The 256874-nt window shown below is 47.7% G+C and overlaps 1 protein-coding gene across 4 annotated transcripts; it reads left to right on the top strand.

The window, feature by feature from the left end:
- Positions 1-13623: 13623 nt before the first annotated feature.
- Positions 13624-226891, top strand: LOC137327143 (E3 ubiquitin-protein ligase Midline-1). Of its 4 annotated transcripts, none has more exons than XR_010964374.1 (11): positions 13624-13896; positions 66391-67106; positions 140944-141039; positions 156702-156809; positions 174200-174348; positions 180013-180140; positions 181792-181935; positions 193903-194064; positions 213547-213754; positions 222070-223267; positions 225823-226891. XR_010964374.1 is itself a non-coding variant. In XM_067992639.1 (10 exons), the coding sequence occupies exons 2-10, from the start codon at positions 66447-66449 to the stop codon at positions 222416-222418; spliced, it is 2004 nt and encodes a 667-aa protein (XP_067848740.1). In that variant the 5' UTR covers positions 13624-13896; positions 66391-66446; the 3' UTR covers positions 222419-226891. The 4 variants fall into 4 exon arrangements, 2 of the variants coding, with proteins under 2 accessions (XP_067848740.1, XP_067848741.1); XR_010964373.1 differs by having other exon boundaries at positions 222070-223324; XM_067992639.1 differs by having other exon boundaries at positions 222070-226891.
- Positions 226892-256874: the final 29983 nt, after the last annotated feature.

The following is a 256874-nucleotide window of genomic DNA, read 5'->3' as shown; positions in this document are numbered from 1 at the left end:
TAGTTCCTCTCCTCAGTGTGAGGGGTGTGATTTAGTTCCTCTCCTCAGTGTGAGGGGTGTGATTTAGTTCCTCTCCTCAGTGTGAGGGGTGTGATTTAGTTCCTCTCCACAGTGTGAGGGGTGTGATTTAGTTCCTCTCCACAGTGTGAGGGGTGTGATTTAGTTCCTCTCCACAGTGAGGGGTGTGATTTAGTTCCTCTCCACAGTGTGAGGGGTGTGATTTAGTTCCTCTCCACAGTGTGAGGGGTGTGATTTAGTTCCTCTCCACAGTGTGAGGGGTGTGATTTAGTTCCTCTCCTCAGTGTGAGGGGTGTGATTTAGTTCCTCCCCACAGTGTGAGGGGTGTGATTTAGTTCCTCTCCACAGTGTGAGGGGTGTGATTTAGTTCCTCTCCTCAGTGTGAGGGGTGTGATTTAGTTCCTCTCCTCAGTGTGAGGGGTGTGATTTAGTTCCTCTCCTCAGTGTGAGGGGTGTGATTTAGTTCCTCCCCACAGTGTGAGGGTTGTGATTTAGTTCCTCTCCACAGTGTGAGGGGTGTGATTTAGTTCCTCTCCTCAGTGTGAGGGGTGTGATTTAGTTCCTCTCAGTGTGAGGGGTGTGATTTAGTTCCTCTCCTCAGTGTGAGGGGTGTGATTTAGTTCCTCCCCACAGTGTGAGGGGTGTGATTTAGTTCCTCTCCTCAGTGTGAGGGATGTGATTTAGTTCCTCTCCACAGTGAGGGGTGTGATTTAGTTCCTCTCCTCAGTGTGAGGGGTGTGATTTAGTTCCTCTCCACAGTGAGGGGTGTGATTTAGTTCCTCTCCTCAGTGTGAGGGGTGTGATTTAGTTCCTCTCCACAGTGAGGGGTGTGATTTAGTTCCTCTCCTCAGTGTGAGGGGTGTGATTTAGTTCCTCTCCACAGTGAGGGGTGTGATTTAGTTCCTCCCACAGTGTGAGGGGTGTGATTTAGTTCCTCTCCACAGTGTGAGGGGTGTGATTTAGTTCCTCCCCACAGTGTGAGGGGTGTGATTTAGTTCCTCTCCACAGTGTGAGGGGTGTGATTTAGTTCCTCCCCACAGTGTGAGGGGTGTGATTTAGTTCCTCTCCACAGTGTGAGGGGTGTGATTTAGTTCCTCTCCTCAGTGTGAGGGGTGTGATTTAGTTCCTCTCCTCAGTGTGAGGGGTGTGATTTAGTTCCTCTCCACAGTGTGAGGGGTGTGATTTAGTTCCTCCCCACAGTGTGAGGGGTGTGATTTAGTTCCTCTCCTCAGTGTGAGGGGTGTGATTTAGTTCCTCCCCACAGTGTGAGGGGTGTGATTTAGTTCCTCTCCACAGTGTGAGGGGTGTGATTTAGTTCCTCTCCACAGTGTGAGGGGTGTGATTTAGTTCCTCTCCTCAGTGTGAGGGGTGTGATTTAGTTCCTCTCCTCAGTGTGAGGGGTGTGATTTAGTTCCTCTCCTCAGTGTGAGGGGTGTGATTTAGTTCCTCTCCACAGTGTGAGGGGTGTGATTTAGTTCCTCTCCTCAGTGTGAGGGGTGTGATTTAGTTCCTCTCCTCAGTGTGAGGGGTGTGATTTAGTTCCTCTCCTCAGTGTGAGGGGTGTGATTTAGTTCCTCTCCACAGTGTGAGGGGTGTGATTTAGTTCCTCTCCACAGTGTGAGGGGTGTGATTTAGTTCCTCCCCACAGTGTGAGGGGTGTGATTTAGTTCCTCTCCTCAGTGTGAGGGGTGGGATTTAGTTCCTCCTCACAGTGTGAGGGGTGTGATTTAGTTCCTCTCCTCAGTGTGAGGGGTGTGATTTAGTTCCTCCCCACAGTGTGAGGGGTGTGATTTAGTTCCTCTCCTCAGTGTGAGGGGTGTGATTTAGTTCCTCTCCACAGTGAGGGGTGTGATTTAGTTCCTCTCCACAGTGTGAGGGGTGTGATTTAGTTCCTCTCCACAGTGTGAGGGGTGTGATTTAGTTCCTCTCCTCAGTGTGAGGGGTGTGATTTAGTTCCTCTCCTCAGTGTGAGGGGTGTGATTTAGTTCCTCTCCTCAGTGTGAGGGGTGTGATTTAGTTCCTCTCCTCAGTGTGAGGGGTGTGATTTAGTTCCTCTCCTCAGTGTGAGGGGTGTGATTTAGTTCCTCTCCACAGTGTGAGGGGTGTGATTTAGTTCCTCTCAGTGTGAGGGGTGTGATTTAGTTCCTCTCCTCAGTGTGAGGGGTGTGATTTAGTTCCTCTCCACAGTGTGAGGGGTGTGATTTAGTTCCTCTCCTCAGTGTGAGGGGTGTGATTTAGTTCCTCTCCACAGTGTGAGGGGTGTGATTTAGTTCCTCTCCACAGTGTGAGGGGTGTGATTTAGTTCCTCTCCACAGTGAGGGGTGTGATTTAGTTCCTCTCCTCAGTGTGAGGGGTGTGATTTAGTTCCTCTCCACAGTGAGGGGTGTGATTTAGTTCCTCCCCACAGTGTGAGGGGTGTGATTTAGTTCCTCTCCTCAGTGTGAGGGGTGTGATTTAGTTCCTCTCCTCAGTGTGAGGGGTGTGATTTAGTTCCTCTCCACAGTGTGAGGGGTGTGATTTAGTTCCTCTCCTCAGTGTGAGGGGTGTGATTTAGTTCCTCTCCTCAGTGTGAGGGGTGTGATTTAGTTCCTCTCCACAGTGTGAGGGGTGTGATTTAGTTCCTCTCCTCAGTGTGAGGGATGTGATTTAGTTCCTCTCCACAGTGTGAGGGGTGTGATTTAGTTCCTCTCCTCAGTGTGAGGGGTGTGATTTAGTTCCTCTCCACAGTGTGAGGGGTGTGATTTAGTTCCTCTCCTCAGTGTGAGGGATGTGATTTAGTTCCTCTCCTCAGTGTGAGGGGTGTGATTTAGTTCCTCTCCACAGTGTGAGGGGTGTGATTTAGTTCCTCTCCTCAGTGTGAGGGGTGTGATTTAGTTCCTCTCCTCAGTGTGAGGGGTGTGATTTAGTTCCTCTCCACAGTGTGAGGGGTGTGATTTAGTTCCTCTCCTCAGTGTGAGGGATGTGATTTAGTTCCTCTCCACAGTGTGAGGGGTGTGATTTAGTTCCTCTCCACAGTGTGAGGGGTGTGATTTAGTTCCTCTCCTCAGTGTGAGGGGTGTGATTTAGTTCCTCTCCACAGTGAGGGGTGTGATTTAGTTCCTCTCCTCAGTGTGAGGGGTGTGATTTAGTTCCTCTCCACAGTGTGAGGGGTGTGATTTAGTTCCTCTCCACAGTGTGAGGGGATGTGATTTAGTTCCTCTCCACAGTGTGAGGGGTGTGATTTAGTTCCTCTCCACAGTGTGAGGGGTGTGATTTAGTTCCTCTCCACAGTGTGAGGGGTGTGATTTAGTTCCTCTCCACAGTGAGGGGTGTGATTTAGTTCCTCTCCACAGTGTGAGGGATGTGATTTAGTTCCTCTCCACAGTGTGAGGGGTGTGATTTAGTTCCTCTCCACAGTGTGAGGGGTGTGATTTAGTTCCTCTCCACAGTGAGGGGTGTGATTTAGTTCCTCTCCACAGTGTGAGGGGTGTGATTTAGTTCCTCTCCTCAGTGTGAGGGATGTGATTTAGTTCCTCTCCACAGTGTGAGGGGTGTGATTTAGTTCCTCTCCACAGTGTGAGGGGTGTGATTTAGTTCCTCTCCACAGTGAGGGGTGTGATTTAGTTCCTCTCCACAGTGTGAGGGGTGTGATTTAGTTCCTCTCCACAGTGAGGGGTGTGATTTAGTTCCTCTCCACAGTGTGAGGGGTGTGATTTAGTTCCTCTCCACAGTGTGAGGGATGTGATTTAGTTCCTCTCCACAGTGTGAGGGATGTGATTTAGTTCCTCCCCTCAGTGTGAGGGGTGTGATTTAGTTCCTCTCCACAGTGTGAGGGGTGTGATTTAGTTCCTCTCCTCAGTGTGAGGGGTGTGATTTAGTTCCTCTCCACAGTGTGAGGGGTGTGATTTAGTTCCTCTCCTCAGTGTGAGGGATGTGATTTAGTTCCTCTCCACAGTGTGAGGGGTGTGATTTAGTTCCTCTCAGTGTGAGGGGTGTGATTTAGTTCCTCTCCTCAGTGTGAGGGGTGTGATTTAGTTCCTCTCCTCAGTGTGAGGGGTGTGATTTAGTTCCTCTCCTCAGTGTGAGGGGTGTGATTTAGTTCCTCTCAGTGTGAGGGGTGTGATTTAGTTCCTCTCCTCAGTGTGAGGGGTGTGATTTAGTTCCTCTCCACAGTGTGAGGGGTGTGATTTAGTTCCTCTCCACAGTGTGAGGGGTGTGATTTAGTTCCTCTCCTCAGTGTGAGGGGTGTGATTTAGTTCCTCTCCTCAGTGTGAGGGGTGTGATTTAGTTCCTCTCCACAGTGAGGGGTGTGATTTAGTTCCTCTCCTCAGTGTGAGGGGTGTGATTTAGTTCCTCTCCACAGTGTGAGGGGTGTGATTTAGTTCCTCTCCTCAGTGTGAGGGGTGTGATTTAGTTCCTCTCCTCAGTGTGAGGGGTGTGATTTAGTTCCTCTCCTCAGTGTGAGGGGTGTGATTTAGTTCCTCCCCACAGTGTGAGGGGTGTGATTTAGTTCCTCTCCACAGTGTGAGGGGTGTGATTTAGTTCCTCTCCACAGTGAGGGGTGTGATTTAGTTCCTCTCCACAGTGTGAGGGGTGTGATTTAGTTCCTCTCCTCAGTGTGAGGGGTGTGATTTAGTTCCTCTCCTCAGTGTGAGGGGTTTGATTTAGTTCCTCCCCACAGTGTGAGGGGTGTGATTTAGTTCCTCTCCACAGTGAGGGGTGTGATTTAGTTCCTCCCCACAGTGTGAGGGGTGTGATTTAGTTCCTCTCCACAGTGTGAGGGGTGTGATTTAGTTCCTCTCCTCAGTGTGAGGGGTGTGATTTAGTTCCTCTCCTCAGTGTGAGGGGTGTGATTTAGTTCCTCTCCTCAGTGTGAGGGGTGTGATTTAGTTCCTCTCCACAGTGTGAGGGGTGTGATTTAGTTCCTCTCCACAGTGAGGGGTGTGATTTAGTTCCTCTCCACAGTGTGAGGGGTGTGATTTAGTTCCTCTCCACAGTGAGGGGTGTGATTTAGTTCCTCTCCACAGTGAGGGGTGTGATTTAGTTCCTCTCCACAGTGAGGGGTGTGATTTAGTTCCTCTCCTCAGTGTGAGGGGTGTGATTTAGTTCCTCTCCTCAGTGTGAGGGGTGTGATTTAGTTCCTCTCCTCAGTGTGAGGGGTGTGATTTAGTTCCTCTCCTCAGTGTGAGGGGTGTGATTTAGTTCCTCTCCTCAGTGTGAGGGGTGTGATTTAGTTCCTCTCCTCAGTGTGAGGGGTGTGATTTAGTTCCTCTCCTCAGTGTGAGGGGTGTGATTTAGTTCCTCTCCTCAGTGTGAGGGATGTGATTTAGTTCCTCTCCTCAGTGTGAGGGGTGTGATTTAGTTCCTCTCCTCAGTGTGAGGGGTGTGATTTAGTTCCTCTCCTCAGTGTGAGGGGTGTGATTTAGTTCCTCTCCTCAGTGTGAGGGGTGTGATTTAGTTCCTCTCCTCAGTGTGAGGGGTGTGATTTAGTTCCTCCCCACAGTGTGAGGGGTGTGATTTAGTTCCTCTCCACAGTGTGAGGGGTGTGATTTAGTTCCTCTCCACAGTGTGAGGGGTGTGATTTAGTTCCTCCCCACAGTGTGAGGGGTGTGATTTAGTTCCTCTCCACAGTGTGAGGGGTGTGATTTAGTTCCTCTCCTCAGTGTGAGGGGTGTGATTTAGTTCCTCTCCTCAGTGTGAGGGGTGTGATTTAGTTCCTCTCCTCAGTGTGAGGGGTGTGATTTAGTTCCTCTCCTCAGTGTGAGGGGTGTGATTTAGTTCCTCTCCTCAGTGTGAGGGGTGTGATTTAGTTCCTCTCCACAGTGTGAGGGGTGTGATTTAGTTCCTCTCCTCAGTGTGAGGGGTGTGATTTAGTTCCTCTCCTCAGTGTGAGGGGTGTGATTTAGTTCCTCTCCTCAGTGTGAGGGGTGTGATTTCGTTCCTCTCCACAGTGTGAGGGGTGTGATTTAGTTCCTCTCCACAGTGTGAGGGGTGTGATTTAGTTCCTCTCCTCAGTGTGAGGGGTGTGATTTAGTTCCTCTCAGTGTGAGGGGTGTGATTTCGTTCCTCTCCACAGTGTGAGGGGTGTGATTTAGTTCCTCTCCTCAGTGTGAGGGGTGTGATTTAGTTCCTCTCCACAGTGTGAGGGGTGTGATTTAGTTCCTCTCCTCAGTGTGAGGGGTGTGATTTAGTTCCTCTCCTCAGTGTGAGGGGTGTGATTTAGTTCCTCTCCACAGTGTGAGGGGTGTGATTTAGTTCCTCTCCACAGTGTGAGGGATGTGATTTAGTTCCTCTCCACAGTGTGAGGGGTGTGATTTAGTTCCTCTCCTCAGTGTGAGGGGTGTGATTTAGTTCCTCCCCACAGTGTGAGGGGTGTGATTTAGTTCCTCCCCACAGTGTGAGGGGTGTGATTTAGTTCCTCTCCACAGTGTGAGGGGTGTGATTTAGTTCCTCTCCACAGTGAGGGGTGTGATTTAGTTCCTCTCCACAGTGTGAGGGGTGTGATTTAGTTCCTCTCCACAGTGAGGGGTGTGATTTAGTTCCTCCCCACAGTGTGAGGGGTGTGATTTAGTTCCTCTCCACAGTGTGAGGGGTGTGATTTAGTTCCTCTCCTCAGTGTGAGGGGTGTGATTTAGTTCCTCTCCTCAGTGTGAGGGGTGTGATTTAGTTCCTCTCCTCAGTGTGAGGGGTGTGATTTAGTTCCTCTCCACAGTGTGAGGGGTGTGATTTAGTTCCTCTCCACAGTGAGGGGTGTGATTTAGTTCCTCTCCACAGTGTGAGGGGTGTGATTTAGTTCCTCTCCACAGTGAGGGGTGTGATTTAGTTCCTCTCCACAGTGAGGGGTGTGATTTAGTTCCTCTCCTCAGTGTGAGGGGTGTGATTTAGTTCCTCTCCTCAGTGTGAGGGGTGTGATTTAGTTCCTCTCCTCAGTGTGAGGGGTGTGATTTAGTTCCTCTCCTCAGTGTGAGGGGTGTGATTTAGTTCCTCTCCTCAGTGTGAGGGGTGTGATTTAGTTCCTCTCCTCAGTGTGAGGGGTGTGATTTAGTTCCTCTCCTCAGTGTGAGGGGTGTGATTTAGTTCCTCTCCTCAGTGTGAGGGATGTGATTTAGTTCCTCTCCTCAGTGTGAGGGGTGTGATTTAGTTCCTCTCCTCAGTGTGAGGGGTGTGATTTAGTTCCTCTCCTCAGTGTGAGGGGTGTGATTTAGTTCCTCTCCTCAGTGTGAGGGGTGTGATTTAGTTCCTCTCCTCAGTGTGAGGGGTGTGATTTAGTTCCTCCCCACAGTGTGAGGGGTGTGATTTAGTTCCTCTCCACAGTGTGAGGGGTGTGATTTAGTTCCTCTCCACAGTGTGAGGGGTGTGATTTAGTTCCTCTCCACAGTGTGAGGGGTGTGATTTAGTTCCTCTCCTCAGTGTGAGGGGTGTGATTTAGTTCCTCTCCTCAGTGTGAGGGGTGTGATTTAGTTCCTCTCCTCAGTGTGAGGGGTGTGATTTAGTTCCTCTCCTCAGTGTGAGGGGTGTGATTTAGTTCCTCTCCACAGTGTGAGGGGTGTGATTTAGTTCCTCTCCTCAGTGTGAGGGGTGTGATTTAGTTCCTCTCCACAGTGTGAGGGGTGTGATTTAGTTCCTCTCCTCAGTGTGAGGGGTGTGATTTAGTTCCTCTCCTCAGTGTGAGGGGTGTGATTTAGTTCCTCTCCACAGTGTGAGGGGTGTGATTTAGTTCCTCTCCTCAGTGTGAGGGGTGTGATTTAGTTCCTCTCCTCAGTGTGAGGGGTGTGATTTAGTTCCTCTCCTCAGTGTGAGGGGTGTGATTTAGTTCCTCCCCACAGTGTGAGGGGTGTGATTTAGTTCCTCCCCACAGTGTGAGGGGTGTGATTTAGTTCCTCTCCACAGTGTGAGGGGTGTGATTTAGTTCCTCTCCTCAGTGTGAGGGGTGTGATTTAGTTCCTCTCCTCAGTGTGAGGGGTGTGATTTAGTTCCTCCCCACAGTGTGAGGGGTGTGATTTAGTTCCTCTCCACAGTGTGAGGGGTGTGATTTAGTTCCTCTCCACAGTGTGAGGGGTGTGATTTAGTTCCTCTCCACAGTGTGAGGGGTGTGATTTAGTTCCTCTCCTCAGTGTGAGGGGTGTGATTTAGTTCCTCTCCTCAGTGTGAGGGGTGTGATTTAGTTCCTCTCCACAGTGTGAGGGGTGTGATTTAGTTCCTCTCCTCAGTGTGAGGGGTGTGATTTAGTTCCTCTCAGTGTGAGGGGTGTGATTTCGTTCCTCTCCACAGTGTGAGGGGTGTGATTTAGTTCCTCTCCACAGTGTGAGGGGTGTGATTTAGTTCCTCTCCTCAGTGTGAGGGGTGTGATTTAGTTCCTCTCCTCAGTGTGAGGGGTGTGATTTAGTTCCTCTCCACAGTGTGAGGGGTGTGATTTAGTTCCTCTCCACAGTGTGAGGGATGTGATTTAGTTCCTCTCCACAGTGTGAGGGGTGTGATTTAGTTCCTCTCCTCAGTGTGAGGGGTGTGATTTAGTTCCTCCCCACAGTGTGAGGGGTGTGATTTAGTTCCTCCCCACAGTGTGAGGGGTGTGATTTAGTTCCTCTCCACAGTGTGAGGGATGTGATTTAGTTCCTCTCCACAGTGTGAGGGGTGTGATTTAGTTCCTCTCCTCAGTGTGAGGGATGTGATTTAGTTCCTCCCCACAGTGTGAGGGGTGTGATTTAGTTCCTCTCCACAGTGTGAGGGGTGTGATTTAGTTCCTCTCAGTGTGAGGGGTGTGATTTAGTTCCTCTCCTCAGTGTGAGGGATGTGATTTAGTTCCTCTCAGTGTGAGGGGTGTGATTTAGTTCCTCTCCACAGTGTGAGGGATGTGATTTAGTTCCTCTCCACAGTGAGGGATGTGATTTAGTTCCTCTCCACAGTGTGAGGGGTGTGATTTAGTTCCTCTCCACAGTGTGAGGGATGTGATTTAGTTCCTCTCCACAGTGTGAGGGGTGTGATTTAGTTCCTCTCCACAGTGTGAGGGATGTGATTTAGTTCCTCCCCACAGTGTGAGGGGTGTGATTTAGTTCCTCTCCTCAGTGTGAGGGGTGTGATTTAGTTCCTCTCCACAGTGTGAGGGATGTGATTTAGTTCCTCTCCACAGTGTGAGGGGTGTGATTTAGTTCCTCTCCACAGTGTGAGGGGTGTGATTTAGTTCCTCTCCACAGTGTGAGGGGTGTGATTTAGTTCCTCTCCACAGTGTGAGGGGTGTGATTTAGTTCCTCTCCACAGTGTGAGGGGTGTGATTTAGTTCCTCTCCTCAGTGTGAGGGGTGTGATTTAGTTCCTCTCCTCAGTGTGAGGGGTGTGATTTAGTTCCTCTCCTCAGTGTGAGGGGTGTGATTTAGTTCCTCTCCTCAGTGTGAGGGGTGTGATTTAGTTCCTCTCCACAGTGAGGGGTGTGATTTAGTTCCTCTCCACAGTGTGAGGGGTGTGATTTAGTTCCTCTCCTCAGTGTGAGGGGTGTGATTTAGTTCCTCTCCACAGTGTGAGGGGTGTGATTTAGTTCCTCTCCTCAGTGTGAGGGGTGTGATTTAGTTCCTCCCCTCAGTGTGAGGGGTGTGATTTAGTTCCTCTCCACAGTGTGAGGGGTGTGATTTAGTTCCTCCCCACAGTGTGAGGGGTGTGATTTAGTTCCTCTCCTCAGTGTGAGGGGTGTGATTTAGTTCCTCCCCACAGTGTGAGGGGTGTGATTTAGTTCCTCTCCACAGTGTGAGGGGTGTGATTTAGTTCCTCTCCACAGTGTGAGGGGTGTGATTTAGTTCCTCTCCACAGTGTGAGGGGTGTGATTTAGTTCCTCTCCACAGTGTGAGGGGTGTGATTTAGTTCCTCTCCACAGTGTGAGGGGTGTGATTTAGTTCCTCTCCACAGTGTGAGGGGTGTGATTTAGTTCCTCTCCTCAGTGTGAGGGGTGTGATTTCGTTCCTCTCCACAGTGAGGGGTGTGATTTAGTTCCTCTCCACAGTGTGAGGGGTGTGATTTAGTTCCTCTCCTCAGTGTGAGGGGTGTGATTTAGTTCCTCTCCTCAGTGTGAGGGGTGTGATTTAGTTCCTCTCCTCAGTGTGAGGGGTGTGATTTAGTTCCTCTCCACAGTGTGAGGGGTGTGATTTAGTTCCTCCCCACAGTGTGAGGGATGTGATTTAGTTCCTCTCCTCAGTGTGAGGGGTGTGATTTAGTTCCTCTCCACAGTGTGAGGGGTGTGATTTAGTTCCTCTCCTCAGTGTGAGGGGTGTGATTTAGTTCCTCTCCACAGTGTGAGGGGTGTGATTTAGTTCCTCTCCACAGTGTGAGGGGTGTGATTTAGTTCCTCTCCACAGTGTGAGGGGTGTGATTTAGTTCCTCTCCACAGTGTGAGGGGTGTGATTTAGTTCCTCTCCTCAGTGTGAGGGGTGTGATTTAGTTCCTCTCCTCAGTGTGAGGGGTGTGATTTAGTTCCTCTCCTCAGTGTGAGGGATGTGATTTAGTTCCTCTCCACAGTGAGGGATGTGATTTAGTTCCTCTCCTCAGTGTGAGGGGTGTGATTTAGTTCCTCTCCTCAGTGTGAGGGGTGTGATTTAGTTCCTCTCCTCAGTGTGAGGGGTGTGATTTAGTTCCTCTCCTCAGTGTGAGGGGTGTGATTTAGTTCCTCTCCACAGTGTGAGGGGTGTGATTTAGTTCCTCTCCTCAGTGTGAGGGGTGTGATTTAGTTCCTCTCCTCAGTGTGAGGGGTGTGATTTAGTTCCTCTCCACAGTGTGAGGGGTGTGATTTAGTTCCTCTCCTCAGTGTGAGGGGTGTGATTTAGTTCCTCTCCTCAGTGTGAGGGGTGTGATTTAGTTCCTCTCCTCAGTGTGAGGGGTGTGATTTAGTTCCTCTCAGTGTGAGGGGTGTGATTTAGTTCCTCTCCACAGTGTGAGGGGTGTGATTTAGTTCCTCTCCACAGTGTGAGGGGTGTGATTTAGTTCCTCTCCACAGTGTGAGGGATGTGATTTAGTTCCTCTCCACAGTGTGAGGGATGTGATTTAGTTCCTCTCCACAGTGTGAGGGGTGTGATTTAGTTCCTCCCCACAGTGTGAGGGATGTGATTTAGTTCCTCTCCTCAGTGTGAGGGGTGTGATTTAGTTCCTCTCCTCAGTGTGAGGGGTGTGATTTAGTTCCTCTCCACAGTGTGAGGGGTGTGATTTAGTTCCTCTCCACAGTGTGAGGGGTGTGATTTAGTTCCTCTCCTCAGTGTGAGGGGTGTGATTTAGTTCCTCCCCACAGTGTGAGGGGTGTGATTTAGTTCCTCTCCACAGTGTGAGGGGTGTGATTTAGTTCCTCCCCACAGTGTGAGGGATGTGATTTAGTTCCTCTCCTCAGTGTGAGGGGTGTGATTTAGTTCCTCTCCTCAGTGTGAGGGGTGTGATTTAGTTCCTCTCCACAGTGAGGGGTGTGATTTAGTTCCTCTCCACAGTGTGAGGGGTGTGATTTAGTTCCTCTCCACAGTGTGAGGGGTGTGATTTAGTTCCTCTCCTCAGTGTGAGGGGTGTGATTTAGTTCCTCTCCACAGTGTGAGGGGTGTGATTTAGTTCCTCTCCACAGTGTGAGGGGTGTGATTTAGTTCCTCTCCTCAGTGTGAGGGGTGTGATTTAGTTCCTCCCCACAGTGTGAGGGGTGTGATTTAGTTCCTCTCCACAGTGAGGGGTGTGATTTAGTTCCTCTACACAGTGTGAGGGGTGTGATTTAGTTCCTCTCCTCAGTGTGAGGGGTGTGATTTAGTTCCTCTCCTCAGTGTGAGGGGTGTGATTTAGTTCCTCCCCACAGTGTGAGGGGTGTGATTTAGTTCCTCTCCACAGTGAGGGGTGTGATTTAGTTCCTCTACACAGTGTGAGGGGTGTGATTTAGTTCCTCTCCTCAGTGAGGGGTGTGATTTAGTTCCTCTCCACAGTGTGAGGGGTGTGATTTAGTTCCTCTACACAGTGTGAGGGGTGTGATTTAGTTCCTCTCCACAGTGTGAGGGGTGTGATTTAGTTCCTCTCCTCAGTGTGAGGGGTGTGATTTAGTTCCTCTCCTCAGTGTGAGGGGTGTGATTTAGTTCCTCTCCACAGTGTGAGGGGTGTGATTTAGTTCCTCTCCTCAGTGTGAGGGGTGTGATTTAGTTCCTCCCCTCAGTGTGAGGGGTGTGATTTAGTTCCTCTCCACAGTGTGAGGGGTGTGATTTAGTTCCTCTCCTCAGTGTGAGGGGTGTGATTTAGTTCCTCTCCACAGTGTGAGGGGTGTGATTTAGTTCCTCTCCTCAGTGTGAGGGGTGTGATTTAGTTCCTCTCCTCAGTGTGAGGGGTGTGATTTAGTTCCTCCCCTCAGTGTGAGGGGTGTGATTTAGTTCCTCTCCACAGTGTGAGGGGTGTGATTTAGTTCCTCTCCTCAGTGTGAGGGGTGTGATTTAGTTCCTCTCCTCAGTGTGAGGGATGTGATTTAGTTCCTCTCCACAGTGTGAGGGGTGTGATTTAGTTCCTCTCCACAGTGTGAGGGGTGTGATTTAGTTCCTCTCCTCAGTGTGAGGGGTGTGATTTAGTTCCTCTCCACAGTGTGAGGGGTGTGATTTAGTTCCTCTCCTCAGTGTGAGGGGTGTGATTTAGTTCTTCCCCACAGTGTGAGGGGTGTGATTTAGTTCCTCTCCACAGTGTGAGGGGTGTGATTTAGTTCCTCTCCTCAGTGTGAGGGGTGTGATTTAGTTCCTCTCCACAGTGAGGGGTGTGATTTAGTTCCTCTCCACAGTGTGAGGGGTGTGATTTAGTTCCTCTCCACAGTGTGAGGGGTGTGATTTAGTTCCTCTCCTCAGTGTGAGGGGTGTGATTTAGTTCCTCTCCACAGTGTGAGGGGTGTGATTTAGTTCCTCTCCACAGTGTGAGGGGTGTGATTTAGTTCCTCTCCTCAGTGTGAGGGGTGTGATTTAGTTCCTCTCCTCAGTGTGAGGGGTGTGATTTAGTTCCTCTCCTCAGTGTGAGGAGTGTGATTTAGTTCCTCCCCACAGTGTGAGGGGTGTGATTTAGTTCCTCTCCTCAGTGTGAGGGGTGTGATTTAGTTCCTCTCCTCAGTGTGAGGGGTGTGATTTAGTTCCTCTCCACAGTGTGAGGGGTGTGATTTAGTTCCTCTCCACAGTGTGAGGGGTGTGATTTAGTTCCTCTCCACAGTGTGAGGGGTGTGATTTAGTTCCTCTCCACAGTGCAACCACCTGCTCTTGCTTTTTACTTGCTGAATTTAATCTCGGAAGATGGAAGCAATGTTGCAACAAAAGGAAGGAAAGGCCCTTGCATCATTCCCGACAGGCCTTTAGACATTTCAGTCCATGTTTATCATTTGATCCACAACCACAGAGACTTTCAAAGTTTTTGCCACAGGCCAGTCTGGTTTGTATTCATTTTGGAGATGGTTTTGAAATACAGCCCAACTAAAGAAAGGGATACAGCAATTTACCATATCCCCTCCCCTTTTGCTGGTTTGTGCCTTTGATCTCAGTTGCTCTTTATCTTGAAATACCTATAAAACCTTCCCTAATCCCCAGTGTAGACATGTTAGCCTCCTCCCCCTGCCGCCTGATTGGCGAGGCTCGATCGCAGCCTCCTTCAGCTCGCTGCAGCTGATGAGAGCTTGGGTTTCAAACGAGCGAGGCAGCCAGTTATGTCTCCCTCTTCCTGACTGCTTCTCACAGACCAGAAGGAAAGACTGCGGTATCGTGTGGGCAATTACCATGGAGCAGTTTCCCAGCGGAAAGTTTAAACAAACAATGTGAGAACCTGGTAGACCATCTGTGTGGAGGGAAGCGAATGGATTCATCCCTCCCTCTTGAGCCAAGTTTTTTTTTTGTTGTAACTGCAGACTTCTCACTCTGTGGATAATGGGATTCTGAAGATGAAGCAGGTACGAGTATTCTAACGGACTGCTATCGTGTACCCAGCTCTCTGGGTTGTTTTAAAGCTTTATCATTTGATTTTGTATCCCCCCCCTGTCTTGCCACTGAAGCACTTTGCAGCGTACTGGACATTGCTGTTAACTGCAGCAAGTGAATAGATTTACTGGCTTAAGTCTCTGTCAGTTAATTAGTGGCCAGCCAGTAGGAAGTCTGGCAAGTTTTTTTTTTGGTGTTGTCTGGAGCCCTTTGATCACTTGTGTGGCAAATAGACCTGCAGTGTCTCCATGGCAACCTATGCTTGTAGGTTGGTGGGAACAGAAAGGATTCTTCAGCATGAACAAAGAGCAGTTTGTTAGCATACTTGATTTTAAACAGCGGTACGGAGCCGTGCAGTAGGTGAATCACTTTACAGTACTTAAAGTAAAGGTGCGATGTTTTAAGGGTTCTGGCTGAGAGTTTATTTTGCAAGGTCCCACTGTTTCTACAGGAGCTGGAGTGGAGGATGGGTCGGAGCATTGAATTTTAATTTTAAATGTATAAATTGTAAGTCTCTGTGCAGCTACAATTGTACAGTGAATAGTTACAGTGCAAACGATCCTTTACATGCTGTCCTCAAATTCCTGTACTCTTGCTCAAGTGGACAGCTAGTGACTGATCCAGTATTGCTGTCCTGATTAAGTTTATTCCAGTTATTTGAGGTCCCACTGGTTACATCCTGTGCCGATTTAATGACACTTATACCGATAGCAATGATTCATTACCAAGCACGCTCCTTTAGACTAATATGAGTGCGATCTGCACTCATTCCACTTAAAATACCTTAACCTGCTTAGAAAGTTAATCATAATTTATTTTAGTTTCTTTAATCAAAGATAAAAGTATGGGTGTCAAATCCAGCCCATCACAGTTTTCACAAGTCTAGGTGAAATTATTCTGGAAAATAACTTTCCGATGCTTGGATATTTTGGATATAGCTGCATGTGCTTGGATTTGATTTTTTTTTCAAATTGATGGGGGGTTAGAGGAATTGAAATTCCCCCCAATGGATCTTTTCATACAGTTGTTTCAAACTAGTGTTATTCCAACTTGGCTTGCAGTTTTTTTTATTTCTGTGTGACTGTGCAAATTCTTGTGTTTGGGCTTCAAGCTCCAGCGCTCTCGAGTCTTGTGCACTCTTGTGTGTGATTCTCTTGGTAACCTGCAGAGGTCAGGCGGTGGATAAAGCAGCAGTGTGAGTTAGCTCCCTCCGATCTCTCCCCCCTTCCCCCAAACACACACATCACACGTAAGCTGTTTGGTGCTTATCTCTGTTGTTTGAGTTTACTCTCAGAGGCAACGAGTAGAAAAAGAACACACAGAGCAACGACTTAGGGTTAAGAGAGGCACATGCAATACACAAAATTCTCTATATATTACCTCAGAATATATTTGGATAGATATCCCCACCAATAGGCTTTTTTGCTGCTGTTCTTTCTGGGAGGGAGAGATGTATTTCTGGTTTATCCAAATATTAATATCCATTGAATCCAAAACAATATGTTTGGGACTCGAGTGTCAGCTGTGACTCAGTTTGTAGCACTCTCGCCTCTGAGTCAGAAGGTCTCGGGTTTGAGTCCCACTCTAGAGACTTGAGCAGTACCGAGGGAGTGCTGCACTGTAGGAGGTGCTATCCTTTGGATGAGAAGTTAAACCGAGGCCCCGTCTGCCCTCTCAGGTGGACATAAAAGATCCTATGGTATTATTTCGAGGAAGAGTTCTTCCTGGTGTCCTGGCCAATATTTATCCCTTAACCAACATCACTTTAAAAAAAAGATTATCTGGTCATTATCACATTGCTGTTTGTGGGACGTTGGTGTATGTAAGTTGGTGGCCTCGCTTTACACCCAAATTACTTAATTGGGTGCAAAACCCATTGGGACGTGTTGAGTTTGTGAAAGATGCTGTTTAAATGCAAGTTCTTTATATATCCAAACTCCTAACGAACCCCACGTATTCAGATAACCAGTGTTTTTAACGGGGGAGGGGAGGATAGGCAAATGTGTAGAATGAAATACACTAGATAACTGACAGTCTGAGTTACTTTCTAGTCTTCACACGCCCACTTTGGAAGCAACTGGCCGGGATTGCACAGCTTCATCCTGTGTCACCTACCCCTCCGTTCTTTTCTGGGTGATTCTGCGGGCTCTTTGTCCACCTACACTGCCTCCGTTTCTACAATGCGGGCATACACTCTCCTTTTTGGGCTGTCCCCTGTTGCCAATAATAGGTTTTGTCTCCAATGAAATGTTCTTTCAGGCCGAACCCATTCCAAAAAAAACTTTTACTTGCAGAGCGATGAACAACTTACAATAACTTTGCCTTGAGGTTTTCTTTTGCGTTGGAGTGGAGATTTCCTGCAAGCTTCCATTCATGGGCACACAGTGGGAGAAATCTCAAATCTGACACATTCTCAATGCTCCAGCCCGTTGAGAGCCTCTGCACAAGTCAGCAACTGTCTTGGTTTTCCCCCTTTTGAGTGAAGGCTGTGGCGTATTCAGTGCAGACTTAGCAGGACAATAGCTGCAAACGGAGATGGCCAGCCACAGACATTGTAAAGAAATCTACACACAGCCTTTGCAGGCTTTAATCTCACCCATATCTCCATGTAGACCCAACCCCCATAGCTTCTCCTTAACCCCTGCTCCCTTCCTCAGACAAACTGCACTTTTTTGTTTCTGAGGTTTTTGTTTTAATTAGTCCGCTTGAAGTTAAAATGGAACCATTTTCCAATGTGGTCTTTATTTTTTTCCATGTAATCTAATTTTGTTTCCATCACATGAGCTATCCTACAGAAAATCCATAGCTTAAAAATTCAGGATGTACTGGAAAGCTCCAATTATTGTTTTTGGACGGTTGCCTACATAAAATCATATGCCACACTCTGTCAAACAGTCAGTTAATGCATTTTCCACGCATTTCCCTCTGTTTCAGAAAATGAACGATTCTCCATAAACAATGTGGATTTGTTCATTGGAGTTTGAACCGAAAACTGACACCTTTTGTTTTCAGAGTCATCAGGGCTGCGGATTGGGAGATTCATATCAGGCTGATGTGACTATCTGGCTGATTGCTGCTGGAACTCAAACGCAGGTCATTTAATATCTCACGATGCACAAATTAAAATGGGGCAGCCCTAGCTTTAATCTCTGGGGGATCTCAGTCGGTTTCACTTAAAGTTACAGGTAACCAGTGTTTTAAGGAAAATGTTTTAAAAGTGCCCCATTCCAGAGACTTTGTCACATCATCTAGGCTGGCACTTCAGTGCAAATATTTATCTCTCAACCAACATCATTAAAACAGATGATATGGTGCTGTCCTTCGAATGAGACGTTAAACCGAGGCCCTGTCTGCCCTCTCAGGTGGACGTAAAAGATACCGTGGCACTATTTCGAAGAGGAGTCCTGGAGGAATATTCTATCCCTCAACCAACATTACTAAAGCAAATTGTGGGACCTTGCTGTGCACAAATTGGCTGCCGTGTTTCCTACATTATAACAGTGACTAAACTTCAAAAGTACTTCATTGGCTGTAAAGCGCTTTGGGGCTTTCTGAGGTTGTGAAAAGTGCGATTATAAATGCAAGTCATTCTTTCTATCCCTAAAGTTTAAAAACGTCACTGGCATGCAAAGCCTGAGGATTCCTTTGAAAACCTTTTATTATTTGATCACAGATACAAACACAACCAAAATGATAAAAGTCTGTCAGAATTAATAACAAAAAACTAAAACACAACAGAGATGTAAGAGTGGTTCAATTCTCCATAAGCATGTGCCAGTCAATGTAGCTGTACGATTTACGGATGGTGTGTGTTCACATCATATGAAAGCTGTTCTAAACATTGCTTTATTGTCTAGCAGCTTCAAAGATAAAACACCACAATCGGTTACATTAATTTAAAAAAATTCATTCTCGGGATGTGGGTGTCGTTGACCAGGCCGGCATTTATTGCCCCATCCTGAGAAGGTGGTGATGGTGGGCCACCTTCTTGAACCCCTAGTGGCTTGCTAACCTTTCCCAAAAAAATTCCCCCAACCTCTCCTCTCGTCCTTTTTAGCGATGATCTCAAATTCATGCCGGAATCAGTTTGCGCTCCAAGAAAGGATTAGACGTTTTGTGCCACGAGATTTGCATTAGTCAATTGTCTTATCCTGCAGTGAACTTCCATCTTGGCAGCTGGACTAAATAACTCCGCCCCATGTTAACAGGCCGATGACTGCGATTCGGTTTCAAACTCACGTCAAACGTGAATTTGTACCACCAGTGTAACGTGACACAAGGTTCAAAGTGACATTCATCAGGAGTCCGAAAAGCTGCAAGGCCTGGCCAATATAGTGGTCCTCACACAGCTCATTGGCTGATATGTTCAAAGAAGGGAACTGCTACCATCATCGTTAAAAAATGCTATCATTAATTTATCCATTATAAATTGCCAGCACTGACAGACACACTGCCTTGAAACCATGAGCAGATGGAGACATCAATTGGAAATTAAGCCAAAATAAACGACTGGCTTCTCCAGGGAGATATCTGTCCCTTTTCACACATTTGTGAAAAGGTTTCTGATACCCCGACTGTTAATGTACAGAGTAAATAACGCTCATATAACCAAGGTCTCCATAAGTATATTGTCCTTCAAATTTTGAGGCCTTTCGCAGCTTGCTTGCAGTCTGAAATGAATACAATTTAATTTAGACATTAATAAACTTTTTTTATGCGTTCCATATGTTACGCTCATGATCCATCACAATATTAAGCAATAAATCTGCAGGGAATATTAAGATACATATGAGGAGACCAACTTGCACCAGAGACAAAATGGCATTTGGCCAGAGGGCAGACTACAGTTGAAATTTATTAATCCATTTCTGGGCTTGAGAAAGTCAGATTTTATTGGATGTAAAAAGTGACTGATGGAACATAAAGTATAATTTATGAAACTGCATTCAGCTCCAGCAAGTCTGTAAGCTGGCAGTGATACGGTTGGCTCTTCGATGAGTTGGCTGTAGGGTTGAGTGCCAGGGCTGCCTGTTGGCCGTTCGTACCTGACATAGTTGGCACGAGAAAGAAGAAGGAGCCACTAAGCCACGGCTGACACCTCCCTCTATCTTTCTCTCCATTGCCTCATTCATGCAGCTCACCCGTTAACTGTGGGTGAGAGGACGCGAGGCTGATCCTCAGGCCTTTAGACGTGCTTCTCTGAGATTGCTGCTAGGAAGTGCGCAAGATCGGCCCCTCTCCCTGTGTGGGGTGGGGGGAGCGGAGTACATGACCTTCTCGCCTGGTGGAAGCACAACCTAGTTCAGGAGCTAAGTGGATGAGGTATTTACGAGCATGTACCCAGCTCCAAACAATCCTTGGCAACATGTACTGGTGCCCCAACAACTGCACTACAGCATTCATGTGAATCTGTGACAGGCAGAATTAGCCATTTGATGAAAGGGAGCAGAGAATTACAGAGAACTCGCATTGAACTAGGAGCTCATTAATTTGTAGTTCATTAGTACAGATGTTGGGAATTTAAGTCAAAGGCTTTACTGCTATGGGAAAGGATGCTGAAGGTGATCTTAACTGAAGACATTAAAGGGACAATACCTGCTCCTTAAAGGGACTTGCTCAGCCTTGGGAAAAAAACTTACATTTTTTTGCCGGATTTGTTAACTGAGATGCAAAATGTCATTATTAATGTTGCAATGTTGTCACATGTCTCCAATAGGAGCTAGACACGGGTGGAATATTCGGTGTATCCCTTTCTCCCTTTGAAAAAAATGTTAGTCCATTCATTTTTAGTGATCTGTGGAAACCATGTATTCAACAAATCTCTCGTCATTGGTCCCAGTAATCCATTATTGGTCGCTGTTCCCTGGTAACATCTTCTGATTCCCCTCTGCTAACTCTGCTCCTGTTGTACAATGGCCATATTTGATTCCACGTTGAGCAACAGCTGTTCCTGGTCTGAATCAAGGTCCAGCCTCCTCTTTCCCAGCCCGGCTATCGGACCAAAGCCCAGCCCAGCCCAGCCAGATCTCAACCCAGGATTCGGCCTCAGCCAAGGTCTACACTGGATTCGTCACTTCCACACCCAATCTAGGCCCTGACCTCTTCCTCGGCTCTATACCTCCCCCCCCACCCCCAACTGACCCAACACCCCGCTATGGTCCTAACCCCAGCCTCTGGCCAAAATGTCAGCTAGTTATATAGAAGTTGTCTAGAGTCTAGTTTGTCTCTTTTGAAACAGTACAGTGTAAGTTATGTAGATTTTTTAAATTCTTAGTGTAGACAGTCATTACTAACAAATAACTTAAATTACTTGCATAGTTTGTACACGACAAGTTGTATCCTAACTTGCTCCAAGTCCCGTTCACCCTGTGATTGCTGACCTACATTGGCTCTCGGTCCGGGAACTCCTCGATTTTTAAAATTCTCATTCTTGTTTTCAAATCCCTCCATGGCTTTGCCCCTCCCTATCTCTGTAACCTTCTTCAGCCCTGCAACCCTGGCAGATCTCTGCGCTCCTCCAATTCTTGCCTCTTGCCATTCTCGATGTTAATCGCTCCACCATTGGCAGCTGTGCCTTCAGCTGCCTGGGCCCTAAGCTCTGGAATTCCCTACCTCTCTCTCCTCCTTTAAGACGCTCCTTAAAACCTACCTATCTGTCCTAATATCTCCTTACGTGGCTCAGAATCAAATTTTGTTTGATAATGTTCCTGTTAAGCACCTTAGGACGTTTTATTACATTAAAGGCACTATATAAATGCAAGTTGTTGTTTAAATAAACCTTACGAGTGTAACTGCATTAATCTCTATATGCTCATTATAAATAAATTACTGAACCAATAATGTATATGATCATACTTAAATATAGTTCCAAGGACAGTGGCGTGAGTAGTTTTTTAAGTACATGCTAATAGTTTAATAATTACATGGTTATTAAAGAAAATTAAATGCAACTTGATTTTGGTTATTAACCACTCTTCCTTAAGAAGGATCTTTGGGTGGACTGGGTGACTATGAAGGAAGGGTGCTCTCAGCTGTTGTTGTTTTGTTTAGTTGAGTCGTTGCCAAGTATTTGTAACCCATAATCAACTGTCTGACAACAGACCACGAAACCCAGGCAACGTCACTGCCACCTCACCATGGAGTAGGCAAGCTGCATTGGTGTCTCACTACTCTCCTTCACTACCGCATAAGGTCACCAACTCTGGCTGGACATTACCCTGGAGGTTTCATCACATCACCACCTGCCTCCAACCGCCCCGCCCCCCCAGGCTCCCTTCATTGGTCGTCCGCCGCGTTCATCCTCGCGACACTCTGCCTCCCCACGCCGACTGGAAAGCGAATAGATTCTTTGTTATGCGATTTGAACGATTCTTGGCTGTCAGTCAAACAGCCCTCCCCACACATCTCCAATATTTTTATAACCAATAAACAAAAGTGTCCAAAGAAAATGAGAAATAAACAGATAACTTTTTTTACGCCCCTATGATTTTTTTTCTCCTGGGTTTGCTCACAGCAGTGTCCTGGAGATTAATCTTCAATTCCTGGAGACTCCAAGACAATCCTGGAGGGTTGGCAACCCCACTGTCTCTTTAAAATGGACGTTGACGCAGCTCCACAGGCAGCCGTGTGAATACAATGGATGAGGGAATCTATAGGGGGGAGGGGGATAAAAACCAATCACCTATCATTGATTTTGGAATAAGTGCACTTATGGAGGTGCTGGTATCGAACATTACAGGTGTTATACCAAGCCCTGCCGAGGCGCTAAATGAATGGAAGAGGATGCAGAGGGACTGCTGTCAATAGATATACAGTCCATCCGTTCTTTGTGTTGTGCCCTATGACAGGTCCTAACTTAAGTTTCTCACTTGAGATTCTTGAGCCGTTTACTGGGGAAGAGGAGCTGAGGTGGTTTCCTGTTGCCTTCCTCAGTTTTTATCTTTGGAGTACCTTCTCCTAGTTGGGCTGCAGCCAAGGCTAAAGAGCCCCAACTATCCTTTATGATGGGGAGGGCTACCCACATCCATTGAACATAAGTACCCCCACTGGATGTCAACCCAGTAAGATATAAGGGTAGAGTTTCAGCTAGATTGCACTGGATATTTTCAGTGCAATCCGGCCGAATCAGGACAAAACATCGTGGAATTTCGATTTACTCTGATTGTAAATTACGTCCAGTGTAATTTGAGTTTCCACGATATTTTGCTCTGGTTCAAAAATTATCTCACTGAAGCTGGCCCCACCCACAAAACTGGCCACGCCCTGCTGATCGAAATAACGAGGATTGCGCCCGCTTGCGACCGTTCGAGGAGCTCGTTTTCTTAGGCGCACAGGTGCTCGTAGGCAAGTTTTAATCATTTGTAAATATTTAATTTACTGAGAAACTGTCTAGTGTACACCAATGAAAATAGTAAAGGGTTCAGTATGGTTTTTTTAAGTCATTTTCAGTGATTTTAAAATCAGGTTGGACTAGACACTTATTAAAAATGCTTATTCTTTTGCGATAAACCAATTTTCAGCTGTATAAATAAAACTGCACCAGGTTGCCACTCTCAAATACATCTTAAATAGATCAATGAATATTTTTTATTGCAAAGAAAAAAAATAAATGATTACGCTATGTTAAGCTGTCGGATTGCACTGATCCTTGGAAGATTTTACCTTTGTGATTACGCTAATGCAATTTTCAGGTGCAATTTTTGCCCAATAGCCGATTGCGCCCAAAATGGAAACTTTACTCCATACAGTATAATAAACTCCATTATTGTTGTGTTGTGCCACCAGCGCATAATCTAGGCTGACACTCAAGTGCAGTACTGAAGGAGTGTTTGCACTGTCAGAGATGCTGTCTCTCGGATGAGAAGTTAAACCGAGGTCCCGTCTGCCCTCTCAGGTGGATGTAAAAGATCCCATGGCACTATTCGAAGAGCAGGGGTGTTCTCTCCTGTGTCCTGGCCAATATCTATCCCTCACCCAACACCACTACAACAGATTTTCTGCTCACCATCACATTGCTGTAAATTGGCTGCTGCATTTCCTATATTGCAATCGTGTCTACACTTCAAAAAGTACTTATTTGGCTGTAAAGCATTTTGGGACATCCTGAGGTCATGAAAGGCTGATGTAAATGCAAGTTCATTCTTTACCAAGGTGATAGGGGGCGAACTAGATGGACCTTGGTCTTTTATCGTCTATGTTCCTAGTGATTCTGTGCACATTGCAGTGTTACCTGAAAGTGTCCTCTCTGGTTATTTGGCAGAAGCCCCTTTTTTAAAATTCTGTTTCATTCTCAAATCCGATAGGGCAAGTGGCCTGATTATAAGAAGAACCTGACCATTCTCCTGACCACTGTCTCTTTTCAATATTAGGAATGAACATATGCGTTCATTCTGGAAATGGAAGTGTTTGATATGTCTATAAAGCAAAGAGAATTCATGAATTTTGCCAAACAACAATTTAAAATTGTTAATGAAAATATGCAAGGCTGAAATATCATTTTTAGAACATGCTTCTTTCACAGAATTGTGTGTATAATTAGTTGCCCCCCAGGCTTGTTTTAGTGTTTTTATACCAACACACTATGGGAAGAATTGTGCTTAACCCAATAGTCCATATCCCACACACAATGTCCCATCAGTCACCACAGCCCTCCCCCAGAGTGTTTAATTGATGGAGTGATTAGCGACAGTGTGGGTACTTCTGGTTTTCGGTCAACTCAATGACATCATCCTGCTGTGTATGCGCGGTGTTGGCTCCTCTACTGTAAGCACTGCACGTTACCGCCTCCAAAATTAGCACTTAAAGAGTTTTAGCACTGTTTGAATTCTCAGTGTTAGCACTGTGCATTGTCTGAACTCGGGAGTGTTAGTGCTGTGCATTGTCTGAACTCGGGAGTGTTAGCACTGTGCATTGTCTGAACTCGGGAGTGTTAGCACTGTGCATTGTCTGAACTCGGGAGTGTTAGCACTGTGCATTGTCTGAACTCGGGAGTGTTAGCGCTGAGCGTTCTCTGAACTCGGGAGTGTTAGCGCTGTGCATTGTCTGAACTCGGGAGTGTTTGCTCTGTGCATTGTCTGAACTCGGGAGTGTTAGTGCTGTGCATTGTCTGAACTCGGGAGTGTTAGCACTGTGCATTGTCTGAACTCGGGAGTGTTAGCGCTGTGCATTGTCTGAACTCGGGAGTGTTAGCGCTGTGCGTTGTCTGAACTCGGGAGTTTTTGCTCTGAGCGTTCTCTGAACTCGGGAGTGTTAGTGCTGTGCATTGTCTGAACTCGGGAGTGTTAGTGCTGTGCGTTGTCTGAACTCGGGAGTGTTAGCGCTGAACGTTCTCTGAACTCGGGAGTGTTTGCGCTGCGCGTTCTCTGAACTCGGGAGTGTTAGCGCTGTGCGTTGTCTGAACTCGGGAGTGTTAGCGCTGTGCGTTGTCTGAACTCGGGAGTGTTAGCGCTGAGCGTTCTCTGAACTCGGGAGTGTTTGCGCTGCGCGTTCTCTGAACTCGGGAGTGTTAGCGCTGCGCGTTCTCTGAACTCGGGAGTGTTAGCGCTGCGCGTTCTCTGAACTCGGGAGTGTTAGCGCTGCGCGTTCTCTGAACTCGGGAGTGTTAGCGCTGCGCGTTCTCTGAACTCGGGAGTGTTAGCGCTGCGCGTTCTCTGAACTCGGGAGTGTTAGCGCTGCGCGTTCTCTGAACTCGGGAGTGTTTGCGCTGCGCGTTCTCTGAACTCGGGAGTGTTAGCGCTGTGCGTTGTCTGAACTCGGGAGTGTTTGCTCTGAGCGTTCTCTGAACTCGGGAGTGTTAGCACTGTGCATTGTCTGAACTCGGGAGTGTTAGTGCTGTGCATTGTCTGAACTCGGGAGTGTTAGTGCTGTGCATTGTCTGAACTCGGGAGTGTTTGCTCTGAGCGTTCTCTGAACTCGGGAGTGTTAGCTGTGAGCGTTCTCTGAACTCGGGAGTGTTAGTGCTGTGCATTGTCTGAACTCGGGAGTGTTAGCGCTGAGCGTTCTCTGAACTCGGGAGTGTTAGCACTGTGCATTGTCTGAACTCGGGAGTGTTAGCGCTGTGCATTGTCTGAACTCGGGAGTGTTTGCTCTGAGCGTTCTCTGAACTCGGGAGTGTTAGCACTGCGCGTTCTCTGAACTCGGGAGTGTTAGTGCTGCGCGTTCTCTGAACTTGGGAGTGTTAGTGCTGTGCATTGTCTGAACTCGGGAGTGTTAGCGCTGTGCGTTGTCTGAACTCGGGAGTGTTTGCGCTGCACGTTCTCTGAACTCGGGAGTGTTAGCACTGTGCATTGTCTGAACTCGGGAGTGTTAGCGCTGTGCATTGTCTGAACTCGGGAGTGTTTGCTCTGAGCGTTCTCTGAACTCGGGAGTGTTAGTGCTGCGCGTTCTCTGAACTTGGGAGTGTTAGTGCTGTGCATTGTCTGAACTCGGGAGTGTTAGCGCTGTGCGTTGTCTGAACTCGGGAGTGTTTGCGCTGCACGTTCTCTGAACTCGGGAGTGTTAGCGCTGTGCGTTGTCTGAACTCGGGAGTGTTTGCTCTGAGCGTTCTCTGAACTCGGGAGTGTTAGCGCTGCGCGTTCTCTGAACTCGGGAGTGTTAGCACTGTGCGTTCTCTGAACTCGGGAGTGTTAGCGCTGTGCGTTGTCTGAACTCGGGAGTGTTTGCTCTGAGCGTTCTCTGAACTCGGGAGTGTTAGCACTGTGCATTGTCTGAACTCGGGAGTGTTAGTGCTGTGCATTGTCTGAACTCGGGAGTGTTTGCTCTGAGCGTTCTCTGAACTCGGGAGTGTTAGCTGTGAGCGTTCTCTGAACTCGGGAGTGTTAGTGCTGTGCATTGTCTGAACTCGGGAGTGTTAGTGCTGCGCGTTCTCTGAACTTGGGAGTGTTAGTGCTGTGCATTGTCTGAACTCGGGAGTGTTAGCGCTGTGCGTTGTCTGAACTCGGGAGTGTTTGCTCTGAGCGTTCTCTGAACTCGGGAGTGTTAGCGCTGCGCGTTCTCTGAACTCGGGAGTGTTAGCACTGTGCGTTCTCTGAACTCGGGAGTGTTAGCACTGTGCATTGTCTGAACTCGGGAGTGTTAGCACTGTGCGTTGTCTGAACTCGGGAGTGTTAGCGCTGTGCGTTCTCTGAACTCGGGAGTGTTTGCTGTGAGCGTTCTCTGAACTCGGGAGTGTTAGCACTGCGCGTTCTCTGAACTCGGGAGTGTTAGCACTGCGCGTTCTCTGAACTCGGGAGTGTTTGCTGTGAGCGTTCTCTGAACTCGGGAGTTTTAGCACTGCGCGTTCTCTGAACTCGGGAGTGTTAGCACTGTGCATTCTCTGAACTCGGGAGTGTTAGCACTGTGCGTTCTCTGAACTCGGGAGTGTTAGCGCTGAGCGTTGTCTGAACTCGGGAGTGTTAGCGCTGTGCGTTGTCTGAACTCGGGAGTGTTAGCGCTGTGCGTTCTCTGAACTCGGGAGTGTTTGCTGTGAGCGTTCTCTGAACTCGGGAGTGTTAGCGCTGTGCGTTCTCTGAACTCGGGAGTGTTAGCGCTGCATTGTCTGAACTCGGGAGTGTTAGCGCTGTGCGTTCTCTGAACTCGGGAGTGTTAGCGCTGCATTGTCTGAACTCGGGAGTGTTAGCGCTGTGCGTTCTCTGAACTCGGGAGTGTTAGCGCTGTGCGTTCTCTGAACTCGGGAGTGTTAGCGCTGTGCGTTCTCTGAACTCGGGAGTGTTAGCGCTGTGCGTTCTCTGAACTCGGGAGTGTTAGCGCTGCATTGTCTGAACTCGGGAGTGTTAGCGCTGTGCGTTCTCTGAACACGGGAGTGTTAGCGCTGTGCGTTCTCTGAACACGGGAGTGTTAGCGCTGTGCGTTGTCTGAACTCGGGAGTGTTAGCGCTGTGCGTTGTCTGAACTCGGGAGTGTTAGCGCTGTGCGTTGTCTGAACTCGGGAGTGTTAGCGCTGTGCGTTGTCTGAACTCGGGAGTGTTAGCGCTGTGCGTTGTCTGAACTCGGGAGTGTTAGCGCTGTGCGTTCTCTGAACTCGGGAGTGTTAGCGCTGTGCGTTCTCTGAACTCGGGAGTGTTAGCGCTGTGCGTTCTCTGAACTCGGGAGTGTTAGCGCTGCATTGTCTGAACTCGGGAGTGTTAGCGCTGTGCGTTCTCTGAACACGGGAGTGTTAGCGCTGTGCGTTCTCTGAACACGGGAGTGTTAGCGCTGTGCGTTGTCTGAACTCGGGAGTGTTAGCGCTGTGCGTTGTCTGAACTCGGGAGTGTTAGCGCTGTGCGTTGTCTGAACTCGGGAGTGTTAGCGCTGTGCGTTGTCTGAACTCGGGAGTGTTAGCGCTGTGCGTTGTCTGAACTCGGGAGTGTTAGCGCTGTGCGTTGTCTGAACTCGGGAGTGTTAGCGCTGTGCGTTGTCTGAACTCGGGAGTGTTAGCGCTGTGCGTTGTCTGAACTCGGGAGTGTTAGCGCTGTGCGTTGTCTGAACTCGGGAGTGTTAGCGCTGTGCGTTGTCTGAACTCGGGAGTGTTAGCGCTGTGCGTTCTCTGAACTCGGGAGTGTTAGCGCTGTGCGTTCTCTGAACTCGGGAGTGTTAGCGCTGCATTGTCTGAACTCGGGAGTGTTAGCGCTGCATTGTCTGAACTCGGGAGTGTTAGCGCTGTGCGTTCTCTGAACTCGGGAGTGTTAGCGCTGCGCGTTCTCTGAACTCGGGAGTGTTAGCGCTGCGCGTTGTCTGAACTCGGGAGTGTTAGCACTGTGCATTGTCTGAACTCGGGAGTGTTAGCGCTGTGCGTTGTCTGAACTCGGGAGTGTTAGCGCTGTGCGTTGTCTGAACTCGGGAGTGTTAGCGCTGCATTGTCTGAACTCGGGAGTGTTAGCGCTGCATTGTCTGAACTCGGGAGTGTTAGCGCTGTGCGTTCTCTGAACTCGGGAGTGTTAGCGCTGCGCGTTCTCTGAACTCGGGAGTGTTAGCGCTGCGCGTTGTCTGAACTCGGGAGTGTTAGCACTGTGCATTGTCTGAACTCGGGAGTGTTAGCGCTGTGCGTTGTCTGAACTCGGGAGTGTTAGCGCTGTGCGTTGTCTGAACTCGGGAGTGTTAGCGCTGTGCGTTGTCTGAACTCGGGAGTGTTAGCACTGTGCGTTGTCTGAACTCGGGAGTGTTAGCACTGTGCGTTGTCTGAACTCGGGAGTGTTAGCACTGTGCGTTGTCTGAACTCGGGAGTGTTAGCGCTGCATTGTCTGAACTCGGGAGTGTTAGCGCTGTGCGTTGTCTGAACTCGGGAGTGTTAGCGCTGTGCGTTCTCTGAACGTGGGAGTGTTAGCACTGTGCATTGTCTGAACTCGGGAGTGTTTGCGCTGCATTGTCTGAACGTGGGAGTGTTAGCGCTGCATTGTCTGAACGTGGGAGTGTTAGCGCTGTGCATTGTCTGAACTCGGGAGTGTTAGCGCTGCGCGTTGTCTGAACTCGGGAGTGTTAGCGCTGCGCGTTGTCTGAACTCGGGAGTGTTAGCGCTGCGCGTTGTCTGAACTCGGGAGTGTTAGCGCTGCGCGTTGTCTGAACTCGGGAGTGTTAGCGCTGCGCGTTGTCTGAACTCGGGAGTGTTAGCGCTGCGCGTTGTCTGAACTCGGGAGTGTTAGCGCTGCGCGTTCTCTGAACTCGGGAGTGTTAGCGCTGCGCGTTCTCTGAACTCGGGAGTGTTAGCGCTGCGCGTTCTCTGAACTCGGGAGTGTTAGCGCTGCGCGTTCTCTGAACTCGGGAGTGTTAGCGCTGCGCGTTCTCTGAACTCGGGAGTGTTAGCACTGTGCATTGTCTGAACGTGGGAGTGTTAGCACTTTTCTTTGTCTGAACTCTGTATGTAGCCTGCCTGACAATGACTGAATCAAATTACACATTGAACCTACCCATGTAGAGAACTTCAATAAAGTGCTGTGAGTGTACAGCTTGACTGGATCAAATTACACATTCCAGGCAAAGTGTTGGGTGATTATTGTCCTGCCACTACCAGGCGGTGCCAATACAAAATCTTGTTAATTAATTCGGGCGGTGTGACTAAACGCAACCTATAGGTAAAATATTGTGTCAATACGTTTCTTGTGTGTTACTCTTAATTCATCATGTCAAATTCCTCCCAGCACTACCACTGCCAATGACAGATGTGTACATCAGCAGTACTTTACCCAGTGTTAGCTAGCTCAAAACACTCTGCAGACATAGCCCATAGGGGTACGGTGAGTCTTTGAGAGTCAGAGAGGAGTTTGCCAGAATTATTTGTGAATTAATCACAGGTTTCTTTTCCCTCTTTCTTTGCCTCTCCCAAGAGACAACAATGCTGGCATGTCACATTTATGTATCGACATGCACACCAGCTGAACATATTGGGAAATCATGACATTTCCATCCATTAATTAAAAAAAACTATAACTATCTGTTAGGAACAAGATTGAAAGTATAAGGAATAGGTTTGACAGAAGGTGATTTTATTTATTTATTTTTCTTGGGATGTGGGCGTCACTGGCAAGAGCAGCATTTATTGCTCATCCCTAGTTGCCCTGAGAAGGTGGTGGTTGGCCTCCTTTTTATATTACTCTGAGACCCGAGCCCGTGGTACAGGCTTCCGATGTACCAGCCTTGTGCAGCCAGCTGCAACCCAAAGGTGAAGTAGTTGGGTTTCACCAAGACCAGTGGTTGGAAGAGCCCATTTCTCCCTGGCCACTGGCAAGTTTACTTTCTGGTTGTATGAGTCCTGTGCATTTGGGAATCGGTGGCACTCGCGCAGAGTCCCACATGATATGAAGATTTAATAGGACACATCTGTAGAAACCAACTGGTGCCCTGGGGAAATATTATGGTTTGGAAGGTTAAGTTAATAGTTTGGAGTTTGCCACAATTGTCTTCACAAGTCAGGGAGGAGCTTTGGAGAATTCTTTTTTTTAGGACCTTAAATTTGTTTGTGTGTTTGTGCTTGAGATGTGAGCAACATTGCTAAGGCAGTATTTACTGCCCATCCCTAGTTGCCTTAAGGCATTAGGAATCAACCACATAATTTTCTGGTACTAGCCTACAAATGTCCAGATTTATTAAATTCAACTTCATAACTTGCCATTGTGGGATTTGAACTCACAACCCCAGGTTTTCTAGTCCAGTACCAGAACTACAAGGCTACCATAACCATTAATACATGGATTGAGTCCTTGAAGGAATCTGCTTAAAGACTCAAATGATCCTTTCTCATTCTATTGGTAGCAGCACACTTCGTATTGTGCTGTTGTAGTAGGAGGGTTCTATATAAAAACAATGGCCCAGACTTTGCTGTCAAAATAACGGTGAGGCTAATGGGGCTCGCCGTTATTTATGCATAAATGCTAAAGCAACTTCAGGTGAGGGGCAGATGCGCGGTTAAACTCAAAAATGCAAAAGTTGCTGTCCGAGATGCGCCGTTCCATCGTTAGCTTCGCAAAAATGGGATCTCACTGTCTGCCTCACCATTGAAATGCATTGAACCGTGTGAAGTTGCTGAATTTGCTTGGTCGATACAAACTCGCCACAGAAAGTCAAGTCAAGTCATTTCAAGTTTAAGTACCCTTTTAATAACGTGATAAGTTTTAATTACTGCCATTCAACCTCACTGGCACTGTAAATTAACTATTACAAGTGTGGAGTCTCCTTCCTTCAGGTTTTAATTGTTGGAGAATTTAAAAATGCCTTTTAAATTTTTAAAAAACTTTTTTCCTTTCTGTCTTTATTTTTCTCTCTCTTAATCCAATCTTTCTTTCCCTCTCTTTATTTCTCTTTCTGTACCTGATTTAACATTGAATTCACCCACTGTAATTTACACTCCCTTCTCATCCCTTGTGCTGTTAATTTCACAATCGTTCAATCTGATTGGTTAAGGAGATACCCCTGTTGCTTGCCCTGTTCACTCAGGTCCCAGATGCCCTCTTTCCCTCACTGTGACATTATCAGCTCGCACTTCCAGCAACTTGCTGCCCAAAAAATTTTAAAACCTAAACGTGCAAAGGCAAGTCTAACTAACAGCAGACACCATTAGATGCCCTACCACAGCAAAATCTGGGCCATTGGGTTATTCCACGTACATGCTTAGCAGGACCAACAAATCCACCATTCCATCGATTGGAAAGTTTTCATTTGTTAATGAAACATCTAATTATTAGCATCAGTATATGGAATGGAGCTCCATTGTGACCTACAGAATGCTGAGAGAGGCGCAGAAACAATAAAGGACCTTGGTGAAGACTAATCACTAGCTCTCGCTCTAACCTACTCTTTGCAACCTTGATGGTGTCCTCCACATTGGATCTTGACCTAGGCTTCTCAGTTGAAATAAAAATCAATTATTTATAACACTGATCTTTCTTGCAACTCAATCACATGTAACTAGAGTGGAATGAGTGATCAAGGTCAGAACAGACTGTAGCATTCAAGACACATTCCATCTTATACCAAATAGATGGGTATGAGTCATCTGAGCAATGAGAGTCTGTTCCCTGTCAGGAATTGCAGTCGCTGGACATTTTTCAGGCACTAGTAAGATGGCACTTATGCTCAACTTCTGTTCAAACTGGGGCTTTTAGCACAGAATGACCAGGCCTAGGCTCAGATACCTGTCAGTCTGAAGTAACCTCAACAGTGAAGTCATTCAGTGGTGCAATTTTAATATCCTGCCAGTTTCCCAAAGAAAAATTCTCCTAAGCTCCTCCCTGACTCCTGAAGGCCATTGAGGCAAACTCCAAACTATTAACTTAACCTTCCAACCCATAATATTTCCTCAGGCCACCAGTTGGTTTCTATACATGGTTCCAGCTACATCCTATTAAATCTTCATGTGTTTTTATATCCTGCAGGACTACAGCACGAGTGCCACCAGCGCCTTTAAATGATCTCAGGACGTTCCAAAGTGTTTTAAAGCCAATGAAGAACTTTTGAAGTGTAGTCACTGTTGTAATGTAGGAAACATGGCAGCCAATTTGTGCAAAGCAAGGTCCCACAAACAGATAATGACCAAATCATCTGTTTTAGTGATGTTGGTTAAGGGAGATATATTGACCAGGACACCAAGAAGAACTCCCCTGCTCTTCTTCAGTTAGTGCCATGGGATCTCATACACTCACCATGAGCGGGCAGATGGGACCTCAGTTTAATTTCCCATCCGAAAGATGGCACCTCTGACAGTGCAGCATTCCCTCAGTACTACACTAAAGTATCAGCCTAGATTTTGTGCTCCAGTCCCTTGAGTGGGACTTGAACCCATGACCTTTATTGACTCAGAGGCGAGACCTCTGACCAATGAGCCAAAGCTGATACCTTCAATTTGTCAGATCCAAGTAGTAAATAACAATGTCTGTCGCCTGCTTTTTTACTAGAGCAACAGAGTTTTTGAATTGCCTGTTGACAATTTCAACCAGCAATTACAGGCTTTAATATTATGTGTTGAAGCAATAATTTAAAACAAAACAAGCATTGTAGGCCATTAAAACTGTCAAGTAGCAATTGAACTGAAAACTCTGTCTGGGCCAATGGAGTAAAAAAAACACATCTGACAGCCATAGTGATAAAATAACTTGCATTTAACTCAGTCTGGTAGTTTTCAGTTAAAAAAAGAGTGAATCCTGCAGCATGCAAATTTTATTCTATATATCTCTTAGATAAACTTTTAGAAAGAACATTTAAAATTCAAGGAATTCTGCGCCAGCCATGAGATTTTGTGGGGGTGTACGGGACTGGGAATACCAGGTGTTAGTGCCATTCATGACATCCCAAAGCAACTTGCAGCCAATGAATTACTGTTGGAGGCATATTTGCACAGCAAGGTCCCAGAAACAGCATCACGATGAATAACCAGTTTTCAGTTGGGGGACAAATGTTGGTCAGGGTTCCAACATGCCCTTCTAAGCACCGCAGGACTTATTACCTCCACCTGAGAGGGCAGGTTGGGCCTCGGTTTAACATCTCATCCAAAAGACAGCACCTCCGACAGTGCCGCACTCCCTCAGTACTTCACTGAAGTATCAGCCTGGATTAAGTGCACAAGTGTCTGGAGTGGGGATCATACCCACAACCTTCTCACCCTGTTGGCAAGAGTGCTACCACTGAGCTAAGGCTGACATTGCCAGGTTATGCTGTCTACGACATGACTGTCTTCATGGGCTGTATAGGTGCCTCCCATGGAGCCTCGGGGCCACATACAAAATCATAAAGAAAGAACTTGCATTTGTGGAGCATCTTTCATGAGCTCAGGATGTCTCAAAGCACTTCACAGCCAATGCAGTATTTTGGAAGTGTAGTCACTGTTGTAATGTAGGAAACACGGCAGCCAATTTGCACACAGCAAGGTCCCACAAACAACAATGAGATAAGTAACCAGCTTAACTGTTTGTCATGTTGGTTGAGGGATAAATATTGGCCAGGACACCAGGGAGAACTCCCCTGCTCTTCCTTAAGTAGTGCCGTGGGATCTTTTACGTCCACCTGAGAGGACAGACAGGACCTTGGTTTAATATCTCCTCTCTCAGTACTGCACGAAAGCATCAGCCTAAGTTATTTGTTCAAATCTCTGGAGTGGGGCTTGATCCCGTGACCTTCTGATTCAGAAGCATGAGTGAGCCGAGGCTGACACCAGCTCACTTTCCCCTCCTTCTCAAGTTGCTGATATTAATAAACCTTGGTGTTCCGATTTAGGTTTAATCCATCAATGAGGCAACAGCATTTAGATCAGCTCTGTCCAAACATCTAGGTCTACCAAATTCAAACAGGACAAACCGGTGAATAAGAAATATAAGCACAAGTAAGGCTGAGCTGCTTTAACTCTGATGGCCAGATGTTCAAGAGTCTCATTTTGGACAAGTCCCAAGTGTTTACAGCAAGAAAAATGTTATGAGTGAAAACGTGTCTGAATGTGTTATCTTTCTGTGTAAATGGGCCTATTCAACTGCACACACCAGCTTTGATGCTCCATTAAGCTGCACCCTCAAGTGCTGACCTATTGACAAAGTGATATTTCTAGCCGATGCACAGCCGATGAAATTTCTGCTTTAGTTCGGCCGACTGGCTCCTTTGCCCTTGACGATCAAAGAGTGCCGTTTGTTTGTTTACAGTGCAGGACCTGAACAAAACAGTGGGGCTATTTCTTCACACGGAGAAAGCATGCTTCGATGCTATTGGGGGCTGCCGTGTGAAATTCTGATTTCAAGGGTTTGTTGGTGCCTCTGAGAAGGTTTTGTGTGGTGATGGGGGTGAGTTTTACACGCTCAGCCAGGGAGCTGCAGTATAGCTTGACAGTGAATGAAGTGACTGACGGGAGCACAGGAAACTTTCTGCCATTTGCCAGTACATAACAATGTCCATTTAAAAATGGGAACACTCGGACTGTCACTGGGCCTGCGACTTTTTTTGATTTTTGTTGGCAATTATTGAAAAGAAAACTCCTTCCAGGCTAGGCTGGTTTAATAGTCAAATCTGTTAAAGAGGCATTCTCCATGAAAAGTGTTTATTAATACTTATCCCTCAAAAGAGAACATTATTAATATTTATCCCTCAATACATCGCTTAAAAACGGATTATCTGGTCATTTATCTCATTGCTGTTTGTGGGACCTTGCTATGTGCAAATTGGTTATCGTGTTTCCTACATTACAACAGTGACTACACTTCAAAAGTACTTAATTGGCTGTAAAGTGCTTTGGGACATCCTGTGACTATGAAAGGTGCTATATAAATGCAAGTTTGTTCTTCAGTCACAAACAGTGATGATGTAAATCATCTAAAAGTAACCTCCTCGGGTTATTGGCGCAGGGCATCACTGTGACCCAAATGGCTGGCCCTTCTTTATTCAGAAGCGGAAGGAGGACATTTGTGGAATATTGCCCTGCTTGCCTCACTTCATGACTTTACAATAACTCACTGGGGGAAATTGTAACCGTCACTGGGAATGAAGATCGGGCGGGTTCTATAACAGGCGGACGATTCGCTCTGCCAGTTTACTGCCCAAGCGGTGAAGGGGAAACTGATGTCGACTGACTTCATTGCAGGCACTGATATCACACACTGCATTGCTAAATTCTCCATGACCAAGACTACCCAATAATCTGAAATACTGCTGTAGTCACTGTTTAAAATTACACAGTGGAAGCCCTCAGCTGGTAAGGATATCTTCTGACTCCTGCTTGATGTCCAGATCAGTCCTCAGTCTGGTGTACAAGGTTCCCTATGTTGTATTTCCTTGATGTGATTGACAGCAGTGCTCGAGCAGATCAGGAGAAGATCCAAAATGGTGTATCTCCACAATGCTGAATTGCAAAGGGTACCAGGTACAGGATTCTAACACTATTTTGCACAGTCATCTCGAGACTGGGAGTATTTTATGTCGAAAGTACTACTTCCCCTCTGCTTTCTTTCTCCTTTTTTGTTTAGCTGCTTCCAATTTCTTTCTCCCTTCCCTTGACGTTTACCATTCTACAGGCACCCCCTGCCCTTGGTACCTCACACAAGTCGCCAGTCTCCCTGTGCGAGCCCAGCACTGCAGGTTGTTGAATCATGGGAGGCTGGGGCAGCGCTGACAAACCAATCCTAAATTCATCCGACTTGCCAGCAGGAATTTCAGGTAGCAATGGGGAGTGGAAAACCCGTCTGATTATAGTTTTCTTTCTTTCTGTATCCTGGGAAGTAACGCCAGTTATGCTGACCTAAATGAGACAAACTAACTCAGCACAGACCAGAGATTGACCCTCAAACACAACATGATGCTTGGTTTGACGACAGAGATAGGAACAATGGGACAGAAATTGCTCCCTAAATAATGAGTGAGCTCACCGTTGTTAGTGGCGAAATGGAGGAACAAGTTCCGGTGTTCACATTTGCGCAGTGAAACATGGAAATCCGGGACTTGCTCCTACTGGTTCACCAGCGATATGACAGCTTCAAATTAAAGGTTCATCGCCGGCTGCAATCAGTGAAATCATTGAAAAAGCACCAACTTGCTCATCTGCTCAACTGGAAAGTAAATACTATCGCCACAAAACAGGTACTCTTAAAAAATACCAGGTCTAAACTAAGTTTCAACAGCGTGGTAAGTCTTAATGACTGTCAAACAACTAAAAATTAACTTTTAAAAATGTGGAGTCTCATTACTTCTTATTTTAATAGGCTTTGGTCATTTAAAAAAAATTTTTTTTACTTTTCCCTTCTGTCTTTTATTTAATTATTTCTTACCTTTTTTGCTGTCTATAACTGTTTTTACATTGATTTTAATGTAGTACCTTTTACTTCCTGGTTTAACGTTGCAAGCCTGCAGAGGCAGCTGTTAAAAATGCTGTCATCTGATTAATCGAGGGGAGAGATCGATCCTCTTGCTTCTCCCAGGGTCCTAGCTTCGCTTATCATAGAATTATAGAAAGTTACAGCACAGAAGGAGGCCATTTGGCCCATCGTGTCCATGCCGGCTGAAAAAGAGCTTTCCAGCTTAATCCCACTTTCCAGCACTTGGTCCGTTACAGCAATTCAAGTATACATCCAAGTACTTTTTAAATGAGTTGAGGGTTTCTGCCTCTACCATACTTTAAGGCAGTGAGTTCCAGACCCCCACCACCCTCTGGATAAAAAAATTTCTCCTCTGCTCCCCTCTAATCCTTCTACCAATTACTTTAAATCTATGCCCCCTGGTCACTGACCCCTCTGCTAAGCAAAATAGATCCTCCCTATTCACTCTATCTAGTCCTGTCATAATTTTGTACACCTCAATTAAATTTCCCCTCAGCCTCCTTTGTTCCAAAGAAAACAACCCCAGCCTATCCAATCTTTTCTCATAGCTAAAATTCTCCAGCCCTGGCAACATCCTCATAAATCTCCTCTGTACCCTCTCTCGTGCAATCACATCTTTCCTGTAATGTGGTGACCAGAACTGTACGCAGTACTCAAGCTGTGGCCTAACCGATGTTTTATACAGTTCCAGCATAACCTCCCTGCTTTTATATTCTATGCCTCGGCTAATAAAGGAAAGTATCCAGTATGCCTTCTTAACCACCTTATTCACCTGTCCTGCTACCTTCAAGGATCTGTGGACATACACTCCAAGGTCCCTTTGTTCCTCTACACCTCTCAGTATCCTCCCATTTATTGTGTAAACTTAAAATTGTGTAAGCTTGAACTTACGTTGGTCTCTTCTCCGCTTCCTATTAGAGGAAGTGGCGGATGAAAAGATCGCGGTGGGTTAGTATAAATCTATGGAGTGGCGAGCAGCGTTGGTTCGCTGCTCCGAGCAATTTCTGCCCCATAGGAATTGCTAGATGAAAAAAGACCAAGATCCATCTAGTTCACCTTCTACCATCCTGGTAGTTACATGACACAACTATAATGGAGCTGTTGACTAATAACAATCAATCTCTTAGTCTACAACAGACCCAGATATGAGGTGAGGTAACCCCCAGTGGTGGAGAGCTTTGGGAACCTTAGGTCCAAAGTCACCTGTTCCTCCCAAGCATGTTACACTTACCACATGTCATGTTTCAAATTACTCATATACTGTGTCGCAAAATTATATTTTCTGAATGGTCTTTTCTCATCTAGCAATTCCTATATTCCTATCTCCATCACCAAACCAAACATCATATTGAATTTGTATGAATCAATATTCATTTCTTCCACCATCTCCCCAGAGAGCCTGTTCCATAGATTGACCACTCGCTATATGAAATATTGTTTCTGCAGATTAGTTTTGAATTTACCTCCCTTCAAGCGCAGGCCGTGTCCAGTACATTGTCAGCAAGGACAGGTGATGGTTTCCAGGCGGAGGGAAAAAAAGCTGTTATATTTATATAACACTTCTCATTATCTCAGGATATCCCAGTAGTCGCGCTCTGGAATCCCAGCCACAGAGGGTTGAGCGTGAGGCCCTGGCCATTTTAACTGCTGGTCCTGATTTAAATTTGTCTGTATTGTCTCCCACCCAAAGCCAACGGGATTGACATCAGAGGCGGCAAGTGGGAGTGGCAAATCGGGATCGAGGCCTACACCACCAGGGATCCAAGGGAATGATCCCCGGTATAAGGTTAGTTCTGGGAGGTGGGGGGAGGGAGCGAGGTTTTCCAAAGAGCTGCCGGTGGTGGGAGGGAGAGAAAAGGTCTGAGCTGGGGAGGCCCAAGAATTCCTTGCTGGGCCCGGAGGGGCACAGTTAATCCTCACGGAAATTAAAGAAAAAATACTTACCGTGACCTGTTCTGGCCACTCTGCTGCCTCCTGCCGGGTTTCGTGGGCAGGCCCCCGCCCTCCTGAAATGTCCCTGCTAAAATGGCAAGAATGTGGCGTACTCCCCTCAACCGTCATTTTCGCCCGCCCGCCTGCCACCGTTCCTACAATGCGGGCTGGGTTAAAATTGGGGTCAAAGTGCGTCACAACCAATGAATTACATCGTAGTTTTGTAGGCAAACATAGCAGCCAAAAAGTAAACGGAACGTGTGGCCTCACACTCCCGTCATTGGTCGCCCGACACATCCATCCTCGCGGTGCTCCGCCTTCCCACATCAATTGGATGATTCTTGACTGTCAGTCAAACAGACTTTTTCCCCATATCCAACATCTTTATAACTAATAAACAAAAGTGTTCAGAGAAAATTTTTAAAAACTCCATTTTTCTTTTAATGCCGCTATGATTTTTCGCCCGGGTTTGCTTGCAGCAGTGTTCAGGAGATAAACCTTTAATTCCTGGAGATTTTGGTGACCCTAATTTGCACTCCCTGATGTGTGTCGGGAAGGAAAAAATGCGTGCAAAATCTGGCCTGAGAATTTTGTGTTTTAAAGATGGAATTTTTCTTCCCCCAGAAAAAGTAGATTGGGATTTATTTCTGTAATAGGCTGCGCTGGCAAGATATGCAATTGTTGTGACAGATTTTCGAATGTGGACGAAACGCAGAGCTCTGAAGAATCTGCGAAACCATCTGGAGAATTCGTACATGGTCCTCATTGGTGGAGAAGTTCGACCTCAGTGAGGGCGGCGATTAAAGCAATGCGACTTGACTTTCCCATTAACCATCCGGTTGTGGAACTGATATGTAACTCCGGTCACCTTAGCTAAGGTGAACTTGATCAAGGAGGCGTGGGCGTAACATTAGCTCTCCGGGAAAGCCATGACCGTGACTGCTTCCTAAAATAACAAATCCATATCTTGTTACAAATAGCCCTTCCTAATCGCCTGCAGTCACTGGGGCAACTTTGTGACAATGCTTATTAACTACTAGTGTTGAATAAAACAGGCACCGCACGTAACCCACAGTTAATGTGCAATTTGCTTTAGTGCCTGTAAATTTCTGTACATATGATACCGATGCATACATGCACTTTGGATTTATGCCCAGTTTACAACGTAAAAGGGTTAAGAAAAGAAAGAATTTGCATTTATATAGCATCTTTCACAACCTCAGGATGTCCCAAAGTGCTTTACAGCCAATTAAGTACTTTTTGAAGTGTAGTCACTGTTGTAATATAGGAAAAGCGGCAACCAATTTGTGCACAGTAAGGTCCCACAAACAGCAATGAAATAAATGACCAGATTACTTGTTGGTTGCAGGATAAATGTTGGCCAGGACACTGGGAGAACTCCCCTGCTCTTTGGAATAATGCCATGGGATCTTTTACATTCACCTGAGAGGACAGACAGGGCCTCAGTTTAACATCTCATCTGAAAGACAGCACCTCCAATTTTTCAGCACTCCCTCAGTGATGCGCTGAAGTGTTAGCCTGGATTATGGGCTCAAGTCTCTGGTGAGACTTGAACCCATGACCTTCTGACATAGAGTCAAGAGTGCTACCACTGAGTCACAGCTGACACTTCAAGAAAGACTTTGCTTTTATACAGCACCTTAAAATGAGAGGAGCGAATTGTTTAGGAAGGCAAACAGAACCAAGACTTCTAGAACAAAAAGTGGAACTGGCCCAGTTGCAAAAGTATGGAATGAACATAATTTAAAAATGGTCATCTCTCTCTCAAAGGACTCCACGTGTTTATGAACTGCGATGATTGTTGCTAGCTAGGCAAACGTAGCAAAGTTCTGTAAAGAGCAATCAGGCAACAGACAATCTACCTGTTCTTGGTGATGTTGGTTAAGGGAGGAATTGTGGCCATGAAACCAGGGAGGAGTCCTTGCTCGTCTTCGAATAGTGCTTCACTGATATCCAACTGAGCCAGTGACTATCTCCGTGTAATATCTCATCTGAAGAGTGGCGCCTCCAACAATGCATCAGTACTGCACTGGAGCCTCAGCCTAGGTTATGTGCTCTGTTTTAGAAGCGGAGGGTTGAACTACATGACCTCCTGATTCAGAGGCGAGGTCATATGTGAACGATTGTGCTAACTTCATTATAAACTATATTGTGATAAAAATGAACAGCAGTGCACGAATAATGAAGTACAAGTAATATTTTAATGAGACGAGAGCACTTTGGAGACACCTGGTTGCAATTACAAGGCAATAATCTAATCAAGGAGCTCAGTTTATACCATAAACAGTAAGAGAGAAGCTCGAAAGGTTTATAATAATCTGAATACGTGAGATTAGACTACAGTTTTAAATCATTCCATTGTAATTTTTTCAATACCTACAGTTTGATTTTTATGTGAGTTTCATTGAATTTTGGATCTATTTTTTGTGCAGGGAGTAAGGGGTTAATTTTCCATAGGGATTCTCACAATTGTCTGCCGTAACTTTGGCGGAGGATCAATGGAAATCCCAGAGAAACGACATAAGCTGACCCCACAATAATTTTTTAAAAATCATTAAACTTACCTGTCTGCTTGCTAGGCCATATCCACACCTGAAACAGCTGAGCAGGCCCGACTCCTGCTCCATTCAGGGCAGCCCAACTACCCTGAGGAGTCCTAAAACAGGCGTTAGGCCCCTTATTAGCATATGGAAGGGGCCTAACGCCAGTTTTAGGTGGCCGCCATTGATGTGTGAAAAATGTCCCGACCCAATTTCGGGTCTGACGTCTTTCGGGCGTCCTTGGGGCGTGGCGCGTTGGCCCTTGAAATTGGGCCTTGTTAACTCCCAGAAAACAGGCGCGATGAGACTCCCAATTTCTACCCCAATGACTCTGTAATGCGCCCTTAAAATGGGGCCGTCATTAGAGGGTTTCTGTGGGCCTTTATTGCTTCAGCAGGCACTTACAGATGCTAGTAAATTTGATTTAGAAGTCTTTTTTTGGAAGGAGATAGTTTCTATATTAAGTGAGTTATGGAGACAATAACTGACAGACTTTATTTGCAATCTATGTTAATCCGTCCATTGCCAATCCTTTCCTGCCACTATTTCTACTTTTTCTGTTCCATCTGAACATTTGTAACCTCCTGCAGCTTTTTCTAACTATATTGATCAGCCCCTCGTCTATACCAAGTTTCTGTTCCTTTTTTGTTAGATTAAATTCCTCCAGTTAAAGTGCAAGTAATAATTTTTTGATATGACCAAGCAAAAAAAAAATACAATCTTAGCTGTCAGAGGGTGAGCCACCTTGTGGGGGAGACCAAAAGTAGGGGTCATAAATACATGATAGTCACTAATAAATCCATTTTATTGGGAATTCAGGAGAAACTTCTTTACTCAGAATGGTGAGAATGTGGAACTTGCTACCACATGGAGTGTTTGAGGCGAATAGCATAGATGCATTTAAGGGGAAGCTAGATAAGTACATGAGGGAGAAAGGAATAGAAGGATATGCTGACCAGGTGGGATGAGGCTCGTGTGGAGTATAAACACCGGCATAGACCAGTTGAGCCTAATGGCCTGTTTCTGTATTGTTAATTCCATGTAATTTTAAGACATTTTTTTCAGCGTTTCCAGAACAGGCATTTTATGCATTGAAAGCTTATCTTTAAAAGTTTTTCACCCAAACAGTGTTTGAGGTACCCTCGGTTTCAAAGATCTGTTTACATTCTTCCAGAGGATACCAGGTTCCTGGCCCGCACGATTTATTTATACAAGAGATAGTGGTCTCTGCACTTCTTGGCAATCAGAGACAGGAGGAATCTGGGCAGACAGTGGCTCAGTTTCACGGCCCCTGCTACCGCAGAGGGCTTAACAGCTTATATTACGAGGCCGGATTCTATAAAATGTTTCATTTTTTTGGAGCACTTTTGTTTATTAATTATAAAAACAATGGAGATGGGGGAGTGGGTTGTGGTGGGGGAGGCTGTTTGATTTGGTGGGGGAGGTTGGAGGCAGGAGGTCATGTGATGAAACCTCCAGGAATACGTCCGACCAGAGTTAGCAACCCTATAGCCCCTCCTGTACTCAGCAATGTACAAATGCCACAGGTCTCGATTCAGGCTGCTTCAATCCTTGTACAATCTCAAAGTGATGTTGAGACTGACTGAAGGAGTCATGGGCTGTGACAGACTACGATGGGGTGAAATTCCTGTCTTTAATTCAACACAGGTATGGCGTAATGGAAACAGTTTTATATTCAAGAATACCATTTCTGCTAAAATTAGTAAAGAATCTTAACCCCAGGATCTTTTTTGAGAACTGTGTGGCAGAGTGTCTTTCACCTGTACGACACAAGAGCTAATCCAGACCTGACAACGGGGGAAAAGGCCTCCTCTGTCTGATACTTTGTTCTGCAAATTTACATCTGTTGCTTATTTGCTGCATAATTACTGCAGTTGCCATAGTGTAAGTGGTAAGGAGTTAATTATTCTGATTGGAGGCAACATAATAGTTGAGGAAGTTGGGAAAGCAAGAGGTGGATCTTGCACTGGTGGAATGGGAGTTCATGTCTGCCCTAGCTCTCACTTCTGAACTCTCGATTTCTGCTATGGCCAGCAAAGGAAGTGAGGTCAAATCAACCTGGAAGTGAGGTGAAATCAAACAGGATATTCTTGTGCGGCTCCTGGTGACCCATGAGCTGGTTGCACGCCTGCCCCGTAGGCCACAGTTAGCTCATGACCCAGAGAGACTAGGGTTGGGACGTTTTACTATGTTAACGGTGCTACATAAATGCAAGTTGTTATTGATTGTGCATCAGACCAGGAGGAGAAACCAAGAAGGGGAGGAATATCTGATTGAATCAGATATTGCTAAGGAGTAGGGAGATCTCACCAGTTCAGCTAAATCACCTCAACTGTATCTTTTTAGCAGAATATTCCAAATTAAATTAAAATTCAACAGCCATTTCATGCAGTGAGGCGATAATTTAAGACTCCTGCCGTCTTTTCTGACTCGGGACAAGCCGAGGGGGACATAGGTTCAATTCCAATCACACTGGATTGAGATGAATGTGTTCCCAAGGGTGAATCTAAACAAGGTTTCAATGGAATGCAGTTTGCTAGTTACATGCCTCATATTATACTGAGGCCTAATGCTGTAATTCAGTTTCGGTATATGGGAAACCCTGAGGGCAGTTTATCAGCTTGTGCTGAGATTCATTGCTGTGATTAGGCCTTTGTATATGGGAGTATTGCTCCAGTTATACTGGATGCTCTGAGTGTGTGTTTGAATGAGTGGCTGAGTTGGGTCTAGTTTACTCAACTCATTTACCATTTGTTAGTCCAGGTGAGCTACACTCACTGCCTGTTGGAGATTGTTTTTTGGCCAGTTTTACATTCGATCCATCCAGTTAATGCTTAGTCTATCCAGGCCAAAAGTCCACAGCTCAAACCTACCCCTTATACAGCGAGCAGAGGTGGTGAACCTGTGGAATTCTCTACCACAGAAGGCAGCGGAGGCCAAGTCATTAGATGTATTCAAGAAGGAGATCGATATATTTCTTAATACTAAAGGGATCAAGGGATATGGGGAAAAAGCAGGTACAGGGTATTGAGTTAGACGATCAGCCATGATCATTTTGAATGGCGGAGTAGGCCCGAAGGCCGAATGGCCTACTCTTGCTCCTATTTTCTATGTTTCTATTTTACCTCAGTATAATTTCTAAAGATAAACTCATACAAAAATAACAGAGGGCCTTTTTCTTTTAGATGTCAGCTGTGGCTCAGTGGTAGCACTCTTGCCTCTGAATCAGAAGGTCATGGGTTCAAAATCAAACTCCAGAGACTTGAGTACATGATCCAGCCTGACACTCCAGTGCAGTACTGAGGGAGTGATGTGCTGCCTTTTGGATGAGATGCTAAACTGATGCATTGTGGATGTAAGAGATCCTATGGCACTATTTGAAGAAGAGCAGGGGAGTTCTCCCTGGTGTCCTGGGCATTATTTATCCCTCAACCAACCTCTCGAAATAAATGACCAGATCATCTGTTTTTATTACTGTTTGTGGGACCTTGCTGTGCGCAAATTGGTTGCTGCATTTCCTAACATTACAACAGTGACTACACTTCAAAAGTGCTTCATTGGCTGTAAAGCATTTTGGAATGCCCTGAGTTTGTGAAAGGCGTGATATAAACACAATTCTTTCTTTCTTTCTTTCTTGCCATATAATCTCATCCAGATTTTTTTTTAAATACGTAAGGCTCATTGCTCCTTTTAAGTGATAGTTTTCCAAGAATAAACCAAAAAGAAAAGAAACAACTCAATTTTGTTTCATTCTGGAGAAAGCCCCGGAAGATTAATCCTGTTGCAATTTTAATGAGGATGGGAAGGATTCAGATTGATGAAGCCGAGGTTGCTTGTCAGATAGATAAACAGTTTGCAGCACCAGGAAGGAACTGCTCCACCTTAAAATTAAGCAAACGTGATATTAAGAGTCGCTTCACATCACATCGCAGATGATTCATCAGTTTTAATTCACTGCATCCGTAATTGAACCTAGCAGTCTGCCTACCCACATTCACAGCTCTGCATGGTTGAGATGCCAGGAAAGCAGCAACATCCTGCTCGTGATATAACCCTGAGGAATATGGGTCAAAGGAACAAAGGAGAAGGCAAGAGGGAAATCCATACTCCACTGTGACCCCCTCCCTGGGTATTAAAAGGCCACAAAGCTGAACAGAACGGGAGCAGATGCTGTTCTGAGAGACTCCCCAGGCTGACGGCTGCCATTGATTGAGAAGGTGTTGGGGTTAAGTCGCAGCCCCCTAGTTCAGTCACGGATTCCCCATGCGCTCAAGAGCGATCGCCCTGGCGGCATGTTGAAAATTTGTTTTCCTCCATTTTGGCAAGGAACAGCTGCAATTTGCCACCTGTGGTCTGAGTGACGGGAGGGGCCTCGTCGTAACAGGGCAATGTGTACAGTCGCTTCTCACCTTGCCACGTGTTTAATAACTACGATTTTAAAATTCTCATCCTTATGTTCAAATCCCTCCATGGCCTCGCCTCTCTCTATCTCTGTAACCTCCTCCAGCCCTACAACCCTCTGAGATCTCTGCATCCTTCCAATTCTGGCCTCTTGCGCGTCCCCGATTTTCATCGCTCCACCATTGGTGGCCCTGCCTTCAGCTGCCTCAGCCCTAAGCTCTGGAATTCCCTCCCATAACCTCTCCACCTCTCCTCCTTTTAAGACGCTCCTTAAAACCTACCTCTTTGACCAAGTTTACCTGTTCTAATATCTCCTTATGTAGCTCCATGTCAAATTTTATTTGCTTATGCTCCTGTGAAGCATCTTGGGATATTTTACTATGTTAAAGGTGCTATATAAATGCAAGTTGTTGTTGTTGTTGATGATTAAAAGCAATTGAGCGTGAGTTTGTGGGCCTGGTAATCTAGGTCGTACACTTGCTCTGCCTTTGATGGGGGATCAGCAAATGAATCTTCCATGTTGGAGGTTCTCTGACTATTCAAATCAGCCAACACGATCTGGGAGTGCTTGACGATGACGCTGGGTACAAAACAATTGGAAAAGCATTCAATTTCCTGCACTGACCTCTTTTATCACAACAAACATAAACAACGTGTCACATGCATGTTAAGATGTGCAGACTACGCATGGCTGAGAGCTTGTTGCATGCAGGCCAATGCGTGGTTGGGAGTATGTTATACACGGTTTAACTTAGTTAGGAGCATGTGTGCAAGTTAACACATGCCTGAGACGGTATCATGCCCAGATACTGTAGTGTAGTGCTGTGTTACTGGACTAATAATCCAGAGACTCTGAGTTCAAATTCCACCATGGTAATTTGAGAATTTGAATTCAGCTTTTAAAAAAATATATATAATCTGGAAATAAAAAGCTGGTATCAGTAAAAGTGACCGTGCAGCCATTGGATTGTCGTAAAAACCCAGCTGGTTGACTAATGTCCTTTAGGGAAGGGAACCTGGTGTCCTTACCCAGTCTGGCCAACACATGACTCTTAACTGCTCTCTGAAGTGGCCTAGCAAGCCACTCAGTTATTTCACACAGAAGAAGACCCACCACCACCTTCTCAGGGCAACTAGGAATGGGCAATAAATGCCAACCTTGCCAGCGACGCCCACATCTCGAGAATGAATTATGAGAAACATGCAGGTTATCGTGTGGCTGAGGGCGTGTTATAGTCAGGTTAACACTGAGAAGTATATTATGTGCAGGTTGATACGTGGCTGGGTGTGAGTTACATGCTGGTTAAAACACAGTTGGAACCTGATCCGTGCAGGTTATACAACTATAGACCAGTTAGCTTAACGTCTGTGGTAGGAAAGATGATCGAATCATTACTCAAAAATGTAATAGAAAAACATCTAGAGAAAGAAAATATAATAAAGAATAGTCAGCATGGATTTCAAAAGGGAAGGTCATGCTTGACCAACCTTATTGAATTCTTTGAAGAAGTAACAGAAAGCGCAGACAAGGGTAATGCAGTAAATGTAATATATTTGGATTTTTAAAAGGCCTTTGATAAGGTACCACATTGTAGACACATGACCAAGGTCAGAGCTTGTGGAGTCAGGGGACAGGTAGCAGAATGGATAGCAAGCTGGCTACAAAACAGAAAAGAGATTGTAGGGGTTAAGGGTAGCTACTCAGACTGGCAGAAGGTGGGAAGTGGTGTTCCATAGGGATCGATGCTGGGACCACTGTTTTTCACAATTTACATTAACAATTTGGGTTTGTGAATCGGAAGTACAATTTCAAAATTTGCAGATGACACCAAATTGGGGTGTGTGGTTAATACAAAGGAGGAATGCGCAAAGTGTGAGAGGACATTAATAGACTTGCAGAATGGGCATGTAGTTGGCAAATGAATTTCAATGTAGATAAGTGTGAGGTGACGCATTTTGGTAGGAAGAATAAGGAGGCTACATATTGCTTGGATAATAAGAGTCTAAATGGGATAGAGGAGCAAAGGGATCTAGGGATACAGGTTAACAAATCATTAAAGGTATGCAAAGCAGGTTAATAAGACCATAAAAAAGGCAAATCAAGCACACTGGTTCATTTCTAGAGGGATAGAATTGAAAAGCAGAGAAGTTATGTTAAACTTGTATAGAACCTTGGTTAGACCACACTTGGAGTATTGTGCACAGTTCTGGTCTCCATATTATAAAAAGGATATAGAGGCATTGGAAAGGGTGCAAAAAAGATTCCCAAGGATGATACCAGAACTGAGAGGATATACTTATCAGAAAAGCCTGAACAGGCTGGGGCTCTTTTCTCTGGATAAGAGATGGCTGAGGGGTAACCTGATAGAGGTCTTTAAGCTAATGAAAGGATTTGATAGGGCAGACGGAGAGGAAATGTTTCCACTGGTGGGATAGTCCAAAACTAGAGGTCATAAATATAAAATAGTCACTAATAAATCCAATAGGGAATTCAGGAGAAACTTCTTTACCCAAAGAATGGTAAGAATGTGGAAAGCGCTACCACAAGGAGTAGTTGAGGTAAATAGCATAGATGCATTTAAGGGGAAGCTAGATAAGCACATGAGGGAGAAAGGAATAGAAGGATATGCTGATACAGTTAGATGAAGTAGGGAGGGAGGAGGCTCATGTGGAGCATAAACGTCAGCATAGACCAGTTGGGCCGAATGGCCTGTTTCTCTGCTGTAGTTTTGATGTAACTCGATGGCTAGGTGTGAGTTACATTCAAGGGGTGCACAAAGTACAAGAGCAAAGATCAGGAATTCTAAGTATTCCAATTTGTTGCAGTTTAGCACTGAGTGTCATAGTATCACTGAGAACCTGAGAGGTTTATTTTGGATGTACAGTACATGATTAATATCCACACTAAAGAATTAGCAATTGTGAGGTAGCTAGTGAAGATTTATCAAGTGATAAACAGTTGATTAGCCAATAATAACATCAGAATACATTATGACGCTGTAATACATTCAAGGGCTTCATAATAAGCCCCTACCTTATTCAAGGGTTTCATTATGGGCTGTAACTAGGGTTGCCAGCTCTCGAGGATTGTCCTGGAGTATTAAAGATTAACCTCCTGAACACTGCTGTGAGCAAACCAGGAGAAAAATCATAGGGGCGTTAAAAAAAAATGTTTTATTAAAATTTTCTTTGTGCACTTTTATCAGTTATAAAAATATTGGCGATGGGAAGAAAGTCTGACTGACAGTCAAAATCATCCCATTGGGTAACAAAGAGTCTGTTCGTTTTCCAATTGGCGCAGGAAAGCGGTGCGTCGTGAGGATGGAAGTGCCGTGTGACCAATGGCGGGAGCCTGGGGGCGGAGCGGTTGGAGACAGGAGGTTATGTGATGAAACCTCCAGGAACATGACCAACCTGACTATAAAGCACCCAAGGGTTTCATTATGGTCTGTTCCACACTATAGGGTTTCATTATGGTCTGTTCCACACTATAGGGTTTCATTATGGTCTGTTCCACACTATAGGGTTTCATTATGGTCTGTTCCACACTATAGGGTTTCATTATGGTCTGTTCCACACTATAGGGTTTCATTATGGTCTGTTCCACACTATAGGGTTTCATTATGGCCTGTTCCACACTATAGGGTTTCATTATGGCCTGTTCCACACTATAGGGTTTCATTATGGTCTGTTCCACACTATAGGGTTTCATTATGGTCTGTTCCACACTATAGGGTTTCATTATGGTCTGTTCCACACTATAGGGCTTCATTATGGTCTGTTCCACACTATAGGGTTTCATTATGGTCTGTTCCACACTATAGGGCTTCATTATGGTCTGTTCCACACTATAGGGTTTCATTATGGCCTGTTCCACACTATAGGGTTTCATTATGGTCTGTTCCACACTATAGGGTTTCATTATGGTCTGTTCCACACTATAGGGCTTCATTATGGTCTGTTCCACACTATAGGGTTTCATTATGGTCTGTTCCACACTATAGGGCTTCATTATGGCCTGTTCCACACTATAGGGTTTCATTATGGTCTGTTCCACACTATAGGGTTTCATTATGGTCTGTTCCACACTATAGGGCTTCATTATGGTCTGTTCCACACTATAGGGCTTCATTATGGTCTGTTCCACACTATAGGGTTTCATTATGGCCTGTTCCACACTATAGGGTTTCATTATGGTCTGTTCCACACTATAGGGCTTCATTATGGTCTGTTCCACACTATAGGGCTTCATTATGGTCTGTTCCACACTATAGGGTTTCATTATGGTCTGTTCCACACTATAGGGTTTCATTATGGCCTGTTCCACACTATAGGGTTTCATTATGGTCTGTTCCACACTATAGGGCTTCATTATGGTCTGTTCCACACTATAGGGCTTCATTATGGTCTGTTCCACACTATAGGGTTTCATTATGGTCTGTTCCACACTATAGGGTTTCATTATGGTCTGTTCCACACTATAGGGCTTCATTATGGTCTGTTCCACACTATAGGGCTTCATTATGGCCTGTTCCACACTATAGGGTTTCATTATGGTCTGTTCCACACTATAGGGTTTCATTATGGTCTGTTCCACACTATAGGGTTTCATTATGGCCTGTTCCACACTATAGGGTTTCATTATGGTCTGTTCCACACTATAGGGTTTCATTATGGTCTGTTCCACACTATAGGGTTTCATTATGGCCTGTTCCACACTATAGGGCTTCATTATGGTCTGTTCCACACTATAGGGTTTCATTATGGCCTGTTCCACACTATAGGGCTTCATTATGGCCTGTTCCACACTATAGGGTTTCATTATGGTCTGTTCCACTATAGGGTTTCGTTATGGACTCTTTCACACTATAGGGTTTCGTTATGGTCTGTTCCACACTTTGGGGGTTATAATGGATAACCCCCAAATCCAGGCGCGGGGGTCACGGTGCACGATTAACCCATACCCAATCGTTGAGATGCAAGCAGCACGTGACATTCGTGCTGCCTGGTGATTTCTATGATTGCTGTGTGCAGCCAGCGCTACCTGCACTGTTGAATGGCTGCTCAGCAGTAGGGGGCCCCTATATTGCGAGTGGCTAGCACCACTTAAAGGCAGCCTGCACCTCTTAAAGGGAAGGTGCACTGTGGCTTCAGGAAGTGGTGGAAGTCAATTGGGAAGTGAATCAGTGCTGCAATATAGTGCAGCATGGTGATGATGGGACCTCTAGAATTTTTAATGAGCAACAACTGGGCTGTTCAACGTTTGCAGGACTCTGATATTTGCAAAATATAAGATATGGGTCTGCACTGAGCCTGAATGGAGATCAGACAATGCACACGTAAAACGCAGATGCAGGTCCCGTCCTTATGTTTACAAACTGTTGAGTTATTTTAAAACATTGAATAAAGGTTGCGCACTACTAAACCCCACATCCTCCAATCTGCAGGCTAGACCTCACCAATCTGCCGATCTGAGTTTGTACCGGGTCTGAGAGAAAGCATGCACCAATGTTCTCTGATGATGCACTGGAGGCCTTGGTGCAAGAGGTGGACAGAAGGAGGGGCATCCTATATCCACGGTGGGGGCGGGTGGGGCAAGAGGCCGTCCAGACATGCGCTGTCGAGGCAGTAGGGGGCGAAGTCAATGCCAGGCCCATAGCACCACGAACATGGATGCAGTGCAGGAAGAAGTTCAATGCTTTGACACGAGTGGTCAAGATGAGTGAGGTCAACTGTCAATTGGTGTCCCCTACCAACTGCACCACTAGCCGCATCCACTGCTCCACACACTACAACCCCATCACCCAACTACCAACAAACTCTTTCAATCAGTAGTCAACTCTTCCAATCAGATGCTTCCTCTCACTCTCACACTTTACCACTGTTGCAAGCCGCACACCCACAACTCACAGGTCAAATGAACTGGCAGCTATTCGACCATGACAGCCACATATCCCAAACATCTTGGAGGACACTCACCGACACACTTCCCGCTTTCTTGCAGGAGAAGGTGGCGCATAAACGGAGGCAGCAAGAGGCAGTGGCTCCATGGAACATGAACCTGTTGTCCTCTCTCAGGATGACAGCATTCCTGTCCCACTCCGCCAGTGCCCTTGCTGTCGCTTGTCAGCTAGCGAGCCCACTCCCTGTAGAATATTGAAACTTTATTATAGGAAGATAGGAACAAGAGTAGGCTATTTAACCCCTCAAGCCTGTTCCACCATTCATTGAGATCATGGTTGATCTGTGACCTAATTCCATAAACCCACCTTAGCCCCATATCCCTTAATATCTTTGGTTAACAAAAATCTACCAATCTAAGATTTAAAATTAACAATTGAGCTAGCATCAACTGCTTTTGCGGAAGAGAGTTCCAAATTTCTACCACCCTTTGCATGTGGAAGCGTTCCCTAACTTCATTCCTGCAAGTCCTGGCTCTAATTTTTATGCTCTGTCCCCTAGTCCTAGTATTCAAGTATAGGAGACCTCCAAAGACAGGTACAAATGCATCAGTAGCCAGAAGCAATAATCCAGCAGCGAACCTGTAACTCCTGCATGATCCCTTTAAATAGCGCTGGTGGGTGGTCCTCCAGATGTTTAAGACCTGTTCAGCTGTGCGAGGTTGGCTGGAGCGTGGAGTTCCAAAATCGCATCTGTCCCTTTAAATCAGCATTGCACACTGATCTACTTTACATGCTGCCGGCGTTTGCTATCTGCGCGTGTGCGAACGCCTTTACCCATGTGGCATGCGGCGCACGTCATGCTAGAAGTGTGCGTGTGCATTCCAGACACAATTTTGGGTCCTTAGGAGTCCGCATAGCGCCTACATAATGGGCGCTACGCGGTCCAATTTAGAGCCCTATAGGTTTTCATTTATGGCCTGTTCCATGCTGTAGGGTTTCATTATGGCCTGTTCCACGCTGTAGGGTTTCATTATGGCCTGCTCCACACTGTGGGGTTTCATTATGGCCTGTTCCTCACTGTAGGGTTTCATTATGGCCTGTTCCACACTGTGGGGTTTCATTATGGCCTGTTCCACACTATAGGGCTTCATTATGGCCTGTTCCACACTATAGGGCTTCATTATGGTCTGTTCCACACTATAGGGCTTCATTATTATGGCCTGCTCCACACTATAGGGCTTCATTATGGCCTGTTCCACACTATAGGGCTTCATTATGGTCTGCTCCACACTATAGGGCTTCATTATTATGGCCTGCTCCACACTATAGGGCTTCATTATGGCCTGTTCCACACTATAGGGCTTCATTATGGTCTGCTCCACACTATAGGGCTTCATTATTATGGCCTGCTCCACACTATAGGGCTTCATTATGGCCTGTTCCACACTATAGGGCTTCATTATGGCCTGCTCCACACTATAGGGTTTCATTATGGCCTGTTCCACACTATAGGGCTTCATTATGGTCTGCTCCACACTATAGGGCTTCATTATGGACTGCTCCACACTATAGGGCTTCATTATGGCCTGTTCCACACTATAGGGCTTCATTATGGTCTGTTCCACACTATAGGGCTTCATTATGGCCTGTTCCACACTATAGGGTTTTGGGTGATGTCACAGTTGTGCTCAGTAAATTTATGTTTGTTCGTGGGAAAGAAACTGCCTCCCGTTAGGAGCTTGGGAATCACAGGCCCCCAGTATTCTGCCGAGGATTTAATTACGTTACGGTTTACGCCATTTCTCCCTGTCTTGTCTGAAAGTGAAAACTCCAAAGTTCTGATGACAAGAAGTTATTGTTAGGGGGACGTTCCTGAGCAGAACCTGATCCTCCTTGTTTATTCAGTCGACTCGAGCTGAAACAGGAGACAGAAAGTGGAGACTTAGCTGGAGGGCCACTGGCAGACCGGCTGATGACTGGAGGTCCCGCCCTCCCCCCCCCTCGTGCCACACTTTGACGGAGGTGGTTTTAGGTGGAGCTGGTTTTCCTGTCATTGTAGGACGCTGTAAATCAGATTTTCCTGTTGTGTTTCAGACGTGCCTATTAGTTTGGTAGAGAATGGGCTCTGGACTACTCGGGCTAAAGGCAGCTGGACAACTGGCTGCTAAAACCTCCAGTTTGATAGTGTTGTGATGGTGACCTTTCTCCCAGCTATGTCCAGGCAATCAAAGCCGGGTTGGAATCCACTGGTGGGTATCAGATGGCTCCTTATTTACTGCTGACGGCTGTGGGACTGGATGAGTGGGGGAAGGTTCTACCTTGTCAAACACTAGTAGCCAGACTTGTTTTTTTTACTAAATTGCATTGTCTGAATATATTCAGGAAAAAAGTTAATATTAGTAAAAACAATTCATCCAAAGTAAAGACTAGCAAAGTGTTGGAATGCGTGTGTTTTTTGTGTGGTGCTGCTCGACGTACAATGCAATTCGCTGCCACTATTGGCGAGGATTTTTTTTCTTTTCCACGTATCCTACAGTGGCAAGCTGCATTGGAAATCGTACCTCAAACAGTTTTGCTTGGATGGGTCTCCCCTTGTCTTTGGGAAGTGTCCAGTGATTCATGGTTACAGCAGCTTGCTAGTAAACGCCTTGCTTATTTTATTTGTGATGCCCCAGATTTTGGTCAGTAAAGTTGGCTGTAATTGGCTCAAAGTGGTTGCTGGCTAAAACTTAGACTACTTGTTTCATTTATTATTTTGGGATGTTTATGGATGCTTGTGGTAAGGAATATTTGTGTCGGCAAACAGCATTGCGAGATGATTGCATTATATATGGGCTGGGCTGTTTGATGGTAATAACTTAACATAGGAACATAGGAACAGGAGTAGGCCATTCAGCCCCTCGTGCCTGCTCCGCCATTTGGTAAGATCATGGCTGATCTGTGATCTAACTCCATATACCTGCCTTTGGCCCATATCCCTTAATACCTTTGGATGCCAAAAAGCTATCTATCTCACATTTAAATTTAGCAATTGAGCTAGTATCAATTGTCGTTTGCGGAAGAGAGTTCCAAACTTCTACCACCCTTTGTGTAGAAATGTTTTCTAATCTCACTCCTGAAAGGTCTGGCTCTAATTTTTAGACTGTGCCCCCTACTCCTAGAATCCCCAACCAGCGGAAATAGTTTCTCTCTATCCACCCTATCCGTTCCTCTTAATATCTTATAAACTTCGATCAGATCACCCCTTAACCTTCTAAACTCTAGAGAATACAACCCCAATTTGTGTAATCTCTCCTCGTAACTTAACCCTTGAAGTCCGGGTATCATTCTAGTAAACCTACATTGCACTCCCTCCAAGGCCAATATGTCCCTCCGAAGGTGCGGTGCCCAGAACTGCTCACAGTACTCCAGGTGATAATAGTGCAATGATAACATTAGAAGTTTTAATCCTTGCATTTGGATTGTTTCACTGATTAACCATGCAGACAACTGGATGTTAATGTCAGAGGTGGTAGCAAAAACTGATACTCAGATTAACCCTCCGAGCCATCTAGTTAGATCATGGTCATGGAATACGGTCATGGAATAATTCCCAGATATTCACTATTCTCCATGTAGTCTCGATTAAAAAGAAACAGCTTCCATTTATTCATACATTGCTTTTCACATCCTCAGGATGTCCTAAAGCGCCTTACAAACAATGAAGTACTTTTTTGAAGTGTAGTCACTGTTGTAATGTGGGAAACACGGCAGCCAATTTGGTCACAGCAAGGTCCCACAAACAGCAATGACTTGAAAATCTGTTTTGGTGATATTAGTTGAGGGACAGATGTTGGCCGGGATACCCCTACTCTTCTTCGAATAGTGCCTTAGGATCTTTTACATCCACCTGAGAGGGCAGACGGGGTCTCAGTTTAATATCTCATCCAAAGACGGCACTTCCGACTGTGCAGCTCTCCCTCAGTGCTGCACTGAGGTGTCAGCCTGGATTATGTGCTCAAGTCTCTGGAGTGGGGCTTGAACCCACAGCCTTCTGACTCAGAGGTGAGAACGATACCACTGATCCAAGATATATCATTTAAGAAGCATCTGTTTGTCCAGCTGTCACCTCTGTACCTCTGGCCCCTTACCTGAACCAACATACCGCTGTTACACAATGCACGACCCAGCTTAGTTTTAGAGGCCACGACTTTGCACTGTTACAGCATAACCCCAAAAGGCTGTGGATGCTGGGGGCGATCTGGAGGTTTCAAGACTGAGATCGATAGATTTTTGTTGGGTTAGGGTATCAAGGGCTATGGATCAGCCGTGGTCTAATTGAAGGCCAGCAGCAGCCTTCAGGAGTGTTGTGGAGGTAGGTGGAACATTCCCGCTCCCCCGCCCCGCCCCTGCCCCGGATCCACTTAAAGGTAGGTTTTAAAAATATGTACTTGCCTTGAAGCTGCATTCGGAACCAAAAAGCTGAGCAGAGCGTGTTCAAGGAGCCTTATGCCTGTTTAAGGAGGCTGCCCGGTGCCTGAATATTGTCTGAGGCCAGTATTTCAGGCGTACTTGTGCCACAGGCTGTAGCCCTGTGAAATCGGTCCTCTTTGCCCCTGTTTTACACCCGGAAACAAGGAACAATTTCTACCCCACTGTGTCATTGGGGAGCTCTTCTCTTTTCTTTTTTCTTTGAGTTTAGGGCTCATGCTTACAAGTTACGTAAGGGCAGATCTTGGTTAGATGTCAGGAGGTGGTTCTTTTCCTAGAGAATAGTGGACCTCTGGAACAGGCTGCCGGCTCGTGTGGTGAACACTGATTTGCTGAATTCCTTTGAGCGAGAGCTGGGACCTGTTTCTGGCTGGGGCGGAGATCACCTCGTACAAGAGATAGGTGCCCTGTAATATAAGTCAGGGTCAATGTGATCTCCTGGAATGGTTTTGATCGCCTAAAGGGGACAGAGAGGAATTTTCCAGGATATTTTTCTCTAATTGGCCTGGGTTTTTACCTTTTCTTCCCCCTTCTCCCAGGAGATCAGATAGGTCTGGGTGGAGCGGAGAGACTCTTCAGCTGATTTATAAGGCATCACAACTGTATGGGACAGGCTAGATGGACCAGCTGGTCTTTTCCTATCTGTCATTTTTGTATGTTTATATGTATACTTTTTGGGTGAATTGATTTATCTTTGCCAAGGTGGGGAATGTGTTGGGAAATGAGAATTGCTCAGTGTCAGCATCCTGCACTTGTGAGGTCAGATTATACACAGTCACGTTCCCTTTACTTTGGAGCTGAGGTACATTGTTGGGGCAACCTCAGAAGGGGTGCCCCGTTGCGCACGTACAACATTTCAGTATGATTTCAGCGAGTGAGACTGCCAATTAGTGTGTTGAATTGTGTGCAGTCTTAGGCTGTGAGTTAGTGCTCCATAGGAAGCAGTCTGAAATGGCCGAAAACTCATATCACTTACAACTAGGGTTGCCAACTCTGGTTGAACACATTCCTGGAGGTTCCATCATATGACCTCCCACCGCTAACTGCCCCACCCAGTCATACAGCCTTTCTTTCCCCCTCGTCTCCAACATTTTTATAACCAATAAGCAAAAATGCTGAAAGAAAATGAAAAAAAACAATACACAATTCTTTTTACTGCCACTTTGATTTTTCTCCCGGGTTTGCTCACAGCAGTGTCCAGGAGATTAATCTCTAATTCTTGGAGACTTCAGGACAATCCTGGACGTTTGATGACTTACAATTAGCAGAGAGAGTCTTTCCCCACCAGTCTGGGCTGGATTGGAACTCTGGTCCCAGGGGTGAAAGACAAGTCAGTCCACTTAACCACTGCCTCACTCAGTTCCCCCTGGCTCTGTTTAATTGACACCATCCTTCTCGGAGAGAATAAAAACAATTGCCGGTACTGCTCTTGGATCATTGCCATCTTAAAATATCAGAAGGTGACTCGAGCGAATCTGTACAGTCCCGCCCACCCGAAGCGTAACACCGTTTCCCAGGCAACACGTGGTGTAAAGGTCAACGTGTCATGTTTGACGTTCGTGTCTGTAACTTGACCTGATCTCGACGTAGCACTGAGGCAAACAGGTCTGACCACTCGCTATGTAGGACGATTTGAAAATTAGTCATTGCAAACAAAAGCCACGAGAATAAATCAATGTATTTTTTAAATTAAAAATCGAGCATAATGTATTGTGCAGTGGGACACTTATTTTAAACCCATCACCATAATTGACTGCCCGCAAATCAAACTACTGGAAAGTCTACACAAGCAGAATTTCTGTTTGAAATAGAATGTACCCTTTGTCCCCATTGAGATATACATCTACATACTTAAATCCAGACAACCTGCGCCAACAGCTAAGGTTTTGGGACTTCCTAATGTGAATTATAGGTATGGCTGGAGTTTAACCAGTTAAAATCGTGCCAGTTATCAGTATATGACCCTCCCATTGTACCCCAGCCAGAATCAGAAAGAAAGAACTTGCATTTATATAGCACCTTTCAGGAGCTCAGGACATGGCCAAGCGTTTTACAGCCAATGAAGTAATTTTGAAGTGTAGTCACTGTTGTAATATAGGAAATGTGGCAGCCAATTTTCAAACAGCAATGTGATAAATGACCAGATAATCTGTTTTTAGTGATGTTCATTGAGCAATAAATGTTAGCCAGGACATCCCTGCTCTTCTTTGAAATAGTGCCATAGGCTTTTTTACATTCAGCTGAGAAGGCAATCAGGGCCTTAGTTTAACATCTCATCTAAAGGACAGCACCTCTGACAGTGCAGTACTCCGTTACAGTCCCAGCTCAAGTCCCTATAGTAAGACTTGAACCCACAACCTTCTGACTCAGAGGCGAGAGTGCTAACACTGAGCCACAGCTGATACTTATTCCACTAGCATCAATTTCTACTTGCCTCTTTCCCCCCCTCCCCCCCCCAGCCATTCATTAATTGTCTGTCTCCGAAATATTTTTTATTGGGAAGACCGAAGCCATTGTCTTTGGTCCCCACTGCAAACTCCATTCCCTCGCCACCGACTCCACCCCTCTCCCTGGCCACTGTCTGAGGCTGAACCAGACCGTTTGCAACCTTGGCGTCCTAATTGACTCTGAGATGAGCTTCCAACCACATATGTGCTCCATCACCAAAACTGCCTACTTCCACCTCTGTAACATCACCCGTCTCCACCTCTGCCTCAGCTCATCTGCTGCTGAAACCCTCATCCATGCCTTTGTTACCTCCAGACCGAACTATTCCAATGCTCTCCTGGCTGGCCTCTTATCTTCCACCCTTCATAAACTTGAATTCATCCAAAACTCTGCTGCCCATATCATAACTCGCATCAAGTTTCGTTCTCCCATCACCCCTGTGCTCGCTGACCTAGATTGGCTCCCGGTCCGGCAACGCCTAGATTTTAAAATTCTCATCCTTATTTTCAAATCCCTCCATGGCCTCGCCCCTCCCTATCTCTGTAATCTCCTCCAGCCCTACAACCCTCCGAGATCTCTGCGCCCCTCCAATTCTTGCCTCTTTCTCGTTCCCGATTTTGATTGTTCCACCACTGGCGGCCATGCTTTCAGCTGCTTAGATCCTAAGCTCTGGCATTCCATCCCTAAACCCCTCCACCTCTCTACCTCTCTCTCTCCTCCTTTTAAGAAGCTCCTTAAAACCTACCTCTTTGACCAAGCTTTTGGTCATCTGTCCTAATATCTCCTTATGTGGCTCGGTGTCACATTTTATTTGATAATCTTGCTGTGAAGTGCCTTAGGAAGTTTTACTACGTTAGACGTGCTGTATAAATGCTAGTTGTTGATTTGATTTATCTCATTATGCCTCCTATTGTCTCCTGATCATTTTTGCCATTTAACCACCTCCTGTTCTCCACTTAAGCATTTTGCAGGTCATTCTATTTCGTGATTGTGTGTGTGCGTGTGTGTGCGTGTGTGTGCGTGTGTGCGCGTGTGTGCGCGTGCGTGCGTGTGCGCGTGTGTGCGTGTGCGTTCGTGTGTGCATTTGTGAGATTGAGTGTGTTTGTGTTATTTCTCCCCTTCCCCTTTCCTCTGTTCTTGCTGTTCCTCTGTAATATCCTCCAGTTCTGACGCTGGGTCCACACTCAAAACTTTAACTCCTCTGTTCCCTCCACAGACACTGACTGACCGGCTGAGTGTTTCCAACATTTTCTGTCTTGTTTTAAAGGATTTCAGACTGATCACGCAGTCTATACTAAGCTGCTCAGGATCTGAGATGGTCTTTGATTTTACCTAATTTAGCGAATTCTAATATCACCCATCGCAAATTCTTTTTTTAATTCTCGGGATATGGGCATCGCTGGCAAGGCTGGCATTTATTGCCTATCTCTAGTTGCCCTGTGAAGTGATGGTGGGCTGTCTTCTTGAACCGCTGGTAGTGAAGGCTTGCCAACTCTGGATGTATTCCTGGAGGTTTCATCACATGACCTCCTGCCTCCAACCACCCCACCCAGTCAAACTGCCTTTTTTCTCATCTCCAAAATTTTTATGACTAATAAACAAAAGTGTTCAAAGATTTTTTAAAAAACACATTTTTAAAATTTCCTTTTTTTTCCCCTGGGTTTGCTCGCAGCAGTGCCCAGGAGATTAATTTTTAATTCCTGGAGACTCCAGGACAATCTTGGAGGATTGGCAAACCTATAGTAGTGGTTTCAATACAACTGAGTGGTTTGCTCGACCACTTCAGAGCGCAGCTGTGAGTCAACCACGTTGGTGTTTGTTTATTGATATAGTGCAGGATTTTTTAAAAATCAAAATGTTGTCGTCCTGGAATTTGTGCTGCCTCAGAAAATGTAAAAAATCATGCAGTACATCTCCCCGAACAAGGATCTACCAAACGTCCACAAAGTTTAACCCAGTCAGTCATTTGCTTCAGTTTGTGAAAAGGGGCAGTTAATGGCTTGTGTCAGTTTTAATAAGGCTCACAGCAGCCAACAGCAAGATGGCAGAAATGCCATTGCCTTAAACATAACGGATCTGTGCAGGGGTAATTTGTTGTGTCTTTATTCGAACTGATGGTATATGAACACATAGAGCATGTTCAATAACAAGAGAATGGGTCAGGAAATCCTCCCACGAGGGACCAACTTGTGAGTGACTCACACAGGTCTCACAAGTGAATTAATTCTGTAGTCTCGAAAGTTTGCTATTGAATATTCATAAGTTTTTTTAATATTAAAAATATCTTTTTTATTGTGACATCAATGAGATTTTGATTTGGGCAGAGGGCACTTTAATCCCAACAACAACAACTTGCATTTATATAGCGTCTTTAATGTAGTGAAACGTCCCAAGGCGTTACACAGGAGCGTTATCAAACAAAATTTGACACTGAGCCACATAAGGAGATATTAGGACAGGTGACCAAAAGCTTGGTGAAAGAGGTATGTTTTAAGGAGCGTCTTAAAGGAGGAGAGAGAGGCGGAGAGGTTTAGGGAGGGAATTCCAGAGCTTAGGGCCTAGGCAGCTGAAGGCATGGCCGCCAATGGTGGAGCGATGAAAACCAGATGCGCAAGAGGCCAGAATTAGAGGAATGCAGAGATCTCGGAGGGTTGTAGGGCTGGAGGAGGTTACAGAGATAGGGAGGGGCGAGGCAATGGAGGGATTTGAACACAAGGATGAGAATTTTAAAATCGAGGAGTTGTCGGACTGGGGGACAATGTAGGTCAGAGAGCATAGGGGTTAAATCGAGTTACATCGAAACTACAGCATCGAAACAGGCCATTCGGCCCAACTGGTCTATGCTGCTGTTTATGCTCCACACGAACCTCTTCCCTCCCTACTTCATCTAAACCTAACAGATACCCTTCCATTCCTTTCTCCCACATGTGTTTATCAAGCTTTCCCTTAAATATATGCTATTTGCCTCAACTACTCCTTGTGGTAGCGCATTCTACATTTTTACACTCTTTGGTAAAGAAGTTTCTCCTGAATTCCCTATTGGATTAATTAATGACAATTTTATATTTATGACCTCCAGTTTTGGATAGCCCCACAATTGGAAACATTTTCTCTATGTTTACCCTATCAGGTCACCCTCCAGCCTTCCCCTTTCTAGAAAAAAGTGCCCCAGCCTGTTCAGCCTTTCCTGATAAGGATATTCTCTCAGTTCTGGTATCATCCTTGTGAATCTCCAATGCCTCTATATCCTTTTAACATGGAGACCAGAACTGTTCACAGTACTCCAAGTGTGGTCAAACCAAGGTTCTGTACAAGTTTAACATAACTTCTTTGCTTTTCAATTCTATCTCTCTAGATATGAACCCTAGTGCTTGATTTGCCTTTTTGATGGCCTTATTAACCTGGATCAATACTTAGTGATTTGTGTGTCTGTATCCCTAGATCCCTTTGCTCCTCTATCCTGTTTAGACTCTTATTATCCAAGCAGTATGTGGCCTCCTTATTCTTCCTACCAAAATGCATCACCTCACATTATCTATATTGAAATTCATTTGCCAACTACATGCCCATTCTGCAAGTCTATTAATGTCCTCTCGCACTTTGTGCATTCCTCCTTTGTATTAACCACACACCCCAATTTGGTGTCAACTGCAAATTTTGAAATTGTACTTCCGATTCAAGAACCCAAATTGTTAATGTAAATTGTGAAAAACAGTGGTCCCAGCATCGATCCCTATGGAACACCACTTCCCACCTTCTGCCAGTCTGAGTAGCTACCCTTAACCCCTACAATCTCTTTTCTGTTTTGTAGCCAGCTTGCTATCCAATCTGCTACCTGTCCCCTAACTCCACAAGCTCTGACCTTAGCCATGTGCCTACAATGTGCTACCTTTTCGAAGGCCTTTTGAAAATCCTAATATATTACATCTACTGCATTTTCCTTGCCTACTCTTTCTGTTACTTCTTCAAAGAATTCAGCAAGGTTGGTCAAGCATGTCTTTCCCTCCTGAAATCTGTTCTGACAACTCTTTATTAAATTTTCGTTCTCTAAATGTCGTTCTGTTACATCTTTGAGTATAGATTCCATTAATTTTCCTACCGTCCGGGTGATGGGTGAATGGGAATTGGTGCAAGTTGGGATACGGGCTGCAGAGTTTTGGATGAATCCCATCCATACCTTGAGGCAGTTATGACTTTCACTTCTCTCTGGGGATTAAGTCAGTATGTTGACAGAACATTAATAATTCCACATGTTCCCAAACGTTAGTAACTTGTGGAGACTTTTGTTTTCTGAAATCAGGAAGCACTCTTTCACAAAAAATGTAGTAAAAATCTGGAACTTTCTTCCCCCAAAAGGCCGTGGGTGCTGGTGTACAATTGGAGCTTTCAAGACTGAGATTGATAGATTTTTGTTGGGTAAGGGTATCAAGGGATATGGAGTAACTCGGATAAATGGAGTTGGGGTACAGATCATCCATGATCTGATTGACTGCCAGAGCAGACTCGAGGGGCTGAAATGCCCACTTTGTTCCTATGTTCCTAAGAGATACGGGTTGATTATCCAAGTAGCTGTTGCTGGTGGAGAGGAATCAAGAAACCCAGTGTTCGCCATTATTGAAGCTATGCAACCAGAGCATGAAGCTCTCCTGCCAGAGGTGGCAAATTCATAAAATTACCCCTGATGTGTCTTCACTGGGAAGTGTTTGGCAAAGTTGTGCTTTGTTTGGGGAAGGAAAAAGAAGCAGGTATCACGATGAGGCAGCACTCTCACCACTCAGTCAGAAGTTTAAGGGTTCAAGCCCCACTCCAGAGACTTCAGCACATAATCCAGGCTGGCACTGCAGTGCAGTACTGAGGGAGTGCTGTGCTGTCTGAGGTGCCGTGATTTCGAATGGGACGTCAAACTGAGGCCCCATCTGCTCCCTCAGGTGAACGGAAAAGATCCAATGGCACTATTTGAGGAAGAACAGGGGCGTTCTCCCCAGTGTCCTGGCCAATATTTACCTCTCAACCAAAAACACAAAAACACATTATCTGGTCCTTATCTCATTTCCGTTTGTGGGACCTTACTGTGCGCAAATTGGCTGCTGCATTTCCTACATTACAATAGTGACTACACTTCAAAGGTACTTCATTGGCTGTGAAGTGCTTTGAGACGTACTGAGGGTTTGAAAGGCGCTATATTACATAGAGCGTACAGCACAGAGACAGGCCTTTCGGGCCAACAGGTCCATGCTAGTGTTTATGCTCCACAGGAGTCTCTTCCCTCTCTACTTCATCTAACCCTATCAGCATATCCTTCTATTCCTTTCTCCTTCATGTGTTCAGCTTCCCCTTAAATGCATCTGTGCTAGTCGCCTCAACAACTCCTTGTGGTGTGAGTTCCACATTCTAACCACTCTCTGGGTAAAGAAGTTTCTCCTGAATTTCCCTATTGGATTTATTAGTGACTATCTTGTTTATGGCCCCTAGTTCTGGTCTCCCCCGCAAGTGGAAACATCTTCTCTACGTCTACCCTATCAAATCCTTTCATAATCTTAAAGATCTCTATCAGGTCACTCCTCAGACTTCTCTTTTCTGGAGAAAAGAGCCCTAGCCTGTTCAGTCTTTTCTGATAGGTATAACCTCTCAGGCCTAGTATAACCTCTCAGTTCTGGTATCATCCTAGCAAATCTTTTTTGCACCTTCTCCAGAGCCTTTATATTCTTTCTATAATACGGAGACCAGAACTGTGCACAATACTCCAAGTGTGGTCTAACCAAGGTTCTATATAAGCTTGATGTGGAGATGCCGGTGATGGACTGGGGTTGACAATTGTAAACAATTTTACAACACCAAGTTATAGTCCAGCAATTTTATTTTAAATTCACAAGCTTTCGGAGGCTTCCTCCTTCGTCAGGTGAACGATGTGAAAATGAAATCCTCGAAAAATGTGAAAATGAAATCGAGGCTTTCATTTTCACATCGTTCACCTGACGAAGGAGGAAGCCTCCGAAAGCTTGTGAATTTAAAATAAAATTGCTGGACTATAACTTGGTGTTGTAAAATTGTTTACAACTATATAAGCTTAACATAGCTTCTCTGCTTTTCAATTCTATCCCTCTAGAAATGAACCTCAGTGCTTGGTTTGCCTTTTTATGGCCTTATTAACCTGCGTCGCTTCTTTTAGTGATTTGTGTATCTGTACCCCCAGATCCCTCTGCTCATCTACCCCATTTAGACTCTTATTATCCAAGCAGTGTGTGGCCCCTTTATTCTTTCCACCAAAATATAATACTTCATACTTGTCGAGATTGAAATTAATTTGCCAATGACATGCCCATTCTGCAAATTCATTAATGCCTTCCTGTATTTTGTTGCAGTCCTCCTCAATATTAACTACACCCCCCAATTTGGTGTTGAGACAAATTTTGAAATTGTACTTCTGATTCCCGAGCCCAAATCGTTTAATTTAAATGGTGAACAACAGTGGTCCCAACATCAATCCTTGTGGAACACCACTTCCCACCATTTGCCAGTCTGGGTAAATACCTTTAACCCCTCCTCTCTGTTTACTGTTTCGTAGCCAGTTTGCTATCCATTCTGCTACCTGTCCTCTGATTCCACATGCTCTGACCTTGGTGACTATGCGGTACCTTATCAAAGGTGTTTTGAAAATCCAAATATATTACATCTATTGAATTACTCTTATCTACGCTTTCTGTTACTTCTTCAAATAATTCAATAAGGTTGTCCAAGCATGACCTTTCCTTTTGAAATCCATGCTGACTATTCTTGTATTTTCTTTCTCTAGATGTTTTTTTATTACATCTTTGAGTAAGGATTCCATTATCTTTCCTATCACTGACATTAAGCTAATTTGTCTATAGTTCCCTGGACTATGACATATGAATGCGGGTTCGTTCTTTCCTTTGCCAAATCCGACTTTGTGTAGATGATGCCCCTTTAAAATTCCATAACCATCACACCTTGGCACTTTAATTATTTGAACAACTGAAATAAATGTCATTAGTGTTTGCTGTGCAGACTTGTCACTACCCACCAGCTATAGGGAATAGTGACAACTTTCTCTACCTCCCCTAGACTGCCATTCGAAAATGAATTTCTGTTTAGAGTTTCAGTAAATTAAGGAGGAATTTGTGGGAGCTCATTACAGAATAATCAAAGGTTATTTTTGGAGCATTAATTGAGGTTCTAGGAGGTGAGGGAAGTGCAGGAAAGTAATCATAGCGCCCACACCGTTTAATGCAACAGAGAGACTTGAGCACATAATGCAGGCTGACACTCCAGTACAGTACTGAGGGAGTGCTGCACTGTCGGAGGTGTTGTCTTCCCGATGAGACGTTAAACCTAGGCCCTGTCTGCCCTCTCGGGTGGATGACACAAGTTGTTAACGTCTAAAACCCATCTCCAGTAACAGTTCAACCATCACTTCAAGTTAGAAAGTGATGTTGATTAGTGGGAGCCCCGAGTGAGGCCTGTTGCTATGCCGATGATGTCATAAGTCAGGCCGTGTCAAAGCGATGGGCCCGGCTGACTTTGTGAAGCTGAAAATTCAGATTCAAAACCTTCATTCCAGTGTTCTGCTTTCGCCCCCCCTCCCCCGACACTCTCTTATAATGAGGACCGTGACCTTTTAAACCCATAAGCTGCTTTCATACCTTCATACAATGCGTGCAATGATCACTGTGTCGACCGTGTTTGTTGGGAAAGGAAAGTTTTGTTGAGCATTTTTTCACGAAGGTGGTGCCTCTTTAAGGTGTCATGTTTCCCCTCAATAAAGTCTTGCTAATCCAGCTTCTAACGCTAAAGTAAGTCAGTTGTAATTAATGGTACCCAGAGCTAGTTGGATGTACTTGATTCGATTTTTAAAAAAATGTTTCCAACCGTCTCCAGCTCGCTAATGAGTGTATAAACCCCACTAACGAACCAGTGTTTGTTCCCGGAGAGGTTAGGAGGTCCCACGGCTAAACGGGACTTCGGTACACAAAGCGCGTGCAGCTGCACCCTCTGAAGCCGCCTCTGGTGACTGGGCAACAGAGCCTCGCAGCATCAGATGGTGGAGAAATGGAGCAGTTTGTGAGGCACGGCCTCTTGCTTCCGCTTCACTGGCCTGTCTGCTCGCGGCAGATGATGGCCTTCGAGTGGAGCACGGAGCAGGGGTTGCTGTGCGGCCGACTTTTGGACGATGCAGGCTGTGTCTTTCCAATTAAGATCGCCGTTCGGGTGGGCTAGATCATTCCACAGCGCCAGTAACGTTTGGATTCTCAGATGCTTCAGAGATCTGTGTGGTTACTGGACTCAGTTATAGTTTTAAAGCCATGTCAGAGCGTGTTCGAGGGGCGTTCAGGAGGCGTTAGTGTGAAATGGGCACTACCGTGAGTAATGGGTCGCTGTTTCAGCGTAAGTCGGCAACCTCCCTAAGCTGAGCCCCCGCCCCCGCACACTGTTGTCTAATCGAATCCTGTGTTGCCTTTCCAGATAGCTCACCAGCTTCCCTGGATTTTGCTGACGACACAGGATTGCTTTGCCTGAAGATGGAAACACTGGAGTCGGAACTGACCTGCCCTATCTGTCTGGAGCTCTTCGAAGACCCACTGCTTCTGCCGTGCGCCCACAGCCTCTGCTTCAGCTGCGCCCACCGCATCCTGGTGTCCCATTGTGCATCGAACGAGAGTGTGGAATCGATTGCCGCCTTCCAGTGCCCGACGTGCCGCTATGTCATCGCCCTCAACCACCGCGGTCTAGAGGGGCTCAAGCGCAACGTCACCTTACAGAACATCATCGACCGCTTTCAGAAGGCCTCGGTCAGCGGGCCCAACTCACCGGGCGAGAGTCGCCGGGAGCGTGCCTTTGACAGCGGCGCCATGACCACGGCCGAGCGTGTCCCGTGCCAGTTCTGCGAGCAGGACCCGCCGCGGGCGGCCGTGAAGACTTGCGTGACCTGCGAGGTCTCGTACTGCGACGGGTGCCTGAAGGCCACCCACCCCAACAAGAAGCCCTTCACCGGGCACCGGCTGATCGAGCCCGTTCCCGACTCGCACCTCCGGGGCCTGATGTGCCTGGAGCACGAGAGCGAGAAGGTGAACATGTACTGCGTGACAGACGAGCAGCTGATCTGCGCCCTGTGCAAGCTAGTGGGGCGGCATCGAGACCACCAAGTGGCGGCTCTGGGCGACCGGTTTGACAAGATAAAGGTACGTGGCAGAGACCTTTCCACCATTCATTCCACCCTGCGTCTGTCTCGGGGGGAGAGGGAGCATCCTTAGAAAGTGCGACGTACAGTCAGAACCCTGTACGGCCGACAGGATTTACACATCAAATGTTGACACGTAATAAGAGGTTCTGACCGACGAAAAGATGCTTCCCTTTCGTAACCCGGGACGTGAAGGGAAAACTGGGAGTGAGACTGACTTAAACGTCCTCCACTTGGTAAAGCGATCAACACATTAATATTGACCAGAAGCAGGAAACATAGATTGAATCCAATTATCCCCATAGAGATGTCCTTTGGCTTACAGTGGGATTAGCAACAAAAATCATCACTGTGCAGTACCTTATATTTTAAAATAGGTTATGTTTCCATAAATGTAACTTTTTTTGAAAATGGTTTATTTATAAATTGATTGGTCAATGATAATTTATGCACTTATTTCTGTCTTTTAATTTTTTTGTGTGTGATTAATTGTACAATTTGCCACGGATTCATTTCCCATCTTGTCCATCTCCAAATTAAAGTCATCCCCTTCCCCTTCGCAATCGTGTCACGACAACCTCAGCCTCTGGGTGCAGACGTGCTCTGTTCCCATGGTGACTGGATTGCACACTGCATAGTCTCCGGGAGGTTTTAACCGCACGTCTCCAGAAGGCGCTCAAAATTACATATTACATGGAATGTACAGCACAGAAACAGGCCATTCGGCCCAACTGGTCCATGCTGGTGTTTATGCTGCACGTGAGCCTCCTCCCACCTCTCTTGTACGGTTTTCAACCCTCCTGGTTTCGGCTGGAGTCTCCTGAAATCAACGGTTCCTCTCCTGAGCGCTGCGGCTGGCAACTTGGGAGTAAAATTTGTTGTATCACCAGTTCGCGCCTGCGCGTCGGGGCTGAAGTCTGTCCCTGTGCAGAATGGACCCCAGAATGGGCCCTGGGACACCATGTTAATTGTATCCGTATGATTAATTGCATTCAGGTGGTGCTTATCAATTGGGGACTCTTGTATCCATTTATATGAGGGCTTATCGAGGGTGTGGAATAGGTAATGTGGATCTCTGTGAATAAAGGCTTGGAAGCAACTGAAGACTAAGCTCTAGTATTCTATCCTTCACCACCTGGCTATCTAGTTTATAACTCACCGCTGTACCTCACCTCAGGTGCCCGTAGCACAAGGCTGGTGACGTCACCCCCCAACTGCCACAGAGAGCCGGGTAAGGAACTATCAAGGATCAGGGGGGCCTTGGGAGTCGACAATCAGGGAGAGAAGGGGAATGGGGGCTCAGAGAGAGAGAGAGAGAGAGAGAGAGTCTGGAGGTTCGGGCAGTGTGGGGGGAGAGATGGAGACTGGGGAACAGGGGCTCGGGGAGATAGAGGGGGGATGGGTGCTTGGGCTGACGGGGAGTCTGGGTGCTGGGGGGAAGAGATGGAGAATGGCGGCTTAGTTGGGGGGGGGGGGGGGTGGTGGGGAGTCTGGGGGCTCAGGGAGAGACCTGGAGAACGGGCGCTCAGGGAGAGAGAAGGGATGGGGGCTCGGAGAGAGAGAGAGATTGGAGAATGGGGGCGTGGGGAGAGAGGGGGGACTGGGGAATGGGAGCTGAGAGAGAGAGGGAGAGGGAATGGGGGCTTTGGGAGTCTGAGGGCTGGGGAGGAGAGATGGACTCTGGGGAATGGGGGCTCGGGGGGAGAGATGAGGATGGGGAGAGATGACCACTGGGAAATGGGGGCTATGGGGGAAAGATGGAGATCGGGGCTGGGGGGGAGAGATGGGAACATGGGCTCGGGGAGAGAGGCGGAGTGGGGGCTGGGGAGAGAGGCGGAATGGGAGCTCAGAGGCTGGGGGGATAAATGGGGAACGGGGGCTCATGATCAGGCTTCATATGATCAGATGTCACATGGTCAGAACACAGAACATCACGTGATTGAATCTCCAGAAATGCCTCCAACCAGAGTTGGCAACCCTACCCTCTTCATCTAACCCTATCCTTCTATTCCTTTCTCGCTCATGTGTTTATCTAGCTTCCCCTTAAATGCTTCTATGCTATTTGCCTCAATACTCCTTGTGGAAGCGAGTTCCACATTTTTACCACTCTCTGGGTAAAGAAGTTTCGACGGAATTCCCTATTGGATTTATTGGTGACTGTCTGTCTTATATTTATGCCCCCTAGTTTTGCTTGTAGTCCAGGACTCCCGGGCCTGAGGGTTTTCAGAGTTGGTGAAAACCCTCTTGAGATAACTGGGAGTCTGGCCTGCAGAAGGCCCAGTGCGAAAAGTGGCCAGAGAGATGCAAATCAGACCTCTCTAATCATCTGTCACTGGGGACTCCTTACTGAGAATTTTTTTTTTAATAGTACAGGGTTTTAGATAGCAAGGTACAGATTAAATATCCTTGGCAAGGAGCTGAGAAATCATTTTATGTTAAAGATATCATAATGTCTGGACATATAATTGGATAAATTATCAGGCATTAACTGTATTGAGAGTGGAGCGTGTGTACTTTCTATTCATAATCTGACCCCTGATGCTGGATTGACTGAGGTGGTCAACGTTACGCAGTGAACCTTTCTTGTGAAGAATGTTTTTTTTGAGGGTGTCTTGCTCTTGCTGCTCAGGCAGGCTGTGAACAGAACTCCCATGTCACAAAACCAACATGATGTTGGGGTGAGGAATTGCTCTTGGGCGGCAGTGCCAAATGATCAATAGTGAATCGGCTGCCCGGTTTATACCTCGCCCGATTTTCTTTTCGGCCTTATCCGGTCTGGCCAATCTGTGGCTCCCATCCCCACCAACAGGGTTGATTCTTAACTGCTGTCTGTAGTGGCCTTAGCAAGCCACTCTGTTGTACCAAACCACTACAAAGAACACACCACACGGACTGTAGCTGTTCAAGAAGGAGGCCCATCACCACTTCAAGGGCAACTAGTGAGGAGCAATAAAATGCCGACTTTCCCAGCGATGCCCACATCCTGAGAACGAATAAAAAAATGTCTTTCTCTTTATGCCCAGTTGTTTTTCTACTCATCCCCAGTCTCTCTTTCTTTATCCTGGTCTCTCTCTTCTCCCTCCCGATCTTTCTTTGTCTGCCCCCTCTTTATCTCATTGCCCCGTTTTTTTCTAATTCTGCTCTCCATCCTAATTATTTCTCTTTTGTACACTCTTACACTCTGTTACTTTCCCTCTGACACCTCTTCCTATTGTCTTTCTCTCATGTTCCCTCCTGCTTTCTTCCCCCCCCCCCCCCCATCCTTTTTCACATCCTCGATGTTTATCTCTCTGTCTCTCCCTCTAGCCTCTTCTGCCAATTTCTCTCATTCATTCACTTCTTCTTCCAGTCTTTTCCAAGTTTTTGTCTCTAACCCCTTCCCTCAATTTCTTTCTAATAATACATTTCTATAGCTCCTCTCACGACCTCAGCATGTGCCAAAGCGCATGATAGCCAATTAGTTACTTTTTTGAAGTGTAGTAGCTTGAAGTGTAGGGGAAACGGGAGTCAATTGCACAGCAAGCTCCCACAAACAGCAATGAAATAAAATACCAGATCACCTATTGTAGTGATGTTGGCTGAGGGCTAAATATTGGGCAGTACACCTCCCTGTTTTTCTTTAAATAGTGCTGTGGGATCTTTTACATCCACCTGAGAGGGTCGACAAGGTCTTGGTTTAACATCTCATCCAAAAAACGGCACCTCTAACAATGCAGCTCTCCCTCAGTACTGCACTGCACTGAAATGCCAACCTAGATGTGCTCAAGTCTCTGGAGTGGGGCTTAAACCCACAACCTTCTGCCTTAAAGGCAAGAGTACTACCAGTGAGCCACAGCTGTTGCCTTAATTACTGCAAGGCTACTGTATATTTGTCGTATTCTTTCATGTTTCAATGCACCAAATTATATTGGGAGTTGAAAATAACCAGCAAAAATTTGTTATGAAATGGAAATAACACAAAATTACAGAGTACGTTAGTAATAGGAGCAGAATAGAATTTTTATAAATATGAGTAGACTGAGGGCCATTGTCCAAGTTAGAGACACTAAAAGCTTTTCAAGAAGCTGAGGTACATTTTTATATAAGTGAAGACACTTTCACATGTTAATTCATTATTGAAGTATTTTCAGTTGTGACTAACAGCATTCTTGAAAAATTTAATGTCCCTTGGGGGCCTGACCGGAGCTCATAATTTTTACGAGGAGATAAAGCACATTTTCTCAACCATCCTCAATGGGACAAGCCGTTGGCTCGGTGGTAGCATTCCTACCTCTGAGTCAGGAGATGTAGGGTTTGAACTCCACTTTAGACAGCCCCGGCGAGTGGAGACTGGAGCTCCAGCTCTGAGTTCTGGGTTGCAATCCAGTGGGATACATTTGCCATGTGGGTGTGGGTGGTCCCCCTCCCTTGTCGTACGGGTCGTGGGAGCCCATAAATTCCTCCCGCTGTGAACACTGGTATAAAGATGGTTACGGCCTATGGGAAGGAGTGTTCATGTCGTGGTCTGTCAGACTGTGAATCAGCCTGTGAATCCTTCCATTACTTTACAATGTTCTCCAAGGGAAGGTACAACTTAAAAATAAAAACAGTTCACAACAATCCTGAACAGCAACTTCTTATTGGAAGATTATTCCCACCTAAAAGGAAGGAGGCAGTGAAGGGTCTTGTGGCTTTAGCACTGCGTGCAAGCAGTGCATCTGACTGAAGTGACCTGAACTATCCTTGTCATGACCGTGACAGTGGCCGATTGTTTCCAATGTGGGCTCCCACTCAAGCATTATTAATCACTGGCACTCACCACACACACAAAGTAGTCCCAATTACAAGAACAAGCTGTGTTTTCTTTCCTCTATCCTACCACCCCCCACCCCCCCCCCCCCACTTCATCTGCACGATAAAACCGTCTGTTCTCGGGCCACCGAGAGTGAAGCTTTGATGGACTGGAAACGTGCTGAGTTCATGACCCTCCCTCCTACCGTCTCAGCACGTGGGCACAGTTTGGAACCCACGGGGCAATGTGGAAAGACTTCTTTAATAAATAAAGCTGCCTGTGCTTTGATCACTGAGGCGTGAAATGTTTGAAGAGATTTTCCATGCAAGGGTGAAAACAGAAACTTGTAATCTCACCCATCGTTATCTCAAAACAATTTCATAGAATCTTACAGCACAGAAGGAGGCCATTCGGCCCATCGTGCCTGTGCTGGCTCTTTGAACGAGCTATCCAATTAGTCCCACTCCCCTGCTTTTTCCCCATAACCATACAGCATTTTCCTTTTCAAGTATTTATCCAATTCCCTTTTGAAAGTTACTATTGAATCAGGCTGTACATTCCAGATCAGAACAATTCGCTGCATCAAAAACAAATTCTCCTCATCTCCCCTCTGGTTCTTTTGCCGATCATCTTAAATCTCCGGTTACCGACCCTCCTGCTGGTGGAAACAGTTTCTCCTTACTTTATCAAAACTGATCATAATTTTGAACACCTGTATTAAATCTCCCCTTGACTTTCTCCTGCTTCAGCCACTCCTCACTCCCCTTTCTCCCTCCATCCCCCACTTCCTTCTCCCATTCCACCCTTTCCCTTCCCGTCACTTAAACCCCCATGACTCCCGTATTCCCCAACCAACCAAAAGATGAGTTCCCAGTAGTTTGGTTTTTAAAGCAGTTATTGCAGTAACCCCAACACGCTCTACGTCCTGCCCTGTCCCCTCCTCTCCCTCACCCTTAAACACTCTCCTCCCCTCCCTTACCCTGACCCTTTTCTCATCACCCACTGCCCCTCTTCTCCTCCTTACCCCCCATCTCTTCATCACCAGCCTGTGCAATAAATACTTCAATTTAAAAAAAATCTATGACATAGAATTCTACAGCACAGAAACAGGCCATTCAGCCCAACAGGTCTTTGCCGGTGTTTATACTGTGCATGAGCCTCCTCCCACCTTACCTCATCTCACCCTATCTAAATATATGAATTGTAAACAATTTTACAACACCAAGTTATAGTCCAGCAATTTTATTTTAAATTCACAAGCTTTCGGAGGCTTCCTCCTTCGTCAGGTGAATGATGTGAAGGAGGAAGCCTCCGAAAGCTTGTGAATTTAAAATAAAATTGCTGGACTATAACTTGGTGTTGTAAAATTGTTTACAATTGTCAACCCCAGTCCATCACCGGCATCTCCACATCATAAATATATGAAAGTTACATATCAGATATGTGGCCAGTAGAGGTTGAAGAGGTGGGCGAACTGGAGGTGGCAGCAATGCCACCTAGTGGGAGGATGACTGCCATTACAATGAGACAGGCAGACGTTGACATCAGGTTTTTCCATTATAAATTTTGACATGAAAGTGTTGCTCAAAAGTTGTGACACAGAATGTAAGGATAATGTGGACAGGAAACGCAAGACTTTTTAATATTGTAAGACAGGCGTTGAAGCAAAATTGAGAATTGAATTATTCTATGAGTAAATTGGTAATGCATTGGGGAGCTGTGCCACACAGACCAGGGAAGTCATGGGTTTAATTGCTAGTCTGTACTGAGTTATTTGATCTCGGCTGGGCTGGCAGAGCAAGTATTTAATTTTACCTTTAGTGCCCCAGGTCCAGGGGGAAAGAAAATCAGCAAGTATTCCCACTCCTGATCATTATCCAGTGACTTTCACTAGAAATGTGCGTTTGATGAGATTTGGCTTAGGCCCAGTAGCCCTCACTACCAAGAAGCCTGCTGATGTTTTTGATATGGCTTGGCAGCCAGTGAGATACCTCACCATGGTTACAGACACGGAAAATCTACCCTCCCGTGTGCAGCGAATATTGGGAATTGTCAAGATTTATCAAATGTCAGCGAGTTATTATGATCTGGAATATGCTCCTGAAAGGATGGTGGAAGCAGATCCAATAGTAACTTTCAAAAGGGAATTGGATAAATACTTGAATAGGAAAACTTTTTAGGGCTATGGGGAAAGAGCAGGGGGAGTGGGAATAATTGGATAGCTCTTTCAAAGAGCCGGCATAGGCACGATGGGTCGAATGGCCTCCTTCTGTGCTGTAAGAGTCTATGATTCTATCTACAATCATAAACATTTTTTAAATCAACAGATATTAATATTCATGTAGAATGGTGAAACTACAGTAAAATTGTGACATTTTCATTTAATCTACTCCTAGCTGAAGTACTATCATAACAATGCGTACTGGGGCCGTCCAAATTCTCGAGCAGAGTGGCTTTTTAAGTGAATCGCCCGCTACACTTATCAAAAAGAAAAACGAGAGCTTTTAAACTTAGAAATGATATACCCTTGCATTGCCTTTCAATGTAACCTCTGAATCCTGTGAGGGTCTATCAGAGAACGGCTTGGGCCTCAGCCAACAGCCGAACAAAGCAAACACTTAGTGCTCCTACATGTCAGGGTTAATGCTAGTTCCAAAACTGATCTCGGTAAAATTTCCACATATGTTTTGAACAGATTGGCTCAAGAAGAGAGGACTAACTGAGAACTGGTATCTAACCTAGTACGATCCAGAGGAAAGGGGACAGCTTTGTGATGTGTTTCCTTTTCTTAAAAAAAGAGGAAATGCTTTGGGCGGCAGTTAGGGGTTAATCTTCCAACGCGAAGATGACCCTTGCATTCAGGCAGTGTCAACTTCATGCTTTTTAGACGGTGCCTCGGGCAGCGAGCACAGCAGGCCGTCTCTGCTGTGTAAACTGCAGCGACAGGGCTATCAACATCAAAACACGAGGAAGGGAGATTGGAGGAATTATTCAAACATGCCACAGCAGTTGCTTTTGGAGAAGAGGAAGTTTGGGACATGACGAACACACTGTGATGGCCAACTAGGTTCTTTTTCTGTTTTAAAAAAAGCAGTGTGATTTTGTACAGTGTTCTAGTGGTCTTATTTCCTTCCTGTTTTCCTCCTTGCCATGTGTGCTACTATCTTTTGTGGAAAGGGTGGAGACTTCCACTGACAAAGTTAACAGCTCTTCATTGATTGTCAAAGCTTCCAAGTAATATGCAGGAGCAGTGTGTGAAAGAACTCAATGGCCAACCAGTTCCTATTCCCCCTGCACAAGCAACCCGGTGAGGTGGCAAAATTAAGTGAAAGTGGTAGGCCAGGCCTGGGGTTTGAATTAGGGTTTCAATGTCCCTGTCAGTGTTGAGCTATTAGTGTGAAAGGTTGCTGCAGGAGATGGTGCCCATCAATATTAAGATGTCCTCTCAGAACTACAAGGTGAGCTGGCACCGTATGACATTTGGAAGACCCTTGCATTCAGGATCAAATAGGCCCACCCCAAAGAACATGAGGAGGTGAGGGGGTGAAATTCATCCTGGGTGGGAGTGATAGTGAATCGGCAGCCCGGTTTACACTTCGCTCCATTGTGGAAAAGAAAATCGGGCCATTCACTAGCGCCCGTTTTGCGCTAGGGCCCAAGATGAGTTTCACCCCCATTGATTTGAATGAGCTCTGTGTGAGTATTTGCAGATAATATATGGACATTAATTCATGTATTTCTCCAGGTAAACGCTTCAGTTAACCAAGCCCCATTATTTCCCTACATCAGAGTGAGATAAATAGGAGTGTCGTTTACATGCTAAATGATGAAAAATTCATCAAGTGCGCTGTAGCATGTACTGAAGTACAGTTAATTTTTCCTAACACTTGACAGCATTTCTATTTATATCCTGTGACTACACATCAGTCAGATAAGTTAAGATTAAAGTGTCTCAATATGTTGCGCTGTGTTGTAAAATTCCTCAAGAGAATGGTGAGACCTTTGATGGGAGTTAAAAAGAAAGACTTGCATTTATATAGCGCCTTTCATGACCTCAGGATGTCCCAAAGTGCTTCACAACCAATGAAGTCCTATTAAAGTGTAGTCACTGTTTAATGTAGGAAATGCGGTAGCTATTTTGGGTACAGCAAGGTCCCACAAACAGCAATGTGATAATGACCAGATAAGCTGATCATTGTGATGTTGGTTGAGGGATAAATATTGGCCAGGACATGAGGGAGAACTTCTCTGTTCTTCGAAATAGTGCCATGGGATCTTTTACTTCAACCTGAGAGGACAGAAGGGGCTTTAATTTAACGTCTCATCTGAAAGACAGATGTTAGTTGAGTGTCCCGAGAGAAGGGAGTCGAGGGCACTCTCAACCCAAGTTCCAGCGGACGTGCATTAACTGCAAAAAGTGACCTGAAAGCATGGGAACCGACTGTTCAGGTGCTTGAATCTCACTCAGCAGCCATTTTGAGCGTGTTATCCTGGAGGATTCCTGTGCTTCATGATAGTTTCCAGTTCGAATGTGATACTAACCTGGCATACCTCAAATGTCGTCTTAGCAGTAAAGATAAAGGTAAATCAGTAGCAGATTTGGCAGAATAGTAGTCAGTGCTGAATTGGGATTTCTAAACCAGAGGAGGGTTGCGGTCCTTTCAGTTGTAAAGTAGACCGTCTGCTTTTTAAGTGGGTTGTCTCGAAACATCTAGAGAATAAAATGGATCTCGGTCATTTCTTTCTAAAATAAAGGACCTTTACCTGTGTACTTTTCTATAATGGCAAGAAGGCGTTAGATATTGAGGTTATCAATTATTTTTCATTAGCAGCAAGGATGATTTTTCCTCTTGTCCCATCCATCCTGCAGATTCCTTTTAAAGGGCCTCCATCTTCATGCTATGCAAACAGACAACACAATAGCATAAATCCAGTCACTTGTAAATGAGGTCGATACATGTTGGCTGTTCTAGCTCTCGAAACAAAAAATGGGGGTTTAGCCCACACAGCAACAACTTGCATTTATATAGCTCCTTTAATGTAGGAAAATGTTCCCAAATTGTAGTGAAATATGTCATGTTTTGAATATTTTATTTTGTTGGATTTTTATTTTGGGCAACGGAAATTTCAGTTACTGAAAAAAAAATCATCAGGAAGCATTTTGATTTGTCTGGAAAAGGTAGATATGAGTACCCTGTAGGACGCTCACTAAAATACTGGGTGTTGTGTGACACCTCCAACATTGGACGTCCTGTCACTGTACTATCTACTAGCATCACAAAAATGTGGTCACTGTTAAATTGAGATTTACCATAAGAGCTGGTTTACATAGGAGTTTTCAATGGAATGCGTGCCCCAAGTGCGGAATTTAATATATTACAGATATTTTCAGATAAATTTTGAGTATTAAGAAACTATTGAAAAGATAACAATAATGTTTGAATCAAAGGTTTCGCAAATTATAATTGGTGTTTATAGATGTATGTTTTTGCACTCATTTTTGTAGTGAATTGGAACTAGCCTTCTGGGTCTGCTGAAGATATGGGTTTTATTACATTGTTAAGTATTATAATTTATGTTCATCACTGTGAAAGACATTAAGCTTGGGGAAAAGAATCCCTCTCCACTTTTTGCTCCCCACTGTCGTCATCCCAGCTAAGTTGGCTGGTTGTAGTATAATGATGCATCTACTCAACAATGATTCAACAACGGACCATCACTCCCAACTCTGTGGACCATTCTCTACAGCAGCAGTGTGGATTTTTCCATTTCCTTCATCGTTCTCCACCTTGAGTGAGATAACCAGTTCAGTGCAAATTACTCGCAGCCTTCGGCCACTAGGGATTGGGTTGAAGCCCTAAAACTTGTTTTATTTGGGTCTCTTTCAGCAGGCAGTCCGAGGAGACCTTCATTCCCCTCAGTCTGGGCGGGATTCCCACTGAGGTCACTGAGTGTTCTAACCCAACATACCAGCCGGTCTGCTCGACACTAACTACTTTAATTCTATGTCCCAGTTTGTTCTTTGTCTATGTATTTTTTTTATAAAGAAAGAAAGAATTTGCATTTATATAGCGCCTTTCACGACCTCGGGATGTCCCAAAGCATTTTACAATGAAGTACTTTTGAAGTGTAGTTACTTTTGTAATGTAGGCAACAGGGCAGTAAATTTCCACATGAGCAAGATCCCACTAACAGCAATAAGATAATGACCAGATAATCTATTGTGATGCTGGTTGAGGGATAAATATTGACCAGGACACTAGGGAGAACTCCCCTGCTCTTCTTAAAAATAGTGCCATGAGATCTTTTACATCCACCTGAGAGGGCAGATCGGAACTTGATTTAATATCTCATCTGGAAGGTGACACCCCCAACAGCGTCAACCTAGATTTTTATGCTCAAGTCTCTAGAGTGGGACTTGAACCTACAACCTTCATGACTCAGAGGTAAGAGTGGTACCACTGAGCCAAGGGCTATAGCATTGTGAGCCTTGTTGTATCTGGGGATAGGACTGCCAGTTGCGGATGATTTGGTTTGTGTGTTACTGTTGACATAGGATCAGGCCCTCCACTTATCAACCACATGCTGAGGCTTTTGAGCAGACTGTTTGGAAGGACTGCCCAACAGGTTTGTTCAGGTTACCAATCCCTTCCTGGAAAGGGTTGTCAATGTTGACATTTTTGTTGCAGGCAGATAAAATTACACATCAGATCTGTGGGAAAGTTTCAGCTCAGTTTTGAAAGAGTACGAGCTTCCTCTTAAAGGGACAGTGAGATTAAAGTAAAGTGTTTGGCAAACCAATGTTTATCAAGCCTACCCGCATACCTACTTTCAGATGGGAGCCTCACACAAGAGGTCATGACCTCCCGCTTCCTGCATCAGGCTTGCGATCTCACGCTTGCATGTTTACGTGTCCTCAGAATGTCTCAAGGCGCTTAGCAGCCAAGAGTTACTTCTGAAGTGCAATCATTTCTGTTGTGTAGGCAAACACAAGCAGTCAGTTGGTGCACAACAAGGTCCCACAAACAGCAGCTGCGTTGAATGACCAGTTGATCTAGGAACAAGAAGGAGTAGGCCATTCAACCCCTCGAGCCTGCAATTAGATCATGGCTGACCTGTACCTCAACTCCATCTTTTTATTCGTGCTGTTGATTGAGGGAGTGGCGTTAGCGAGGAGACCAGTAGACCCCGCCCCCCAACCTCTCCCCCCTCCCTTCAGTCTTCTTCCAATAGAATGACACTTGGCTGTGCCCTGCCCCCAATATCATGGAAGCAAATAAGCACTATTAAAAGATATATAGCGTGTGAGGATCTGCCCAACTTTTTACAGCACTCCTTAAATAACCAAATGAAGCAGTCGGAGGTGCAATGAAACACTCATTAATTGTTTTTAATTAATGAAAAGTCCTGAAGTGCAAATCCCCTCTGCAGGTAAAATGGGGGATGAATCATGACATTTCTGAAGCATGATGTGGAGATGCCGGTGATGGACTGGGGTTGACAATTGTAAACAATTTTACAACACCAAGTTATAGTCCAGCAATTTTATTTTAAATTCACAAGCTTTCGGAGATTTTCTCCTTCCTCAGGCAAATGTTTCAAGAGCTCCTTGAAGCCTGAAGCAAGCTGTCCTATGAACTGAGTCACCCCTGACAGCTCCCCACATTGAGGTGAGAATGGCCCTTTAAATTTTCACGGCCCGAGTATTGTCCATGTAGCTGTAAACATGCTTGGGCACGCATTTCCTCGTGAGCGGGACAGGTCCATCCAGAAGGTCATGAAAATATCCGAATGGGGAAGCTACGAGACTTATTTCTATTGAATTCCTGAACCTCCAGGGTGGGAGTTGTCTCTTTCCTGGGGAAAAAAAGTGTCCTTTTGAGAATGTCTATTGTAGGATCTTGTAATTTAATAACATCCTTTCAGACCGTCATGCCTAACATGGGCGAATTTCGACACCAGATTGACTTATTGTTGGGTGCTGCTGTTACAAGTCAGTCTTGATGCTGCTACAAAGACAGCTGTTTGTGCTGCCTTTCCAATTTATGCTAATCAACTTATGCAGTAAACGGAACAGTTAATTGTTTAAATTAAAGGTTAAACGTTCCAACCCAAATGAGCAGGATTCGCTGTCTGTCATGTCCTGACAGGCTGACACCCTTGTTTTACTTTCGAAGGTACAACACAGATTTTGGAGAAGACAATTCAGGCCTATGTTTAGCCATTATTGGCATAGTTTAGTCCTGAATGACTATTGACGGGTTTTAGACACACTCCAGTCGAGGTGTGCTGTTTGCACTTAATCTCTCGAGGTCAGTTAATTAGTGTAGCTACAGATGCAGATTGGGATATGCGTCAGAGCACACTGGTGGTGGGAACAGACGATTTCATGTAAATGATATTTAAAAGGGTGGTGACAATTAAAGAGCAGTGTCACATTAAGGGGACAAAAATGCTGTAAGCCTTTGGACAGCCTACGAACCCCATTGTCATCCTTGACCAAGGATGAAGGAGCAAGGCACTAAGAATAGACTGTATCTAAGGGATAGCCGAGGACCCAATGCCTTGTCGATGGAGTTGAGGTGACGGTGCATGAGGTGGTTGTATCAATGGTAGTGGATGCCAGGAAGGAAGTGGAATGAAGTTCCAGGCCTCTCTATCTCTCTCTCCTCGAAGATGCTCCCTAAACCCTACCTCTTTAACCAAGCTTTTGGTCACCTGTCCTAATATCTCCTTATGTGACTTGGTATCAAATTTTGTTTGATGGCGCTCCTGGGAGGGAGGGGGACGCGGGGGCTGGGAGGGAGGGGGACGCGGGGGCTGGGAGGGAGGGGGACGCGGGGGCTGGGAGTCCCAGGCTCAAAAAGTGAGATGCAGGCAGAATAAGACAAACCGGCATTAAAGCAGGAGGCGTTGGAAAGACAATATGAACAGGAGCTGTGGAGAGAGAGAGAGACTGGCCTCCGCTAAGATTGATTTGTTGCCATTTCTTTCACTGCTGTGAGAAAAATGTTATTCATTAATATTCCGATTTCCCCAGGCAATAAAAAGATGAAGCAATATTTTGATCAGTGTGTGTTCGGTTGCTACCACACAGTCTGCCACCACAGACATTTGCGGCCATGCCTTCAGCTGCCTAGGCCCTAAGCTCTGGAATTCCCTCCCTAAACCTCTCCACCTCTCTATATCTCTGTCTCCTCCTTTTAAGACGCTCCTTAAAACCTACCTCTATGACCAAACTTATGGTTACCTGCCTTAGTATCTCTTTATGTGCTTGGTGTCAATTTGTGACTATAATCGCTCCTGTGAAACGCTGTGGGACGTTTTTAACGATGTTAAAGGCACTATATAAATACAAATTGTTTGTTGTTGTTGTTGCATGGTTGCCACGGCCACGGAGTGCAAGGCTCTGCATCTGGATGTTTGGTGACCCACAGCCCAGTGAAGGTGACTCCCCATGGCTGTTGCCAGGTCGGGAATGCCAGGGCCTGCAGAGCTGGTTGGTGGCGTCTTGGCAAAGGTGGCCACACAAGCTCCTTCAGCTGTTGGTCACCCCGCCTTGCCGCCTTCCACGCGGTGCCACTTAAATCCTGCCACACGGTGATTGGTATGCTTCTGAGGAAGCATCCAAAAATAAGGTTGGTCAGGCTTTCCCATATCTTAACGGTGCCATCAGATCTGTTATCCCAGATTCCTTTGGGAAAGGGAGCATCCGTCTGCATTAACCCCTGTGCTCTCTCAATGGTGTTTATTAAGGTGGGTGTTTTATACAGTAGACGGTCACAATCAAACTGTGCAATATCAGAGCTTATGGCATAACAGGGCAGAGACAGTCTTTTGTAATACGTCCTAACCTAGTAAGCCTGCTTTAGCATTGTAACAGTAATCTCCTTGTAATATATAGAGCAAGTCTTCTTTGTCAATAATCCACTAATTAGATTCCAACAGTATTGCTGCTACAAGTTTATTTGTTTTTTTAAAATTCATTCTCGGGATGTGGGCGTCGCTGGCAAGGCCGGCATTTATTGTCCATCTCTAAGTGCCCTTGAGAAGGTGGTGGTGAGCTGCCTTCTTGAACCATTGCAGTCTGTGTGCTGTTAGGTAGGGAGTTCCAGGATTTTGACCCAGCGACGATGATGGAATGGCGATATATTTCCAAGTCGGGATGGTGTGTAACTTGGAGGGGAACTTGAAGCTGACTGTGTTCCCATGCACCTGCTGCCCTTGTCGTTCTAAGTGGTGAAGGTTGTGGGTTTGGGAGGTGCTGTCGAAGAAGCCTTGGTGAGTTGCTGCAGTGCATCCTGTAGATAGGACACACGGCAGCCACAGAACGTGGTGGTGGAGGGAGTGGATCAAAATCTACTTTTAATGCCACATCTAACATATAAATGTTAACGCTGTATATGATCTGTTAGCAAAACCACTTTCTTCCAGCTCCACCACATTGCTGCTCTGCTCCAGTCTCCCCTCTACTGCTAGTGAAACCCTCATTCAATTCCTTAATCACTGCAAGGCTTGTCTGCTACAACACCCTTCTTGGGGTCTCTACATAACCTCTAACTCACCCCAATCACTGCAGATCGTCCTTACCCACACCAAAGCCCAGAATTTAACTCGGGGCGGGAATCGGAGGGGAACAGGTGACAAACTATCCTGAACTCAACAGTTTTAACTCCCAGTCCTTAGTTGCATTGGCCCCATGAGTCTCCCGCCCAAAACCAACAGGAAGCTGCAGTGCTGGGCAGTAGGAGGCTGTAGGTGGTATTCGAAGTGATAGCACGCCACACTCAGTAAAGTCGCGGGAATGAGGTTTCAGGAGATATCGCGATCGGGAAGATGGTGGGGGGGCCCGGGGTAGGGGAGGCCTAAACTTTCCTTGTGGGGCCCGGAGGAGCACCGCCTGTCCTCCTAACCCCACACAAGAAAGAGAAACCTCTCAGGTAGATGTTAAAGATCCCATAGCATGATTCGATGAGGATAAGGAGAGTCCTCCCTGTTGTCTTGGCCAATATTTATCCCTCAAACAACATCACTAAAAACAGATTATCTACTCATTATCTCATTGCTGTTTGTGGGACCTTGCTGTGCACAAATTGGCTGCTGCATTTCCTACATTACATCAGTGACTACACTTCAAAAAGTACTATGTTGGTTGTGAAGTGTTTGGGACATCCTGATGTCGCGATAGGCGCTATATAAATGCAAGTTCTTTCTGACATATGAACTAAATCCCACAGTCAATGCCTTGCATATTGACGAAGCTCTCCCTCTTGAATCGTAATCAGTGTGACACGGAGACCTCTGACCCACAATTGGCAATATAGTGGGGAATATCTTGACTGAAGGAGTCAGTTGTTAGTCAGAAAGGCTTGCTATAAAAACTCGGGGCCTTTTTTGGTTCAGTTCATTTTAAAATGTGTCGTTATCGGCAAATTCACCATAAATCTGTATTTTAAACAAAGTCGTGTCATCATGGTACTTTACAGCAAAGATGTACCAGCCACTGGAGATTTAATGTTTTTAAATGTTAGCTTCAATAAAATAATTAAGATTAACAATACAGAAACCACATCGTAAAACTGCAACGGTAAATAGAGCAGCTGCTACGACTCCCACTTCTCTGGTGGTCCAATGTATGGCAACATCAGAACTTTGAACTGATCATAAGCTCTCTTTTGAGACTCATTTCTTCCTTTCCAAGTTCTTGTGCTCAACAAGGTGTGAGTGTTGGAGAAAGGAACTCTCTCAAGTCGGGTGCTGAAGGGTAATTTTGCGAGTTGAGGCTCCCGTCGTGGAGCCTCGCAAGACGGGGTCGTGAGTCGGAGATAGATGTAAAATGAATGATTCTGCGGGCCGTGCTCCTGTTTAGCAGGGGAGCCTCATAAAAGTAAGCCTCAAGCGTCAGAATGAAGCACTTTGAGATAATTTTTATTAAATGATAATGATAAATGCGGAGTAAATCTCCCTTGACTCTGTCCTATAAACAGAGTTGAAACTCTGGATGTAAGATATCCTTCTGATGGTAGAATGGTGTGCTCTATGGGTTAGCGTGTTGGTCCTTTGGGACAAAGATCACTAGTTTCCGACTCCTTGCCTCAACTTTTCATACCCATCTTCAGTAAAACCTTTACCCTTTCGGATGAGATGCTAAACTGATGACCCGTCTGTCCTCTCAGGTAGATGTAAAAGATTCCACGGCACTATTTAAAGAAGAGTAGTGGAGAACTCCCCTAGTGTCCGGACCAGTGTTCATCCCTCAAGCATCATTAAAAATAACAGATTATCTGGTCATTATCGCATTGCTGTTTGTGGGACTACACTTCAAAAGTACTTTGTTGGCTGTAAAGCACTTTGGGACTTCTTGAGATTGTGAAAGGCGCTATATAAATGCAAGTTCATTCTTTCTTCTTTCTTATTCCCTCCCATCCTGGTCGTTCCCCCCCCCAGTATGGTTCCAATCTTTGCTCCGTGATGTCCGAGGGACGTAAATTGAGCATATCTGGTGCACATCTGCTATAGCCATCCATCGCCACATCTGGCTGGATCACATCAAGTACTATCAGGACTCGAGCACCTCTGCCACAACCACTCACTACTCCAGGATAATCAGGACAATGTGTCCCAAATTGAACTTTCATTTTACAGTCGGGGTAATGGAGGATTGTAGGTAAGCTTTAGTAAAATGCTTTCTGCGGGTTTTCCTACAATTCCTTCTTTGATGTGACCCTGAGGTGAGCTTCCAACCACACATCCACTCCATCATCAAGACCGCCTGCTTCCACCTCTGTGTTAAATTGCCCGTCTCCACCCCTGCCTCAGCTCATCTGCTGCTGAAACTCTCATCCATGCCTTTGTTACCTCTAGACTTGACTATTCCAATGCTCTCCTGGCTGACCTCCCATCTTCTGCTTTCCATAAACTTGAGCTCATCCAAAACTCTGTTGCCCTTATCCTAACTCGCACTAAATCCCGTTCACCCATCACCCCTGTGCCCTCTGACCTATATTGGCTCCGGGAACGCCTCGATTTTAAAATTCTCATCCTTGTTTTCAAATCCCTCCATGGCCTCGCCCCTCCCTATCTCTGTAACCTCCTTTAGCACTACAACACTCCGAGATCTCTGCATTCCTCCAATTCTTGCCTCTTACGCATCCCCGATTTGAATCGCTTCGCCATTGGCGGCCATGCCATCAGCTGCCTGTGCCCTAAACTCTGGAATTCCCTCCCCAATCCTCTCTCTACCTCTCTCCTCCTTTATGACGCTCCTTAAAACCTACCTCTTTGACCAAGCACCTGACCTAATATCTCCTTATGTGGCTCGGTGTCAAATTTTGTTTCATAACGGTCCTATGAAGGGCCTTGGGATGTTTTACTATGTTAAAGGCGCTATATAAATGCAAGTTGTTGTCCCTACTATAGGGCACAAAATGCAAAATAATGCAGATACTAGAAATCTGAAATAAAAACAGGAAATGCCGGAAACACTCAGCAGGTCCTGGCGACATCTGAGGAGAGAGGAAGGAGGGGTCAATGTTCTCTGGTCGATGACCTTTCATCAGAACAGGGCACAAACTGGAACAATCCCTCAGTTCAAATTCCTGTTCAGTAACTATTTGTGTTAAGTGAACGCCATTATGCAGCAATCTGTTAATAGGAACTAACTCAAACAATACAGCAAATCACTAAGGGGAATAAATTCATAGCACAAGAACATGCAAGCAGTACACTGAAGTCTTGCTGTTTCCAAGTAATACCAATTGTTCTCTGATATTTCCTTTGTCATTGTGCATTCTCCCCCAGATCTATCAATGACACATCTTTTCCATATAGTACAGTGTAGAAACTCCACTAGAGCATAGCTTGGCCCCAATGAATCTACTCCAACTTCACTTGAAAGCATTCTCTTGGTAATTGTCCTCTTAAAATGTTATACACCATTACTTTATAAAAAGAGAAGCAGATTGATTTTTGTACTAGTGGAAAAGCTTAGCAAGGTATTAACAACAACTTGTGTTTAAATAGTGCCTTTAATGTATGAAAACGTCCCAATGTGCTTCACAAAAGTGTAATCAGACAAAAATTGACACCGAGCCGAAGAAGGAGATATTAGGAGGGGTGACTAAAATCTTGGTCAAAGAGGTAGGTTTTAATGAAGGTCTTAAAGGAGGAGAGAGAGGTGGTGGGTGAAGGAAGTGGGGGATGCACAAAAGGCCAGAGTTGGAGGAACGCAGAGTTCAAGAAGGATTGTAGGACAGGAGGAGGTTATAGAGATAGGGAGGGGCAAGGCCATGGAGGGATTGGAAGACAAAGATGAAAATTTTGAATTTGTGTTGAAGGGGACCAGGAGCTAATGTAGGTCAGCGAGCACAGGAGCAATGTGCGGATGGGACTTGGTGCGGCGGAGTTTTGGAGGAGCTCAAGTTAATGGATGTTGGAGGATAGTTGGGAGGGGATTGGAATAGTCGAGTCTGGAACTATTATCATCTCTTCAAGTGCAATTTCTCTTACAAAATAAAACAATGTGTTGCTTCTTTCCCTGACTTCCTGCTAGACTTACATAGTTTGTGAGGGGGTGGGGGGACCTCTTTCACCGGAGGTTTGCTAGCATTTGTCCATCACAGTGGCTACTAATCTGCTCAGGTCCTAGTTGACAAATTTTCCATTGAGCCTTTTTTTGCACAAATATTCACCGCTACATCAATAAGCCTTTCAGCATTTCGAGAAATGTTAGAGCATAATTGTTGTAGGTCAGGATTGGCTGCCTCTGTTTATTCTTGCCAACCAAAATCATGTTTCCAGGAATTGTCCACTTTTCAATCTTAGGTTCCTGCGATTTTTTTTTAATGGGTTTTAATTTTTTTTAGTTGCCATTTTGGTGGCCGTGGCTCAGTCGGTAGCACTCTCACCCCTGAGTCAATAGATCATGAGTTCAAGCCCCATTCCAGAGTCTTGAGCACATAATCTAGGCTACCACTCCAGTGCAGTACTGAGGGAGTTCTGCACTGTCTGAGGTGCCGTCTTTTGGATAAAACGTTAAACAGGTGGATGTAAAAGATCCATGGGACTATTCGAAGAAGAGCTGGGGGGTTCTCCTGATTTCCTGGCCAACATTGGTCCCTCAACCAACACCACCAAAAAAAAAACCTGCTCATCTGTCTCACTTAAGCTTGTGGGACCTTGCTGTGTTCAAATTGGTGTCAAGAAAGCATGGAAACAGAATGCTTTCCTCATCAATAGTTCTTGTTTGTAGTAGGCATTAAGTACCTAAATTTTGTGGATACAGGTATTGAAAATATCAGGACTAGCTAGTTCTAGTTTTCCCCTAAAACATAAAACTTGGCAAAAAAACATCAAGTACACGTGACTGAGTTAGAGTAATAAGGAACATTTTGCAAGGTAAGGCTCCAAGCACAAAGCTTCACTCAGTGGGAGCACAGATTGGAGATTTGTTGTTCCCTTGAATTTTAATGACTGGAAAATCAGTCACAGCCATGCCAACATTTGCAACCAATTCTCTCATCAGGGGAACATCTAGGCAAAGCAATCATAACATAATAAGGTTTAAAATAGTGATTGAGAAAGACATAAGTAAGACAACGACCAAAGTTAAAGATTGGAATAAAGCTAATTTTGAGGGGATGAGACTGGAACTAGGGAAGGTAAACTGGAAGAAAATTGACAAAGAGCTGGACCAGCAGTGGGAAATATTTAAAACGGTGATCAATAGAATTCAGGAGAAATATATTCCTCTTAAAAAAAAAAACAAGAACAAACTATCCAATAATGAAACACCATGGATGAATAAAGAGATAAGGGTAAAATTGAAACTAAAGAAAAAGTCATACTCTAGTTATAATAGACAATAAAGGAGAGGATGACAAAAGGGAATACGAAGAGATTAGGAAAGATGTCAAAAAAAACAATTAGGAAAGCAAAACACAACAATGAAATTAAATTATCAAGGAATATAAAAAGAAGTAGTAAAGTATTCTACAGACACATAAATGACAAAAGAAAAATCAAGATCGGGATAGGGCCATTAAGGGATGTACAAGATAAACTCACAGGTAATGACAGTGAAATGGCAGAAATATTGAATAGTTACTTTGCCTCAGTATTTAGGGAGACTAACATGGTGGGCATGACATTAGAAGAGGAGATCAAGAAAGATATAAAGACATTTAAAATAGAAAGGAGGGAGATAATTGATAAACTAATCAAACTTAGAGAGGATAAAACCCTTGGTCCGGATGGATTGCATCCGCGCATATTAAAAAGTCAAGGAAGAGATAGCAGAGGCACTATTTTATATATATATATATATATAATATAAAAATTCACTAGAAAAGGGAATAGTGCCAGAGGACTGGCGGACAGATAATGTTATTCCTATATTTAAAAAGGGAGATAGAACAAGTCCAATTAGCTTAATGTCGGTGGTAGGAAAGATACTGAAATCTTTACTCAAAGATGTAATAGAAAAAAACCTAGAAAATGAAAATGTAATAAAGAATAGTCAGCACGGATTTCAGAAGGGAAGGTCATGCTTGACCAACCTTATTGAATTCTTTGAAGAAGTAGCAGAAAGAGTAGACACGGGTATTGTAGTAGATGTAATATATTTGGATTTTCAAAAGGCCTTCGATAAGGTACCACATTGCAGACTCATGACTAAGATCAGGGCATGTGGAGTCAGGGAACAGGTAGCAGAATGGATAGCAAGCTGGCTATAAAACAGAAAACAGAGAGTAGAGTTAAGGGTAGCTACACAGGCTGGCAAAAGATGAGAAGTGGTGTTCCACAAGGATCAGTGCTGGGACCACTGTTGTTCAAAATTTATATCAACAATTTGGATTTGGGAATCGGAAATACAATTTTAAAATTTGCGGATGACACTAAATTGGGGAGTGTAGTTAATACAAAGGAAGAATGATTTAAAATGCAAGATAACATTAATAAACTTGCAGACTGGGTGTGTAATTTCATAATTTCTGTAATTATAGAGCTCAGTCTGTGAGGTTGAACCTTCTATAAGTGTCCCTGGGGAGGCCTGAACTAGGTAAATGTCACTGACTTCCATTAGGACATTGCAACATTTTCTCTTTCTTGTGCTATTCAAGAAAACAGACACCGTTCTATCACGCTTTCTCAAGTGGATTAATTCTATGTCTGGATAACAAGCGGCTGGGATGATAGTGGAATCCAGCTATCCAAAATCATACCTTAGTCCTCCTGTATGTTAGTTTGTTATTTTGTTAACAATGTTTTCATTACGACCCATTAATAAATGCTGCTGTACTTCATAAATCTGATACAAAAGAATTATCCTTTTTTAGAATCAGTGTCACAATTCAGTTCAGGTCAGTCAGTCAAATGAACCATGGAATTTTTTGTTTCAGTTTTGGCTGTTTTTCAGCACTGGCAGTCAGTGTGAGTGCAGAGGCTTGAGTGTGAGTGCAGAGGCTTGAGTGTGAGTGCGTTGTATGTTGTTGATGCTCAATGATGCTCACAACAAATGACCAACAACAGTGAAATCATGGAACATAGGAACAGGAAGAAGCCATTCAGCCCTTTGCGCCTGTTCTGCCATTCAGTCAGATCATGGCTGATCAGTACCTGCACACGGGCCGGGAGGGAGGGGGACGCTTGGGCCGGGAGGGAGGAGGACGTGTGGGCTGGGGAGGGAGAGACACGCCCGCTGGGGGCTAATCTTTCCAATCTTCTTCCCGTCCCACTCACCCCTCCCAGCGTTGACCCTGGGGACTCTGCCAGCGGATCAGTTATCACCGCCACTCTCTGCATCTCCCTCCAGAATGTCCATTCACTTATGAACACGGCCCTTGCCATCCATGAGCTTATTGTGGATGATTGCATCGACATCATGGCCTTGTTGGAAATTGGTCGATGGGTGACAGCCGCGGTGGTGGTGTGGTCTTTATCACCAAATCACACCCTGGTCTGTCCCCCTATTCCTCTGGCACCTTCTCCTCCCTTGAGCATTTCACCTTGTTCCGCCCCTCTCACCTCTCCTTTAAAATCCTTGTTCTCTTCCGCCCACCCAAGTACCGTGCCAAGTTTCTCACTGAAATATCTTCACTGCTTTCCTCCCTCAGCCTCTGCACCAAGTGACATCTCACCATCGATGATTTCAACCTCCATCGCAACTCATCATACGCTCTCTCCTCTGAGTTCACTGCTGTCCTATCCTCCCTTAATCTCTCCCTCCAAATAAATTCCCCTACCCATATTCACGGCCTCCCCCTCGACCTTGCCACCTCACATGGCCTCTCTACTCCCATCGTGTCAATCACGGATAAGGCCATCTCTGATCACTTCCTTGTATCCCTCTCCATCCACATCCCCCTCCCCCCTCCCAAACCCACTTCCTTCTGTGTCCGCCTCTGGAAAAAAACTCTCCTCCGAGTCACTTACTTTGTGACTTGCCTTTGGCCCTCCATTCACCACGACATTTCTGCAGCTACCGATCTGCTCAATTACACCCTCACCTCCACCTTTGATGCCCTTGTGTTCATTAAAACCATTACTTTCTCTCATCCTGGTCATTCCCCCCGGTACGGCCCTCATCTCTGCTCGCTTAAGTCCAAGGAACGCAGATTTGAACGATTATGGCGGACACCTGGTTTAGCCATTCATCGCCGGATCTGGCTGGACCACATAAAGCACTATGGGGTCCAGCTCTCCTCCGCCAAAACTGCTCACGATTCCAGGGTCATCCATTATCACCTCCAATAAGTGTGAGGAGCTCATGGACTTCTTTGTCGCTAATATTGAGACCATCTATCCAGCTACTTCTGCCGCTTCCCTCCCTTCCCATAGCCCACCAAGCCAAACTTCCCCTATGGTTCCCCCCCTGCCCTAGCCCTGAACTCGATCTTTCTCTCCTATCTCCCCTCATGCCCTCTTCGAGCTTAACTTCCCTTCTTGGCCCTCCATGTTAGCTGGTATTGTTAACGGTTCCCTCTCCTCAGGTACTGTCCCCTTCCCCTTCAAAACTGCCGTCATCACATCCCTCCTCAAAAACCCCACCCTTGACCCCTCTGACCTTGCAAACTACAGCCCCATCTCCAACCTCCCTTTCCTCTCAAGTCCTTGAACGTGTTGTCACCTCCCAAATCCGTGCCCGTTTTTCCCGCAACTCCACCTTTGAATCCCTCCAACCAGGTTTTCGCACAGCACTGAAACGGCCCTTATCAAATTCACTAATGACATCCTATGTGACTGTGACGATGGTAAACTATCCTTCCTCATCCTTCTCGATCTGTCTGCAGCCTTTGACACGTCTGACCACACCATCCTTCTCCAATGTCTCTCCTCCCTTGTCCAGCTGGGTGGGCTGCGCTCGCCTGGTTCCATTCCTATCTATCCAGTCATAGCCAGAGAATCACCTGCAATGGCTTCTCTTCCCGCTCCCGCACCGTTACCTGTGGAGTCCTCCGAGGATCTATCCTTGGCCCCCTCCTATTTCTCATCTACATGCTGCCTCTCGGCGATGTCATCCGAAAACACAGTGTCAGGTTCCACATGTACGCTGACGACCCCCAGCTTTACTTTACCACCACCTCTCTTGACCCCTCCACTGTCTCTGATTTGTCACACTGCTTGACTTGAGTTAAAAATTTCCTCCAACTAAATATTGGGAAGACTGAAGCCATTGTCTTTGGTGTCTGCCACAAACTCGTGATGTGGAGATGCCGGTGATGGACTGGGGTGGACAAATGTACGGAGTCGTACAACACCAGGTTATAGTCCAACAGCTTTATTTGAAATCACAAACTTTCGGAGCTTTCCTCCTTCGTCAGGTGAGTGAGTGACCTGACGAAGGAGCAAAGCTCCGAAAGCTTGTGATTTCAAATAAAGCTGTTGGACTATAACCTGGTGTTGTACGACTCCGTACATTTGCCACAAACTCCGTTCCCTAGCCACTGACTCAGTCCCTCTCCCTGGCCACTGCTTGAGGCTGAACCAAACCGTTCACAACCTTGGCGTCCCATTTGACCCTCCGATGAGCTTCCAACCTCAGATGAGCTTCCAACCCCATATCAGCTCCATCACCAAGACTGTCTACTTCCACCTCCGTGACATCGCCCGTCTCCGCCCTGCCTCAGCTCATCTGCTGCTGAAACCCTCATCCATGCCTTTGTTACCTCTAGATTTGACTAATGCATTGCTCTTCTGGCCGGCCTCCAATCCTCCACCCTCCATAAACTTGAGCTCATCGAAAACTCCACTGCCCATATCCTAACTCGCACCAAGTCCCATTCACCTATTCACTCTGTGCTTACTGACCTACATTGGCTCCCGGTCCAGGAATGCCTTGCTTTTAAATTTCTCATCCTTGTTTTCAAACCCCTCCATGGCCTTGCCCCTCCCTATCTCTGTAACCTCCTCCAACCCGACAACCCTCTGTGGTCTCTGTGCTCCTCCAATTTTGGCCTCTTGCACATCACCATCTTGGCGATGGAGCTGATTTGGGGTGGGAAGCTCAACTTAGGGTCACATAGGACACCAAGGTTGCGAACAGTCTGGTTCAGCCTCAGAGAGTGGCATGGAGTCGGTGGCTAGGGAACGGAGTTTGTGGCGGGGACCGAAGTCAACCATTGGCGGCCGTGTCTTCAGCTGTCTAGGCCCTAAGCTCTGGGATGGAGGGGGATGCGGGGGCTGGGAGGGAGGGAGGGGGACGCGGGGGCTGGGAGGCCCATGCTCAAAAAGTGAGATGCAGGCAGAATAAGACAATCCGTCAAATAAAGCAGGAGACGTTGGAAAGAAAATTTGAACGGGAGCTGCACTAGGATTGATTTGATGCCATTTCTTTCACCGCTGTGAGAAAAATGTTATTCATTAATATTCCGATTTCCCCAGGCAATAAAAAGATGAAGCAATATTTTGATCAGTGTGTGTTCTGGTTGCCATCACACAGTCTGTCAGTTATGATATTTGGAAACAATACCAAACACAGAATAATTTAATAAAGGAAAAGTACAAAATATCAGTCAGCTTTTAATCTGAAAAGCATGCGGAATTATAACATGGGGAAAAGAAAGTTCTGAAATAAATAACGGAAAAGGGCACCCTTTAAAGATTCAGAGTTCACAGGGGAATTTGACATTTATCTCCAATCCGAGGTCTGTTTCTCTCCCCTTTGCTGTTAATTGGTTCAGTGGTGAAGCATGAACACAGTATAGGTTTGAACAAAAGAGCCTTTCAAGTGCCATTGGTGTTTAGTTAGCTAAAAAATAGGATTTTCCGTCCCCATCAAAAAGTACGTGACAGTCCTTTGAACGAGGGCACGTGAACTGAACCCGTACTGTTTGAAAGGATCCTCTGAGATAAGATTCTACAATGGCTTTATTCTTAATATTTATATACTTAATTGGAATCAGATCAGGTGTTAAACCTGCCACCGTAATAACAGGATACGTTAGTGTAGTGGTTATGTTACTGGACTAGTAATCCAGAGATGTTGAACTGCACACACTAGGGGTACGGTAGCAGAGTGGGTATGTTATTAGATTAGTACTGCTGAGGCGTACTAGTGCAGAGAATATCAGTTCATATCCCACCATGGCAGTTTGAGAATTTGAGCTTTTTTTAAAAAAAAAATCTGACCATGAAGCTGTCGGATTGTCATAAAAACCCAACTGGTTCACTAATGTCCTTTAGGAAACCTGCTGTTCTTTACCCGGTCTGGCCTAAAAGTGACACCAGTTCCACACCAACATGGTTGACTCTTAAATGCCCTCTGAAGTGGTCCAGCAAGCCACTCAGTTGTATCAAACAGTTTCAAGAAGAAGGCCCACCGCCACCTTCTCAGGGCAACTAGGAATGGGCAATAAATGCCGGCCTTGCCAGCGATGTCCACATCCCGAGAATGAATAAAACTATGTCTCGTATAGTCTTTTATTTCGTTGGTGTCTCTCACTGCCATGTACGAACATACGAAATTGACGGGCAGGAAAAGACCAGCTGGTCCATCAAACCTGCCCCACACCATGATGGGCCTCGCCCCCACCCCCTCCCCCATCCTCCCCAACCCCTCAGCCATGTAATTACCTGGGAGAGACACAAAAGCCACAGAAAAAAACCCAGGGCCAATAAATACTCTGGGAAAATTCCTCTCCGACCCTGTCAGGCGATCGAAACCAGACCAGGAGATGACATAGACCAAGTGTTATCTATAAAGGCACTTACCTTCTATATGATGTGATCTCTGCCCCAGTCAGGAACCAGTGCAGCTCCCTCTTGAAAAGGGAGAGTCAGCACCCACCACACCAGCCGGCAACATATTCCAGAGGCTCACAATTCTCTGGGAATAATCTCTCCGGATCCACCTCCTGTTCTTATTGGTACAGTAACTGTACGCTGGTCATTATAATTTGAATCTAAATGCTAAGCACTTATCGTGTCGTCAGGTTATTGTGTTGAAAGTTCTCGTTGAGCTGAACGAATGAGCACAGCCGGCGGTGGGGGGGGGGGGGTGAAATTGGTCCTCGCCAGTCGAGCAAAATGGGTTTGTAATAAATCGGAAGCCCTCCTTTTACACTCTGCCCGATTTTCTCTTGCAACAGAATAGAAAATGGGATGTGGTTTAATACTAGCTTCCAATTGGTTACGAGTCCATTTTGTGCGTCTGGCGAGGACCAATCTCACCCCCAGCGTCTCCCCCTTTACATCACAGCACTGAGCGAATGACCACACACTACACGTCTCCCCCTTTACATCACAGCACTGAGCGAATGACCACACACTACACGTCTCCCCCTTTACATCACAACACTGAGCGAATGACCACACACTACACGTCTCCCCCTTTACATCACAACACAACACTGAGCGAATGACCACACACTACACGTCTCCCCCTTTACATCACAACACTGAGCGAATGACCACACACTACACGTCTCCCCCTTTACATCACAACACTGAGCGAATGACCACACACTACACGTCTCCCCCTTTACATCACAACACTGAGCGAATGACCACACACTACACGTCTCCCCCTTTACATCACAGCACTGAGCGAATGACCACACACTACACGTCTCCCCCTTTACATCACAGCACTGAGCGAATGACCACACACTACACGTCTCCCCCTTTACATCACAACACTGAGCGAATGACCACACACTACACGTCTCCCCCTTTACATCACAACACAACACTGAGCGAATGACCACACACTACACGTCTCCCCCTTTACATCACAACACTGAGCGAATGACCACACACTACACGTCTCCCCCTTTACATCACAACACTGAGCGAATGACCACACACTACACGTCTCCCCCTTTACATCACAACACAACACTGAGCGAATGACCACACACTACACGTCTCCCCCTTTACATCACAACACTGAGCGAATGACCACACACTACACGTCTCCCCCTTTACATCACAACACTGAGCGAATGACCACACACTACACGTCTCCCCCTTTACATCACAACACTGAGCGAATGACCACACACTACACGTCTCCCCCTTTACAACACAGCACTGAGCGAATGACCACACACTACACGTCTCCCCCTTTACATCACAACACTGAGCGAATGACCACACACGACACGTCTCCCCCTTTACAACACAACACTGAGCGAATGACCACACACTACACGTCTCCCCCTTTACAACACAACACTGAGCGAATGACCACACACTACACGTCTCCCCCTTTACATCACAACACTGAGCGAATGACCACACACTACACGTCTCCCCCTTTACATCACAACACTGAGCGAATGACCACACACTACACGTCTCCCCCTTTACAACACAACACAACACTGAGCTGAATGACCACACACTACACGTCTCCCCCTTTACATCACAACACAACACTGAGCGAATGACCACACACTACACGTCTCCCCCTTTACATCACAACACAACACTGAGCGAATGACCACACACTACACGTCTCCCCCTTTACATCACAACACAACACTGAGCGAATGACCACACACTACACGTCTCCCCCTTTACATCACAACACTGAGCGAATGACCACACACTACACGTCTCCCCCTTTACATCACAACACTGAGCGAATGACCACACACTACACGTCTCCCCCTTTACATCACAACACTGAGCGAATGACCACACACTACACGTCTCCCCCTTTACATCACAACACTGAGCGAATGACCACACACTACACGTCTCCCCCTTTACATCACAACACTGAGCTGAATGACCACACACTACACGTCTCCCCCTTTACATCACAACACTGAGCGAATGACCACACACTACACGTCTCCCCCTTTACATCACAACACAACACTGAGCGAATGACCACACACTACACGTCTCCCCCTTTACATCACAACACTGAGCGAATGACCACACACTACACGTCTCCCCCTTTACATCACAACACTGAGCGAATGACCACACACTACACGTCTCCCCCTTTACATCACAACACTGAGCGAATGACCACACACTACACGTCTCCCCCTTTACATCACAACACAACACTGAGCGAATGACCACACACTACACGTCTCCCCCTTTACATCACAACACTGAGCGAATGACCACACACTACACGTCTCCCCCTTTACATCACAACACTGAGCGAATGACCACACACTACACGTCTCCCCCTTTACATCACAACACAACACTGAGCGAATGACCACACACTACACGTCTCCCCCTTTACATCACAACACTGAGCGAATGACCACACACTACACGTCTCCCCCTTTACATCACAACACTGAGCGAATGACCACACACTACACGTCTCCCCCTTTACAACACAGCACTGAGCGAATGACCACACACTACACGTCTCCCCCTTTACATCACAACACTGAGCGAATGACCACACACTACACGTCTCCCCCTTTACATCACAACACTGAGCGAATGACCACACACTACACGTCTCCCCCTTTACAACACAGCACTGAGCGAATGACCACACACTACACGTCTCCCCCTTTACATCACAACACTGAGCGAATGACCACACACTACACGTCTCCCCCTTTACATCACAACACTGAGCGAATGACCACACACTACACGTCTCCCCCTTTACAACACAACACTGAGCGAATGACCACACACTACACGTCTCCCCCTTTACAACACAACACTGAGCGAATGACCACACACTACACGTCTCCCCCTTTACATCACAACACTGAGCGAATGACCACACACTACACGTCTCCCCCTTTACATCACAACACTGAGCGAATGACCACACACTACACGTCTCCCCCTTTACAACACAACACAACACTGAGCTGAATGACCACACACTACACGTCTCCCCCTTTACATCACAACACAACACTGAGCGAATGACCACACACTACACGTCTCCCCCTTTACATCACAACACAACACTGAGCTGAATGACCACACACTACACGTCTCCCCCTTTACATCACAACACTGAGCGAATGACCACACACTACACGTCTCCCCCTTTACATCACAACACTGAGCGAATGACCACACACTACACGTCTCCCCCTTTACATCACAACACTGAGCGAATGACCACACACTACACGTCTCCCCCTTTACATCACAACACTGAGCGAATGACCACACACTACACGTCTCCCCCTTTACATCACAACACTGAGCTGAATGACCACACACTACACGTCTCCCCCTTTACATCACAACACTGAGCGAATGACCACACACTACACGTCTCCCCCTTTACAACACAACACTGAGCGAATGACCACACACTACACGTCTCCCCCTTTACATCACAACACTGAGCGAATGACCACACACTACACGTCTCCCCCTTTACATCACAACACTGAGCGAATGACCACACACTACACGTCTCCCCCTTTACAACACAACACTGAGCTGAATGACCACACACGACACGTCTCCCCCTTTACATCACAACACTGAGCTGAATGACCACACACTACACGTCTCCCCCTTTACATCACAACACAACACTGAGCGAATGACCACACACTACACGTCTCCCCCTTTACATCACAGCACTGAGCGAATGACCACACACTACACGTCTCCCCCTTTACATCACAACACTGAGCGAATGACCACACACTACACGTCTCCCCCTTTACATCACAACACTGAGCGAATGACCACACACTACACGTCTCCCCCTTTACAAGACAACACAACACTGAGCGAATGACCACACACTACACGTCTCCCCCTTTACATCACAACACTGAGCGAATGACCACACACTACACGTCTCCCCCTTTACATCACAACACAACACTGAGCGAATGACCACACACTACACGTCTCCCCCTTTACATCACAACACTGAGCGAATGACCACACACTACACGTCTCCCCCTTTACATCACAGCACTGAGCGAATGACCACACACTACACGTCTCCCCCTTTACAACACAACACTGAGCTGAATGACCACACACTACACGTCTCCCCCTTTACATCACAACACTGAGCGAATGACCACACACGACACGTCTCCCCCTTTACATCACAACACTGAGCGAATGACCACACACTACACGTCTCCCCCTTTACATCACAACACAACACTGAGCGAATGACCACACACTACACGTCTCCCCCTTTACATCACAACACAACACTGAGCGAATGACCACACACTACACGTCTCCCCCTTTACATCACAACACTGAGCGAATGACCACACACTACACGTCTCCCCCTTTACATCACAACACAACACTGAGCGAATGACCACACACTACACGTCTCCCCCTTTACATCACAACACAACACTGAGCTGAATGACCACACACTACACGTCTCCCCCTTTACATCACAACACAACACTGAGCGAATGACCACACACTACACGTCTCCCCCTTTACATCACAACACTGAGCTGAATGACCACACACTACACGTCTCCCCCTTTACAACACAACACTGAGCGAATGACCACACACTACACGTCTCCCCCTTTACATCACAACACTGAGCGAATGACCACACACTACACGTCTCCCCCTTTACAACACAACACTGAGCGAACGACCACACACTACACGTCTCCCCCTTTACATCACAACACAACACTGAGCTGAATGACCACACACTACACGTCTCCCCCTTTACATCACAACACTGAGCGAATGACCACACACGACACGTCTCCCCCTTTACATCACAACACTGAGCGAACGACCACACACTACACGTCTCCCCCTTTACATCACAACACAACACTGAGCGAATGACCACACACTACACGTCTCCCCCTTTACAACACAACACTGAGCGAATGACCACACACTACACGTCTCCCCCTTTACATCACAACACTGAGCGAACGACCACACACTACACGTCTCCCCCTTTACATCACAACACAACACTGAGCGAATGACCACACACGACACGTCTCCCCCTTTACATCACAACACTGAGCGAACGACCACACACTACACGTCTCCCCCTTTACATCACAACACAACACTGAGCGAATGACCACACACTACACGTCTCCCCCTTTACATCACAACACTGAGCGAATGACCACACACTACACGTCTCCCCCTTTACAACACAACACTGAGCGAATGACCACACACTACACGTCTCCCCCTTTACAACACAACACTGAGCGAATGACCACACACTACACGTCTCCCCCTTTACATCACATCACTGAGCGAATGACCACACACTACACGTCTCCCCCTTTACATCACAACACAACACTGAGCGAATGACCACACACTACACGTCTCCCCCTTTACATCACATCACAACACTGAGCTGAATGACCACACACTACACGTCTCCCCCTTTACATCACAACACTGAGCGAATGACCACACACTACACGTCTCCCCCTTTACAACACAACACAACACTGAGCTGAATGACCACACACTACACGTCTCCCCCTTTACATCACAACACAACACTGAGCGAATGACCACACACTACACGTCTCCCCCTTTACATCACAACACAACACTGAGCTGAATGACCACACACTACACGTCTCCCCCTTTACATCACAACACTGAGCGAATGACCACACACTACACGTCTCCCCCTTTACATCACAACACAACACTGAGCGAATGACCACACACTACACGTCTCCCCCTTTACATCACAACACAACACTGAGCGAATGACCACACACTACACGTCTCCCCCTTTACATCACATCACAACACTGAGCGAATGACCACACACTACACGTCTCCCCCTTTACATCACATCACAACACTGAGCTGAATGACCACACACTACACGTCTCCCCCTTTACAACACAACACTGAGCTGAATGACCACACACTACACGTCTCCCCCTTTACATCACATCACAACACTGAGCTGAATGACCACACACTACACGTCTCCCCCTTTACATCACAACACTGAGCGAATGACCACACACTACACGTCTCCCCCTTTACAACACAACACAACACTGAGCTGAATGACCACACACTACACGTCTCCCCCTTTACATCACAACACAACACTGAGCGAATGACCACACACTACACGTCTCCCCCTTTACATCACAACACTGAGCGAATGACCACACACTACACGTCTCCCCCTTTACAACACAACACTGAGCTGAATGACCACACACTACACGTCTCCCCCTTTACAACACAACACTGAGCGAATGACCACACACTACACGTCTCCCCCTTTACATCACAACACAACACTGAGCTGAATGACCACACACTACACGTCTCCCCCTTTACATCACAACACTGAGCGAATGACCACACACTACACGTCTCCCCCTTTACATCACAACACAACACTGAGCGAATGACCACACACTACACGTCTCCCCCTTTACATCACAACACTGAGCGAATGACCACACACTACACGTCTCCCCCTTTACATCACAACACAACACTGAGCGAATGACCACACACTACACGTCTCCCCCTTTACATCACATCACAACACTGAGCGAATGACCACACACTACACGTCTCCCCCTTTACAACACAACACTGAGCTGAATGACCACACACTACACGTCTCCCCCTTTACATCACATCACAACACTGAGCTGAATGACCACACACTACACGTCTCCCCCTTTACAACACAACACTGAGCTGAATGACCACACACTACACGTCTCCCCCTTTACATCACAACACTGAGCGAATGACCACACACTACACGTCTCCCCCTTTACATCACAACACTGAGCTGAATGACCACACACGACACGTCTCCCCCTTTACATCACAACACTGAGCGAATGACCACACACTACACGTCTCCCCCTTTACATCACAACACTGAGCTGAATGACCACACACTACACGTCTCCCCCTTTACAACACAACACTGAGCTGAATGACCACACACTACACGTCTCCCCCTTTACATCACAGCACTGAGCTGAATGACCACACACTACACGTCTCCCCCTTTACAACACAACACTGAGCTGAATGACCACACACTACACGTCTCCCCCTTTACATCACAACACAACACTGAGCGAATGACCACACACTACACGTCTCCCCCTTTACAACACAACACTGAGCGAATGACCACACACTACACGTCTCCCCCTTTACATCACAACACTGAGCGAATGACCACACACGACACGTCTCCCCCTTTACAACACAACACTGAGCGAATGACCACACACTACACGTCTCCCCCTTTACAACACAACACAACACTGAGCGAATGACCACACACTACACGTCTCCCCCTTTACATCACAACACTGAGCGAATGACCACACACTACACGTCTCCCCCTTTACATCACAACACTGAGCGAATGACCACACACTACACGTCTCCCCCTTTACATCACAACACTGAGCGAATGACCACACACTACACGTCTCCCCCTTTACATCACAACACTGAGCGAATGACCACACACTACACGTCTCCCCCTTTACATCACAACACAACACTGAGCGAATGACCACACACTACACGTCTCCCCCTTTACATCACAACACAACACTGAGCGAATGACCACACACGACACGTCTCCCCCTTTACATCACAACACTGAGCGAATGACCACACACTACACGTCTCCCCCTTTACATCACAACACTGAGCGAATGACCACACACTACACGTCTCCCCCTTTACATCACATCACAACACTGAGCGAATGACCACACACTACACGTCTCCCCCTTTACATCACAACACTGAGCGAATGACCACACACTACACGTCTCCCCCTTTACATCACAACACTGAGCGAATGACCACACACTACACGTCTCCACCTTTACATCACAACACTGAGCGAATGACCACACACTACACGTCTCCCCCTTTACATCACAACACTGAGCGAATGACCACACACTACACGTCTCCCCCTTTACATCACAACACTGAGCGAATGACCACACACTACACGTCTCCCCCTTTACATCACAACACTGAGCTGAATGACCACACACTACACGTCTCCCCCTTTACATCACAACACTGAGCTGAATGACCACACACTACACGTCTCCCCCTTTACATCACAACACTGAGCGAATGACCACACACTACACGTCTCCCCCTTTACATCACAACACAACACTGAGCGAATGACCACACACTACACGTCTCCCCCTTTACATCACAACACAACACTGAGCGAATGACCACACACTACACGTCTCCCCCTTTACATCACAACACAACACTGAGCGAATGACCACACACTACACGTCTCCCCCTTTACATCACAACACTGAGCGAATGACCACACACTGCACGTCTCCCCCTTTACATCACAACACAACACTGAGCGAATGACCACACACTACACGTCTCCCCCTTTACATCACAACACTGAGCGAATGACCACACACTACACGTCTCCCCCTTTACATCACAACACTGAGCGAATGACCACACACTACACGTCTCCCCCTTTACATCACAACACTGAGCGAATGACCACACACTACACGTCTCCCCCTTTACATCACAACACTGAGCGAATGACCACACACTACACGTCTCCCCCTTTACATCACAACACTGAGCTGAATGACCACACACTACACGTCTCCCCCTTTACATCACAACACTGAGCTGAATGACCACACACTACACGTCTCCCCCTTTACATCACAACACTGAGCTGAATGACCACACACTACACGTCTCCCCCTTTACAACACAACACAACACTGAGCTGAATGACCACACACTACACGTCTCCCCCTTTACATCACAACACTGAGCGAATGACCACACACTACACGTCTCCCCCTTTACATCACAACACTGAGCGAATGACCACACACTACACGTCTCCCCCTTTACATCACAACACAACACTGAGCGAATGACCACACACTACACGTCTCCCCCTTTACATCACAACACTGAGCGAATGACCACACACTACACGTCTCCCCCTTTACAACACAACACTGAGCGAATGACCACACACTACACGTCTCCCCCTTTACAACACAACACTGAGCGAATGACCACACACTACACGTCTCCCCCTTTACATCACAACACTGAGCGAATGACCACACACTACACGTCTCCCCCTTTACAACACAACACTGAGCGAATGACCACACACTACACGTCTCCCCCTTTACATCACAACACAACACTGAGCGAATGACCACACACGACACGTCTCCCCCTTTACATCACAACACTGAGCTGAATGACCACACACTACACGTCTCCCCCTTTACATCACAACACTGAGCTGAATGACCACACACTACACGTCTCCCCCTTTACATCACAACACTGAGCGAATGACCACACACTACACGTCTCCCCCTTTACAACACAACACAACACTGAGCGAATGACCACACACTACACGTCTCCCCCTTTACAACACAACACAACACTGAGCGAATGACCACACACTACACGTCTCCCCCTTTACATCACAACACAACACTGAGCGAATGACCACACACTACACGTCTCCCCCTTTACATCACAACACAACACTGAGCGAATGACCACACACTACACGTCTCCCCCTTTACATCACAACACTGAGCGAATGACCACACACTACACGTCTCCCCCTTTACATCACAACACTGAGCGAATGACCACACACTACACGTCTCCCCCTTTACATCACAACACTGAGCGAATGACCACACACTACACGTCTCCCCCTTTACATCACAACACTGAGCGAATGACCACACACTACACGTCTCCCCCTTTACAACACAACACAACACTGAGCGAATGACCACACACTACACGTCTCCCCCTTTACAACACAACAGGATGTGCAGTAAATGAGATGACGCTGTGTTCCCTGGAGCTTTTCCTCCCTTCCTCTGGAATGAGCAGCATCACTGGCCGGCAAATAGAAATTCTGCTCCGAGGGGGAGCGGCAGCCATGATTCCTGCCCGCGGGTCTATTAATGCTCTTGGCTTGAACGGAGCTTTTCCACATGTTGTTTGCTCGCTGTTGTGGAATCAGCCCAGCAATATTAAAGGGACAGAATCCCCGGTACTGACAACTCAACACTTCTCAAAGTGATTCTGCAATAAGAACATCGGAATTGCTCGATGACAAAAAGACCAAGGTCCATTTCGTTCACCTTCTACCATCCTGGTCGTCACATGATACAACGATAATGGAATTGTGGACTCATCATAACAATCAATCTCTATCAATTATCCCACAACAGACCCATGAGACGAGGAAAACCCCCAGTGGTGGAGAGCTTTGGGAAAAAGTCACCTGTTCCTCCCAAGCACATTACACTTACCCCATATCATGTCTCAAATGACTCATCCTCGATCTCGAAATGTTATTTTTTGAAAGAAATCCATCTAATTTGCATTTGAATGAATCAATACTCTCTGCTACCACCGTCTCCCGAGGGAGCTTGTTCCATAGATTGACCACTCGCTCACTGAAATAATGTTTCCACAGATTAATTTTGAATTTGCTCCCTTCAAGCTTGTAAAGGCAGCATTAAATTACAAAAATGACACAAACACCCAGGAGTAATGACTGTGCCTTTGTACTCCTGTTCAGGAACAGGCTGTTTGAGAAATCAGCTCTTATTAAATTTGCTTTTCCATACTTATAATATTTGAAGTATTATCATTGAATTAAATAAACAGTAAGGTAAATAGACTCAAGGTGAGCTCTGAAGCTGTACTGGCTGAGCAGCTTATTGTAATACGATTGAAAGGAATTAAAAATGGTGAAATCGGCCGTTAATCTGCTCATTATCAGTGAGCGAGTGTTACAATCAAACTAATCTTCTAAGGGGTCAGCAGAGGTTCAGTTGGATGCAGGGGAGACGTTATTATGGAGGTCTGGTGAAAACTGCTTTGTGATCATGAGGTTTGATTGCATGTCATTTCCAGTGAGTCTTTGTACAGATAAATCCATGACTTCAAAGGATCTGCCAAACTTGAATGGCGGGGCTCCTACCTCCAGTTCCCCACAGGCTGGGCTTCCAATCTCAGCAAGGGAGAGGCACTAAACACAGGCCAGACTCCTGCAAAGGGGTTTTCTGTTGATTTATAATGTGCAGTCAGTACACTGGAGCAAGCCTTTGGGTCAATGGTACCAAGAACAACAACAACTTGCACTTATATAGTGCCTTTAACGCAGTAAAATGTCCCAAGGCGCTTCACAGGAGCGTAATCAGACAAAATTTGACACTGAGCCACATAAGGAGATATTAGGACAGGCGACCAAAAGCTTGATCAAAGAGGTAGGTTTTAAGGAGCGTCTTAAAGAAGGAGAGAGAGGCGGAGAAGTTTAGGGAGGGAATTCCAGAGTTTAGGGCCTAGGCAGCTGAAGCCACGGCCACCAATGAAGGGGCAAAGGAAATTGGGGACGCAAAAGAGGCCAGAATTGGAGGAAAGCAGAGCTCTTGCATTCCCGCATCTTGAGTCAGAAGGTTCAGGGTTCGAACCCCACTCCAGACAGTCCCAGTGAGTGCAGACTCCGGAACTCCGGTTTTGAATTCAGGATTGACATCCAGCGGGATGCTCATGTCCGGTGGGTGTGGGTGGATCCCCCTCATTGTTTGGATTGTGGGAGTCCATAAAACCCTCCCGCCGTATAGGACTAACCATCCTATCAGCTGGTATAAAGATGGTTACGGCCATGGAAGGAGTGTTCATGTCGCGGCCTGTCAGACTGTTAATCAGCCTATGAATCTTTCCACTACTTCACACTGTTCTCCTAGGGAAGAGTGTGAAGATATGGAAATAATAGTGATGCACTCACTGTCTGGGCTCACACTTCAACAGTTGATGGGTACAGTAGTGTAGTGGTTATGTTACTGATGCTAGTAACCTCGAGGCTTGGATTAATAACCCACAGAATATGAGTTCAAATCCCACTTTAGTAGTTTGAGAATTTGAAAAAAATTTGGAAATAAAAAGCTGGTATCAGTAAAAGTGATCATGAAACTTTTGGATTGTTGTTAAAACCCAACTGGTTCACTAATGCCCCTTCCTTTAGGGAAGGAAACCTGCCGTCCTTACGCAGTCTGGCCTATATGTGACTCCAGTCCCACACCAACATGATTGATTCTTAACTGCTGTCAGAAGTGGCTTAGCAAGGAACTCAGTTGTATCAAAATCACTACCAAGCAGTTCAAGAAGAGGCCACCACTACCTTCTGAGGGCATCTAGGGATAGGTAATAAATGCCGGCCTTGTCAGCAACACCCACATCCTGAGAATATAAAATACCCGGGAAATTTGTACCCCCCACCGGCCCGGCGCAAATCGTTTCCTGCAGGAAAGGAGTCGGAAATTGGAGGGAACAAATGGAATGAATTGCTGTTTGGTGCAACACAGAACAGCACAGCCAACACGAGCAAGGAAACATTTTATTTTATGTTCGTTTTAAAGTCAATGATCACAGGATCATCCATGCAAAGCACGATAATGAGAGATTTACAGTCTTAAAATATTCATGAGAGCCAGAAACCGCAAAGGGCTGATGAATATTTGTAGATGTAATGAATGAATGTGGATGCCGATTCACAGGAAGAAATATTTTCAGGCAGTATCGCACTAATGCCAGAGAGCAGATATATTTTTTTGTTTTACGAATCCTCGAACTTAAACCCCTCCCCGTGCCCGAGGGGGATGGGGCATGCGAGGGGTTAAAACAGGTGCAGTGTACATAAATCCCCGCATTCATGTCACACTCCTGCCCGCCATAAAATGAACTCCTAGGTTTCGGGAGGCATGTGAGGTCCTCGCTGCAGACTGACAAAGACCTCGGAAATATTAACGCGAGTCACGGCCAGGCGCGAATGCACCGGAGAAAGCGGCCAGCAAATAGATCCTGGACCGGAGAACTGAAGAGCTTTAAAGTTTCCTCATGGGCCAGGAGGAACGGGGGTGCTGCTCCAAGGCCCACAAGGAAACCTTGGACCTCCAGAATGATCGAGGCGATGGAGAGACGCGATTATGTAAATGGGGCAAATTCTCATTGGAGCAACCAAGGTTGAGAGGTGATACAATTGTTGTTTTTAGGATTCTAGAGGGACGAGGTAATGTAGACCATGACCAGCTGTTTCACATTGTCCAGAATAGTAGAAACAGAGGACACGTCCTGCGCTTGAAGGGGGGTAAATTCCAAACTAGTCTGAGGAAACGTTGGGGCAGAAATCGCTCAGAAAAGAACGGTGAGCTCAACAGCACTCACCATCGTTAGTGGTGAAATGGAGGAGCAAATTCTGGCGTTCACACATGCGCAGTGAAACGCGGAAATTCGGGAGTTGCTCCGACTGGTTCGTCAGCGATATGACAGCTTCGAATTAAAGGTTCATCGCCGGCTGCAATCAGTGAAATCATTGAAAAAGCACCAACTTGCTCATCTGCTCAGCTGGAAAGTAAATAATATCACCACAAAACAGGTGTGCTTAAAAATATCAAGTCCAAACTAAGTTTGAACAGCGTGGTAAGTCTTAATGACTGCCAAACAACTAAAAATTAACTTTAAAAAATATGGAATCTTATTACTCCTTATTTTAATAGTCTTTGGTCATTAAAAATAAATTCTTTTGCTTTTCCCTTCTGTCTCTTTCATTTAATTCAATTTTTTTTTATTATTCGTTCATGGGATGTGGGCATCGTTGGCAATGCCAGCATTTATTGCCCATCCCTAATTGCCCTTGAGAAGGTGGTGGTGAGCCGCCTTCTTGAACCGCTGCAGTCCGTGTGGTGACGGTTCTCCCACAGTGCTGTTAGGAAGGGAGTTCCAGGATTTTGACCCAGCGACGATGAAGGAACGGCGATATATTTCCAAGTCGGGATGGTGTGTGACTTGGAGGGGAACGTGCAGGTGGTCATGAACCTGCTGCCCTTGTCCTTCTAGGTGGTAGAGGTCGCGGGTTTGGGAGGTGCTGTCGAAGAAGCCTTGGCGAGTTGCTGCAGTGCATCCTGTGGATGGTACACACTGCAGCCACTGTGCGCTGGTGGTGAAGGGAGTGAATGTTTAGGGTGGTGGATGGGGTGCCAATCAAGCGGGCTGTTTTGTCCTGGATGGTGTCGAGCTTCTTAAGTGTTGTTGGAGCTGCACACATCCAGGCAAGTGGAGAGTATTCCATCACACTCCTAACTTGTGCCTTATAGATGGTGGAAAGGCTTTGGGGGGTCAGGAGGTGAGTCACTCGCCGCAGAATACCCAGCCTCTGACCTGCTCTTGTAGCCATAATATTTATGTGGCTGGTCCAGTTAAGTTTCTGGTCAATGGTGACCCTAAAGATGTTGACGGTGGGGGATTCGGCGATGGTAATGCCGTTGAATGTCAAGGGGAGGTGGTTAGATTCTTTCTTGTTGGAGATGGTCATTGCCTGGCACTTGTCTGGCGCGAATGTTACTTGCCACTTATCAGCCCAAGCCTGGATGTTGTCCAGATCTTGCTGCATGCAGGCACGGACTGCTTCATTATCTGAGAGGTTGCAAGTGGAGCTGAACACTGTGCAATCATGAGCGAACATCCCCATTTTTGACCTTATGATGGAGGGAAGGTCATTGATGAAGCAGCTGAAGGTGGTTGGGCCTAGGGCACTGCCCTGAGGAACTCCTGCAGCAATGTCCTGGGGTTGAGATGATTGGCTTCCAACAACCACTACCATCTTCCTCTGTGCTGGATATGACTCCAGCCACCAGAGAGTTTTCCCCTGTTTCCCATTGACTTCAATTTTACTAAGGTACCTTGGTGCCACACTCTGTCAAATGCTGCCTTGATATCAAGGGCAGTCACTCTCACCTCACCTCTGGAATTCAGCTCTTTTGTCCATGTTTGGACCAAGGCTGTAATGAGGTCTGGAGCCGAGTGGTCCTGGCAGAACCCAAACTGAGCATCGGTGAGCAGGTCATTGATGAGTAAGTGCTGCTTGATAGCACTGTCGACGACACCTTGCATCACTTTGCTAATGATTGAGAGTAGACTGATGGGGCGGTAATTGGCCGGATTGGATTTGTCCTGCTTTTTGTGGACAGGACATAACGGGACAATTTTCCACATTGTCGGGTAGATGCCAGTGTTGTAGCTGTACTGGAACAGCTTGGCTGGAGGCGCAGCTAGTTCTGGAGCACAAGCCTTCAGCACTACAGCCTGTTGTCGGGGCCCATAGCCTTTGCTGTATCCAGTGCACTCAGCCATTTCTTGATATCACGTGGAGTGAATTGAATTGGCTGAAGACTGACTTCCGTGTTGGTGGGGATCTTGGGAGGAGCCTGAGACGGATCATCCACTCTGCACTTCTGGCTGAAGATGGTTGCAAACGCTTCAGCCTTGTCTTTTGCACTCACGTGCTGGACTCTACCATCATTAAGGATGGGGATGTTCACGGAGCCTCCTCCTCCAGTTAGTTGTTTAATTGTCCACCACCATTCATGACTGGATGTGCCAGGACAGCAGAGCTTTGATCTGATCAGTTGGTTGTGGAATTGCTTAGCTCTGTCTATAACATGTTGCTTCTGCTGTTTAGCATGCTTGTAGTCCTGAGTTGTAGCTTCACCAGGTTGGCACCTGGTGTAAGATTATCTCTTACCCTCTTTTTTTTCACTGTCTATGACTGTTTTTACATTGATTTTAATGTTGAATCTTTCACTTCCAGGTTTTCACATTCCCAGCCTGCAGAGAGAGTTAACGCAGTGTGTCAAAAATGTTGCGATCTGATTGGTCGAGGGGAGAGAGTGATCCTCTCGCTTCTCCCATGGGTCCTAGCTTCACTTGAACTGACGCTGGGCTCTTCTCCACTTCCTATTAGAGGAAGTGCACCCAGCAAAGTTAGTGGGTTGTATAAATCTATGGAACGGCGAGCTCTGTTGGTTCACCGCTCCGAGCAATTTCTGCCTTCAGTGAGAGAGCGGTCAATCTATGGAACAGGCTCCATTGGGAGACGATGGAAGCAGATAGTATTGATTCATCCAAATGTAAATGAGATACGTTTCTTTCAGAAATCGACATTTTGGGATACACTGCATGAGTATTTTGAGGTATGACTAGTAGTAAGTGTAACATGCTTGGGAAGAACAGGTAACTTTGGACCTGTGGTTCCCAAAGCTCTCCACCACAGTTGGTTTTCCTCACCTCCTGTCTGGGTCTGTTGCAGACTATTTGATAGAGATTGATCACTCTGATTAGTTAACAACTCTATTCTCATTGTGTCATATGACTACCAGGGTGGTAGAAGGTGAACTAAATGGACCTTGGTCATTTTTCATCTAACAATTCCTATGTTCCCCTGCCTCGACTTTCCCCCCTCCCCTGACAATGACCGCCTCCCGCCCCCGCCCCCCACTTCCCCGACCACTTTCCTTAGTGCTGGGCATCATAGAACCATAGAAAAGATACAGCACAGAAGGGGGCCATTCAGCCCATCGTGTCTGCGCTGACTCAAAGAACAACGTGGTGCCCATTCTAATCCCACCTTCCAGCACCCGGTCCGTAGCCCTGCAGCTCACAGCACTTTAGGTGCAGGTCCTGGTACTTTTTAAAAGAGTTGAGGGTCCTTGCTTCTACCACCAATTTGGGCAGCGAATTCCATACACCCACCATCCTCTGGGTAAAAAAGTTTTTCCTCATGTCCCCTCTAATCCTTCCGGCAATCAGCTTAAATCTATGTCCTCTAGTTCTTGAACTCTCCACTAGGGGAAACAGGTACTTCCTGTCTGCTCTATCTGGGCCCCTCATAATTTTGTACACCTCAATCAAGTCACCCCTCAGCCTCCTCTGCTCCAAGGAAAACAACCCCAGCCTATCCAATCTCTCCTCGTTGCTGCAATTTTCAAGCCCTGGCAACATTCTTGTAAATCTTCTCTGCACTCTCTCTCCAGAGCTATTACGTCCTTCCTGTAATGTGGTGACCAGAACTGCGCACAACACTCCAGCTGTGGCCTTACCAGCGTTTTATACAGTTCCATCATTACATCCCTGCTTTTGTATTCTATACCTCGGCTAATAACGGAGAGCATTCCGTATGCCTTCTTCACAACCTTATCTACCTGTACTGCCACCTTCAGGGACCTGTGCACTTGCACTCCAAGGTCTCTCACTTCCTCTACTCCTCTCAATATATTCCCGTTTACTGCGTATTCCCTTTTGCTGTTTGCCCTCCCTAAGTGCATTACCTCACACTTCTCCGGGATGACCTCCATTTGCCACTTTTCCGCCCACTCCACCAACCCATTGATATCTTCTTGGAGTCCAGAGCTATCCTCTTCGCTATCAACTACACGGCCAATTTTTGTATTGTCTGCAAATTTGCCAATCATGCCCCCTACATTCAAGTCCAAATCATTAATATATACCACAAACAGCAAGGGACCCAACGCTGAGCCACTGGAAACGGATTTCCATTCGCAAAGACATCCATCGACTTTTACCCTTTGTTTCCTGTTACTGAGCCAATTTTGGATCCAATTCACCACATTTCCCTGTATCCCATGGGCTTTTACCTTTCTGACCAGTCTGCCATGTGTGACCTTGTCAAATGCCTTACTAAAATCCATGTAGACAACATCCACTACACTACCCTCATCAATCCTCCTTGTCACTTCCTCAAAGAATTCAATCAGATTCGTAAGGCATGACCTTCCCTGAAGAAATCCATGCTGAGTATCCCTGATTAAACCATGCCTTTCCAAGTGACAGTTTATCCTATCTCTCAGTATTGATTCTAATAGTTTGCAAACCACCGAGGTAAGACTGACCGGCCTATAATTGTTCGGCCTTTCCCTTGTACCCTTTTTAAACAATGGTACTACGTTTGCAGTCTTCCAGTCCTCCGGTACCTCCCCTGTATCTAGTGAGGATTGGAAAATGATCCTCAGAGCATCCGCCATTCCCTCCCTGGCTTCCTTCAATAGCCTTGGAAACAATCCATCCGGCCCTGGTGAATTATCAACTTTCAAGGATTCCAGTCCCTCTAGTACTTCCTCTCTCGTTATGTTTACCTTATCCAATATTTTACACCTCTCCTCTTTAACTGCCATGTCCGGATCATCCCTTTCCTTTGTGAATACGGAGACAAAATATTCATTTAAAACCCTACCCACATCCTCTGCTTCTACACACAAATTACCCTTATCATCCCTGATAGGTCCCACCTTTTCCTCAGCTATCCTCTTGTTCTTAATGTACTGATAAAACATCTTTGGATTTTCTTTAATCTTACTAGCTAATATGTTTTCATGCCCCCTCTTTGCTTTCCTTATTTCCTTTTTTACGTAATTCCTGTACTTTCTATACTCCTCTAGGCTTTCTGCAGTATTTAGTTTTCTGTGACAGTCATAAGCTTTCTTTTTCTGCTTTATCTCGCCCCTTATACTGCTAGACAACGAGGGGGCTCTAAATTTGGCAGTGCCACCCTTTTTCATTGAGGGGGCGTGTCTGCATTGTACCCGTAGAATTTCACTTTTTAGTGCCTCCCACTGGCTGGCATCATTCCCTTCGGGTCCCTGGCAGCGGCCGCCTGCCGCCCAAAATCCCTCCCCCACCCGCTGACTTCCCCGTCCTTCCTGTCAGGAATTGGTCATTGAAGATGGTACTGAGGCCCAGGGATTATAATAATTCAGGCCTCATGCTGGCACAGCTTGTCGCTCACCCCGTCCCTCCCCCAGGCCGCACTCGTGCCCCGAGTTAAAATCGGAGCTATGGTTTCCTGTTCATTGTAAGAGTTGTTGCAGTGTGTGCTGTTAAAATGGCACACACTTGAAGAGTTGGGGAGTTAGGACGTATGTTTGCGTGCCCAAGCACAATCACCCAGTGAATTTCCAATCTTGACCTGGTTGTTAGAGGCTGAGTTTATTTACGATTAGATGATCCATCTATTCCTCATAATGAATAAGGTTCTTGAACCGTTAAGATCAGGCATTCACAGATTTATTAAGCATATCATACTTACAGTAGCACTTAGCCATATATTGATTCATATCGTGCTTATAATCACAACGATGATTGAGGAACTCAAAACGAGTTAAAGTTCTGAGCTCAGCATTCAGGTTGAACAAACCCTTCGAATCCAAGCTCCCGTTACAGTTTTGTCCGTTTATATACCTTTCTCATGTCAAAATTTACATGAATAATGGGCAATTTTACAATACTCCTATTGGATTGACATGGGTGAAGATGATTCAATTTTTCCATGGGGCATTGCTGGCTAACATGGATCATTCCCAGACTTTGGGGAAATGCATGGTGGTTAGAAAATTGTCACATGTTTCTATTTTGTCTTCTTGAATAAGTCCCTTTTTTTATTTGAATCTCACCAGTTGCCAATGGGTCTTTCCCTTCTCCTGATTTTTAAAAAAAAGTTTGGTAAACATTTTTTTCATGAGGGCATTGCCCCTTTAATGGATATTCTGCTTCAACAAGGCCAGTTGTTCACTGCGTCAAATTGAGAAATGTCTCATTTAATTATAGCCCTGAGTTCTAATAACACTTAAGGACTTTTATTGAAGTTGTTATTGGTGTTTGTTTAGGTTTTTAAAAGTGACGACTGAAAATCCCCCACTGGAAATTTCCTAATTCAGGACAATATAAAGCCTATTGTTTTTTTATATTCATTCTGAGAATGTGGGCATCGCTGGCAAGGTTAACATTTATTGTCCATTCCTAGTTGCCCTGTTTTGATAAAACTGTACGATACAAAATCTAGGCTTTCACTTCTAAAGCCAGAGCTGATCGAACTAGCATTAAATCCAGAATCTTTTAGAAAGTCTCCAGAACAACAAACACAACAGTGGTGTAACAATAAATCAGTGTTCGCAATATGTTATGTGTTGAATCCATTTGCTGTTGATTTAATGACCTTGAACTTACTCAGTGAAATCAATATCATTTTTATAATTCATTCTCAGGATGTGGGCGTCGCTGGCAAGGCCAGCATTTATTGATCATTGATCTTCCAAAACTCTCGTGGTTCAGGAATTGTCCCCTTGGATTGGAAAATTGGCAATGTCATTGCATTATTTAACAAGGATGGGAGAGATAAACCAGGAAATTATAGGCCCATTAGTCTAACATCTGTTGTGGAGAAGTGACTAGAATCTGTTTATTAGGGACAAAGTGACTGAGCATTTGGAGAAATATGAGATGATCAGAGAGTGCCAGCATAGATTTGTAAAGGGTAAGTTATGTCTAATGAATCTAGTTGAATTTTTTGAAGATGTAACTTACGTGTAGATAAGGGAGTGCCTATGGATGTCATTTATATGGACTTCCAGAAGGCATTCGGCAAGGTTCCACATAAGAGACTGTTATCAAAAATGTGACCACATGGAATTGGAAGCAACCTATTGACGTGGGTACGGATTTGGTTAGGAGGTGGGAGACAGAGTAGGGATAATGGGTACGTACTCAAATTGGCAGGATGTGACTAGTGGTGTCCCCCAGGCCAGTCAGCCCCTCGAACCTATCTGGCCATTCAATTAGACCATGGCTGATCTGTGCCTCAACTATAGTTACTCACCTTGGTTCTGTAACCCTTAATACCCTTACCTAACAAAAATCTATCAATCTCAGTTTTGAAATTTTCAATTGGCCCAGCCTCAACAGCATTTTGGGAGGAGAGTTCCAGATTTCCACTACCCTTTGTTTCCTGACTTCACCCCTGAACGGCCTAGCTCTAATTTTAAAGTTATGCCCACATTATGTGGGTAGACCTAAACTCTCATCAGCTCCCCCAGGATGGAGGCATTTAACCTACGGAGCACGGCCATTGGAGGGAGACCTACCCATCTCATGTTGGTTGAACTATAATATTAAAGCATGTTTCCTCTCATTCAGTTCCACAGGAACACTCGTTGAAAAGAACAAACTTTGCTTTTGTTGATTTCTTCAGTTCTGTCATTGAAACATAGGGCATTAGAAATAGGGTTGTCAAAGAGAGAGATGGATAACAGCTGACAAAAATGTTCCTGTGACTAATCAGAATTACTTCACAGGATTAATTGGAAAAAGGATGTGGTTGAGAAGGAAGTTATCCCCTTTATCAGTTCTTAGAGTGGAATCAGCAGAGAGATGAATCCTTGATGGAAGTGACTCCTGTGCAGCTGAGTTTATGGGTTACTTTTGCAAATTGGATCTGCTCTCGACAAGAATGGACTGTATTCAAAGATCAAGTTTTCACTCATGTAAGGAATATGCTGTTCTTTCAATATGAAAGTCTCCCTAGAACCACCGCACACTAGGACCAGGGTTACCAGTCCAAATTCCTGCAGCCCCTGTGGGTGTAAGTGGAGTAACATCGCAAAATACTCCAAATACCGGTTTGTGGCTTTGTTAGACCCAAATGCAACAGGATCCAGACTGTGCTTTTGTTGAACTGGGTCCAAGTGCTTTAGGAACACAGGAAGTGTGGGGCGGCCAACGAGTTTGCATTTTGTTTTTGACTCTTTGTAACCCAAATGATGGCGAGGCTCTCTCCCACACTGGTGTCATGGAAAGTGTGACACATCTGTACCATCAAAAGGATTTACCTTTCTCACCACAACCCAAATAGTTGTGCATACAGCAAAAAAAATGTAGGTACTTGCTGACCTACATTGGAGCCAGTTCTCCAACACTCATCCTCGTGCTTAAAGTCCTTCATGACCTCGCCCCTCCCTATCTCTGTAACCTCCTCCAGCCCTACAATCCCCTCCAGAACTCTCTTGTTTCTCCAACTCTGGATTCAGCCGTCCAGGCCCCACACCAAGGAATTCCCTCCTGTGTGTGAAATGGGAGTTAGGATTTTTGCCCTTTCTTACTGCACTCCCAGGAATGCACAGCCTTACTCTTTGTGCCGTCTGAAAGCACGGGTGGGTTAATGTGACTCATTAACCAGTTGGAGGAAATGGCCAGTTCCCTCTTTTTTTCTATTCGTTCATGGGATGTGGGATTCGCTGGCGAGGCCAGCATTTATTGCCCATCCCTAATTGCCCTTGAGAAGGTGGTGGTGAGCTGCCTTCTTGAACCGCTGCAGTCCGTGTGGTGAAGGTTCTCCCACAGTGCTGTTAGGAAGGGAGTTCCAGGATTTTGACCCAGCGATGATGAAGGAACGGCGATATATTTCCAAGTTGGGATGGTGTGTGACTTGGAGGGGAATGTGCAGGTGGTGTTGTTCCCATGTGCCTGCTGCCCTTGTCCTTCTAGATGGTAGAGGTCACGGGTTTGGGAGGTGCTGTCGAAGAAGCCTTGGCGAGTTGCTGCAGTGCATCCTGTGGATGGTACACGCTGCAGCCACGGTGCGCCGGTGGTGAAGGGAGTGAATGTTTAGGATGGTTGATGGGGTGCCAATCAAGCAGACTGCTTTGTCCTGGATGGTGTCGAGCTTCTTGAGTGTTGTTGGAGTTGCACTCATCCAGGCAAGTGGAGAGTATTCCATCACACTCCTGACTTGTGCTATGTAGATGGTGGAAAGGCTTTGGGGAGTCAGGAGGGGAGTCACTCATCGCAGAATACCCAGCCTCTGACCTGCTCTTGTAGCCACAGTATTTATGTGGCTGGTCCAGTTAAGTTTCTGGTCAATGGTGACCCCCAGGATTTTGATGGTGGGGGATTCGGCGATGGGGAGGTGGTTAGATTCCCTCTTGTTGGAGACGGTCATTGCCTGGCACTTGTCTGGCGCGAATGTTACTTGCCACTTATCAGCCCAAATCTGGATGTTGTCCAGGTCTTGCTGCATGTGGACACAGACTGCTTCATTATCTGAGGGGTTGCGAATGGAACTGATTACTGTGCAATCATGAGCGAACATCCCCATTTCTGACCTTATGATGGAGGGAAGGTCATTGATGAAGCAGCTGAAGATGGTTGGGCCTAGGACACTGCCCTGAGGAATTCCTGCAGCAATGTCCTGGGACTGAGATGATTGGCCTCCAACAACCACTACAATCTTCCTTTGTGCTAGGTATGACTCCAGCCACTGGAGAGTTTTCTCCCTGATTCCCATTGACTTTAATCTGACTTCTGTACCACTCCCTCCACCGTGGCTTCCCCCATTTTCGTAACACTGATGGGGCCCCATTATCAGAAAGACCATAACCATCGTCTTCAGCCCTGCTGCAAACTATGCTCTCCTGCTTCTCCCCCCGCCCCCCCACCGCCTCCCAATCTAAGGGCCACTCCCTCAGGCACAGTCAGACTGTTTGCAACCTCGGCATCCTGTTCTACCTTGTGCTGAGCTGTAAACCCCTCACCATCACCATGCCTGCTAACTCCCACCTCCACCCTACTTCAGCCCCTTCTTCTGAAGAAATCCTTTTCCATGCCTTTGTCGCCTCCAGACTTGACGAATCCAATGCTTTTCTTCCAAGTTTCCTATGCTTCACCTTCCATAAACAGTGACTCATCCAAAACTCTGACCCACATATCCAGCCCAACACTAATTCCCACTCGCTCATCACCCCAGTCCTCACTGACCTATACCAGCTCCCCAACCCTTAGCACATCAAATTCTAAATTTAATCCTCATCTATAAATCCTTCAATTGGCCTCATCACACTCTATCTCTGCAATCTCCTTCAGCTCTACATCCTTTCCTGAATGCTCTGCTCCTCTCACTCCAGCTTCTCTTCACCCCACCATGGACCTTCGGCCACGTCGGCCCTGCTCTCTGAAACTCCTTCCCTAAACCTCCAACTCTCTCTTTCCACCTTTAGAAATCAACTCAAGACCATCATCCCTCCTGGTCCCTATCTTCCCGGATCAACATCCATTTTCCATACTCTTATTTTGCCTTTCTATGAAGCTCCTTTCGATTGTTTGTTTACATTAAAGGCACTATTTAGATGCATGGTCTTGTTGCTGAGAAACACCTGCAAAAATGTTGCTTAACTAGCTAAATAACCAGATCACCAGTATGAACAGTGCGGTGAGGGCCCATTCAGCTGTGGGGTGTGTGTATTTGCTTATGGCCACCCGTTGCAGGCAAATAGGAGGAACTTCTTGTGGGTTTGCTCCTGGGCCTGGCCAAGGTGGTTATCTATAGTTTCAGGCTGGATGCAGCCCTTGGGAGGGGGTATGGGGGAGGGTCTCTTTGGCTGCCTGCCTCTGTTCCATGGTCTTGTCCGTGCCCGGGTGGCCTTGGAAAGGGAGCGCACAGTGTCCACCGGTATGCTTGAGGCCTCCCACTACTGATGGGCATTGCAGGGACTGGAGTGAGTAGTGGACACCAGGAATAATATTAACATTTAGTCTTAAGCTCCCCTTTGTTTTGTTCAAAGTTTTTAAAGAAAAAGATAAAAAAGATGTGAGAAAGAGAGAGAGAGATTGCAGAAGGCAGTAGACTGAGATTGTCAATTCAAGATCTGCCGTTTGTTATCAACGTTGAGAGCACATGAAAGGGCTCTTTAAGGAGCAAAGCAGCAAGCCGCTAGTACCCAGGGGGCAGAGCAGCAATAGGAGGCCATCAGATGGAGGTCAATGCAGGGTCACAGACTAGGAGGAGCTGCAGGAATATATGGAAGAAGGAAGACGATGAGAAACGAGAATGAGCTTGAGTAAATAGATCCTGCCATATGTCGGGGCTGCTGTATGTAGAGACTATCACTGATGACAATCAAAGTAAGGTATAGACATCTGACAAGTTTGCTTGTGTCTTGGTATACTTAACCTGAATTGATCAATGACATGCTTCAAATGTATTACAAAAAGAAGTAATGAACATGAGCTCGAACCACTACAGCGGGACCAATAAAGGAGAAACCGGAACGATGTACCTGAGAGAGGTTAAAGAGTGAGTATAGTTATTCACATAAAGAGCTAACAATTAAAGCGCACTCAGCTCTCAAATAGCCTCGTAAACACTCGACAAACAACATACTTTACATTCAGGTGAAACTAAGACCATGAAAATGTGCCCGGCCTAAAACATTCACTCATTCAGTATGTATTTATCTGTTTATGGAAAGAGTCTACCTTCAACAGTAGGTATACGGTGGCCAAGCAGCCCACACCTCTCGCCCCACCCCCCTTTGAAGAGATGCTATCGTGGTTGGGAAGCTATTGACGATAACATACAAGCTGGAAGCAAGGGACTTACTCTGGGTTTGCAAAACCATAACCACATAGTATCATGATACAGCACAGAGGAGGCCGTTCGGCCCATCGTGCCTGTGCTGGCTCTTTGGTAGAGCTATCCAATTTGTCCCATTCCCCTGCTCTTTCCCCGTGGCCCTGCAAATTTTTTCCCTTCAAGTATTTATCCAATTCCCTTTTGAAAGTGTCTGTTGAATCTGCTTCAACTGCCCTTTCAGGCAGTGCATTCCAGACCATAACTACATAGAATCTGTTTCAGCAAATGCAAAGCAATGAAATGTTGTGTTGTAAAACGTACTGTCTGGCTGGCAACGACTATGTGGGTTGACTTAATCATGTGCCCTTCTCTTCTTGTTAAAGTTATCCCACGACCCGAAGAGCTATCTCTCTAACAAGCCTCGCCACAGCATTTCGCTTCAACAGTTTTCAAGCACACACTAGCCCAGAGGCAGGCACTCTGCAGGGTTTTACAGGATGATTCGCCTCACATTGGTCTGACAGGGGCAGAAGCTGAAGAAAGGTTGACTCCTGCTGAGCAGAGGGACAGCATTGCTGCAGGCTCTGTTTAGTCACTTTGTGATTCCAACCTCACTGTTCCAGCTATCATAGAATCTTACGGTACAGAAGGAGGCCATTCGGCCCATAGTGCCTGTGCTGGCTCTTTGAAAGAGCTATCCATTTCTCCATAGCCCTGCAGATTATTCCTTTTCAAGTATTTATCCAATTCCCTTTTGAAAGTTACTGTTGAATCTGCTTCTACTGTCTTTTCAGGCCGTGCATTCCAGATTGTAACAACTCGTTGTGTAAAAAAAAATTCCCCTCATCTCCCCTTTGGTTCTTTTGCCTATTACCTTAAATCTGTGTCCTCTGGTTATTGCCCCTCCTGCCAGTGGAAACCGTTTCTCCTTATTTACTCTATCAAAACTCCTCATGATTTTGAACACTTCTATTAAATCTCCCCTTAACCTTCTCTGTTCTAAGGTGAACAATCCCACCTTCTCCAGTCTCTCCACATAACTGAAGTCCCTCATCCCTGGTACTTTTTTAGTAAATCTTCTGTGCACCCTTTCCAAGGCCTTGACATCCTTCCAAAAGTGTGGTGCCCAGAATTGGACACAATACTCCAGCTGAGACCTACCCAGTGATTTATAAAGGTTTAGCATAATTTCTTTGCTCTTGTATTCTTATGTATCAAAAAGGAGGATACTTCATGATTGTGGAAGTCTGCACCAATCACTTTTCTCCTTACAGACTGCACTCTGAGCTAGGTTTGCTACCGTTGTAGATTCTACTATCCAACTGTCCAGTTTAGCGCTCAGAGAGCTACTTTACTCTGTAGATTCCTGTTGTGCAGCTTATAGCCTCGATGCCATCGACCCCAGGTATGCTATTAGGACACACAGTTATAGTGTCGGTCAAGAATGCTCGCACCGATGACACTGAGATCCGTACTCCGTGATACAATATTGGTCATTGTCAACGCGCTAGGAGGCAGACGGCAGGGAATCATGAGTGAGGCTTTCAAAGATCCTGTTGCAATCCAGTGACCTGTGCTTCGAAAGGCCACTGACTGTTGTGAGCACTTTGCCTCTCCAACTGGGCCTGCAGTCAGAAGCACAGGAATTGATGACTGTCTCTCTAGTCACTGCCTGACATTGCTTCTGGGCAAACCACAAGAAAAGTGAGGAGAAAGAAAGAAAGAAAGCAAGAAAGAAAGAGCTTTTGAAGTGTAGTCACTGTTGTAATGTAGGAAACACGGTAGCGAATTTGCACACAGCAAGATCCCACAAACAGCAATGAGATAATGACCAGATAATCTGATTTGGTGATGTTGATTAAGAGATAAATATTGGCCAGGATAACGGGGAGAGCTCCCCTGCTCTTCTTCGAAATAGTGCCATGGGATCTTTTACGTCCACCTGAGAGGGCAGATGGGGCCTCGGTTTAACGTCTCATCCAAAACACAGCATCCCTGACTCCCTCAGTACTGTACTGGAGTGTCAGCCTAGATTATGTGCTCAAATCTCTCGAGTGGGGCTTCAGACTTAGAGACAAGAGTGCTACCAAATGCACCAAGGATGACACCTAAAGACTCTGAAAGCAAGCAAGATCTCACAGCTGGAACAAGATAGGTTCTTCCTAGCAAACAGACAGGATTGTCTGGGTTTGCCATATTTGGAGATAAGTGGCTGGCTGAATCTCAAGCATGTCTCCAGAACAGCCAGAAGTAAAGGGAATTAGGGGTTATGGGGAGCGGGCAGGAAATTGGACATGAAGCTGAGTTCGGATCGGTCAATGCCCTGTGGGTGGCGGAGAGGGCCCAGGGGCTGTGTGGCCGGGTCCTGCTCCGACTTCTTGTGTTCTTTAGATTTGTGGTTGGGATCAGATCAGCCATGATCTTATTGAATGGCGGAGCAGGCTCGAGGGGCCGATTGGCCTACTCCTGCTCCAATTTCTTATGTTCTTATGTTCTTAAGTCGAGGTCCATGTGGGAACCAGTGACAGAGGAAGGAAAAGGGATGAAGTCCTGCAGTCAGAGTTTCAGGAGCTAGGGAGGAAGTTAAAAAGCAGGACTTCAACGGTAGTAATCTCTGGATTACTCCCAGTGCCCCGTGCTAACGAGTATAGGAATAGTAGGATAAGACAGGTTAATGCGTGGCTGGAGAAATGGTGCAGGAGGGAGAGCTTCAGATTCCTGGGGCATTCGGACCAGTTCTGGGGCAGGAGGGACCTGTACAAGATGGACGGGTTGCACCTTATCAGAGCTGGGACCAATGTCCTCGTGGGGAGTGCTATGGGTGAGGGTTTAAACTAATTTGGCAGGGGGATTGGCAGCACGTTCAAACATTAGAGAGGAGAAACGAGGTGCACAGAAGACTGGGAGAGACAAATAGCACTAGAGTAAAGAATAGTTCAGAAATTGAAGCTATCAGACACGGGGCAAATGTAAGGCAATCTAAGATGAGTTTGGAGTGCATGTGCGTAAATGCATGTAGCGTGGTAAATAAGGTTGGTGAGCTGCAGGCTCAAGTCACCACATGGGACTATGATATAGTGGCAATAACAGAGACCTGGCTCAAAAAAGGGGAGGACTGGATACTTAATGTTCCTGGCTACAAGGTATTCAAGAAGCATAGGGAAGAAAAGAAAGGAGGTGGGTGTGGCAGTATTGATCAAAGAAACCATTATTGCACTGGAAAGAGATGATGTCGTTGAGGGGTCAAAGACAGAATGTATTTGGTTAGAATTACACTAGCCGCTAATCTATTCTCATTCTATCTCTTTGTTCCTCTTATTACACTACTATTACAGGCTAATACTAGCTATTACACTACAGGGTGTATATTATAGGCACCAAATAGTGGGAAGGAGATAGAGGAGCAAATTTGGTGGCAAATTACAGAAAGATGCAAGAACTATAGAGTAGTGATAATGGGGGACTTCATTTATCCCAATATAGACTGGAACAGTAACAGTGTAAAGGGCAAAGAGAGGGAGGAATTCCTGAAATGTATACAAGAGAACTTTCTGGAACAGTGTGTTTCCAGCCCAACCAAGAAGGAAACAGTGCTGGATCGAGTTCTGGAGAATGAAGTGGGGCATCTTTCAGTGGGGGAGCATTTGGGGACAGTGATCATATCATTAGGTTTAGAGTAGTTATGGAAAAGGACAAGGAACAATCAAATGTGAACATGCTTAACTGGAGGAGGCCAAATTTCAGTGAATTACAAAGGGATCTTGCCCAGGTGGATTGGAATCAAAAATTGGTAGGTAAAACAGTAACTGAATAATGGGAGGCCTTCAAGGAGGAGATGGTTTGGGTACAGAGTAGACACGTTCCCACGAAGGGGAAAGGATGGGCATTCAAAACTAGAGCTCCCTGGATGACTAAAGTTACAGAGATTAAAATGAAACAGAAAATGGAGGCTTATGACAAATGTAAGGTTCATAATACAGTAGAGAACCAGGCTGAATACAGAAAGTACAGAGGAGATTTAAAAAAGGGAATAAGAGGAACAAAGAGATAGAATGAGAATAGATTAGCGGCTAGTGTAAAAGGGAACCCAAAAATCTTTTATAAACATATAAATAGTAAAAAGGTAGTCAATGGAAGGGTGGGACCAATTAGGGACGAAAAAGGAGATCTTCTTGTGGAGGCAGAGGGTATGGCTGAGGCACTAAATGAATACTTTGCATCGGTCTTCACTAGAGAAGAGGATGTTGCCATTGTAGCAGTAAAGGGGGAGATGGCAGTGATATTGAGTAGGATAAAAATAGATAAAGAGGAGGTATTTAAAAGATTGGCAGTATTCAAAGTAGAAAAGTCACCGGTCCAGATGGGGTGCAAGCTGGGTTCTGGAGGGAAGTAAGGGTGGAAATTGTGGAGGCTCTGGCCACAATCTTCCAATCCTCCTTAGATATGGGGACGATGCCAGAGGACTGGAGGATTGCAAATGTTACACCCCTGTTCAAAAAAGGGGAGACTGACAAACCCGGCAATTACAGGCCAGTCAGCCTAATGTTGGTAGTGGGAAAACTTTTAGAGACAATAATCTGGGACAAAATTAATTGGCACTTGGAAAAGTATGGACTAATAAATGAAAGTCAGCACGGATTTGTTAAAGGAAAATCATGTTTGACTAACTTGATTTGAGTTCTTTGATAAAATAACGGAGAGGGTTGATGGGGATAGTGTGGTTGATGTTGTGTATTTGGACTTTCAAAAGACATTTGATAAAGTGTCACATAATAGACTTGTTAGCAAAATTAAAGCCCATGGGATTAAAGAGACTGTAGTAGTGTGGATACAAAATTGGCTAAGGGACAGAAAGCAGAGTGTAGTGGTGAACAGTTGTTTTTCAGACTGGAGGAAAGTATAGTGGTGTTCCCCAGGGGTCAGTATTAGGACCATTGATCTTTTTTATATATATTAATGACCTGGATTTGGGTATAGAGGGTATAATTTCAAAGTTTGATGATGACACGAAACTCGGGAATGTAGTAAACATTGTGAAGGATAGTAACAAACTTCAGAACATAGTCAGATTGGTGAAATGGGCAAAATGAACGCAGAGAAGTGTGAAGTGATGCATTTTGGTAGGCATAATGAGGAGAGGCGATATAAACTAAATGGAACAGTTTTCAAGGGGGTTCAGGAACAGAAAGACCAGGGGGTATACATACACAAATCTTTGAATTTGAGAAGTCTGTTAAAAAAGCATATGGGATCCTAGGCTTTATTAATGGAGGCATAGAGTACAAAAGCAGGAAATTATGCTAAATCTTGATGAAACACAGGTTAGGCTGCAGCTGGGACATTGTGTTCAATTCTGGGTACTACACTCTAGGAAGGATGTCGAGGCCTTAGAGAGGGCGCAGAAGAGATTTATTGGAATGGTGCCAGGGGTGAAGGACTTAAAGTATGTGGAGAGACTGGAGAATCTGGGGTTGTTCTCCTTAGAACAGAAAAGGTTAAGAGGAGATTTGATAGAGGTGTTCAAAGTCATAAACTATTTTGATAGATAAATAAGGAGAAACTGTTTCCAGTGGCAGAAGGGTCGGTAATCAGAAGGCACAGATTTAAGGTGATTGGCAAAATAGCCAGAGGCGACATGAGGGAACATTTTTTACACATTGAATTGTAATGATCTGGAATACACTGCCTGAAAGTATGATGGAAGCAGATTCAGTAGTAACTTTCAAAAGGGAATTGGACAAACACTTGAAGGAAAAAAAATTACAGGGCTATGGGGAAAGAGCAGGGGAATGGGACTAATTGGATAGCCCTGTCAAGGAGCTGGCATAAGCACAATGGGCCAAATGGCCTCCTCCTGTGCTGTACCATACTAGAATCAGCACCACACCGGCTCTATGCAGGAGCAATCCAGCTAGTCCCACTCCCCTGCTCTATCCCCGTAGCCCTGCAATTTTTTCCTTTCAAGTACTTATCCAGTTCCCTTTTGAAGGCCATGATTGAATCTGCCTCCACCACCCCCTTGGGCAGTGCATTCCAGATCCAAACCACTCGCTGTGGGGATCCCCTCCCCTGCAAGTATTGATAAATTTATGCTGGAGCAGGTGCCGTGCAAACTCCAATTAGTTTGTTACAGTTCTCCTGCCGCCTCAGAGGAGCCGCTGGAGCCAATTGAAGAGACGGTGGCGATCGAGCGCTTCTCCCGGGCCCACAGCGCCTCCCCGATCTCCTGAACCCCCTCCCCTCCCCGAACCCTCCCCGATCTCCCCACTCCCCGATCTCCCCACTCCCCGATCTCCCCACTCCCCGATCTCCCGAACCCCCTCCCCTCCCCGATCTCCCCCCTCCCCGATCTCCCCACTCCCCGATCTCCCCACTCCCCGATCTCCCGAACCCCCTCCCCTCCCCGAACCCTCCCCGATCTCCCCACTCCCCGATCTCCCGAACCCCCTGCACTCCCCAAACCCTCCCCGATCTCCCCACTCCCCGATCTCCCGAACCCCCTCCCCTCCCCGAACCCTCCCCGATCTCCCCACTCCCCGATCTCCCGAACCCCCTCCCCTCCCCGAACCCTCCCCGATCTCCCCACTCCCCGATCTCCCGAACCCCCTCCACTCCCCGAACCCTCCCCGATCTCCCCACTCCCCGATCTCCCGAACCCCCTGCACTCCCCAAACCCTCCCCGATCTCCCCACTCCCCGATCTCTCGAACCCCCTCCACTCCCCGAACCCTCCCCGATCTCCCCACTCCCCGATCTCTCGAACCCCCTGCACTCCCCAAACCCTCCCCGATCTCCCCACTCCCCGATCTCTCGAACCCCCTCCACTCCCCGAACCCTCCCCGATCTCCCCACTCCCCGATCTCCCGAATCCCCTCCACTCCCCGGACCCTCCCCGATCTCCCCACTCCCCGATCCCCCGAACCCCCTGCACTCCCCGAACCCTCCCCGATCTCCCCACTCCCCGATCTCCCGAACCCCCTCCCCTCCCCGAACCCTCCCCGATCTCCCCACTCCCCGATCTCCCCCCTCCCCGATCTCCCAAACCCCTTCCACTCCCCGAACCCTCCCCGATCTCCCCACTCCCCGATCTCCCAAACCCCCTGCACTCCCCGAACCTTCCCCGATCTCCCAAACCCCCTCCCCAAACCCTCCCCGATCTCCCCACTCCCCGATCTCCCGAACCCCCTCCACTCCCCGAACCCTCCCCGATCTCCCCACTCCCCGATCTCCCGAACCCCCTGCACTCCCCAAACCCTCCCCGATCTCCCCACTCCCCGATCTCCCGAATCCCCTCCACTCCCCGGACCCTCCCCGATCTCCCCACTCCCCGATCCCCCGAACCCCCTGCACTCCCCGAACCCTCCCCGATCTCCCCACTCCCCCATCCCCCGAACCCCCTGCACTCCCCAAACCCTCCCCGATCTCCCCACTCCCCGATCTCCCGAACCCCCTCCCCTCCCCGAACCCTCCCCGATCTCCCCACTCCCCGATCTCCCGAACCCCCTCCACTCCCCGAACCCTCCCCGATCTCCCCACTCCCCGATCTCCCGAACCCCCTCCACTCCCCGAACCCTCCCCGATCTCCCCACTCCCCGATCTCCCGAACCCCCTGCACTCCCCAAACCCTCCCCGATCTCCCCACTCCCCGATCTCTCGAACCCCCTCCACTCCCCGAACCCTCCCCGATCTCCCCACTCCCCGATCTCTCGAACCCCCTGCACTCCCCAAACCCTCCCCGATCTCCCCACTCCCCGATCTCTCGAACCCCCTCCACTCCCCGAACCCTCCCCGATCTCCCCACTCCCCGATCTCCCGAATCCCCTCCACTCCCCGGACCCTCCCCGATCTCCCCACTCCCCGATCCCCCGAACCCCCTGCACTCCCCGAACCCTCCCCGATCTCCCCACTCCCCGATCTCCCGAACCCCCTCCCCTCCCCGAACCCTCCCCGATCTCCCCACTCCCCGATCTCCCCCCTCCCCGATCTCCCAAACCCCTTCCACTCCCCGAACCCTCCCCGATCTCCCCACTCCCCGATCTCCCAAACCCCCTGCACTCCCCGAACCTTCCCCGATCTCCCAAACCCCCTCCCCAAACCCTCCCCGATCTCCCCACTCCCCGATCTCCCGAACCCCCTCCACTCCCCGAACCCTCCCCGATCTCCCCACTCCCCGATCTCCCGAACCCCCTGCACTCCCCAAACCCTCCCCGATCTCCCCACTCCCCGATCTCCCGAATCCCCTCCACTCCCCGGACCCTCCCCGATCTCCCCACTCCCCGATCCCCCGAACCCCCTGCACTCCCCGAACCCTCCCCGATCTCCCCACTCCCCCATCCCCCGAACCCCCTGCACTCCCCGAACCCTCCCCGATCTCCCCACTCCCCGATCTCCCGAACCCCCTCCACTCCCCGAACCCTCCCCGATCTCCCCACTCCCCCATCCCCCGAACCCCCTCCACTCCCCGAACCCTCCCTGATCTCCCCGAACCCTCACCACTCCCTGAACCCTCCCCGATCTCCCCACTCCCCGATCTCTCGAACCCCCTCCACTCCCCAAACCCTCCCCGATCTCCCCACTCCCCGATCTCCCGAACCCCCTCCACTCCCCAATCTCCCCACTCCTCGATCTCCCGAACCCCCTCCCCTCCCCGATCTCCCCCCTCCCCGATCTCCCCACTCCCCGATCTCCCGAACCCCCTCCCCTCCCCGAACCCTCCCCGATCTCCCCACTCCCCGATCTCCCGAACCCCCTGCACTCCCCAAACCCTCCCCGATCTCCCCACTCCCCGATCTCCCGAACCCCCTCCCCTCCCCGAACCCTCCCCGATCTCCCCACTCCCCGATCTCCCGAACCCCCTCCACTCCCCGAACCCTCCCCGATCTCCCCACTCCCCGATCTCCCGAACCCCCTCCACTCCCCGAACCCTCCCCGATCTCCCCACTCCCCGATCTCCCGAACCCCCTGCACTCCCCAAACCCTCCCCGATCTCCCCACTCCCCGATCTCTCGAACCCCCTCCACTCCCCGAACCCTCCCCGATCTCCCCACTCCCCGATCTCTCGAACCCCCTGCACTCCCCAAACCCTCCCCGATCTCCCCACTCCCCGATCTCTCGAACCCCCTCCACTCCCCGAACCCTCCCCGATCTCCCCACTCCCCGATCTCCCGAATCCCCTCCACTCCCCGGACCCTCCCCGATCTCCCCACTCCCCGATCCCCCGAACCCCCTGCACTCCCCGAACCCTCCCCGATCTCCCCACTCCCCGATCTCCCGAACCCCCTCCCCTCCCCGAACCCTCCCCGATCTCCCCACTCCCCGATCTCCCCCCTCCCCGATCTCCCAAACCCCTTCCACTCCCCGAACCCTCCCCGATCTCCCCACTCCCCGATCTCCCAAACCCCCTGCACTCCCCGAACCTTCCCCGATCTCCCAAACCCCCTCCCCAAACCCTCCCCGATCTCCCCACTCCCCGATCTCCCGAACCCCCTCCACTCCCCGAACCCTCCCCGATCTCCCCACTCCCCGATCTCCCGAACCCCCTGCACTCCCCAAACCCTCCCCGATCTCCCCACTCCCCGATCTCCCGAATCCCCTCCACTCCCCGGACCCTCCCCGATCTCCCCACTCCCCGATCCCCCGAACCCCCTGCACTCCCCGAACCCTCCCCGATCTCCCCACTCCCCCATCCCCCGAACCCCCTGCACTCCCCGAACCCTCCCCGATCTCCCCACTCCCCGATCTCCCGAACCCCCTCCACTCCCCGAACCCTCCCCGATCTCCCCACTCCCCCATCCCCCGAACCCCCTCCACTCCCCGAACCCTCCCTGATCTCCCCGAACCCTCACCACTCCCTGAACCCTCCCCGATCTCCCCACTCCCCGATCTCTCGAACCCCCTCCACTCCCCAAACCCTCCCCGATCTCCCCACTCCCCGATCTCCCGAACCCCCTCCACTCCCCAATCTCCCCACTCCCCGATCTCCCGAACCCCCTCCCCTCCCCGATCTCCCCCCTCCCCGATCTCCCCACTCCCCGATCTCCCCACTCCCCGATCTCCCGAACCCCCTCCCCTCCCCGAACCCTCCCCGATCTCCCCACTCCCCGATCTCCCGAACCCCCTGCACTCCCCAAACCCTCCCCGATCTCCCCACTCCCCGATCTCCCGAACCCCCTCCACTCCCCGAACCCTCCCCGATCTCCCCACTCCCCGATCTCCCGAACCCCCTGCACTCCCCAAACCCTCCCCGATCTCCCCACTCCCCGATCTCTCGAACCCCCTCCACTCCCCGAACCCTCCCCGATCTCCCCACTCCCCGATCTCTTGAACCCCCTGCACTCCCCAAACCCTCCCCGATCTCCCCACTCCCCGATCTCTCGAACCCCCTCCACTCCCCGAACCCTCCCCGATCTCCCCACTCCCCGATCTCCCGAATCCCCTCCACTCCCCGGACCCTCCCCGATCTCCCCACTCCCCGATCCCCCGAACCCCCTGCACTCCCCGAACCCTCCCCGATCTCCCCACTCCCCGATCTCCCGAACCCCCTCCCCTCCCCGAACCCTCCCCGATCTCCCCACTCCCCGATCTCCCCCCTCCCCGATCTCCCAAACCCCTTCCACTCCCCGAACCCTCCCCGATCTCCCCACTCCCCGATCTCCCAAACCCCCTGCACTCCCCGAACCTTCCCCGATCTCCCAAACCCCCTCCCCAAACCCTCCCCGATCTCCCCACTCCCCGATCTCCCGAACCCCCTCCACTCCCCGAACCCTCCCCGATCTCCCCACTCCCCGATCTCCCAAACCCCCTGCACTCCCCAAACCCTCCCCGATCTCCCCACTCCCCGATCTCCCGAACCCCCTCCCCTCCCCGAACCCTCCCCGATCTCCCCACTCCCCGATCTCCCGAACCCCCTGCACTCCCCAAACCCTCCCCGATCTCCCCACTCCCCGATCTCCCGAATCCCCTCCACTCCCCGGACCCTCCCCGATCTCCCCACTCCCCCATCCCCCGAACCCCCTGCACTCCCCGAACCCTCCCCGATCTCCCCACTCCCCGATCTCCCGAACCCCCTCCACTCCCCGAACCCTCCCCGATCTCCCCACTCCCCCATCCCCCGAACCCCCTCCACTCCCCGAACCCTCCCTGATCTCCCCGAACCCTCACCACTCCCTGAACCCTCCCCGATCTCCCCACTCCCCGATCCCCGTACCCCCTCCACTCCCCTCCACTCCCCGATCTCTCGAACCCCCTCCACTCCCCAAACCCTCCCCGATCTCCCCACTCCCCGATCTCCCGAACCCCCTCCACTCCCCAATCTCCCCACTCCCCGATCTCCCGAACCCCCTCCACTCCCCGAACCCTCCCCGATCTCCCGACTCCCCGATCTCCCGAACCCTCCCCACTCCCGGCTCCCCGATCTCCCAATCTCCCGAACCCCCCATTCACCTCCTTCCGGTCTGGAAACAGCCCCATACCTCTCCCGGGTTGGGTGTCTCTGATACTATGTCTACAGCAGTTCTCACGGGAAGCCTCCATACTTACGCCCTCCAGTAATACATCACATAAAGTGTCAGAGTAGAAATACTTGAGTGCACTAGTACATGTATTGCAAAGGATAGGGACAGCAGTATATCATCTTAAATACACACTGTAGATTCAACATTAGGTTCATTGAACATACTTTAAACTTTACAGTCAGTGTTTGAAATTCTTGGCCTGCACATAAACAACATTGCTGAGAAATGGTTGTTTTTAAAGAAAGGGATGTCCAATTAAGCATAAAGACTGGCTTCAGGGAAAGAATTGCTCAGTCAGGGCCTACTGAGGCATACAGTGGCAGCTGAGCTTCTAGCTCCTTGTCATTGTTCTTCATTCCCTCCTTTCATCCTTATGGCTTGGTGTGGCCCATCTTCCACTAACAGGTGCATGTCTCCTTCCATGGGTCTGTTGTACAGAATGCAATACACCACTGTCATTCCACCAACTCTTGCCATGTGGGAGACTCCAGAACAAGGGGACACAGCCTTCAAATTAGAGCCAGGCCATTCAGGAGTGGAATCATGAAGCAATTTTTCACATAAAGGGTAGTGGAAGTCTGGAACTCTCTTCCCCAAAAGGCTGTGGATGCTGGGGGTCAATTGAAAATTTCAAGACTGCGACTGATAGATTTTTGTTGGGTAAGGGTATCAAGAGATTATGGAGCAAAGGCAGGTAAATGGAGTTGACGTACAGATCAGCCATGATCTAATTCAATGACAGAACAGGCTCGAGGGCCTGAATGGTAGCTATCCCACTGTGTTTCAATCCTACTCCATCGTACAGTTATTTGCGTGCACCAAGTGTCGGCTCGATGATGTTTCTGCCTCTTGAATTTGCTGCCATGAATACTGTTTGCTGGGTTTGTATTGCGGTGTCATAAGCAACAGCTCAAGCAGGTGATCCGTATCTCCAAGGAGCCAATTGTTTAAGTTGTCTTCATGCTGGAATAGGTGAGGAATCTATAATTCCCTTAAGATGTGGGCATCATAAGCACTCGCTGGAAATCATACACTTGTAATTTTTTGGCTGACCATTTTTTGGCATATGTGTATCTGTGTGTATTTATTTGTGTGTGTGTGTGTGTGTATATGTGTTTATGTAAGTGTGTGTCAGAGCATGTCTGTATTTGTATCTGTATATGTGTGTGTGTGTGTGTGTGTGTGGTGTGTATGCGTGTGTGTCTATAGATGTGTCCCCTTTCCCTTTGTTCTGTTCCATTTTAAATGCTGTTCATCTGTGATATCCTCCAGTTTGCTGAAGGGGCCAGACTCTCCACAGATGCCACCTGACCTGCCGAGGGTCTCCAGCATTTCCTGTTTTAGTTTCATTAATCCTTTGCTGGCTGCAAGACAAACCAGAATCAGTTAGCACGCCTATCTTTAATTGTTGCTGGGCAGGCCAAGAAAATCGACAACCCAGGTCTGTACATTACCACAGGCTAAAGCCAATTCAGTCTGGGAAGGAATTCTGCAAGGTTGGGCAAAAGTGCACTAACCCCCTGCTAATACTAACATGCCAAAGGAGAACACATTAGCACCTCCAGTAGTCTTGATGCATAGAGTAATGTCAAACTCAGTTTGCAGGCTTTTCACAGTACAGTGGGTCAGAACCAAATGTACACTGAGCTGAGATTTCATAGTTTAATTCATTGAACAGCTGTCTGAAGAAGAGAAAGAATGGTTGCCAATTTTGTTTTTTTTTGTTTTCTTTTATCTATGCTTAACATGAATATAAAGCCCTTCGATAAGGTAAGCTGCTCTTCCTCCTTCCCCCTTTCTCCTTCCCTTCATTGACCCTTTTTTCTGTTAATCTGTCCTTCATCTACACTCTTCATAATAGTGCGTATGTTACTGGACTAGTAATCCAGAGAACGGGAGTTCAAATCCCACAGCGCCGGTTTGAGAATTTTAATTCAGTTTTTAAAATCTGGAAATGAAAAGCTGGTATCAGTAAAAGTGACCATGAATCTGTCGGATTGTCATAAAAACCCAACTGGTTCACTAATGTCCTTTAGGGAAGAAAACCTGTCGCCCTTACCCGGCTTGACTCCAGTCCCACATCAACGTGGTTGACACTTAACCACCCTCTGAAAAGGCCGAGCTAGCCACTCAGCTGAATCAAACTCAAGGTAACTAGTGATGGGCAATAAATGTCAGCCTTGCCAGCGAAGCCCACATCCTGAGAATGAATTAAAGAAACACAAAGTGCTTTTATACGAGCATGTTAAGTGTTTCACACGTCCATTTTCCAGGCTGCAACCTCTAACAGTGTCTATTTTATCTCTTTCTTGCATCTTATGTTCCTGTTCTTTCTCAAAAAGTGCACTGACATCAGAATGAAAGATGTTTGAGAACTCATGGCGGAGTTTCTTCTTTTTTGCCTCACGAGCCCCTGATTCCCCCTCCCCCTATGGAGAGAATGGGTGGAAACGGAGTCGAGTGGAAAATCCCAGCCTCTCTAGTGATGGAATGGAACTGGGTCACGTGTCCATTTTCCTTGGGGATGTCACATTCCAAGGAACAAAACTCTGCTTTTTGACGTGACTTTATGTGTGTGGAGGGTTGAAATCCTAACAGCGAGCTGCTCGCCTCATTCATGCCATCTTTGCACCGTCACCATTTTAACTCCAGCCTATCCAATCTTTCCTCATAGCTAAAATTCTCCAGTCCTGGCAACATCCTCGTAAATCTCCGTACCCTCTCTAGAGCAATCACATCTTTCCTGTAATGTGGTGACCAGAACTGTACGCAGTACCCAAGCTGTGGCCTAACTAGTGTTTTATACAGTTCTAGCATAACCTCCCTGTTCTTATATTCTATGCCTCAGCTAATAAAGGAAAGTATCCCGTATGCCTTTTTAACCACCTTATCTACCTGTCCTGCTACCTTCAGGGATCTGTGGACATGCAATCTAAGGTTCCTCACTTACTCTACACCTCTCAGTATCCTCCCATTTATTGTATAATCCAATTATACAGGCAGGAAGTGAATGGGTGACCACCAGGAAGAGTAAGAGATGCAGGCAGGTAGTGCAGGGGTCCCCTGTGGCCATCCCCCTCTCAAACAGATATGCCACTTTGGATGCTGTTGGGGGGATGACTTATCAGGGGAAGGCAGCAGCAGCCAACTTCCTGGCACCACGGGTAGCTCTGCTGCACAGGCTGGGAGGAAAAAGAGTGGCAGAGCTATAGTGATAGGGGACTCAATTGTAAGGGGAATAGACAGGCGTTTCTGCGGCCGCAACCGAGACTCCAGGATGGTGTGTTGCCTCCCTGGTGCAAGGATCAAGGATGTCTCGGAGCGGCTACAGAACATTTTGGAGGGGGAGGGCGAACAGCCAGCTGTCGTGGTGCACATAGGCACCAACGATATAGGTAAAAAAGGGGATGAGGTCCTAAAAGCAGAATATAGGGAGTTAGGAGGTAAATTAAAAAATAGGACCTCAAAGGTAGTAATCTCAGGATTGCTGCCAGTGCCACGTGCTAGTCAGAGTAGAAATAGGAGGATATTTCAAATGAATACGTGGCTAGAGGAATGGTGCAAGGGGGAGGGATTCAAATTCCTGGGACACTGGAAACGGTTCTGGGGGAGGTGGGACCAGTACAAACCGGACGGTCTGCACCTGGGCAGGGCCGGGACCGCTGTCCTAGGAGGAGTGTTTGCTAGTGCTGTTGGGGAGGGTTTAAACTAAAGTGGCAGGGGGTTGGGAACCTGAGCAGGGAGAGAGAGGAAAGCGTAACAGGAAGGGACAGAAGGTATGGAGTAATAGGTAAAGTGTTAAAAAAGGAAAAAGCAGGAACTAAGCGTCACAAAACAGATTTGAAAGTTCTTTATCTGAATGCACGTAGCATTCGTAATAAAATGGACGAGTTAACGGCAGAAATAACTACGTATGGGTATGATCTTGTGGCCATTACAGAAACATGGCTGCAGGGTGACAACGACTAGGAATTAAATATGCCAGGGTATTTAACAATCAGGAAGGACAGGCAGGAAGGAAGGGGAGGTGGGGTGGCTATGTTAATAAAGGAAGAAATCACTGTAATACAGAGAAATGATATTGGGACAAAGCATCAAGATAATGAAACAGTTTGGGTGGAGATAAGGAATAATAAGGGAAAAAAAACATTAGTGGGCGTAGTATATAGGCCTCCTAATAGTTGCAACTCTGCTGGAAGAAGTATTAATCAGGAGATAGTCGGGGCATGTAATAAGGGAACAGCCATAATTATGGGGGATTTTAATTATCATATTAACTGGACAAATCAAATTGGGCAGAGCAGCCTTGAGGACGAGTTCATTGAGTGCATCAGGGATGGATTTCTTGAGCAGTATGTAACTGATCCTACAAGGGGGCAGGCAACCTTGGACCTGGTCCTGTGTAATGAGTCAGGATTAATTAATAATGTCCTAGTTAAGGATCCCCTTGGAACGAGCGACCACAACATGGTTGAATTCCATATCCAATTAGAGGGTGAGAAGGTTGATTCTCAAACAAGCGTACTGAGCTTGAATAAAGGAGACTATGATGGTATGAGAGCGGAATTGATTAAAGTGGACTGGGAAAATAGATTAAAGGGTAAGACGGTACATGAGCAGTGGTGTTCATTTAGGGAGTTATTTTACAACTTTCAAAATAAATATATTCCACTGAGGAAAAAAGGGTGTAAAAGAAATGACAGCCACCCGTGGCTAAGTAAAGAAATCAAGGATAGTATCCGACTAAAAACAAGGACATATAAGGTAGCCAAACTTAGTGGGAGGATAGAAGATTGGGAATTCTTCAAAAGACAGCAAAAAGTAACTAAAGGATTGATTAAGAAAGGGAAGTTAGATTATGAAAAGAAATTAGCAAAAAATATAAAAACAGATAGCAAGAGTTTCTATAGTTATATAAAAAGAAAAAGGGTGGCTAAGGCAAACATAGGTCCCTTAGAGGATGAGACCGGGAAATTAATGGTGGGAAACATGGAGATGGCAAAAATGCTGAACAAATATTTTGTTTCAGTCTTTACAGTAGAGGACACTAAGAATATCCCAACACTGGACAAACAGGGGACTCTCGGGGGGGAGGAGCTAAATACGATTAAAATCACTCAAGAGATGGTACTCAGTAAAATAATGGGACTCAAGGCGGATAAATCCCCTGGACCTGATGGCTTCCATCCTAGGGTCTTGAGGGAAGTGGCAGTAGGGATTGTGGATGCTTTGGTGATAGTTTTCCAAAATTCCCTGGACTCAGGAGAGGTCCCGGCAGATTGGAAAACTGCTAATGTAACACCGTTATTTAAAAAGGGTAGTAGGCAGAAGGCTGGAAATTATAGGCCAGTTAGCTTAACATCTGTGGTGGGTAAAATTTTGGAGTCTATTATTAAGGAGACAGTAACGGAACATTTAGATAAGCATAATTTAATAGGACAAAGTCAGCATGGCTTTATGAAGGGGAAGTCATGTCTGACAAATTTGCTTGAGTTCTTCGAGGATATAACGTATAGGGTGGATAAAGGGGAACCAGTGGACGTAGTGTATTTAGACTTCCAGAAGGCATTCGACAAGGTGCCACATAAAAGATTATTACTTAAGATAAAAAATCACGGGATTGGGGGTAATATTCTGGCATGGGTGGAGGATTGGTTATCAAACAGGAAGCAGAGAGTTGGGATAAATGGTTCATTTTCGGACTGGCAACCAGTAACCAGTGGTGTTCCACAGGGGTCGGTGCTGGGTCCCCAACTCTTTACAATCTATATTAACGATTTGGAGGAGGGGACCGAGTGCAACATATCAAAATTTGCAGATGATACAAAGATGGGAGGGAAAGTAGAGAGTGAGGAGGACATAAAAAACCTGCAAGGGGATATAGACAGGCTGGGTGAGTGGGCGGAGATTTGGCAGATGCAATATAATATTGGAAAATGTGAGGTTATGCACTTTGGCAGGAAAAATCAGAGAGCAAGTTATTTTCTTAATGGCGAGAGACTGGAAAGTACTGCAGTACAAAGGGATCTGGGGGTCCTAGTGCAAGAAAATCAAAAAGTTGGTATGCAGGTGCAGCAGGTGATCAAGAAAGCCAACGGAATGTTGGCTTTTATTGCTAGGGGGATAGAATATAAAAACAAGGAGGTATTGCTGCAGTTATATAAGGTATTGGTGAGACCGCACCTGGAATACTGCATACAGTTTTGGTCTCCATACTTAAGAAAAGACATACTTGCTCTCGAGGCAGTACAAAGAAGGTTCACTCGGTTAATCCCGGGGATGAGGGGGCGGACATATGAGGAGAGGTTGAGTAGATTGGGACTCTACTCATTGGAGTTCAGAAGAATGAGAGGCGATCTTATTGAAACATATAAGATTGTGAAGGGTCTTGATCGGGTGGATGCAGTAAGGATGTTCCCAAAGATGGGTGAAACTAGAACTAGGGGGCATAATCTTAGAATAAGGGGCTGCTCTTTCAAAACTGAGATGAGGAGAAACTTCTTCACTCAGAGGGTGGTAGGACTGTGGAATTTGCTGCCCCAGGAAGCTGTGGAAGCTACATCATTAGATAAATTTAAAACAGAAATAGACAGTTTCCTAGAAGTAAAGGGAATTAGGGGTTATGGGGAGCAGGCAGGAAATTGGACATGAAGCTGAGTTCGGATCGGTCAATGCCCTGTGGGTGGCGGAGAGGGCCCAGGGGCTATGTGGCCGGGTCCTGCTCCGACTTCTTGTGTTCTTTAGATTTGTGGTTGGGATCAGATCAGCCATGATCTTATTGAATGGCGGAGCAGGCTCGAGGGGCCGATTGGCCTACTCCTGCTCCAATTTCTTATGTTCTTATGTTCTTATCCCTTGCCTTGTTTGCCCTCCCCAAATACATTACCTCACACTTCTCTGGATTGAATTCCATTTGCCACTTTTCTGCCCACCTGGCCAGTCCATTGACATCTTCCTGCAGTCTACAGCTTTCCTCTTCACTATCAACCACACGGTCCATTTTTGTATCATCTGCAAACTTCTTAATCATGCCCCCTACATTTAAGTCCAAATCATTAATATATACCACAAAAGGCAAGGGACCTAGTACTGAGCCCTGCGGAACCCCACTGGAAACAGCCTTCCAGTCACAAAAACACCCGTCGATCGTTATCCTTTGTTTCTGTTTTAGTGTCTTCTTTTCCCCACTGTGTGTGTCTTGTTTTCTAGCACTCTGTTTCTATGTGTCAACAGTTATCAGCTGCCCTGGTACAGTCAATTGGACTCTTGTCAGCCATGGCTCAGTCACAGCTCTCTTGCCTCTGAGTCGAGAGGGTTGTGGGTTAAAGTCCCACTCCAGGGACTTGATCATATAATTTAGGCTGACACTTCAGTCCAGCACTGAGGGAGTGCTGCACTGTCAGAGGTGCTGTCTTTCAGATGAGACGTTAAACCGAGGCTCCCTCAGCCCTCTTAGGTGGATGTAAAAGAGCCCATGGCACTATTTTGAAGAAGAGCAGAGCAGTTCTCCCCTGTGTCCTGACCAATATTTATCCCTCAACCAACACCTCAAACAGATGATCTGGTCATTTATTTCATTGCTGTTTGTGGGACCTTGCTGTGTGCAAATTGGCGTTTTATATGAAACATAAAATTCTGACAGGGCTAGACCGACTGGATGCAGGGAGGATGTTTCCCCTGGCTGAGGGGGGGGGTCCAGAACGAGGGGTCACAGTCTCAGGATACGGGGTAGGACATTTAGGACTGAGTTGAGGAGAAATTTCTTCACTCAGAGGGTGGTGAACCTATGGAATTCTCTACTACAGAAGACTGTGGAGGCCAAGTCACTGATTATATTTAAGAAGGAGCTAGATAGATTTCTAGACACAAAAGGCATCAATGGGTATGGGGAGAGCGCGGGAATATGGTATTGAGATAGAGGATCAGCCATGATCATATTGAATGGCGGAGCAGGCTCGAAGGGCCGAATGGCCAACTCCTGCTCCTATTTTCTATGTTTCCCTACATTACAATAGTGACTACACTTCAGTGGCACCTGGAAATTCAGTTTGGGTTCTCCAGATCTATAAGTTCGGTGGCAGATCAGTAGGACCCCTTATAAATTCGCCCATTTACACTTACATTCGGCGGGCTTCTTCAGTTCCAAGCTCCGACTAGATCTGACTTAAAATGGCAATCAGGATCTTAGTTATGTCACAGGACCCCAATTTCCACATTAAAAGGGGCCTATCGCCTGAATCAGGCTGGTGCTTTGGACACCTGGTGGTAGGCCCCTTTCAAAATGGAGCTGGCTGCATCGCCGGCGGTAACAGGGCAGTAAGACTACTGACCCCATTGTGAGGCCGTTATCGCCCCGGCAGGCAAAGGCAGTGAAAACCAACCCCCGGAAGGCTCGTTCCTCTTCTTTGCTTCAGTATCTGATCAGGACCTGACTCCAGGTTCAGGCTGCATTTACAATATACCTGCAGCGTCAGTGCGAAACAAAACCACTTTGCGCCGACCCTATAATTTTAGGCGAGCTGCACCCTTAAAGTTAAAGGGATGTTACCATTTTATATTTAAAAAAAAGAGTTGTCAAAGCATTAAGGTTTAGGGAAGAAGAGCCAGAGTAAATGGCCATCGTTTTTGTCAAATTAGTGCCATCCACAAGCAGGTGTGTCGTATTTTAACATGATTTGCGCCTATCAGATTAAATTATGTGGGAAACACTATGTGTACTCTACTGGAGTGCATGTTGGAGATAATTGTTCCTAGGTGTCAACCTTGGCTCAGTTGGTAGCACTCTCACCCCTGTGTCAGATAGCTCGTGGGTTCAAGTCCCACTCCAGAGACTTGTGCATATCATCCAGGCTGACACTGCAGTACTGAGGGAGTGCTGCACTGTCGGAGGTACTGTCTTTCAGATGAGATGTTAAACTGAGTTAACCTCTGCTCTCTCAGGTGGATATTAAAAAAATCGCCTGGCACTACTTAAAGAAGAGCAGGGGAGTCTCTCCCTGGTGTCCTGACCAATGTTTATCACTAAAACAGATTATCAGGTTATTATCTCATTGCTGTTTTTGGGGCCTTGCTGTGCACAAGTTGCCTGTCGTGTTTCCCTACACTACAACAGTGACCACACTTCAGAAGTGCTTCATTCTCTGTGAAGGGCTTTGGGACGTTGTTGAGCCTGTGAAAGGCACTATACAAATGTAAGTTCTTTCCTTTCCTTTCCTTTAATGAACAGCTGTTTTTATTTTTCTATTGTTTTTTCGAAAAAGGACCATCTTTGCCTCAAAGTGTAAGGGTGTAATGTGAAGTGCAGGAGCAGTGTGTGTCATGGAGCTATATTCAATCTAGTGTCGAGTTGTCCAATGGAATGATTCAATTTATATTTCACGGTAAAGAGTGCTGGTGTGTCTTTAAATTTATGATGCATTTTGCAGGGTCCCATAATACCACTGGGATCTCCTGCAGCTGTGACCACTTTGGGGGAAATTATGCTAAAATGTTACGCTATTTGTAATTAAATTATGAGCGCAAGCATGCAGAACATGTTTATGATTTCAATACAAATAATGAACAAGAGGAATTTTCCCAGTATTTCTGGGTTCCAACGAACCATCCTCTGGAAAATGATGATCGCAAGATACAAGATGTTTGCGGATGAAGAAGGCTGTTCAGCCCTTCCATCCAGAACAGCCCTACACCCCCAAGACAGTGGGGCCGAAAGGGGCATTAAGTTCTGGAGAGGCATCCTGCAAGACATTTGTCAACAGTTTGCGTGAACACATTATGGGGGGAGGAGGAGATTGAAAACGCCTGATTTTCATTTCCGTTGGTTTATATAACAGGCAGCCAATGCCGATCACTTGGCATGACCTCTGACCCAGCAGCCAGAGCAAGCAGTCCATTGCCAATAAAATTACCCAGCGACTCCAAACAAAGGCGTCCAAATTTCCTTTGCGACGCTGTCGCGATTTTCATTTTTGACTTGACTCTCCACGTGAGAGGACAGTGATGCCTACCACTGGGTAACTGTATCTCATTTCTTCCCCAAACAGCAAAGTCTGGAGACCAACCTGGCCAGTCTAATTAAGAGGAATAACGAGCTGGAGACACTAATGGGCAGATTAATCCAGACTTGTCAACATGTAGAGGTGAGTGCTCGCTGCAGTAGCATCCACAAATAAGCCTGTGAGGATCTGAACTAAATAGAAGCTGCACCGATGGGATTCCAAGGCATAGGATAGTGTCTGATATAATAGAAAAAATAGCTTAACAATACAGCAGTCACTATTAATATTTTTGTATTATGAGAATGTATTCTGTGTGATGGAGACTAACACATGGTTTAGATTAGGTTGTTAGGATTCCGCTGGGGTATGCTCAGTAAGCAGGAGGTATCAGGTTAATGCAATTTAAGAAGCATTAGAGGGTTTGTATAACAATTACAACTAGTTTGGAGGCAACATGTCTGGGTTTCAGCTGTTACCATTCTATTAAGGTGTGATGTTTATAAGCATACAGAATTGTATCTTCCACATAAACGACACCCACATTCCAGTGAGAATGGAGTGTATGTGGTGCGACATTGCCGTCTATTAGTGTAGTAGCATATGACACAAAGATCACGTGAACATAATCTCAGAATTGATAGGATTAGAGCAAGTTATCTGACATTGTCCATCTAGGTGTATAAATAGGCTCACTTTCAGTAATTCTTTGGTATTCTGTGCTGAGAACATGCCTGGATTGGTTAGTAGTTTGCAGACCCTAGAGATATCCTACTGGTAAGTATAGAGGTATAACTTGCTTGTATTTTCTGTCGATATTAATAAAAGCAATGTTGATTTATCTCTGAAGTCAGAACCTAATATAATTTGTATGAATCCACTCAGTTGATCTAACACAAGGTGATAATTTTAACCTAACCCGCCTTGCAGGAAACTGACGGGAACAGATCGTCCGCCCATTTTACACCCCGTCCGATTCTACTTTCCATTGACTGCCATGGAAAGTAAAATCGGCCGATCTGATGGCATCAGTTTTCCTCCAGGTGGGTTAGTTTAAAATGACCCCCTAAGGACTGGTTGTAAAGACCACTTTTTAAACAATTTCTGTAGGGCCATATTTTCCTCCGTGTGTTACTTGTTATGGAAAAAAAAGTAAATGCAAGGAAATAGGTGAGCAAAAACAGTACAAAGTGATGACGCACTTGTCCGCGGTTTTGCCACTATCATGAAATTGGTCCCGTATTAAAATGTGCTTACGGAAATTAGTGTGAAGAAAAAGATCTTGTTAAGGCCTTGATAACAGACAATCACGAGAGATTCCAGCTGAATTGAGTAGAGAGGAGGGGCATCATAGGAATTGCTAGACGAAAAAAGACCAAGGTCCATCTTCTTCACCTTCTACTATCCTGGTAGTCGCATGATACAATGATAATAGAGTTGTTGTCTAATCGTAGCAATCAATTATTTTACAACAGACCCAGACATGACTGACATGCGAGGAAAACTTTGGAGAATTTGGGGAGTTCTCCGGGTGTCCTGGCCAATATTTATCCTTCAACCAACATCACTAAAAACAGGTCATCTGGTCATTATCTCATTGCTGTTTGTGGGATCATGCTGTGCGCAAATTGGCTGCCGCATTTCCTACATTACAACAGTGATTCCACTTCAGAAGTACTTCAAAGGCTGTGAAGCGCTTTGGGACATCTTGAGGTTGTGAAAGGTACTGTAGAAATGCAAGTTCTTTCTTCGGTGCCTTTTAATCATCAGGAATATGTGTGATGTCTATGCTGGGGAATCTCCCCCACCCCCCCAACCCAACCCCAGCATCAACAACAAGCAGTCGGTACAGATGTGGACTGAAGCTTCCACTTCTTGGCTGTAAAGTTGTACCGTAACCATTTAATAGTTCCATTCCCAATCTCTTTAATCCCTCCTGCTACTCCAATTATTATTGCTAATGAAAGTTGCAGTGAGAGTGAGTTTCAATCTCTACTGCCTGCTGGGGAATCAGCTATTACCTTCCCTCGATTGCAATTTTTTTATTAGCGTTATAAATTCCTGCTGTACTTCTCACGTAAATAATACTGAAGGAAGACTTCTAAGTGTGTGTGTGTGTGGTGTAGTGAAATCGTAAACCCGTTCATTAAGGACATATTTACGACTTTACTTCATCCAGTGCACAGTTCCTCTCCCCTCCCCTCTCTCTCCACCCTCGCTCCACCAAGCAGAAAAAATGAAGGAACTGTTAGTGGCTTTTTGTTTCATTCAGACCTGTAGTCGAGCCTGTATACATTATAAAAAGTTAGCGTTTGGATGGAGTTCAAAGTTCTGCTGTGTTGTGTCAAATGTTGACGTTTTCCCCTTGGAATGATATATCTGGCCCAATCCATGCTCTGAGATTGTGTTACTGCCCCTGTTACGTCCTACGTAGCGCTGTTATTATAACACTTCATATATTTGCCAGTTTCCACACCGGACTAGAAATGAGGTTACAAATAATAGACCCCAGAGTCTGCCTGTTTTAAATCAGTGCACCCCAAGCCAATCAAAGTACCAGCACAGTGTCACAAGACCATGAACCATATTATAACAGCATCATCATGTTGTCCAATCAAAACTCACTTATCTTACATTGAGAGCACAACAATAACACAATCTAACAAGAACGATAAATATAGTTTTCAAATTTATTGTACCAATGCTTTCCATTTCCACACAGCAGCCTGAGGCAGCTTGTCTTGGGGAGTAAGCAATGTATTCTGTCATTTATTGTCAAGGTCATATTTTAATAAATTGTGGTTATTGCTGAAAGGGGCATCACTTTCCCTGTACAATTGTTGGGAAAGTATTTTCCCTTTGTTTATAAATACAATAACAACTTGCATTTATATAGCCCCTTTAATTTAGATAAAAGCTCCAAGGCGCTTCACAGGAAGATAATCAGACAAAAATGGACACTGTGTCAAAGAAGGAAATATTAGGATGTGGTGCTAAAAGCTTGGTCATAGAGGTGGTTTTTAAGGAGGGCCTTAGAGGAGAAGAGGCACAGAGGTTTAGGAAGGGAATTCCAGAGTGTGGGCACCTCTGGTAGTGTAGCACTCCCTCAGTACTGCATTGAAGTGTCAGTCTAGATTTTGTGCTCTAAGTCTCTGGAGTGGGACTGGAACCCATGACCTTCTGACTCCAAAGTAAGAGTGCTGCCACTGAGCCACAGATATCATCGAACATGGCTACTAGTGAGTGTCAGCATGTAGATGAGGGAGTGGAGGAGGCCAAGGATGGATCCTTGATGGGCTCTGGAGGTGACTGAGCAGGGACAGGAAGAGAAGCCATCGCTGGAGATGGATTAGTTACCTTCAGACAGGCAGTGGTGGAACCACTCAAGGGCAGTCCCACACAGCTGGACAACGGAAGGGTGGCGATGAAGGAGGATGAAGTGGTCAGACATAGCGCACTGTGGAGAAGTAAAGGAGGGACATTGCACCACAATCACAGAGGAAATCAATTGCAACTTTGCCCAGAACAGTCTTGGTGCTGTTAGCAGGACAGAAGCAGGATTGAAGAGATTCAAATAGAGGGTTTTCAGAGATAGGCAGGGAGTTGGGTGACCTATAAAGACCTTAGAAAGGAGATGGTGATTAATAGATACTGCATTGCTGGAGGGGATAGAGGAACAAGAATAGGCCATTCAGTCCTTCGAGCCTGTTCCACCATTCAGTTAGCTCTTGGTTGATCTGTATCTCAACTTCATTTACCCGCCTTTGCTCCATATCCCTTGATACCCTGACCCAACAAAGATCCATAATCTCAGTCTTGAAAATGTAAATTGTCCCAGCATCCACAGCCTTTTGGGGGAGAGTTGCAGATGTCAACTACCCTTTGGATGAAAAAGTGCTTCCTAATTTCACCCCTGAATGTCCTGGCTCTAACTTTAAGATTGTGTCCCCTTGTTCTGGATTCCCCCCACCAGAGGAAATAGTTTCTCTGTATCTACTCTATTGAATCCTTTTATCATTTTAAACACCTCAATCTTCTAAACTCAAGGGAATATAAGCCATGTTTATGTCGCCTGTCCTCATAATTTAACCCTTTAAGCCCTGGTATCATTCTGGTGAATCTTTTGCTGCACACCGTTCCAAGGTAAGAATATTTTTCCTGAGGTGCGGTGCCCAAAATTGAACACAGTACTCCACATTGGTCCAATAAATTTGAAAACTACATTTATCGTTCTTGTTAGATTGTGTTATTGTTATGCTCTCAATGTAAGATAAGTGAGTTTTGATTGGACAACATGATGATGTTATAATATGGTTCAAGGCTCTGTATAACTGAAGCATAACTCCACCCGCTTTGTATTCCAACCCCCTTTGAGGTATAGGCTAACATTCCATTAGCCTTTTTAATTAGTTTTTGTAACTGTGCAGCAGTTTTTAGTGATTTGTGGAGCGACACACCCAAATGCCTTTGCTCTTCCGCTTTGGGCCAGGGTATATTTTTTGAGGAGAGTGCAGCTCAATCCGTGGAGGAGTAGACGGAAGTCCAGGAAACCATGAGGGAGGTCTAGCCCAGGAGCAACAAAAGTGCATCCCAGGAAACCGGTGGGGGGATGGCGCTCAGCCCAGGAGGCTGAGAGATTACTTGGGTTAAAAAGGGGGTTACCTTTGGGTGACATGCAAGAACTCTTAGTGACCCAAGAGCAGAGCAGAGTCCCTGTGGCAGGGGGTTCCAAAAGATCAGGTGGGAGCAGAGGAAAAATACCGTGAGGGCGTGAGAGTGCCATTACATCATGGTTTGTGACACTAATACAATGCGCCAAAGGTTGAATCTTCTAGACTAGCCCCCTCACTCCCAAGAAAGTACTGCTCCCCATTTCAGTGCAATGTTTGATCTGCTGCAATCTCCTATCTGATTTGATACCAGTAGCATCTTCTCAAAGCTCCCTCCTGTTACCTAGAACTGGACTGCTGCCTTTCATCACTATCCAGCGATTCCCACCGGTAAGTGCACGAGTGTGGACACTGGGGTGGGGACAGGATCCTCGGCCTAGGCTTGCCATCCCCACCCATGGTCGAATAGCCGGTTGCCGCTTACCGCCCAGGCTATATAAATGTAAGTCCCTGCTGTTGAAGGCTTGCCCATGAATGGTTGGCCACACGCTCGAGGTACTGGATGGGCGTTCACTGCCTGGGGCAGCTGTAACCCTACCATGAGTGAGCCAGCACCCTGAGGAGCGGGTGGGAGAAAACTTAAGGGAAAAAAGAAGGGAAACTGCAGCCAAAGGAATTCCACAGCATGGGAAGGAGCCTTAGAGGAGACAGTATCAAACAAGGAGCAGGGACCTTTCACTGGCACATATCATTGCCTTGAGCAACACAGAATTTTTAACATAACTTTGCACACATTAAAAGAACATTATATTGAAAATATTCCCCAGCAAATTTAAATCAATCCTGACCTTTCTTTGGAATATAGAGTGCATGTAGATCCCCAGGCAGAAGCTATCGGCATTGATACTTATCTGAATAAAGTCCTATTGTTTAGCTCGATGTCGCACTCAATTAGTTGAGAGTGACACCATGAATAAAAGAAAAGCTGCTACGATTTGGCATCTGCTGGAGTTTGATTCCCCCAGTTTGAAATATGAAGTGACAATCCTTCCAATCAATATTGAATGTAGCTGTATAAAACACCTAGAACACAGATTAAACACAGTGTTGAGTTGAGTGGAGAGCTTTTCTTTAGACTGGTTTGAGAGATACAGGCCTTCGTTTTAAGATTCTCTTTCCTGCAGACCAGACACAGTTGAGGGTTAATCTGAGATCCAAAAACAAGCACAGATTTTGTCTTGGTAAAAATTCCTTAAAAATGACGTGTAAAGCAGATGTGGGAAGGGGTCCAGGGTCCAAATGTAATCTGAGACAGTAACTTCTTGCGGTGGGCCTGCTAACTGTCACAAAATGTGCATTTTTTCCTCCCCTACCAACTGACCCAATGAAACTAATGACGAGGATGACAATTTAAAGGCTACAGTAATGAGGTGCAAATACACTGGGCAGTGAACTGCACTATCTAAGCATTGCAGCAGTTTTCCAGTCACAAAATGCATCAAACTTAAGCCCCGGGAATTAAATGAGGGATGTCCTGTTGACTATTCCAAAGCAAAATACTGTGGATGCTGTAAATCTGAAATAAAAACAGAAAGACTTGAGCACAATATCTAGACTGACATATCAGTGCAGTACTGAGGGAGTGCTGCACTGCCAGGGGTGCACACACTCTGGAATTCCCTCACTAAACTTCTCCATCTCCCTTCTCTTCCTTTAAGACCCTCCTTAAAACCCACCTCTTTGACCAAGCTTTTAGTGGATACAACAAAGGGTATGGGCCCTGACAACATCCCGGCTGTACTGCTGAAGACTTGTGCTCCAGAACTGGCCATGCTTCTAGCCAACCTGTTCCAGAACAGCTACAACACTGGCATCTACCTGTCAAAGTGGAAAATTGCCCAGGTAAATCCTGTCCACAAAAAGCAGAACAAATCCAATCTGGCCAATTACCACCCCACCAGTCTACTCTAAATTATCAGCAAAGTGATGGAAGGTGTCGTCGACAGTGCTATCAAGCGGCACTTACTCACCAACAACCTGCTCACTGATGCTCAGTTTGGGTGCTGCCAAGACCACTTGGCTCCAGACCACATTACAGCCTTGGTCCAAATATGGACAGAAGAGCTGAATTCCAGAGGTGAGAGTGATTGCCCTTGATATCAAGGCAGCATTTGACCGAGTGTGGCACCAAGGAACCCTCGTAAAATTGAAGTCAATGGGAATCAGGGGGAAAACTCTCCAGTGGCTGGAGTCATACCTAGCACAAAGGAAGATGGTAATGGTTGTTGGAGGCCAATCATCTCAACCCCAGGACATTGCTGCAGGAGTTCCTCAGGGCAGTGTCCTAGGCCCAACCATCTTCAACTGCTTCATCAATGACCTTCCTTCCATCATAAGGTCAGAAATGGGGATGTTCGCTGATGATTGCACTGTGTTCAGTTCCATTCGCGACCCCTCAGATAATGAAACAGTCCGTATTCGCATACAGCAAGACCTGGACAACATCCAGGCTTGGGCTGATAAGTGGCAAGTAACATTCGTGCCAGACAAATGCCAAGCAATGACCATCTTCAACAAGAGAGTGTATAACCACCTCCCCTTGACATTCAACGGCATTACCATCGCCGAATTCCCCACCATCAACATCCTGGGGGTCACCATTGACCAGAAACTAAACTGGACCAGCCATATAAATACTGTGGCTGCAAGAGCAGGGCAGGTCAGAGGCTGGGTATTCTGCGGCGAGTGACTCACCTCCTGACTCCCCAAAGCCTTTCCACCATCTACAAGGCACAAGTCAGGAGTGTGACGGAATACTCTCCACTTGCCTGGATGAGTGCAGCTCCAACAACACTCCAGAAGCTCGACACCATCCAGGACAAAGCAGCCTGCTTGATTGGCACCCCATCCACTGCCTTAAACATTCACTCCCTCCACCACTGGCGCACAGTGGCTGCAGTGTGCACCATCCACAGGATGCACTGCAGCAACTCGCCAAGGCTTCTCTAACAGCACCTCCCAAACCCGCGACCTCTACCACCTAGAAGGACAAGGGCAGCAGGCGCATGGGAACAACACCACTTGCATGTTCCCCTCCAAGTCACACACCATCCCGACTTGGAAATATATCGCCGTTCCTTCATCGTCGCTGGGTCAAAATCCTGGAACACCCGAACAGCACTGTGGGAGAACCGTCACCACACGGACTGCAGCAGTTCAAGAAGGCGGCTCACCACCACCTTCTCAAGGGCAATTAGGGATGGGCAATAAATGCTGGCCTCGCCAGCGACGCCCACATCCCATGAATTAATTTTTAAAAAAGTCATCACCTCCTAATATTTCCTTCTTTGATACGGTGTCCATTTTTGTCCGATTACATTCCTGTAAAGTGCCTTGGGGCTTTTATCTAAATTAAAAGGGGCTATATAAATGCAAGTTGTTGTTGTATTTATAAACACAAACTTTCTTAACAGATGCTGCCTGACTTACTGAGTATTTCCAGCATTTTCTGTTTTTATTCCTGTGAATTACTTGTGGCCAATGTAGGCAGGATTCTTAAAGGGGCAGCACGGCTCTGATAAACGTATTTGAGCACATAATGGTATTAACAACAACCTGCATTTATCTAGTGCTTTTAACGTAGTAAAATGTCTCAAGGTGCTTCACAGGAGTGCGATCAGACATAGGAATGGGAGTAGGCCATTTAACCCCTCGAGTCTGTTCCACCATTCAATGAGATTATGGCTGATCTGTGACCTAACTCCATATACTGAGCCAAAGAAGGAGATATTAGGAGGGGCTTGGTCAAAGAGGTAGGTTTTAAGCTGTGTTTTAAAGGAGGAGAGGGAAGTGGAGAGGCGGAGAGGTTTAAGGAGGGAGTTGCAGAACCTAGGGCCTAGACAGCTGAAGGCATGGCCGCCAATAGTGGGCGAAGGAAATCAGAAATGAACAAGAGGCCAGAGTTGGAGGAACGCTGAGTTCTCGGAGGGGTGTGAGGCTAGCGGAGGTTACAGAGATAGGGAGGGGCGAGGCAATGGAGGGATTTGAACAGGAGGATGAGAATTTTAAAATCGTGTCGTTGGGGGACTGGGGCCCAATGTAAGTCAGCGAGCACAGGGGTGATGGGTGAACAGGACTTGGTGCGAGTTAGGATACGGGCAGCAGAGTTTTGGATGAGCTCAAGTTTATGGAGGTGGAAGATGGGAGGCCGGCCAGGAGAGCATTGGAATAGTCGAGTCTGGGGGTAACAAAAGCATGGATGATCACCTACAACTGATATATTTCAATGTAACTCATATCAATGCCAGCTTGTGGACAGGAAAAGCTTTTCCAAATATTTCACCGTGTAGGTAACAGTATTTGGTTCAGCTATATCATCCAGTCTGGCTCAATACTAGACTATTTAAATGTATTCAGAAATATGCAGCAGTTGTTGATGGTAAAGCTGTGAAAGTTTCCCACAATCCTTTTGCTTATTTGTTTTTTCCAATAATTTTAAAGACTGTCACTTTGTGGATCCGAAAATTGTAATGTGGGGATATTTAAAGTAATGGGTTGACGAGATCCAGTGTTCCTTGCTGAACCTGTCCTGTATATGGTGGCCAGATGTGCACCATGACTGACCTTATTGGCGGTGAGGTGGTCACATCTGGTTGGGCTTCCCGCAGTGATTTAGGTCTCGGGAAATAATTTGTGAAACAATTTCCTGTGGTTTGACAATCTTGAATGAGCCCACGTGTCGGATGGGTTGCAGTAAATGTTTAATTGCTCCTGAATGAAAAGAACAACAACAGCAACTGCTATTTATATAACGCTTTTAACGTAGTAAAACATCTCAATGCACTTCACAGGAGCGTAATCGGACAAAATTTGACACCGAGAAACATAAAGAGATATTAGGATAGGTGACCAAAAGCTTGGTCAAAGAGGCAGGTTTTAAGCAGCGTCTTATAGGAGGAGAGATAGAGAGGCGTAGAGATTTGGGAGGGAATTCCAGAGTTTAGGGCCTAGTCAGCTGAAGGCACGGCCGCCAATGGTGGAACGATGAAAATTGGCGATGCGCAAGAGGCCAGAGCTGGAGAAGCCCAGAGATCTCGGAGGGTTGTCGGGCCGAAGGAGGTTACAGAGATAGGGAGGGGCGAGGCCATGGAGAGAATTGAAAACAAGGATGAGAATTTTAAAATCGAGGCGTTGCCGGACTGGGAGCCAATGTAGGTCAGCGAGCGCAGGGGTGGGGGGTGAACGGGACTTGATGCGCGTTAGGATATGGGCAGCAAAGTTTTGGATGAGCTCAAGATTACGGAGGGTGGAAGATGGGAGTCTGGCCGGGTGAGCGTTGGAACAAGCATGCACATGTCCCCTTGTCAATCTGCACTCACACATTACCCCGTCACCTTGAAGCTACCCGAACAGTCTCCACGCCTGATCGAGCCATTATGATGATAGGAGTCTTGATGGGTTCAATTAGCGTGATGGAGCCAGTCAGGTGAGAAAATTGGCTCTTTCCTGTAGTGCAACATGACACTTAACCAAGCTCCACTCCCAACCTAATTACAGTGTACCTCCAGCAGAAATCAGCAGTTAACAGGACCTGGCAGGAGGTCAACTTTAACTTACGATCGACGCTCAGCCCTTTCCCAAAAGCTCGTTCGGAATAGCATCTTAGGGATAGTGATAGGAATTACGTGTGACTTATTATTGCAGAAGCAGACGTGTCAATATTAACCCCTGAGGAAGGCTTTCTACTGTGAAGTTCCTCGAGAAACCTGTTAATTAGAGAAAGGAAGGGCAGTATTGTACTTCGGAGTATTATTGTTGGACCAGATCCACAAAGCTGTTGACATCTCACTGTGCTCGGGCATATTTATTTTTATGAAGTAGAGGTGGGGATATGTTATTGTTGGACCAATCAACAGACTTTCCCAATAGTGTCGTGGAAACTATTCATTACACTGAAATGAGGTGTTTATGTTTTTCCATTTGTCTGTGGTTCAGATGATTGAATGCATTTCAACTATCCCCCCCCTCTCCCCCACTCCCCCCCCACAACCTTGACACATCTTCGGGCAGAACGATCTCCAGTATGTGAAAATAATCTGAGTGTCAAGGATATGTGGGTTCATCGTTTGCTGATTAACTACTTCACCCTCACTTTGCCCATACTGAGGAACAGTAGGGCTTATTTAAACTGAGGGTTTGTTAAGAAGGAGCACTCAGCTGCCCAGCCTTTTGTAACCTTTGAACCCGGCGCTGTGAGAACCATCCTGTTTATGTCGAAGGCCAGGTTCCATGACAACCGGGACAACAGGAAAATTGCATGCGCAGTTATTATTACACTGGGGCTTGCATTTTTGCTTCTTTGTTGTTTTATCTTCCCCTTTGGCTGAGAAAGACAATGTACAGGCCGAGGAGCACAGCAGCACGTCAATGGGCTTGTACGGGTATGGGTAGCCTGAACCATTTGGTCACAGGTAACCATAGAAACCACCTCTTTTATCGGGCCTCGAGAGCAGGAAGACCAGTTTGCAGGTAACTAATTTTGTCCATCAGCTGCATTTTATTAAATTGTCCTAACTTCAGATTCAGTGTCAGTCTTCATAAGGTTTATGGATCCATATGACATCTAAAGAGAACTTGATGGAGGATTTAACATCACGGCGAAAAGAGATTTTATAAAAAAAGATAACTAATGCTCAGCATTGTGGGATTTTTTTTTAAAAGGGGAGTTCAAAGAGAAAAGGTGATCTGCACTTAAAGAAAAGGGAAAGTGTTCTATAAATATAATTATTGTGACATTAAGGTCAAGGAATATTCATCCCGGAAATATTGAGTTTTTAAAAAAAGTCAAGGATAAAGCATTCAATAAAATCATCATTTTTAAACTGAAGATGTGTTTTCCACAGCCCCGCCCCCATACATGCACACACACTAGAATAAAAAACTAGTATCAGTAATGGTAACCGTGAAACTACCGGATTGTCGTAAACACCCACCTGGTTCACTAATGCCCTTTAGGGAAGGAAACCTGCCGTCCTTACCTGGTCTGGCCTATATGTGACTCCAGACCCAAAGCTATGTGGTTGATTCCGAACTGCCCTCTGAAATGGCCTAGCAAGCCACTCAGTTGTACAATCCTGCTAAAATAAGACATAATAAGAATAAAACCGGACAGACCACCCAGCATCGGACCACTAGGCACCGGACACGTCAAAAGCAAACCAAACCCAGTCGACACTGCAAAGTCCTCCCCACTAACATCTGGGGGCTTGTGCCAAAATTGGGAGAGCTGTCCCACAGGCTAGTCAAGCAACAGCCTGACATAGCCATACTCAGACCTTTCAGCCAACGTCCCAGACTCTTCCATCACCATCCCTGGGTATGTCCTGTCCCACCGGCAGGACAGACCCACCAGAGGTGGCGGTACAGTGATATACAGTCAGGAGGGAGTGGCCCTGGGAGTCCTCAACATTGACTCCGGACCCAATGAAATCTCATGGCATCAGGTCAAACATGGGCAAGGAAACCTCCTGCTGATTACCACCTACCGCCCTCCCTCAGCTGATGAATCAGCCCTCCTCCATGTTCAGCACCACTTAGAAGAAGCACTGAGGGTAGCAAGGGCACAAAACGTACTCTGGGTGGGGAACTTCAATGACCATCACCCAGAGTGGCTCGGCAGCACCACTACTGACCGATCTGGCTGAGTCCTGAAGGATGTAGCTGCCAGACTGGGCCTGCGGCAGGTGGTGAGCGAATCAACACGAGGGAAAAACCTACTTGACCTCATCCTCACCAATCTACCTGTCGCAGATGCATCTGTCCATGACAGTATTGGTAGGAGTGACCAACACAAAGTCCTTGTGGAGACGAAGTCCCACCTTCACACTGGGGACACCATCTTTTGTGTCGTGTGGCACTACCACCGTCCTAAATGAGATGGATTCAGAACAGATCGAGCAGCTCAAAACTGGACATCCATGAGGCACTGTGGGCCATCAGCAGCAGCAGAATTGTATTCCAGCACAATCTGTAAACTCATGGCCCGGCATATTCCTCACTCTACCATTACCAACAAGCCAGGGGATCAACCCTGGTTCAATGAGGAGTGTCGAAGAGCATGCCAGGAGCAGCACCAGGAGTATCTAACAATGAGGTGCCAACCTGGTGAAGCTGCTAAACAGCGGAGGCAGCATGATATGGACAGAGCTAAGCAATCTCACAACCAACGGATCAGATCAAAGCTCTGCAGTCCTGCCACATCCAGTCGTGAATGGTGGTGGACAATTAAACAACTCACGGGAGGAGGAGGCTCTGTGAACATCCCCATCCTCAATGATGGCGGAGTCCAGCACGTGAGGGCAAAAGACAAGGCTGAAACGCTTGCAACCATCTTCAATCAGAAGTGCAGAGTGGACGATCCATCTCGGCATCCTCCCGATATCCCCACCATCACAGAAGCCAGTCTTCAGCCAATTCGATTCACTCCACGTGATATCAAGAAACGGCTGAATGCACTGGATACAGCAAAGGCTATGGGCCCCGACAACATCCCTGCTGTAGTGCTGAAGACTTGTGCTCCAGAACTAGCCGCACCTCTAGCCAAGCTGTTCCAGTACAGCTACAACACTGGCATCTACCCGACAATGTGGAAGATTGCCCAGCTATGTCCTGTCCACTAAAAGCAGAACAAGTCCAATCTGGCCAATTACCATCCCATCAGTCTACTCTCAATCATCAGCAAAGTGATGGAAGGTGTCGTCGACAGTGCTATCAAGCGGCACTTACTCACCAATAACCTGCTCACCGATGCTCAGTTTGGGTTCTGCCAGGACCACTCAGCTCCAGACTTCATTACAGCCTTGGTCCAAACATGGACAAAAGAGCTGAATTCCAGAGGTGAGGTGAGAGTGACTGCCCTTGCCATGAAGGCAGCATTTGACCGAGTGTGGCACCAAGGAGCCCTAGTAAAATTGAAGTCAATGGGAATCAGGTGGAAAACTCTCCAGTGGCTGGAGTCATACCTCGCACAAAGGAAGATGGTAGTGGTTGTTGGAGGCCAATCATCTAAACCCCAGGACATCACTGCAGGAGTTCCTCAGGGCAGTGTCTTTGGCCCAACCATCTTCAGCTGCTTCATCAATGACCTTCCCTCCATCATAAGGTCAGAAATGGGGATGTTGGCTGATGATTGCACAGTGTTCAGTTCCATTCGCAATCCCTCAGATAATGAAGCAGTCTGAGCCCGCATGCAGCAAGACCTGGACAACATCCAGACTTGGTCTGAAAAGTTGCAAGTAACATTCGCGCCAGACAAGTGCCAGGCAATGAACGTCTCCAACAAGAGGGAATCTAACCACCTCCCCTTGACATTCAACGGCATTACCATCGCCGAATCCCCCACCATCAAAATCCTGGGGGTCACCATTGACCAGAAATTTAACTGGACCAGCCACATAAATACTGTGGCTACAAGAGCAGGTCAGAGGCTGGGTATTCTGCAGCGAGTGACTCACCTCCTGACTCCCCAAAACCTTTCCATCATCTACAAGGCACAAGTCAGGAGTATGATGGAATATTCTCCACTTGCCTGGATGAGTGCAGCTCCAACACCACTCAAGAAGCTCGACACCATCCAGGACAAAGCAGCCCGCTTGATTGGCACCCCATCCACCACCCTAAACATTCACCCCCTCCACCACCTGCACACCATGGCTGCAGTGTGTACAATCCACAGCACCTCCTAAACCCAAGAATTCTACTACCTAGAAGGACAAGGGCAGCAGAAACATGGGAACGCCACCACCTGCACGTTCCCCTTCAAGTCACACACCATCCCGATTTGGAAATATATCGCCGTTCCTTCATCGTCGCTGGGTCAAAATCCTGGAACTCCCTTCCTGTGGGCACTGTGGGAGAATCTTCACCACACGGACTGCAGCGGTTCAAGGTGGCATCTTACCCCCACCTTCTCAAGGGCAATTAGGGATGGGCAATAAATGCTGGCCTTGCCTGCGACGCCCACATCCCACGAATGAATTAAAAAAAAAACGTACACACGTATACGCGCGCACACACATACGTGCACGCACGCACACATATATATATACACACACATATATACATGCACACACATACAAACATATACACACACCCTTATACATGCAGACACACACACACACACCTTTACTAAAATAAGAATTCACACAGCCATTTAAGCCTTGATAATCGAGAGGTTGAGGCAAGCACCAAATACCAGGCCTCATCCGCAGGTCCATTGGGAGTCAGGCACGTTAACAGGCCTCGAGGCAGAAGTGGGCTGGTTGAGGGTGGGCTATGAGATGTTCCTGATATCTCATTTATTGTGCAATAAATGTAACTTGGTCTGTGTCTCCCGGTTCCTAAAAATAAATGAAGAAATTAATTTAAGGTTTCACCAGTTTTGCACACTGTACTCCATTTGACAACAACAACATGCATTTTTAGAGCACCTTTAACATAGGAGAATGTTCCCAAGGCGCTTCATAGAAACTAATTTTAAAAAATTGAGTCGAGGAAGGAGATATTACGAGGGGGATGACAAAAAGTTTGGTCAAAGAGGTAGGTTTTAAGGAGAGTCTTAAAGGAGGAGAGAGGTGGAGAAGCAGAGAGGTTTAGGGAGGGAATTGCAGAGCATGGGGCCTCGGTGGCTGAAAGCATGGCCCCCAATGGTTGGGCGAAGGAAGGGGGAGATGCACAAGAGGCCAGAGTGGGAATAATACACCTAAGTCAGTCAAGAACCCGAGTCTTCATGTATGCACACATAGTTACTATGTACCATTCGGACTTCCCATGAGCCTCCTCATCTTATGGGCAAAATTGGAAATGACCTTATTCCAGTCGTCAGGCTTCGAAATAATCAGCTGTAGGCTAGGCACTGGTAAAGAGAACAAAACAGCGTATTGACATTTGGGGTATGTAACTCTAGTGGGCTATGTCCTGAGTGGTCAGCTTTTCTGGGGCTTAGTCTGCTCTTTTTGAAGCTGTTGGTCAGCTTTTTTTTGCTAGTTTTTTTTGGATTTGCAACATTCCAGCCCCGTTCCTCAACCATTGTGAGTGGGCCCGAGGAATGTTCTTCTAATCTTTTGGATCCATAAAATTCCTTTGTGAGATTGGCTGGGTCAGCACAGTAATAAAGGAGACACTCTTGTCTGTTGACAGGTGAATGCAACTAGGCAAGAAGGCAAACTAACAGAGGAGTGCGATCAACTGATTGAAATCATCCAGCAACGAAGGCAAATCATTGGCACAAAAATCAAGGAAGGGAAGGTAAGAACCAGACTATTACTGTCGACGACAGTCATTGACAGCAAATCTGTTGGAACAGGGTTGAGGGGCTGAATGGCCTACTCCTGTTCCTATGTTCCTAGATCTGCACCGGTACAGCTTGGACTGGTCATTGTGTACAATGGGTTCTCAAAAAAAGGTATATAAAAAAACACAAGTTTGGATTTTATCTATACATTAGGTATCTCACTGCAAAGAGGTTGGATGAACTACATTATATGAGAGGTGAAATCCAAAGATTGGTGTGGAGATTATCACTGTACAACGTTGGTGACTAGTTCAAGGTACCATTAACTGGCTGCACCAATCTGTAAAGAGCCATTCAGGCCAAGAAGGTTTAGGTTCAACCCTCCATCTGCACTGAATTACTTGATCTCTGTCACAGTGGTAGGAGAGCTAGAACTGGCTACCAAGCCACGGGGTTGGGAAATGGATAGTCAACCAGTGTTCTGGCTTCTTGTTGTTACCTAGTGATCCCCACTGAAAGTAAATAAAAACTAATATTGGTAGAGGATGGTGGGGTGGGGCAGGAGGGAGGGTGAATGTTGCTGTGATGCTCCCCATGGTTGAATTGCCTGCTGGCACCCATTGTGAAGGTTGATACTTGAATAATGGGCACTTGGATGAAGTAACGGTGGGACAAATACGACATTGAGCTCCAGGAAAAGAGAGCAAGCTAGTGAGGAAAAAGTACATTTTTTTTAGAAAAAGGTTTATTGATTTTATAGTTTGAACATAATTGGATGACAACACTCAATCCAACTTTATAGGGATGAAGAGGGAGGTGTAACTGATGATGGAAATGTCAGAAAGGTGGAGCTGTGGGAGACTGAGGTTTGATGCTGTGATTCAGAAAGAGTGAGTGGTCCCCTCAGGTGGTAGATGGGAGTACTGATATCAGATAGAGTGGGTGGTCCCCTCAGGTGGAGGATGGGAGTACTGATATCAGATAGAATGGGTGGTCCTCTCAGGTGGTGGATGGGAGTACTGATATCAGATAAGGTGGGTGGTCCTCTCAGGTGGTGGATGGGAGTACTGATATCAGATAGGGTGGGTGGTCCTCTCAGGTGGTGGATGGGAGTACTGATATCAGATAGGGTGGGTGGTCCTCTCAGGTGGTGGATGGGAGTACTGATATCAGAAAGGGTGGGTGGTCCTCTCAGGTGGTGGAAGGGAGTACTGATATCAGAAAGGGTGGGTGGTCCTCTCAGGTGGTGGAAGGGAGTACTGATATCAGAAAGGGTGGGTGGTCCCCTCAGGTGGTGGATGGGAGTACTGATATCAGAAAGGGTGGGTGGTCCTCTCAGGTGGAGGATGGGAGTACTGATATCAGAAAGGGTGGGTGGTCCTCTCAGGTGGAGGATGGGAGTACTGATATCAGATAGGGTGGGTGGTCCTCTCAGGTGGAGGATGGGAGTACTGATATCAGAAAGGGTGGGTGGTCCTCTCAGGTGGAGGATGGGAGTACTGATATCAGAAAGGGTGGGTGGTCCTCTCAGGTGGAGGATGGGAGTACTGATATCAGATAGGGTGGGTGGTCCTCTCAGGTGGTGGATGGGAGTACTGATATCAGAAAGGGTGGGTGGTCCTCTCAGGTGGAGGATGGGAGTACTGATATCAGAAAGGGTGGGTGGTCCTCTCAGGTGGAGGATGGGAGTACTGATATCAGATAGAGTGGGTGGTCCTCTCAGGTGGAGGATGGGAGTACTGATATCAGATAGGGTGGGTGGTCCTCTCAGGTGGAGGATGGGAGTACTGATATCAGATAGGGTGGGTGGTCCTCTCAGGTGGTGGATGGGAGTACTGATATCAGATAGGGTGGGTGGTCCTCTCAGGTGGTGGATGGGAGTACTGATATCAGATAGAGTGGGTGGTCCTCTCAGGTGGAGGATGGGAGTACTGATATCAGATAGAGTGGGTGGTCCTCTCAGGTGGAGGATGGGAGTACTGATATCAGAAAGGGTGGGTGGTCCTCTCAGGTGGAGGATGGGAGTACTGATATCAGATAGGGTGGGTGGTCCTCTCAGGTGGTGGATGGGAGTACTGATATCAGAAAGGTTGGGTGGTCCTCTCAGGTGGTGGATGGGAGTACTGATATCAGATAGAGTGGGTGGTCCTCTCAGGTGGTGGATGGGAGTACTGATATCAGATAGAGTGGGTGGTCCTCTCAGGTGGTGGATGGGAGTACTGATATCAGATAGGGTGGGTGGTCCTCTCAGGTGGTGGATGGGAGTACTGATATCAGAAAGGTTGGGTGGTCCTCTCAGGTGGTGGATGGGAGTACTGATATCAGATAGGGTGGGTGGTCCTCTCAGGTGGTGGATGGAGTACTGATATCAGATAGGGTGGGTGGTCCTCTCAGGTGGTGGATGGAGTACTGATATCTCATAAATGAAGGTGGAAACACACCTGTTCATCCAGGGGAGACCAGGAGAAACGAGCTGACCGACAACACCCAGCCCAAGTGGGAGGCTGAGGTATTAATGCATTGAACTTGGTTAACCCTCCCAAAACTATGTGGAATGGTGCAGTCCTGGGGTGAGGGTATAGCCTTAAGTTGAGAGCTCAAAGGTAGGTATTGGCACCAACTAAACAGCAAGTAGCAGAGTTAAAAACTGCAGCAAAATTGTAGATTAACTATGTTTAAACCTGAGTAAAGGAAAGGAATATGCTGAAACTGTGCAGCAGGAAATCACCCTGGTAAGAAATGAAAGCCTAGATTCACTGTTTGCGATATCAGTAGTTGAATGTACTTCTATGATGTACCTTTCTGTACGCTGTTTTGGCCATTTAGTTTGACATGTTCAGTATTCATATACCACAAACAATAATTTCTGGGTATATAATTTCCTGATATTGATGAACTACATGATAGGAGATTAAGATGAGAGTCATTCATAGTTGGAAGTAAAGAACTGCCAAGTACATTAGTGAGAAAGAAAACCAAAAGCAGTTACACTAACTCTGGGACATTAAAGAAAAGAAAGACTTGCATTTATATAGCGCCTTTCATGACCTCAGGACATCCCAAAGCCAATGAAGTACTTTTAAAGTGCAGTTACTGTTGTAATGTAGGGAAATGTGGCAGCTAATTTGTGACAGCAAGGTCCCACACACAGCAATGAGATGAATGACCAGTTAATCAGGGGTGTTTTCGGTTGTGATGGTTAAGGGATAAATATTGACCAGGTTACCGCAGATAACTCCCCTCCTCTTCTTCAAAATAGTGCCATGGGATCTTTTACATCCACCTGAGAGGGCAGATGGGACCTCAGTTTAACATCTCACCTGAAGACGGCACCTCCGACAGTGCAGCACTCCCTCTTATGTTCCCTCAGTACTGCACTGAGATAATTGTCCATTAAGAAAGATTCTGGAACACTGTATCCAAGAGAGGGAGTGTGCCACTGAATTAAGATCTACAAAATGTTATGAGTCCCAAAGTAGGTGATTGCTGCAAGCAGCTGTCCATCAGAGTTGACTAAATGTAAAGAACCTTCAGCAAAACAGCAAAACCCTGAATCCAATGTAAAAGGAATAAGCCTGAGGAGAAAAGAATGCACAGGAGTGGAGTCAGGGGCGTCATTGAGAAAAGTCCAGACACAGGCTCAGAGTTCAAACAATTAGATAGTTATATTAGGAAAAAGAGGGTGGTCAGGAGCAGTGTTGGCCCCTTAAAAACTGAAAGTGGGGATATTGTCATTGACAATGGGGAAATGGCGGACATGTTGAACGATTACTTTGCATCAGTATTTACAGCAGAAAAAGAGGATAGCATGCCGGAAATCCCAAGAAAACTAATATTGAATCGGGGACAGGGACTCGATAAAATTAACATAAGTAAAGCAACAGTGATGAAGAAAATAATAGCACTAAAGAGTGACAAATCCCCAGGACCAGATAGTTTCCAACCCAGGGTTTTAAAGGAAGTCGGTGAGCACATTGCGGATGCCCTAACTATAATCTTTCAAAGTTCTCTAGATTCAAGAACTGTCCCTCTGGATTGGAAAATTGCACATATCACTCCGCTTTTTAAGAAAGGAGAGAGGGGGAAACCAGGGAATTATAGACCAGTTAGCCTAACATCTGTTGTGGGGAAAATGCTGGAGTCTATAATTAAGGATAGGGTGACTGAACACCTCGAGAATTTTCAGTTAATCAGGGAGAGCCAGCATGGATTTGTGAAAGGTAGGTCGTGCCTGACAAACCTGATTGAATTTTTTGAAGAGGTGACTAAAGTAGTGGACAGGGGAATGTCAATGGATGTTATTTATATGGACTTCCAGAAGGCATTTGATAAGGTCCCACATAAGAGACTGTTAGCTAAGATAGAAGCCCATGGAATCGAGGGAAAAGTACGGACTTGGTTAGGAAGTTGGCTGAGCGAAAGGCGACAGAGAGTAGGGATAATGGGAAGGTACTCACATTGGCAGGATGTGACTAGTGGAGACCCGCTGGGATCTGTCTTGGGGCCTCAATTATTCACAATATTTATTAACGACTTAGACGAAGGCATAGAAAGTCTCATATCTAAGTTTGCCGATGACACAAAGATTGGTGGCATTGTAAGCAGTGTAGATGAAAACATAAAATTACAAAGCGATAGATTAACTGAATGGGCAAAACTGTGGCAAATGTGAGGTCATCCACTTTGGATCAAAAAAGGATAGAACAGGATACTTTCTAAATGGTAAAACGTTAAAAACAGTGGATGTCCAAAGGGACTTAGGGGTTCAGGTACATAGATCATTGAAGTGTCATGAACAGGTGCAGAAAATAATCAATAAGGCTAATGGAACGCTGGCCTTCATATCTAGAGGACTAGAGTACAAGGGGGCAGAAGTTATGCTGCAGCTATACAAAACCCTGGTTAGACCGTACCTGGAGTACTGTGAGCAGTTCTGGGCACCGCACCTTCGGAAGGACATATTGGCCTTGGAGGGAGTGCAGCGTAGGTTTACTAGAATGATACCCGGACTTCAAGGGTTAAGTCACGAGGAGAGATTACACAAATTTGGGTTGTATTCTCTAGAGTTCAGAAGGTTAAGGGGTGATCTGATCGAAGTTTATAAGATATTAAGAGGAACGGATAGGGTGGATGGAGAGAAACTATTTCCGCTGGTTGGGGATTTTAGGAGTAGGGGGCACAGTCTAAAAATTAGAGCCAGACCTTTCAGGAGTGAGATTAGAAAACATTTCTTCACACAAAGGGCGGTAGAAGTTTGGAACTCTCTTCCACAAACGGCAATTGATACTAGCTCAATTGCTAAATTTAAATCGGAGATAGATAGCTTTTTGGCAACCAAAGGTATTAAGGGATATGGGCCAAAGGCAGGTATATGGAGTTAAATCACAGATCAGCCATGATCTTATCAAATGGCGGAGCAGGCACGAGGGGCTGAATGGCCTACTCCTGTTCCTATGTTAGATAGAATTTACAGCACAGAAACAGGCCATTCTACCCAACTGATCTGTGCCAGTGTTTATGCTCCACACGAGCCTCCTCACTCCCGACTTTATCTAATCCTATCAACATATCCATCTATTCCTTTCTCCCTAATGTATTTATCTAGCTTCCCCTTCAATACATCTATGAGTACGTTATCAATTTGCCGGTTAGTTGGAGGAGTAAACTAAACGCATCCTTAAACGAAAGAAGTTATCTCCAAATGGTTAGGAATAAACTGGACTAAGATTAAAGAGGAACTCACTAAGTGACGTGTTTCAGCAGTAAAAAGAGTTCGATCATGGGAGCAATGAGTTAAAATTGCCTTGTGTAATATAAATATTAATGCTGCTTTAATAAAGATGATAACCCACTTAAAATAAATAGGCTAATTTCCGATGTTACTGATATCACACAGCTTCACTTCAACCCATAATTGAGCTATAATGGGTCTGGAGAGCGAATGCCAGTGAATCTTTCAGTTTATAAACTCTAATAGTCTTTTCCCAGATATCGTGGTTTACTTTTGCATGGGAAAAATCGTAAAGGCAGGCGAGAAATGAAAATTTAATAGGACCTTAAATGCTGGACATGTGTAGCGGTTTGATACAACTGAATGGTTTCTAGGCCACTTCAGACGACAGTTAAGATTCAACCACATTGGTGTGGGACTGGAGTCACGTATAGGCGAGTTTGGGTAAGGACGGCAGGTTTCCTTCCCTTAATGTCATTAGGGAACCAGTTGGGTTTTTACGACAGTCCGACAGCTTCCTGATGTCAGTCCTGAACTTGCCTTTTACTAGTTGGTACCTAAGGGTACGGTAGCATAGTGGTTATGTTACTGGGCTAGTAATCCAGAGGCCTGGACGAAAATCCTATTGTCATGAGTTCAAATCCTGCCACGGCAGCTGGTGAATTTAAATTCAATTAATAAATTAAATTCAATTAATTAAATAAAAATCTGGAATTAAATACTAGTATCAGTAATGATGGCCATGAAACTACCGGATTGTCGTAAAAACCCATCTGGTTCACCAATGTCCTTCAGGGAAGGAAGCCTGCCGCCCTTACCCGATCTGGCCTATATGTGACTCCAGACCCACAGCAATGTGGTTGATTCTTAATTGCCCTCTGAAATGGCCTAGCAAGCCACTCAGTTGTAAAATCTCGCTACGAAAAGTCATAATAAGAATAAAACCGGACGGACCACCCGGCATCAGACCACTAGGCACCGGACACGACAACGGCAAAACACCAAGCCCAGTCGACACTGCAAGGTCCTCCTTACTAACATCTGGGGACTTGTGCCAAAATTGGGAGAGCTGTCCCACAGACTAGTCAAGCAACAGCCTGACATAGCCATACTCACAGAATCATATCTTTCAGCCAACGTCCCAGACTCTTCCATCACCATCCCTGGGTATGTCCTGTCCCACCGGCAGGACAGACCCACCAAGAGGTGGCGGTACAGTGATATACAGTCAGGAGGGAGTGGCCCTGGGAGTCCTCAACATTGACTCTGGACCCCATGAAATCTCATGGCATCAGGTCAAACATGGGCAAGGAAACCTCCTGCTGATTACCACCTACCGTCCTCCCTCAGCTGATGAATCAGTCCTCCTCCATGTTGAACACCACTTGGAGGAAGCACTGAGGGTAGCAAGGGCACAACATGTACTCTGGGTGGGGGACGTCAATGTCCATCACCAAGAGTGGCTCGGTAGCACCACTACTGACCGAGCTGGCCGAGTCCTGAAGGACATAGCTGCTAGACTGGGCCTGCGGCAGGTGGTGAGCGAACCAACACGAGGGAAAAACTTACTTGACCTCGTCCTCACCAATCTACCTGTCGCAAATGCATCTGTCCATGACAGTATTGGTAGGAGTGACCACCGCACAGTCCTCGTGGAGATGAAATCCCGTCTTCGCACTGAGGACACCATCCAACGTGTTGTGTGGCACTACCACCGTGCTAAATGGGATAGATTCAGAACAGATCAAGCAGCTCAAAACTGGGCATCCATGAGGCGCTGTGGGCCATCAGCAGCAGCAGAATTGTATTCCAGCACAATCTGTAACCTCATGGCCCGGCATATTCCTCACTCTACCATTACCAACAAGCCAGGGGATCAACCCTGGTTCAATGAGGAGTGCAGAAGAGCATGCCAGGAGCAGCACCAGGCGTACCGAAAAATGAGGTAGCAACCTGGTGAAGCTACAACTCAGGACTACATGCATGCTAAACAGCGGAAGTAACATGCTATAGACAGAGCTAAGCGATTCCACAACCAACGGATCAGATCAAAGCTCTGCAGTCCTGCCACATCCAGTCGTGAATGGTGGTGGACAATTAAGCAACTAACGGGAGGAGGAGGCTCTGCAAACATCCCCATTCTCAATGATGGCGGAGTCCAGCACGTGAGTGCAAAAGACAAGGCTGAAGCGTTTGCAACCATCTTCAGCCAGAAGTGCCGAGTGGATAATCCATCTCAGCCTCTTCCCGATATCCCCACCATCACGGAAGCCAGTCTTCGGCCAATTCGATTCACTCCACGTGATATCAAGAAACGGCTGAGTGCACTGGATACAGCAAAGGCTATGGGCCCTGACAACATCCCAGCTGTAGTGCTGAAGACTTGTGCTCCAGAACTAGCTGCGCCTCTAGCCAAGCTGTTCCAGTACAGCTACAACACAGGCATCCACCCGACAATGTGGAAAATTGTCCAGGTATGTCCTGTCCACAAAAAGCAGGACAAATCCAATCCGGCCAATTACCGTCATATCAGTCTACTCTCAATCATCAGCAAAGTGATGGAAGGTGTCGTCGACAGTGCTATCAAGCGGCACTTACTCACCAAGAACCTGCTCACCGATGCTCAGTTTGGGTTCCGCCAGGACCACTCGGCTCCAGACCTCATTACAGCCTTGGTCCAAACATGGACAAAAGAGCTGAATTCCAGAGGTGAGGTGAGAGTGACTGCCCTTGACATCAAGGCAGCATTTGACCGAGTGTGGCACCAAGGAGCCCTAGTAAAATTGAAGTCAATGGGAATCAGGGGGAAAACTCTCCAGTGGCTGGAGTCATACCTAGCACAAAGGAAGATGGTAGTGGTTGGAGGCCAATCATCTCAGCCCCAGGGCATTGCTGCAGGAGTTCCTCAGGGCAGTGTCCTAGGCCCAACCATCTTCAGCTGCTTCATCAATGACCTTCCCTCCATCATAAGGTCAGAAATGGGGATGTTCGCTGATGACTGCACAGTGTTCAGTTCCATTCGCAACCCCTCAGATAATGAAGCAGTCCGAGCCTGCATGCAGCAAGACCTGGACAACATCCAGGCTTGGGCTGATAAGTGGCAAGTAACATTCGCGCCAGATAAGTGCCAGGCAATGACCATCTCCAACAAGAGAGAGTCTAACCACCTCCCCTTGACATTCAACGGCATTACCATCGCCAAATCCCCCACCATCAACATCCTGGGGGTCACCATTGACCAGAAACTTAACTGGACCAGCCATATAAATACTGTGGCTACGAGAGCAGGTCAGAGGCTGGGTATACTGCGGCGAGTGACTCACCTCCTGACTCCCCAAAGCCTTTCCACCATCTACAAGGCACAAGTCAGGAGTGTGATGGAATACTCTCCACTTGCCTGGATGAGTGCAGCTCCAACAACACTCAAGAAGCTCGACACCATCCAAGATAAAGCAGCCCGCTTGATTGGCACCCCATCCACCACCCTAAACATTCACTCCCTTCACCACCGGCGCATTGTGGCTGCAGTGTGCACCATCCACAGGATGCACTGCAGCAACTCGCCAAGGCTTCTTCGACAGCACCTCCCAAACCCGCGACCTCTACCACCTAGAAGGATAAGAGCAGCAGGTTCATGACCACCTGCACGTTCCCCTCCAAGTCACACACCATCCCGACTTGGAAATATATCGCCGATCCTTCATCATCGCTGGGTCAAAATCCTGGAACTCCCTTCCTAACAGCACTGTGGGAGAACCGTCACCACACGGACTGCAGCGGTTCAAGAAGGCGGCTCACCACCACCTTCTCGAGGGCAATTAGGGATGGGCAATAAATGCCGGCCTTGCCAGCGACGCCCACATCCCGTGAACGAATATTAAAAAAAAATGTCTTTTGTCCTACAGTCATGGTTTAACTTGCAATAGTGCTCTAGTATTAACTATTCCACTTAGTATTATATATACTTCTATTAAAGCCCATCTCATTCAAGGCTGAAGAGTTTTTGAAGGTTTTTCTAAGCTTTCTTCAAGTCTCAGTTCTGACACCAGGGATCAGCTTCATTACATTTCTCCGCACCGCTCCAGGTCTTGAACTATTCCCTTGTGTCTCGATAATCAAAACTGAGTGCCGTGTTTAATGAGGACCATACAACTTCAACAGTATATCCTCAAACATAAGCTCTACTAATTCAGTAATATAATGATTTGCGTTGTTGACTGCTGCTGTGCAATGATTGGACATGCTCAGTTTAAAACTCTAATATCACTCCCAAATCTCTTTCAGCCTCTCCCCTAGATAGTTCAATACCATTTAGTAACTCTGCTTCCAGGGTTTATTTCCAATGTGTAAGACCTAATCTGTATTGAATTTCATCCTCCATAGTTCAGTCTATTTACATTTCTGTCTAGGCCCTTCTTCAAATCCTCGCTGTTTCATCAGATTCTACCACATCTCTAGTTTGGTATAACTTACAAATTTAACCAACTTACATTGAGTTCTGAGACTAGGTCACTTATGTAGGGGCCCCAGTAACAATCGTTGGGACACTCCACTTGGCACCTTAACATTATGGCCAGAACTAATACCTTCTGCTGCTTCTCTTTCAGCTAATTCCTTATCCATCTCCCAAGTTTTACCAAGAATACCCATTGCCTTAAGCTTGTGTAGGATCTGTTCATGTGGAGCTTTATCAAAGGATTCCGGAAGTCTGGTTACGCCATATAAAACAACAAGCGTTTCATTCGTATCCTGTCTAAAAGTTGCTTTTAATTAGTATTTCAGGAGCCCATGGTGGGGGTGGAAGGGGGGATGGGGGAAGGAGAATCGGTGTCCATCGGGGGAGGGGGGGAAGAGAGATCAGTGTCCATTGGGGGGCAGGGGCAGCAATTTGGGGAGGGAAATCAGTGTCCGGTCGGGGGGGGGGGGGGGAGCAGCAGCAATCGGTGGGGGGGATATCGGTGTCCATCAGTGGGGGAAGCAGCAGTGATTGTGGGGGGGGGGATATCGGTGTCTGTCGGGGGGGAAGCAGCAGTGATCGGGGGGGATATCGGTGTCCATCACGGGGGGGAAGCAGCAGTGATTGTGGGGGGGGGGATATCGGTGTCCGTCGGGAATGGAGCGGCAGTGATCGGGGGGAGATATTGGTGTCCGTCAGTGGTGGGGGGAGCAGCAGTGATCGGGTGGGGGATATTGGTGTCCGTCAGTGGTGGGGGGAGCAGCAGTGATCGGGTGGGGGATATTGGTGTCCGTCGGGTTGGGGGGGGTATCAGTGTCGTCGGGGTGGGGGAGCAGCAGTGATCGGGGGGGGATATCTGTGTCCATTGGGTGGGGGAGCGGCAGTGATCGGGTGGGGGGTATCGGTGTCTATTGGGTGGGGGAGCGGCAGTGATCGGGTGGGGGATATCGGTGTCTATTGGGTGGGGGAGCGGCAGTGATCGGGTGGGGGATATCGGTGTCCATTGGGTGGGGGAGCGGCAGTGATCGGGTGGGGGATATCGGTGTCTATTGGGTGGGGGAGCGGCAGTGATCGGGTGGGGGATATCGATGTCCATTTAGGTGGGGGAGCGGCAGTGATCGGGTGGGGGATATCGATGTCCATTTAGGTGGGGGAGCGGCAGTGATCGGGTGGGGGATATCGGTGTCTGTCGGTGGGGGGGAGCGGCAGTGATCGGGTGGGGGATATCGGTGTCTATTGGGTGGGGGAGCGGCAGTGATCGGGGGGGATATCGGTGTCCATCACGGGGGGGAAGCAGCAGTGATCGGGGGGGATATCGGTGTCTATTGGGTGGGGGAGCGGCAGTGATCGGGTGGGGGATATCGGTGTCTATTGGGTGGGGGAGCGGCAGTGATCGGGGGGGATATCGGTGTCCATCAGTGGGGGAAGCAGCAGTGATTGTGGGGGGGGGGATATCGGTGTCTGTCGGGGGGGAAGCAGCAGTGATCGGGGGGGATATCGGTGTCCATCACGGGGGGGAAGCAGCAGTGATTGCGGGGGGGGGATATCGGTGACTGTCGGGGGGGAAGCAGCAGTGATCGGGGGGAGATATTGGTGTCCGTCAGTGGTGGGGGGAGCAGCAGTGATCGGGTGGGGGATATTGGTGTCCGTCAGTGGTGGGGGGAGCAGCAGTGATCGGGTGGGGGATATTGGTGTCCGTCGGGTTGGGGGGGGTATCAGTGTCGTCGGGGTGGGGGAGCAGCAGTGATCGGGGGGGGATATCTGTGTCCATTGGGTGGGGGAGCAGCAGTGATCGGGGGGGGATATCGGTGTCTATTGGGTGGGGGAGCGGCAGTGATCGGGTGGGGGATATCGATGTCCATTTAGGTGGGGGAGCGGCAGTGATCGGGTGGGGGATATCGGTGTCTATTGGGTGGGGGAGCGGCAGTGATCGGGTGGGGGATATCGGTGTCTATTGGGTGGGGGAGCGGCAGTGATCGGGTGGGGGATATCGGTATCCATTGGGTGGGGGAGCGGCAGTGATCGGGTGGGGGATATCGGTATCCATTGGGTGGGGGAGCGGCAGTGATCGGGTGGGGGATATCGGTATCCATTGGGTGGGGGAGCGGCAGTGATCGGGTGGGGGATATCGGTATCCATTGGGTGGGGGAGCGGCAGTGATCGGGTGGGGGATATCGGTGTCTATTGGGTGGGGGAGCGGCAGTGATCGGGTGGGGGATATCGATGTCCATTTAGGTGGGGGAGCGGCAGTGATCGGGTGGGGGATATCGATGTCCATTTAGGTGGGGGAGCGGCAGTGATCGGGTGGGGATATCGGTGTCTATTGGGTGGGGGAGCGGCAGTGATCGGGTGGGGGATATCGGTATCCATTGGGTGGGGGAGCGGCAGTGATCGGGTGGGGGATATCGGTGTCTATTGGGTGGGGGAGCGGCAGTGATCGGGTGGGGGATATCGATGTCCATTTAGGTGGGGGAGCGGCAGTGATCGGGTGGGGGATATCGATGTCCATTTAGGTGGGGGAGCGGCAGTGATCGGGTGGGGATATCGGTGTCTATTGGGTGGGGGAGCGGCAGTGATCGGGTGGGGGATATCGGTGTCTATTGGGTGGGGGAGCGGCAGTGATCGGGTGGGGGATATCGATGTCCATTTAGGTGGGGGAGCGGCAGTGATCGGGTGGGGGATATCGATGTCCATTTAGGTGGGGGAGCGGCAGTGATCGGGTGGGGATATCGGTGTCTATTGGGTGGGGGAGCGGCAGTGATCGGGTGGGGGATATCGGTGTCTATTGGGTGGGGGAGCGGCAGTGATCGGGTGGGGGATATCGGTGTCTATTGGGTGGGGGAGCGGCAGTGATCGGGTGGGGGATATCGATGTCCATTTAGGTGGGGGAGCGGCAGTGATCGGGTGGGGATATCGGTGTCCATTTAGGTGGGGGAGCGGCAGTGATCGGGTGGGGGATATCGATGTCCATTTAGGTGGGGGAGCGGCAGTGATCGGGTGGGGGATATCGGTGTCCGTCGGGAATGGAGCGGCAGTGATCGGGTGGGGGATATCGGTGTCTATTGGGTGGGGGAGCGGCAGTGATCGGGTGGGGGATATCGGTGTCTGTCGGTGGGGGGGAGCGGCAGTGATCGGGTGGGGGATATCGGTGTCTATTGGGTGGGGGAGCGGCAGTGATCGGGTGGGGGATATCGATGTCTGTCGGTGGGGGGGAGCGGCAGTGATCGGGTGGGGGATATCGGTGTCTATTGGGTGGGGGAGCGGCAGTGATCGGGTGGGGGATATCGGTGTCTATTGGGTGGGGGAGCGGCAGTGATCGGGTGGGGGATATCGATGTCTATTGGGTGGGGGAGCGGCAGTGATCGGGTGGGGGATATCGATGTCCATTTGGGTGGGGGAACGGCAGTGATCGGGTGGGGGATATCGATGTCCATTTGGGTGCGGGAGCGGCAGTGATCGGGTGGGGGATATCGGTGTCTGTCGGTGGGGGGGAGCGGCAGTGATCGGGTGGGGGATATCGGTGTCTATTGGGTGGGGGAGCGGCAGTGATCGGGGGATCGGGGGAGATATCGGCGTCTGTCAGTTGCGGGGGGGGAAGCAGCAGTGATCGAGGGGGGGGAGCGGCAGCGATCGGGGGGGGGGGGGGGATATCGGTGTCCGTCGGGGGGGCGGGAGTATCGGTGTCCGTCGGGGTGGGGGAGTATCGGTGTCCATCATGGGGGGGAGCAGCAGTGATCGAGGGGGGATATTGGAATCCGTCAGGGGGGGCGGGGGAGTATCAGTGCCATCGGGAGGGGGAAGCGGCAGCGATCGAGGGGGGCGGGTATCGATGCCGGTCGGGGGGGGGGCGGTGGGGGGGTGTTATCTGTGAACACCAGCAGCCCACGTGGTTTGAATGTGGGGTCGGGAGGAGCAGTCCTGCAGCACTCCTGTTCCTCCCAGCTCCACGTTCAGGTGAGGAAGCTGCATAGCCGAATTTCTAGGCCACAGGCTGTTTTTGGAGGAGGAAAACTGAAAGACTACAGTCCAAAAATTACACTGAGATCAATGGAACACGTTCACACATGAATCTAGCATCCTAACACCCAGATATAATGAATTATTCTACATGAGCTGAGGGGGACTTGGAAGTTTTAATCAGTGGCATTAAATTGTGATTATTGTGTCAGTTAGCTAATGGCTCATTTCCTGAACTCACACCCTAGACCAGACTAACTCTACAGCTGTCCTCTACAACGACAGCTTCTGCCCGGCTCCATTTTCATGTAATAGGAACGGGAAGGAAGGAAATGCTCTTTGCCTGAAGGAATCGAGCAGCAGTACAACAAAGGCTAATCCCAAAAGAAGACAATATCCCCTTTGCAGTGCGGATTGTGCTGGAAATAATTTGACTAACTCACAAAGTGACAAGCGGTTAAGAAGGTAACCACGGCAATTTACAGCTTATGCAAAGCCATAATTGGGTGGAAGAGAATAACTGAGGACAAGCAATATGGCTTTTTCAGTGGGTGCTTTATTTGCTGTTAGGTCTCCCTCCATCAGCCTGCACTCCATGTCACGAACACCCCCACACTCGTGTAGCAAACGGTATCATAGACCCATGAAGATATGAATCTATGAATATGCCATAAGGTGGTCTTTCATAGATTGAAACCCACGCAAATTCAATGACGCTGCGCCCATTTTACAGGCTCATACACCAAGGCGTCCAATGTGGTGGGCGAGCTGTGCACGCACTTTCCGTGCCGGAAATGTGCCACCCGCCATATTGGTACAGGCATCAAAAGAGGCATTCAGGACCCGCGCCTGAATCAGGCGCATATGCAGATCAGGGGCCCAACACCTGTTTGAGGCCTCCTTTACCAAATGGGGCTGCCCTATATGGCAAGTCGGCTACATTCAGGAAAACCAGGTCTACAGGCGGCCTACCCAGCGGTCTTTAAAGGGCCACTGCAGCCACCACCAGGAGGGTATGTTTTTAAAAAAAACACCCACCTGAATACAGGAGTGCTCCTCCCGGCTCCACATTAAAACTATGAGCCTCTGCCGGCCACCACTCACCACCTCCCCTGCCCCCCCCCCCCCGATCAATGCCTCCCCCCGCTTCCCAATCACTGCCTTGACCCCTCTCTGCCGGTCACCCCCCTCTCCCCCATCGACATCTCCCTCCCAATTGCCCCCCTCTGCCATTCACTCCTGTTTGCCCCCCCCCCCCACTTCCTGTCACCCTCCTCCCTCCTCCCCCCTCCCCCCAAGACCTACCTGACCTACCGGCAACATAACGGCCTCAAATTCAAATACTCTTTGCCAGCATGCTACCTGGAGTGCCCAGCAGGTGGCAGCAGTTCACCGGTCTGATGTCAATGAGGCCCAAGGTCCAATATCGGGTGGAACCGATTTCTGGGCCATAGTTTCTATTGATCTATTAACTGAATCTCCACATTCCATACTGGAGTCTGGTGTACCAGCACTACACTGTAAAAGTTAAAAGGGAAAAACATGCGTGGGGATTACTGTCCCTTGACAAAAACAGTAAAAATTAGTAATATAAAAGCACCTTATTTTTAATATTTTAATATTGAGTTCTAACCTTTATATGTTCTTGCAAAGTGATTTTGGCTCATTTAGATCTTCCAATAGTCCTTCTGCAAATACAAGAGCTTTCATAGGAACATAGGAATTGCTAGATGAAAGATGATCTGGGTCCATCTAGTTCACCCTCTACCATCCTGGTAGTCAGGTCATACAAGGATTATGGAGTTGTTGACTAATCAGAGTGATCAATCTCTATCAATTAGTCTACAACAGACCCAGACAGGAGGTGAGGAAAACCCCCAGTGTTGGAGAACTTTGGGAAGCATGGCCTTGATTTCAGTTTGGGATCGATGTGTGCGAGGGGCCGGGGCGAATGACAAACTCACACGTCGAGGCCAAGAGAGCTTTTAACTCCCGGGCCTCATTGCCATACCTAGGTTCCAATTCCCGCCTGAACTTGGCAGGAATCATTGACTGGCTGGCGGACAGGAGCGGGTATTGAGGCAGGTAGGAGGTCGTCGTCGGGGACCCGTGGGAACGGTCAGGTAAGTGGTGGGGTGGGTTCCAGAGGTGATTGTGATTGAGGGAGGAGCGGGAGAGCCCAGGGTAAGGGAGGCCCAAGGTTTCTTTGTGGGGCCCTCATGAGCACCCTTGCTCCTCCTGGCCCACAAGGAAACTTAATTTTTTTTAAAAACTTACCTTATGGCCCTTGATCCAGTTCCCGACAAGTTTGGCCAGGAGGGGAAGCCACCACTTCATCCCCCACTCAAGCCTCTGGTTAAAATGGCAGATCAGGCCCCAGTGATGTCATCGGAACCCAAACTGCATATTTAAAGAGGACCACCCTGGCTTGATAGCAGGTGTCCTTGCCGCCTGCGATTTAAAATTACAGGACGGGAAAGGAGTAGTTTCTGCCTGACGGGCCGGGGAAGAGGAAGAGTTAAAATCAAGACCCGTAGGTCTAAAGTCACCTGTTCCTCCCAAGCACGCTACACTTACCATATGTTATGTCTCAAATTACTCCTACACCGTATCCCATAATATTATTTTCTGGAAGAAATCTTTCTCATTTGCATTTGAATCAATCCACACTATCTGCTGCCAGCTGTGCTATCATTCTAGTTAAAAAGAGAGTGTGTGATGGAAAATTTGTATTTGTGAAGCAGATTGAAGTACAGTGTCAGCCATGGCTCAGTTGGTAGCACTCTCACCTCTGAATGCTGAAGTTAGCAGGTTGTGGGTTCAAGACCCACTCCAGAGACTTGAGCATATAAATTAGACTAACACTCCAGTGCAGTACTGAGGGGGTGCTGTGCTGTCTTTCGGATGAGATGTTAAACCAAGGCCTTGTCTGCCCTCTCAGGTGGACATAAAAGATCCCATGGCACTATGTTGAAGAGGAGCAGGGGAGTTCTCCCTGGTGTCCTGGCCAATATTTATCCTTCAACCCACATCACTAAAACAGGTCATCATCGCATTGCTGTTTGTGGGACTTTGCTGTGTGCAAATTGGCTGCTGTGTTTTCCACATTACAAGAGTGACTACACTTCAAAAGTACTTCATTGGCTGTAATGTGCTGTGGGACGTCCTGAGGTTGTTAAAGGTGCTATATAAATGCAAGTTCTTTTCTCTTTTCTTTTACTCCAATGTCCTTCGACTGAGCTCCTTTATTCTCATCTAAGGTCGTGCGGCTGCGGAAGCTGGCCCAGCAGATAGCCAACTGCAAGCAGTGCATTGAGCGATCTGGGTCTCTCATCACTCAAGCAGAGCAGACGCTGAAAGAGAATGATCACGCTCGTTTCCTGCAGACGGCTAAAAATATCTCTGAAAGGTAAGAGAGCACATTGCCAGTGAGCTGATTTCTGGTTTCTTAATGGCACTGTTGACTGAATGTTCTTCACGGTATCACAAAGGAAACTTTATTCTATTCTTACTGTTGTGTGTGGAATCTTTCACCTTTCCAAGCCTTGCTCTTGACTTCTCATTACGTTATAATGCGGTCATTTTCATATTAAGTATTAGTTGGTGAATGAATTTCATTTTCTAGGCTATCACAGCTTCCCCAGCTCCCCACGGATATGGTAGTGCAACGGCTATGTTACTGAACTAGTAATCCAGAAGCCTGGACCAACAATTGGGTTTAAATCTCACCATGGCATTTTGTGAATTTGAATTCAGTTTTAAAAAAACTCTGGGAATAAAAATCAGTAAAAGTGCCCATGAAGCTGTCGGATTGTTGTAAAAACCCAACTGGTGCATAATATCCTTTAGGGAAGGAAACCTGCCGTCCTTACCCAGTCTGACCTATATGTGACTCCAGTCCCACACCAACATGGTTGACTTTTACCTGTCTAGCAAGCACCTCAGTTGTATCAAACCGTTATCAGTGGTTCAAGAAGTAGGCCCACTACCACCTTCTCAGGGCAACTGGGGATGGGCAATCAATGTCGGCCTTCGGAACTTAGGAACAATAGTAGGCCATTCAACCCCTCGGACTCGGGAGAACTCCCCTTCTCTTTGAATAGGACTGTGGGACCTTCTACATCCACTTGAGATGGCAGACAGGGCCTTGGTTTAATGTCTCACCCAAAATATGGCACCTCCAACAGTGCAGCACTCCATCGGTACTGCACTGGAGTGTCAGCCTGGATTACCTGCTCATTAAGAAATGTTCTAGGACACTGTCTGACAGAGAGAGGGCGTGTGCCACTGAACAATGATCTACAAAATGTTGTAAGTCCCAAAGTACCTGTTTTAGTGATGTTGGTTGAAGGATAAATATTGGCCAGGACACTGGGGAGAACTCCCCTACTCTTCTTCGAAATAGTGCCATGGGATCTTCTACATCCACCTGAGAGGGCAGTCGGGGCCTCGCTTTAATGTCTCATCCAAAACTCGAAACCTGCGACAGTGCAGCACTCCCTCAGTACTGCACTCGGAGTGTCAGCCAAGATCATGTTGGTCACTTAGAAATTCTGAAAATCAAACTTGTAGAAACACTAGGTTAAACATTCCACAATCCTGTTGCAGTCCTTTCGTCCCATTTTGAAACCATAAAAGCATTTTTCCCAGTAATCTGATTCCCAGCACTCTAGCTGTTACTCATTATCAGCAATCAGGGGATTAAGAAATACAACTGATCCAGTTGGCAGAGAGAGCTTGCATTAATGTACAGTAAAGCTCCTAAATGTTCGATGAGCTCACCCAGTCTGCTGCCACAACTCCTCATTTGGCGTTCTTCTCAAAAAATGTCATGACCGATTGCATTCAAATAGAGTTGCGCAATGATAATGAAAACTACTCTTGTAATTTGCTGGCTAGACTAACAAACTTTCCAGCAGCCTTTGGCTCAGTGGTGTCACTCTCGCCTCTGAATCAGAAGGTCAAGGGTTCAAATCCCACTCCAGAGACTTGAGCACATAATCCAGGCTGACACTTCAGTGCAGTTCTTAAGGAGTGCTGTACTCTCGGAGGCGTGTCTTTCAGATCAAACGTTAAACCAAGGCCCCTGTCTGTCTTCTCAGGTGGATGTAAAATATCCATGACACTATGGAGTTAAGATACAGATCAGCCATGAATGGCAGAACAGGCTTAAGGGGCTGAATGGCCTGCTCCTGTTCAAAGAACAGCAAGTGAGTTCTTCCCGGTGTCCTGGCCAATATTTATCCGTCAACCGACAGCACTATAATAGATGATCTGGTCATTTATCTCATTGTTGTTTGTGGGAGCTTACTGTGCGCAAATTGGTTGCCGCGTTTCCTATATTACAACAGTGACTACACTTCAAAAGTACTTCATTGGCTGTAAAGCACTTTGGGACATCCTGAGGTTGTGAAAGGTGCTATAGGAATACAAGTCCTCTCTCCTACAGAAAAATAAAGGCGTTCTTCAAGCTGACTGATGCAGGAGCTGCAATTCATACTTTAGTCAGCTATCTGCCCGCATTAAACGAGACATAACATCCATCATAACCACGTCCAGCATAAAAGGAACATTGTTGGGAAAAGATCAGCAAGTTATCGGCCTGTTCGTGGAATAAAACCCCAGTAAAATAAACATTGTTAGTGAATAGAATGAGGAAGAACAGGACAGATGTTTTTCAGACACATGAGGAAATCAAATTATTTATATGACTCAAAATACAGAGCTGTAAAAAGGGTTATATTCATGGTGTCTCTTTAGCAGTTATATTAGCATGAAACACAGTACTCCCTCCTGTTGAAGATCTAATGTCAATATCCTTTTAAAAACTGAGCGGTTACAAAGAATCACAATTATCTTTTAATATGCACTGAGCATATCTCCAGTGCAGTGAAGTTGGATTAACATTAGCAGAGGTATCATCATTAACCCAGTCACTCTCCAGTTCCTTAATTCACCTCCCTCTTGCTGTGGGACTCAACAAACTCCCTGAGCGAACCCCCATGTGAGGCTGACAGCTCTTACTGTATAAAGGGGGAAGGTGACTGTGGGCCAGTTGTGTCACTGATCAGAGTTGCACCATGGTCTCCCTTGATGTGTCAACCTTGGCTCAGTTGGTCGTACTCTCACCTCTGAGTCAGAAGGCTGTAGGCTCAAGCTCCACTCCAGAGACTTGAGCATATAATTCAGGCTGACACTCCAGTGCAGTACTGAGGGAGTGCTGCATTGTCAGAAGTGCCGACTTTCGGATGAGACACTAAACTGAGGCCCCGCCTGCCCTCGCGAGTGGATGTAAAAGACCCCCCCGGTGCTATTGGAAGAAGAGCAGGGGACACCTGCTCCTAGCCAATATTTATCCCTAAAACAGGGATTATCTGATCATTATCACATTGCTGTTTGTGGCACCTTGCTGTGTGCAAAATGACTGCTGTGTTTCCCTATGTTACAACAGTGACTACACTTCAAAAGTACTTTGTTGGCTGTAAAGTGATTTGGGACACATTGAGGTTGTGAAAGGTGCTATAAAAATGCAAGTTCTTTCCTTTCCTTATAAAGTTTTCCTTTTTAAAGTATCTCTGTCGAATTCTTCAGTGAAGCCCTGGACATATTCCTCTGCAATGTGGAATGGATGTACTGGGCTGATGAATGGCGAAGGGCACCTCAGCTCCACATTGGGAGCTAGACAGTATTGTTCAATGCTAAGGAGTAGAAGTGATGCTTCAGCTGTACAAAATATTGGCCTTGGAGGGGGTGCAGCGCAGATTCACCAGAATGATATCGGGGCTAAAAAGGTTCAATTATGGGAACAGGTTGCATAAACACGGCTTGTATTCACTTGAAGGTTGAGGGGTGATCTAATTGAGGTGTTTAAAATGATAAAAAGATTTGACAGGGTAGATAGAGAAAAACTAATTTCTCTGGTGGGGGAATCCAGAACAAGGGGGGGCATAACCTTGAAATTAGAGCTAGACCATTTAGGAGTGGAAAACAGGAAGCACTTTTTCACACAAAGGGTAGTGAAAAGCTGGAACTCTCTCCCTCAAAAGGCTGTGGATGCTGGGGGTCAATTGAAATTTTCAAGACTGAGATTAATTGATTTTTGTTGGGTAAGGGTATCGAGGGATATGGATGAAAGGTGGTAAATGGAGTTGAGGTGCAGATCAGCCATGATCTAATTGAATGGCGGAACAGGCTCGAGGGGCTGAATGGCCTACTCCTGCTCCTATATTCTCCAGCCTTATGCAGGATCAGCTTGACTTATTTAATATTTGAGTTGCCATCTCCTGCTGTTAAGAGCTCACAAGGACGGGGCAGAGGGTAGGGGGTAGAGAAAGTATACGTAAGCAGTTCTGAAAGGGTAATGGTTAAAATGAAAAGTGGACAACAGTGATGATAGCATCGTCAATCTCAGGTGGTGTTCCCATGGGGAGTCACAGACCAAGGGCGGCAGTAATTGTTTAAAGTTGAGAATAGCTACTAATGCAGATGGATATAGCAGTATCTTGCTATCAATTCAGGCTTGGTGTTCACAGGGATATTGGACACTTATTGTTGTTTTCATATCTTCCCACACTTCCCTTGGAGAATAGTATGAAGTAGTGGAAGGATTCTCGGGCTGATTAACAGTCTGACAGGCCGCGTACGGCAGGAGGGTTTTATGGCCTCGTACAAACCATATGATGGGAGGGGGGGGGGGTGCCACCCACACCCACAAGTATCCCGCTGGATGTTAACCCAGAATTCAGAGCCAGAGCTCTGGTCTTCACTCGCCGGGACTGTCTGGAGTGGGGTTCGAACCCTCCACCTTCTGACTCAGCGGCGGGAATGTTACCACTGAGCCAAAGACTCATTCTTACCCTCAAATGAAAGGAAATATGTGAAAACAATTGGGTGCAATGAATGCTGAGGACAGCACTGCTTATTAAAGGGCACAGTGCATCATAGCGCATCAGAATGAACATTGGTTAAACTAAGTAACGTCAACAAGAAGCTTTCCACAATTGAAAGATCAAAGTACAGAAATGAAACTTGTTCCAAACTCAGTCCTGTTCTCTGCTTTTTGGCTGTTGCTCTAATCTTTTTATCCACTTTTTTTTTAAACGAGTTACAAAACAGTACACATGCATGTAGAGGCTTGAAATCACAAATAGGTGCAAAGCTGGACAAATTACAAGTCAAGTCCAATTTACTGCAGATTGCTTGTGTGTCATGGACTCCTTTTCCAGCTCATTAATGTTTACTTCTTGGCCATTAGCAGTATAATGTCAAACAGTTTGACAGAAACAATGATTGAGGACTGGTTCAAAGAGTAATTCATGCAAAATAACCCTGGAGAGGGAATTTAATTTGAATAGTAATCATACTCGGCATGAAATTTTAAAGAGAAATGCAATTCATCTCTCGAGTAAATAACTGGAGAGCTTGGCAGCTAAATTGAAGTGCATTATCATGGAGGCCATTCAGCCCATCGTGCCTGTGCCGGCTCTTTGAAAGAGCGATTCAATTACTCCCCTACTCTTTCCCTATAGCCCTGCAAATTTTTCCTTTGGTTTGGAATATGTGAGCACAAAAGACATTATTTTGTTCATTTAACATCCTTTGCAGTCTCTTTTTAACTATTGTGCTCATCAAAATGAGGGGTATCGGTGTTGGAAAATGAAACGTTTCAGCAACAATCCTTCAAATGGGAAGTTAGCATGGATTAGATACAGGATAAAGCTTCTTCCAAAAGCTTGCCAACAGTTTCTCCCTGCATTACAACAGTGACTACACTTCAAAAGTACTTCATTGGCTGTAAAGCACTTTGGGTCATGAGGTCGTGAAAGACGCTATATAAATGCCAGTCTTTCTTTAACTTGCCCTAATCCCCACCTCAGAAGAGCAGTTCCCGCTGCATCAGTGTGATATTTCCAATTCTCACAGTAAAGGAAGAACGAAAGACTTGCATTTATATAGCACCTTTCACAACCTCCGGGCGTTTCAATGCGTTTTACAGCCAATGAAGCACTTTTGAAATGTAGTTAGGAGAGATCAGCTAGTGAAATCAATGTAAAAGTTGTTTTTTTCTTTGCAGGGTCTCCATGGCAACTGCATCTTCTCAAGTGCTCATCCCAGAAATCAACTTAAATGATACTTTCGACACGTTTGCATTAGACTTCTCACGGGAAAAGAAGATGCTGGAAAACCTTGATTACCTCACAGGTAAGAGATTTGGAGATGAATTTGCTCTCCCAGTAGGGAGCCTGGGCTTCCAGGAGTGAATTTAGGAGTGATCTGTCTACAATGTTCCAACTGTTAAACAATGGCAAAATGGGGGGCCATGCCCCCTCCGAATTTCCGCATTCTTGGCGGGGGAAGGTCCCAAATCGGAGCGGGAAATTAGCCTGAGGTTTCTCTATCTTCACTTTCATGAGTTGAGATATTCGCTGTAACCCTCCCTCATTGAGACTTTTTCAATTCATCTAACCAAAATTCTCTGTGGGTTTATCTTACACACTTCACACAGCTAATAGTAATTCCTGTTCATAGCTACTTAATAAATATTGATTGATCTCCCATGGAGTTAGGAACATAGGGGCAGGAGTAGGCCATTCAGCCCCTCGTGCCTGTTCCACCATTCAACTAGATCATGGCTGATCTGCACCTCAGCTCCATTTACCCGCCTTTGCTCCATATCCCTTGATGCCCTTACCCAACAAAAATCTATCGATCTCAAGTCTGGAAAATTTCAGTTGACCCAGCACCCACAGTCTTGCACGTGGGGAATCAAGATCAAGTCTGGTCTTCAGATGAAGCAAGACTAGAGGGTGTGGGATAATTCGACCAAGACATGCAGATGTAATTCAGCCCCATTTTAAAGTCGTTATTATTTCTATAATACTTTGATATTGTTATTTACAGTTAAATAGCAAAATTTACAGCAATTTGGAAAGCAGAGTTGGTAGAAGCATAGGAGTTTCTCAGTAAAACTGAGGCGGTACAGCATCGGCTCTGGTTGGAGGGCATAATTACAGCGTGACAGGTTTACATAATCAGTTTTAATTCTAAATGTTGACATAGGAATTTATAATTGGAAAATGTTGACACAAAAGTGTGACAAAAACGTGACAACAGGAAGTAAAGTTTTGTAGACAGGAAGTTCTTTTAAAAAATCATTCTCGAGACATGGGCATCACTGGCAAGGCCGGCATTTATTGCCCAACCCTAGTTGCCCTTGTGGTGGTGGGCCTTTTACTTGAATCACTGCAGCCCGTGTGGTGAAGGTACAACCACAGTGCTATTAGGTAGGGAGTTCCAGGATTTTGACCCAGCGACGATGAAGGAACGGCGCTATATCTCCAAGTCAGGATGGTGTGTGACTTGGAGGTGATGGTGCTCCCATACACTGTGCGTTGAGTTTCGTGTTAAGTGTCTATCACTTTAAATCAGCGTTGCACACCAATTGTATCCATTTTCTCTCTACATGCAGCCAGTGTTCGGTATTTGCGCTAACTCCTATACCAAGATGGCGTCCGGCTCACGTCACACTGGAAACATGCGTGTGCAGCCAGGTCGCCATCTTGGCACCTCGAGAGGCCGCGTAGTGCCAAAATAACAGGCGCGATACGGCCCAATTTAGCTCCCATGGATCTTTAAAAGTGGAGAGTGTGGTGGATCATTGCCATTTTGGAAAATTCTAGAAACTAAATTTGTCCTGCAATGTCCTATTGCCCTTATTTTCAAATAAGTTTACTTACAGCTTAAAGAGGTTTGTACTTTGAATCATTGAGGAGAATGGTGGGGGGGGGGGATTTGCTACAGCTGTTAGAAGAACTGTCAAGCCTTTGCCTTCAATTTGTGTTTGCCTTTTCAGCGCCTAATCCACCAGCTATTCGAGAGGAGCTGTGTACTGCCTCACACGATACAATCACAGTTCACTGGACCTCCGATGATGAATTCAGCGTGGTGTCGTATGAACTTCAATACACCATTTTCACTGGACTAGCCAACATAGTTAGTGAGTCAACATTTGCTGTTAGTGTTATCATTTATCATTTCATTAATCAAGAGAAATAAGGATGTGGAAATGCCCAGCAGGCCAAGTTAACAGTAGCTGTGGGGTCCCTAGTAGGGTCGCCAACCCTTCAGGATTGTCCTGGAGTCTCCAGGAATTAAAGACTAATCTCCCCAGACACTGCTGCGAGCAACTCGGTAGATATATCATAGGGGCATTAAAAATAATAGTTTTTTTCTTTCATTTTCTTTGAACACCTTTGTTTATTAGTTATGAAAATATTGGAGAAGGGGGAGGGGGGGAGAAAGATTGTTTGACTGACAGTAAAGAATCATTCAATCGGATAACGAGGATTCTGTTCGCTTAACAATTGGTGTGGGAAGGCGGAATGCCGCGAGGATGGACATGTCGGGCGACCAGTGGCGGGAGTGTGGGGGCCGGGCGGTTGGAGGCGGGAGGTCATTTGATAAACTACTAGCGTTGCCAACTCTAGTCCCTATGAGGCAAAGGAAGTAAGGAAATTAGCACTTGAACAGCAGTTTGACACTGTTTCAGGTTCAGTGGGTAATTTCCAACCTCAACACATGGGCTGTATCCTGAATCGCACACCTGATGCACAACCCGCCTGATTTTCGGTGAAATTGAAAACTACCCCAATAGTGTAGCATTAAAAGTACATTATAGTCCAAGACTTGCAGTTTAGGAATCCACGCTTTAAAATTGACTGATGCCCAGGATTTTATGATCAGTTGTTTAGAGTTTTAACATGTGCTCATAGAAGAGAAAGTATAGAACATAAGAAATAGGCCCCTCTAGCCTGCTCCTCAATTCAATAAGATCATAGATTCATAGGAAGTTGCGACACAGAAGAAGGTCATTCGGCCCATTGTGTCCATGCCGGCCAAGAAAGAGATATCCAGCATCGTCCCACTTTCGAGCACTTGGTCGTAGCCCTGTAGGTTACATCCAAGTACTTTTTAAATGAGTTGAGGGTTTCTGCCTCTACCACCCTTTCAGGCAGTGAGTTCCAGACCCCACCATCCTCTGGGTGAAAAAATTTCTCCTCAGCTCCCCTCTAATCCTTCCACCAATTACTTTAAATCTATACCCCCTGGACACTGACACCTCTGCTAAGGGAAATAGATCCTCCCTCTCCACTCTTGGCCCCTCATAATTTCCTCCTTTGCTTCTCTTAACAGCCTGGGATACATTTCATCCAGGCCTAGAGATTTATCTACTTTCAAAGATGCTAATACCCTTAATACTTCCTCTCTCACTTTGTTTATCCCATCCAATATTTCACACTCCTCCTCCTTAACTACAATGTCTGCATCGTCCCCCTTTTTTGGGAAGACAGATGCAAAGTATTCATTAAGAACCATACCCACATCTTCCGCCTCCACACAAAGGTTAACTTTTTGGTTTCTAACAGGCCCTATTCTTTCCTTAGTTATTCTCTTATTCTTTATGTATTTAGAAAACATCTTTGGGTTTTCCTTGGTTTTACTTGCCAGTATTTTTCATGCCCTCTCTTTTTGTTCCTAATTTCCTTTTTAATTTCACCCCTGCACTTTCTATACACCTCTAGGCTTTCTGCAGTATTGAGCTCTCGATATCTGACGTAAGCTTACCTTTTTTTTATATTCGTTCATGGGACGTGGGCGTCGCTGGCGAGGCCGGCATTTATTGCCCATCCCTAATTGCCCTTGAGAAGGTGGTGGTGAGCCGCCTTCTTGAACCGCTGCAGTCCGTGTGGTGAAGGTTCTCCCACAGTGCTGATAGGAAGGGAGTTCCAGGATTTTGACCCAGCGACGATGAAGGAACGGCGATATATTTCCAAGTCGGGATGGTGTGTGACTTGGAGGGGAACGTGCAGGTGGTGTTGTTCCCATGTGCCTGCTGCTCTTGTCCTTCTAGGTGGTAGAGGTCGTGGGTTTGGGAGGTGCTGTCGAAGAAGCCTTGGCGAGTTGCTGCAGTGCAGCCTGTGGATGGTACACACTGCAGCCACTGTGCGCCGGTGGTGAAGGGAGTGAATGTTTCGGGTGGTGGATGGGGTGCCAATCAAGCGGGCTGCTTTGTCCTGGATAGTGTCTAGCTTCTTGAGTGTTGTTGGAGCTGCACTCATCCAGGCAAGTGGAGAGTATTCCATCACACTCCTGACTTGTGATTTGTAGATGGTGGAAAGGCTTTGGGGAGTCAGGAGATGAGTCACTCGCCACAGAATACCCAGCCTCTGACCTGCTCTCGTAGCCACAGTATTTATATGGCTGGTCCAGTTAAGTTTCTGGTCAATGGTGACCTCCAGGCTGTTGATAGTGGGGAACTTGGCGATGGTAATGCCGTTGAATGTCAAGGGGAGGTGGTTAAATTCTCTCTTGTTGGAGATGGTCATTGCCTGGCACTTGTCTGGCGCGAATGTTACTTGCCACCTATGAGCCCAAGCCTGGATGTTGTCCAGGTCTTGCTGCATGCGGGCTCGGACTTCTTCATTATCTGAGGGGTTGCAAATAGAACTGAACACTGTGCAATCATCAGCGAACATCCCCATTTCTGACCTTATGATGGAGGGAAGGTCATTGATGAAGCAGCTGAAGATGGTTGGGCCTAGGACACTGCCTTGAGGAACTCTTGCAGCATTGCCCTGGGGCTGAGATGATTGGCCTCCAACAACCCCTACCATCTTCCTTTGTGCTAGGTATGACTCCAGCCACTGGAGAGTTTTCCCCCTGATTCCCATTGACTTCAATTTTACTAGGGCTCCTTGGTGCCACACTCGGTCAAATGCTGCCTTGATGTCAAGGGCAGTCACTCTCACCTCATCTCTGGAATTCAGCTCTTTTGTCCATGTTTGGACCAAGACTGTAATGAGGTCTGGAGCTGAGTGGTCCTGGCGGAACCCAAACTGAGCATCGGTGAGCAGGTTATTGGTGAGTAAGTGCCGCTTGATAGCACTGTCAACGACACCTTCCATCACTTTGCTGATGATTGAGAGTAGACTGATGGGGCGGTAATTGGCTGGATTGGATTTGTCCTGCTTTTTGTGGACAGGACATATCTGGGCAATTTTCTACATTGTCGGGTAGATGCCAGTGTTATAGCTGTACCGGAACAGCTTGGCTAGAGGCGCAGCTAGTTCTGGAGCACAAGTCTTCAGCACTACAGCCGGGATGTTGTCGGGGCCCATAGCCTTTGCTGTATCCAGTGTACTCAGCCGTTTCTTGATATCATGTGGAGTGAATCGAATTGGCTGAAGACTGGCTTCTGTGATGGTGGGGATATCGGGAGGAGGCTGAGATGGATCATCCACTCGGCACTTCTGGCTGAAGATGGTTGCAAACGCTTCAGCCTTGTCTTTTGCACTCACGTGCTGGACTTCGCCATCATTGAGGATGGGGATGTTTGCAGAGCCTCCTCCTCCCATTAGTTGTTTAATTGTCCACCACCATTCACGACTGGATGTGACAGGACTGCAGAGCTTTGATCTGATCCATTGGTTGTGGAATCGCTTAGCTCTGTCTATAGCATGTTGCTTCTGCTGTTTAGCATGCATGTAGTCCTGAGTTGTAGCTTCACCAGGTTGGCACCTCATTTTTAGGTTCGCCTGGTGCTGCTCCTGGCATGCTCTTCTGCACTCCTCATTGAACCAGGGTTGATCCCCTGGCTTGTTGGTAATGGTAGAGTGAGGAATATGCCGGGCCATGAGGTTACAGATTGTGCTGGAATACAATTCTGCTGCTGCTGATGGCCCACAGCGCCTCATGGATGCCCAGTTTTGAGCTGCTAGATCTGTTCTGAATCTATCCCATTTAGCACGGTGATAGTGCCACACAACACGTTGGATGGTGTCCTCAGTGCGAAGACGGGACTTCATCCCCACGAGGACTGTGCGGTGGTCACTCCTACCAATACTGTCATGGACAGATGCATCTGCGACAGGTAGATTGGTGAGGACGAGGTCAAGTAAGTTTTTCCCTCGTGTTGGTTCGCTCACCACCTGCCGCAGTCTCAGTCTGGCAGCTATGTCCTTCAGGACTCGGCCAGCTCGGTCAGTAGTGGTACTACCGAGCCACTCTTGGTGATGGACATTGAAGTCCCCCACCAAGAGTACATTCTGTGCCCTTGCTACCCTCAGTACTTCCTCCAAGTGGTGTTCAACATGGAGGAGGGCTGATTCATGAGCTGAGGGAGGGCAGTAGGTGGTAATCAGCAGGAGGTTTCCTTGTCCATGTTTGACCTGATGCCATGAGATTTCATTGGATCCAGAGTCAATGTTGAGGACTCCCAGGGCCACTCCCTCCTGACTGTATATCACTGTACCACCACCTCTGGTCAGTCTGTCCTGCCGGTGGGACAGGACATACCCAGGGATGGTGATGGAAGATTCTGGGATGTTGACTGAAAGGTATGATTCTGTGAGTATGGCTATGTCAGGCTGTTGCTTGACTAGTCTGTGGGACAGCTCTCCCAATTTTGGCCCAAGTCCCCAAATGTTAGTGAGTAGGACTTTTGCCGTATATTACCCTGTATACTCCTTGTCATCCAGGGTTCTCTAGATTTGGCAGTCCCACCTTTTTTCTTTGAGAGAACATGTTTGGCCTGAACCTTCACTATCTCTCCCTTGAATGCCTCCCACTGCTCTGACACTACTTTATCTTCAAGTAGCTGTTTCCAGTCCACTTTTGCTAAATCACTTCTCAGCCTAGTAAAATTGGTCTTTCTCCAATCTAGAACTTCCACTTCTGTTCTATCTTTGTCCTTTTCCATAACTATGCTAAATCTAACTGAACTATGATCACTACATCAGTAAGATCATGGCTGATCTTCGACCTCAACTCCACTTTCTCGCCCTATCCCCATATCCCTTGATTCCCCTAGAGTCCAAAATTCTATCGATGTCAGCCTTGAATATACTCAACAACTGAGCATCTACAGCCCTTTGGGGTAGAGAATTCCAAAGATTCACAACCCTCTGAGTGAAGAAATTTCTCCTCATCTCATTCCTAAATGGCCGACCCCTTATCCTGAGACTATGCCCCCTAGTTCTAGACTCTCCAGCCAGGGGAAACAGCCTCTCACCATGTACCCTGTCAAGCCCTCTCAGAATCTTATGTTTCAAAGAAATCACTGCTCATTCTTCTAAACTCCATAGAGTATAGACCCATTCTACTCAATCTCTCCTCATATGACAACCCTCTCATCCCAGGAATCAATTTAGTGAACCTTCGTTGCACTGCCTCTAAGGCAAGTATATCTTCCTTAGGTAAGGAGAGCAAAACTGTACACAGTATTCCAGGTGTTGTCACCAAAGCCCTGTACAATTGCATCAAGGCTTCCTTACTCTTGTACTCCAAAACCCCTTGCAATAAAGGCCAAGATACCATTTGCCCCCCTTATTGCTTGCTGTACCTGCATGTTAACTTTCTGTGTTTCATGTACAAGACACCCAATCCCTCTGAATGCCAACATTTGATAGTTTCTCACCATTTAAAAAATAATCTGTTTTTCGATTCTTCCTGTCAAAGTGAATAACCTCACATTTCCCCACATTATACTCCATCTGCCACTTCTTGCCCACTCACTTAACCTGTCCACATCCATTTGCAGACCGTTGGGGCACGCTTTTAACTTTGAAGCCCGCGTGCGTTGGGGGCAGGGGGAGAAACAAAATCAGGCATTTCCGGAGCGGGCAGGAATCCCGGCTCCAACCTGCCGAAAAACATGCACGATCCAGACCCATCTGGGTGAGCGCGGTTCACGAACCCGGAAGTCCCGCTGGCTTCGATATTTAAACCAGGAATTAAACTATTTAAAATACTTGAAATCTTCATTAATGTAGTTAATCATGCTGGGAAGCAATTTCAACGCTGCCTCAATGTCTTTCTTGTGCTGTGTGAAGATGCCATGGGAAACTAGGTGGGTTGCAGCCGGCAGCCATTTGGCCATTTAAATCCCTGTTTGACAGATGGGGATAAAAGGTCAGTTATTGCAGCAGGGCACTCAGTTCTCTCAGACAAACTTTTGGCTGGGAGATCTTTGTGTTTAGACTGAGAATTCTTGGTTCACACTCAGAATTGTTCTGTTTACACCTATTTACCTACTTTTTGGATCCCCTCAAACTGACAGCATTAGGATGAGGGGCACAATGGCTGCATTCACCAGTACATCCGAAGAGGAGACACATCACCATCCTCGCCAGGCATGGCGTGCACTTCTGCCACTTGCAGCTCCACAGCGCAGTCCTGCACCACAGGAGAGGAGAACAACAGAGGGGCCGACGTCGCAGGAGGCACTACCCTTGTCAGAGGGGCTACAGACTGAGGCTAAGCTTCCTGGACCTCTCTGAGGAGCAGTGAAAATGGAGGCTCAGAGTCAGTCGCCAGGCGGCCCCAGACACCTGCAGCCTCCTTCATGCCGAGCTGCTCCCAGCTGGGCCTGGTGGCATCGCATTGCCCGTGGCAGTTAATGTGACCACTGCCGTCAACTTCTTCACCTCCGGATCCTTCCAGGGCGCCACCAGTGACATCGCCGGGGTCTCTCAGTCGCCCGCCCATGTGCATAAGACAGGTCACCAATGGTTTGTTTTGCCGTGTGTCCCACTACGTCAACTTCCCCATGGATGACCTCAGCCAGATGAAAAGGGCAGTGGGTTTCCACTCTGTGGCTGGCTTCCCACGTCTACAGGGTGCAATTGATTGCATGCATATAGCAATCCGAGCACCTCCAGACGAGCCAGGACAGTTCATCAACAGAAAGGGATATCACTCCCTCAACACTCAGTTCATTTGCGACCACCGGCAGAGATTTCTTCACGTGAACGCCAGATTCCTTGGCAGCTGCCACGATTCATTCATGCTGAGGGAATCCAACATCCCGGGCCTCTTCCATGCACAAAACAGACTTAAGGGCTGGCTTCTCGGGGACAAGGGATACCCCCTGTACACGTGGCTCATGACACCTGTGAGAAAACCCATCAGCAATGCACAGGGTCGGTACAACGACAGTCACATCACCACCAGGTCTGTCATTGAACATGAGAGAGGACTGCTGAAGATCCGATTTCGGTGCCTGGATCGGTCTGGGGGAGCGCTTCAATACGCACCAGTGGGAGTGGGTAGAATTATAGTCAACTGTTGTGTCCTGCACAACATCACGCAACGGAGAGGGTTACTGGTGGATGAGGCCCCATGCCCTCATCCAGCATTCAGATCTGCCATCAACATTGAGCAGGAGGAGGAGGAGGACGGGTAACCCATGGGCAGAGCACCTGGCTGCTCGTGAGGCCAGGGAGTCACTAATATTTGAACGATTCCCGTAAGGACATCTGCAAAGTGAGAATAATCCAGTCCGCACACCACCTGGAAAGAGCAGCGCCAACACCAGCGCCCCCGCCACACAAAACAGTCCTACAACTACACATATACCCACTGTAAACACATCCACTGGGTGGCCTCAAGTGTCGCCGTTCATGATAAACACATGAAAGGGCGCTATCACAAAAGCCAGTCAAGAATGGGCAAGACGTGGCAGTGGTGGTGAGAATCATAACATTTAATGTGAATTTAACAAAAAACAAATATAAATGAAAAACATGACAATCTGTCAAACACCCTTGTGCATACCCTTCGTGATCACAAATCCATAGCCTTTCTCTTCCTATGTGGTGCATCCCCTGTGGCTGCAGCAGAAGTAGTGGCAGGTTGCTCATGTTCATGCCCTGACTGTTGAGATGCTTTGGGCCTACGCCCTCTGGGTTTTGGAGCCCGTGAGGGCCCCTCCAAAGACTGCTCCACCTGCACTGTGCAGGGGCAGACTCGGCTACCTGGAGAGGGGGCAGCATTGTGGGTACTGGTTGAGGCCGGGTGGTGGGGGGCAATAGATGAGACGTGGGAACACTTTGAATGGCGTCCCCACTTCCATGTCCCCTTTCACCATCGTCCCTCTCCTGGGTCAGGCCCACATCACTCCTACCACCCTGCTGGAGAACAGTTTGGAGGACATGTGTGATGCCTTGTAAGCCCAGTTGTAAAGTTTCTGTCTGTCTGTATAAGGCGGCAGAATGTTGTTCACCCTGAGTCCAAACGGCTGTTGTCAGGGCCTGAATGGACTCATTTGTGAGGCGTGTTTGAAGCACAATGGAGGCTAGCCTTCTCTCCATCGCAGACATTCCCGCACTTACCTGCGACACCATCTCAGACATTTCAGCAGTTACCTGCGACATTGTCTCAGACAGTTGCTCACGTCCCTGTGACACTATCACAGACATTCCCACATGGACCTGTGCCACCATTCCACTCATGCAGGAGTTGGACTTCTCCATCCTCGCCACTATTGTGGAGAGTGTGCGTGGTATCTGTTCCAATACCTCACAAATGTGTTGCTGTCCCTCGATCATTCTCCTTTTAAAGGATGGCCCCCAGGGTTCAGCATCTGCGTCCAGCTGAGCAGAGCCTGGAGAGGAGTGCGCCCACTGACGCGGACTCTCCACAGCTGCCCCTGCCACCAGTGTCTGCTCGTGCTCACTTGTGTGTGGTGACTCACCAGGTGCCAACCCAACTAACTGACGACTACGACCCACTGAGGTGTGAGTATCTGCGCTGGTCAATGGCGTACCTAAGATGTGACGGTGCCGCCTCAGAGGCCGGGAGCTCCTCTGAGGAATCACCCTCTGTCGTCACTACGGTCGCTGAAGGGCCTGGAATAGAACAGAAGGCAATATTAAGCATCATCACCGATGTGTCATGTTGCGATGAACATACTGAGGTGTTCAACATGCCAATCATTATTAACATCAATTCATGTTGTGTGTGATGAATGTTAAAGTTGTGTCACCAGACGTTTGTGGGGTGCCAGTCTCGCCGTCCCTGACGGACAGGCACTCGACGGTGCGGCTGATCTCCAGGGCCTCCTCCTCCACCTCTGTGATGATCACTATTTGTTGTGGCCCTCCTCCGGTCCTCGCCCTCTCGAGTGCATTTTACGCTCTCTTCACCTACAAGGGGAGAAAGTAGACGTGTGAGTGAGTGAGGGTGAAGTGGTCAGCCAATGAATGCATTACTTTGGGTGAGGCTGACCATGAAGAAGGTGCATCAGAGGGGGTATCAGACAGAGACATCACATTGGATCAGGAATGGGGTGAATGGTAGTGGTGGGGTCACAAATGGGGAGGTGAGGAAGTGCTCAGGAAGTGAAGGTAAGTTGAGGATGAGCCTTAAGAGGGTGTGAGGAGTGATGTGATGGAGTAGACTTGGCAGGGCAGAATGATGTGAGGGGGGGGTTGGGGTGATGTGCAACGTGGAATGCAGGCGAATCAGTAAGTGTACTCACTTTTGCTGACCTAGTGAGGCCATTGAAACACTTCCTGCACTGGGCTCAAGTGTGGGAGATGTTGCTGCTGCTGGTGACCTCCTCTGCTACCTCGAGCCAGGCTTTCTTGGTGGCAGAGGCAGGGCGCTTCCTCTTATCGGCTGGGTAAAATAGTTCCCTCCTCCTCCTCATCCTGGCCAGTAGCACCTCAAGTGAGGCATCACTGAATTTTGAAGCTGGCTTGCCCCTCTGCTGCTCCATTCTGCGTGCTTGCTCCTTGCTCCAGCAAAAGCCATTGGAGCAATGGCCATTTATATCCAGACGCTCCAACTGACAGCCTGTCATACAGGTGCACAGTCCGCCCACTGCGCAGCTTTCGGACAGCAAACTCGGAAACAACATTAAGGTCCACCAATTAAGCCGCGATCGCATGGGAAACAGTAAGATTTTTTTCTTCGGGTTACCTGCGCACCTGTTCAACCCTCCCTCCCCCACCCTGCTGCCATCCCGCTGACATTTTAAAATCATACCCCTTGTGTCCTCCTCACAGCTTACTTTCCCACCTAGCTTTGTATCGTCAGCAAACTTAGATACATTACACTCAGTCCCTTCATCTAAATCATTAATATAGATTGTAAATAGCTGAGGCCCAAGCACTGATCCTTGCGGCACCTCACTAGTCACAGCCTGCCAACCTGAGAATGACCTGTTTGTCCCTACTCTGTTTTCTGTCCGTTAACCAATCCTCAATCCATGCTAATATATTATCCCCAACCCCATGAGCCCTTATCTTGTGTAACAACCTTATCGAATGCCTTTTGAAACAACCACTGGTTCCCCTTTATCTAGCCTGCTAGTTACATCCTCAAAAAACTCTGATAGGTTTATCAGTTCAGAGCTTCCATAACTCTGCCGGTGTAGCTCATGGATTTGGCCTGGCTCTTATTTCTGTATTCTTTCAGCTTTTCCCTCAATCCCCTTCCAGCTGCCTTATCTGCTGAGCTTAAATTAACTATACCTTCAACCGACTGCCTATTTACATAATTTAATATCCAGTGAGACTGGCAGAAAGAATTGGAAAAGAATATTTTTTTTTTGTAGTGAGTTGAGCATATTTTACATAGTATTACATAGAATTTTACAGCACAAAATCAGGCCATTTGGCCCAACTGGTCTATACCGGTTTTAATGCCCCACACGAGCCTCCTCCCACTTTACTTCCTCTAACCCTATCAACACACCTTTCTATTCCTTTCTCCCCCATGTGCTAGCTTCCCCTTAAATGCATCTACACTAGTCCCCTCAACTACTCCATGTGGTAGCGAGTTCCAGATTCTCACCACTCTCTGGGTAAAGAAGTTTCTCCTGAATTCTTTATTGGATTTATTAGTGACTATCTTATATTAATAGTCCCTAGTTTTGGATTCTCCACAAGTGGAAATACCTTCTCCACATCTACCTCATCAAGCTCCTTCATAATCTTAAAGACCTCTATCAGCTATGAATGCGGCTGTTAAGAATATGCTACATTTTTTTCTGAAATCCCACACCAAAAAGAAATACAGAGACTGCCAGTGTAATAAAGGAATGAGTGGTACAGAGTGGTGCGGGAGCTTTGTTCCAGACTGGGCCGCCATGCCCCATGTGGTTGTATACCCTACTGACACACGCTGTCATGACTCGCACATAAACAATGGTGATTCGGACAAATAAATGCAAGGTGTCTGGTGCCCACGAGTCATTCCCCAGCCAGGAGCAAATGCCATCAGGAGAAGAAAAGAGAAGAAGATACGAGTCAGTGAATAAGAACGAACTTTCTTTACACAGAGCGTATTCTTAAAAGAAAGAACTTGCATTTATGTAGTGTCTTTCACAAAGTCAGGATGTCCCAAAGTGCTTTACAGTGAATGAAGTACTTTTGAAGTTTAGTCACTGTTGTAATGTAGGAAACACAGCAGCTAATTTACGCACAGTAAGGTCCAATAAAAGAGCAACGCAATAATGACCAGATAATATTTCTTTGTGATGTTAGTTGAGGGATAAATATTGGCCAGGACATTGGGAGAACTCTCCTGCTCTTCTTCAAAATAGTGCCATGGGATCTTTTACATCAACCTGAGAGGGCAGACAGGGCCTCAGTTTAACGTCTTATCCGAAAGGCGGCACCTCCGACAGTGCAGCATTCCCTCAGTACGGAACTGGGAGTGTCAGCCTAGATTAGTCGCTCAAGTCACCGGCTCAAGAACCCACAATCTTCGGACTCTGAGGCAAGAGTGCTACCTCTGAGCCACAGCTGACAAGGTGTCAACCCATTTATTCTAAATGGAGTAATTTCAGGGCCTATGTCTGTTGTAGATTTAGCATGGATCTGGGTTCCTCGAAATAAAAGCTGCTATGTAACAAGAAACACTTGGAAACCATCTAACTGGTCTTTTGATGTATTTTTCACGCTTCCCATCCAGAGATTTCTAGGAATCACTTCCAGGACAAACTAGATGAACCTTGGTCTTTTTGCGTCTATCAATTCCTACATTCCTATTTACCATTTCCTTAGCTAAGTAGTGTTTCCTCTGCACAGTAGCAGGTGTTAAGATCGCTTTCCATTTGGATGTAATAGCTATTCCCAAAACTCCTCGGGGTGATGCCATGCTTGTGTTTCTGTTGCAGGTTTGTGTAGCTCAGCTGACAGCTGGATGATTGTTCCGAACATCAAGCAGAACCATTACACAGTGCACGGGCTGCAGAGCGGGACCAAGTACATCTTCGTTGTCAAAGCCATAAACCAGGCTGGCAGCCGCAACAGTGAACCCTCCAGGCTAAAGACAAATAGTGAGTTGTGCAGGCCTCACACAGCCTGGCTTTGGAAAGATTGGATAGTCTGTTGGCAACAACTGTAATTCCATTTTGCAGCCTTGCACATTGATCAGGAGCAACTCCAGTAGAACACTTCCATTAGCAAATGAGAAGTCTACATTGTTCCCGACACAACTAGTCTCAGCTCCCAGTATCTAAGCTATGTAGGGCTTCGGCCTGGCCGTTGTTATGGCAACGTGATATCAGCACTTTGATCCACTGTTCCATCGAAAGCTGATAACGTTGTTAGATTGCTGTTTTACAGCCAGTTCACAAAGTGTATAAGTGACAGTGGAAAGAGAAAATTTGATTTGGATTCAGAACAGATTGGGGTCGATTTTAATGGGAGGCGAGATTGGTGGGTGGGGCTCACATGCTGGCCCAGAGAGATTTTTAGCTCCTGCTTCTAACTTTAATGTTGAAAGGTGGGAGTCCCGCCCGCACCCGGCAGGAATCAGTACCTGGACCAGGAGCGGGATTTCAGGCGGCAGGAAGTTTAAGACCCGTTCCTGCTCCTCCGAGGCCACAAGCAAACCTTAAAAAAACAAAGGAAAATTTAAACATATCTGGGCCTCTTCTGGCCCTACATTCAACTCTGAGCACAGCTCCTCTGCTCAGGCCTCAGGTTAAAGTAGCAGTCGGGCCTGATGATAACATTGGACCTGATTTGCATATCTAAAGAAGGACCCCGCACGGTTGTCTTTTCCGCCTGAAATTTAAGATTGCAGTCGTCCATATCTGGGTGAGAAAGGAGTGGGTGTGATCTCCCACTTCATTTCAACTGCCCCCTCCCCCCTCACCGCCTGATTTTGTCGGGGGGAGGTGGTGGTGAGGCGGGAGTTAATCCCCCCCCTCCACCCATTCATTCTGGACAGCATCTGAATGGTTCGTTTCAGTTGTGGGAAGGTTCCGATTGGACGCCAATATAAAGCCCACAGTGGATGCATAGGTTTGCTCAACATCTCAACTTTAGACGCATCACACTAAGAACACTCTGGTGGGGGGGTTCCTGAACGGTCGCCGTAACTTCGTCGTAAACCCCGGATAAATCCATTTACGTCAATCTTCTGCCAAGGTTATGTGGGCCGGACAATCCCTGAGAAAATTCCTGCCGATATATATATATATATATAAAATGTACATGGTAAGAATATATTTAACATACCGTGTACATAAAACATACACGCTAGGTAATTTCTATTTTACATACATACCAATCTGGAAAACCAAGAAAGAGCTGACTAACAGGTTAAAAAATATAGGAAGATAGGAACAGGAGTCGGCCATTCAGCCCCTCGAGCCTGTTCCACCATTCAGTTAGATCATGGCTGATCTGTACCTCAACTCCATTTACCTGCCTTTGTTCTATATCCCTTGATGCCCTTTCTTAATAAAAATCTATCAATCTCAATTGTGAAAATTTCAATTGACCCCCAGCATCCTCCCCTTTTGGGGGAGAGAGTTCCAGATTTCTACTACTCTTTGTGGGGAAAAGTGCTTCCTGATTTCAGTCCTAAATGGCCTGGCTCTAATTTTAAGATTGTGTCCCCTTGTTCTGGATTCCCCCACCGGAGGAAATAGCCGAGGAGCAGAGTTCACACGTGATATGCAGCATATGGAGTAACATAAGGGTTTGTGATGGGCATGGGAAGGAAGGGAAACAGATGTCATGATGAACTTGCAGCTGACACCTGCCCTTTGACTTGTTCATCTCATTTGATTGAAGGAAAGCCAACTATGAGGGAATGAGGATGGTGCTAAGGGAGATAAACTGGAGAAAAATATTGCCAAAGGGGTCGAACAACAGCAGGCAATATTTACAGGAGAGATCAATAAAATTCAGGAGAAATATATTCAACTAAAAAAAAAGACCAAACTAGCCAAGAATGAAATGCCATGGATAAATAACGAGGTGAGGATAAAAATTGAATCTAAAGAAAGGCATACGCAAAGTATTAGTAAACCTTATTGAATTCTTTGAAGAAGTTACAGAAAGAGTAGACAAAGATAGTACCGTGGATGTGGTATACAGGGACTTTCAGAGGACGTTCAATAATGTCCCACATAAGAGACTCATGACAAAGGCCAGGGCATGTAGAGTTGGGGGCCAGGTAGCGGGATGGATTGAAAGATGGTTACAGAACAGAAAACTGAGGGTAGGAGTTAAGGGAAATTTCTCGAACTGGCAGAAAGTGGGAAGTGGTGTCCTGCAGGGATCCGTGCTGGGACCATTGTTGTTCACCATGTACAGAAATGATTTTAACTCGGGTATGGTGTTGAAATTTACAGATGATACCATATTGGGTGTAAAACTAATAATGAGAACTCCACCAAAATACAGGAAGACAAACAGGCTTGCAGAGTGGGTGGATAACTGGCAAATGAAATTTAATATAGCGAAGTGCGAGATGGTTCATTTTGGTAGGAGGAATAGAAGGCCACATACTCCTTGAAAAGTAAGAAACTAAATGGGATACAGGGGCAAAGAGATCTGGGAATACAGATACAAAAATTGTTAAAAGTAGCAACACAAACATAGAAATATAGAAAATAGGAGCAGGAGTAGGCCGTTCGGCCCTTCGAGCCTGCTCCGCCATTCAATATGATCATGGCTGATTCTCTATCTCAATACCATATTCCCGCTCTCTCCCCATACCCCTTGATGCCTTTTGTGTCTAGAAATCTATCTAGCTCCTTCTTAAATATATTCTTACAACACCAAGTTATAGTCCAACAATTTTATTTTAAAATCCACAAGCTTTCGGAGGCTTCCTCCTTCCTCAGGTGAATGTGGAAATGAAATCCTCAAACCTATCGCATTTATAAATCACAGAACAATGCCTGCTGATTACAGATAGTCTTTTCAACTGCCCGTTGCCAAGGCAACCAAAGTGTTCAGACAGATAGGTGTTCCCTACAGGGCCACCGGATATACAAACGGCCAGAACTAAAAAAACAGATGATGTGGAGATGCCAATTAATAAAACAGAATGAGAGAGGCAGAAACATAGAAACATCCAGAAGGAAAAGACAGCAATTGACCCGTTATATTAAAAACAGATAACATTTGTTCGCTGGTGGGGTAACGTGTAGCGTGACATGAACCCAAGATCCCGGTTGAGGCCGTCCTCATGGGTGCGGAACTTGGCTATCAATTTCTGCTCGACGATTTTGCGTTGTCGAGTGTCTCGAAGGCCGCCTTGGAGTACGCTTACCCGAAGGTCGGTGGCTGAATGTCCTTGACTGCTGAAGTGTTCCCCGACTGGAAGGGAACCCTCCTGTCTGGCGATTGTTGCGCGGTGTCCGTTCATCCGTTGTCGCACCGTTTGCATGGTCTCGCCAATGTACCATGCTCTGGGGCATCCTTTCCTGCAACGTATGAGGTAGAAAACGTTGGCCGAGTCACAGGAGTATGAACCATGCACCTGGTGGGTGGTGTCCTCTAGTGTGATGGTGGTATCTGTGTCGATGATCTGGCATGTCTTGCAGAGGTTACCATGGCAGGGTTGTGTGGTGTCGTGGACGCTGTTCTCCTGAAAGATGGGTAATTTGCTGCGAACGATGGTCTGTTTGAGGTTGGGTGGCTGTTTAAAGGCGAGTAGTGGAGGTGTGGAGATGGCCATAGCAAGGTGTTCGTCGTCATTGATGACATGTTGAAGGCTGCGGAGAACATGGCGTAGTTTCTCCGCTCCGGGGAAGTACTGGACGACGAAGGGTACTCTGTTGGTTGCGTCCCGTGTTCGTCTTCTGAGGAGGTCTATGTGATTTTTCGCTGTGGCCCGTCGGAACTGTCGATCGATGAGTCGAGCGTCATATCCCGTTCTTACGAGGGCGTCTTTCAGCGTCTGTAGGTGTCCATCGCGTTCCTCCTCGTCTGAGCAGACCTGTCGCACCTCTCGCACACTCCACAACCATCTCATACACCAACTCTACAGCAGACGCCACAACCTCGAAACTAAGATAGAGTCCATAATCTCAACCTGTACTCAGGACACAGCAGACCAGCTACGAGATACCGCCAAACAGACGAGGCAACGGAACTACGCTGCCTACATGAAAACCAAGAGCAGGAAGCTTGAGAAACTCGGCATCACCACCAGCATCGACCAAGCTTCCCCTGGTACCACGGTTGCAACCACAGGGAAGTCTATCGTCAATTTGTCCGACCACACCCTTCAACCAGACGAAATCGAAGTTCTCAGCCGAGGGCTCAATTTCTGCCCCACTACCAAAATGGACCCCATCAGTCTCGCGGCGGACACAGAGGAATTCATCAGGAGAATGAGGCTCCAGGAATTCTTCCACAAACCCCAAAATTCCAGCAGCGAACCCAATGAGACAATCGACGATCCGGAACAGCAGACAGCGGGATCCACGGTACAGCAAACGAAGAGGAAAGAGTCAAACTGGACTCCTCCGGAGGGTCACTGCCCTCAGCTTGACATGTATGCTCAAGCTGTCAGGAAATGCGTCAATGCCAGATTCATCAGGCGCACTCAGAAGACAGTCCAGAATGTCACCCGAGCACAACGCAACGCCATCAACGCTCTCAAGACCAACCGCAACATCGTCATCAAACCAGCGGACAAAGGAGGAGCCATAGTCGTACAGAACAGAACGGACTATTGCAAAGAAGCATACTGACAACTGGACAACCAGGAACACTACAGACGGTTACCCGCAGATCCAACCAAAGAACACACCCACCAGCTCAACAAACTGATCAAGACCTTCGATCCAGACCTTCAAAGCATCCTACGCGCTCTCATCCCACGTTCCCCCCGCGTGGGAGACTTCTACTGCCTCCCAAAGATACACAAAGCCAACACACCCGGACGTCCTATCGTATCAGGCAACGGAACCCTGTGTGAGAACCTCTCTGGATACATCGAGGGCATCCTGAAACCCATCGTACAGGGAACCCCCAGCTTCTGTCGCGACACTACAGACTTCCTACAAAAACTCAGTACCCACGGACCAGTTGAACCAGGAACACTTCTCACCACGATGGACGTCTCGGCACTCTACACCAGTATCCCCCACGATGACGGCATCGCTGCGACAGCATCAATACTCAACACCAACAACAGCCAATCTCCAAACGCCATCCTACAACTCATCCGCTTCATCCTGAATCACAATGTCTTCACCTTCGATAACCAGTTCTTTACCCAAACACACGGAACAGCCATGGGGACCAAATTCGCACCCCAATACGCCAACATTTTCATGCACAAGTTCGAGCAGGACTTCTTCACTGCACAAGACCTCCAACCAACACTATACACCAGATACACCGATGACATTTTCTTTCTATGGACCCACGGCGAAGAATCACTAAAGAGACTACACGATAACATTAACAAGTTCCATCCCACCATCAAGCTCACCATGGACTACTCCTCAGAATCAGTTTCTTTCTTGGACACACGAATCTCCATCAAAGATGGGCACCTCAGCACCTCACTCTACCGCAAGCCCACGGACAACCTCACGATGCTCCACTTTTCCAGCTTCCACCCTAACCACGTCAAAGAGGCCATCCCCTATGGACAGGCCCTGCGAATATACAGGGTCTGCTCAGACGAGGAGGAACGCGATGGACACCTACAGACGCTGAAAGACGCCCTCGTAAGAACGGGATATGACACTCGACTCATCGATCGACAGTTCCGACGGGCCACAGCGAAAAATCGCATAGACTTCCTCAGAAGACTAACACGGGACGCAACCAACAGAGTACCCTTCGTCGTCCAGTACTTCCCCGGAGCGGAGAAACTACGCCATGTTCTCCGCAGCCTTCAACATGTCATCAATGACGACGAACACCTCGCTATGGCCATCCCCACATCTCCACTACTCACCTTTAAACAGCCACCCAACCTCAAACAGACCATCGTTCGCAGCAAATTACCTAGCTTTCAGGAGAACAGCGTCCACGACACCACACAACCCTGCCACGGTAACCTCTGCAAGACATGCCAGATCATCGACACAGATACCACCATCACACGAGAGGACACCACCCACCAGGTGCACGGTTCATACTCCTGTGACTCGGCCAACGTTGTCTACCTCATATGTTGCAGGAAAGGATGCCCCAGAGCATGGTACATTGGCGAGACCATGCAGACACTGTGACAACGGATGAACGGACACCGCGCAACAATCGCCAGACAGGAGGGTTCTCTCCCAGTCGGGGAACACTTCAGCAGTCAAGGATATTCAGCCACCGACCTTCGGGTAAGCGTACTCCAAGGCGGCCTTCGAGACACTCAACAACGCAAAATCATCGAGCAGAAATTGATAGCCAAGTTCCGCACCCATGAGGACGGCCTCAACCGGGATCTTGGGTTCATGTCACGCTATACGTTACCCCACCAGCGAACAAATGTTATCTGTTTTTAATATAACGGGTCAATTGCTGTCTTTTCCTTCCGGATGTATCTATGGGCTCGATTTTACCAGGCCAGCGGGTTGGGTTTCGGAAGCGTGGTCAACACGCTCGGTGAAATTAGTGGGTTGCCCGCGCGATCGTAGCAGGCAACACACTAATAGGAATCAATTAACTGCTCCTCCGGGGTCCACGCTGCTGGTCTGCGCGTCGGGCGGGCTGTGCATGCGCAGTACAATCTGTCAGCTGGAGGCGCTCTATTTAAAGGGGCAGTCCTCCACTGACAGATGCTGCAACCAATGGAACAAATTACAGCATGGAGCAGCCCAGGGGGAAGGCTGCTCCCAGTTTAATGATGCCTCACCCCAGGTATGATCAGATGGGGTGAGGAGGAGGGCGAAGACATAGATCTTCCACCCGGCGGGCGGGAGGAAGCGGCCAGCCTCTGCCACCAAGAAGGCCTGGCTCGAGGTGGCAGAGGGGGTCACCTGCGCAACCAACATATCGCCCACCTGCATACAGTGCAGGAGGCGCTGCAATGACCTCAGTAGGTCAGCCACAGTGAGAACACGAAGTCTTTCCCCTACACTCCATCTGCCACAACACTGCCCCAACCCCACATCTCCTTCGGCACCGCCAACACTACTCTGTCACATCACCCCTCATACCCACTCAAACCCCATCCTCATCTTACCTCCACCTACTCACCTCGCCAGTACTCATCCTGCCACTAACACGCGACCCAATCCTCATACAATCTCATGGCTCTATCCCATACTCACCCTCTCGTGCATCTCCCTCACGGCCAGCCTCACTCAACCTGCCACCACCTGTGCTGCAACCACAGGGCATGCATCACATATGTGCAGTAGGCAGCGTAAGGCAAATGTTTCGTGAGCATGAAGGGGGTGCACAAGGGTGTCGGAGGGTTTGCCATGGGTGTTACCTATATTGAATTTCAGAGCAACAAACAGCACACATTATATTGGCACCACCACTGCCATGTCTCCGCGAATCCTGTCTGTTGTGTCCAATAATGACCGCTCCTGGGTATCACTATGAGGACCCACCACTGATGCCACCCATCGTGTTACTGCAGAGTAGGTGCAGGTGTATTTGCAGGGCTCTTCCGCGCAGACGACTGAGAGACATCGGCGGTGTAGCCGGCTGCACCCTGGAAGGATGCGGAGGAGAAGTTGTGGAGGGCAGTGGTGACTTTGACAGGTAAGCAGTTGGTGCTGGGGCCAGCCAGGAGCAGCTCGGCATGAAAGAGCCTGCAGATCTCCACGACTACATGTCGAGCGAATCTGCGCCTCCATGTGCACTGCTGCTCGGAGAGGTCCGGGAGATGCGCCTTGGTCTGTGGACCCTGTGGCGAGGGTAGTGCCCTCTGCGATGTGTCTCTCTCTGCGGTAGCCCTCCCTCCTGCTGTGCAGGTGGGCGTGCAACAGCACCGTGTTGGGGGGCTCCACGTCTCTGCGGCGGACGGCGTGGACTGCGAGGCTGCTGGGGCTGGTCATGCTGTTCGTCCTCCGAGGGTGTCCACGCACCACCCATCTGGCAGGTGTTGGTCTGAGGGGTTGTGCAGGGTAGGTGGCTTTAATTGCCTGCGGGATTCCCACCAGCGGGGGCCACGCACGCAGCCCCGCATGTCATCGGGGAACCCGGAAGTGGTCGGGATCGCGGCGCGATCCGGTCACGTGACCGCATATCGGGATTTTCGGGGCCCCCCCGCTGGAAACCCGCAGGAAACCCGACCCTAAAATCGAGCCCTATGTTTCTGCCTCTCTCGCTCTGTTTTTTTAATTGGCATCTCCACATCATCTATTTTTTTAGTTCTGGCCGTTTGTATATCCGGTGGCCCTGTAGGTAACACCTATCTGTCTGAACACTTTGGTTACCTTGGCAACGGGCAGTTGAAAAGACTATCTGTAATCAGCAGGCATTGTTCTGTGATTTATAAATGCGATAGGTTTGAGGATTTCATTTCCACATTCACCTGAGGAAGGAGGAAGCCTCCGAAAGCTTGTGGATTTTAAAATAAAATTGTTGGACAAGAACTTGGTGTTGTAAAATTGTTTACAATTGTCAACCCCAGTCCATCACCGGCATCTCCACATCTTAAATATATTCAGTGACTTGGCCTCCACAGGCTTCTGTGGTAGAGAATTTCACAGGTTCACTGCCCTCTGAGTGAAGAAATTTCTCCTCATCTCAGTCCTAAATGTCCTACCCCGTGTCCTGAGACTGTGACACCTCGTTCTGGACTCCCCAGCCAGGGGAAACATCCTCCCTGCATCCAGTCTGTCCATCCCTGTCAGAATTTTATATGTTTCAATGAGATCCCCTCTCATTCTTCTAAACTCGAGTGAATACAAGTTGATAAGGCCATAAAGAATGGGGCTCATTTCTAGAGGAATAGAATACAAAAGCAGGGAGGTAATGTTAAATTTACATAGAACCTTGGTTAGATCACAGTTGGAGAACTGTACAGTTCTGGTCTCCATACTACACAAAGCATATTGAAGCATTGGAGAAAGTGCAGAAAAGATTTGCAAAGATGATGCCAGAATTGAGAGAATCAGGAAAGATTGAGCAGGCTTGGGTTCCTTTCTCTGGAAAAGAGAAGACTAAGAGGAGACCTTATAGAGGTCATTAAAATTATGAAGGGGTGCAATAGAGTGGATGTGGAGAAACTCTTTCCACTTGTAAGTGAGTCCAGAACAAGAATATAAGATAGTCACTAACAGATCAAATAAAGAATTTAGGAGGAATTTCTTTACACAGACAGTATTGTTAAAAGAAAGAAAGACTTGCATTTATATAGCACCTTTCACGACCTCAGGGTGTCTCAAAGCGCTTCACAGCCAATGAAATACTTTTGAAGTGTTGTATTGTAGGAGACGTGCCAGCCAATTTGCTCTCAAGTTCCCTCAAACATGTGATAATGACCAGACAATCTGTTTTAGTGATGTTCTTGCATGAGGGACAAGGGAATAGAGAGATACTGGGGCAGGGTGGAAAGAGATAATTAGAGTGGGAGGAGGCTCATGTGGAGTATAAACACCAGCATAGGCCAGTTGGGCCGAATGGCCTGTTTCTGTACTGTAGATTCTATGTATGTAATTTCTGACTGCCTCTCCTGTGTGCCTTCCTCGGAGCCCTAGCCCTTCTTCCTCATAAAGCATGAAAGGCCTGATGATAGGACAGCCATTACCTGTAGCTGATCTCCCCAAGTGCAAACAGTGCAAATGGCCTCTGGTTGCTATGAGGTGCAGTCAAATCCAGGTAGCAGCACGCAGACTATAATGGGGAAGCGAGAGAGTGATAGCGTACCATGTGGGGCTCTCAGTAAGGATGTGAATGAAAGAACACTTGGAGATGAAGGCTGGGAGCTGGGAAGTCCCCTGCGTAATCTCTTGGACATTAATGGTAAGCTCTTGAAGTCCGTCACATTGAGGGGAAGGCATTTGTGAGCGGGTAGCATGCTTTCTTGGAAAGTGTGACTGACTCCTCTTAACTTGCCTGGCCTGGTGAGGTCATTAAATGTCTTGTGGCACTGAGCAGTTATGTTGGGATGGGGTCCATGGATGTAGCATTTATTATTTTAAATGGGTTAATGGCCGTACTAAAATAGGACATGAAAGAGCTACGGATGAACGTGCAGCGTCATGACCAATGTTTATTTTTTGAATTCTTTGATCCTACACTCACATTAAGATCATTTTGACCCAATACTATATTTGTAGATCCAAACCTTTTGATATCAGTTTGTTTGACATTACTAAATTCTGATTTGTAGGATAATTATGTTAAAACCCAAACTGTATCTGAAGGCTGGCGGCAAGATTGTGCTCCCAGATACATCATTGCAGCCAACTGTTTGGATTGATCAATGGATTAACATGCATCCCAATCATTCATTTCTTTTTCATCTCTTAGTCTAGTTGAATCTACACTTGAGAATTTAAATTTCCCGGTTTGCATATCATAGTCTTGTGTAACATTACAAGTGCGCCAAATAGTGACATGGGCCAACTGGCTCGATACCAAATTGGATTTGGATTTACAATGAGGTGTTCTTAGTTAATTTTCACAGCAGCTTTTATTTCTAGGGGCTCTGATCCATGCTAAATCTACAACAGACATAGGCCCTGAAATTACGCCATGTAAAATAAATGGGTTGACACCTTGTCAGCCATGGCTCAGAGGTAGCACTCTTGCCTCTGAGTCCGAAGGTTGTGGGCTCTTGAGCCAGGGACCTGAGCCAATAATCCAAACTGACATTCCCAGTGCAGTACTGAGGGAGTGCTGCACTGTCGGAAGTGTTGTCTTTCATTTGAGACTTTAAACTGAGGCCCCATCTGCCCTCTCAGGTGGATGTAAAAGATCCCATGGCACTATTTGAAGAAGAGCAGGGGAACTCTCCCTGGTGTCCTGGCCAATATTTATCCCTCAACCAACACGTAAAAAAGCAGGTGATCTGGTCATTTATCTCATTGCTGTTTGTGGGACCTTGCTGTGTGCAAATTGGCTGCTGCGTTTCCTACATTACAACAGTAATTACACTTCAAAAAAGTACTTAATTGGCTGTAAAATACTTTGGGATGTCCTGAGGTCATGAAAGGCAATGTATAAACACAAATTTTTCTTTCCTTTCACCTAGTTTAAAATAACAGAGACAAATAATATTGAATATTGAGTATTAATAGCCCATGGCATAATTTCAGTCAAAGTTGGGAAGGAAATTATTGCGAATGGGCCAATGACCAAACCAATTATTAGGATTTTTGTTGTACAGTCAACGTTCAAGTCTAGTCAGTTCTGTCACAGAATAGACTTCAAACAAGAGATATATTTTTCCCTGAACTTGTCCATCCTTCATTGTCTTCAGGAAGTCTGAACACAAACATCTTTGAAGGTGGCAGGAAAAGTTGATCAAGCTGTTTTTAAAAAAAAAAGCATACGAGATCCTGGGCTTTATAAATAGAGGCATAAAGTACAAACACAAGGAAGTTAAACTAGACCTTTATAAATCATTGGTTCGGCCTCAGTTGGAGTATTTTGTCCAATTCTGGACACCACACTTTAGGAAGGATGTCAAGGCCTTGGAGAGGGTGCAGAGGAAATTTACCAGAATAGTACCAAGGACTTCAGCTATCTGGAGAGAGGAGAGAAGCTGGGATTGTTCTCCTCAAAGCAGAGAAGGTTGTGGGGAGATTTAATAGAGGTGTTCAAAATTATGATCGAGTAAATAAGGAGAAACTGTTTCCACTGGAAGGGGGAATCAGTAACCAGAGGACACGGATTTAAGACAATTGGCAAAAGAACCAGAGGGGAGGGGAGATGAGGAGAATTTTTTTTTACGCAGCAAGTTGTTATGATCTGGAATGCACTGCCTGAAAGGGTGGTGGAAACAGATTCAATAATAACTTTCAAAAGGGAATTGGATATATAATTGAAAAGGAAACATTTGCAGGGCTATGAGGAAAGAGCAGTGATAGTGGGACTAATTGGATAGCTCTTTCAAAGAGCTGGCACAGGCACAATATGCTGAATGGCCTCCTGTGCCATAAGATTATATGATTGTACATGTACCTCCTGCATTCTTAATAACATGACAAAGACCACATCTTACATTAGGAAGAATATAGGCACCACAATCTCCACCTGCACATTCAAAGCCCAGACTCCATTCTAATTCTCCATATATCTGAGGGAACTATTCCGGATAGTGCTTTTATTCTGAAGCACAGGCTTTCTGAACATGTTCCATGGCATCAGATGTTTCAATATCACAGAACACCGGCACTATGCTGACTTGCTGAAAGTCTGCTGGCAATCATTCAGGGTGTAAGAAGCAGGGCACCACTGGGGTCAAATTCCCACAGGAGAGAGGGGGGGTTCTCCCAACCTCCTGCCACAACTTCAACTGAGACCCTCTTCCCCCCCAGAAACAACGATATCAGCCTTTTTATTTGTTCACGGGATGTGGGCGCCGCTGGCAAGACCGGCATTTATTGCCCATCCCTAATTGCCCTCGAGAAGGTGGTGGTGAGCTGCCTTCTTGAACCGCTATAGTCCGTGTGGTGAAGGTTCTCCCACACTGCTGTTAGGTAGGGAATTCCAGGATTTTGACCCAGCGACGATGAAGGAACGGCGATATATTTCCAAGTCGGGATGGTGTGTGACTTGGAGGGGAACGTGCAGGTGGTGTTGTTCCCATGTGCCTGCTGCCCTTGTCCTTCTAGGTGGTAGAGGTCGCGGGTTTGGGAAATGCTGTCGAAGAAGCCTTGGTGAGTTGCTACAGTGCATCTTGTGGATGGTACACACTGCAGCCACTGTGCACCGATGGTGAAGGGAGTGAATGTTTAGTGTGGTGGATGAGGTGCCAATCAAGCGGGCTGCTTTGTCCTGGATGGTGTTGAGCTTCTTGAGTGTTGTTGGAGCTGCACTCATCCAGGCAAGTGGAGAGTATTCCATTGCACTCCTGACTTGTGCCTTGTAGATAATGGAAAGGCTTTGGGGGGTCAGGAGGTGAGTGACTCGCCGCAGAATACCCAGCCTCTGACCTGCTCATGTAGCCACAGTATTTATATGGCTGGTCCAGTTAAGTTTCTGGTCAATGGTGACCCCCAGGATGTTGATGGTGACGGATTTGTCGATGGTAATGCCATTGAATGTCAAGGGGAGGTGGTTAGACTCTCTCTTGTTGGAGATGGTCATTGCCTGGCACTTGTCTGGCGCGAATGTTACTTGCCACTTATCAGTCCAAGCCTGGATGTTGTCCAGGTCGTGCTGCATGCGGGCACGGACTGCTTCATTATCTGAGGGGTTGCGAATGGAACTGAACACTCTACAATCATCAGCGAACATCCCCATTTCTGACCTTATGATGGAGGGAAGGTCATTGATGAAGCAGCTGAAGATGGTTGGGCCGAGGACACTGCCCTGAGGAACTCCTGCAGCAATGTCCTGGGACTGAGATGATTGGCCTCCAACAACCACTACCATCTTCCTTTGTGTAGGTTTGACTCCAGCCACTGGAGAGTTTTCCCCCTGATTCCCAGTAACTTCAATTTTACTAAGGCTCCTTGGTGTCACACTCAGTCAAATGCTGCCATGATGTCAAGGGCAGTCACTCTCACCTCTGGAATTCAGCTCTTTTGTCCATGTTTGGACCAAGGCTGTAATGAGGTCTGGAGCTGAGTGGTCCTGGTGGAACTCAAACTGAGCATCGGTGAGCAGGTTATTGGTGAGTAAGTGCCGCTTGATAGCACTGTCAACGACACCTTCCATCACTTTGCTGATGATTGAGAGTAGACTGATGGGGCGGTAATTGGCCGGATTGGATTTGTCCTGCTTTTTGTTAACAAGACATACCTGGGCAATATTCCACATTGTCGGGAAGATGCCAGTATTGTAGCTGTACTAAAACAGTTTGGCTCGAGGCACGGCTAGTTCTGGAGCACAAGTCTTCAGCACTACAGCCGGGATGTTGTCGGGGCCCATAGCCTTTGCTGTATCCAGTGCGCTCAGCCATTTCTTGATAGCATGTGGAGTGAATCGAATTGGCTGAAGACTGGCTTCTGTGATGGTGGGGATATCGGGAGGAGGCCGAGATAGATCATCCACTCGGCACTTCTGGCTGAAGATGGTTGCAAACGCTTCAACCTTGTCTTTTGCAGTCACGTGCTGGACTCCGCCATCAATGAGGAGGGAGATGTTCACAGAGCCTCCTCCTCCTGTTAGTTGTTTAATTGTCCACCACCATTCACGACTGGATGTGGCAGGACTGCAGAGCTTTGATCTGATCCGTTGGTTGTGGAATCACTTAACTCTGTCCATAGCATGTTGCTTCCACTGTTTAGCTTCACCAGATTGGCACCTCATTTTTAGGTACGCCTGGTGCTGCTCCTGGCACGCTCTTCTACACTCCTCATTGAACCAGGGTTGATCCCCTGGCTTGTTGGTAATGGTAGAGTGAGGAATATGCTGGGCCATGAAGTTACAGATTGTGCTGGAATACAATTCTGCTGCTGCTGATGGCCCACAGTGCCTCATGGATGCCCAGTTTTGAGCTGCTAGATCTGTTCTGAATCTATCCCATTTAGCACGGTGGTAGTGTCACACGACCCGTTGGATGGTGTCCTCAGTGTGAAGACAGGACTTCGTCTCCACAAGGACTGTGCAGTGGTCACTCCTACCAATACTGACATGGACAGATGCATCTGCGACAGGTAGATTGGTGAGGACGAGGTCAAGTAGATTTTTCCCTCGTGTTGGTTTGCTCACCACCTGCTGCAAGCCCAGTCTGGCAGCTATGTCCTTCAGGACTCGGTCTGTAGTGGTGCTACTGAGCCACTCTTGGTGATGGACTTTGACGTCCCCCACCCAGAGTATATTTTGTGCCCTTGCTACCCTAAGTGCTTCCTCCAAGTTGGTGTTCAACATGGAGGAGGACTGATTCATCAACTGAGGGAGGGTGGTAGGTGGTAATCAGCAGGAGGTTTCCTTGCCCATGTTTGGGCTGATGCCATAAGATTTCATGGGGTCCAGAGTCAATGTTGAGGACTCCCAGGGCCACTCACTCCTGTCTGTATACCACCTCTGGTGGGTCTGTCCTGCCGGTGGGACAAGACATCCCCAGGGATGGTGATGGAAGAGTCTGGGACATTGGCTGAAAGGTATGATTCTGTGAGTATGGCTAGGTCAGGCTGTTGCTTGACTAGTCTGTGGGACAGTTCTTATTCTTCTTATGACTTTTTGTCACAAAATTGTACAACTGAGTGGCTTGCTAGGCCATTTCAGAATCAACCACATTGCTGTGAGTCTGGAGGCACATATAGTCCAGACAGGGTAAGGACAGCAGGTTTCCTTCCATAAAGGAAGGTGGGCTTTTATGATAATCTGGTAGTTTCATGGCCACCATTATTAATACTAATATTTTTTATTCCAGATTTTTATTTAATTAATTGAATTTAAATTCCCCAGTTGCTATGGTCAGATTTGAACTCATGATTCCCGATTATTAGGCTAAGCCTCTAGATTAGTAGTCTAGTAACATAACCACTATGCTACTGTGCCTCTTGCGCCATTTCTCAGGGGTTAACACCCCTTCCTCTTCTGCCCAGGGTACGCTGGGTGGTTGGGACACTCCTGCTTCCACGGAAAGTCTACATCCTCCATTGGAAGGAACCAATGTCTTGATTTCTTCCTTTCTGTTATTAGGACATTATCTGTAGTCATCGCATCTCTTAGCTTGAAACTGATCAGCTACTGTTTGGTTGTCAGTGTGATTCCATCCCTCCAAATAGTTGGGGGCCCACTTGCCCACATCTGTGGTCCAACCCATTAGACTAAGGGGCAGATCCTGGATAGATGCTGTTCATATATTTAAAGTACAAAGGTCTCAAGGAAGTCACTCATATTCTGTGTTGCATATGGCTTATAAGTACCGATTTTCCTCTGAGCCCTGAACCTGGATGGTTGTCAGCTGCAGCGTACCTGAAGTGCTTTGCCTTCAGCTGGATTTGCAGTTTCAGAATATTTGCATATCCCGCCCGCCCCTCCCCCCACTTCTAGCAGAGGTCTGCGAGACAGTAAAGTACGGTGTTGCTGTAGGCCTGAGAGACCTGCAGTAGTGGTAATGACTGCCTCAGCCGGGGCCCACCTGCCTCAGCCGGGGCCCACCTGCCACAGCCGGGGCCGATCTGCCAGCACCAATCCCTAGCCTGATGACACTGAAAAAAAAGAAATCTTATTGAAAAGAGGTGTCCCCTCTTGTCAAATGAAGAGCAAAATGAGGTGAAAGGGCCATGAGCGTCCCCCTCCCATCTCATTGCTCGCCGTAGCCAGCCCATGTCGTAGGTGAAGGCACTCCTCCCTCCCCCAGGGGCAGCCCTGGAAATCTTGGGAGATGAGGAATCAGAGACCCAGAATCAACGGTCACCGCCCTTACTCCCTGCGCTTTGCGTCTGTTTCTTTGGCGCAAATCATCAGAAAATCGGGTTTTTTAGACGGTGTCAAGGGTCCCCAACACACTCTTCTTGCAGAGGACACATCCATCCATTAACCATCCACAACCTCTGTCTTTATCACAGAATCACTCAAAGGAACTGCAGTACTAGACTGTGACTTAGAACTGACTGCCAAATGGGCAGAAGTTTGGCGCGGTGGAATTCAATGAAAACAGGACTGAAATCCCTAGCAACGTTCCAAGAACAACCTTCATTTTCCCAGTGTGGAGGACAAACCCTTGCAAGTTTAAGAATGATAACCATGCAGAACAAACAGTCCTTACATCAGGGGTTTCGCAACGACCTGGCATCTCGACAAACTCCCCGACCATTCCTTAAAATATCAGCTTCTACAAAATGTATGTGCCGCCTACACTCCTGGAGCACTGCTCAGTCATCTTGTACGGGCTGTTTCCTTCTATTGTTGCATTTACTGAATGTCGGGTTTAAAGCAGGTCTCAAAGGAGGAGTGGGAGGCGGAGAGGTTTAGGGAGGGAATTCCAGAATGTGGGTCCTAGGCGGCTGAAGGCATGGCCGTCAGTGGTGGGGTGAAGGGAGTGGGGGAGATGCACAAGAGGCCAGATTCAGAGAAGCAGAGAATTCGGAAGTGGGGGGTTGGGGTTTGTAGGGCTGGAGGAGGTTACAGAGATAGGGAGGGGCGAGGCTATAAAGGGAGTTAAACACAAGGAATAGAATTTTAAAATTGAGACATTGGGGACCGGGAGCCTATGTAGGTCAGCGAGCACAGGGGTGATGGGTGAACGGGACTTGGTGCGAGCTAGCAGCGTTTTGGGTGAGCTGAAATTTACAGAAGATGGTGGATGGGAGGCCGGCCTGGAGGGCATTAGAATAGTTGAGACTAGAGGTAACAAAAGCATGGATGAGGGTTTCAGCAGCCGATGGGCTGAGATGGCGATGTTACAGAGGTGGAAGTAGGCGGTCTTTGTGACGGAGAGGATATGGAACCTCAGCTCAGGGTCAAATAGTCTGGTTCAGCCTGAGACAGTGACAGGGGAGAGGGATGGAATTGGTGGCTCGGGAATGGAGTTTGTGGCAGGGACCAGAGTCGATGGCTTCATCACTGCACAATTTCTAAGATCCCACATCATGTGCCATTCACCCTCCCCTAGGCCCCAAACAACAAAATGATGGAATTGCATACATCTGTCTGAACTCTGTACCTTTTCAAAGAGCCTGTTTTCAACTATCTCCTGGATCATCTGAAATAATTCATGACTGTGGTATATGCAGCTGCTGATCTAATTGTGTTGGACTTAAGCCAGTCCTTATGGTCAGAGTTTGTTAAGAAAATAATGAAGCTATGCCATTGTTTGTAAACCATTAGTTCGCAGGCCCCTTTTTATGGGCCGATCTTAACCAATCCCCCGCCCAATTAGCACACGCATTCAGCCCCTGTTAAATTGGTTTTTCTTTAGGTGTCCCTGGCGGCTGCCTGAAATGAACGCAGGCTTCATCTCAATATTGAAATGAGGCTCCTGCGCCCATTTCCGACCCGGATTATTAAATTGATTTGCTCCAGTCAGACCTCACGATGTGCAAGCTGTGACTGGTATTTCCGAGTCTTGAGCAGCCTGACCAATGGTTCTTAAAGGGCCCGCTGGAGGCCGCTCAGAAAAAGGCCCCAAAACTTTCACAAGGTCACTCTTTCTGTGGATTCAGAAGAAACAGGAGTGCTCCTCCCATCTCTACAAGACAACTGTGGGCCACTACTGACCCCTCCCTCACACCCACCCCTCCCCCCACACACATCCCGAGCGCCTCCCCCTCCCAGACGTACTGTAGGCCTCAGTGCAGGGCGAAGTTGATAAGGCCCCTGATTGGCACCAGCAGCTCGCCTGATTTATTATGATGAAGCCCGAGGACGAATTTAGTTCGGGCCTTGGGTCTCTCCATTCCGGCTGGGCCTGGCTGTGTGCCACCAGAATTGCACCCGGTTTAAGGCACTAAGGAATTTAGGGCCCTATGTGTCCTCATGGATTCATGCCCAGTAAGGTGAGGGATGATAGGGGATTCAATATTTTAACTGGTTTACAATATTAATCATCCTTCCCCCATATCAGATCCTGTACACCTTGACTCAGTGCATTGCTCCCACTTAGCCAGCCAGTGTTCTGTAGACAGGCGCTCCCAGACCGGCAAGGAGCTCGATTAGTATCCTAAGGCCGGGAATTTCCTGGGAACTGCTCCCGATCTGTCACCGTGACTGCGCCGGAAGTGCGGTGGCACAACAACAACAACTTGCATTTATATGGCGCCTTTAACGTAGTAAAATATCCCAAGGCGCTTCACCGGAGCGTAGGTCAGACAAAAATTAACACCAAGCCAAAGAAGGGGACATTAGGACAGGTGACCTTAAGTTTGGTCAAAGAGGTAGGTTTTATGCCCTGTTTACTTGCCCAAACGGGCTTTGCAATGATATTACGTTGTCGGGGCGGGAACAGCTCCGAGGAAATTCCTGGCCTTTACTTCTTTGTGAATTCTTTTAAGACCATTAGGAGCAGGAGTGGGTCATTCAGCCCCTCGAGCCTATTCCTCCATTCAATTAGATCATGGCAGATCTGCACCTCAACTCCATTTACCTGCATTCGCTCCATATCCCCTGATACCCTGACCCAACAAAAATCTATTGATCTCAGTTTTGAAAGCTCCGATTGTCTCTCTGAATCCGCAGCCTTTTTCGGGGAAGAGCTGCAGATTCCCACTAAAAGTGAGAATGTTAGTTGGGGGGCCGGGGGGGGGGGGGGGAACAGGATGCTGTTTGGTCATTGCGACATAAACAAAAGTTATTGATACTGTGGTATCTTTAGATTCACACAAAAGCTGTCGATCTTGTGACCAATGCAACATTCTTTCTCTCGTGCGATACAGTTACTTGTGGTAATATATATGGACAAGGGGTAAAATTCAGCTTCAGCATATGCACATAGGCGGGAGTGGATCAGCACTCGTTATACACCCCGTCCGATTTCCCTTTCCATTGACTTCCGTTGGTGACAACCTTGTTCCTTGTACATTCAATCCTAGGCCAGCCTTTCAAACTGGACCCCAAATCTGCCCACAGAAAGCTGAAAGTGTCTCATGACAATCTCAGCGTGGAACGGGACGAGACCGCCTCGAAGAAGAGCCACACTCCGGAGCGCTTCACCAGCCAAGGGAGCTACGGCATAACTGGCAATGTCTATATCGACAGTGGCCGACATTACTGGGAGATCCTCATTGGAGGAAGCACATGGTGAGAGCACAAAATCTTTCGTACGTTTCCTCCGTAGAATCAGCCGGCAAATAAGCTGTGCCCTGTGTTTGATGCCCTGCTACAGGTTCATAGTATCATAGAATCTTATAGCATAGAAGGAGGCCATTTGGCCCATTGTGCCTGTGCCGGCTCTTTGGAAGAGCTGTCCAATTTAGTCCCACATCCCAGCTTTTTCCCCATAACCCTGGAATTTAGTTCTCTTCAAGTACATGTCCAATTGCCTTTTGAAAGTTCTTTTCAGGAAGTGAGTTCCAGATATTCACAAACATCTGTGTGAAAAGATTTCCCCTCATTTCCCCTCTAGTTCGTTTGTCAATTATTTTAAATCTATGACCTTTGGTTACCGACCCACTTGCCAGAGGAAACAGCTTTTCCCTACTTGCTCTATCAAAACCCCTCATAATTTTGAATACCTCTATTAAATCTCCCCTTAACCTTCTCTGCTCTAAGGAGAAGAATCCCAGCTTCTCCAATCTCTCCACATAACTGAAGTCCATCATCCCTGGTTCTACCTCAGTTTTAAACATGACTAATGCAGGCCTTCATTGTCGCTGGGTCAAACTCTGTACCTAACACCATCACCTCCAGGTTCCCCTCCGAGTCACACACCATCTTGACTTGGACATATATCGCCGTTGCTTCATGGTCACTGGGTCAAAACCCTGGAACTTTCTACCTTGACAGCGGTGCCACATCCCAAGAATGAATAATAAAAAACGGGACCCCCGATTTAATCCGGAGGGGGGAATGGGGTGTACGGAAGTGTTGCGGGCAGGAAGCACCCAAGATAGCGTGAGGCCTGGACACACTGACTCCCGCTGGCAGGGTTGGCATGGAGGCTGGCGGGCAGGAGTGGGATTACGAATGGCAAGAGACCGACACTGGGACCTGGAGGGAGCGGGCCACCTGCAGTGGGGAGGATCTCGCAATCAGTGAAAAGGGGGAAAGGCTGGGGCAGGAAGGTCCCACGGTTTCCTTGTGGGGCTCTGAAGAGCACCGCTGCCCCTCCTAGCCCACAAGGAAACCTTCCAAAAAAAATGTGTTAATGAAACTTACCCAGGCCTTTTCTGTGCCCGATCCTGCCACCCACTAGGTGTCGCTGGCAGTTCCATCACTGCTTGCGATTTGTGTTTAAAAATCACCCTAGGGCCCGAATTACATCACTGGATCACAACTTTTTGCAGCAGGCACCTTTCCCACGATCCGAATCGAAGGGGTTAAAATGACGCCGGGGGCAAAACGCGTCGAGTAGCGGCCGCCCACCATTTTAAGCCCACGGTAGGGCAGGCAGGGTTAAAATCAGGGCTTTAGTCACTAGAAGCTTGAATTAGTGATTGTCCAATCATTGGAGAAAGGTACACTGATTGGGTACTGAGCCCTGGCCGTTCTCCAGAAATTTACCCACAATACCGCTCTTCATGTGCAACCCTGACCAATGATTATCAGCCATGTATTTGACAGGGGCCGAGGAGTGGGGTGAGAGAAGGGACACATTGGGAATCTAATCCTGACCCTAACCAGTGTCCATCCAGCCGGAAATGGTGGATAACCGTGGGAAGCATGAATCCTGTCAGATTTTTCCACCTCCCAGTTGAGGTCACTTGTAGAGAGGAATGATGGTAAATCAGACAAAAGAACTCTCACTCTTCATTCACAGCCCATTACCAGTTATTAAAATTGGGCACAGTCTTTTTGTAAAAGAATCTGTGAAACATTTCCTCATTTGCCTGGAAACGCTGCACATAGTGACAGAAGTTCATAGGTCATGTTGAAATGTGCAATTCATTTCTGTATATGACCATGTTGTAGCAAGAACTGTTGCAAAATATTACCTCAGGATGACAATACCCCTTTTTAATAGGGATTCCTGTGTTTGTTCACCAACTCCTCCGGACTGAGCCTCTGGCTCAGTGGTAGCATTCCTGCCTCTTGAGGCAGAATTTTTTTTTTTTTTTTATTCGTTCACGGGATGTGGGCATCGCTGGCAAGGCCGGCATTTATTGCCCATCCCTAATTGCCCTTGAGAAGGTGGTGGTGAGCCGCCTTCTTGAACCGCTGCAGTCCGTGTGGTGACGGTTCTCCCACAGTGCTGTTAGGAAGGGAGTTCCAGGATTTTGACCCAGCGACAATGAAGGAACGGCGATATATTTCCAAGTCGGGATGGTGTGTGACTTGGAGGGGAACGTGCAGGTGGTGTTGTTCCCATGCGCCTGCAGAATTTGCAGTGTTTGAGCCCCACTGCCGACAGTCCCAGTGAGTGGAGACCAGAGCTCCAGCTCTGAATTTTGGGATAACATTCAGTGAGATACTTGTGGGTGTGGATGCCCCCCCTCCTCCTCATTGTATGGGTTGTGGGCACCGATAACACCCTCCCACCATATAGAACTAACCTGCCTATCAGCTGGTAGAAAGATGGTTACAGCCATGCGGCATGGAAGAAGCCTTCATGTCGTGGCCTGTCAGACTGCTCATCAGCCCTGCGAATCCTCCCACTACTTCACACAGTTCTGTCCCACCCACCGCGCCCATGCATGGAATTGGGTGCTAATCCTCTTATTCCAGGCATATTATTCTCTCTCACAAAGCCAACTCCTGACCAAATCTACCCCTTCCTCTCTCTCCCCTTCTTGTCTGAGGGCACTGACTCATGCAAAGGAACAGTTCCATGGTAGCTCAAATGGCCATTTATTTTTTTCATTTGTTGGCAAGCTATTCAGCCTGGATGATATCAAGAGACCCCAAAAATGTCATCATCTACATCTATACACCCACACATTGGAGCAGGAGTCACTAGATATCGACGAGGGCAGGCTGAGGGCAAATAGTATTTCCCAAATATGTTGTAGATCACATTAGCTAACTCAGTTACTGCGGATTGAATCAGGTTGGTCCTGGTCTTCTTTCCACTCCAAGCGAGCAACAGATTGGACCTGAAATGCAACAAGGTGATGTACAAAAGCGAGTTTACTAAATCTTGCAGCAGATTCTGTTTACAAAACTCAAGAGCAGAAAATGGCTTCGAAATAACTGAAAACAGCTGCATCAACACGCTATGATCTTTGCAGCGGGGCAAGTGTCTTTGAAACGCTTTGTTCCTTCTCTCGCGGAGCTTGCACAGCTTCACCTTGTCCTTTAAGGGGACAGGTGTGCATGAAATGGGAGTTGTGTTTTTATGGGTAGCCCCAAAATATTGCCTCGGAATCCAAACTGATCGAATCCAAAAAAAAAAGTCAGTACAAACCCATCATGTCAGCGCCTGAAGAAAGCAGCTGTATAAACTCAAGTCTCGCCCAGTACGTGGGGAGCATGGATTTCTTCCCTGACCTTGCAGCCATACTGCCCAGGCACACACACCAGCCTTCCCGAAGGGACCTTCCCTTTGTGGGTTGGTTGAGTATTGTTGCATATTGATAATGGCGTAGCTGGGAGAATTTCAAGTGCAACATTACACATTTAACTGGATGCCCTTGAGGAATGTTCAGTTAAGCCTCGACTGATATTGCCTCAGCCTGTTAGCTGCTTTTAAAACAGTCCTGGATCGGTTGCTCTTTTTTTCTTGTACTTATTCCAGATATCGCTGCTAAGGAATGGAATATTTTCTTTGCCATTTTTGTCCAGTGTCAGCAGTAAGCCCTCCCATGATAATCCAGAGGGTATTTTTAAAAGCAATTTTAGCACTATTTCAGCTCCCATCCTCCCATGGTACTGGTCTGAGCTCCACTTCTCCATGATGTCATCAGCCCTGACACTTCAGGTAAACATTTTCAAACAAATCACTAATGGGTCTCTGGCACTGTTGTTTTAGTGCCTAGGTTCAGTGGTGTTACTTAGTTTCAAGAACTTTAGTACAGGTCAGCCTTGGCCCAGTTGTAGCTCTCTTTTGCCTCTGAGTCAGATAGTTGTGGGTTCAGCCCCACTCTAGAGACTTGAGCATATAATCCAGGCTTACACCTCCTCAAGATGTTTCTTAAAACCTACTTCTCTGATAACAACAACTTGCATTTATATAGCGCCTTTAACGTAGTAAAAACATCCCAAGGTGCTTCACAGGAGCGTTACCAGACAAAATTTGATACCGAGCCACACAAGAAAGGAAGTCTTGCATTTATATAGCGCCTTTCATGACCTCAGGACATCCCAAAGCACTTCAAAGCCAATGACGTATTTTTTGAAGTGTAATCACTGTTGCAATGTAGGAAATGGGGCTGCCTATTTGTGTACAGCAAGGTCCCACAAACAGCAGTGTGATGTGATAATGACCAGATAATCTGTTCCAGTGATGTTCGTTGAGGGATAAATAAGGAGATATCAGGACAAATGATCAAAAGTTTGGTCAAAGAGGTAGGTTTTAAGGAGTGACTTAAAGGAAGAATGAGAGGCAGAGAGGTTTAGGAAGGGAATTCCAGAGCTTAGGGCCTAGACAGCTGAAGGTCGGCAATGGTGGAGCGATAAAAATCGGGAATGCACAAGAGGTCAGAATTGGAGGAATGCAGAGATCTCGGAGGTTTGTAGGGCTGATGGAGGTTACAGAGATAGGCAGAAGGCGAGGCCACGGAGGGATTTGAACACAGGGATGACAATTTTAAAATCGAGGTGTTGCAAGACTGGGATGTAGGTCAGCGAACACAGGGGTGGTGGGTGAGATCCCAAGCTTTTAGTCACCGTGTCCTAATATCCTTCTTTGGCTCAGTTTCAGTTTTTGTCTGATTACACTCCTATGAAGCGACTAAGGATGTTTTACTACGTTAAAGGTGCTATACGAATGCAAGTCGTTTGTTACTATACCTGCATGGATGTCCTAAGTAGGCAAATCTGAAGAATTTAAATGGATAACCTCCTGTCTGCCAGCAGACATTGTGAGAGACGTTCTTCCAGCAGATTATGGTCTGCCTGCTTCCCATGATACTACCCCTTTGCATGCTTGGGGAAGTGCAGTACAGAGAAGGCATTGTATCCGAGAGTAATTTTATAAACTCTCCTTTCTGGCCCACCGAGAGTGGGTATCCTGAAATTGGGGCCTCCACAATTTCCCATCCATTTTTCGTAATTCACGACAGGAAAATGGGAGGAGTCTGCTGGCCCTGCACCCAAATTTCCTGACAGGTGCTCGACGCAGGCGAGGCATTGCCCCAGGAGCACAACTTCGTAATGTCTGCCCTCACGTGTTTTTACAGTTAACATAAGAACAGGAGTAGGCCATTCAGCCCCTTGAGCCTATTCCGCCATTCAATCAGAACATGGCTAATCTGTACCTCAACTCCATTTACTCGTGTTGGTTCCATATCCCTGAGGGAAGTAAGGGTGGAAATTGCAGAGGCTCTGGACACAATCTTCCAATCCTCCTTAGATACGGGGACGGTGCCAGAGGACTGGAGGATTGCAAATGTTACACCCCTGTTCAAAAAAGGGGAGAGGGTTAAACCCGGCAATTACAGGCCAGTCAGCCTAACGTGAGTGGTGGGGAAACTTTTAGACATTGATCCGGGACAAAATTAATTGGCACTTGGGAAAATATGGGTTAATAAATGAAAGCCAGCACGGATTTGTTAAAGGCAAATTGTGTTTGACTAACTTGATTGAGTTCTTTGATGAAGTAATGGAGAGGGTTGATGTTGTGTAAATGGACTTTCAAAAGGCATTTGATAAAATACCAAATAATAGACATGTTAGCAGAATTGAAGCCCGTTGGATTAAAGGGGCAGTGGCTGCGTGGATAGGAAATTGGCTAAGGGACAGAAAGCAGAGAGTAGTGGTGAATGGTTGTTTTTCAGACTGGAGGGAAATGTACAGTAGTGTCCTCCAGGGTCGGTATTGGGACCACTGCATTTTTAAAAATATATTGACCTGGACTTGCGTGTACAGGGCAAAATTTCAAAGTTGCAGATGACATGAAACTTGGAAATGTAGTGAACGGTGAGAAGGATAGTGACAGATTTCAGGAGGACAGAGACTGGTGAAATGGGCAGACACATGGCCGAAGAAATTTAAAGCAGAGAAATGTGAAGTGATTCATTTTGGTGGGAAAAATGAGGAGAGGCAATATAAACTAAATGGTACAATTTTAAAGGTGGTGCAGGAACAGAGAGACCTGGGGGTATACGTACATAAGTCTTTGAAGGTGGCAGGACAAGTTGAGAAGGCTGTTAAAAACGCATACGGAGTCCTTGGCTCTATTAATAGAGGCATAGAGTACAAAAGCAAGCATGAAACCTTTACAAAACACTTGTTAGGCCTCAGCTGGAATACTGTGTGCCATTCTGGGCACCACACTTTAGGAAGGATGTCAAGGCCTTAGAGAGGGTGCAGATGAGCTTTACTAAAATGGTACCAGGGATGAAAGACTTCCGTTTCATGCAGAGACTAGAGAAACTGGGGTTATTCTCCATAGAACAGAGAAGGCTAAGGGGAGGTTTGACAGGGGTGTTCAAAATCATGAAGGGTTTTGATAGAGTAAATAAGGAGAAACTGTTTCCAGTGGCAGAAGGATTGGTAACCAGAGGACACAGATTTAAAGTAATTGGCAAAAGAACCAGAGGCGACATGAGGAAAAAAAATGTAGGCAGCGAGTTGTTATGATTTGGAATGCACCCCTTGAAGTGGTGGTGGAAGCAGATTCAATAATGAATTTCAAAAGGAATTTGGATAAATACTTGAAGTGGAAAAATTTACAGGGCTATGGAGATAGAGCAGGGGAGTGGGACTAATTGGATAGCTCTTTCAAAGAGCCGGGACAGGCACAATGGGCCAGGGTATGATTCTATAAAGACCCTCACCTTTCAAAAATCTATCAATCTTAGTTTTTAAATTTTCAATTGATCTCCGGCCTTAACAGCTTTTTGGGGGAGAGAGTTCCAGATTTCCACTACCCTTTGTGTGAAGAAGTGCTTCCTGACATCTCCCCTGAACAGCCTTGCTCTAATTTTAAGGTTATGCCCCTTTGTTCTCGACTCCCCACCAGAGGAAATAGTTTCTCTCTACCCTATCAATTCCTATTATCATAAACACCTCGATTAGATCACCCCTTAATCTTCCACACTCAAATAGTGAAGGTTTTTTATGGTAGCGCTGAGGGAAGACCATGCCTGATGACAAACGCCAGTAATTTCTGGTCTCCCATTTGGTGGGAGATTGGTGGATACCCGGAGAATAGATGTGAAGGGCCATTTCACCAGGACTTCCACTGATCTTCCTTTGAAATTATGGCGGGAGATCAAAGAACCCCTGCGAATATTCAACCCCAAAATGGTCTGACTAATGTAAACACCTCTTCATCTGGATCCGTAAGCTTCTGTTTTCTCGATCATTTCAAAGGATGGTGTATCCGTGCTCCCAGAGCAGAGTTTCCCCTTGCTTCCTTGAGCGTTCACCAGAAGTACAGAAAAATCACATAGATATTTATTTACATATCTTCACATTCTTCCATTGGAGAATGGTGTGAAGATTCTCAGGCTGACTAACAGTCTGTTCCTTCCACAGCCGTAACCATCTCTGTACCAGCCAATAGGATGGCTAGTCCTATACAGTGGGAGGGTTTTATGGGCTCCCACAACCCATACGATGAGGGAGGGCCACCCACACTCACGAGTATCCCGCTGGATATCAACCCAGAATTCAGAGCCAGAGCTCCGGTCTCCACGACTGTCTGGAGTGGGGTTCGACCCCTACAGACTCGAAGGCGGGAATGCTATCACTGAGCTAAAGGCTCGCTCAGTTTTACTGAATGATGGAGGATTACATGGAGTTCTGTGTGTTCCATTGACCCACAAGTGTCACTTCCACATTGAACCCTATTCATTGAAAATAGTGCCTGAGGCCTGGTTTACATCCCCTTGTGCCAAACGCATATCCTGCTTATTCCGGTTCACATGTCTCCCTCTGATTTCTCTTTAAATATTGTCCTTCCCATTCCCATATGCATGTCATTTTTTCCTGTGAAATGTGTTGGGGAGGGGGTGTAAACGCTGTCAATCTGGGATTACTGTTTCATTAATAAATCCAGTAAGGATTTCAGGAGAAACTTGTTTACTCAGAGAGAGTGGTGAGAATGTGGAACTTGCTACCACAAGGAGTAGTTGAGGCGAATAGCATTGATACATTTAATGGGAAGCTAGATAAGCACATGAGGGAGAAAGGAATAGAAGGATATGTTTATAGGGTTAGATGAATTAAGATGGGAGGAGGCTTGTATGGAGCATAATGGCCTGTTTCTGTGCTGGTAATTCTATGTGATGTGATTTGATGTACATTGATACAGCTCGGTGTGCAAACTGTAAAACCGTCCCATATCGTTACAGGTATGCAATCGGGATCGCCTACAAATCAGCACCGAAGCACGAGTGGATCGGGAAAAATGCCTTCTCCTGGGTCTTCTGCCGGTGTAATAATAGCTGGGTCGCAAGGCACAACAGCAAGGAGATTCCTGTAGAACCCTCACCTCACCTCCGACGGTTGGGCCTTTTGCTGGACTACGATAACGGATCTTTGTCCTACTACGATGCTGTTAATGCTCAGCACCTCTACACCTTTGACATTGCATTCGTTCAGCCTGTATGCCCCACTTTCACTGTGTGGAATAAATCCCTCACAGTCTTAACTGGTCTTCCTATACCAGATCACCTCGATTGCACGGAACAGGTACCTTAATAAGTGTGTGGGGAAACGAGCACAGCGGCTCCTACCTTTCCACAGGAGTGCATCGCAGAGTTGACTGGAACTGCCTTATCCAACCAGACTTCATCTCACTGTCCAGTCGGAGCTGGAACTAAAACATACTTTGTGCTTCCTTCGTCCACCCACCGCCCCAGTGTCTGGGTATATTTTCCTCTCTTTCTCAAACAGAGTTAATCATTTCTATTTGTAGTCAGATTTACCAGTTGCCATTCAAAGTGGCGTTTGACTGTGATCTTACTTTGGCCGGTTCAAGTCAGAAAATGAGAACACGAAGCTCGCCAATCGCTACCCTCCTCTGTTAATGCTCATTTCACCCTTCTCAAGCAGCCAAACTGCATTGTATTCATCATAAATGGGAATATTTAATTCATCCAAGTTGTGCAATGCACAAAAACCATACTCTGAGTGGCCCATTGAGGATTTTGTGCAAACTGTTTTGGAGACCAGGTTGTATAGTTGGATAGTTTGATGTAATGGGACAGTTGGCCTCCTTCTGTGCTTCTTTCCATGGTTCTACTAATGTGCAGTGTCCCGATCGAACACACATTCATAGTCCTGACCCGAACTAACTCCTGCTTCTCTGCACCACCCTGATCCGACTCCAGCTGGAAGCGACGACTCGACCGAACCCTGGTTGTCCCCTCCTTCCCCGCCTGACTCCTGGTGCAAGCTCACCGACCCGCGTGGACTTACAGCTGTTCAGTTTGTTCATTTCAGCGTTGGTTTTATTTATTTCATTCATCTCCTTAAAAAGAGAAGCAACACTTTTGAACTTCATCACCCATATATATCCATCGTCCCCATATCTAGAGCTTGTCAGCTGTAAGTTCATTGGAGTGTGGAGCTGGGTTTGGTTTGGGTCAGTGGATGTCAAGTCAGGTGAGGTCAGTGGTAGTCAGGTGAGGTCAGTGGTAGTCAGTGATAGTCAGGCGGATGAACTCGTATCACTCCTGAATCCATCACTTACTATTTTTGAGCAGTAACAGCTGTGCTGTCCAAATCTTCAGTTTCTTTAATATGACTAATTCCCCGCACCATCTGCTAGTTCAGAACTCGTGTTTTTTTCCCTGTCAAGGCTTCACAACTTTACCACGATTCGAACTTTTAACAAGACCTTCATACTAATTAACAAGCCTTTGGAAAGCTTTCTTTTTCTTGCTAAATAACTTTCAGCCCTTTTACAATGGGAGCAAGACGTAGGGATAAAATTTTTATCTTTACAACTCCTCACATAGAGCTTCAGAATGGAAAATGGGTGGGGAATTGTGGGGAGGGGTGATCGCCCAAACAAATTCCTGACGTGCATTGCCAGTGCACAGTGGTCTGCACCGGGAGCACTATAGATGAAAATCTACCCCTTAGAGTGGCCTGTTTCCACTTACTCATCCGTTCTTGTTCACCTCTTCCGTCTCACCTCTTCATACCCACATGTGCACTCATGTTTACTTTTACATTATATTTTACGTCCAGAGGAAAATATACCCCTTAATGTTCAACATGTGGCTCTAACACTCCTTTACCTTTGTACTTACTCTCATGTAGGGGAATTTATAAATTATTTATATAAAATGATTTTTTTTTTGGACTAAAATTGTAGAACCCTTTTGCTTTTGCACATTCGATGTTTACTATTGTATTTATGCATAGGTGATTTGTTGGGGAGTTGAGATATATAAAAAAAAATTAAGAGAGAAACTACAAGACAGTTAAGGACTTTTATATTGATTAACAAACTGTTGTTAAGGACACAGTGTGAAGTGAATGGTAAGGTTCATTTGATTTGTAAATTATCGTCTCTAAACAACAATGTGCAACAGAAACCAAACTGAGCTGAACTGGCCTTAAGGAGACAACATCCTATTTATATACAATGACACATACAGAGATGGACTTCAATGGTGTATGTGTGCAAGGGAAGGAAACTTAATGGTCCTTTCATCTCCAAGGCCTGGTATTCAGATACAGTCTAGATAGCTGGGATGAAAACCTCTTCTCTTTAGTGGGACGTAATTATTTCACCAGCCTTTCTCCAATTGCCAATGGGTGTAAATCAACAGGATCCGAACATCGCCAACTTAGCAATTGCACTGCTCGTAAACTGTCATTTGAATGTAGTATATCAAATTGTGACTTTCCTTTCTGATTGTGGACCTTCCCCAGTGTACATGGTTCCCTTCTCCTCCAGATAGCTCCACACCTTTCACTCATTGCCTTTACAACAACAACGCGCATTTATACTGCGCCTTTAACGTAGTAAAACGTCCCAAGGTGCTTCACAGAAGTGTAATCAGACAAAAATTGACACCGAGCCAAAGAAGGAGGGGTGACTAAAACCTCGAGCAAAGAGGTAGGGTTTTAACCCAAACATAATCCTTGGAACCCGAATGGGCACGTAGTTAATTCTGAGGCCCGGCATCTACATCGAATTCAGTAGGCCTCAGCTTGGGCAAGAACCGTGGGGAGGGAAAGGGGAAGGGACAGACAAGATGACTACCAGTGGCAGCACTGTGATGTAAAAGGCTCATTAAATGAGAAAAAGACAAAAATATAAGAATTAAAAGAAAGCACCCAAATCTTCAGTAGTAGAGTTCTTTCATGAAACTGTAAGTTGGCTCAAATAATTGCTATGGGAACATTTGTATTACTGGAGTACTGGGGCCAGTTTTTGGGCACCTAACCTGAGGAAGGGCATATTGGGCTTGGAGAGGGTACAGCGCAGATTCACCAGAATGATACTGGGGATGAAAGGGTTAAATTATGAGGACAGGTGGCAGAAACTTGGTTAGCATTCCCTCGAGTTTAGAAGGTTGAGGGTTGAGCTAATCAAGGTGTTTAAAATGATAAAGGGTTTTGATAAGGTAGACACAGAAACTATTTCCTCTGGTGAGGGAATCCAGAACAAAGGGGCATAATCTTAAAATTAGAGTTAGGCCGTCTAGGGGATGAAATCAGGGAACGTTTTTTCTCACAAAGGGTAATGGAAATCCAGAACTCTGTCCCCTAAAAGGCTGCGAGGGATCATTTGAAATTTTCAAGACTGAGACTGATAGATTTTTGTTGGGTGAGGGTATCAAGGGGGATGGAGCAAAGGCGGGTAAATGGAGTTGAGGTACAGATCAGCCATGATCTAATAAAATGGTAGAACAGGCTTGAGGGGCTGAATGGCCGACTCCTGTTCCTATGTACCTTTATTACCGAATACATTATTACAGCAGCTAATTGAACATTACAAAAGGATACAGTGCGTAAATCATTTAGTTGGGATTTAATGGGGATATTGTCTCTTTAAAGTTCCGATCAGCCATAAACCAGTCCAATGTTCATCTGCAGCTCCACTGTTAGAATTTTATGTGTAGTTTATTTTTCTTTTCATTTAGGAATTTTTTTAATGAGCCAGTTCAGAAATGGAATATGAATGCTGCATGAAAATACAGTAACCCTCGTTGCAGAATTGAGCACATTTCTGTGCCTTATGGTCTCTCCGTTTCAAAAACAGCGGCAAGAACCTGTTGACTATTCCTGTAAAACTGAGACTGTCTGTTATGGACCAAGGACACTGGTCCGAGCACAAAGGTACTAGATTCCAAGCGAAACTGCGGAATGGTCTGAGAACGGTCGTGTCAGGAGCTGAGACGGCACATGAGGAATTCTGTGGAGTAATTAGAGAAATGTATTATTGTCAGTGTTGCACAGGGAGCAGTTTTTTAAAAGCTGCGTGTCTACCATTGAATGTTGGCACCCTCATTGCAAGTTTTCGAAGAAAGCGGTTCTTTACTGATTGATTCTTGGATTGAGGAGGACGGGGAAGTGACTCGGGAGCAAGAAAAGGTTGTCAGGAGCCCAGAAACTCCATTACTTTGCAAACTGGTCTTAAAAAAGCACGGCAAACTGACTTGAAGTATCCAGTTACAAATCCCGCATGCAATGAACACTTGGGAACGAATGCAAAGTGCACTGTGGCGTGCTAGGATCTGTTAACAGAGTGCCTCGCAATGACTGCTATTGAACTATGTCAGTCAGTGCATTTAAAGGCATATTATCCTCTGCTACCACGTATTGAATCTCTGATGGAACATTAATTAGAGCGGTGACCTCTTGCAAGAGTTGACTATGAAATCAGCTGTTCAGTATGAGCCAACACATCCCTTCCTGTTGACTGCTAATTATTAATGTGCTCAGTAATTAAATCTGCATTTGGACAATTACATTATGCTCAACCATCAAAGCTGCTCCTTTTCACCTTGTTTCATCAGCATGAACACAGAGTGCAGTGGCTGGAGGGTCATTTCCATATATTAATGTCAACAGACCCACCCCCCACCCCCACCCCCCGGCTATTGATTTTGTTTTCGTTCTTTGTTTTAATGAAACAGCCTGTGTTTTGTTTTATATTTTGCAGTACCGAATTCAATGCCTGATTCTGGAATAAAGGCCTATTCACGTCAAGCCAGATTTTTCACGTTGTATTTTGATAATCAGGTACATCAACATTAAACCAGCAGCCCAGGATGTTGCAGCGATGGGATTAGTATTGGAGGGGGGGCTGATGAATAAAGTTTCCTGAATTGATTTCAGCTTCGGTAGACCTCTCGACTCTGAGTCAGAAGGTCGGGAATCAACAACAACACCAACTTGCATTTATATAGCGCCCTGAACGTAGCAAAACGTCCCAAAGCACTTCACAGGAGTAATTATCAAACAAAATTTGACACTAAGCCACATTAGGAGATATTATGACAGGTGACCAAAAGCTTTTCAAAGGGGTAGGTTTTAAGGAGCTTCTTAAAAGAGGAGAGAGAGATGGAGAGGTTTAAGGAGGGAATCCAGAGCTTAGGGCCTAGGCAGCTGAAAGCACAATGGTGGGAGCGAAGGAAATCGGGGATGCGTAAGTGCCCAGAATTGAAGGAGCACAGAGATCTCAGAGGGTTGTAGGACTGAAGGAGGTTACAGAGATAGGGAGGGGCGAGACTCGAGCACATAATCCGGGCTGACACTCCAGTGCAGTACTGACAATGGCTTCAGTCTTCCCAATATTTAGTTGGAGGAAATTTTTGCTCATCAAGTACTAGATGTCAGACAAGCATCGTTCACCTGAGGAAGGAGGTAGCCTCCGAAAGCTTGTGAATTTAAAATAAAATTGCTGGACTATAACTTGGTGTTGTAAAATTGTTTACAATTGTCAACCCCAGTCCATCACCGGCATCTCCACATAATAAATCAGAGACAGTGGAGGGGTCAGGAGAGATGGTGGAGAGGTAGAGCTGGGTGTCGTCAGTGATGATGTGTAATCCGGACGTGTTTTCAGATGAACATCACTAAAATAAATTATCTGGTCATTATTTAATTGCTGTTTGTGGGATCTTGCTGTGTGCAAATTGGCTGCCGCTTTTCCCGACATTACAACGGTAGCTACACCTTAAAAGTACTTCATTGGCTGTAAAGTGCTTTGGGATGTCCTGAGGTTGTAAAATGCATTATAAAAATGTAGTTCTTTATTTCCTCGCATAGCATTGCTTTGTTGTTGATTGCAGGAACCTTTTTTTTATGTACAGTACGCCTGCTTTCAGCATAATGGCTATCTGATACCTGTCCAGTGGCAAAATAGACCGAACTACCTAATCTTACAGAAATTCTACCGTATCTGATTCCCAACACACACAAACGAGACTCACGTTGGAATGCTGGCTGACTTGTCACAGTAGAAGGTGCCTGGGCTGAGACTAATTAATCTTGTACCTTACCTTTGGTTAAACTTTTCTGCAAAACGGGATTTACTGTGTTGATAAAAGGTGCATTCTGGGTGGCCCAGCCAATGTATTTGTTGGAAGTGAAACACTGTATTTCTTTGTACAACATTTTAGAATAACTTCCTGTTTTTTCATATTTAGAGAGATGTTTCCACGAGGTGATATGGAATATCATTTTTTGTAATTCATTCTCGGGATGTGGGTGTCGCTGGCGTTTATTGCCCATCCCTAGTTGCCCTCGAGATGGTGGTGGTTGGGCCTTCTTGGACCACTGATAATGGTTTGATGCAACTGATTGGCTTGCTAGGCTACTTTAGAGGGCAGTTAAGAGTCATTAGTGTGGGACTGGAATCACATATAGGCCAGACCAGTTTGGTTTTTACAACAATCCAACAGCTTCATGGTCACTTTTACTGATAGCAGCTTTTTATTTCCATAATTTGTAAACTGAATTCAAATTCTCAAACTGCCCTGGTGGGATTGGAACTCACCTTCTCTGGATTACTCATCCAGTAATATGACCGTTACACTACCTTTTATATGTTTTTAATATGTTCCCCATGGAAACCCCTAGGAGATGGTCAGGGTAAGTACTTTGAATTCACTGCACTTATCTTGGGCTCCTCTCCTTTCAAGACCTAATTAATTAGCATTACATTTTCATTTACTCTGCTGATGTGAGTGGCCATTTTCTTGAAAACCCCCTTAGTAATAAAGGAGAGTTGAACTTGTAGAACAGAGACATTGAGCAAAGGGCGATTCTTTTCCTAAGATTTCTATATACAACTTTGGCAGCTCCACTGTGGGTAATTCAGTGTGAGGTTAGCTTTTTTGAATCTGTAGCTTAAAATTACTTGTGTTCTATTTTTAAGCGGGTTGGTTAACTCTTTTGCGTCAAATTCAAACATGCATGTTGATTAATGATTACAATCATTACTTGTGGTAAAATTCACGGGTTAAAGGGCAGAAATTCATCTCGTGATGTCGTACAAAACGGGCGATAGTGAAACGGCCGCCAATTCCATTGGAAAAGAAAACGTGCTGGGGTGTGAAACGGGCGGGGTGTAAGACGGGCACGGTGTCAGAGGGGCGCGGTGTAAGACGGGCGGGGTGTAAGACGGGCACGGTGTCAGAGGGGCGGAGTGTAAGGCGGGCACGGTGTCAGAGGGGCGGGGTGTAAGACAGGCACGGTGTCAGAGGGGCGGGGTGTAAGATGGGCGGGGTGTAAGAGGGGCGGGGTGTAAGACGGGCACGGTGTCAGAGGGGCGGGGTGTAAGAGGGGCGGGGTGTAAGACGGGCACGGTGTCAGAGGGGCGGGGTGTAAGAGGGGCGGGGTGTAAGACGGGCACGGTGTCAGAGGGGCGGGGTGTCAGAGGGGCGGAGTGTAAGACGGGCACGGTGTCAGAGGGGCGGGGTGTAAGATGGGCACGGTGTCAGAGGGGCGGGGTGTAAGACGGGCACGGTGTAAGAGGGGCGGAGTGTAAGACGGGCACGGTGTCAGAGGGGCGGAGTGTAAGACGGGCACGGTGTCAGAGGGGCGGAGTGTAAGACGGGCACGGTGTCAGAGGGGCGGGGTGTAAGATGGGCACGGTGTCAGAGGGGCGGAGTGTAAGACGGGCACGGTGTCAGAGGGGCGGGGTGTAAGACGGGCACGGTGTCAGAGGGGCGGAGTGTAAGACGGGCACGGTGTCAGAGGGGCGGGGTGTAAGAAGGGCACGGTGTCAGAGGGGCGGGGTGTAAGACGGGCACGGTGTCAGAGGGGCGGGGTGTAAGACGGGCACGGTGTCAGAGGGGCGGAGTGTAAGACGGGCACGGTGTCAGAGGGGCGGGGTGTAAGACGGGCACGGTGTCAGAGGGGCGGGGTGTAAGACGGGCACGGTGTCAGAGGGGCGGGGTGTAAGACGGGCACGGTGTCAGAGGGGCGGGGTGTAAGAGGGGCGGGGTGTAAGAGGGGCGGGGTGTAAGACGGGCACGGTGTCAGAGGGGCGGAGTGTAAGACGGGCACAGTGTCAGAGGGGCGGGGTGTAAGAGGGGCACGGTGTCAGAGGGGCGGGGTGTAAGAGGGGCGGGATGTAAGAGGGGCGGGGTGTAAGACGGGCATGGTGTCAGAGGGGCGGGGTGTAAGACGGGCACGGTGTAAAACGGGCACGGTGTCAGAGGGGCGGGATGTCAGACGGGCACGGTGTTAGATGGACACGGTGTTAGACGGGCACGGTGTCAGAGGGGCACGGTGTAAGACGGGCATGGTGTAAAACAGACACGGTATAAGACGGGCACGGTGTAAGACGGGCACGGTGTAAGACGGGCATGGTGTAAAACAGACACGGTATAAGACGGGCACGGTGTAAGACGGGCACGGTGTAAGACGGGCATGGTGTAAAACAGACACGGTATAAGACGGGCGGCGTGTTAGACGGGCACGGTGTAAAACAGGCACGGTGTCAGAGGGGCGGGGTGTCAGACGGGCACGGTGTCAGACGGGCACGGTGTCAGACGGGCGGGGTGTTAGACGGACACGGTGTCAGAGGGGCACGGTGTCAGAGGGGCACGGTGTAAGACGGGCATGGTGTAAGACAGGCGGGGTGTGAGATGGACACGGTGTAAGACGGGCGGGGTGTGAGACGGACACGGTGTAAGACAGGCGGGGTGTGAGACGGACACTGTGTGAGACGGACACGGTGTGAGACGGGCGGGGTGTGAGACGGACACGGTGTAAGACAGGCGGGGTGTGAGACGGGCGGGGTGTGATACAGGCACGGTGTAAGACAGGCGGGGTGCGAGACGGACACGGTGTAAGACAGGCGGGGTGTGAGACGGACACGGTGTGAGACGGACACGGTGTGAGACGGGCGGGGTGTGAGACGGACACGGTGTAAGACAGGCGGGGTGTGAGACGGGCGGGGTGTGATACAGGCACGGTGTAAGACAGGCGGGGTGCGAGACGGACACGGTGTAAGACAGTCGGGGTGTGACACGGACACGGTGTGAGAAGGGCGGGGTGTGAGACGGACACGGTGTGAGAAGGGCGGGGTGCGAGACGGACACGGTGTATGACAGGCGGGGTGTGAGACGGACACGGTGTGAGACGGACACGGTGTGAGACGGGCGGGGTGTGAGACGGGCGGGGTGTGATACAGGCACGGTGTAAGACGGGCGAGGTGTAAGACGGGCGAGGTGTAAGACGGGCACGGTGTAAGACGGGCGAGGTGTAAGACGGGCGAGGTGTAAGACGGGCACGGTGTAAGACGGGCGAGGTGTAAGACGGGCGAGGTGTAAGACGGGCGAGGTGTAAGACGGGCGAGGTGTAAGACGGGCATGGTGTAAGACGGGCGAGGTGTAAGACGGGCGAGGTGTAAGACGGGCACGGTGTAAGACGGGCACGGTGTAAGACGGGCGAGGTGTAAGACGGGCGAGGTGTAAGACGGGCACGGTGTAAGACGGGCGAGGTGTAAGACGGGCACGGTGTAAGATGGGCGAGGTGTAAGACGGGCACGGTGTAAGATGGGCGAGGTGTAAGACGGGCACGGTGTAAGACGGGCGAGGTGTAAGACGGGCGAGGTGTAAGACGGGCACGGTGTAAGATGGGCGAGGTGTAAGACGGGCACGGTGTAAGACGGGCGAGGTGTAAGATGGGCGAGGTGTAAGACGGGCACGGTGTAAGACGGGCACGGTGTAAGATGGGCGAGGTGTAAGACGGGCACGGTGTAAGATGGGCGAGGTGTAAGACGGGCACGGTGTAAGACGGGCACGGTGTAAGACGGGCGAGGTGTAAGACGGGCACGGTGTAAGACGGGCGAGGTGTAAGACGGGCAAGGTGTAAGACGGGCAAGGTGTAAGACAGGCGAGGTGTAAGACGGGCACGGTGTAAGACGGGCACGGTGTAAGACGGGCGAGGTGTAAGACGGGCACGGTGTAAGACGGGCAAGGTGTAAGACAGGCGAGGTGTAAGACGGGCGAGGTGTAAGACTGGCACGGTGTAAGACGGGCACGGTGTAAGACGGGCAAGGTGTAAGACAGGCGAGGTGTAAGACGGGCACGGTGTAAGATGGGCGAGGTGTAAGACGGGCACGGTGTAAGACGGGCGAGGTGTAAGACGGGCGAGGTGTAAGACGGGCGAGGTGTAAGACGGGCACGGTGTAAGACAGGCGAGGTGTAAGACGGGCACGGTGTAAGACGGGCACGGTGTAAGACGGGCACGGTGTAAGATGGGCACGGTGTAAGACGGGCGAGGTTTAAGACAGGCACGGTGTAAGACGGGCACGGTGTAAGACGGGCACGGTGTAAGACAGCAACGGTGTAAGACGGGCGAGGTGTCAGACGGGCACGGTGTAAGACGGGCGAGGTGTAAGACGGGCACGGTGTAAGACGGGCGAGGTGTAAGACGGGCACGGTGTAAGATGGGCGAGGTGTAAGACGGGCACGGTGTAAGACGGGCACGGTGTAAGACGGGCGAGGTGTAAGACGGGCACGGTGTAAGACGGGCGAGGTGTAAGACGGGCGAGGTGTAAGACGGGCGAGGTGTAAGACGGGCACGGTGTAAGACGGGCGAGGTGTAAGACAGGTGAGGTGTAAGACGGGCACGGTGTAAGACGGGCACGGTGTAAGACGGGCGAGGTGTAAGACGGGCACGGTGTAAGACGGGCGAGGTGTAAGACGGGCGAGGTGTAAGACGGGCGAGTTGTAAGACGGGCGAGTTGGAAGACGGGCACGGTGTAAGACGGGCACGGTGTAAGACGGGCGAGGTGTAAGACGGGCACGGTGTAAGACGGGCGAGGTGTAAGACGGGCACGGTGTAAGACGGGCGAGGTGTAAGACGGGCGAGGTGTCAGACAGGCGAGGTGTAAGAAGGGCACGGTGTCAGACAGGCGAGGTGTCAGACAGGCGAGGTGTAAGACGGGCACATTGTAAGACGGGCGAGGTGTCAGACAGGCGAGGTGTAAGACGGGCACGGTGTAAGACGGGCGAGGTGTAAGACGGGCACATTGTAAGACGGGCGAGGTGTCAGACAGGCGAGGTGTAAGACGGGCACGGTGTAAGACAGGCACAGTGTAAGACGGGTGAGGTGTAAGACGGGCGAGGTGTAAGACGGGCGAGGTGTAAGACGGGCACGGTGTAAGACAGGCGAGGTGTAAGACGGGCGAGGTGTAAGACGGGCACGGTGTAAGACAGGCGAGGTGTAAGACGGGCGAGGTGTAAGACGGGCGAGGTGTAAGACGGGCGAGGTGTCAGACAGGCGAGGTGTAAGACAGGCACGGTGTCAGACAGGCGAGGTGTAAGACGGGCACGGTGTAAGACGGGCGAGGTGTAAGACGGGCACGGTGTAAGATGGGCACGGTGTAAGACGGGCACGGTGTAAGACAGGCGAGGTGTAAGACGGGCACGGTGTCAGACAGGCGAGGTGTAAGACGGGCACGGTGTAAGACGGGCGAGCTGTAAGACGGGCACGGTGTAAGACGGGCACGGTGTAAGACAGGCGAGGTGTCAGACAGGCGAGGTGTAAGACGGGCACGGTGTAAGACAGGCGAGGTGTCAGACAGGCGAGGTGTAAGACGGGCACGGTGTAAGACGGGCGAGCTGTAAGACGGGTATGGTGTAAGACGGGCGAGGTGTAAGACGGGCACGGTGTAAGACGGGCGAGGTGTAAGACAGGCGAGGTGTAAGATGGGCACATTGTAAGACTGGCGAGGTGTAAGACGGGCACATTGTAAGACTGGCGTGGTGTAAGACAGGCGAGGTGTAAGACGGGCACGGTGTAAGACGGGCGAGGTGTAAGACGGGCGAGGTGTAAGACGGGCGAGGTGTAAGACGGGCACGGTGTCAGACAGGCGAGGTGTAAGACGGGCACGGTGTAAGACGGGCGAGGTGTAAGACGGGCACGGTGTAAGATGGGCACGGTGTAAGATGGGCACGGTGTAAGACAGGCGAGGTGTAAGACGGGCACGGTGTAAGACAGGCGAGGTGTAAGACGGGCACGGTGTAAGACAGGCGAGGTGTAAGACGGGCACGGTGTCAGACAGGCGAGGTGTAAGACGGGCACGGTGTAAGACGGGCACGGTGTAAGACGGGCGAGCTGTAAGACGGGCACGGTGTAAGACGGGCACGGTGCAAGATGGGCACGGTGTAAGACAGGCGAGGTGTAAGACGGGCACGGTGTAAGACAGGCGAGGTGTCAGACAGGCGAGGTGTAAGACGGGCACGGTGTAAGACGGGCGAGCTGTAAGACGGGTACGGTGTAAGACGGGCGAGGTGTAAGACGGGCACGGTGTAAGACGGGCACGGTGTAAGACAGGCGAGGTGTCAGACAGGCGAGGTGTAAGACGGGCACGGTGTAAGACGGGCGAGCTGTAAGACGGGTACGGTGTAAGATGGGCACGGTGTAAGATGGGCACGGTGTAAGACAGGCGAGGTGTAAGACGGGCACGGTGTAAGACAGGCGAGGTGTCAGACAGGCGAGGTGTAAGACGGGCACGGTGCAAGATGGGCACGGTGTAAGACAGGCGAGGTGTAAGACGGGCACGGTGTAAGACAGGCGAGGTGTCAGACAGGCGAGGTGTAAGACGGGCGAGCTGTAAGACGGGTACGGTGTAAGACGGGCACGGTGTAAGACGGGCACGGTGTAAGACGGGCACATTGTAAGACTGGCGTGGTGTAAGACGGGCGAGGTGTAAGACAGGCACATTGTAAGACTGGCGTGGTGTAAGACAGGCGAGGTGTAAGACGGGCACGGTGTAAGACGGGCGAGGTGTAAGACAGGCGAGGTGTAAGATGGGCACATTGTAAGACTGGCGAGGTGTAAGACGGGCACGGTGTAAGATGGGCACGGTGTCAGACAGGCGAGGTGTAAGACGGGCACGGTGTCAGACAGGCGAGGTGTAAGACGGGCACGGTGTAAGACGGGCGAGGTGTAAGACGGGCGAGGTGTAAGACGGGCACATTGTAAGACTGGCGAGGTGTAAGACGGGCACGGTGTAAGATGGGCACGGTGTCAGACAGGCGAGGTGTAAGACGGGCACGGTGTCAGACAGGCGAGGTGTAAGACGGGCACGGTGTAAGACGGGCACGGTGTCAGACGGGCACGTTGTCAGATGGGCGAGGTGTAAGACGGGCACGGTGTAAGACGGGCACGGTGTAAGACAGGCGAGGTGTAAGACGGGCACGGTGTAAGACGGGCACGGTGTAAGACGGGCACGGTGTAAGACAGGCGAGGTGTAAGACGGGCACGGTGTAAGACGGGCACGGTGTAAGACAGGCGAGGTGTAAGACGGGCACGGTGTAAGACAGGCGAGGTGTAAGACGGGCACGGTGTAAGACAGGCACGGTGTAAGATAGGCACGGTGTAAGACAGGCACGGTGTAAGATAGGCGAGGTGTAAGACGGGCACGGTTTCAGACGGGCGAGGTGTAAGGCGGGCACGGTGTAAGACAGGCACGGTGTAAGACAGGCACGGTGTAAGATAGGCACGGTGTAAGACAGGCGAGGTGTAAGACGGGCACGGTTTCAGACGGGCGAGGTGTAAGACGGGCACGGTGTAAGACAGGCACGGTGTAAGACAGGCACGGTGTAAGACGGGCACGGTGTCAGACGGGCGAGGTGTAAGACGGGCACGGTGTCAGACGGGCAAGGTGTCAGACGGGCAAGGTGTAAGACGGGCACGGTGTAAGACGGGCACGGTGTAAGACGGGCACGGTGTAAGATAGGCGAGGTGTAAGACGGGCACGGTGTAAGACGGGCACGGTGTAAGACGGGCGAGGTGTAAGACGGGCACATTGTAAGACTGGCGAGGTGTAAGACGGGCACGGTGTAAGACGGGCGAGGTGTGAGACGGGCACGGTGTAAGACAGGCACGGTGTAAGACAGGCACGGTGTAAGACGGGCACGGTGTCAGACGGGCGATGTGTAAGACGGGCACGGTGTAAGACGGGCGAGGTGTAAGACGGGCACGGTGTAAGACAGGCGAGGTGTAAGACGGGCACAGTGTCAGACGGGCGAGGTGTAAGACGGGCACGGTGTCAGACGGGCGAGGTGTCAGACGGGCACGGTGTAAGACAGGCGAGGTGTAAGACGGGCACGGTGTAAGTCGGGCACGGTGTAAGACGGGCGAGGTGTAAGACGGGCACATTGTAAGACTGGCGAGGTGTAAGACAGGCACGGTGTAAGACGGGCGAGGTGTAAGGCGGGCACATTGTAAGACTGGCACATTGTAAGACTGGCGAGGTGTAAGACGGGCACGGTGTAAGATGGGCGAGGTGTAAGACGGGCGAGGTGTAAGACGGGCGAGGTGTAAGACGGGCACATTGTAAGACTGGCACATTGTAAGACTGGCGAGGTGTAAGACTGGCGAGGTGTAAGACAGGCGAGGTGTAAGACGGGCACATTGTAAGACTGGCACATTGTAAGACTGGCGAGGTGTAAGACAGGCGAGGTGTAAGACGGGCACATTGTAAGACTGGCACATTGTAAGACTGGCGAGGTGTAAGACAGGCGAGGTGTAAGACGGGCACATTGTAAGACTGGCGAGGTGTAAGACGGGCGAGGTGTAAGACGGGCACGGTGTAAGACGGGCGAGGTGTAAGACGGGCACATTGTAAGACTGGCGAGGTGTAAGACGGGCACGTTGTAAGACGGGCACGGTGTAAGACGGGCACGGTGTAAGACGGGCGAGGTGTAAGACGGGCACGGTGTAAGACGGGCGAGGTGTAAGACGGGCACATTGTAAGACTGGCGAGGTGTAAGACGGGCACGGTGTAAGACGGGCACGGTGTCAGACGGGCGAGGTGTCAGACGGGCACGGTGTCAGACGGGCGAGGTGTAAGACGGGCACGGTGTCAGACGGGCGAGGTGTCAGACGGGCGAGGTGTCAGACGGGCACGGTGTAAGACGGGCGAGGTGTAAGACGGGCGAGGTGTAAGACGGGCACGGTGTAAGACGGGCACGGTGTAAGACAGGCGAGGTGTAAGACGGGCACGGTGTAAGACGGGCACGGTGTAAGACAGGCGAGGTGTAAGACGGGCACGGTGTCAGACGGGCGAGGTGTAAGACGGGCACGGTGTAAGACAGGCGAGGTGTAAGACAGGCACGGTGTAAGACGGGCACGGTGTAAGACGGGCACGGTGTCAGACGGGCGAGGTGTAAGACGGGCACGGTGTAAGACAGGCACGGTGTAAGACAGGCGAGGTGTAAGACGGGCACGGTGTCAGACGGGCGAGGTGTAAGACGGGCACGGTGTCAGACGGGCGAGGTGTCAGACGGGCACGGTGTAAGACAGGCGAGGTGTAAGACAGGCGAGGTGTAAGACAGGCGAGGTGTAAGACGGGCACGGTGTAAGATAGGCGAGGTGTAAGACGGGCACATTGTAAGACTGGCACATTGTAAGACTGGCGAGGTGTAAGACGGGCACGGTGTAAGACAGGCGAGGTGTAAGACGGGCACATTGTAAGACTGGCGAGGTGTAAGACGGGCACATTGTAAGACTGGCACATTGTAAGACTGGCGAGGTGTAAGACAGGCGAGGTGTAAGACGGGCACATTGTAAGACTGGCGAGGTGTAAGACAGGCGAGGTGTAAGACGGGCACAGTGTAAGACGGGCACGGTGTAAGACGGGCACATTGTAAGACTGGCGAGGTGTAAGACAGGCGAGGTGTAAGACGGGCACATTGTAAGACTGGCGAGGTGTAAGACGGGCACGGTGTAAGACGGGCACGGTGTAAGACGGGCGAGGTGTAAGACGGGCACGGTGTAAGACGGGCGAGGTGTAAGACGGGCACATTGTAAGACTGGCGAGGTGTAAGACGGGCACATTGTAAGACTGGCACATTGTAAGACTGGCGAGGTGTAAGACAGGCGAGGTGTAAGACGGGCACATTGTAAGACTGGCACATTGTAAGACTGGCGAGGTGTAAGACAGGCGAGGTGTAAGACGGGCACATTGTAAGACGGGCACATTGTAAGACTGGCACATTGTAAGACTGGCGAGGTGTAAGACGGGCGAGGTGTAAGACGGGCGAGGTGTAAGACGGGCACATTGTAAGACTGGCGAGGTGTAAGACGGGCACATTGTAAGACTGGCACATTGTAAGACTGGCGAGGTGTAAGACAGGCGAGGTGTTAGACGGGCACATTGTAAGACTGGCGAGGTGTAAGACAGGCGAGGTGTAAGACGGGCACGGTGTAAGACGGGCACGGTGTAAGACGGGCACATTGTAAGACTGGCGAGGTGTAAGACGGGCACGGTGTAAGACGGGCGAGGTGTAAGACGGGCACATTGTAAGACTGGCAAGGTGTAAGACGGGCACGGTGTAAGACGGGCGAGGTGTAAGACGGGCACGGTGTAAGACGGGCGAGGTGTAAGACGGGCACATTGTAAGACTGGCGAGGTGTAAGACGGGCACGGTGTAAGACGGGCGAGGTGTAAGACGGGCACGGTGTAAGACGGGCGAGGTGTAAGACGGGCACATTGTAAGACTGGCACTTTGTAAGACTGGCGAGGTGTAAGACGGGCACAGTGTAAGACGGGCGAGGTGTAAGACGGGCACATTGTAAGACTGGCACATTGTAAGACTGGCGAGGTGTAAGACAGGCGAGGTGTAAGACGGGCACATTGTAAGACTGGCACATTGTAAGACTGGCACATTGTAAGACTGGCGAGGTGTAAGACGGGCACATTGTAAGACTGGCACATTGTAAGACTGGCGAGGTGTAAGACAGGCGAGGTGTAAGACGGGCACATTGTAAGACTGGCACATTGTAAGACTGGCACATTGTAAGACTGGCGAGGTGTAAGACAGGCGAGGTGCAAGACGGGCACATTGTAACACTGGCGAGGTGTAAGACGGGCGAGGTGTAAGACGGGCACGGTGTAAGACGGGCGAGGTGTAAGACGGGCACATTGTAAGACTGGCGAGGTGTAAGACGGGCACGTTGTAAGACGGGCACGATGTAAGACGGGCGAGGTGTAAGACGGGCACGGTGTAAGACGGGCGAGGTGTAAGACGGGCACATTGTAAGACTGGCGAGGTGTAAGACGGGCACGGTGTAAGACGGGTACGGTGTCAGACGGGCGAGGTGTCAGACGGGCACGGTGTCAGACGGGCGAGGTGTAAGACGGGCACGGTGTCAAACGGGCGAGGTGTCAGACGGGCGAGGTGTCAGACGGGCACGGTGTAAGACGGGCGAGGTGTAAGACGGGCGAGGTGTAAGACGGGCACGGTGTAAGACGGGCACGGTGTAATACAGGCGAGGTGTAAGACGGGCACGGTGTAAGACGGGCACGGTGTAAGACAGGCGAGGTGTAAGACGGGCACGGTGTCAGACGGGCGAGGTGTAAGACGGGCACGGTGTAAGACAGGCGAGGTGTAAGACAGGCACGGTGTAAGACGGGCACGGTGTAAGACGGGCACGGTGTCAGACGGGCGAGGTGTAAGACGGGCACGGTGTAAGACAGGCACGGTGTAAGACAGGCGAGGTGTAAGACGGGCACGGTGTCAGACGGGCGAGGTGTAAGACGGGCACAGTGTCAGACGGGCGAGGTGTCAGACGGGCACGGTGTAAGACAGGCGAGGTGTAAGACAGGCGAGGTGTAAGACGGGCACGGTGTAAGACGGGCACGGTGTAAGATAGGCGAGGTGTAAGACGGGCACATTGTAAGACTGGCACATTGTAAGACTGGCGAGGTGTAAGACAGGCGAGGTGTAAGACGGGCACATTGTAAGACTGGCGAGGTGTAAGACAGGCGAGGTGTAAGACGGGCACAGTGTAAGACAGGCGAGGTGTAAGACGGGCACGGTGTCAGACGGGCGAGGTGTAAGACGGGCACGGTGTAAGACAGGCGAGGTGTAAGACAGGCACGGTGTAAGACGGGCACGGTGTAAGACGGGCACGGTGTCAGACGGGCGAGGTGTAAGACGGGCACGGTGTAAGACAGGCACGGTGTAAGACAGGCGAGGTGTAAGACGGGCACGGTGTCAGACGGGCGAGGTGTAAGACGGGCACGGTGTCAGACGGGCACGGTGTCAGACGGGCGAGGTGTCAGACGGGCACGGTGTAAGACAGGCGAGGTGTAAGACAGGCGAGGTGTAAGACGGGCACGGTGTAAGACGGGCACGGTGTAAGATAGGCGAGGTGTAAGACGGGCACATTGTAAGACTGGCACATTGTAAGACTGGCGAGGTGTAAGACGGGCACAGTGTAAGACAGGCGAGGTGTAAGACGGGCACATTGTAAGACTGGCGAGGTGTAAGACGGGCACATTGTAAGACTGGCACATTGTAAGACTGGCGAGGTGTAAGACAGGCGAGGTGTAAGACGGGCACATTGTAAGACTGGCGAGGTGTAAGACAGGCGAGGTGTAAGACGGGCACAGTGTAAGACGGGCACGGTGTAAGACGGGCACATTGTAAGACTGGCGAGGTGTAAGACAGGCGAGGTGTAAGACGGGCACATTGTAAGACTGGCGAGGTGTAAGAGGGGCACGGTGTAAGACGGGCGAGGTGTAAGACGGGCACGGTGTAAGACGGGCGAGGTGTAAGACGGGCACATTGTAAGACTGGCGATGTGTAAGACAGGCGAGGTGTAAGACGGGCACATTGTAAGACTGGCGAGGTGTAAGAGGGGCACGGTGTAAGACGGGCGAGGTGTAAGACGGGCACGGTGTAAGACGGGCGAGGTGTAAGACGGGCACATTGTAAGACTGGCGATGTGTAAGACGGGCACATTGTAAGACTGGCACATTGTAAGACTGGCGAGGTGTAAGACAGGCGAGGTGTAAGACGGGCACATTGTAAGACTGGCACATTGTAAGACTGGCGAGGTGTAAGACAGGCGAGGTGTAAGACGGGCACATTGTAAGACTGGCACATTGTAAGACTGGCGAGGTGTAAGACGGGCGAGCTGTAAGACGGGCGAGGTGTAAGACGGGCACATTGTAAGACTGGCGAGGTGTAAGACGGGCACATTGTAAGACTGGCACATTGTAAGACTGGCGAGGTGTAAGACAGGCGAGGTGTAAGACGGGCACATTGTAAGACTGGCGAGGTGTAAGACAGGCGAGGTGTAAGACGGGCACGGTGTAAGACGGGCACGGTGTAAGACGGGCACATTGTAAGACTGGTGAGGTGTAAGACGGGCACGGTGTAAGACGGGCGAGGTGTAAGACGGGCACATTGTAAGACTGGCGAGGTGTAAGACGGGCGAGGTGTAAGACGGGCGAGGTGTAAGACGGGCACGGTGTAAGACGGGCGAGGTGTAAGAGGGGCACATTGTAAGACTGGCGAGGTGTAAGACGGGCACGGTGTAAGACGGGCGAGGTGTAAGACGGGCACGGTGTAAGACTGGCGAGGTGTAAGACGGGCACGGTGTAAGACGGGCGAGGTGTAAGACGGGCACATTGTAAGACTGGCGAGGTGTAAGACGGGCACGGTGTAAGACGGGCGAGGTGTAAGACGGGCACATTGTAAGACTGGCGAGGTGTAAGACGGGCGAGGTGTAAGACGGGCACGGTGTAAGACGGGCGAGGTGTAAGACGGGCACATTGTAAGACTGGCGAGGTGTAAGACGGGCACGGTGTAAGACGGGCACGGTGTAAGACGGGCGAGGTGTAAGACGGGCACGGTGTAAGACAGGCGAGGTGTAAGACGGGCACGGTGTCAGACGGGCGAGGTGTCAGACGGGCACGGTGTCAGACGGGCGAGGTGTAAGACGGGCACGGTGTCAGACGGGCGAGGTGTCAGACGGGCGAGGTGTAAGACGGGCACGGTGTAAGACGGGCACGGTGTAAGACAGGCACGGTGTAAGACGGGCACGGTGTAAGACAGGCGAGGTGTAAGACGGGCACGGTGTCAGACGGGCGAGGTGTAAGACGGGCACTGTGTACGACAGGCGAGGTGTAAGACAGGCACGGTGTAAGACGGGCACGGTGTAAGACGGGCACGGTGTAAGACAGGCACGGTGTAAGACAGGCGAGGTTTAAGACGGGCACGGTGTAAGACGGGCACGGTGTCAGACGGGCGAGGTGTAAGACGGGCACGGTGTAAGACAGGCACGGTGTAAGACAGGCGAGGTGTAAGACGGGCACGGTGTCAGACGGGCGAGGTGTAAGACGGGCACGGTGTAAGACAGGCGAGGTGTAAGACAGGCGAGGTGTAAGACGGGCACGGTGTAAGACGGGCGAGGTGTAAGACGGGCGAGGTGTAAGACGGGCACGGTGTAAGACGGGCACGGTGTAAGATAGGCGAGGTGTAAGACGGGCACGGTGTAAGACGGGCACATTGTAAGACTGGCAAGGTGTAAGACGGGCACGGTGTAAGACGGGCGAGGTGTAAGACGGGCACATTGTAAGACTGGCACATTGTAAGACTGGCGAGGTGTAAGACAGGCGAGGTGTAAGACAGGCGAGGTGTAAGACGGGCAAGGTGTAAGACGGGCACGGTGTAAGACGGGCACGGTGTAAGATAGGCGAGGTGTAAGACGGGCACGGTGTAAGACGGGCACATTGTAAGACTGGCGAGGTGTAAGACGGGCACGGTGTAAGACGGGCGAGGTGTAAGACGGGCGAGGTGTAAGACGGGCACATTGTAAGACTGGCACATTGTAAGACTGGCGAGGTGTAAGACGGGCGAGGTGTAAGACGGGCACATTGTAAGACTGGCGAGGTGTAAGACGGGCACATTGTAAGACTGGCACATTGTAAGACTGGCGAGGTGTAAGACGGGCACATTGTAAGACTGGCACATTGTAAGACTGGCGAGGTGTAAGACGGGCACATTGTAAGACTGGCGAGGTGTAAGACAGGCGAGGTGTAAGACGGGCACGGTGTAAGACGGGCACGGTGTAAGACGGGCACATTGTAAGACTGGCGAGGTGTAAGACAGGCGAGGTGTAAGACGGGCACGGTGTAAGACGGGCACGGTGTAAGACTGGCGAGGTGTAAGACAGGCGAGGTGTAAGACGGGCACGGTGTAAGACGGGCACGGTGTAAGACGGGCGAGGTGTAAGACGGGCACATTGTAAGACTGGCGAGGTGTAAGACGGGCACGGTGTAAGACGGGCGAGGTGTAAGACGGGCACGGTGTAAGACGGGCGAGGTGTAAGGCGGGCACATTGTAAGACTGGCGAGGTGTAAGACGGGCACGGTGTAAGACGGGCGAGGTGTAAGACGGGCACGGTGTAAGACGGGCACGGTGTAAGACGGGCGAGGTGTAAGACGGGCACGGTGTAAGACAGGCGAGGTGTAAGACGGGCACGGTGTCAGACGGGCGAGGTGTCAGACGGGCACGGTGTCAGACGGGCGAGGTGTAAGACGGGCACGGTGTCAGACGGGCGAGGTGTCAGACGGGCGAGGTGTCAGACGGGCACGTGTAAGACGGGCGAGGTGTAAGACGGGCGAGGTGTAAGACGGGCACGGTGTAAGACGGGCACGGTGTAAGACAGGCGAGGTGTAAGACGGGCGAGGTGTAAGACGGGCACGGTGTAAGACAGGCGAGGTGTAAGACGGGCGAGGTGTAAGACGGGCGAGGTGTAAGACGGGCACGGTGTAAGACGGGCACGGTGTAAGACAGGCGAGGTGTAAGACGGGCACGGTGTAAGACGGGCACGGTGTAAGACAGGCGAGGTGTAAGACGGGCACGGTGTAAGACAGGCACGGTGTCAGACGGGCGAGGTGTAAGACGGGCACGGTGTCAGACGGGCGAGGTGTAAGACGGGCACGGTGTAAGACGGGCGAGGTGTCAGACGGGCGAGGTGTCAGACGGGCACGGTGTAAGACGGGCGAGGTGTAAGACGGGCACGTGTAAGGCGGGCGAGGTGTCAGACGGGCACGGTGTCAGACGGGCGAGGTGTAAGACGGGCACGGTGTAAGACGGGCGAGGTGTAAGACGGGCGAGGTGTAAGACGGGCACGGTGTAAGACGGGCGAGGTGTCAGACGGGCACGGTGTCAGACGGGCGAGGTGTCAGACGGGCACGGTGTAATACGGGCGAGGTGTCAGACGGGCACGGTGTCAGACAGGCACGGTGTAAGACGGGCGAGGTGTAAGACGGGCGAGGTGTAAGACGGGCACGGTGTAAGACGGGCGAGGTGTCAGACGGGCACGGTGTAAGACGGGCGAGGTGTCAGACGGGCACGGTGTCAGAGGGGCACGGTGTAAGACGGACACGGTGTAAGACGGGCACGGTGTAAGACGGGCAAGGTGTAAAACAGACACGGTATAAGACGGGCGGCGTGTTAGACGGGCACGGTGTAAAACAGGCACGGTGTCAGAGGGGCGGGGTGTCAGACGGGCACGCTGTCAGACGGACACGGTGTCAGAGGGGCACGGTGTCAGAGGGGCACGGTGTCAGAGGGGCACGGTGTAAGACAGGCACGGTGTAAGAAGAGGCGGGGTGTGAGATGGACACGGTGTGAGACGGGCGGGGTGTGAGACGGACACGGTGTAAGACAGGCGGGGTGTGAGACGGACACTGTGTGAGACGGACACGGTGTGAGACGGGCGGGGTGTGAGACAGACACGGTGTAAGACAGGCGGGGTGTGAGACGGGCGGGGTGTGATACAGGCACGGTGTAAGACAGGCGGGGTGCGAGACGGACACAGTGTAAGACAGGCGGGGTGTGAGACGGACACGGTGTGAGACGGACACGGTGTGAGACGGGCGGGGTGTGATACAGGCACGGTGTAAAACAGGCGGGGTGTAAGACGGGCTGGGTGTAAAACAGGCGGGGTGTTAGACGGGCTGGGTGTTAGAGGGGCGGGATGTAAGACGGGCACGGTGTAAGACAGGCGAGGTGTAAGACGGGCACGGTGTAAGACGGGCAGGGTGTAAGATGGGCACGGTGTAAGACGGGCGAGGTGTAAGACGGGCACGGTGTCAGACGGGCGAGGTGTAAGACGGGCATGGTGTAAGACAGGCGAGGTGTAAGACGGGCACGGTGTAAGACAGGCACGGTGTAAGACGGGCGAGGTGTAAGACGGGCACGGTGTAAGACAGGCGAGGTGTAAGACGGGCACGGTGTCAGACAGGCGAGGTGTAAGACGGGCACGGTGTAAGACAGGCGATGTTTAAGACGGGCACATTGTAAGACGGGCACGGTGTAAGACGGGCACGGTGTAAGACGGGCACGGTGTAAGACTGGCGAGGTGTAAGACGGGCACGGTGTAAGACAGGCGATGTGTAAGACGGGCACATTGTAAGACTGGCGAGGTGTAAGACGGGCACATTGTAAGACTGGCGAGGTGTAAGACGGGCACGGTGTAAGACGGGCGAGGTGTAAGACGGGCACGGTGTAAGACGGGCGAGGTGTAAGACGGGCACGGTGTAAGACAGGCGAGGTGTAAGACGGGCGAGGTGTAAGACAGGCACGGTGTCAGACAGGCGAGGTGTAAGACGGGCACGGTGTAAGACGGGCACGGTGTAAGACAGGCACGGTGTAAGACGGGCGAGGTGTAAGACGGGCACGGTGTAAGACAGGCGAGGTGTAAGATGGGCACGGTGTAAGACGGGCGAGGTGTAAGACGGGCACGGTGTAAGACAGGCAAGGTGTAAGACGGGCACGGTGTCAGACGGGCAAGGTGTAAGACGGGCACGGTGTCAGACGGGCGAGGTGTAAGACGGGCACGGTGTAAGACTGGCGAGGTGTCAGACGGGCGAGGTGTCAGACGGGCGAGGTGTAAGACGGGCACGGTGTAAGACGGGCGAGGTGTAAGACGGGCACGGTGTAAGACGGGCGAGGTGTCAGACGGGCACGGTGTCAGACGGGCGAGGTGTAAGACGGGCACGGTGTAAGACGGGCGAGGTGTCAGACGGGCACGGTGTCAGATGGGCACGGTGTAAGACGGGCACGGTGTAAGACGGGCGAGGTGTCAGACGGGCACGGTGTCAGACGGGCACGGTGTAAGACGGGCACGGTGTCAGACGGGCGAGGTGTAAGACGGGCACGGTGTAAGACGGGCGAGGTGTCAGACGGGCGAGGTGTCAGACGGGCATGGTGTAAGACACCGATTCGCCATCGACTGGTTTGCACCACTGCCCAGTTTCTACCTTTAAGACTCTGCGAACAAAGCTCAGGCTATGATTTGGTGCCAGCACATGCTACAAATAGCACACAGTTTAAGTGTTGGTTGTGGGATAAAAATTGACCAGGATATTGGGGAGAATTCCCCAGCTCTTCTTCAAATAGTACCATGGGATCTTTTGCATCAGGGCTCATGGAATTGAGGGTAATATATTAGCATGGATAAAGGATTGGTTAACGGACAGAAAACAGAGAGTAGGGATAAATGGGTCATTTTCAGGCAGGCAGTCTGTAACTAGTGGAGTGCCACAAGGATCGGTGCTTGGGCCTCAGCTATTTACAATCTATATTAATGATTTAGATGACAGAACCGACTGTAATGTATCCAAGTTTGCTGACAATACAAAGCTAGGTGGGAAAGTAAGCTGTGAGGGGGACACAAAGAGTCTGCAAAGGGATATAGACAGGTTAAATAAGTGGGCAAGAAAGTGGCGGATGGAGAGTATAATGTAGGGAAAGGTGAGATTATTCACTTTGGTAGGAAGAATAGAAAAACAGAATTTTTTTAAATGGTGAGAAACTATTAAATGTTGGTGTTCAAAGAGACTTGAGTATCCTGGTACAAGAAACACAAAAAGATAGCATGCAGGTACAGCAAGCAATTAGGAAAGCAAATGGAATGTTGGCCTTTATTGCAAGGGGGTTGGAGTACAAGAGTAAGGAAGTCTTACTACAATTATATAGAGCTTTGGTGAGACCTCACCTGAAGTACTGTGTACAGTTTTGGTCTCCTTACCTAAGGAAGGATATTCTTGCCTGAGAGCTGTGCAATGGAGGTTCATTAGATTAATTCCTGGGATGAGAGGGTTGTCCTATGAGGCGAGATTGAGTAGAATGGGCCTATACTCTCTGGAGTTTAGAAGAATGAGAGGTGATCTCATTGAAACATATAAGATTATGAGAGGACTTGACAGGGTAAATGCTGAGAGGTTGTTTCCCCTGGCTGGGGAGTCTAGAACTAGAGGCCATAGTCTCAGGATAAGAGGTCGATCATTTAAGACTGAGATGAGGAGGAATTTCTTCACACAGAGGGTTGTGAATCTTTGGAATTCTCTACCCCAGAGGGCAGTGGATGCTGAGTCATTGAATATACTCAAGGCTGAGATAGACAGATTTCTGGACTCTAGGGGAATTGAGGGATATGGAATCGGGCAGGAAAGTGGAGGTCGAAGATCAGCCATGATCTGATTGAATGGCGGAGCAGGCTCGAGGGGCCACGTGGCCTACTTCTGCTCCTATTTCTTATGTTCTTTTGTTCTTATCTACCCGAGAGGACAGACGAAGCTTCGGTTTAATGTTTCATCTGAAAGACAGCACCTCCGATGGTGCAGCACTCCTTCAGTACTGCACTGGAGTGTCCGTCTAGATTTTGTGATCAGGTTTCTGGAGTGGAACCCACGACCTTCTAACTCAGAGGCGAGAATTCTACCACTGAACCAAGGTTGACACAAAGATATCATTGTATATTAGTAAATAAAGCAGAAGTGGAGGCCATTCAGCCCATCATGCTCTGCCAGCTCTTTGAAAGAGCTATCCAATTAGTCCCATCCCCTGCTCTTTCCCCATAGCTCTGTAAATTTTCCCTTCAAGTATTTATCCAATTCCCTTTTGAAAGTTACTATTGAATCTGTTTCCACCACTCTTCCAGGCAGTGCATCCAGATCATCACAACTCTCTGCATTAAAAGAATGTTTCCTCATGTCGCCTCTGGTTCTTTCGCCAATCACCTTAAATCTGTGTCCTCTGGTTACCAACCCTCTCAGCATTTACCCTGTCAAGTCCTCTCAGAATCTTATATGTTTCAATGAGATCACCTCTCATTCTTCTAAACTCCAGAGAGTATAGGCCCATTCTACTCAACCTCGCCTCATAGGACAACCCTCTCATCCCAGGAATTAATCTAATGAACCTCCATTGCACAGCTCTCAGGCAAGAATATCCTTCCTTAGGTAAGGAGACCAAAACTGTACACAGTACTTCAGGTGTGGTCTCACCAAAGCTCTATATAATTGTAGTAAGACTTCCTTACTCTTGTACTCCAACCCCCTTGCAATAAAGGCCAACATACCATTTGCTTTCCTAATTGCTTGCTGTACCTGCATGCTATCTTTTGTGTTTCTTGTACCAGGATACTCAAGTCTCTTTGAACACCAACATTTAATAGTTTCTCACCATTCTCACTGGAAACAGTTTCTCCTTATTTACTCTATCAAAACCATTCATGATTTTGAACTCCTCTATCAAATCTCCCCTTAGCCTTCCCTGTTCTGAGGAGAACAACTCCAGTCTCTTCACATAACTGAAGCCCCTCATCCCTGGTAAAGTCTATAAATCTCCTCTGTACCCTCTCTAAGATCTTGCCATCCTTCCTAAAGTATGGTGGCCAGAATTGAACATAATGCTCCAGCTGAGGCCTAACCAGTGCTTTACAAAGGATTAGCATAACTTCCTTGCTTTTGTACCCTATGCCTCTATTAATAAAGCCCAGGATCCCATATGCTTTTTTTTAAACAGTCTTCTCAACTTGTCCTGCCACCTTTAAAGATTTGTGTACATAGACGCCCAGGCCTCTCTGTTCCTGCACTCCCTTTAAAATTGTACCATTTAGCTTGTATTGCCTCTCCTCATTCTTCCTACCAAACTGTATCACTTCACACTTCTCGCGTTAAATTTCATCTGCCATGTGTCTGCCCAATTCACCAGTCTACGTCCTCCTGAAGTCTGTTACTATCCTCCACATTGTTTATTACATTTCCAAGTTTCGTGTCATCTGCACACTTTGAAATTATACCCTCTATACCCAAATCCAGGTCATTAATATATATCAAAAAGAGCAGTGGTCCTAATATTGACCCCTGGGGAACGCCTCTATGTACTTCCCTCCAGTCTGAAAAACAACCGTTCACCACTACTGTCTGCTTTCTGTCCCTTAGCCAATTTTGTATCCACGCTGCCACTGTCCCTTTAATCCCATGGGCTTTAATTCTGCTAACAAGTCTATTATGTGGTTCTTTATCAAATGCCTTTTGAAAATCCATACACACATCAACCGCATTACCCTCATCAACCCTCTCCGTTACTTCATCAAAGAACTCAATCAAGTTAGTCAAACATGATTTTCCTTTAACAAATCCGTGCTGACTTTCATTTATTAGTCCATACTTTTCCAAGTGCCAATTAATTTTGTCCCAGATTATTGTCTCTAAAAATTTTCCCACTACCAACATTAGGCTAACTGGCCTGTAATTGTTGGGTTTATCCCTCTCCCCTTCTTTAAACAGGGGTGGAATATATGCAATCCTCCAATCCTCCAGCACCATCCCCATATCTAAGGAGGATTGGATGATTGTGGCCAGAGCCTCCGTAATTTCCACCCTTACTTCCCTCAGTAACCTGGGATGCACCCCATCTGGACCGGTGACTTTTCTACTTTGAGTACTGCCAATCTTTTAAATACCTCCTCTTCATCTATTTTTATCCTTCTCAATATCACTGCCATCTCCCCCTTTACTGCTACATTGGCAGCATCCTCTTCTCTAGTGAAGACCGATGCAAAGTATTCATTTCGTGCCTCAGCCATACCCTCTGCCTCCTCAAGAAGATCTCCTTTTTTGTCCCTAATCGGTCCCACCCTTCCTTTGATTCCTTTTTACTATTTATATGTTTATAAAAGACCTTTGTGTTCCCTTTTATTTTAGCCGCTAATCTGTTCTCATACACTCTCTTTGCCCCTCTGATTCCCTTTTTTAGATCTCCTCTGTACTTTCTGTATTCAGCCTGGTTCTCTACTGTATTATGAACCTTACATTTGTCCTAAGCCTCCTTTTTGTGCTTTATTTTAATTTCTATATCTTTAGTCATCCAGGGAGCTCTATCTTTGGATGCCCTTCCTTTCCCCCTCGTGGGTATGTGTCTACTCTGTACCTGAACCATCTCCTCCTTGAAGGACTCCCATTGTTCAATTACTGTTTTGCCTACCAATTTTTAATCCCAATCCACCTAGGCAAGATCCCTTTTTAACTCACTGAAATTAGCCCTCCTCCAATTACATATTTTCACATTTGATTGTTCCTTGTCCTTTTCCATAACTATTCTAAACCTAATGACATTATGATCACTGTTCCCCAAATGCTCCCCCACTGAAACATGCTCCACCTGCCCCACTTCATTCCCCAGAACTAGATCCAGCACTAGATAGATGTCAATTTGATACACCTGCTTAAATCTAATTTTTACATCGTTTTACCCTTTACCTCAAGTCACCTAAACCTTATCTTAGGTCAGTTATTGAGTGCTACAAAGAAATTTAGTTTAGGGGCAAGCTGGCACTGGGGGATACGTTTTATGAACTCACCATCACGTTGTAGAGTTTCAAACCTAATGGAAATTTGAGTGCAGGAGTCAGCGTGCAATACGCGATATTGGGCGACCCCTTCAACTTTGGGGTGTGCGTAAAATGGATCAGCCGCCTGTCATACCTTCTGCCTGATTTTCCTTTCCGCTGACTTCAATGTGGAGGAAAAATCGGGCGGGGCGTATAACGTGCAGCCGATCCGCTATTGCCCATTTTAAGCACATGGAGGAGTAGAAAGTTCCAGTGATTGTGTCCGTTACAATGAATGGAAAAATTGTGCGGAGTGAGCCGATTCCAGATACATTCTTCCTGGGCGCAAGTTCAGCGCACAGAGTGTGGGAAGAATGTGGAACTCGCTGTCACGTGGAGTGGTTGAAGCAGGTTGCATCGGCACATTGAAGACAGGCTTGATGCACATGAGGGAGAGGGGAATAGAGCAGTATGGGGGGGCAGCGTAGGAAGAGGTAATTAGAGTGGGAGGAGGCTCATATGGAGTATAAACACCATCATAGACCCATTGGGCCGAATGGCCTGTTTCTGTGCTGTAGATTCTATGTAATTCAATATAACATGATCTCATCCCTGTGTAGTGAATGGGTGCCATTGCATCACAGAGTATAAAATTCTAACTCATGCATAAGTAGGGTTGCCAACCCTCCAGGATTGTCCAGCTGTCTCCAGGAATTAAAGATTAATCTCTCGGACACTGCTGCGAGCTAACCTGGGAAAAAATCATAGAGGCATTAAAAAAAATTGTGTGTTTTTCTTCATTTTCTTTGTGCACTTTTGTGTATTAGTTATAAAAATAGTGGAGATGATAAAAAGGGCTGTTTGACTGGGCGGGGCCGTTCAAGATGGGAAGTCACGTGATGAAACCTCCAGGAATACATCCAACCAGAGTTGGCAACCTGACCAAAAGCTGCTTTTTACAATAGGAAATGTTTAAGATTGGGATGGATAGATTTTTGTTAGGTGATTGTATCAAGAGGTATTGAACAAAGGCAGGTAAATGGAGTTACAGTACAACTCAGCCATGATCTAATTGAATGGCAGAATTAGCTTGAGGACCTTTTCCCATTCATACGTTCCTATAAAATTCCTTTGTGCACGATTTTAAACGGAGGCCCCAGAAAGCTGGAAGTACTGACCCTCCTGTATGACAATGAGAGGGTGGCATTGCCTCCTGCTCACTGCTAACCCTGCGCAAATTCCCAGGGGTCAGCTAATTATCGGATAACAGGGCAATTCCCACTGCTGACTAGGGAACGATGCCAGTGGGGGAGCAGCAGATAACTCCTGGCGCTAGTTGGAAAAACAGCTTCTTGAAGGGGCAGCAGACGTCTGCCAGTGCAGCAGGGATGCGCAGAGTCATTTGGGACAGAAGTGTTTATAATGGCTGCTCCCTTATGTGACTCCTCAAGGAAATAATGCAGAGAAACAATGGGTCACCCAGGGATATCATAAAGAAGTGCCTGGAGCAACATCAGCAGTATCCTCAGGAGTGCTCTCCAGACCCCACCTGCTTCCATGAATCACACCACCAATGGATAGCTGGAGGCTTTATTAGATGGGAGGTTGACTATGGGGGTCTATGATAGGAACCCAATAAGCTGTTGGAAAGAGTTATGTTAAGAGAAGTGCCGGTGGCTGTCCGGGCTACCTCCTTGACTCTCGAAATTACCAAGCATTGCAGGAAGAAACTCCATGATCTAACAAGGGCATGCAAGGTAAGAGAAGATATCCCACCACCCTCAGAGGGCACTGCTCCTCCATTTGTGCCAGTCCACTCCTCACCCTCACAGCTATCACAGTCTGTAACACAGTCCTGCAATGCCCACCTTCATTCCCTCTGATCTCCCCTTGCAAGCTTCACATAAATGCTGCTCCTTACAATCCTCACTTTGCTTATTTCTGCTACCGTCCAGTGTTTGTCCTCCCTGTCACACCTTCCTGCGAGTAATCAGACCAAGAACTGTTCAACGGCCCGTCAAATCTGTCTGCATTCCTCCTTGCAGTTGAAGTTGGCACGTGATGCCCAGCAGAGTCATGCCATAGGGCACCTGATCTTCATCAGCTGACTCCATGCAAGAAGCAGGCACTCAATTTACTGGGGAGGCACAGCACTGGTGGTTGTCAAGGACTTAGCAGTCAAGAGGGCCCATGCCAGTTGCAGAAGTAATGCCTCACAACCTTCATCTCCTGCTGCAGAAGCTCAGGCTCCTTCCCTCCAATGGAGATACTGTTTCTCCTTCTTCCTGCTCGCCTGATTAACTCTGGACACCCATTCTGACCTCCCTACCTCTTCTCTTCCAGACAACGCGAGGGAGAAGAGGTGGAGAAGAAGAAAAAGGCAGGCAGCTCAGCTGCATGGGCATGGCCCTTTAACTCCCAAACCAGTCCATTCCATAAAACACAGTGTGTTATCAATTCCATATGGTTCAGGCACTCCTGCGATAACAATCAATCAAATAGCATTTCCAGATGCTCGTAGAATTTCAGAGATGCCACAGAGGAACCAGCCAGGCAGTGATAAGGAATTAAACGGATATCACCCATAACCCGATGCACAATTGAAGTCTAATTAGATTAACACTGGAGGCATAGGTTGAAAAACTTTTGTGCGTAGAAAATGAGTACTTGCTCTAATGTTACATCTCAATTATTTTAATGAATATATTGTTAGACTCTTACAATATCTGGAGGGATCAGCTGTCCTGTTGTAAGGTGACACGACCATAATTTAAGCACACGTTGACCTGGTAGCTTTCTGTTATTAGCAGGGCTATATTGAATAAGTAATCATTCTTGCCCCATTTCAAATGTTCACTGTGATCTTTTGAACAGTATGGTTTTTATATAAACAAAAGCAAAATACTGCGGATGCTGGAAATCTGAAATAAAAACAGAAAATGCGGGAAACTCATGGAGACGAAGTCCCATCTTCGCACTGAGGACACCATCCAACGTGTTGTGTGGCACTACCACCGTGCCAAATGGGATAGATTCAGAACAGATCTAGCAGCTCAAAACTGGGCATCTATGAGGTGCTGTGGGCCATCAGCAGCAGCAGAATTGTATTCCAGCACAATCTGTAACCTCATGGCCCGGCATATTCCTCACTCTACCTTTACCAACAAGCCAGGGGATCAACCCTGGTTCAATGAGGAGTGTCGAAGAGCATGCCAGGAGCAGCACCAGGCATACCTAAAAATGAGGTGCCAACCTGGTGAAACTACAACTCAGGACTACATGCATGCTAAACAGCGGAAGCAACATGCTATAGACATAGCTAAGCGATTCCACAAGCAATGGATCAGATCAAAGCTCTGCAGTCCTGCCACATCCAGTCGTGAATGGTGGTGGACAATTAAACAACTAATGGGACGAGGAGGCTCTGCAAACATCCCCATCCTCAATGATGGCGGAGTTCAGCACATGAGTGCAAAAGACAAGGCTGAAGCATTTGCAACCATCTTCAGCCAGAAGTGCTGAGTGGATGATCCATCTTGGCCTCCTCCCAATATCCCCACCATCACAGAAGCCAGTCTTCAGCCAATTCGATTCACTCCACATGATATCAAGAAACGACTGAGTGCACTGGATACAGCAAAGGCTATGGGCCCCGACAACATCCCGGCTGTAGTGCTGAAGACTTGTGCTCCAAAACTAGCTGCGCCTCTAGCCAAACTGTTCCAGTACAGCTCCAACACTGGCATCTACCCGACAATGTGGAAAATTGCCCAGGTATGTCCTGTCCACAAAAAGCAGGACAAATCCAATCCGGCCAATTACCGCCCCATCATTCTACTCTCAATCATCAGCAAAGTGATGGAAGGTGTCGTCGACAGTGCTATCAAGCGGCACTTACTCACCAATAATCTGCTCACCGATGCTCAGTTTGGGTTCCGCCAGGACCACTCGGCTCCAGACCTCATTACAGCCTTGGTCCAAACATGGACAAAAGAGCTGAATTCCTGAGGTGAGAGTGACTGCCCTTGACATCAAGGCAGCATTTGACCGAGTGTGGCACCAAGGAGCCCTAGTAAAATTGAAGTCAATGGGAATCAGGGGGAAAGCTCTCCAGTGGCTGGAGTCGTACCTAGCACAAAGGAAGATGGTAGTGGTTGTTGGAGGCCAATCATCTCAGCCCCAGGACATTGATGCAGGAGTTCCTCAGGGCAGTGTCGTAGGCCCAACCATCTTCAGCTGCTTCATCAATGACCTTCCCTCCATCATAAGGTCAGAAATGGGGATGTTGGCTGAAGATTGCACAGTGTTCAGTTCCATTCACAACCCCTCAAATAATGAAGCAGTCCAGGCCCGCATGCAGCAAGACCTGGACAACATCCAGGCTTGGGCTGATAAGTGGCAAGTAACATTCGCGCCAGACAAGTGCCAGGCAATGACCATCTTCAACAAGAGAGTGTATAACCACCTCCCCTTGACATTCAACGGCATTACCATCGCCGAATCCCCCACCATTAACATCCTGGGGGTCACCATTGACCAGAAACTTAACAGGACCAGCCACATAAATACTGTGGCTATAAGAGCAGGTCAGAGGCTGGGTATTATGCAGCAAGTGACTCACCTCCTGACTCCCCAAAGCCTTTCCACCATCTACAAGGCACAAGTCAGGAGTGTGATGGAATACTCTCCACTTGCCTAGATGAGTGCAGCTCCAACAACACTCAAGAAGCTCGACACCTTCCAGGACAAAGCAGCCCGCTTGATTGGTACCCCATCCACCACCCTAAACATTCACTCCCTTCACCACCGGTGCACTGTGGCTGCAGTGTGTACCATCCCCAGGATGCACTGCAGCAACTCGCCAAGGCTTCTTCGACAGCACCTCCCAAACCCGCGACCTCTACCACCTAGAAGGACAAGAGCAGCAGGCACATGGGAACAACACCACCTGCACGTTCCCCTCCAAGTCACACACCATCCTGACTTGGAAATATATCGCCGTTCCTTCATCATCGCTGGGTCAAAATCCTGGAACTCCCTTCCTAACAGCACTGTGGGAGAATCTTCACCACACGGACTGCAACAGTTCAAGAAGTCAGCTCAAGGGCAATTAGGGATGGGCAATAAATGCTGGCCTCGCCCACATCTCATGAACGAATTTTAAAAAATGAAACACTCAGAAGGTCAGGCAGCATTAGTATGGAGAGAGAAACAGAGTTAACGTTTCAGGTCGATGACCTTTCATCAAAACTGGATGGATAGTTTCAAGAGTGATTCCAAATTACGCATTGCTTTCATCTGAGGTTTTTCTCTCTGCTATTTTGGTGGAGGCATGAACTAAATTAAAATGAATGGGTTCACGGTCCTGCTGAAATAACGGGGAGAAGGAATGTCAGACAAACCCGTTAGGGGCGAGTCTGTGATCCACCGTTTCCACTGGGAATGATGGATCATGGAATCACCCCTCCTGAACCTTCACAAGTAAGTCATGGTGACATTTCAGCGTCACTGCAATTAAATTCATCCACCGGCATTTCTGAGGATGGAGTGCCACAATGAGTCAGGGCACTCTCCTCCACCTCTGAGAACACATATTATAAAGTGCCCCCCTCCTCTCCCCCACCACCCTGCATTCCTTTAACATAATGGATGGTGAATTCTGCAAGTCCACTGATTTCCACACCCGAACTACTGATATGTGCTCCCAGTGGGCAACAATCTATGCCGGGAGTGCAAATTCACACAATATATCCTATGGAATCTTAGTCCCAATCCAGCCCAGGCCAATGAGGCAGGAATAACTGACAGTGCTCTAAAAACAATAAAGACTTGCATTTATATAGCGTCTTTCATGACCTCACTTTACAACCAATGAAATATTTTTGAAGTGTAGTCACTGTTGTAATGTAGGAAACGCGGCAGCCAATTTGCGCACAGCAAGGTCCCACGAACAGCAATGTAATAATGACCAGATAATCTGTTTTTAGGGATAAATATTGGCCAGGACACTGGGGATAACGCCCCTGCTCTTCTTTGAATAGTGCATGGGACCTTTTACATCCGAGAGAGCAGACGGGGCCCCGGTTTAATGTCTCATTCGAAAGACGGCACCTCCGACAGTGCAGCACTCTCTCTCTCTCTTTCTTTAAAAGAAAATCGAGCGAGGTGTAAAACGAGCGGCTGATCCGCTGTCGCCAGTTTTTCACCCGACGATAAAAGTTTTCGATGATCTTGGAATCTTCACAGTTGTAAAAAGAGATTTTCTTCCCATCAGTCCGATCCGACTCAAATCCACCTT

This window comes from Heptranchias perlo, chromosome 11, assembly GCF_035084215.1.
Source record: "Heptranchias perlo isolate sHepPer1 chromosome 11, sHepPer1.hap1, whole genome shotgun sequence".
NCBI lineage: Eukaryota > Metazoa > Chordata > Chondrichthyes > Hexanchiformes > Hexanchidae > Heptranchias > Heptranchias perlo.
This window is presented reverse-complemented; position numbering and strand designations above follow the sequence as displayed.

Excerpts from the sequence above, each read along its gene's own strand:
- LOC137327143 (XM_067992639.1), top strand. The coding sequence starts at position 66,447 with ATGGAAACACTGGAGTCGGAACTGACCTGCCCTATCTGTCTGGAGCTC. Across the intron at positions 174,349-180,012 it reads GCTAAAAATATCTCTGAAAG|GGTCTCCATGGCAACTGCAT; the intron begins GTAAGAGAGCAC and ends TTTTCTTTGCAG. Across the intron at positions 181,936-193,902 it reads TGGACTAGCCAACATAGTTA|GTTTGTGTAGCTCAGCTGAC; the intron begins GTGAGTCAACAT and ends TTTCTGTTGCAG.